The sequence below is a fragment of the Phodopus roborovskii genome, unplaced genomic scaffold (assembly GCF_943737965.1).
Source record: "Phodopus roborovskii unplaced genomic scaffold, PHOROB, whole genome shotgun sequence".
In the NCBI taxonomy this organism is placed as follows: Eukaryota; Metazoa; Chordata; class Mammalia; order Rodentia; family Cricetidae; genus Phodopus; species Phodopus roborovskii.
In genome coordinates, this window is record NW_026126409.1 from 5,648,578 (window position 1) to 5,936,935 (window position 288,358).

Consider the following 288,358-nt stretch of genomic DNA (forward strand, 5'->3'; position numbering starts at 1 on the left):
AAGGTCTTGGAGAGGTCAGGGATAACAGGAACATACCTAAACATAATAAGAGCAATATATAGCAAACCAACAGCCAACATCAAACTGAATGGAGAGAAGTTTAAAGTGATTCCTCTAAAATCAGGAAAAAGACAAGGCAGACCCCTCTCTCCATATCTCTTCAATATTATATTGGAAGTTCTAGCTAAAGGTATAAGACAAAACAAGGAGATCAAGGGGATCCAAATTGGAAAAGAAGAATTCAAACTGTGTCCATTTGCAGAAGATATGATAGTTTACATAAGTGAACCAATAAACTCTACCAGGGAACTCCTACAGCTGATAAACACCTTCAGCAAACTAGGAGGATACAAGATAAACTCAAAAAATCAGTAGCCCTACTTTTTTCAGACAACAAAGAGACAGAGAAACAAATCAGAGAAACATCACCCTTTACAATAGCCACAAGCAACATAAAGTATCTTGGTGTAACGCTTACCAAACAAGTAAAAGGCCAACATAAAAAGAACTTTGTGGCTCTAAAGAAAGAAATTAAAGAAGATACCAGAAAAAGGAAAGATCTCCCATGCTCTTGGATAGGTAGGATAAACATAGTAAAAATGGCAATCATGCCAAAAGCAATCTACAGATTCAACGCAATCCCTATTAAAATCCCACCACAATTCTTTACTGACGTTGAAAGGATAATAATCAACTTTGATGAAAAAACAAAAGACCCAGGATAGCCAAAATAACCCTATACAATATAAGAACTTCAGGAGGCATTTCTTACTTTAAGCTGTACTACAGAGCTATAATTCTTAAAACAGTCTCGTATTGGCATAAAAATAGACAGGTAGACCAATGGAATTGAATTAAAAATCCTGATATTAACCCACACACCTATGAACACCTGATTTTCGACAAAACAGCTAAAATTAAATTATACAATGGGGCAAGGACAGCATCTTCAACAAATCGTGCTGGCACAATTGGATGAGGATGTGTAGAAGACTACAGATAGACCCATGTCTGTCACAATGCACTAAACTCAAGTCCAAATGGATCAAAGACCTCAACATCAATCCAGCCACATTGAACCTCTTAGAAGAGAAAGTAGGAGGTACCCTTGAACAAATTGGTATAGGAGACTGCTTCCTGAACATAACTCTAGGGACACAGACTCTGGGAGAAAAATTAATAAATGGGACCTCTTCAAACTGAGAAGCTTCTGTATGGGAAATGACACAGTGGACAAGACCAAATGGCAGCCCACAGACTGGGAAAAGATTTTCACCAATCCTATATCCGACAAAGGGCTGATCTCCAAAATATACAAAGAACTCAAGAAACTAGTCAACAAACCACCAAATAACCCTATTAAAAATGGGGAACAGAACTGAAGCAAGAATTTTCAATAGAGGAAATCAAAAAGGCTGAAAGACTCTTAAGAAAGTGCTCCACATCCTTAGCTATCAGGGAAATGCAAATCAAAACAACTTTGAGATACCATCTTACTCCTGCCAGAATGGCTAAAATTAGAAACACCAGTGATGACTTATGTTGGAGAGGATGTGGAGAAAGGGGAACACTCCTCCACTGCTGGTGGGAGTGCAAATTCCTACAGCCATTTTGGAGATCAGTATGGTGGTTCCTCAGGAAAATGGGAATTACTTTACCACAGGACCCAGCAATCGCCCTCTTAGGCATATACCCAAAGTATCCACATCCATGCAACAAAGACATCTGTTCAACTATGTTCATAGCAGCAGTATTTGTAATAGCAAGACCTAGAAGCAACCTCGATGTCCCTCAATTGAAGAATGGATAATGAAGATGTGGCACACCTACACAATGGAATACTACTCTGCAGAAAAAAATAATGATATCTTGAAATTCTCAGGCAAGTGGATGGCACTTGAAGAAACCATCCTGAATGAGGTAACCCAGTCACAAAAAGAGGAACATAGTATGTACTCACTCATATATGGATTTTAGACCTAGATCAAAGGATCACCAGCCTATAATTCACACCACTAGAGGAACTAGGATACAAGGTGTTTTCTAAGAGATTTATATAAAGTCCCTCACAGAACCGGGAAGGGACAAGTCCCCAAGAGCACAGGGGAATTGTTGGGGCATCAAATGGATAGAAGTAGGAGAAAATGAGGGAGAGGAAAGGAAAACACGTGCGACCAGAAAGAATAGAATAGGAATAGGAATAGAAAGAATTAGGAATAGAAGACAGGAGAGAGAGAGAGAGAGAGAGAGAGAGAGAGAGAGAGAGAGAGAGAGAGAGAGAGAGAACATAAAAGAGGGAGCCAATATTCGTTTTAAGATAAAATTGAACACAAAGAAAGGTCTAGAAAACTACAAGACTGCTGCCAAATAACAATTTTAGCTTCCATGGAAAGGCTACCATAAATGCCCTTCCTGGATATTGAGATCAACAACTAACTTATCCATGGAGCCCTCATTTAATGCCTGTTGTAAACAGGAGGAAACACCCATACATAAACACTGAGTCAAAGTAGAACCCAGATGCAGATGGAGAGGACAATAGCAGCTAACAGAAACTCATACAGACAGCTTACCTGAGCAAGGAGGAGCTAAGGGATCAAAGGACTGATAGCTGGGAAACCAGCATGGGACTGACTCAGGCCCCCCTGAATATGAGTCTTAGCCAGAAGGACTCAGCAGTCTAAGGGACCTCAGTGGAGCCAGGATGTATCCCTGGTGCACAAAAGGACCTTGCTAACACATCCACCATGGAAGCATAACTGCCTTAATCTAGAGACAGGAGAGAAGCCCTAGTCTCTACTTCGCATGACCTGTCAGATCTATATGACCCCAACTGGATAGCATTCCCCTATATATGTAATTGTGGTGGGGGGATGGGGTGGCAGTGTGGTTAGGGTGCATGTGAGTTGGCAGAGAGGGTAAATGGGAAGGAAGGAGGGAGAGAGGGAAGGAAGGAGGGAGAGGGAATTGGGATAGACATGTAAAATAATAAATTTTAAAAAATGCTCTGACTCCAAAATTTAAGTTCAAGGATAAGTTACTGGAGAAAAGGATTTGTATTTTTGTTTCCACAGAAAAAGAAAAGCTGGGGATTCCTTCCAGACTAATGTGGTTTGATCAAGCCAGACCGCCTGAAACAGTACCAAATGACCCTACATTCAAAACAGCTGGGCAAAGCAGCCTTGCAGACTACAGCCAGGATTTCCACATCTTAGAATCCCCCATGACAGTGCCCCTTACCAGCAGGAAGTAGTTTGGAAAGAATGACACCCAAATTCCCAAATATTGTCTATAAATGTTTGTTTTCATTTAAAAGGACTTGGTAATAAAAAATAAATAAATTTTAAAAAAGTTTTCTCAAACAACATTACCTGAGCCTAATCATCGCAATATACTAGGCATTAAAGATGTGTTTTTTATTTTCCATATATGTTGCTTTAGAACCTTTTCATTGGTGGATTACTTTTATATTCCTTATATAACAGAATAACAGAATTAGATTTGAGACACTGGATGGAGTTTTTATATAGCATTAAAAGAACCAGTTTAGAAGAATTGCTAGGAATTGGTTTATATATTCAGATAGACTTGCTGCATTATTATGGAGCAGGGTGACAAGTGTAGTTAAAACAGTTATAAAGAAGATGATAAAGGTATTTTTATATAGAGATAGTGTGATTTGTATAGGATAAATGAGTCAGATCATGTAATTTGAGATCTCTGTTTCTGAATAATTTTCCCACTTTGCTAAATAATTCTGCTACAGTAGGAAGTTCTGGCTCTAGGGTAAGAGGAAAGCCTCTTCCTAGTAAAGTCTGTTGTCAGATTCCAGTTGCAAAGGTACTGTTGAAATAAATGTTTAAAGATGAGCAGTTATAAAGGAGAGCGGTCCATTGTATATGGAGGATTAATTCAGTGTCTCCTTTCATAAACAACAAAAAGACAAACTGGTGGAAAAGTAGCAGAAAAATTTAAGGATTTTTCAGAAAGCTTTAGAACAGGTTATAAATGTCTGGTAATTCGAAATCTAAGATGGGAAAAAAGAATATGTAACAGAAAAATGTATGAATACAAGAAGCAAATCTCGCTAAACTAAAGAAGGACTTGTGTTTTTGGTATATAGAAGGCATCAAAGGACTAGTCTGGACTGATGGTTTGATTGCAATGATTAGTCAATTAGGAAGATTTTAAGGAGCATTAGTAATTCTCTTTGAAACATAGCTATCCCTTTGTGTTCTTGTGTTATTATTGCAGCATTTCATGTCCTTTGGTGGGTTCAATGTAGAGGTTAGAGAAACATGTTTATGAGACAGTGTCTTTGGTAGTTTTTCACTGTGGACAGGACAACAACGTTTGGTGTCACTGTGTATCCATTATTTCCAAGGTGTGCTAAGGACAGTCAAACCTCCAACAACAATTTAAGTCTCCTTAGCAATTTTTAAGAAATAACACTTTGGGTCCTAAAGCTGCCGACTTTTCCAGGTTAAATCACCTGGCTGAGAGCGGGTTTTAAGAAACTATATGCAGCTTCAGCAGATACAAGATCCATAGCTTTTTCTTAGCCCAACACCTCTGTTAGGGTTTTTAGTAGAAACATCAATGTAGTGAGAATCCAACTCAACCTTTAGGAGAGTGTCTTACTGGAATAAATCTGCATTAAAATTCAGAGAATGTGAGCTGGCAACTCTGCACTCCAAAATCTGTCTGGCTAACAAGGCTCATGACTGCATCACTGAGTGCAGATTCATTTGAAGTTCATTAGCATCTCTATTTCACCTAGCACTCTTGGGAAGTCTCACATGTGTCATGTGCGTGCTGCTTCTATTAAGGGATCTTCTAACCCTAAAATTGTACAGTAGCTGCTGCGTTTTAGGTAAATAAGGTGGTTGTGAGGGGAATCTTTTTGGATACCAGTATATCCTAGTTCTGTACATAGAGAATGTCCTCTTGTAGAAATGAAATTACTTTAAATGAAATATTCTCTGTTTTTCCCTCATGCATTCTTTGTACTCAGATACTGCTCATGTTTAAAACTAATATTCTGAAAGTGATAAAGATTAGCAGTTAGAATACAACCTTTTATTTCTCCTGAATGGGTGCAAGCTCTATGTTGGCTGAAAGAAAATATTTTGGTAGAGAACAGATTGTGTGTAGTTTATTGTCCCAAATTATACTTAGAGTGATGAAAATTATGATTTTATTTATGTTGTATTTTAGCAAAATTTAAAAATGAAAAGGCTTAAATATTTCAAACACAAATTATCAGATAGTTCTGTGCTTCAATATATCCTCAGCAGGAAAATGTTCACAAAAGAGCAGAATGAAAAAAAGAAAAAGAAATCTATCCTTAAATATTGTACAAAATTACCATGTGCCATTGATTCTAAAACCAGATGTTACATATAATCTGAAAAAAAAAACAATAATTATTGGGCATCCTTATGCATTGAAATAGCTCTGAAAAACCTCAAAACAGTTAGCTATTGAAATCTGATAGTGAATGAAGAAGATCATTCTTCGTGAGTTAGTTAAGTTGATTTCACAAGTTTCAGAATAGGCTAACATTAGAGAGTAATGTTTTCTTTTCTTTTTTTTTTTTTTTTTTCATTTATAACTAGTATGGAAACTTTTGTTCATGAGTAGAGTCTGTCAAACTGTTCCATATGTATACTTTCTTAGAAAGCCAGGGGGATATTTAAAACTAGAAATTGAAGTAGTATTTCTTTAAAACTGTAATGAAATATAAATAAGCTTCTGATGGAAAATGATAACAAATAAATAAAAGAAAAAACAGATGGCAACAAGAGGTTAAACAGAAGAGCTATGATGATGTTGACAGAATAACCTGATCCTCCTTCTGTCATGAGAAACTGATTGCTAGTTCAGGAAGCATTGGCTGATTGGCAGAGGGATTGGCTGTAATTGTGACAAAAGAGGAGGAGATCCAGCTGATTTCATTATGGAAAGCTCAAGGGCAAGGAGTCAGTGTGTACACAGACAAGAAAAAGAGGCAAAGGCAAAGTACCACTTTAGGATAGAAGGCCATAAAACACACTGTCTTTATCCATTCCTCTGTTAATGCAAACCCAAGTTGATTACAAATAATATTGCAATAGATACATTTATGTGTAAAAATCTCTAATGTTTTTCATCAAAGTTCTTTGGTGGAAGAGAAATGTCATGTTTTTGTTTTTCTTATTTGTGACTCATTGATGTTATATGAACACAAATGGCAACAAGACTGTTTTAATGATTAAAAAACAAACAACTAAACAAACCTGCAGGTCCTACAGATAAAGTAATTGTTCATAGGTTAGAATAAGCTAAATTACTAACACAAATGTACTCTAGTATACCAGCTTCTGTAGTTGGAATATATTCTCCAAAGAACCTTTAATTTTATTTGTCCTTATTAGAAAAATAATTGTGAGGGCCAGAATTCATTTTTTTTCTTTTTCCTAATGTTTCTAAACAACTGTAAAAATATTGACTTCCTTCAGATCCTTCTAGATTCTCTCCCCTTCTCTAACCAACTTAATGTCATGGTCTTTAGTAAAAAGAAGTAAAAAAGAAAAAAATAGAAGGAATGAAGGACAAAGAGAAAGAGAAAATAATTAAAATGTACAAAAGATAAATACCCAAACCAAACAGTATTGCATACCAAAAGCATGGAATCCACTTGTGTTGACTAACTAATCCTGAACATAGGATCATGCCCTGAAGTAAATAAATATACACAGTGCCACTCCATGGAGAAAGATTATTTTCTCTTTTTCCATCAGGCATTAATTGCAAATATATTTTTGGTTGGAGACTTGGTGTACACACCCCCTTCTCTGTTTTGAGTTTTTGTCTGGTTTGAACTTGTGGAGGTTTTGTGCTTACTAAGACAGGCTCTGTGAGTTAATATTAATTAATTAATTAATGCCTGGAGGACACTGTTTCCTTGGAAATATCTATTATCTTTGGCTTTTATAATCTTTGTGTTTCATACATATTGATCTCTGAGGCTTGAGTGAAGGAGTTCAGTGGAGGCATCCCAAAATCTTTTACTCTCTGCACATTGTTCAATGGTGGGTCTCTGTTTTAATTAGCATCTACTGCAAGATGAAGCTTCTCTGATAAGGTCTGGACAATGAACTAATCTATGCTGTTGTGGTCCTACTCAGAATATCCATCCTTGTACCTATGGGTTCTAGCATATTTACAACTTTATCTTCCATCAAATTCTGGGTATCTGTTCTATGTTGCCATGCCTGCACTGTCAGAGTATCAAGCTTGGTGGAGGATGTCAGATTGAAACACTTAATAGACAACCATGAGAAGTTGAGAAGCTGCTATCACTGTCACAGAGAGTAATGGTCTAATATACCCAAGTCAGGGGATGGCTAAGCATAGGAGGAAGTCATGCACCCCCCCACACACACCTGGGGTCAAGACACACCTGCACAACGCACTGGAAAATTTTGAAAACAACCTTGTTTGCTCAGCCTTGTTTGCAGGGAAGTCTACATCTACATGTGGAGAAGAGAGCTGTAAAGGACAAGTACTTAAATTTCCCAACACTATGTTAAGGTTTTTGATCCATTTAGTGTTGAATTTTGTTCAGGATGATAGATCTGGCTATATTTTTGCTCTTTTAACACACTTATCCAGTTTGATGAGGACCATTTATTAAAGATTTTGACTTCTCTCCATTGTGTATTGTATGAAAAAAAATATATCTTCAGATGGGTAGAGTTTTGTCTGGGTTTTCAATTCTTTCCCATTGATCAATATGTCTGTTTTTATGGTGATATCATGCCACATATAATTAGAGTTTGTATCTTAGTACAAAACAATAGACAAAGAGAGAGAGATGAATCCCTACAACACACAAACATGTACATGGAGGTCAATTACCAAACTTAGAACCATTGATATGTCCTCTAATAAATAAGTGGATGAAGAAACTGAGGTACATACATTCTATAAAATAGAGTTATAGTTAAATGAATTATCACTCCATAAAAGACAAAGATGAAACATATTTTATTACAACATGGAATCTAACCTGTAAGGGTTGCACCTTGGACGATTGCAAATATAGAGAAAAATATCTTACCAGTGACAAAACTGTATAATCATTAAAATGTCAGTGGCTCTCAGGAGTTGGTAAGGAGTATAATTAGTCACTGACAACTTAGGGATTTTGAAGATGGTAAAACTATTCTATGTGCTAAAAGAGAATGTCATTGAAGATGCACATGCCTTGTATAATAATTGCTCCAACCATAGTCTATAATACTAGGAGAGAATTATTGTTTCCTCTGTTAACCTAACTTTGCTTAATAATGCTTAGAGAAGTTCTGCTACAATCTGTAAAATGCAGTACATGTTTTCTTCACACACATAGTAGGGTGAGTAAATATTGAGCACTATCTATTATTTCTACCTAACTTATTACCTGAGAAGATAAGATTAAATATATCTTTGTACCATTAAGATTTTTTATTACTGGGATAGTTAACATTTTAGAAACTATGTTTTGTTATCAACTTTGAAGGATTAACATCTTAGAACTTTAATCTTTTATTTGGATTGTCTGTCATTTTTGAAAAGATGAAGAACATTTACCTCAACTCTGACATCCTTTTCTCCTTGGGGACATAACTATGAAAGACACATGACATTTTTTATCAGTCAGCAAAATCAAAGGTCTGAGTAACTGCAGACAGAGCTCTGTAGCAATAAATCTAAATACCTTTTCAACACCTTGTGTGTCTGTTTTTCTTTGACTATTTTTGTTAGCCCTGAAGCTAACAAGGCAAAATTATTTCCAATGCCATTAAAATGTTCTTTGCACTTGAAATGTGAATGCATATTTGTTCTTAGTGTTTCTCTGAACAGAACAATTGTCTGAAAATGATGTTTGGCTTCTCTTTCCAGAGAAAGGTTAAAGGAGAATAAACTGAAAACAGACACAAAATTCTAGTTTCTGCAATCTTCACATTGTAAAACAGTTTTTAAGTAGTTTAATTACTTTAAGAAAAGAAATATGGCAATGACAACCAAATTTAATTTGCCTTGTTGCTCGAAGTTTGTTTAATCAGTTGTGGTGGTACAGGATAATCATTCACCATCCATTCAAAAAAAAAAAAAAAAAAAAGAAAAGAAAAAAAAAAAAAGAAACTAGTGAAAAGGTTAATCTTGTATTAGAATAATGTTCTATTTAGCTTTGGTTGGAACTTTTATTCTTCAGTCTTCAGTAAATGTTATCAGTTATGAAAAAGATTGTAAGTTTTCATTATTTCGTATGTTTAAGTGTTTTGCCTACAGGCAAAATGCCCATGTGGGTCAAAAAGGTGCAGAAGACATTCTAGAAACATTCTCAGATGGCTGCAAGTCACCATAGAGGTGCTGGTAACTGAACCTAGACCCCTGAAAGAGCAATGGTATTCTTAACCCCTGAACTGTCTCCCAAGTCCATTTGTCATCATTTTCTCATTCATGTTATGATAAAATTTCCAAATATTTTCTGGAAGTTTATCTAACTTACTGAAAAAATTTTCCATAGTATAGTAAGTTTTCATTTTATTTACAGCTCTGAGACGGGCATTTAGGGGCATTAAAAGTTTTTCATTTAGTTCCCAATAGGCAGGTAACTATTGGAAAGATTATGTAGAAATTCTGTAGGTGGCATACATCATTTTCATTTGAAATCCAATGGTAACTTTTGGTATTATTTAGTACAAAGTAACTAATACAGTCTACTATACAACACAAGTATATTAAAGTGTGTAAGCCAGAAGACTCTGGTTCTTAATGCTTGTTAGCCTTTCTTAACTTTTGCATTAATACATGGGTGTTTTGAAAGAGTCTGTATTATATTTTGCCACCTCCTTCTTAGAAAAATGTCCCTGCAAGGCTTGAAATATGTACCACATTGGAAATTTTGATGCCTTTAAAACAGAAGCTCACCCATTCTTGAAGCTATCAAAAATGCCAGCACATTTACACTTTAAAATGCATAGAATCATCAAGCCCATCTACTTTAAAATTTCCTTTTTAGCAAATCTATTTCCATTACATTGCAGCAGAATTAGCCCAGAGCCTTGGTTTTCTTTCCAATGTGAGAAAATCCCCAACAAATCTAAGTGACTAGGATCACCAATCCTTAGATCAAAGGCTCATTTAATTTTCTGTTATTTGTTACTTTATACTAACATTTTAAGGATTACTATTTCCTATGTTTATCTTATTCTACAGTTTTTTTTTATTTAGTGGGTTAGAAACACGAGTGCAATAAGCATAATAAAATAGTATACAAAGGAGAACATTTTTTTTCCACTGGAAACAGTGTTACTAGAAAACATTCCAGTCCTACAGTGTTTTTTCTTTTTGAGCTCCAAGGCTGGAAATCAAACCTAGGACCTGGCACTTGTTCAGAATACACACCACCACTGGACTAACTCCCTACATTTCCAGTTATGTGTCCATTTTGAAATTGTCTTCAAAGTCAGATTGCTGACTAAATAATTCATTTCCTATGTATCCAAGGTTCTACTTGTATTTGACTAATCTGAAGACCAAATCTTTTTAGTTATCTTTTCTATTCCTTTTCAAAGAGGGATGCAAGCCAACTGACATGAGTAGGGGAAAGAAGAAATACAAGTTATTAAGGAAGACGAATGTGGACAGAGACTCAAACTTGATACGCTCTTATATTTATTGGTGTCTTTTGAGATGGCTATGATTTGAGGCCATGTAGTTCTCCAAATTGTTAAACCCACAGGACAGAATTTGTACACCACACACACACATACACAAACACACACACACACACACACACACACACACACAAATACACACATATAGCTAGGGCATTTCCTAAGGGTTGTTTGCTTGGAATCCTTCATGGACAATCAAATTAATCAAGTTGTAACTCCCATACCACTGTTGTAGGAAATTACAATACAATGCTATAGGGAAATACTGTAGCACATTATATATACACATTATATATATACATTATATATTACATATTTTATATATAGTATTAAAATTAACTTTTCAGCCTACCATCACCAATGCAACAGATTATTTGAAAAAAAATGCTTATAAGGTTGTCTTCACCTAATATTTTGAAAGGTTAGATATAAAAGCTACCCCATATAAATTGTACTTGAATGACTTTCTGATAATGCTTTGCTACTGAAGAGCTGCAAGAGTAGTTATAACCCTAGCAATTTAGCATGAATTCAAACCCAACAAACAAAAACACAGATATATCTATATTTGAATTTGCTTTGCCTTCAAACTTATAATCTTTCAAGCACCACATTAAGAAGACTCCTTTCTAACTCTCCAGAAATCAGTTCAGACATTTCGATTTGTGATTTTGTTTGATTTTACTGGACAGGTTCTGTGTAACCCAGTCTGGCCTTAAACTCTGAGTCCTCCTGCCTTTAGTTCCCAAGTGTTGAAACAGGTACATAGCACCAGACCTATGTTCAATTCAGTCATTAATTTCATTAATTAATAAACTGAAAATTGGCAATGTCATATGTAATTTAAGATTATCCATCAATTTTAAATAGTTTTATTTTTGTGTCTTCTGTTGAAAAATTTTATTTATAAGGTAAAATACTTGAAATTGAAGTAAAAAGCAAGGAAGGAAAAACACTTTGTTGTTTTGACAGGGATGTGTGTGCACACACACTATCCGCCCCCCCTCCAGGAATAAGCAGAAATGTGTAGCTATTATGCTAGGATAGATGTGCAGATGATAAAGAAGCAGAGAACAATGTAAGGGCAGACATGGAGGAAAAATGCTATGCTATCTGACTTTGGAAGTCATTGAGAATCTTGCCCTTAATTAGATCATCAAGTCACATGATTATTGAGTGTAGATAGTGCAAATGAAATGAAGTAATAGGCTAACAATCACATATCACAGAATACTTATATTCATATTTAAAGATGACAATAACCTAGCAAGCAAATAAGATCTAATTTGAATTATTTACATGTTTAAAAAGTTGTGATGGTTTTGCAGATTTGGGCTCAGACATATATCCATGATAACACACATTTCTCTTATGACTTCTCAATATCTCACATCCCAGCAGATATACTAAAAACAAATAGCTTTAGCCAGAGTTGAACTGATACTTATGAACAGATGAATTAATACTTACAATAAAACATGCTAGAAATAAAACTAAGAAAATTTCAAAATGATCTTTAGAAGTCACAGTGAAGTAAACATAATAGAATGTCTCAATCTTCCCATCAAAAGCTGATAGGCATCTATTTTTTTCTGTATTCTATGTGCACACATTTTCCACTTGGGTGCAAACATGGCTAAGCTTTTGAGGATCATTTTAGAAATTGCTCCTCCATGCAGCCAGAAAACTATCATATCAATATCATCTGGGCTCTTTGCTTTTGTGTTATATTAATTATTCAGTCTTAAATAAATATGGAATATGTAAGTGTATTCTAAGCCATGCAGGGCAGTTTATGCATCATTGTATAGATGCATACACCAGAGACATATACACCAGGAGCTGACTGTAAAGGAAAATTCTGTCCTTAAAACATAAAAATAAAACAAGTTTCTCAAAAGAGATTGCAATGGAAGTTTTCCAAGGTGACAAATTGTGAGATCCCTGCTTTTAACAAGTAGGAGTTGTTTTCTTTCCCTCTGAGATTTGCAGTAAGTGCTTACACATAGTTTTGTGGTTTGGGACGAATAATGTGCTAAATGTTTGAGAAATTCTGCTGTCAGGTACCCTTTATAGGCAGCAATTCCTACTTTAAGAGTTGGAGGTCTCTAGGAACAGATCTATCTACAAATTCCTGTCCATGCTCCTCTGGGTCAGTATAGCTCTGACTATCAGTATTTCCTTTAGCCTGTCTGCTGGGACTTGAGGCATCATTAGAGAAATTCCTGTGTCTGTGGATGTGCATCTGGGCCAAAAATCTGCACAGCCCTTACAGTTTTATGAAATATATATATATATATGATTAAAATTAGATGTTAGTTGCTTGCTAGCTTAAATTTGGTTTTTAAATTCTTTTATTTTTTAAACTAAATAATGATAATATAAATTTCTCATTCCCTTTAAGCCCTCAACTTTTCCCATGTACCTACTCTCATTCAAAATTATGACCACTGTTTGTTACTTATACATATATTTCCCAAATATATCAAGCAACCTAGTAGACTCTTTATTGATTTGTGCTTTTTGGGTAAAATATTCTCATGTGCAAAAGAATATACACACAGAAATGTTATAATTATTTTGTATACTTTCTTTTCCTCTTCATAAATGTATACTTTGTATTTATAGACAATTATTGAAAAAGAGTTGTTAGATTGTTTCAATTTGTAATGTACATTATAAGGCAGTTCATACTTGATAACTGTTGTGTGATATATTTTGCTATGCTAAGGTTAAAATCCCTTTTTTTTTTGACAGAAATGAGGAGATGATGGGAGATGACATTCTATAAATATGATTCTCTTATTGCTTAACTAAAAAAGCACTGTTGGCCAAAAGGAAAGCAAGATAGGCAGGACTAGGAGACAAGGAGGAGAGAGGAAGTAGTAGGGAGGAGATCCAATATGGAGGACAGGGAGAAGAATGCCAGCCTCCCCTCTGGTAAGATAAGACTACTTGGAAGTACTTAGATTAATAGAAATGGATTAATATTTAAGACAAAGCTAGCCAATAAGAAGATAGTGGTAACTGGCCAACAAAATTATATCTAATACAGTGTCTCTGTTTGTTATTTGGTTTTTAATGTATGGAATTTCTTAAAAATATAAAGTAAAAGATGTAATTTTATTTTTCTGTGTAGTTAATATGAGTAACTATGCACACCCTATTATAATTTCTCCTAATTGAATGTGATGTAACTATCAAAAAATAAATTCTAAAGACAAAGTCTGATAGCAATAAGCAGTGTACTTAGATAAAAGCCATGTTTCCATATCCCCTCATCCCATCACTCTTTCCTTACTTACCATGCCAGGCTTCATTCTCAGGATAGTCACTATGATGAAAATTGCCTACGAAGGTAGTTCAAGATAATTTTCATATCCCCATGCCTACAAAGCTATTGTACCAGCCACCCCTATTTTGTGTGTAAGACAGAATATGGACAGTACCCTAGCTAGGTTTTATGCCTTCACTAAAGATCATGACCAAAATAAACTTTGAGAGGAAAGGGTTGTTATAGCTTATACTTTGAGGCAATAGTGCACAGTGAATGACATTTGAGCAGGGACTCCCGATGGTGGGATTCTGGAGGAAGGATCTGAGTCAGAAGTCATATAGGGATGCTGTTTATAGGGTTGCTCCCCATGGATAGTTTATCCTGAAGCTCTTTATGCACTCCAGGACCAAATGTCCAAGGGTTGCACTGTTCACGGCTCTTTGGCAACATTATCAACTCTAAAAATGTGATCTGTGTAAGTTCCTGCAGGAGAAATGAAAGTTCCAATAACGATATTTAAATGCTTGACTAATACTACTTATAAATAATAAGGAATAATAGATAAATTTAAACATAATAGATAAATGAAAAATGATAAACAGAAAAGCCCACCACTAAGAACATCATATAGCCTGCCCAGGTTTCTTTTTCCTTCTGAAAGATATCCCAAATTCAGAGAGACACAGGGTGTGGGCAGTAAGTCTGTGGTTGGCCTTTTCTGTGTCTATTCCTTATTTTTCAAATTCCAATTTAATATAAATTTTTAAACTACCAGTTGCTCATTCAGAATGGCTCATTTATCTCCAGAATGAAGTGGAATGAATCTTTCTAACCAATAATATCAGAAGAATCTGTGTGGCCTTCTAATTATTTTCCTATTAACATTCTATAACATGGAAATGGGCTTAATTTGCTGACTTCAGAGCAAAATAGAATCATTTTGAGGAGCTTAAAAACACAGACATTCCAGTACAGTGTTCTGTGGGGAAGCAATGTATTTGCATTTTAAAGAAGAGTTTGTGATGACGTGAGGCAAGTATGTGAGACAGATTCCCCATGACAGACATATCTGCAATCCGTGTGCATGATAAGGGTGGCACTGACAACTTGAAAATGAGGGTGCGTTTGATTGACATGATTGATTCCAGATGAGTTGAAGATGAGCTAAAAAATATCTTACTATCTACCATGTCAGTACAATGTACACTCACACACTTAAAAATCCACAGTTCTGACAGATGAAAAAGAACACAAAGAGAATCTTGATAAAACCTGAAGGAACACACCAAGATCAGGGCGAGTGAAGGGAGTTTTTCTCAGACGCTGGAAGGTAGATTTTCCTTATAACTGTTGCCACTGAAGGGAAGTATTCTCAGGATGTGTGCACTCCAGGATTTGGTCTTTGTCAGAAGTTCCTGGCACTATGGTTGTTACTGTTTCCACTTCTGAGGTGCTTTGAAAGAGTTAAAAGCTCTTTTTATAAAGATACCAAGCATGCATCGTGTCATGAAACTGTCATCTCATTAAAAAAAAAAATTCTCTATTGCTCTTATATCTTCTCCTTTTCACTCCTGCTATCCATCTACCCTTCCTTCTTTACCACTTATAACCATTCCCATTTTCTTAATCTCTTCATCCCCACTCCTTACCATTTTATTCATTCATTGATCCCTTTCAGAGACAGTCTCAAGGCATCTAAATAAAAAGTTGACCACTCCTAGATCTTTTTAAAGGAGGACTTAACCATTTTTCTCCTAACTCCTGTCAAATTTGTTTACTACACTCCTGAGTACTCAGACTGACTCATTTATATTTCCCATTCTATAGCATATAAATATGATAAAATTATATCATTGTGATATCACATTTGTAATATGTCATTATAATTACATTGCTTTGAGCATGTATACACTTTATAACAATTTTTCTTAAAACAGGTACAAGTGTCACCTTTAAAAATACTATTTTGATTCTTTAACATTATATTGATGTTTTTATATCCTAGTTTCAAAAGTTCCAGTATTTTATACATTAATTTTCTTCAAGAAATATCTATTGACTTCTGCCTACAACCTAGACACTGTATCAGATCTTACAATTCAGAAGTATTCTTAAAGTTACAAAGAAGGTTACAAAGACATAAGTACTCACAGTGCTATTGCTTATGGAATGATATATGCAGGCATTGGTTTGCATATACTTAGCATAATTAGAGGATTGCTGAAATAGAATTTGAAGATATTACATATTATATTGCTTTCTGGATAATCAGTTATTTATGTAGACCAGTCGGGATATGGCCAAGCAATTGTGAGTTGTGAAATCTTTGTATAAAGACACAGAGAGTGTCAAGGTAATACAGCATCATAACGGTGGGCAGTGATTGCCAGTAATAAGTAAATAAAGAACAAGATATATGAAAAATGCAGAACTGTGCATTATCACTGTTATCCGGGCATTCTATTTCAAAGAAAATGGAAGAGAAAAAATGTAAGAAAGAAGAGAATGAAAAGGGATGAGGAAGAGAATGCCCAAATCTTAAAAAAAAAAAAAAAACAAAACAAAAAACAGAATGACATTGAAATAGTTTTATAATAAACAAAAGCCTTGAATATTAAAAGCAAGCAATACTTTCAACACAAAATACACAAATGGTCCAATTAAAATGAACAATGTATCTGAAAAAAGTGTATTCAGAAACATGCACATAGCCCTGTACGTGAAAACATGTACAATGATCCTCGTTTTTAGTGGATTTCAAATGGACATTACAGAGAGGAATCATCTCATATCTGACAAAATAGCCATTATAAAATAGACAAAAGTTAACAACTGAAGAGGCTATTCACAGAAGTTTGGCTACGGAATCTTGTTTTGATGATCTATAAATAAGTGGGTAAAAGAATTCAGCAGTGCATAAAATGTGATATTACTCAGTATTTGACTGTTCCATATTTACAAGATGACAGTTCCCTGTCTAGTGGCAAATGTTGAGAAATGATGACGTAAAACTTGGAGTCACCAGAGCTGATGAGTCCAAGTTAACTGGTGCTTATGAACTTTTATCTAGCAGGTGTGTCTGACTTTCTGACAGTTCAATATCATCCTTGTCATCTACAAAATTCACAATGAACAATACAATCAATTTACAAATAAAAAAAATCTCAAAAAACTTAAAATTTTAAGGAAGTTTATTATTTTAATTTAGGCAGTGTTCATAACTACCAATGGATTAATGCTGCCATATATAGACCACACATCAGGCTAGGGATGTATACTTGGTGAGGTTAGCTTGACTTTCATCATATAACTAATGTTAATTTATCCAATAACAATAATGACTTGAATTGTGGAGTTAAATTGTTTTCTATTTTGCAGAGACCTAGTCAGTTCCAAAGATATTTTTTTCTTTCTTTCTATATTTGTGATGGTAGGTGGGACACTTTGATAAACTAGAAGAGGATCAGGGGGAAGTGGGAAGATAGTAGTCTAGATTCTTTTTAGAGACCTTTGATGCTTTCAGGTATTTTATATTTAAGATGACTGTATTAGATCCACATGTCTATCCGGAATGAAAGTTCTGCTTTAGCATGAAACCTTCTCAGTTGAGAAACTCCCATGAGTGCCATCCTACTGAGCAGACTCTGAGGATGTTCTAAAACCCCTTGACTAACAATTGTTGAGAAAAGTTTGAACAGGTCAGCAACAATGTTTCACTCAGAGTCAGGGTTTTCTTTTTGACTTTTAATTCTTTACAGTTACTTACCTTGTGTCTAAATGTTTAAGAGCATCCATGCAAGTCTACCATATGTGTCTGGATGTCAAAGACAATTTGCAAGAGTTCATTCCCTTCTTCAACTATCTAGATCACGCAGATCAAGCCTGGGTTGTCAGGTTGGCAGACATTTGTTTCTCCCTGTGCCTCAGTGCTGGCCTGCCAACAAATTTTCTTGTTTCAAATAGAGCATGAGTCTTAGAAAATGTTAAAATTGGCATGAATATCAAGCATGCTTTATGCTGAGGATAAATGAATAATTTGGAAAAGCAGTGGTTTGCTAATCATAAACCAACCCATTTGATTGGTTATGTATTATAAATGGATAAATGTTAAACATCAACAAATATGATGTTTAGAGCCCAAAGACATATATCTTAGAAATTCCTGAACATACAAATTATAAATTTTCATTTTTGTGCCCCTATAGTGAATAGGAAATGAGGCTGTATCTACTCTGAGTTTTCAATGTCTGAGTGGTTGTGGTATACATACAAGTTGTGTATGACTATAATGATTTTTCTTTCAAGGGGTTTCTTAAGTTTTTTAATCTTCAAAATAAGCTTGATTCTCATACAATTGTTAACACCATTGGAAAGTAAGGTTTTAGATGAGAACAAACTTTCTCACCAAAAGGATCTGGAGTCTTAGTTTTTCTAGATGGTCACATTATGAGTTTGATGCCAGCTTCCAGACTTTTTATACTATAAAGCACTTCTCAATAAATTTAATTATATTCTAGACATTATTGAAAATGGCTCCATAACTTCAGTGTACAGAAGAATATAGTAAATTGCTGCTATACACTCCATGACAAAACTCTACTATAGATTTCAAGATTCCAGGCCTCTAAATTTTCTCAATGGCTACCCAAGGCTAATCTTATTGGTGACACTGCACAGTATATTTAAAACAGTGAATGATAAAATTTGCATTATCATGACAAAGATTTTTATAACAAATGTGTTTAGTAATGTCATGCAACACGTACTTTATATCTTGTTCTAACAGTAAATGTTCTCATAAATGCAAAACCTAATATACCTGTGTAACTCTTGTTTCTTTGAAGTTGAACATACCTTCTTTGTTTATATACATTTTTTTTATTTGGTTGGATTATTCAGAGGGATGTTGGGTAAAGCAAAAATCATTTTAATGTTTGATATCTAGAACACGGATTTCTTGATATTATTTTCCAAAATTGACTTTTGTGTTAGAGACCATATTTACTGGTCAAGACTGCAGATTGTAGTAGTGATTGCTCCATCCACTTTGAATAAAAATCAAACTAGGAAACTGATTTAAAAGAGATGGAATGTATTTTGGAATCTTGAGAGGCAGAATATAACACAATAGCAGGTACAATCCAGCACTAAGTGCAATAAGAGCTGTGCTAGATTTTAAAAGCACTTCTGCTAGGGGGTGTGCATAAGACACTTTGGTCATATTTTACCTCACTAGTGTTTTGATTATTGTAAATTATAAGCCATACCAAAAAGTATGTGGCAAGAAAATACTACAAAACTTAGATCTGAGCTGGTAGCCCATTTCAAAGAATTAAATCAATGCTCAATACATATTTGTTGTTAAATGTAGAAAAGCTCTTTCTAAAATTCCAGTGACATGTATACACACAAACACACACACACACACACACACACGCATACACAGAGAGAGAGAGATAAAGAGAGAGAGAGAGAGAGACAGACAGACAGACAGAGACAGAGCAGAGAGAAAATAAAGCGTATAATTTGACGAAGTTTTATATAACATTTCTAAGAGTCAATTGGGTAGGGATAAACAAGAGACTATATAGGGAGAAGGAACAACATAGACTCTCTAGATATGTGATGATACAGTAGTTTATTAGAAAGGTTTATTATCTCATTATAACTGAGAAGTTGAATCTATGAGATATATTTTTGTGGAATCAGATAGTTCTTGTGAACTTTTAAGACCTAGCAGTTGTTTTTTCATTGAGCAAAAGCAGGTATCTGGATGTTATATGTGCAGATTCTTCGAAATTTATTTTTTTCACAAATTTAGTAGACTTGACACTGTGCTTCTGAAAAATGCCTAGATCAGGTTAAATAAGGCCATGATTAGTTCCTCATTCTCTGTCATAAGTATATTATTTTTGGTAATAAGCAGATAAACTATACATACTTATCTCTATCTGCCACTTATCTACCTCTCATCTATGCATGTATACACACATATTTATTGTAGAAAACCTCTTGTACCCTGATTAATGAACTTTAGGAGACTCTCTTTGAAAATTACAGACAGTAACTGCTCTTGATTGAGAGACGTGCATTTCACTCTTTCTGCTGTGCAGTATTGCAGCTTCATCAACCCAATCTATTGTGACTAAAAGCTCATCACCAGGGTTCTTGTAAGGCTGGCTGGCATGGCTGACAATTGGCTCTCCATTAGTCTTCATGAAAGTGGCAAGAACTAGCCAAAAAGAAATAGTAATTTGAGTTTTCTATTTCTCTTGATGTTGATGTAGCCATTAACCTGTGATTTGCTTTTAAGATGCATCAAGGAACAATTTTACTAGATTTAATTCTATTATAATACACTTTGCAGTTACAAGAATTTAAATCATAACATGTCTCCCTCTACCAACTACACTGATGCTTTATGTTAGATCCTACCACATCTGGATCTCCATTTCTTACACATACTGATGCTGTTCATAATCAGGTTTCTCTGTGTTTCTGACAACAACAACACCAACAACAAAAGACAAAACAAAACAAAAAAAACCCACCACACATCTGAGCAGCTCAAATGTTGAAGGTGTTCACTGAGAATTTGGCTCAACACAACAAGCATGCTCTTTTATGGGGCTGGAGACTCAGATCCCATCTATCAGCCTGTCTGTGATTTTTCATCTCAACGTCCTATCGCAGGACACTACTCCTTGATCCAGCCTTAAGTCTTACAGGGAAATAAGAGGCCAAGGAATTGGGGAGTTCATACTTTAAACAAACATGGTGGAAGAGTGGGCAGAAAGATTGTAAAAGCCAGAAGATCATGCAGTTCTCTCTAAGACTGTGTCTTCTAGTAATGTTAGAAGCCACACCCTTTAAGCCTTATCAACATAACTGACCAAACATGAGCTGAACAAGGATAACACCAGTAGATGTATCAAAGTGCACAATGGAAAAACCTGTGAGGCAGCAACACTGCTCAAAGAACTACAGGTAACCATGGAACACTGAGAGTGGGTGAAATATATATCCCCAAGGAAGAGTGGGTTATCTAGTACCAAATTACCAAGCTGGAAAGCATACATAAAACAGTATACAGACTGAATCGGTTATATTCCTGAAATAATAATTGATGAAGAAAGAGGCCATGAATTTGAAACAGTAAAAAATTGATATGTAGGAGGGTTTGAAGGAAAGAAACGAAAGAAAAAAATGATGCAATTATATTATAACCTCAAAAATAAAATGAGTAAGCATAAAATAAATGCACTTGCTAGAAAGTTCCCAGGCACTTAGTAATCCACATTGAAAAAGGGGTAGGGAGATTGAATGGCTTTGTCACTTAATTACCTTTAAATGATTGGGGGAAAACAATCAAAACTATAGATGTCACATACAGAAGTTAAGGTCACAGAGAGTGCCAACCTTCACTTTCAGTATGCATCCTTCCTTCCATGGTCTACCCATCACAGCAAGGGACTCAGGAACTGCCAGGATCTAGATGTGCTTTGAGCTTTTATTCAATTCCCAATTGTGTCTTTTATATTTACATTCCTGAATGGATGATGTTTTAGAAATCAAGGTTGAAACTGGCTTTCAATTTGTGTGTTCACACTAATGTTGTTGATGGCCATTTGGAGATGAACAAAAACAAATAAATAAAGATATTTGGATTTTAACATCACCTTGAGGTTCACTGTGAGGAACAGAGGTGTAAGGGAATGTTTACATTTGATTTCCTATGGGGAAGCTCTGAGCCAAACAAGGTAATGATGAGACCAGATTGGAACTAAATGTTAATGTTTCCAGTTAGAATTGAAAGTAGCAGTTTAAAATATCTGGAGGCCACCGAGAATTACTTCTCTGTATGGTGAAACAGCTTTTTCTAAGATGACACACGAACTAAATTGAAGTGGCATTCTTAATGGTCCCTGGAATTGGTAAGGAACCTTGAGCATAGATTCAGCCTGCTGGCAACTAGCTAAGCAGCACCACCATGGGACAGACCAAGGAAGTGAGAACCACATTCAAGGCTGGGATTAGACAGAGAGTAAGTCCACACTGCCTAATAAATTAACTTGGAATGGAGTATTTTCATTTTCCTTTCTCTTAGTGAAAGGCATGATGTACCCGAATGTAAGTAAATCCATATAACATTGTCATAAGATGCCCCTAAATTTCAGCAATATAAAAAAAGTAGTTGGGAAGAGGTGAGCATGCAGGAAAACATGGGGAATCCACAATTTTCTAAAATGTATCCAAACATTAAGATGCTTACTTTCCTTTTCTTTGGATCAATGTGAAAAACAAAACCAAAAAATGTGTGTGTGTGTGTGTGTGTGTGTGTGTGTGTGTGTGTGTGTGTGTGTGTGTGTGAGAGAGAGAGAGAGAGAGAGAGAGAGAGAGAGAGAGAGAGAAAGAGAGAGAGAGAGAGAGAATTCCTGGCCATGGTTCAGAGAAGATTTTTTTATTTTTTCCATGGTTTGATACACATTATATACATAAGTAAACAAGTGATGAGGTGTGAAAATCACACAGACAGCTAATTTGAATCTACACCCCATTCCTTTTTTTTTATTCTGAACACAGTAATTTTAATTTGACAAATGACACAGACTAAGGATTGAGCTTGATATCAATTAAGAGCAGTAAGAATGGATATCTTGGTCAGGTTTGTAAACTTAATGAGAAAATATTTAGCCATTCACATTTGAGTCTAATTAGAAATCATTTTCATTTAAATGTCCTTCATTAATTCATTAATGTTCTTTCATTCCTAATTTTTCATAAGCTCTATAAAGTATTTCTTATTTATTTATTTATTCTTATTTTACATATCGATCCCAGTTCCCTCTCCTTCCCTCTCTCCCTCCCTTCCATGCCCCCCAAACCACCGAACACCCTCCTATCTCATTACCTCTTCCAACTCCACAGGGAGGATGGTGCCTTCCAGAAGGGGTCAACAAAATCTGTCAAGTCATTTGGAGTAGGGACTAGACCCTCCCTCCTGCCTCTAGGTTAGGGGAGTATCCTTCATGGAGAATGTGCTCCCAACGTTCTTTTGTGTACCAGGGATACATCCTGGTTCCACTGTCAGAGGTCCAGACCTTCTAACTGAGACCCATGTTCAGGGGTTCTGAGTTGGTACAATGCTGGATTCCCAGATATCAGTCTGGGGATTCATTAGCTCCTCCTTGTTCAGGTCAGCTATCTTTGAGTTTCTGTAGCCTGGTTTTGTCTTCCCTCTCTGCATCTGGGGATTCCAGTTCGCCTCATGTTTATCTGTGGGTGTCTGCTTCTCTTTCCATCAGCTACTAGATGAGGGCTCTATGATGATGGACAAGTTAGTCATCAATCTCATTATCATGGAAGGGCTTTTATGGTAGCCTTTCCACTGTTGCTCAAATTGTTAGATGGGGTCAGTCTTGTCGGTCTCTGGACATTTCTCTACAGTCAGTTTTCTCTTCAATCCTATAGTGGCTCCCTCTTTCATAGTCTCTCTCTCTCTCTCTCTCTCTCTCTCTCTCTCTCTCTCTCTCTCTCTCTCTCTCTCTCTCTGTATCTTTTCTGTCATCTATTCCATTTGGTATGATTCACTCTTGAGTGATTTTAACTTCTAAACTCCAGTTCTATTTATTACTAAAATAAGAATACCAGGGCTGGAAAGATTGCTTAGCACTTCAAAACACTGGCTGATATTTGAGGATCCAGGTTCCATTCCCAGCATGCATATGGTGGCTCACAACAATCTATAAATTCTGTCGCTAGAGATGAGATGCTTTCCTCTGGCATCCATGGACAACAGGAATGCACAAGATGCACAGAATTACATGCAGGTTAAGAATCCATATACAGAAAACAAATCTCTTTCCCTCTCCCCCTTGTATGCACTGTACCTGAAAACACTTTGAAACAATTGTCACTGGACTCTCAGATATTTGTATTATATAATATCTATTTGAAACCATGATAAAGGCATTGCACTTTTAATTTGTGTGATAAAATTCTTCAACAAAGCAAAACAAAAGAAATTCACAACAAACAAAAAGCATTTCATTTCTAAAGTTCCTGAAATTTTCATTCACCAAGACCAATGTAGCAAATATTTCAGTCTTGCATCTAGCTGTAAACTGTTCTGATATAGTAGTATTGGGTGACTGTGCTCAGCAAGCTCTTGGTTTAGAGCACTACGACATGCTAAAAGTCATTTCATTTTCACTCATGGAATATCCCTAGACCACTTAAGATAGAATTTTGTTTCATTGTGTTTATAACATCTTCATCATCACCCGCATCACTGTTACTGTGAGTTCAAACTCAAGCTGGCTTTAAACTTATCACATAGCCAAGACAACCATGGATTTTTGATCTTTCCCCCAACCTCTACTTTCCAAGAGCATGAACCTCGATATCTAGCTAATTTTCATGTTTAAAAATGACCAATTGTTTTTCACTCTGACTGGATCACAAGACAAAAAAATGACAAGGTCCAAACACCTCAATTATCATATAAACACATTGGTTATGAATGTACTAGAATATTAAACATTGGGTTAATAATTCCCACCACTTTAATGGTAATTTGTTCATGACACTGCTATGTGTTGTATTTCAATATTCATCATCATAATTTGAGTTTTAACAAAAACTTATTAAAACTTAAAACCTAACCAACTTAAGTAGAGATGAGAAGTTGAAACTGGAAATTAAATGATAAAATTACACAGCCCATGTATCAGGAAGTGCAGGCTGCAGTTTCACAGATATTCTGACCGATGTTACTAATGAAGCAATTTGCTCTGTGTCTAATTCCATTTCTTTTGCTGTCACCAGACATAACAGCATGCAACAGACAGGTCATTCTGTATTAGCACCTTGTCTTTGCTGAGATTCCTACTTAAAGTAGAACTATTTTTGTTTCTGCTCTGGGTGATGCCACAGGTGAAAGTCAATCAGGCCAGCATTTTCATTAGGCAGTTATCATTGAGAAAGACAAATGAGAGAACATTCCAGCTCAATGCCCATTTATAAAGCTTATAACCTTAGCACAGGGCCAAGCATATGTCTTAGCAATATTCAGAGGGGAAGAAAGTGAATCTGGCAAACTAACAGAATGCAGCAGTAAGAAGACAAAAGTAAACATGGGAGTTTAAAGTACATTTAGTAAAATTTAAGGGAAAGACTGTTGCACCCATAGTGAGCAGCTAAGTTGAGGGGAGAAACTCATTGCATGTTGACTTTATCAGGATAGGCCTTACTGTTTAAGAAAAGCAATATTCAAAATCTATCTGTCTCTTTACCCCATCTCCTCCTCTTTTATGCAATTTTTAATAATTTTATATGTCTGAGTTATCATAAATTACTAAAATTTCACAGTCATATACACAACATGGAACTTGTAAACTGTATTGTCCAAAAATATCAGAAACATGGAAAATTGTTTACAATGAAATATCAGATTTAATTTTTTGCCTGATTTATATTGTTTACAAAAGAGCTTAGTATTTTTCATAATTTTATAAGATGGTATTAAGAGGACTTAATATCAGTTGCTAGTCTTTTCTTGTTGAGGAAAAATAGATGCAATAATATTGTTGGTGCATGAAAATACTGGTTAAAACATAGATGAAAATTTTCTTATATACATACTCATGCATTGATATAATTAATATGATTGATTTAACTGACAATTGTCATTCAACACAGCTTATAAAAGTTTAGATTTATTCAGAAACATGTATTTAATCCATTAAAAATGATGTTGACCCAGATGTTTTCTTTTCTTTCTCTTTTATTTCTTATTAATGCACATAATTTCTTCCTTCACTTTTCTCCTTCCTGCCCTGTACATGTCTGCGCTTACCCCACTCAAAATTTTGGCTTCATATTCTTTTTAATTTTTTTAAGTAGCTCTTCATTTGAGGATGGGCCCCATACTATTTCCTCCATCTAAACTGGCATCCAATTGGTGTTGCCATTGTTGCAGTTTTGTACATTGTTTGGATTTCTTGGGTGTGGCTTCCACTTTTATACTTAGAAGGCACAACCTTGCAGTAGACTTCCTGGGTCCTCTAGGCCTTCCAATCTTTCTATTCCTTCTTCTATCATCTTCCCTGATGTACCAAGTAGGGTTAGGAAGCTCATGCTCTGAAGTTGTTTTTTTGTTTAAGATTTATTTATTTTATGTATATGCATGCTCTATCTGCATGTAGAGCATTATTCCAGAAGAGGGCATATGATTCCACTATAGATGGTTGTGAGCCACCATGAGGTTGCTGGGAATTGAACTCAGACGCTCTAGAAGAACAGCCAGTGCTCTTAAAAACTGAGCCATATTTGCAGCGCCGTCCCAACCATGCCCCCAACGGTGTTTTATATTTTGAGCAGTTGTGAATTTCTGTAATCACCTCTGTCTTCTATAAAGCTTCTTGATGGTGTATGGGAGTTATACATCTTCAGAAGTATTAGTAGTTAGAATGCAATAAGAAATTCTACTTGTTATTTGGGGTTTCTTTTGTTGTTTAATTCTGGTTTTGTTAGTTTGGTTTTTTTTTTTTTTGGCTTTTTGCATATAAGCAATTAGGCCTTCTGTACTGGAAATCATTATCAATCTTGAAAATGACTTCTGAAGGAGCTAAGGGCAAGTTGCTTCATCTCCTGTTTTCTTTGGATAATCTCACATCAACCTTTGGACCACAATACCAGCCTAAGAAAACAAGGGCAACTCCAGCTCTGTTCACTGGTAGATAGATGGTCAGGAAACCAGTTTTCAGAGGTGCTTAGACCATCGTAAAACTTCACTCTAGTCCACTGTTGATCAGTAGAGTACAAAAGAGGTCTACATCGAAAAATTAATTCTTGCTGAGCATGTACAAGGTACCACACATTGGCTTAAACCCTCCATGTTAATTATCTCATTTAATATTTAGAAAAGTATACATGATAGTCTCAATATTGATTTTGCCAATTATCAGGGAAAGAAGAACAATCTTCATAATAACTTTAGACCCAGATTTTGAATCTCAACACATATCTCATTTTATACTCATTTATGAGTGAAGTATAGAGTTACTGCAGACTCATTTGCTGGTCTTGAGCAAACATTTTCAGCTGCCCTGTAATCTAAAATATTTGCAAACCTACTCATATTGTACAGCAACTGCAAAACCTCCCTATTCAAGTATGTATACATACAAACTCAAGAAGAAAATGACTAGTCTCTTTGGTGTTTCACAGTACACACATACACACACACACACACACACACACACACACACACACACACACACACCCCATTTGTTCCTGCATCTCATTGACTTTGTTTCAAAAATATAATTTGTAACTTAGATGATAAATCTTCAGGAACTGAAAACTTTTCAATGTGTTCATGAACAAAAATATCCCATCATCTAAAGCATTAAAGAAAAATATTAGAAATATAGACAGTTCATTATAAAAGTTAGAAATATGTCAAAAATACTCTCAAAGAAATTACTGTTTATATGATAGGAAGTGATATAAACACCAAATAGTTACATTCAAAACTGTCTAAGTAGGATGGCAGTGGGTCATACAGAGGCTTGAATGAATGAGTTAGAGTTATAAACAATTAAAGATCATACTCATGTTAAAATGTTTTATTTAATTTCAAGTCAATGAAACATATAAAAAGTATTTTAAGGTATGTTATTTTCAAATAGACACCTAAGATTTTTATAGCGGTATAATAACAGAATGAAGAATAACTGGATTCTGTGTTAATGAATTTTTAACACTTGCAAAATTCCTGGTGTATACACTAATATTGATAATTTTGTAAATAAAATACATTTTACATTCTGCCTTTTTATTTTGACTACAAAGTTACAACTCTCATCTTTTAAACTTGTAGCAAGCATGCAGAAGCAAATGCACATACACATGCACACACACATACACACACATGTACACCCACACACACACACACTCATGTATGCATCCAAACAAATCCACATGCACATACACATATACACAAAGAACATGTACATGCACATACTTCCTTCCTGGTCTTGGAAACTGTACAAAGCAATTTTCTGCTAAGTCAATAATACATGTATTTATTATATTGCTATATAAATAATACCTTTCATTCAGTCACACTAGGAGTCTATGATTATATCCCCCTTTTAAAGATCTACCTTTTCTAGAGTTAATAATAGGTTTCTGTTTTCATTTGCTTAATTGCCTAGTATATAAGAACTGTCAAATCCACAAATCTCCAAAATATAAGTCACTTTGAGATACTTTCATGTCATTATCTTTTCTTTTATGCCTTCTAATTATTTCTGGGTTAGACCCCCATGCATTCATTATCCCCATGGCTTTTATTGCTGAATATCCTTTCATATTCTACCTATAAATTTCTTTTAAATACACCAACTGGCTCTTGCCTTTCTTGAGAGCTTGTTTAAAGGTTCTAGCAGGAAAGCAAAGCTACTCGTATACCCTTAACCGAGAGCTTGTTTGGAGGTTCTAGCAGGGATGCACAGCTACTTGGTACCCTCATCTCCTCTATTCTAAAAAGATAGTCCTCTTCAACCAAGCATGCAGCTTAGGGAGGGGAGCACATGGAGTGGTGAGGGAGGAAGGAGACACCCGCATAGCCAGCCAGATCAACAGAATCAACCCTGGTGATCAATGGGGTGACAGAGGTAGCAGATAGATTGCCCTCACATCTGGCTCTTGACTTTCTGGGTTTTACTTTCTATAGTTTCTTACTTGTTCCTTTATTTTGATAAGTTACATCTTATAGGAATTTCTGGAGAAGATTGCTATGGAGGGAGAAATTTTGAGTGTTAATATCTGAACAAATATTCACTATTTATCATTTCATTACCTGACAATTTTTTTTTGGGGGGGTAGACTCATGTCTAGACTGTGGTAGATCAGACCAAGGCAATGCAAAGTGAATCATGTTAAACATCTACAGTAAATGTAGAACTTTACAGAAGCTGGTGAAGCTCACAGAAGACCAATTACTTTTCTCCTTTGGGGGTAGAGATACAATCCAAAAAATTATATATTACATATACATCACATAAAAGCTCTATAAGCTATAACTCATAAAGGATATGTGACCTGATATTAACCAATAATCTAATTTCCAACTGTGTTTTCCCCTTTTTTGTTTTTAATTTAAAAAACCCATTCCTTTTCCTTTGACCAAGAGGGAACACATTCTAATTCACAGAAGGGAAGGTTTGCCTATTAATGAAGTACAAACAAAAGCATATTATATACTCAATTCACTGTATTGTGCGTTTTGTCTTTATGCAAGAATAAAATTCATGCTCTGACATCTTTCATATTCATAACTAAATACCATATATGTTCGCAGTGTTCATATGAATCAGTAACTTCCAAACATCTCATTTTCATGCTTTGCATAGAATTGATATACTTTTTTGTCATTTAAAAATATTTACGAATTTCAAAATTCTTTCATTTAATTTCTATGTTTTCACAGATTCTCCTCTCCTCATTCCTAAGGGAAACTTCATTTCAAGATCTCATTTATCTATCTTTTTTTACCTGCTCTAGGATTCCATGCTATTCTATTGGCTGATTCATTACTGGGTTCCCTCAGAAATTTCTGGACAGTACCAAGGTATGTCTTAGGGAAAGCTCTTTCCCTAACATGTTATTTTTTATATTTATTTATTTATTTATTTATTTATTGCTTTTCAGTGCCAAAATTTTGTAGCAGCATTTTTTCTTTACTTTGCCCTTGCTGATATATAACTTTTAAAAAATTCTTTTTATTGTATTTTTAGCTATGTTGTTAATACTTGACAGGGTATTGTATTGCTAGCTATCTGTATAGCAGGTAGAGATAATAGATTACCATAAAGCACAAAATAGATTCTCCTCTGACCTTTTTTCCAGCAAAATCAGACAAGGGAGAATAGAATAATGGAAACCTAAGGAAAATATATTCATTTCTGTGTGACAAACATATTGCAATTTTGACCCAAAACACTTTCCTTTTCATAATGGCATGTCTATGTAATTTTGTTGAAAAATTGTGTAAATATTGGAGAATGGTAGATGAGCTGAATTGTTGATCTGAACAAGTAAAGGCAGAGACTTCAACTTATACAGGCTGAATTCATCAAGCAGTGGCTTATCTGCTGAAGGGTAGGTCAGGAAAACCAACGGTGTAAATGCTTTGTTAGGCTTTGGAGAAAAAAAAACTTGGGACTTTCATAAGTGGAAACAGGGTCATTAGCATTGACAAAGAGCAAGGTAAAAAGGAATGGAATCTGGTGGGACACAGATGAACTGAGAAAGCAATTCTGAAAAAAACCAGGGTAGGTGTTCAAAAGTCAATTGATATAACTAAAACAATGAATCTTACACCTAAAATGACACAAACAAACAAAAAACAGATAATGTATGTGTCAGGATAGGTTACAAATAATAGTCCAGAATAAAGACATCTAAAAGCTTGAAGCTAAGGGACATTTCTAATTTTCAGCAAGAGTGGAAATAAATGAGAACTCAGGAAGGTCAAGAAGGATCAAGGCTGTCTGTTCTGAAACAGTAAGTAATTATGGCTGGCAGTAGTGGCACATGCCTTTAATCACAGAACTCTGGAGGAAGAGGCAGGCATATCTCTGTCACTTCCAGGGCAGCTTGGTCTACAAAGCTACATATAGAAACTCTGTCTTCTCAAAAATACAAAAACAAAACTAAAGCAAAGCAAAACAAAACAAATAACATTGTTAACCTGTATAGATACTTCAAACTCAAACCCTCAGGTGTTCCTGGACCCAAAGGCTCTTGGTTATCTCATAGCAAAGTGTATTTAGTATATCTCCAAGAGTTCCAAAAGTGTTAACTCTTACAACATTATTCAAAAGTCTGGGTTCTCTGTCAAGACTTATAGCAACTTTAGCTCTGAGACCCTATGAAAACTCATGCTACATACTTTCAATATAAAGTGGCTGAGAGTATCCATTTCTATTGAAAATGGCAATAATAGAATAGAAAGGAATAACTGGACCAAAAAATAATAGCATCAGGAACATTATTAAATCCTGTGAATCCATGCCTGACAGTCAGAAGAGATGATGTTTTAGTGTGAAACTAAACTGTTTGGAGCCTCTCATGCTCATGTTTTTGTCATTTGTAGTACATATGTCCTCTCTCTCTTAGATTGCTTGTATTCATTGTTCATGGCTTTCTACAACAGCCCTTCTAAGTCCCTGACATCAGGGACACAAGACACATACACAGAGACACACACATGCAAGTATGCATGCACATACTCACTCACATATGTTCACATGAGCACATACACATTTCTCATAGAGTATTAATCCGACTTATCCTGGAAAACTGGTTTCAAGGATTCTAAGATCATCACTTCTATTTCTTAAGTTTCCCTTCTTTGTTAATTTTTCATCACTGTTTTTAACACTTGAGCAAACTAAGGTGAATACATTTTTATTTTATATCATAGTCAGAGGGTTCAAATTGCTAATGTTGATGAAGTATCAGTTTACATAAAAGTAAGTGAAAATATGAACTAAAGAACACACACAATATTAGACAGGAAGGAGAGTGAAAGACAGGAAGAAGGTAAGAACAAGACAACAGACATAACCCTCCTTTAGTGACCTGCTTTCCTAGATATGTCCCATATCCAACTCTTTCCTCTTCTTCCTTAGTTGACACCAGCATCTGGTATTTCAATATTTGACTAATAAGCTTTTAATGGAGAATTTCATCTTCAAACCAAGGTAACATCTGCCTAAAAAACTTGTTTTTGTTGTCTGTTTTGGGCTATTTTCCAATAACCCTTTCGTAGATGAGGCCTTCTGTATAAACTGAGGTGAGAAGAATTTTGCAACTATATTGATGAAGAAGCAAATTAAAGCAAAGCAAAAAAAAAAAAACAAATAAAACAAACAAAAAACAAAAAACAAAAAAGAAGAAAACACCAGCTCTCTTGGGCTAATAAATTCAAGTCACAAAACAGCAGTATTTTCATTCAATTCCATATAGTTTTTCCTGAGGTTTTGTAAACCATCTAAGAATATTCAAACTTGCCTCAAGTACTTTCTCTGCATTTTGTATTTTGTTTGCAGCTTTTGGTTATTACTATTGTAAGATGATACCTGTTGGTATGCATATAGCTCAGTGATAGAGAAAATGAAAAAAAGGAGGAAAAAAGAAAAGAGAATGCAAATTCTTAAAATTGGCACAGCAGAGAAAATGACCTATATCTCTTGAGAGAAAAGTCACCTTATATGAGAAAGTCTTCCTGTTGTGTTTCTTTTTACATGTTTTCCTTCAAAAATAAAATTTTGGTACACTCATAGCACATGTTGAAAATAGATTTTCCTCACATCTAGAGTGAGATAGTGGAGGCAAGGGGAAAACAACAGGGTTCACATTAATAGGAGATGACAACTTGACCAAACAGGAGGTGGCAGCCCTGCCGGCTACACGGCTCAGTGCCTGTGACAGGCAATTAAGGATCAGAACCCCAGCTGTAATAGGAGGCAGCAGAGATGCACTGAGAGCCTCCCCTTTCTCTGCTGCTTCTATCAATCATATTGTTTACAAAGACAAATAAGCACTAATTCATATGAGAGAGACCGGGGGCGGGGCAGGAATAGAAAGCAATTCATATGGCCAGAAAATTTTAGTGTATTGAAAATTAAAGGCAGTCTCCCTAGCTTGTAGAATAATGCAAATAACATGGCTCATCACATTCTTTAACAATATTGAAACTGTGGCACGATACCATAGAATTTCAAGTGAGCTTTAGAAGTCACCTGGTACATTCAGCATGAAAAGCATTGATGTTCTTCTAAACATTCAGGGTTAGTTATTTTCTCTATTATTATGTTCCCCCTGTAGTTTGGTCTCAATATAAGTAAATTCAATTAGAAACATATATAAAATAAAGTGTTTATATTTTCTAAGATAGCCATTTAATGTATATTATGTTGCTTTGTACCTGTATGGAGTTTTAGCCAGCACTGAAGTAATCATTGGAATGTTTGGCATATATTTAAATCACCAAGCTATAATTATTGCTATAGAACAGCGTTTTGTCCAAAACATCTGTAGTAAACTGTTTGTAGGACTGGATTTACCTTCCTAAGATGTTGAGAAATATTTACTACCAATTTAGTCAGGACTTTTGCCAATAGATATAGAGTGAGTATATGTATACACTTCTTACTCTAAAAAAATTAACTTAAGGTATCATAATAAAATAATGAATGTTTGGATAACATTTATAAACTTCACCACAATAGTCTGAAGATAGTAATGAAATGCACAATATGAGATGTGATCATTAGCTGGCATTATTGATAGATTATTATAGCTTAGATTGAAATATATGAAAATATTTTCCAAAATCATGGGCTCACTACTGGCTTGCACACAGGAGAATGGCAGACAGAAACTGTGAAGTTGCTTTTTCAAGGTACAGTTGCATTTAGAATGCGTCCAGCGATGTGTGACCATCCCAGGGTGGAGAGTGGGTGTTTAGTAGCACTCATCTCTTTAGACATGGGACACAATGAATGCAAAAAGAAATTTTAACTCAGATGCACCAGTGTATGAAAATGCATCTGGTAAAGTCACATTTAAATAAGCCTGTTCCAAATCAGTTTTGGGAATTTCAATCTGAATCAATTTAGAAGTTATGCTTATAAAATAATCCATCTTTGAGTTTTAGAATACATCTGGAGAAGTAGCTGTTAGCAAAATGCTTGACTTGCAAACAGGAGAATGAGTTCAAGCTGCAGAACAGACCTTTAACCAAGTTGGTGTACTGGGGCAGACTTGTAATCCCAGAGCCAGGTAGGCCAAGAAAGGCAGGTCCCTGGAGCTTCCTGGCCAGCCACCCCTAGCTTGTCAGGTAAATTCCAGAATGATAAGACTTTGTCTCTAAAATATTTTAAAAGTTTATGGGAACTGAGGAATTATTCTCAAGACTGTATTCTTGTTTCCATACTTAACTGTACAATTGTGTACATGTAACTGCATGCATCCAAACATGTGCGAACATACATCCTAACATGAATACGCACATGCATAAAAGATCCATCTTGCTGTTGTATGTCACATCTACTTTTTAATTAGAACTTCATTTTTAAATTTAAGTTTCTGTAAGATGGAATCTCACTATATAGTCCTGGCTGGGTAAGCCATTTTTAGGTGAAGATAAATCTTAAGCAAATGATGACTGTCAGAAACCTGAGGGACACACACTCTTTTCTGTCTGTGCTTATTATGATTCAGACACTGGAGGGTTATTCACAAGACTAGCTGGGTTTCATCTTGTCATTCACCTCACAGAATGGAACCACTTAAGAAAATATGGCCAACTAGTCACTTGATCTCTTTAAAGTCACTTTTAAAATATTAAAGCTTGCCTCCTAAAGACATAGTAGCATTATACAATTTTGTACATGTTTTTGGATACTCAATGCCCCTATAAAGATGAGGGTGGCAATGAAAGCCTATAATCCCTGCACTTCCTGGGAGTACTAAATATGGAGTTTGTTGGTAGCCACTATCATTTGTACAATGTATTCCAAGTTCAGTAAGAGACCTTATCTCAAAATATACAGTGGTGGAAGACAGTTAAGGAAAGGGACTTGACAGAAGAGAATATTATTTGTCCCTAGTTTGCTTGGCCTTCACTCTGGCAGCTGTGTTGTTTTATCTTGTTCCTGTTAACAATTCATTTGTTGGCATTAGAAATAATGTTTCCATCCTTCATTAAGGACCAGTGACTCTCCAGAAACCTCCAGGATTTGACATTAAGTAACCTGCTTTAGATTAGTTGAGCTGATAATTTGTTGTCTTGTCTATAATTTGTATCACAAAACACTAGTGTGTATTTTTTTAAATAAATAGATATGTTAGAGTGTGTTGTATTATTCAGGATTCTCTGAAGTAAAGAATTTATACTCCATCTCTCCTTCCCTCCCCCTGTCTCCCTCCCTCCCCCCACTCTCTCTCTTTCTACTGTCCATTTTGAGAGATGGGTTTTCCCACTTCAAAAGATCTAAATTAAAGGCAGCTTCCTATCTCAAAGATCCATATTGGAAGTAGATCTTCCCATTCAAATTAAGAAAATATTCTCTCACAGGTATGCCTCTCCATTTTGGGGATTTTAGCCAGATATACTCAACTTGACAACTAACAATAGCCATCACATGTGTAAACTACACTACGGAAATGGAGAAGGTATACTCTCTTTCACTCTAACAAATTAATATAAATTCTTAGGGTTTAAACAGCATAAACTGGCCTTCCAAAGTTAAGGAGATCAGAGATTTGAAGCCAAGGCTGCTTGACTTTCTGGGAACTTTGAGAAGGGAGAGATCTCTACCTGAACTAGTTTTGTTACTTTTCTTCCTTTTCTCTGGTGAGTTTTAACAAACTATATCTGCCTAGATCCAAAGAAAGTCATATTCTGATGTCACGGGTAAATATGGGTTTTAGGTAGATGCTATAATTTCATGTGAGAAATGTCTGTGTTTGGAAGGGAATTAGTAGTAAGTATGGATTTTTAAATGGACTTCATGTAGAATACATGCATTCACCAAGATAAATTCACATCTTAGATCTAAAATTAAATGATTAAAATGAAAAGTGAACACTTATACTTTTGTGAATCTAGGTTTTATCTTATAACATAAATAGAACAGTTCAAGTTAAAACTAATTTTTTTAAAAGACAAACATTAGTTTCTCAAATTACTTTGTATAATGCTATTAATTTATATTATTTATTGTTATTTTCCAAAATAAGTAACTTTGGTCACTATAGACTTATCCTAAGAGAAATATGCAATGAAGTGAAATTGATGTACTATTAGTTTTATAAGCATTTATATAGCAAAACTGAATGCAAGGTACTTTAAGTATATTATCAAACTTTCGGCTGATTTATAAAATGAGTCGTTAATAATGAAAATCTGTTTGCATAGAGATATATATCACATCTACCTCCTAAGTGTTACATACTCAATCATTTTAGTTTTAATTTTCTGTCACTATAGAGTGTATAATATAACATGTTTCCTAACGTGTGGTGATTTGTGCATAGTTGTAAACACAAATATCTTACTTTCTGGAAAATACAGGTGATATGTAAATGATACCTCTAGAAATAACAAGGATAGAATAATTTGTGTCCCTTTTTTAAAGCCATGAATATTTTCTTATTTATTGCTCATTGGTATACAGTTTGGGAAATGAATACACTCCATATTTTCAACACAGTCTTTTTCACACTTCCAGAATTTTCATCTTTTGAGAAAACCAATTTTTATTTCCAATAACAAATTGAAACACAGAGAAAGGAAAACATTTTCAAGACTAACAGATAGTGTAGGTGGGTTTTATAAACCATGCTAAATGTGAAATTAATGCTACAAATATTACCTGCTCCTTTGAGAGATATTTAAAGTAATTCAATTAATTCATATTCAATTAGGTACCCAAATTTCCTTGTATTACTAGTAATGAACTATAATTTCTTTAAATATACTGGAAGCTGATTTGGCTAATAATATGATGAATCAATCAAACAGAAATTAAAGCGTCAACATGACTTTGAAGGGCATACCTACTCTGTCATTACCTTCTTAAATAATGTTGACAGAAGTCTGAGGCCCCTAAAGATGAATGGTCATTCAATGGATGCAGACTTAATCATCATCTAAATCTGACCTGAAAAATCAATATAGAATGTTTTATTTGAAGCATGATGAATTTCTGTCTTTATAAATTTAAAAATATAGTGGTCATACACACTATACAAACTAACTGCAAAAGAATAAGACCAGGCGAGGATGTAGAGAAAGGGCAACTCTCCTCTACTGCTGATGGGAGTGCAAACTTATACAGCCACTTTGGAAATCAGTATGGCAGTTCCTCAGAAAAATGGGAATCGGTGTACTTCAAGATCCAGTAATCCCCCTCTTAGGCATATACTCAAAAGATATACATTCATAAAACAAGGACATCTGTTAAACTATGTTTGTAGCAGAATTATATGTAATAGCAGAACTAGAAGCAACATAAATGTTCCTCAAATGAAGAATGGATGAAGAAAATGTGGTACATTTAAGCAATGGAGTACTACTCAGTGGGAAAACAAAAACAAAAACAGAAAAAAACAATGAGATATTGAAATTCACAGGCAAAAGAAAAAACTAGAAGAAACCATCCTGAGTGAGGCAACCCAGTCTCAAAAGAACAAACATGGTGTGTACTCACTCATATGTGGATTTTAGACACAGAGTAAAGTATCACCAGCCTACAATCCATACCTCCAGAAAAGCTAGGGAACAAGAATAACCCTAAGAGAGATACATGGTCATCCTGAGAAGAGGAAAAAAACAAGATCTCCAGAACAAATTGGGAGCATGGGGGGAAGGCAGAGAGAGTTAGGAGAAAGAGAATGGGAGGAGCAGAGGGGAGAGGAAGACATGAAAAAATCAGGAAGATTGAGTCAGGGAAAAAATAGAGGAGAGCAAGAAAAGAGATACCATAATAGAGAGAGCCATTATAGATTTAAAGAGAAATCTGGCATTAGTGAAATGTATAGCCATCTACAAGGATGACTCCAACTAACAATTTAAGCAATAGTGGAAAGGCTACCTTAAATATTCTTCCCCGATAATGAGATTGATGACTACCTGATATGCCGTCCTAGAGTCTTCATCCAGTAGCTGTTGGGAGCAGAAGCAGACACACACAGCTAAACACTTGAGCTGACCTCCCAGAATCTAGTTGCAGAGAGGAAGGAGTGATGAGCAAAGAGGTCAAGACCAGGATGGAGAAATGCACAGAAATAGCTGACTTGAACAAGGGGGAACTCATGGACTCTATTCTGATAGCTGGGGAACCAGCATAGGACTGATCCAGACCTCCTGAAGGTGAGTGTTAGTTAGGAGGACTGGGAAGTCTATGGGGCCTCTAGTAATAGATCAATATTTATCCCTAGTATAAGAATTGACTTTGGAAACCCATTCCACATAGAGGAATACTCTTTCAGCCTAGACACATGGGGGAGGGCCTAGCCCTGCTTCACGTGATATGACAGTCTTTGAAGACTCCCCATTGAAAGCCTCACCCTTCCTGTGGAGAGGAAAGGGAATGCAATGGGGGTTGGGAGGCACAGGGTAGGAGGGGAGGGTAAGGGAACTGGGATTGACCTGTAAAACAAGATTGTTTCAAATTTAAATAAAAATATTGTCATAAAAAAGAATAAGACCAGAATTCATAAGTAGAAACAGATTTCAAAAATGTGTATGCATGTAGGAATGGAATAATAGGACACAATAAGATTATCAAAGGATTAAGGAAGAAAGGCATAGAAAAATAACACATTGGAGTTAATGAAATGCAAAACATAACACATATACTGTGTCAGAATACCTAAATAGTAAAAAAATTAGTGTTCAAAAATGCAGAAAGGAAACAAGAAAATAAAAAAGAATTTTAAATCAAAAGACTGTAATTTTAAAATAAAGAAAATTTAAAATGATGCTTAAATAACTGGATTAATAAAGCAGCATGTTATTGATTAACAGTTTTCTAGAAAGAACACAAAATGTATTAATAGAGTGATTCAATAAACATTAAGATTAGCTAAGGGTCAAAATGTAACCTTCTTATAGTAGTCGTTGAGTATTCAGAGAAAAACAAAGCAAAAGTAAGTAAATAAACTATCTGTTTTCAAGAAAAAAAAATCTTCCACCAACAACTCTATAGAATGAACAGAAGTAAAAATATATCGTTACATTTAAACATTACACTAAGCCTCTATTCTGTTATTTACACAAATATGAAAAATTTAAAATTAAGAGATGAAATTTACTTGCAAAGAAAGAAGAATTATTTTGCTTAAGTTTCATCATAAAACACTGAATTTGTAAGAACAGTGGGATAAAGTTTTTAAGAAGCTCTAAGAAAAGAAACTCAGCAGTCTTGTCTCAAAATCTTGAAAAAGCAAAAGGTAATTTTAGTCATTGAGAACATATTTGTGTAACATATACATTCACACTTCCAAACTACCTTTAATGGCAGTAAAAAATAAAAAGCAAAGAATATATGTCAAAGAAGTTAGTTAAACAGAGTAATCTAACTTCATGTTAGTTAACATCAAACGGCCGTTTCACAAACGGCCCTTCAGAAATATGTTAGAACCTTCAACAGTAGTGAAGTAAGAGCCTGTTTCTCAAATTGTGATAACACTCCTGTTGAGAAATACTGTTTTTACATAGTACCAATTGAAAGAAAAATATCTGTAACAACTTGTAAATATAAATGGGAATTACATTTTCAAAATCAGGAATATAGGAATGCACACAACTCAAAAGATTGAAATGTCTGTATGTTATATTCTGTTATGGTTGGGTTTAATTGTCTAGTTGATATCCAATAATCCCCTGATGAGAGGGTCTTGATATGGGATTATCTACCTGTGTTTGACTATGGATTTATCTATGGGGTATTAGCTTAATTTGATATTGACATTGGAAGACCCATCACATTGTGAGAGGTATCATTCCACAGGCAGCAAGTCTTTAACTGTATAAACAAGATGAACATAAACAAGCAAGCAAGAGACCATGCAATTCATTCTCCCTGCTTTAGACTGTGGGTGTGACATGATTAACTGATTTAGAATCCTACCACCTTAGTTTCCCTACCCTGATGGACTAGAACCAGCAACTGAGTGAAATTGAACCCTTTCTTCTCTAAGTTTATTTTTTTCAGGATATATTACCATATAAACAGAAATGAAAGTAGTACTAATCCAAGCTGATGGAGAGCAGTCTAGACTTGGGCAGGGAATGGAATTTAAAAGAAAAATGGGTTATACATGTTCCTAGAAAAAGGGCAATGGACCTAGAAGACCCAGTTACACTGAACCCATCTCCTTCCCAGTGGCCAAACCTTCCTGCAAGTAGCAGGTCCTAGAGACAAAAGCACCACATGAATCAACTGGAGAAAGGTAGGTAAGTGATTGTTCTCCCAGCTAAACTACCCCATTCCCTAAGCTATAAGCCCCAGGGCACATCCCTTGCCCTTCCCCCTTTTATCTTAAATCCCAGCAAGGAGCTAGCAGGGAAAAGTCCTGCTGGCAGGCTGCTCCACCCTTTGAATTCTATAACCTACAAGGCTCACTCTGCTGCCCAAACCCACTGAACCCACCACTCTCCCACTAGCCAAACACCCTCTGCAAAATCAGCAGCTCCTAGAGACACAAGTACTGCCTAGACCTATCTGAAAAAGAAGTGAGGGAATGATAGTATTTATTTTTAACTTTTTCTCTTTTTTTTTTGAGTTTCTAATGGAGATGCATGTTCAATTATTTTTATTATGATATCTACATCAAATATTTATGGCTACTTTTTATTAAAACTATATCATCATGGTTTTAAAAGTTGAAATTTGTTCTCATCTCCATCTAATCTTATTTTGATATTTAATTATAACATACATGTATTTAGTCATATAAATATAGGAAAAAATGGGAAAAGAGTTAGAGCAGAAGTTAAAAATTAAACTGAGTCCCTGTTATTACTGTATAATTATCTCTACTATATAAATCAAATACCAGTATGACATTTTTTTCTGCACATTAGAATTCATGGAAGCACAATTTAAAAGATAAGAAAGATGACTTCCACAGTGAGAAATAAGACAAAACAAGTTCATTTTCATATCAGATTCTTAAGTTTAAGTGATTTATAGTCTGAAACACATTGGAGTCAAAAAAAAAAAAAAAAAAAAAAAAAGAATCAGCCTGGGCCAATGAAACATAGGCCTACTCAAATATTCTACCAAATTCAATCTATCTGAATCTTAAGGAAATGCCACTGAATATAAGAACTGTAACTGCCCGTGGAATCAAGCATGTTTCATGCCAGAAAGGATATCTAGTAAGTTTTCTCCCCTCTTTGCAGGCAGAGGTAGCAAGCAACATGAAAAATGAAAAATGCAGGGTGGCATGCACTGACATCGCATAACCCATCACACAAAGATTCCTGTCACAGCTGTGAAAGTGAGGATGAATGTCTAACTCAGGCATTCTGACATCTCCATCCATCTTCAACTGCAAGGCAAGCTTGAGGCATGCTGGATAGACAGTCTCCCAGGAGTAGGCTCTTTCATGCTACCAAGAACCTCAGATCATGGCACAGCTGACCTGGGGCTCTGGGACTCTTTTGGATTAAAGAAGGGAAAAAATTAAATAAAAGGAATTGAGCTAGGGAATGATAGCATGAGAAGCAGCATTTAAGCTATAGCTTCATTTTAGGAGTGTTTGAAAATGGACATATAGTCTATTGTATGAAGTCATATACTAAATTTCTGTCATAATATTTGGTTTCTAAATCAGAAACTTTTTGCATCAAAAGGAAGAAAATAATTTGAAATGATTTAATTTTTAAATAAAGTCTTCTTTTTGTGAGGTACAATTAGTATGCCTACTTAATTTAAAAAGAGAAAAATGAGTAAAATTGAAAAGAGATAACGAGAGAGAGATCACTGTAGACTAGAATCACTACTATTTATTTTATTTCATTAAATGTAGGTAGAGATCAATGACAGACTGAAATTTATTTCTTCCTATGATGCTCACGTTTTCATTTTGAAGACAGTTTAACAGGTTTGTATTTAAATTCTTCAACAATGCTGAATGCAACCATTTTATTGAGAGTAAATATAGATCTGGACACTTATTTTAATGTGGTGCATTCCAGCAACAAAGCTGACCAGGGCTCCCTGAACTTCCCAAATAACCCAGAGGCCTGCCATGTTTCTATTCCACTGGAGAGTTAACATATGAATAAGTTCTGTGTAGGTTTTTCCTGGCTGATGATTATCAGGTGTCATTAATTTTTCCCATATATGATGATTAGGATGATGATCACTATGCAACTGAGTAAAGAGAGAAAGCAAATAGAGGAAGCAGAACACAGAAGAAATGCTGTAAGGAGCCTAGAACAGGCATCATGGAAGTTTAGACACAAGGAAGAGACCTTTTTTTCAACATCCTATAGATGAGGCAATACATTTGAAAAACATCAAAATGCATTCCCAGCATCTAGTTGTAAATTGTGCAGACACTTGAGTGATGGGAGATGCCATTATGTATATATGTTTCTCATACTGGTTAATGAATAAAGCACTGTTGGCCAATAGGAAAGGAAGATAGGAGGGACTAGGAGATAAGGAGGAAATAGGAAGTAGTAAGGAGGGGTCAAGATGGAGAGTCTGGAGAAAGCAGAATGCCGGCCGGCTTCCCGGTAAGAGAAATACATAGATCAGCAGAAATGGGTTAATAATTAAGATAGAGCTAGCCGATAAGAAACTAGTAACTAGCCAACAGGATTATATCAAATACAGAGTCTCTGTGTGTTAATTGGGGCTGGCACGCGTGGGACAAGACCAGGCGGCAGGAAGAAAAACCTGTACTCCTTACACTAGAGAGTCAATTTCTAGATCTCTCTGAGGCCTTTGTACTCTTTCATGGGTAAAAAAGAATAATCAGAGAGTTACTTGGTGGGGCAAAGCAGAGACTGTAAATGCATGCACACATACACAGTCACACACAAAACCCAGGTACATGGAACAAAAACTGTGGTTCCCAAGAAGTATGTACATGTACTGCAAGAGACATCTAGAAGATATCTAACACTACCAGATAGCCATGAATATTAAGGAAATTAAGTGTCATATTCAGGAAATATGGGAACGTATGTACACGAAGCCACTAATTTGTATAAGCTGATATGTTGGTTGAGGGAACATCCCACTGCTACTGGAAAGGCTCATATTCAACATGCAATACAAAATAAAATTCAGAGATGAATAGGGTCACAAACAGAATCAAGTCTGTGCCTACAATAGCAAACAACACAGAATACACACAAGCTAACAACTTTCCTAGAACTTTTTAGAAAACAGGTATCTGGATAAGTGATTTGCCTCAGAAACTGAAGAGATAAATACCTGATGGGCATGACTGGTGCATCTATTCCCTGTGACTGAATTGCACAAGATCTGGTGAGCATATTAAATTTATGCTAAAAGCTAGGGGGTTTAATGTGAGATAGTATGAGGGTCTGGAGACCACAGATCTATGGCCCTTCATCCATATCTAAAGTTTCCTCCAGCCTTATAACCATGCTTCCCAGTAATGGGGTATAGTGGCCAGGGGTATAGTAGAGGAAACCAAGAGCATATTGCCTCTTCCAGCATTGAAGTATGATTTGGCAAATGTTCTGTTCCACTAGATATATAACTTATGTATTCCTTTGATTATTAACATGATCAATTTTACTGTTGTGATTAGGTACAAATTGTCTGTTTCTAGTTTGCTTTCTGTTGCTGTAATAAATAACATGACCTAAAGAAATGTGGAAGAAAAGGGTTTATTACAGACTATATGTTATAGTCCATCATTAATGGAAGCCAAGGCAAGACATGAAACAGAAACAATTGGGGGAGGCAAGGAGATTCCCATAATGAAAGCAGATATCTTCAAATACCTAAGGTTAAACCTGCTGGCCAATCAGGTAGTAAAGGGGACCCCAGTCTTACAACTGAAATCTGCTTACAGGATTTCCATATAGACAAATAAGAATAGAAGTCTATACTTTTTTTTCATCCTTCAGGTGAGAACTCAGCCTGGCAAATTTCATTTCAACCATTTGTGATAGCATGCACAAAGAGCCAGTAGGTATTGTACTGTTCTTCACCAACAGAAACAGAAATATTTTTGTTTTAATCCACAAAATCTGCAATAGCCTTTGTGCATGTGAATACGATAATAATGTGCAACAATGTAATTGGTCCTTAAATTTGAAGAGGAAAGACAACTAAACCTATTACCTAAAGGCACTAATAGACAGCACATCACAGGAAATTATTTCAAACAAAAAGAGAAAACCCAACAACAGTGTCAGATTTCCTATTGCTTGCAATTTTACACCTGGAGAAATGACATTACAATCTAGGAATGTATTCTCCAAAGAGCCACATTCCCATCTTCTGTTTAAATGTGATTACATGTGAAGGACAAGGCAAGCACAACCCCTCTCTTCCTCTGAAACACACACTTGCATATATGGGACTAGCACCAGACAGCTAAAAGACACAAATTGTCTAAAATGCAGAGCAAAGAAGAAAATCCAAGAAGGGAAATCTCAACCTGAAAGAGAAGTAGACATCAGAAAACAGCAACAACAAATCAAAAATTCAGAATGCTCCATAGCAAAATAGGTACAACAAGAATAATTGGAAGGCTCTATGGTAGGCATAGCAGCAATCAGCTTAGCCCTTCTCATATCTGTATAAATGCAGATATCTACACTATACTGCCCTGTCCAACACACAATAAATAGCTTTCAAAAAATGAATGATAAAGTATACAATAAAATGTCATGCACATTGCTTAAATTGACTGAACGACCTGGATCATTTCTGATGTAGTATTGTGATATCTTATGATCTCTCACTATTAAGTGTAGTAAATTTATGTTGACAAGCTTAACAGAACACAGATATTTGATCACATTCTTAAGTTCTATTGAATAAATCTATGCACTTTTTAATTGAAAGGGTGAAACCATAAAACACTATATGGTACTTCAAGTCAGTAGACATTACGGAGTATTTTTGTAATAGGAAGTGGTTTCAAGGGTGACTTCAATCTGTATGGTCTCTTGTGAGGTACAGCAGGATGATTAGGAGCTAAGATATCTTTTGCTTTTGCTTTCTCAGAAAGAAAAAAATATATAACTGTACTACATATGTAGTATATTTGTGGCCAGCCTGTGCCAAGTGAGAATGTCTCAGGAAAATAACTAGGTGATTAAAGAAAACACTGAAAATGGCGAGGTTGCAAAATATTAGACAAGAATCATTTCAACTGAAGAACAAACCTACAATTTTCTTCTATTAGTGGATGACAAGCCTAAGGTTAGGAAAAGAAGAAACCTGACCTTCACATTGCACCAGCATAGTCTGGGCCACATTAATTTTTGCAGGGCAGTAAACTGTGGGATAAATTCTGAAGCAGAGGATGTTATTCATAGAGATGCAATACCAAATACCTTGAATATGAAATTCTATTTTTATTACTTTGAGATACATTTAATTTGCAAAAGTATGCTTAGGATGAAAGTAAATTTGAACATTTGTAATAAGCAGTAAACTACATGCAAAATGAAGAAGCTGGGACATTTGCCATTGGAACAACATGAGATAGAGGTTACTTGTTCAGATGAAAAGAAAAGTGTGATTTGATTTTGAATACCTTACTTAACAAATATAAGTAAACATATATAAAATAAATAACATTATGAGTTACTAAATGGGTAACATAAACCCTTTTTAAAAACAAATGGAACAGAGGAATGCTTCTGTGTTAACTGTGTTGTACACATGTCATGGAGAAATGGGTTGATGAATTTTCAGTAAGTAAGCATCATGCCAGTCAGGTCACACACCTTGTTTGTTTGAGTTTTAAATCAGACTTTTTTTCTTGTGCTTATTCTAACTACCTGCCAGTTTGCCCATGGCTAGTCTGAAGGTTGACATGCTTTATTTCCTTCATATACTATTCATACAATTAAAGTATCATTTAGAATAAAATATATGAACTGTCTTGACATTAAAATGTTCCAGGCAATTTATAATAAAATATAATCTTTATTCCTATTGACAATTTTTCGGACTCAATATTTAATATGGTGGTAGAAAAATAGGAAATAAAGCTTTCAAAAATCATTTTGGAAAATGAGAGTTTTATATACAAAACAAAAGTAATTTACTGTGACAGTATGTAAGTATTTATTATTTGTAAGTGGAAAGGAAGAATTCAAAATGTAGTATTAGTATCTCAAATTCAAGTACATAATATGAAGTCAGAGAGTCTGAGTGGTTGGAGAAAACATTTGCACAGTGCATTTTGTAAATAAAGGACAAGTCAGAGCACAGTTAACATTAGAGTCATGGCTTAAAATAGTTAAATCAAACAATGAATTTCCTGATTATTTGTATTTTCTTTATTTTACTTGCTCTATTCATTTGTCACATGGTACCTAAAAGGCAAAATTGAACTAAGATTAGTCGCCTTCAGAGGTATAACTTTATGGCATAAAGCTATATTTTTAATCACTGAAATTCTGGGAAACAAGAGATATTACATTTTGTTTTTCTTCCAAAATGAATAATAAACTAATGTTGGGTGTAAAAACCATAAGTAGATAAGATCTGACTACACCTACACAAAAAGATCTGTTCTTGAGGTTTATTTTTTATTTATTTATTTATTGGAAGCACAGTGTGACTCTTGTGGTTTATATTTAATGTAGTCTGAATAAAGATATATAAAAAATATAATTTAAAAGTCACTTAATCCTTTGCCAGTATTGTGAATTTTTTTTAAATTATTGTTGTTGTTACATGCAAATATAAGAAATGGTACCTCCATTTCTTTGTATATACTAGATAATAAGTTATGAGTGACTGGAGATACAGGTTGTAGATTTGGATATTTTTTCAAATAAAGGTAACTGTGGCTATAATTTAAGTAATTCAACTATTCTTAGGTTCACTCTTTTATTTCTCTTATCATATAGACTTCAACACACACTAAAAGTATGGCATAGCTTTTTGTTACTCCTCAATCACTCTGCATCCTAAGGTAAAAATCCTCATTCACCTCTTACAAATCATATCATGCTGACTTGTAAAACTTTTCCAAGAAATATTCATATTAATTCTTTTATACATAGCTTAAGATGATTCACACGTTGAATACATAAACTTTATACACATACAAGAAAAATCAAATAAATCCAACACAATCTTTTTTTAAAAGATAGACACCAGGAACCATGTGCAGATTTCATTTTGTGTTTATAATGCTAGGGCTCTGAATTTCCTCAGTGTCCATTTTTATGTCCCTCTTTTCACTTCTGATTTTGTTAATTTGAATATTCTTTCTCTGCCTTTTGTTTAGTTTGGATAAAAGTTTGTTTATCATGTTGATTTTCTCGAAGGACAAACTCTGTGTTTCATTGATTCTTTGTAGTGTTTGCTTTGTTTCTACTTTATTGATTTCAGTCCTTCCTTTGATTATTTGCTGGCATCTACTCCTCCTGGGTGAGTCTGCTTTTTTTTTTTTTTTTTTTTTGTTCAAGCACTTTTAGGTGTGTTGTTAAGTCTTTACTGTGACTATTCTCTAGTTTCTTCATGTGGGCACATAGTATGTTGTGTATTCATTTTAATTGGATTCTCTTAAATATTTAATTTCTTTATTTCTTCATTGACCCAGCAGTGATGCAATTGAGAATTGTTCAGTTTCCATGAGTTTTTAGGCTTTCTGCAGTTTGTATTGTTGCTTATTTCTATTACATTATTCCAAATGGAACCTTATACACAATTACAAGCATATTAACTTCAGTTTCCAAGGAACTGCATGAGTAAAATAATTAAGGAAACTAACAGTCCCACTACACTGAGAAACACACCTTATAGTTGCAGTTGATCAAACCATCTCCAGGCTAAACTATATGCTTTGAGGAGCTTCAACAATTTGTCATAATTATTTTTAAGCACTTAAAAAATTTATAGATATACTGAATAAACAGGAATGTGTTCTGAAAACAGATGTTGGTCACAGGTTCCAATATATATATATTGAAGAGAGTGAGTGTTGTTAATAGCAATCTAAGATAAATTTACCAAGTCAGAGTCAAGATAATGCGTTTAGAATGGCCTCCATCACAGTTTTGTTTGTTTTGTTTTGTTTTGCTTTTGTTTGTTTTGTTTTTTTATGGAATACACAGACTCAGCAGGTGTCTAAACAGAAACATCACACCCTACAAAAGTACCATGTTGACAATTACTTCAAAATGCCCTCTTAATAATGGTTCTCAGAGGTACCACATGCAGGTGACATCTGAGCTAGAAGAAATTCTTAAATGATTTCTAAGACATAATGCAACTTCCATTACATGGTTCAAATATTTACAATGAAGAACAAGTCTACTATATTTATATGAAGTTGAAAATTAGGAAGTAAAGTAAGATAAGTATTTATGTTTGCTTTATCCTATACTTCTTTGGATTTTTTACTTAGCATGGACACTGGCTTCCACAACACATACTTTGTTTTCCAGAATCTAGAATCTATCAGATTAATGAGGACAGAACAGAGATGTAATTATGTTTGTGCTGATAGATCAAGATTGCTTGCTATATTTTAGTCAAAATATATGAAGAATCACAACATATTGCTGGGAATTTCAGGAGTAGAGTGGAAACCAAACTGCAGCTACTATCAACTTTATCGTTGACTTGGCAATGTTTTTGGCATACAATCTCCTTTGAGTCTAAATTATCTTACTGGTGGTAACAGCCATCTAGCAAGAAGTATTTCATGCATCAGAAATGAAAAGAAGCCACTGTAAATTCTGTTCAACTTTTCTATCACAAATGGTTTTCTAGAGATCAAGGAAAATAATCATCCTACAATTTTTATATGAAGTTATTTTTGATCCATTATTTAAACAGTCATCAGGTATTTTCATTGCAATATTATTTTTCCACAATATCCCTTTAACAGATCTATTGTTGATGTTAAAAAAATGGCTTAGCTTTACAAACATTTTCTGCTCTTACATAGGACCCAACTCAAGTTCAGTTCCAAACCAACATTTGCCTTGTCCAGCTCACAGCTGTGTATGACTCCAGGTCTGTGAAATGAAGAACTTTGGCCTCCATGGTCATCTACATTCCTATGTGTGTGTGTGTGTGTGTATACATATATATATATATATATATATATATATATATATATATATACACAAAAAAAAACATACATAGTTAAACATAAAATTAATCTTTCAAAATATATATTGTATGTAATATATTGGGAGAAGAGAGCTTATGGAGAGGACAAAGATCTATATAAAATTATTTAACAAAGAAAACATTTCATTTTCGAATATTTGAAATTTTCATACGTGTTGCATAAATTGAATGAATATCCAAAGTTTCCTTTATTGATAATAAATTCCTTCTGACCATGTAGTTAATCTCCTAGGAGAACTGCATTTCTGCCTCAAAAGAAAACTTTGTTAATTCTCTAACATTAAAATAATTGAGAACATAAAATTTGTTTTTTAAAATTATTAAAGTATATTAAATTAGTATTATTTTCTCTTTATGAATAAAGATGAGACAATAATTTTATCTTTAGCAAAATAAAGATTGTATTTCAATCTAATAAACACAATTGTACCATTAAATGTTGGGATTTTTGATGCTCAATGTTTCCTCTAATATCTATAAGTGACTTTGAATTGGGCAATATTTAGCTTTTAAATAATTGTTTTGTAATTCATGCTTGGAAGAAACTTCATTGTTTTAGTGTCATAAGTGTCTCAAGCATTAGGAAACTTTTAATTTTTAATATCTGTGTATAGTTGTGGTGTGTGTGTATGTGTAGGTGATTGTGGTCCCCAATGAAAAGCATAGGGGTAAAATAACGCATTTCCTTCCAACATTTTTAAAAGATGGTTACCTTCAAAACCATTACTGTTTTGAGATTTTTCATTAGCCAAGACCATAATAAATCAAATAGTATTAAATTTTCATTTGTGTTTACTTCAGCTTAGATTTTTGTCTCCCTTTATCTTGGAATTAAAATTAATAATTTCTCCTAATCTAGATAAATATTTACATATTCATTACAAAAGAGAGCATATCAGTTACACTGTGGGAGGTCTTCCGCAGAAATGGCATGAACAACGTGTGTGTATGAATGAACTCTGAGTTCAACTTTTGCATTAAAAGTGAAGCACATATTGTAATTATGGCATTTGTAATTTGAAAGGATTCCAAATGCATTCCCATGAACTCATTTTACATAGTGATCTCAAGCACTGGGCTGTGAAATCAGATTCTTATACTAAACTTAAGGTAACTTTCTGTATAAACAAAAGGAATAAAGGCAGGCTAGAGGATCCCCACATTAACTGGCCACTGTCTTCACCTAAATGCTTCCCTTCATTTTGATCCATAAAGGTCTTTCAAGTGATTTTACTTAATAGTAAGCATTCCAGAACTAATGTTTTACCATAGTACTTTGCGAGCTTTTAGGAAACCACCATATCGCGTATGCTTAGCAGGCATATAGCCACTCCCTCATAACATACAGTTTATTTTCTTTCAAATAAAACTCTCAGTATTGATAAATACTAGTAACTGTGAGCAACAGCATGAGAGTATGCATATACACAATAATATTAAAAAATCTCCAGTAAATTTATTTTGCTGAGATGTTTCAAAATATTAAAATGAGGAAAATGATACAATTACTTCTTATTCGTTCAATACAATAATAACTGTAATTTGGGCAATATATGTACAGTAATTTTAAGAATTGTGATCAAAGATATAATCCATAGCAGATATGTTTATATTAAGTAATACTGGCAGTGTTTATTTTTATATATACTTGTCATGTCCTAATATTAGCCACTGAGGTTTAGACAATGCCAGTGATAAACACTGGTGCATGCTTTAACTTTAGATGTTTTTAACTTTCCCCAGGGAAGTTTTGAAACAGAATTTTATTTCAACACTATCATAAAGTTTCACGATAGACATTTAAGTTAGAAGATTGGAATATATTTCCCCTAAACACAACTGGTAATTACATCAAAGTCATCCTAAAACAACTTGAAATCTAAAACCTTTTTTATAATACCTTTAACCTTGAATGTGGAAAGAAAGTAGAATTTGAGAGATGACCTTAAAGCTGTTTGCGTTTTGGGGTTTGTTAGGCAGGGTCCCCACAGTGAGAATGTTTCCACAGATACAGAAGGGGACATTGCTTACACTTCATCAGTGTCTGGATCTACTGAACACGTTCTCTCTCAAACAACATCCACACAAGCACTCAGAAGGAAAAAAAGAGAAGTCACATATTGTTATAGCCAAGATAATGTTTTTCTGAAACACATGTTTCTGTTACTTCAATACTTGGTACTTAAATTGTTTTTGTATAGGTTATAAATAATTTATAACATCATGAAATGGGAGTTAAGTTATGGGGTAATCTATAACTCTTCCTCTCTGAATAACTGAAGTGTATTGTAGATTTATTCTTTATGTATACATACTATTTTGAAAATACTTTGCAAAATGATTGGATACTCATTCCATTAATTTTATGGTGCTTAAAATTTTCATTTTAATTCATGCGTCATGAAATTTATCTTAAGTATTTGTATTATAAAGACAACCCATTACCTCTAGAGTACAAATGATAGAAAGTTGAAGTTAATACATGCAGTAGATTTGATAATCCTATGCTGTTGGGAAAAAACTCAAATCACTTCCTTTATATTATAGCTCATGCATGTAGGAGAACAAAACAACTGATTTGTACCAGCATATGGTTTTTCTGTGTGGAGAGCAGGAACCTTGGTTACTTCTATATTGTTGATCCACCATTTTCTGAAAGTAGTTGCAAGAAGAAGGAATATCATGCTGAAGACAATTACACTTTAAAGAGAAAGACATTTTCACTCAGATCCCATTGGCAAAGTTTCCCCATGGTCTTGGTAAACATGCTGTCAAGAGGAAGAAGAATGCTACCAGCAATGGCGATCACAGTTAATACAAAGGTAGGGAACCCTGCATTTCTGAAATTGTCGAAATGCTGCACTCTCAGGGGTTATCTGAGTGAATGATTATATACAGCCGTTATTAAAATTTAATTACATTTAAGATAAATGAAAGGCAGGATAATACATGATAAATTATATATATATATATATATATATATATATATATATATATGCATTTACTTTTTATTAGTGGATGGAACTACTGAGTAAATGCTCTCCACTTTCCCTGTATGGATCCTGAAGATTGAATGCAGGTTCCCTAGTCTGGTGGGAAGTACCATTACCCAGCAATCATCTCACTGACTCCATTTTCACTGACGTATTTTCATAGCATGTACCTTTAATGTTATATATCCAGTCTTTATATGTAGCAACTGATATTTCATTGGTGGCCTCCAAGACACTACCTGTGCTAGATATATTTTCATGAAGGAAACTATATAAAAGAACATTGCGATCTGATTATTTTATTTTTTATTTTTTTATATTTTAACATTCTTTTTTATTTATATTTTACATATCAATCCCAATCACACCCTCCCTCCCTCTTTCTTTCTCTCCAACCCTTTCATGCCCCTTGATACCCTTCCCTCCCATTCTTCTCCCACTCCACTTGTAGGGTGATGTTCTCCAGGAAGGGTCATTTAAATATGTCAAGTCATTTGGAGTAGGGACTAGGCCTTCTCTTCTGTCTTTAGGTTAAGGGAGTATCCCTCTATAAGGGATGTGCCCTCAAAGTCTTTTTGTGCTCCAGGAATACATCCTGGTTACACTCTCTGAGGTCCTTTAGACTGCTCAGGCCTTCTAGCTGAGACCCATATTCAGGGGGTATGAATAGTTCCAAAGCTGGATTCCAAGCTATCAGTCTGGGGGGACATTACCTCCTCCTTGTTCAGAACAGCTGTCTCTGTGTTTCTGTAGCCTGTTCTTGTCCTCCCTCTCTGCATCTGGATTCCAGTTTGGCTCACTACTTAGTGTGGGGGTGTTTGCTTTCATCAGCTACTAGATGAAGGCTCCATGATGGAAGATAAGTTAGTTGTCCATCTAGTTATCAAGAAAGGGCAATTATTGTTGCTCAAGTCATTAGTTGGGGGTCAGTCTTTTAGGTCTCTGGACATTTCTCTATACACAGTGTTCTCTTCATACCAATAATGGCTCTATCTTTTGTTCTCTCTCTCTCTCTCTCTTTCTTTCTCTCTCTCTATTTCTATCATTTCTCACGTTAATTCCTCCTCTGACTCAATATTAATAGCCCCACTTGTTTTCCTCTCCTCCCCTTCTCTTTCTCCTAGTTCCCTCTCCATTCACTTCTGCCCCTCCCCATTCCCCATATGCTCAGGAGATCTTGTCCTTTTCACCTTCTGTGGGGGACATTATATGATTCCCTTAGAATCATCTTTGTATCCTAGTTTCTTTGGAGGTATGAATTATAAGTTGATGATCATTTGCTCTATGTCTAAAATCCATATATTTGTGAATACATACCATGTTCCACTTTTACGGTTGATTCAGGTTCCATTCACTTGCCTGCAAATTTCAAGATGCCATTGTTTTTTCCACAGAGTAGTATTCCATTGGGTAAAATGTGCCATAATTTCTTCATCTATTCTTCAGGTGAAGGGCATCTAGGTTGCTTCCATGTTCTTGTTATCACAAATAATGCTGCTATGAACATAGTTGAGAATATATCTTTGTGCATGGATGTGGATCATTTGGGTATATGCTGAAGAGGGAGATTGTCGAGTCCTGTCGTATACTGATTCCCATTTTCTTGAGGAATAGCCATAATGATCTCCAAAATGGCAGTTCTAGTTTGCACTGCTGCTAGAAATAGAGGACTCTTCCCCTTTCTCCACATCCTCTCAAGCATAAGTTGTCATTGGTGTTGCTCATTTTAGCCATTCTGGCAAGAGTAAGATGGTATCTAAATGTTGTTTTGATTTGCATTTCCCTAATAGACAAAGATGTTGAGCACTTTCTTAAGTGTTTTTCAACATTTTTGATTCCCTCTTTTGACAGTTTTCTATTCAGTTCTGTACCCCATTATTTTTTCATAGGGTTATTTGGTGTTTTGGTGACAAGTTTCTTGAGTTGTTTTTATATGTTGGAGATCAGCCCTCTGTGAAATGTAGGATTGGTGAAAATCTTTTCCAAATCTGAGAGCTGCCATTTGGTCTTGTCAACTATATACTTTGATTTACAGAAGTGTCAAAGTTTCAGGATGTCCCATTTATTAATTTTTGATATAAGTGTCTGTGGTACTGGGGTTATGTTCAGGAAGCATCATCCTGTACCAACTTGTTTCTCTTCTGAGAGGTTCAGTGTGGCTGGAATTATGTTGAGGTCCTTGATTCATTTAGACTTGAGTTTTGTACATGACTATATACATGGGTCTAACTGCAGTCTTCTACAAACCATCATCCAGTTGTGCCAGCTCTGTTTGTTGAAGATGCTCTCTTCCTCCCATTGTATACTTTTAGCTGTTTTGTCAAAAATCATGTGTTCATAGTTATGTGGGTTAATAACAGGATTTTCAATTTAATTCCATTGGTATACTGTCTGTTTTTGTGCCAATAATAGGCTGTTTTCATGTCTATAGCGCTGTAGACAACCATACACAAGGGAATGCTGATGCCTCCTAGGGTTCCTTTCTTGTACAGGGTTGTTCTGGCTATCCTAGGTCTTTTGATTTTCCATGTAAATTGATTATTATCCTTTCAAGGTCAGTGAAAAATTGTGCTGGAAGTTTAATGGGGATTGCATTTAATCTGTAGGTTGCTTTTGCAAGATTGTCATTTTTACTGGGTTTAAACTGCCTATTCAAGAGCATGGGAGATGTTTCCATTTTCTGGTATCTTCTATAATTTCTTTTTTTAAAGACACAAAGGTCTTGCTATATAGGTCTTTCATGTGTTTGGTAAGAATTACCTCAAGATAGTTTGTGTGGTTTGTAGCTATTGTAAATGGTGTTGTTCCTCTGATTTTTTTTCTCAGCCCTTTGGCATCTGAATAAATTATGGCTACTGATTTGTTTTTGAGTTTAATTTGTATCCTGCTAATTTGATGAAGATGTTTATCAGCTGTAGGAGTTCCCTGGTAGAGTTTTTTTGGGTCACTTATGTAAACTATCATATCATCTGCAAATAGTGAATTTTTGACTTCTTTCCTTCCAATTTGTATCCCTTTTATCTTCTTTTGTTGTATTATTGCTTTTTCTAGAACTTCAAGTACAATATTGAAGAGATATGGAGAGAGTGGGGAGCCTTGTCATGTTCCTGATTTTACAGGTATTGCCTTAACTTCTCTCCATTCAGTTGCTTTACAATATACTGCTTTTTATTTTGTTAAGGTATCTTCCTGATATCCCTGATCTCTCCAAGATCTTTAACATGAAAGTTTGTTGAGTTTTCTCAAAGGCTTTTTCAGCATCTAGGGAGATGATCATGAGATTTTTCCTTTTTCAGTTTGTGTATATGGTGGATCACAGTGATAGATTTTCATATATTAAACCATCCCTGCAACACAGTGATGAAGCCTAATTTGTGTTATTTTTAAATTCCAACATTAAATATGGTGGTATGATAAGATACAGAGGACTATTACAATTTTTTTTGTATCAGGTGAGGTTGGCATGAAGCCTTGTATGTGATTGATTTTAAAGGTTTCAGGTAGAGCAGAGAAAAAGGAATATTCTTATTGTTTGGATGGAACATTCTATAGATGTATGTTAAATCCAATTGCAACATAACATCTGTTAGTTCTTTTGTTTCTTTGTTAAGTTTCTGACTTGTGGTCCTGTAGAGCAGTGAGAATGGGGTGTAGAAGTCTGTGACTATAAGTGTGTGATGTTTTATGTGAGCTTTGAGTTTTAGTGGCATTTCTTTTATGAATGTGGTTGCCTATGTATTTAGGGCATAGATGTTCAGAATTGAGATTTTGTGTAGATGGATTTCTCCCGCAATAAATATAAAATGACCATCTTCATCTCTTTTGATTAATTTTGGTTTGAAATCTAACCAGTTAGATTTCAACATAGCCACACCTGCTTTCTTCTTGGGCCCATTTGATTAGAAGATCTTTTCCCAGCCCTTTACCCTGAGGTAATATCTATCTTTGAAGCTTAAATGTGTTTCTTGTATGCAGCAAAAGGATGGATTCTCTCTTCATATCCATTTTCTTAGCCGCTGTCTTTTTATAGGTGAGTTAAGACCATTAATATTGAGGGAGAGTAAGGACCATTGATTTTTAATGCTCGTTAGTTTTAGATTTATTGTTGGCAATGGTATTGTGAATGTATTTATCCTGCTTTACCCTTGGTTTCTGGTGAAGTGTGATTATCTGTTACCTATGTTTTTGTGAACTTTGTTAACTTCCTTACATTGGAGTTTTCCTTCCAACAATTGTAGGGGTGGTTTTGGAGATGCATATTGTGAAAATCTGACTTTGTCATTAAATATCTTGTTTCCTCCATCTATAGTGATTGAGAGTTTTGATGGGTATAGTAGCCTGGGCTGGCATCTGTGGACACTTAGTACTTGTAGAACATCCATCCAGGAACTTCTGGCCTTGAGAGTTTTCATGAAGAAGTCAGGTGTAATTTTGATTGGTCTTCCTTTATATGTTACCTGTTCTTTTTTCTTTGCTGCTCTTAATGCTTTTTCTTTATTCTGTATTTTAGGTGTTTTGATTATTATGTGATGAGGGGTATTTTTTCTTTGGTCCAGTATTTGGTGTTCAATATGCTTCTTGTACTTTCATGGCCATGTCCTTCTTCAGATTGGGAAAGTTTTCCTCAATGGCTTTGTTGAATATGTTTTCTGCACCTTTGAACTGGGCTTCTTTGCCTCCTCAATGCCTATTATTCTTAGGTTTGGCCTTTTTTCGGTGTCCCTCTTTTCCTTGATGTTTTCTGTTAAGGATTTGTTGGATGTACAATATTCTTTGGTAGATGAATCTATTTCCTGTTGTTAATCTTCCGAGCCTCTTTTCTATCTCTTGTATTCTGTTGGTTATGTTTGTGTCTGTAGTTCCCTATCATTTGTCCAGTCTTTCTATTTCCAGCATTCCTTCACTTGTTTAATTGTTTCTTCTTAGCTTTCTGTATTTTCTTCAAGAAATTTATTCATTTCTCCCAATTTTTTGTTTGTTTTTTCTTCCATTTCGTTAAGGGATTTTCTCATATTGTGTGTGAGGGCCTCTGTCATGTGATGATAATTTTTAAGTTATTCTCTTCTGCTTCGTCTGCTTTGGAGTGTTGAGGTCTAGTTGGTCCCTGGTTTCTGGTGGTGTTATGCTTGTCTTTCTGTTGCTAGGTGTTTTCTTGTATTGCTGTCTTCCCATTGCTTCTTCCAGTAGGTGTAGGTGGGGTCTCTCTCTCTCTCTCTCTCTCTCTCTCTCTCTCTCTCTCTCTCTCTCTCTGGTGTTCCTTAGGTTGTCCAAGCTCTCTAGGTGGTCTCTCCTCAGGTTGGGGCCTGGATGTATGTCAAAGATCATGCTCCAACAGAAGACTGGAAATGGGGGTCAAAGATCCTGAAGGCTGGGACTTAGGATGTTTGCTGCATCTATAGGAGGATCTAGCCTGGGCCTGGCACTCTCCAGTTGAGGCCTTTTTAACAGAGGCCTGGCCATGGGTTCAAAGATCCAGCCTATACAAATTCAGAATGGCCCTGTGGGGACAGGTAGATCTCTGGAAGGGGCCTGGAACTCCAGTAGAGGACTGGCTGTGGGGGTCAGAAACCAGGCATGTAGGGATTATGGGTGGTCCCTCATGGATAGGCAGGTCTAATGTGCTCAGAGCAGCTCCATAAAGTTCCCTGAAGGTATCAGGACTGTTGGCTCCACCCTATGTCCCAGTGCTCAACCAAGGGTTGGGACAGTGGGCAGGGTAGTGCACAGGGTAGGGGGAGGGCGGGCTCTTGGTGGGGGTGAGTGGGTGTGTATCAGCACTCCAAGATCACTCTCGATGGGGGCAGGACACAGGGGCAGCGAGATCCAGGGCCATTCCAGGGAGTTTGCCTGTATTGTTTTTATGAAAAAAATTTTTAAGTTGTTCTGTTCTGCTTCATCTACTTTGGAACATTCAGCTCTAGTTGGAGTAGAGTCCCTAGATTCTGGTGGTGTCATGCTTGTCTTTGCATTGTTAGGTGTTTTCTTGTATTGTCATATTCCCATCATTTCTTCCTGTAGGTTCTGGTGGGGTCTGTCTCTCTGTCTATGGTACCCCCCAGGTGGGCTTAGGTGGGTCAGAAGTTCGATGTATGCATCTCTGGGTGGTCCAAGCTCTCTAGGAGGTCTCATCTCATGCAAGGGCCCTGTGATGGGGGGTCAATATTCATGCTCCAGCAGAGGCCTGGCAAAGGGGGTGAAAGATCCAGCTGGCAGAGTCACTTGATGGTCCTGAGGGGATAGGCAGAGCTCTGGCAGGTGCCAGAGCTCTGGCAGAGGACTGGTGGTGGCGGTCAGAAATCAGGCAGGAGGGAATTCAGGGTGAAGATTATTTTATTTTTGGAGACCCACTTAATGAATATCCAGAACACCTGCAATAAATAATAATGATAATGATAATGATAATAATAATAATAATAATAATAATAATAATAATAATAATAGTAAACCTTTGTTAATATTAATGCTGCCTGTTTGCCTATTGGAATTTACCTATTTTATTTACTCTCTCCAAATATAAGTAGGCCAGTAAAAAAAAATTGGATACAGCTCCTCTTCCCACAATTAGTATTCTGTGTTAAAACTGAAACATTTCCTAGCTGAGTGCCATGCAGGCTCTCTGATTGTCAGTTCAGTCTCTGTGAGCCCCTATGCACCCAGGTTAATTGACTGTATGAGCCTTCCTGTGGTATATTTGACCCATCTGCCTCCTACAATTATTTCTGCTCCTCCTCCTCTTCCTCTGCAGGCTCCTGAACTCTGCCTAATGTTTGTCTGTGGACCTCTCTCTTTATTTGCCTCCATCAGTTACTGGATGACACCTCTCTGATGAAATCTGGGCTAGTCAATAATCTGGTCACACTACATGCTAATTATCCATAATTGATATTACATGTAATTATATGATAAAAAATTTATTATGAAATTTTGTAATAAGAATTTTCTTAACATGCATTTATAAAACTAATTTTATAACATTATAACAATTTGGAATTAAATTCACAAAGTACACAAAATATACTTATATTTTTACTAGTAGATATATGAAATTTATTTTTAATGCATACATTATTATGTCTACATTTTATAGACTATCTGAATTTACATGTCTATATTTTAATGTTGCTATTTCTGAATGTGGAATGATCAATATTATAATGCCCACATTATTTTAATATGTTGATCCCATAATTGCTGCATTAAGTCTACTGGGAATAATGAGAAATTGGAGTAAAACAAAAGTATGAATTCATAAAACTCTCTCAGAATCTCAAAATGGAGAAAAAGAATTAAGCAATTGAAAGATGAATGTGCCCATTACTTCTTTATATTTTCAGTAAACAATTTCTGTGCAGGCTGGAGCTCACACATATTTTACAGGAGAAACAGAAATTACTAGAAGTGAATCAAAATAAACCTATATACTCAGGTTTGAGAGTGGATTTCTCTTTAATAAGAGAACCTTTCATAATTTCTTGATGGAATCTGTGAATTTGGTAGTACTAAAGTCAAAGTCATCAAGTAAATGGAACACACACATAGCGAGGAAATAACTAAACTAATAATTGTTTGAAATAATATCTTTTAAATTATCACAGTAAAAATGAAAATTTGCAATTATGGAATTAATAATTTTAAAGAAATGAGCCAAGCATATGTGATATAGGCACAGGGAGCTTGCAGCTTCACTGCCATGATAGGTAAAACAGTGCTACACTATTGATAGTTTCTTGACTGATATGGTCTCTGTCAACTGTAAATCTTACAAACAAAAATTCTACTCCCAAAGATTTGGAGACTGGCAACATAATTTCAAGTTGCTGATGTATGCAATGTTTAGTGAAAGATGCTTGATTACTGACACATGGATGCTTCATGTCATGATCTCATGTAATGGGAGCAGCATGGGAAGAAGGAAGACACTCAAGACAACCCCTCCCCCAAGTGAAACCTAAGTGAATAACTCAAATATTTATAGCATTTGACCTAGGCATCTTACAAAAGTGTCAGGTGGTTTGCTTTGATCATAGATTTAGAACTTCAACAAAGACCTTTGGAGGGGACAGTAATACAGAGTACAGCCATACAAGTCATAGTCTCTGGAAACTATCACTATGATACATTGTATAGAAAATGAAACCTCAAATATATAATCATTAGAAAATTATAAAATGTGGCTATTGTGGTCACAGTTTCCATAAAAGAGAGGAAAGAAGGAAAAGAGTTTCAGTAAGCTTATTTGAGAATAGATAATGACATTGCAGAGGGCAGATTCTATGCTGCTGGCCTGAAATGTAGGGAGGGGTCAATTATCAATGTGACAGGGCTTTAGGCATGGAAGTGTATGTGAGTGATATTTTATTCTGGAACCTCTTCAAAGAATATAACTAATTCAATTCACTCTAGTGTGTCTTTCAGATCTCTAAAAGAACATATTTTTGTTGCTTTAATACATCAAGCTCCCTCTATATATTTAATCAACAAAGGAAGAAAATACAATTATAAGTAAAATGATGAGTTGTAAAATGGGGCCAATATTTCAGTTACTCATTAGGAAAATATTTGTTGAACACATTATCCTAATTATTTTTCATCAGTGACCAATACAACATCATTTATTGTGAGATGTATGTGAATCCTGAGGGTCAGGAAAGGGTCACTGATCTGTAAATGGATGATTTTCTCTGTAGAGATACTGAGTCTTGAGATGTGAATAAGTTATGCAAAGCAGTGGTTCTCAACTTTCCTAATGCTGGCTGAGACCCTTTAATACAGTTTTTCATATTGTGGTGACTTATTTTCATTGCTACTTAATAACTGTAATTTTTCTACTGCTATGAATTATAATGTAAACATCTGTGATTTCTAATGGTCTTAGATGACCCGTGTAAAAGAGTCATACATCCCCCGAAGAAGTAAACCCACAGGTTGATTGTTGCTGATACAAGGGAAGAATATAACAGGGTAAGGAAATAATGTGAAGAACCCAAGAATAAATAAAGCACCATAAGCTACATCAAATAAGTGGATTGCCATTTCTTGAGTGTAAATTTCGTTATGGGTGGTAACCTAAGGTAAGATCAAAGAACATAAAGTCAGTGTTTGCATTTTGTTTATGTTTTGTGTTAGAGAAGATGGGAAGTATATACAAAAGTGAAAAATGAAATTTGGCTTTTGCACTACAGAGAGGATGGTGTCAATAATGTTAGAGCCACGGAAGCCAACTTCAAAGCTACAATATGCACTAAAGCAGTGATGATAAAGATGGTGAGACTGTGAGAAGGGACAGCTATGAGAATGAATAATAAAGACTGGAAGGTAGTGATAAATTGGAAGTGAGAATGGTAGAATACAATGCTGTGTGCAGGGTGGGGAAATAATTTTGAAAATCATCACAAATGATTTTTAGCACAGTTTAGAAGTCATGTCAAAATGTAATGAATCCAATCTTGGTTTTATTTAGTTGCATTGAGGTATGCTTATTATACAATAAAGTATGCAAATTTATTCTATATAATTTGATTGGCTTGAATAAGGAATAGGTTTGAATAAGACCATCACCATATCAAGGTAGAAGATACCTCCAATATTTCCAACACTTCTGTCTTGCCTTTTTTTTCTTGCTTGTTCATTTCTGTGAATAGAATATTCAGTATACTCACCCTCCCTGAGGAGTGGATGGGGGAGGTTCTGTGGGAGCATGGAATGCCTCGAGGGAGAGGGAACTAGAATCAATATGTAAAATAAGAAAAAATATTAAATAAATTTTTAAAATACTAGGAGATATTCAATATAAAATCTTCCTTAATAAATCTTTAAACTCATAATATGTAGTGCATACTAGAAGCATTGTCTTTAATAAGTACTGTGGCATAGAATGGATCTTTATAATTAAGAATTGTATTGTGTTATGCTATGTTTGAACCATTCATTGCATTTAAATGTAAATTCTTGATGAGCAGTTATGTGTGTGAGTCCAAACAGTTATGAATATATCATGAAAGTCATAGATGGAAATTTTGGAAAAGTAAATTTTAGTACTATTTCTAAACTGTAATTGGGAACAGATTCAGGAAAAAAATATAGACATCTCTACAGTCATCTCCATGAAAAAGCATCAGAATGCACTAGGGAAGAAAATGTCCAGAAAGAGGAGTGGACTGAAATATAAAAGATAAGAAGATTTGTACCATGTAAAGAATAATGAAAGGTGTGAGGTTGTATCAGTAGCAACAGAATACTTTAAGTTCTGAAACCATGCATGGTTTCTATTGCTGTGAAGAGACACCATGACCATGGCAACATTTATAAAGCAATGCATTTAATTGTGGGTGGCTGACAGTTTCATAGGTTTAGTCCATTATCATCAGGGAATGTAAAAAGTAAGGTTTTTTCTTCCACCGCTGGTCTTGTCTCTCCACCGTGCCTGCTACAATTAACAAACTGAGACTCTGTATTTGATATAATGCTGTTGGGTAGGTACTAGTTTCTTATCGGCTAGCTCTGTCTTAAGTATTAGCCCTTTTCTGTTGATCTGTGTATTTCCACGTGGTCTCATCTTACCAGGGAATAGGGCAGGCGTCTTGTCTCCCCAGTCTCTCTATCTTGACTCTCTTCTTTACTACTCCCTCTTTCTTTCTTGTCTCCTAGTCCCACCTATCTTGCTTTCCTATTGGCCAAAGTGCTTTATTCATTAACCAGTATGAGAAACATATTTACAGAATGGCATCTCCCATCAAGGGAAGGAAGCATGGAAGCATGCATGCAGACATGGTGCTGGAGAAGGAGTTGAGAGTTCTCTTCTTGATCCACAGGCAACAAGAAGTGAACTGTGACACTGAGCATAGCTTAAGCATAGGTGATCTCAAAACCTGTCCCACAATGACACATTTCCTCCAACTAGGTTATACCTTCTCCAACAAATCATACCTCCTAATAGTGTCATTCTCTATGATTTTATGGGGGACCATCACATTCAAACACTTATTTTGATATTTTGATATAAGCATGATTCATATGGTCAGTGAGTAAACAGTAGGTCAGAAAGGTAATCTGCTCCTCAGAAATCTGATGAAAGTGAAAAGAATTTGGCCAGAGTTGATCATGAGAAGCATTATCAAAACACTTTCTTCCCTTTTAATTGTGCTTAATCATGGAAACACGTAACAAGAGTAATATAAAATAATCAATAGTGTAAAGAAATCAGAAACAGGAGTAAACTTAATTCCTTAGAAGAGAAAGGGAAAGTAGACATGGAGATAGTAACACATGCTTGGTGAAAGCGACTTCACCATTTGAAAAATAAAGCAAGGGGAAGCTGATGGGTAAAGTTCATCAATTTTTTTCTGAAGATGAAGAATGCTCATCTATGTTAACAAAGGTCATAGAAAAATCAAGAGTCTCACTGAGAATAAAGGAAGATTTAAGGTTAGTGATGAAGGGATAACCCAATGACTATAGTGTTTTAATACACCTGTAGCTAAAGTTGGGGTTGTTGGATCAGTGGATGGAGTTGAGAGAGACATCTGATAATTTAATTGTTAAACAAAAAATAAGAGACAGCTATTAAGATTGGTTCAAGATTCTGTAGTACTGTCATTACCAGGATGAAATTCCACAATATGACATGTTCACCTAAAACTACAGTGACATAACTACTCAGATCAAGGATACAATGTGTTAGAAGAATGGATAGGGTTTAAATGCTGACACAATCACAAAAGCTTCAATTTTGTGTCCCTTGTAGTAACTGTTTCTCCATGAACATGGCCTTTGACAAACCATTGCCTTGACAGAAAGTTCAAACATAGGAACATGTTACTGGATGCATGAAAGCCATCTTCACATGCTTGTTTATAGATGTAAGAAATATGTCTTCAGAATAATGAGGACATATCAAAACATATCAAAATCAATAGAGACTTAATGATGAGAATGTCTAGAAGACAATGATTGGAATTTTAGAAAGGACAGAAGTGGAAATAATGCCTATACATTCTTAGATATTTAATTGGCAAAAGCAGCCCTATTTGGATATATTTCCCTTAGCTCAGAAAGAAAGACACAACACCAAAGGATGAGTTTTACATTGGTCCATGTTTAAGCATGATCATAAAATTCTACTATCTACTATGGCTTCAATATTAATGGGTTCATTAGTGAGGTCTTAAACTTAAATATTTCCAACAATATGATGAATTTTGGTAGGTACTATATTATTCATTCTCTTCAGAACTGTATTCTAAAATGAACAGGAAGTAATGATTTTTTAGATGATTTAGATATCATTTATAAATGTGTTTGTGTGTGTGTGTTTCTACAGTGCCTGCATACATGTGTATATGTGTATGTACACACGATTATTCATATATGTGAAGGCTTTTGCAGTTGACATTTTCCACTACTTTATATTTCAGAAATGTTTCTTTCTTGTAATATTTTTTGAGCTCTCATTTCCCACACAGTTTCCTTTCTACTTTAATTGATACACAGACAGGCAACAGACAGACAAACGAATCATGGATTCTGCATATGTGACAAAATGTGATGTTTATCTTCCTGAGTCTGCCTTACTTTACTTACTAATAAGGTCCCCAAGAGTCTCTCCAATTCCATCCATTTTTTCTGAAGATGATATAGTTTCCTTCTTTATGGTTGATTAAATTTCCTTTGTGTGCATTATCACATTTTTCACTTATTCATATGATGACTGACACTTTCATTGGGTCTATATCTTCACTGTTGTGAATAGTTGAACAATAAACATAAATGTGAAAGTTTCTGCATTGCAGACTATCAATGATATGAGTTCTAGTGTTGATTTTAACAGTGAATGGATTATTTAAAATGTAGATGCCTGTCGATATCCTTCAATTGTCTTATTGCTCTAGTTAAACCTTTAAGCACTAGATTGAATAGATACGGAGTACACAACCTTGTCTTGTTCCTCATTTTAGTGGAATTGCTTTGATTTTTCTCTCCAGTTAATAATATGTTGCCTATGAGCTTGTTGCAAATTGCTTTTGATAGCAGGTGCAGAGACCTAAAACCAACAGTAATCAGAGAGAGAGTCTATTTTGAAATTCTCTACTGGTTCTCTCCCCTTGAATATTGGAAAACCCCTCAGAATGGGGACAGGGAGAAAATGGGAATCAGATGGGATGGAGGACACCAGAAGAATATTGCCCACACACCGAATCAACTAAACAGAGTTTACATGGTCTCTAGGGACACAAACAGCAAGCATGAGTCTGCACAAGGTCCCCTACTTACAAGTTACAGTTGTTAGCTTCATGTTTTTGTGGGATTCCTAATAGTGGGAATGAATCTCTGACTCTTGACTGCTCTTGAGACTCTTTACTTCATATTGTGTTGTCGTGTCCATCCTTGACATGAGGGCTTTTTCCTTACCTTACAATTTCTTGATTTTTTTCCAGTTTGTCACTTGTCTCTTAGACCTATTCTTTTCTGAAGAGGAAATTGAAGAGATATGAATCTGGGGGAGAGAAGAGTTGGCAGTGTAAGTTAGTAGGCATGGAGGAAGGGAAAATTGTGAAATTATGGCTGGGATATATTTTATGAATCTATTTTCAATATATATAGATATTTTAACATATATAAACATATATAATATACATATATGTATATATAGTCTACAACTCATTTCTGGAGACAACAAGTTGTTAGAGATAAACATTAACATATAAGCAGATCTCTTCAATTCCAGGGAGTCCATGCTTATCATGATACTAGAAGCAATCATTTAAATGTGATTCTGTATTGTATTGATTTTTTTTTTATTTAAACAAAATATAGGTACATTTGTATATAATTTATTTATATGCTAATTTCCCCATTGGCATTCTTAAACTCTTTAGGCAAAGTTAGCAATCAATGTATGTTTTGTTTCCAATATTGTTTAAAAGAATACCATATAGATAGTGGAGGCTTGGTAACTATGTCCTCAACTATGTCCTATTCTTTGTTTACTGTAGCAATAAACAAATAGGGAACATGGTAAAATCAATTCATTTAAAGAACACTCCATATTTCCTAGGTGGAGGAAAAAGGGCAAATAAACCCACTGGCACTCAAACACATGAAAAATAAATTGTATAAAAGCATCTTTGGTGAACTATATAGCGATGTGATTTCATCCTATCTATGATGGACACATTTATTTACTATTCCTTGGCTAACTAGTGCCCATTATTCAAAATGTAGCATTCTGTGTGTTCTGAAAGTCTGGACCCTATGGAACATCTTGAAATGTAAGTGCACTTTTGAATATAAACAATATTTTTAAAAACATGACTTCTTTCATTTCTTCCTGTAATGCATACAAAAGTTTCTTCAGTTACATTGAAGAAACTGCTCTGACTTTTTGTAATATAGACTGTTTTTCCTTGAGGCCACTCACTGATTGAGAGAAATGTTATGAATATTTAATAGCTTTCCTTGTAGTGCATTAATGTGGTCCTTTTTTGTATCAAATGAGTTGTATTAATATATTTTCATTATTTAAATATTTTCTTATACAATCTTTTTTTTTCAAATTCACTTACTCTTGACACTAATTTGTTTTGTCAGTTCTGTTTTACAATCATTTTCATGATTCTTGTCTAAAATAAAATCTTTGAGAAATTTCAAGATTAAATTTTTTCTTTATGAAATTTTAATACATGCATTCAATGAAATAAGTGTATATCTACTCCTCATTCTTAACCTCAAAACCCTCCTCTCTCCTTCCTAACAAGTGCCCATCCCAAATTCATGTCTTTACTTTTTGGCAACCCACTAAGTATAGTTAGTTATGCCTATGTATGCTTGAGTGTAGGAGCCATCCAGGAAATAGAAAAGATTCCTTTTGGGTAGAGACATGTTAGGGAGTATGTAGAGTAGAATATTAGTGAAATAATAAAGGTGAAAGGCTAATTGGTGACAGAAAGGCAGAAACAGGGAGGTGCATGGGGGTGTAAGAGAATCTGGAGATAAAGGGGAGAACCATCCCAATGAAATGGGTATGAAAATCAATACTGAAGCTTACTATCTCACTACTGAGCTTTGCAAAAGAAGATGGAAGGATGGAAGAAATTTAAAGTGTAAATGATCTAGGAATACTGAACGTTAAAGGACTAATCATGTATGTTGTCCATGTAGGCAGATAAATGTCTTGAGGTTCTCATTTTCCCTTTATAGGGCAAAATAGGGTAAAGACAAAGGACATATAGCTTGAATCTGTTTTAGCAAAAGTGATATTGTCTTTACTCTGAGAAAATATTCCCATACATATTTCAAAATTAAATATTTCAAATACTTGTTTATTCTTAAACAAAAGTATTTCTGTCAAATGTTTATATGCATTGGATTAATTTGTAAGATTATAAATGAATTTCCTTCATTCAACAATTTATTAGACTCTTCAAGTGTTGAGGAGTGCTGTTTTCTTTCTCATACATCAGTTGTGGTTATCAAGCATTAAGTACACTGTGTACTGAGGCACAGCTTCTCATGGCTATGTTTTGGAAAAGCATCTGCCATTTTACATCACACCATGCTTCTTAAGCCGTTCACTTTCAAAAGGTCAATACATATTGTTCTGATGAGATTCCACACAAATGTAAGAATCTCCATGTATAATAAGCCAGAATGTTTGGATATGTAATTTTTAAATACATATTTTTATGGATTAGATACTTAATGAGTACTATTCTCTAGAATACTTTTCCTGTGTGGCTACATAAAATGTGGATGGAAATAACCATTTGAATATGAATACTTTCTCTTTCTTGTTGGTAATTGATAATCAATGCCCTCAAATCTATCTTTTGTATTTTCCAGATATCATGCACTAATCTTTTCAAATTGTCCTTTTCCTGTCTACTGAGAGTAGTGGAGTATCCATCTGATTGTATTTAATTAATTTAAACCTCTTTGTTCATTCTCTACATAATTATTTCCATCAACATTTCTTAATTTATATTCAGAAGATGAGAGAGGAATATAATTTTCATATGCTTGATTTCCTGCATTTGATTTAGAAAGAAACAATGAAATGTATTCTTCACTGATTTTTCAAATGTGCAGTTCCAGCTGTGGTTATTTCAGAAGATTACTGTGTTTCTAAGGGAATAACAGAACAGTTATTCTGTATTTCATTGCTCCAAATAATTTATCTCTAGATAGCTCAATAGCTATACAATAGTAAAAGAACACTTTCCCTTATTTTTCTGGATAAGTAAATAAAAAATTGCATATAGAACTCTTCTATATTTAGAAATGGAATGTTGAGCATCTATGTTTACATTAACATTTTTAATTATTTTTTTAAATTTTACATAACATTCCCAGTTCCCACTCCTTCCCATCCTGCCATACTCCCCAACCCCGCCTCCATCCCATCCCCCATCCACTACTCAGGGAGGGTGAGGCCTTTCATGAGGAATCACCAAAGTCTGTCAAGTCAATTGGGGTAGGGCCTAGGCCCTCCTTTGTGTCTCTAGGCTAAGGGAGTATCCCGAAGTCTGTTCGTTATCCAGGGATACATTCTGAATCCACTAACAGAGATCCTATAGACTGTCCAATCCCTCTAGCTGACACCCACATTCTGAGGGTCTGGTTTGGCTCTATGTTGGTTCCCCATCTGTCATACTGGGATCCACGAGTTCTCACTTACTCAGGTCAACTGTTCCTATGGGTTTTCCCAGTGTGGTCTTGACCCCTTTGTTCATCACTCTTCCATCTCTCAAACTGGATTCCAGGAGTTTGGCTCAGTGCTTAGCTGTGGATCTTGGCTTCTGTTTCCATCAGCTACTAGATGAAGGCTCTAGGATGGCATTGAAGATAGTTGTTGTTCTCATTATAGGGGAAGGGCATTTAAGGTAGCCTCTCCACAGTTGCTTAGATTCCTAGATGGGGTCATCCTTGTGGATCTCTGTACAATTCCTTTGTGCCAGAATTCTCTTTAAATGTATAATTGTTATTACAGGTTTATAGATATGTCTCTTTTCTTGCTTTCCTATATTCATCCACCCATTCAATCTTCCTGATACCTTATGTTCTTCCCCTCCTCCTTTTATATGTCATTTTTATGAATTAATAAAAAGACTTTTAATTAATTAACTTGGGGGAAATTTTAGCCTGGCCCACTAAATGTAAGCCCACTAAATAACTGATACCTCGCAGGAAACATGGCTATTCACTAGCTATTCTGAGTAGAAGTCCAATGCTATCCAGATCATAACATCTGGGCCCTGTTGAAGCATAAATATAATTACTCTTAATCAATAAAGATCAACAGTCAGTTATTGAGGTTAAAAACCTAGGAGATTAGAAGATCAGAGAACTGGAAGCATCTGCCTGTTGCTTCCTACCTGTCTCCTTCCTCCCTCCCAAAGAAGCTCTAGAGCCTGTCTCTACCACACCATACCACTTCCTCTCTCTGCCTCCTGAGTGCTATGATTAAAGTCTTGACCATCACCACCTGGCTTCTGTGGTTAACTAGTGGCTAGCTCTACCCTCTGATCTCCAGGCAGGCTTTATTTGTCAGAACACAAACAAAATATCTTACAACACCGTGTTGATATTTCACCTATATGGTTAAAGGCACTGCATAAATGAGGATCTGGAAACCTGGGGTCTTCAAATGGGGGTTATCCCATTTTATGCAGGTGATTTTGATAAAATCCCAGAGTTCCTGCAAAAACTGAACAGTATGAACACAGCTAGTAAAATGTGAGGTAATAGAAGCAAGAAGATGGCTATGAATGAAAATGAGCATCCAGGATTGAGAAGTATGAATGGCTGGATCCTCAGAGGAATAAACTGTGTTATGTGCCTCCTTGGATATCTTGTCATCATTTGCCATTGAGATTGGTGATGTGATGGAGGGGAGGGGTGCATGCTAACTGTTCCTCATAAACACACGACAATGAATCTATGTGGTTTTAAGTCACTAATTTTATGGTTTTTTACACCAATCAAATAACTCTTAGGAAATTATTAGATAGCTAATTAAAAATATCAATGTCTCCAGATAGATGCTTGATTTTATCTTATGAAAAAGTATATAGGAATACAACAAATTTACTTACAAGAATACATTAATAATAGTTATTTGTATGTTTTTCCTCCAGTCTGGGCCCACTGCCTAGCAAGCCCCAATTAACACACAAACTCTGTATTAGATATAATTCTGTTGGCCAGTTACTAGTTTCTTATTGGCTAGATCTGTCTTAATTGTTAACCCATTTTTATTAATCTAAGTACTTCCCCGAGGTCTTATCTTACCAGAGAGAGGGGCTGGCATACTCTCTCCATCCTCTGTCTTGGATCTCCTCCCTACCACTTCCCTCTCTCCTCCTTGTCTCCTAGTCCTGCCTATCATTTTTTCCCTATTGGTCAACAGTGCTTTATTCATTAACCAATAAGAGAAACATATTTACAGAATGACATCTCCCATCAAATATTCATTTATTAAAACTGAAATTTTGAAACCTATATTTTTCATAGCCAACTATATTTAAAATATGATTTCCAACATGAGTTTGAAAAAAATAAGTAACAACCAAAGCAAAGCAAGTGTTATTAATTAATGCAGGGCATATGTTATTCATTTCTTGTACTTTAGTCATATTTAAAATGTGTATTTGCAAGTGGGAGAGAGAGAGAAAGAGAGAGAGAGATGTGGAGGGGATTGTAGTGAGGGACCTCTATCAAATTAGAAAAGAGAGAGAGATAAAAGACATTTATAATTTCTGGCTCCTCGATTGGGAAATTGAAAGGTAGAAGGAGAGCCACTTTTCTTCATTTAGAGGCAATGTTAAATTAATGATTCTGTCATTCTATAAGAGGACTAGAAATCTTCAAGCAATTATACTACTTTGACATTTATGGAGCATTTAATTGCTTTTTCACATACCAACTAAGCATTTACCTAGTGTGGAAATTTAAATGCAATTGGTCCAAATAAGCTCATAGGGAATGGCACTATTAGGAATGGTGACTTGTTGGAGTGGGTGTGGCCTTGTTAGAGAAAATGTGTTAATGTGGAGGTAGGCTTTAAAGTCTCATTTATGTTCAAGCCATACCCATTGACTCAGATCACTTCTTGTTGCCTGTGGGTCAAGATGTAGGAATATCAGCTCCTTTTCCAACACCATGCCTGCCTGCATGCCACCATCTCTCACCATGATGATAATGAACTGAATGTTTGAACTGTAATTCACCCAGTTTAATGTTTTCCTTTATAATAGTTGCTAAGATCATGGTGTCTCTTCACAGCAACTGAAACCCTAAGATACCTGGGTTAGTCATACTCTGTCCTAAAACAAATTTAATGGAAAGTAGATCATATAAATCTGTTCTCATGTCATAAATGAACTAAAGTAAAGGTCAGCACCAAGGAAGCTAAGGAAAAATATAACAATTTAAAATTTCTAAGCAACACATTATAAATTATCTTGGGTAAAAGGAAATCTCAAATGAAATTAAAGAATATTTAAACTAAAAGAAAAAAAAACTGACTCAAACATGTAGAAAAAAACCTCTATCAATGAAAAAGTATAATTCTGATCACCTGTTAGAAAGTGGGAAGTTACCAAACAAGGATTACAGAGTGAGTTCTATGAAAATGACAAAGAACAATCAACAGCAGACAGGAAAAGGAAAATAGTATGATTGGAACTCTGCATCTGCTTCCATCAGTAACTGGATGGAAGTTCTATGTTGACAATAGGGTAGTCACCAATATGATTACAGGGGAAGGCCAATTTGGCACCTTCTAACTACTGCTAGGAATCTTAGCTGGAGTCATCCTTGTGGATTTCTAGGAATTTCCCTGCATCAGGTTTCTCCCTAACACTGTAAAGACTCCCTTTTTGGAGATAGCTCTTCTTTGACCTCCCAAACATCCCTCCCCCAACTTGACCACCTTGTTCCCTCATGTTTTCATCCTTCATCCATTCCCCTTTATTGGCACCTCAGTTTACCCAGAAGATCTGCAGCCTAGTCTGTTCATGGGACCCCTGGTAGTGGAAACAGAATCTATCCCTAGTGCATGATCTGGCTTTTTGAAGACCATTTCATATGGTGGTATGCCTTGCTTAGTCTTGACTGGGAGCTGGGGGAGATTGGTCCTGCCTCAACTGAATCTGCCAGAATTTGTTGACTCCCCTTTTTGAGGAATGAATGGGGAAGGACTAGGGGCGGTAGGGGAGAAGGTGAGAGAGGAGTAACTGTGATTGGCAAGTAAAATGAATAAAAGAAAAGAAGAGAAACTAATAGAATAGAAACAGTTAAGTGTCAGAAATCCTGAAATTGAGATATTCCTTGGGAGACATGGATTGCAGAATTCTTTGAGGAACAACACCTGACCAGACTTGAAGCAGCATCTCTCACAGCAAGTGCCTTTGTGTTTAAAACCCCTCCACAATGTTGTCTCCAGTCCCAAAAGATTTGAGAAGTAAATCCTGTCAAATACGAAAGGAAGGCATTTGAGCATTCAGTTTTGTACTCTTTGAATGTGAGTATGGGGTAGGAAATGTGTATGTGTGCAAACGCATGCATGTATGCAAATGTTGATGGAGGGAGGCCGAAGGCCAATTTGAAACTGCTCTCTTACTGCCCCATAGCTCACTGATGAGGCAAGATTGCATGGCTAGCAAATCTCAGTCAGTGCTTTGGGTTGACTCTACCTCCCAGTTCTGGAATTAAATGCATGCCATGTCCTGCTTGGCTTTTGAGTATGGGTTCTAAGGATCAAACTCTACTCTTTGTGTTTGCAACTCAAAGAGCTTTACTAGAGGAGTTGTCAATCTGTTATACAATTTTATTAAGGAATCAGAAAGAAGCTAAAGATTTTTTACAACTCAGTTTATATCAATGATAACTGCTTTTTTTTTTTTCTGAACAGAAAATTCCATGTTCAACACTTTTGGACACATATGTAAAATAAATAAATAAATAAACATCAAGAAGAACATTAACAAATACACATCAGCAAAACATAAAAGGAATAATTTATGATAAGCACAATGATTCTTTCAATATGCAAAAGTAATTCAATATAACATGTCAAATAAAACCCATTCATGCCAATAGATTGTGCAAAGTGTTTAGAAATGTGCATCATTTTTTTTTCATGATTAAGAGATAGTATTACTTCAACAAGCTAGGAGTAAAAGAACAACATTGTTTTGAAAATGTAACCAAAAACAAAGAAGCAATTAAGCCATTTAAAAATATAAATATACAATAATAAGGCTAGAGGTGATTCTGGACCAATTCGGGTAGAATTCCCCCCCACACACACACACACCATTCCCAGGGAACTCCCTGGATTGGCCCCAATCTCGCTGCCCCTGTGTCCTGTCCCATTGAGAGCATTCTGGGTGCACAATACACACACCCCAACCCCTCCAAGAGCTTTCACTCCCCCTACCCTCAGCCCTACCCTGCCCCCTGTCCTACTACTCTGGTGGAGCACTGGGACAGAGAGTGGAGCCAACAATCCTTTTGAGCACACTAGACCTGTATATCCGCACTGCACCATCCAGAATTCCCACCTGCCTGGTGTCTGACGCTCTCCGACAGTTCGTACTGGAGTTCCGGGCCACTCCCAGAGGTCTGCCTGTCCACACAGGGCCACTCTGAGTCCCTGCTGGATAGATCCTTAACCCACATCACTGGGCATCCACGAAAGAGGCCTCAGCAGGAGAGTACCAGGCCCAGGCTTGATCCTCCTATAGGTGCACCAAACATCCTGAGTCCCAGCCTTCAGGATCTTTGACCCCCATCTCCAGTCTTCTCTTGGAGCCTGATCTTTGACACCCATAGCCAGGATGCTACTTGAGGGGAGAGTTCCTAGGGAGCTTGGACCACCCAGAGCTACAGATATCGAACCTCTGACCCACCTAAGCCCACCTGGAGAGTACCATAGAGAGATAGAGAGATCCCAACTACACCTACTGGAAGAAGCAATGGGAAGACAGCAATACAAGAAAACAACTAACAATAGAAAGACAAGCATAATACTACAAGAATCTAGGGACTCTAATCTAGGAACTCTACACCAACTAGACCTGAACACCCCAAAGCAGAAGAAGCAGAAGAGAATGACTTAAAAATTATCATCATAAAAATGACAGAGGCCCTCAAAGATGATGTGAGAAAACCCCTTAAAGAAATGGAAGAAAAAACTAACAAAAATTTGGAAGAAATGAACAAATTTCTTAAAGAAAGTACATAAAGCCAGGAAAAACAATTAAACAGGTGAAGGAAATGGTTCAATACTTGAACACTGAAATAGAGACAATAAAGAAAACATAAACTGAAGGAATGCTGGAAATAGAAAGACTGTGCAAACAATCTGGAAATACAGATGCAAGCATAATCAACAGAATACAAGAGATGGAAGAGAGAATCTCAAGTGCTGAAGACAAAATAGAGGAAATAGATGCATTGACCAAAGAAAATTGTAAATCCAACAAATCCTTAAAACAAAACATCCAGGAAATGTGAAACACAGTGAAAAGGCCAAACCTAAGAATAATAGGCATAGAGGAAGGCGAAGAAACCCAGCTCAAAAGTTCATAAAACATATTTAACAAAATACTTCAGAAAAACTTTCCCAATATTAAGAAGGACATGGCCATGAATGTACAAGAAGCATACTGAAAACCAAATACTATACCAAAGAAAAAAGACCCCTCAACACATAATAATCAAAACATGTAACAAAAAGAAAGAACATTAAGAATAGCGAAATAAAAAGGACAGGTAACATATAAAGGCAGAACAATCAAAATTACACCTGACTTCTTCATGAAAACTCTCAAGGCCAGAAGTTCCTGGATGGATGTTCTACAAGTACTAAGTGTCCACAGATGCCAGCCCAGGCTTCCATCAAAACTCCCAATCACTATAGACAGAGAAAACAAGATATTTAATGACAAAGCCAGATTTTCAAAATACAATCTCCAAATCCAGCCCTACAGTTCCAAGGTAGTTAACTATGCTCACAAATACACAGGCAAGAAATAATCCCACTTAATCAGAACCTAAGGGTAAAGCAGGACAAATATATTAACAACAGCATTGCCAACAATAAATCTAAAACTAACAAGCATTAAAAATCAATGGTCCTTACTCTCCCTCAACATTAATGGTCTTAAAACGTCTATAAAAAGACACAGGCTAAAAGAATGGATATGAAGACAGAATACATCCTTTTGCTGCATACAAGAAACACATCTAAGCTTTAAACATAGACATTACCTCAGGGCAAAGGGCTGGAAAACGGTCTTCCAATCAAATGGATCAAAGCAGCAAGCAGGTGTGGCTATCATAACATCTAACAAATTAGACTTCAAACCAAAATTAATCAAAAGAGATGAAGACGGTCATTTCATATTCATTGCAGGAGAATTCCATCAGCAGAAAGTCTCAATTCTGAACATCTATGCCCCAAATACAAAGCATCCACATTTGTAAAAGAAACACTACTAAAATACAAAGCTCATATAAGTCCTCAGACACTTATAGTGGGAGACTTCTACATGCCACTCTCACCACTATACAGGACCACCAGACAGAAACTTAACAAAAAAAACAAAAGAACTAACAGAAGGTATGTCTCAATTGGGTTTAACAGACATCTACAGAACATTCAATCCAAACACAAAAGAATATCCATCATCTTTTCTGCTCCACATGGAACCTTCTCTAAAATCCACCAAATAATAGGTGGTATAACAAACCTCAATATATACAAAAAAATTGGAATTGTCCCCTGTATCTTATCAGACCCCCATGCTTTAAATTGGAATTCAACAACAACACAAGTCACAGAAACCCTACAAACTCATGGAAACTGAACAACACACAATTTTCACCATACCTGGGTCAATAAAGAAAAAAGGAATGTAAATTAAGGACTACCTAAAATTCAATGAGAATGAGGACACAACATACAAGAATTCATGGGATACCTTGAAGGCACTGTTATGAGGGAAGTTCATTGCACTAAATGCCCATACGAAGAAACAGAGGGTAGTCACATTAGAAAATTAACAGCACAACTGAAAGCCTTAGAACAAAAAGAAGCAAATTCAATCTGGAGGACAAGATACCAGGAAATAATCAATTTGAGAGCTGAAATCAATAAAGTAGAAACCAGAAAAACAATACAAAATAGCAATGCAACAAAGAGTTTGTTTTTTGAGAAAATCAAAAAGATATACAAACCTTTAAACAAACTAACCAAAAAGAAGAGTGAGAACATGCAAAGTAACAAATTTGGAAATGAAAAGGGGGACATAACAACAGACACAGAGGAAATCCAGACAAGTTTCAAGTCATACTTTGAAAATCTGTATTCCACAAAATTTAAAAATTCAAAGGAAATGGACAAATTTCTGGATAAATATCACCATAATTTAATCAAGAAAGAACAAGCAAACAATGTAAGTAGTCCTATAACACCTAATGAAATAGAAGCAGTCAGCAGTCATTGAAAGCCTTCCAAAACAAACAAACAAACAAACAAACAAAACCCAGGGCCAGATTTGCTTCAGTGCAGAATTTTACAAGAAAACCAAGGAAGAGCTAATAGCAATGCTCTTCAAATTGTTCCACACAATAGAAACAGAAGGTTCATACAGAAGGTTCATTACCAAACTTTGAAACTTTTATTAGGAGGCTACAATCACCTTGGTACTCATGCCACACAAAGACACAACTAAAAAAGAAAACTACAAACCAATATCCATGATGAACATTGATGCATAAATGCTCAATTAGATACTGGCCAACCAAATCCAAGAACACATCAGAGAAATCACCCACCATGACGTAATACACTTCATCCCTGGATTGCAGGGATGGTTTAACATATGAAAATCTATCAATGTGATCCACCATATAAACAAACTGAAAAAGAAAACACAATGATCATCTCCCTAGATGCTAAAAAATCCTTTGACGTAATTCAACACCCTTTCATGATAAAGGTCCAAGAGAGATCAGGGATAACAGGAACATACCTAAATATAATAAGAGCAATATAGAATAAACCACAGCCCATATCAATCTGAATTGGGAGAAGCTTAAGGCAATTCTTCTAAAATAAGGAACAAGACAAGGCTGCCCTCTCTCTCCATATGTCTTCAATATTTTACTTGTAGTTCTAGCTAAAGCAATAAGACAACAAAAGGAGATCAAGGGATCCAAAATGGAGAGGAAGACTCAAACTTTCTCTATTTGCAGATGATAGGATAGTTTACATAAGCGACACAATAAACTCTACCAGGGAACTCCTACAGCTGATAAACACCTTCAACAAAGTAGCAGGGTGCAAAATAAACTAAAAAAAAAAATCAGTAGCTCTACTTTATTCGGATGACAAATGGGCTGACAAAGAAATCAGAGAAACCTCACCATTTACAATAACCACAAACAACATAAAGTATCTTGGTGTAATGTTTACCAAACAAATGAAAGACATATATAGTACAAACTTTGTGTCTTTAAAGAAAGAAATTAAAGAAGATACCAGAAAATGGAAAGATCTACCATGCTCTTGGATAGATAGGATAAACATAGTAAAAATAGCAATCTTTCCAAAAGCAATCTACAGATTCAATGCAATCCCCATTGAAATCTCATCACAATTCTTCACTGACTTTGAAAGGGTAATAATCAACTTTATATGGAAAAACAAAAAACTCAGGATAGCCAAAACAACCTTGTACAATAAAAGAACTTCAGGAGGCATCACCTTCCCTGACTTTAAGCTCTACTACAGAGCTATAGTCCTGAAAACATTTTGATATTGGCACAAAAACAGACAAGTAGACCAATGGAATCGAATAAAAAAAAAAAATCCTGATTTTGACCCTCACCCTCTGGAACACATGATTTTTGACAAAACAGCTAAAAGAATACAACGGAAGGAGGAAAGCATCTTCACCTACTAGTGCTACCACAATTGGAAGATGGTGTGCAGAAGACTGCAGATAGATACATGTGTATCACCATGCACCAAATTCAAGTCCAACTGGATCAAAGACCGAAACTTAAATCCAGCCACACTGGACCTCTTAGAAGAGAAAGTGGGAGGTACCCTTGAAAAATTTGTCATAGGAGACTGCATCCTGAATATGACTTCAGTAGCACAGACACTGAGATTGACAATTAATAAATGGGAACCCCTCGAACTTAGAAGCTTCTTTAAGGCAAAGAACACAGTTGACAAGACCAAATGGCAGCCCACAGACTGGAAAAATATTTTCACCAATCCTGTATCTGGCAAAAGGCTCATCTCCAAATATACAAAAATCTCAAGAAACTCGTCAACAAATACCAAATAACCCTACTAAAAATGGGGTACAGAACTGAAGAGAGAATTCTCAATAGAGGATTTCAAAAAGGCTGAAAGACACTTAAGAAAGTGCTCAACATCCTTAGCTATCAGGGAAATGCAAATCAAAACAACTTTGAGATAACATCCTACTCCTGCCAATATTGCTAAAAATTAGAAACACCAATGATAACTTATGCTGGAGAGGATGTGGAAAAAGGGGAACACTTCTTTCATTGTTGGTGGCAGTGCAATGTTGTAAAGCTATTTCGGAGATCAGTATGGCGGTTCCTCAGGTAAATGGGAATTAGTTTACCAAGGAACTGGCAATCCCCTTCTTAGGCATGTACAAAAATGATTCAAATCCATGCAACAAAGACATGTGCTCAACTATGTTCATAGTAGAATTATTTGTAATAGAAAGAACCTTGAAGACACCTAGATGCCCCTCAACTGACAAATGGATGAAGAAGAAGTGGCACATCTACACAATGGAATACTACTCTGTGGGGGAAAAAATGGAATCTTTAAATTAGCAGACAAGTGTATGGAACTTGAAGCAACCATCCTGAATGAGGTACCCAAGTCACAAAAAGAGGAACATGTTATGTACTCACTCATATATGGATTTTAGATCTAGAGCAAAGGATCACTAGCCTATAATTCACACCGCCAGAAGAACTAGGATACAAGGTGGATTCTAAGAAATACGTATAAGTTCCCTCACAGAATGGGGAAGGTACAAGTTTTCCAGAGCACATAGGGAGTTGGGGGTGCAGTGAGTGAAGAGGGAACTAGGAGAAAGTGAAGGGGGGAGAGGAAAGCATGTGGGACTTTTAAGATTGAGTCAAGGGAGGAAGAGAAGACAGAGAAAAGGAGGGAGAGAGAGAGAACATAAAAGAGAGAGAGAACATTATAGGATTGAAGATGAAACTGAACACGAAGAAATGTACAGAGTCCTACAAGACTGACTCCAACTAACACTTTGAGCAACAGTGGAAAGGCTATCATAAATGCCCTTCCCTGATAATGAGATCATCAACAACTAACTTATCCACCATCCTGGAGCCCTCATCTTGTACCTGTTGGAAACAGAATCAAACACCCACCCCTAAACACTGAGCAGAACTACAATCCTGATGCAGAGAGGGAGGACAAGACCATGCTGTAGAAACACATAGACATAACTAACCTGAACAAGGAAGAGATAATGGGCCCCAGACTGATGGTTTGGAATCCAGCATGGGTCTGACTCAGACCCCCTGAATATAGATCTCAGCTAGAAGGCCTGAGCAGTCTAATGGACCTAAGACAATGGAGCCAGGATATATTCCTGGGGCACAAAATGAATTTGGGGATACATCCTTTATGGAGGGATACTCCCTTAACCTAGTGACAGGAGAGAAGTCCTAGACCCTACTTCAAATGACTTGACAAATATAGATAACTCCCTCATGGATGGCATCACCCTACATGTGGAGTGGCAGGAGGATGGGAGAGGAGGGTGTCAGGGTGCATGTGAGGGGGGAGAGAGTGAAAGAGGTAGGAAAGGAGGGAGGGAGGAACAGAGGGTGGGAGAGAAAACTTGGATTGATATGTAAAATAAAAAGTAAACAATAATAAGAATGTAAGTAAAGGGAATAAAAATCAACCTTTACAAAACAACTAACCTAACTAACTAACTAACTAACCGAAGTAAGTAACTAAAGGAATAAACAGATTTTCCATAAAAAAGAAATCTAATTAATACAAATGTTGAAGGAAAGGTAAAAGTATAAAATCATTGTTAATACACTCAATTATTATTGACACAGACAAGATTAATGAAAGGGTACTGAATCAGTGCTCGGAAGTTTGTTTTTTTAAAGCAGTATATTTGTATAGACTTAGAGTAGTATGTGCTAAATATTAAGAAATTACTAAAGAAAAATCAGGACACATATAAAGAATAATTCAAGTAACTCCATCTTAAACATGTGTTCAAGTTTTGTTTAATCTCTTAGTCTTGATTAATATAAGGTGGTAGACTGTAATTATTACCTCTGTTCTATTCATCAGGGCATATAAAAGAAGGCCATATAGAGAAACACATGGTAAATTGGTCCAGAAAAGACAGGGACATCTAGAAGCATTTGCACAAATTGGGAGAGACTGAGGAGAAAAGAAGGAAATACACATGACCTTTTATATAATTGGTATAGAAAACTATGATAAAGAAACATTGAGGAGACTCTGTGTTCCTGCCCTCAAGATCCTTGACCCCCAAATCCGGGCCTCTGCTAAAGAAAGTGGCCTCAGCTGGTGAGTTCCAGTTTCCAGTGAGATCTGACTATCCTGCAAAACCTTCCCAAGTTTCAGCTCAGCCTTTGTCCTCTTCTGCCAGCTATTGGCCAGAAGTGAGTCTGGGCCCAATCAGGGCTGCCTCTCTCCCCTACAACCACCTCCTCCCTCCCCCACTGAACTCCCTGTTTTGGCCCCTGATCCTGCTGCTCTTCTCTCCTGTCCCCATCGAGAGCATCCTTGGAGATCTAATACACCCCCACCCATCCCCACCACGAGCCTGCCCCCCCCACCCTGTGCCCTACCCTACCCATGGTCCTGCCGCTCTGGTTGAACACTGGGACAGAGAGAGAACATGCAAATTAACAAAATCAGAAATGAAAAGGTGAACATAACAATGGACACAGAGGAAATCCAGACAGTTTTCAGGTCATACTTTGAAAATCTGTATTCCACAAAAATTGAAAATTCAAAGGAAATGGACAAATTTCTGGATAACTATCACTTACCAAAATTAATTCAAGAACAGACAAACAACTTAAATAGACCTATAACCCGCAATGAAATAGAAGCAGTCATCAAAAGCCTTCCAACCAAAAAAAAAGTCCATGGCCAGATGGATTCAATGCAGAATTCTAACAGACATTCAAGAAAGAACTAATACCACTGTTCCTCAAACTGTTCCACAAGATGGAAACAGAAGTTTCATTGCCAAAATCTTTTTATGAGGCCACAATAACCTTGGTACCCAAGCCTCACAAAGACACAACAAAGAAAGAAAACTACAGACCAATATCCCTGATGAACATCAATTTCACAAGCAGAGGAACATGGAAGCTAGGGTATTGCAAACCTAACTGTTCACCTGGTGATAACCAGAAGGAAGTGAATGGCCAACACAGGATAGACACATCAAAGACACATGCCCAGTGACCAGTTTTTTTTCCAAACAACCTTCAACACTAGCCTTAAGGATCTATTTTCTCAAGGGCTACAAAGAACAATTGGCACTAGCCTCACTGGAAGGTGGAGGCTGGAGGATCAGGAGTTTTACTCTGTTATATGTAGAGCTGGAGAGCAGCCTGGTATTCTTGAGATTTGGTAACTTTTGGAATTGTATGAGGTATCTTTTAATATAAGGCAATTCCTGTAAATTTAAATATTAAATTAATATTAAAATAATAAGTAGTTATTGTATGATGAAGTAAAGTTTTAATATAATAAGGCATCTTATTTTTATTTTTTTTATAGTGTAACATCACACAAAGCTTCCTTGACTTAAATCTTTCTGATTTACACATAACTATCCTAACAGAAAACTGTCTTAATTCTTTTGATACTCATTTCTTTATTTCATTTATGTCAATTACATAGACATACCCATTAGTATAATATTTTGATGAACCCTCAGTGTTTATAACTTAAATCGAAAGATCATAAAAATCAAAGGTTTTATTTGTATTTTACTCTATCTCTGTTGTGTTCTCTTATTTTTATTCTTTCCCAATGGAAGCCTAACAAAGTTATTCATAGTATGCAATATTTTGAAGAGTTAATTACATTATATAACTTAAAGACAATAGATTCTGCACCAAATAGTCATATAGTCTCAATGATTATGTCTACTGTTCACTCTGTTTTTGTAGCTGTTTTGTGTGTCATAAAAATTAAATAAATAAAATCTCTTCATATTTTGTCAACTATCCTGTCTCCAGAGAGAACACTCATAGTACTCTGATCCACAAACCACTCCACCAAGAACCTGATTGAGCATGAGCCAGAGTTTAGTTCAACAACCCTCCATCTCCAGGGAACTTCCTGGATATGCTCTGAGCACACTGGACCCACCTATCCATGCCTGCTTGATCTTTGACCCCCATTGTCAGGCCCCTCCTGGAGGAGAAACCCCCTAGAGAGCTTGGACCACCCAGAGCTTCAGACATTGAACTCCTGACCCACCTACACCTAAGAATAATAGGCATAGAAGAAGGTGAAGAAGCGAAGCTCAAAGTTTCAGAAAATATATTCAAAAAAATCATTGGAGAAAACTTTCCCAATATGAAGAAGGACATGCCTATGAAAGTACAAGAAGCATATCGAACACCAAATAGACTGGACCAAAGGAAAAAGACCCCCTCGACACATAATAATCAAAACACTTAACATACAGTGGACTATAAAACTCTTTCATGGTGCTATTGTATAATTAATTCCTTAAAAAGTATAGTTTATGTGTCTCTATGTTTATGTATACATGAAGGTATGTGTGAATAGGTTTCCTTGAATACGTGAACAGACATTGATATATATTCAATTATATATTCATTATGCCTATTGTAATTGGTATATGCTTGGTTGGAGAGATGATGGGACACTGGTTAAGAACACATAACTACTCTTGGTGAGTACCTGAGCTTGACTCCACTTAATCATATCAAGTGATTTCATGACATCAAGTGAGTTCATGACTTCTGAGACTTTAGCTCAAGAAAATCTGATACAAACTTCTAGAGTTAGAATAAAACTACACTCATATGTATACACACACACACACACACACACACACACAATTTAAACTTAAAGTTTTGTTCTATGTGTTCGCTTTTAATTTCTGATTCATTTATTTATTTTATTGTAATCTATTTTTATTTTTGTTTCCCATTTGCATTTTTTGCCTGTTGTTGTTAATGGTATGATTGACTCCAAAGCCCTTTGGGATGAAGAAGAGGCTAGGGTAATAAAAATGAATAGCAACTTAATATGACTAAGAATTAGAGGCATTTGTTGAGTTTGAATGTTTTAAAATAGAAATTAAGAGCTCAGTTGCCATTTGAGGGGGCCAGCCACCCAGACACAAATAACTCATACATATAAGTTTATTCTTTTTATAAGTATATGGCCTAGTTTGGCTTGTTTCTAGACAACGTGTTTTGTTTTGTTTCCTAAATTAATCTATCTTTGCCCCATGGACTTTTATGTTTTATTTATTTGCTTCTGTATATCTTTCTTTCTTGCTCTGTGGATGACTGGGTGGCTGGATAGATGGCCCCTGATGCTCTCCTCTCCTGGTTCTCTCATTGCTGCTTTTCCCCTTACTCGTTGATTCTCCTTTTATTTATTATCTCTGCCTGCCAGTATTGCCTATCCTTGCTCCTGCCTTGCAATTGGCCATTCAGCTCTTCATTAGGACCACTGGATGTTTTAGATAGACACAATGCCATAGCTTCTCAGAATTAAACAAATGCAGTGTCAACAAAAGTCACACATCTTAATATTTCCCAATTTAAATTTAAAAATGTCTCATTAGAGTATACCTACTATGGCCAGAGGAGAAATCTTGCTATTAAAGATAGATTAATTTTTTTTTTGACTTAAGTAAAAAAAAAAATGGCTGTTAAAGAGTCATGTTAATAAACACATTAACCACCACCCATTTGTATTGCTTTAACTGAGAAAGGCAATCTCAAGTTCAATCAAGAATGGCAAAGTGGCCTCTTTGTAAGATCAGCTTCTCCTGTTATATAAAGGTCATCTGTATCTGCCCTTTTGAAAACCACTTAAAGACCTTAGGAGGCCATCATGTCTCAAGGCTGGCCTTCCTGCTCTGCTTCTAAATAAATCATCTTATTAAGAAGCCAAGCAAGCAAGGAGTTTTGTGAGTAAAGATGAATAGAACTCTCTGAGAAAAGTGCTTGGGTCATTTCTAATGTGCTATGAGAAAACAAACAAACAAACAAACAAATAACCTTTTGTTTCCTCTTTGTAACCATACTACAGAAAAGGTTCTATCAGATCACACATGCTTAGGGTAACAGGATTCATTTAGGATTGCCTGAATATTTCACATAGGTGATGGATTTCTGGTATGATTACAGATGAAAAGGCAGAGATACTTATATAAATCACATGCTTATTAATTAAGTGGGATCAATCATAATTAGATAAAATAATGTACTTATTCAAAATCTTTGTTGTGAATAATTTTTTATTTTCACATGAAAAAGTTAGAAGATAAAAATGTCCAGGCTTCTTGTGACTCATATTTCATTTTATATTCTAACAGTCAACAATACTGTACAATTGTATCAAAGATATTTCTTGACAATTATGTAACAGACTTGAATTTCCTACAAACCATGTCAAATTCATTTTAAAAATATAATCTTGCTATAGGAGTTGTATTTAACAGGACTCTTATACAGACAAGAAGTGTTCAATACCTATATAGTTTTGTTTTCTAAGCTGTGCTGCTACTGGAGTGGAGGAGCTGGTGGCCAATGTATCTGAAACAGTTATAATTTTCCTCTATACACACTCAAGCAAGTACTGCAGAGGCTAGCAGTACGGACCAGAGAGTAGCTGGATTTCCACAGCAATTTAACATCCTACTTTCAAATCGTTGTTGTCTCTGTATTATAGTCTCCTCTTCACTCAGGATTCCACAGAGACCATAGGCATCTTCACTGGTTGTCAACTTCACATCACACTGTAGTAATTTTTAGATACTATTAACCATGTCTAGATTCGATTGGTTGAACTGCAGGTGAGAGACTTATTACCAATCCTAGAACACTTCAATCCCTTACTCATTAAGTGCCATTTAACAGGCTTGATTCATGTGCACACTCTAAGAAACATCAATTGAACTTCTGTGTGAAGATCAAAAGTGATGAACAGCCTAGACTTTATTGAAAAGCATAAACATAACAGAGGATCTGGATTAATTGTAGGATTTTGAGACACGACATCTCATTTCTTATGAGGAGTGATTATTTTATTATCAACTACAATTTGACTGGAGAACAGATCTTACATTAAGAACACAATTATACATCTATAAAGGACATGATTTCACTTTTGCCTATTCTTTAATGTGATGTGTGTGAGATGTCCTACTTTGAATTCTATTTTCCATAAAAGTCTTTCTTTTTTAAAGTTGCTTTTTCTTAACTTGAGTTTTCAAGATTGCTTTTGGAAAATAAATCCTTGTTTATTAAAGATAAACATGAAACAAATTTTATTAACTTTACAGACATTTTTTTCTTCATTCTTTTCTCATATAACACACCTCAACTATAGCTTTCCCACCCTCCCCTCCTTTCCCTCCCACCCCTTCTCAGTTAATCTTCAGAAAAGAGATTGCCTCCAAGTGATATAAATTGAACACAGGATAAAAAGATTCAGTAAGGCTAGGCATAAACCCTCATATCAAGGCTAGAGGAAACAATACAGTAAGAGGAAAAACATTCCATGAGCAAGCAAAAGAGACACCCTGCTTCCACAGTTAGGAGTCCATCAAAAATGACAAGCCAGGCAACCATAACATGTATGCAATGGGCCTAGAGCAAACCCATGTAGGCTCTGTGGTTTCTGCCTTAGTCTCTGTGAGCCCCTGTGAGCCCTGCTTAATTGTTTCTATGGCCCTGTTCTCCAGGTTTTCACAACCCCTCTGGGTCCTACAGATCTTCCTACCACTCTTCTTCAGTGATCCAGGGATCTCTGCTTAGTGTTTGACTGTGGGGTCTCTGTATCTACTCAGCTCTTTTATTTATTTATTTTACTTATTTATTTATTCATTTAATTATTGATTTTGTCAGCCATATTTGAAGTTTCTATCCAGGTAGGTTTGGGCCTCAAGATTGACCAGTTATTGGTTGTCTGCTGCCACAAGCTCTGAGTCACCATCACCACAGTTCATTTTGCAGGTTGTTACTTGAAGGTTTTGTGGCTGGATTGGTGTCCCAGTTCCATACTGGAATCCAAGTTCAGGCTCCATATCCTCCATTATTAGGAGTCCTCTCGAAGGTCACCCTCTCAGCTTCTGGGAAGTTTCAGTTTCAAGTGTGCTAGGTTTCCACAGTGTTCATTAAATGATTGTCTGTTTTAGTGTTCTCTCCCCATACTCTTTCCTTCATCCATCCACCACCTGAATCCACCTGTTCTGATCCCCATTGACCCCCAATCCACTCACAAAACCTATTTATATCTCCTTCCCAGGGAGATGACTACAACGCCTGCCCCCCCCACCACCACACACACATATCTTCTCTTTATCTGAGTTCCTTGAGTCTGTGAATTGTATTTTTAAATAAGAATTTAATAGTTCTATGGCCTGTTTAAAGAAAATGCATGCTACTAGATTGCTTTGGTATAAGAGGAGGAGAGTGACAGTAAACTGTGGAAATTACTTTTAGAAGAGAAAGAGACAGATTATATTTATATTCAAGATCGCATCAGAGAGCAATGTGAGTGCTTGCTTTTTTTTTTTTCAGAAAGATGTTTAGTGTGGGTATAAGACATAAGCAAGTGCATCTAAAGAAGAATATGTTAAGGTAAAAGGCACTAGTATACCAGTGAATAAAATACTGGCTATAAAGACGCTTAAAATTCGTCCACCCATAACCTCTATTTTACTCTAATATTTTTAAATGATCATGAAAGTCACAAATCATGAGAAATGACAGTTGAACCCAAGTGTGGAGTTATCCTGACTCAAGTGGAATTGTTAGATAGCAATAATTTGTAAAAAAAAAAAATATATTCAGTCTGTTTTGTGTTGCCTGTATGTGTATGATTTTATAACTTATCATTTGGTATTGGATAACCAGCTATGACACTTATCTCTGGGGAAGATTATTTCTCATGTTCTCAGCATTCCTTGATTTCTGTAGCTCTTTCTCTAAGCTTGGAGTACCATGAGATTTTACCCTTCCACTATAGAATGTCTTTTGTCATTGTACTTATTTGGGTCTTGTTTGGGCAGCCATATTGCTCAGGTACCATTGATGAAGTTTCCCTGTTGTTTCAAGGAAACACAGTTTTATATTTGATTTTCTGCTAGCTCTTACAGTCTTTCTGGTGCCTTTTCCTAAGCTATTCCTCATTGCCGGAGTTGTGCTTTGTTGTAAATGTATCAATTTGTTTGGACATCTGATTAACATACATTATGACACTTTAGATTTAAAATATCATAACATTAATGGTGCATGCCTTTAATTCCAGCACTAGGGAGGCAGAGGCAGGAGGATCTCTGTGAGTTCCAGGCCAGTCTGGTTTACAGAGCAATACAGAGAAACCATGTCTTGAAAAACAAAACAAAACAAAACAAAAAAAAAAAAAAAACCAAAAATATCAAAACAGCCATGAAGGCAGTTGTCACTACTTTCCTCAGTGTTAAAAAATTGCCAGTAGAGGCACAAAATAGCTTTGTCATATTTGGAGAGTTACATTGCTGCTTGATTGTGATTCACTCTCTTTCAAATTCCTGTATCTGCTCCAGAGCCTACACTGGCTCTGTTCTACTGCACTCTGCTAGTGCTATTCTGCTAACTCTTGTACTTTCACATCATGACAGAGTTACCTTATGGTTTTTCATCAGTTCCCCCAGATAGCATCTAAATACTCACATCCTAGGTTCTATTCCAAGATGATAAAATTATACATCTCATAAGTTTCCATTCTGCTTTTCTCAGCTGCCATGTCCTGCCATTACTGCCTGAAAAGTGATGTGCCTGATTTCCTCCATTGCCCTCATGTTGTTCCTGTAAGTTTGATTTCATCATATTTCCTCTGGAAGATAGAAAATAATCTTGGATTAATTCCCCTGATTCAGTTGGAATTGTTTCTATGTTCTCCACCCATACCATCTTTGAAACATTCATTTTAAGAACTAAACTATGATTTGAAATTGAAGTTCCGTGTTCCTTTGACCTAGCATTGTCTCCACTGTCTTCCACCCACACTGCGATGCATTGTTCAATTGCACTTATTAGTGATGTGAAAGCAGAATATATGCTGCAGAAATCACAATTTGAAGTTTGAATTCTTATCTTTCCTTAGGCTAGCAATATGCAATCACTACTCACTCCTAATATTGGAAAACAGTATGGACTGGCATATGCTGCGACATATGAACACATGTAGTGTGCTGCATCTGTACAATTTGTAGGTAGAATATTTAATCTTTTATTGTAAAACAGACCTTAGATTTAATGATTTTGACCAACTATAAGCTAACTTGTATTCTGGGCAGGTCTAAGGCAGTCTATACCAAGATATTGTCTTGAGTTTGTTATAAACTAAGAAATGACACCATTTTATGTTTCTGTTGAACAGTGTCCCTTCCTAACTTTTAGTCTAAATATGGTTCACTGATTTAATTGTGGCTAATGACAGGATGGGCAGTAAAAACAGATGGCCCATGATTCCACTACAGTTTTTAATTCACTGCATGGTGTACCATAGGTCACTTAATGAGGTTCTTAGTTGAGGAGCAGTTAATGGGTCATATTTTATTTTTCTGTTCCTTCCAATCTGTGTCTTTATTAGTAAAACCACACACAAAATCAAATTAAAGTGGTTCCCCAAACCACATTCTTTTCAACCAAAGACTGAGTGCCTTATTCATCACAGTCATTCACCGATCACAAAGTTATGCTGTTTCTCATGGATTTATGGAATAGATATCCCTTAAAATAATGTACTTAGGTTCTTACCTTGAGGTAAGTTAAACAGGCTGAGTCCAAATTTGAAAAATAGAATAAAAATGTTTATGTATTTTTGCATAAGTCTGTCCTATGTTTTACTGAATAGTTCCCAGGGTCTCTTGACATATTAGTGGTGAACAGTTAACCCACCACAGCTATTTAAAAAACTCACACTTCCTTCTACCCTCACTTGAGATTGAACTTTTCAACTCATTGTTCTTCCTGAGAAAAACGTAGAAATGGAAACAGGGTACATGTTAAGGAAATATCAGCCACTGTGAGATTCATGGAACTCACTCCGTAGACCAGGCTGGCCTCAAACTCACAGAGTTCTGCCTGTCTTTGCCTCCTGAGTGCTGGAATTAAAGGTGTGTGTCACCTCTACCAGGTAACCTGAATTTATTTTTAAGTTTCTCTGGTAAGATTGTATAAGGAAATAGAACTGTAGTTACTGACATCTTAGTTGATTTTATTGTTTTTGGTTTTTGATTTTGCTTGTTTTTCAATACAGGATTTTTCTGTAGCTTTAGAGGCTGTTCTAGAACTTACTCAGTAGACTAGGCTGGTCTTGAACTCTCAGAGACCTGCCTGTCTCTGTATCCTGAGTGCTGGGATTAAAGGCACAGGTTATCCCTGCCAGATGATGGGATAGCTAATGGACCCCAAGACTGATAGCTGGGAAACCAGCATTGAATTAACTCAGACCCCCTGAACATGGGTCTCAGTTAGAAAGCCTTGGCAGTCTAAGGGACATCTGACAGTGGAACCAGAATGTATCCCTAGTGTGCAAAAGGACTTTGGGTGAGCATATTTCCTATGAAGGGATACTCCCTTAACCTAGAGGCAGGAGGGATGGCCTAGTCCCTACCTCAAATGACATGACATATTATGATGGATTCCCTCCTGGAAGGTACCACCCTCCCTGTGGAATGGGAAGGGGGATGGGAGGGAGGGAGGGAAAGAGGGAGGGACGAAGGGAAGGAAGGAAGAAGAGGGAACTGGGATCAGTATGGTATGTAAAATAAGAAAAAAAGAAAAACAAAACCAAAAAATAAAAATTGCTCTAAAGTTAAAAAAAAGATTTTATTAATTTCTTAAAAGTGCACATATGTATTTTGTTTCTTGTAATCTCCAATATCATATGAATTAGTTATTTTTACTTATGTTATTTCAATGACAGTATTAATTTTAATAATGTGCTTGTAAATTTGTGTGTTCTTGTGTAATTGAGATGTAAAAAAATTGTTTCCCACAAGTATTACTACTGGCCATGGTGAGAAGTACTAAATTTGTTGCCTTTCTAACACAGATATGTTTTTGTATACATTTCTTAGCTTACTTAAATCTGCTATGGAGAAAGTATAATGTGTTTTTTTTTAATAATTTTCTCTGCTTAGGGGTATAATTAACTTTCCCCATCTCAACAACTTTATTTATTGAAATATCATCCATTTACTAGACTTTTATCACACGTTGGTTTCTTATATAAACATTAGGCAGCATCAATGGTTAAAAAGTAGCATAAAAGTCCCCTAGTGCCTTCTTGAGAAAAATGCACTTCACTTCAACCATTGTAATCTTATACAAATCTGTAATATATATAAACATTAAAAATATTTATTAAAATAAAGTTATTATTTATGTCAATATTTTAAACATTCTCTGTAATTTCACCTTTTAGGGAATTATCTTTTTATCAATAAAAGGAAAGATTAGATTAGCAATAACATGGAATATATCTGTATATAATAAACTTGTTAATACCAACATTTATAATTGAATTTACATGTATTTAACTCAATATTGTGATGACTTGTACGCATTATACATGTTTGCACACCATCCAGTTTTTCACTTTAAAAGAGTCTCAGTACTGTATCAGACCACATAAGAAGAAAAGATAATTTTTTCTTTCAGGGGCTCCTGGGAATGCAACCCAAGAACAGTATGCTAGAGATGTTGACTACCACTGAGTTACATCCCTTAGTCAATTGATAACCCTTTGATTTTTCAAAAAGAAAAACAAACGTGAAAATAGAACCTAAGTGTAAAGGTAAGGATGTAGGGTGTTTATCAAGAAGCCAGGTTTGGTGATTCCAATTCACTACTCCAATACTTTGAGGGAAGAGACTAGAGGAATGCAAGTTCAGTGTTAGCCTAGGTTACAGTTGAGAGCCTATGCAACAAGGCTACCAACAAAAACAAACTTCTACTCTAATTTGGAGAAGAGTGATGTTTATAACACTTGAAAACTAATGAAACTCGAGAGCTCAGAAAGCTTATCAGCCTTAAAGGTACAAGAGACTCCTCTATAGGTCATCTAAGAGGATGTGTTAGTGAAGCCACCTGTAGGTGGTGCAGGGAACTCCATGAATGCAGTTTTTAAAGTCATCCATGTTTGAATTTAATTTGCCCTTAGTGTCCAGTTTGGGAATCTGAGGTGAGTAGAAGTCAATTTATATCTTCCCAGGAAAGTCAGACTCCACAAAAACAAAATAAAACAAAACAAACAAAAGAAATCGTTTTCTCCAGGACAAAGACAAGGATTTTGGACTTTAGTGAATTGAATGAGAATTCACTAGACCCTATAAGAAGAGAACGATTTTAAAAAGAGTAAAAAATAAGGGACATCTGAAGGAAGCCAGAGCTGAAATCTCAAGAAAAGACACACACACGCCCACACACGTGCTCATGCCCGTGCACGTGCATGCGCACACACACACACACACACACACACACACACACACACACTGACTGTTCTGAAATAATTGCGAGCTTATCTGACGAAGAAAGCTTCACTTACTAGGTGCTAAAAAACAAGTTGAATACTGAAATAAACCATGTAAACATGGGCATGTAGGGTCTTCCTACGAACCTAAAAATAAGTTAATATCTCATATTTACTGCCTAAACTCTCTTGAGAGTGTTGATCTCACTTCCCTTGGATGGATGATTGATTAGAGGACAAACCTGGCATTGTATTGCTTTATTTATTTTACTTATGTTAATGAGAAGATAATCTAGAATTTGTATTTGATATAACTTCACTTCTGAGTATCATTGTCTTTCCTTTATTATTCTGTTTCGTTTAAATGTATTATACCATTAGCCTTTAACAGGACAGAAAATACGAAGTAAATATGAAGTTAAGTTTGGTCTATTGCTTACTTTTGACTTATCCTCCTTGTGCCTTTACTTCTGTGTTTTCTCATTAAGACCTGGGCTGACCATTTTCTTCAAAATCCACCTCAATATTCTGTTCCCTCAGCACTCCCCACTCACATAACTTGCTGTATATTTTTGCATATGTACAGCATTTAACACTTTCCATTTAACAGTTATTTATCCTTATCTCTCTTGGATGACATGTAAACAAAGGTCTTTTTTATATTTCCTTGGCTGATGTGTTATCAGCATTCAAATCGTTTTCGTCATCTACAAAGTGTCCAGAAAACACATGTCAAATGAATTGTCCATATCTTATGAAAACGAGTTTGTCTTTAAAGTTTAATATTTTCTCAAAAGTGACATAGGATTTTCCCCTTTGAATTTTAAGAACTTTTAAATTTTTTATATAGAATACATGGTAGAACTTAAATTTTTAATCTTTCAGTGAGTATACCTGTTTTATCCATCAGATTTTTAAGTTATAAAATAGTAAAAATTCTGATTTCTTATCCACCAATATGGCTATCTAAAAACTTCTAGACATGTATATAATTCCATGTTAGCATCACATATAGCATCTAGATTTTTGTCTATTTTCAGTTGCATGTCTTTGACTCTCATTCATGTTGTTGAATGAATCAGTAGTACATTCTGTTTTATAATTCATGCTGTTCCTAATTTTCAGGTTTTTTTTTTAATACATGAACTATAGCTTGTAAATTCGAATCACTGCTTTTTGATTTTTCAAAGGGTTTCATTTATCATAGCCCTGGCTGTGTAGCTGTGTGTCATTTAGCATTTTTGATACTAGATATATGCTGATTGACTATGAACATAGTATTTGAGGTGAGCACACCAAAGAGCTTGGATTATCAATTTTGCCTCTTCTTTGCATGTGCTCCATCTCTCAAAGGGATGATGGATGAAAATGTGCATGGATTCATCTCAGTGCTTCAGAGCCTTTAATTGTCTTAAAAGCTCCAGGGATGTTAGCTTTTGGAACACCACCCACTTTTCCATTTCAGAAACTTCCTGGTATTATCCAGTTTGCTTAAAATTAATTGCAATAGTACTTTTTCAGAAGCTTCAGAGATTTTACCCAAAAGGAATTATGAAGTTTCAGTAAACTGATTTAAAGTGATTATGTTAATTAATTTTCCATGTAACTTTGGTAATTTGGGATGAACTTACTCCATGCAGAAATCATTATTATCAGAAAGCACACGACATTGTGCGATTGTACACAAATCTCTGACAAGCCACTAAACAGCTATGGCATGGCATTAAGCATAAGCCTTTTAAGTGATGAATTATTTGATATTGTCAATGTATAGAGTTGTATTATAATGTTATTATAATGTTTACTTATTTTATTAATCTTCCTTGTATTTAACTAATTTAAGACAATGTTGATTTTTTTGTTGCTAATTTATTTACTTATTTTATGTAGATGTGTGAGTTTATGTCTTCTACTGCATGTTCCCACAATAACACACATGTTGCACACAGGATAGCATTCAGAAGTCAAATGATTATCTCCTTCTATCACATAGATTCTGAGGGAAGAACTCGGGTCACAACACTAGTCAACAGAGGTCTTTATTTGCTGAGGTACTTTGACAGTCCAACAAATACAGCTTAACAACTAAACTACACTTTCATGAATGCCAAATGCAATTTGGTAAATAACCACAGTGTTTAAATAAAAATAGACTGTCATCAATTTTAAATGAAACATAATTATGGGAAGTGGCTTTTGTTACTCAAATAGCAGGAAAAAATTTTTCTTCAAATGAGAACAAATGATACACAGAAATAAAACATTGTAAAACAATCTGTTTCATCCAAGTTATCATTTAAGTAATGGCTCATATGGGTTAGCATTTCTCCTTCATAGTTAATTACATAAATATAAAACACTCAGTGGGATAATTTCTAAGTGGGAGATTTAAAAACTTCATAAGTGACTAGTAAAAGACTTCATCATGTGAAGCATTCCATTTTCAACCAAATAAAACTGAAAGAGAAGACAGAAAACAAATATCATTTCAGTTGTGACTTGAAGAGAGAAAAAGTAAGAGTGGGTACTGCTTCATTTCTCCTTACAAACCTAAATGCTTCCACAAGAACAGCTGGAAACAAAACCAGGCATGTCTGCTAAGTCTTCTAGAAGTACCCTTTACAGATAAGAGCAGGGTGGTAGATAAAGACTGCAACAGACAAACTGTGGATTCCATCTAGGTGTCAATCAATAGAAGAATGGATTATGAAAATGTGTTATATATGTGTGATGAAATTTTATACAGCCACACAGAACAAAGTAGGAGTGTTTGCAAGAAAATTGATGCAGCAAGAGATTTTTTTAAACCTGGATCAATAAATTTATTATGAGATCTTAGAACACAACTGATTTATTCATTTTAGTTTTTGGTCCTAGAATGTATTCTTTTTTTTAAATTTTATATATCAATCCTAGTTCCCTCTTCAGTTCTCTCTCCCTCACTCTTTCCCTCTCTCCCACACTCCCATGCCCCCTGACCACAGTCCCCTCCAATGCACCCCCACTCTACATGTAGGGTGATGCCTTCCAGGAGGAATCATCTAAATCTGTCAAGTCATTTGGAGTAGGGACTAGGCCTTCTCTCCTGTCTCTAGGTTAAAGGAGTATCCCTCCATGGGCAATGTGTTCCCAAAGTCCCTTTGTGCAACAGAGATACATCCTGGTTCTACTGTCAGAGTTCTCCTGTTTGTTTTGCCTATCCTGGGTCTTTTGTTTTTCCATATAAAATTTATTATAATCCTGCCAATATCAGTGAATAATTGTGTTGGGATTTTAATGGGGATTGCATTGAATCTGTAGATTGGTTCTGGCAAGATTGCTATTTTTATTAGGTTTATCCTACCTATTGAAGAGAATGGGAGATCTTTCCATTTTCTGGTACCTTCTTTATTTCTTTCTTTAAAGATACAAAGTTCTTGCTATATAGTTCTTTCACTTGTTTGGTAAGCATTACCCCAAGAGATTTTATGTTGTTTGTGGCTATTATAAAGGGTGAGGTGTCTCTGATTTCTTCCTCAGCCCCTTTGTCATCTGTATATATAGGACTACTGTTTTTTTTTTTTTCAGTTTACCTTGTATCCTTGTATCCCACTAGTTTGCTGAAGGTGTTTGTCAGCTGTACGAGTTCCCTGGTACAGTTTGTTGGGTCGCTTATGTAAACTATCATGTCATCTGCAAATAGTAAAAGTATGACTTCCTTTCCAATTTGTATTCCCTTGATATCTGTTTGTTGTCTTATTGCTTTAGCTGTGACTTCAAGTACAATATTGAAGATATATGGAAAGAGCAGGCAGCCTTGTCCTGTTCCTGAATTTAGAGGAATCGCCTTAAGCTTCTCTCCATTCAGTTTGATGTTGGCTGAAGTTTTACTATATATTGCTTTTATTATTTTTAGGTATGTTCCTGTTATCCATGATATCCCCAAGACCTTTATCATGAAATAATGTTGAATTTTGTCGAAAGCTTTTTCAGCATCTAGTGAGATATCATTTGGTTTTTCTTTTTCATTTTGTTTATATGGTGGATCACATTGATAGATTTTCATATGTTGAACCATCCCTGCAACCCAGGGATGAAGCCTACTTGGTCATGGTAGATGATTTCTCTTATGTGTTCGTGGACTTGGTTTGCCAGTATTTTATTGAGTACTTTTGTATCAATGTTCATGATAGATATTTGTCTGTAATTTCCTTTCTTAGTTGTGTCTTTGTGTGGCTTGGGTACTAAGGTGATTGTGGCCTTGTAATAAGAGTTTGGTAATGAACCTTCTATTTCTATTGTGTGGAACAATTTGGGGAGTATCATATTAGCTCTTCCTTGAATTTATGGTAGAATTCTGCACTGAAGCCATCTGGCCCTGTTCTTGTTTTGATTAGGAGGATTTTGATGACTGCTTCTACTTCATTAGGGATTATAGGTTTATTTAAGTTGTTTATCTATTCTTGATTTAATTTTGGTAAGTAATAGTTATCCATAAATTTGTCAAATTTTTTTTTGGATTTTTAAAATTTGTGGAGTACAGGTTTTCAAAGTATGACCTGAAATTTGTCTGGATTTCCTCAGTGTCAGTTGTTATATCCCTCTTTTCATTTCTGATTTTTAATATTTCCATGTTATCCCTCTGCTTTTTTATTAGTTTCCATAAAGGTTTTTCTATCTTGTTGATTTTCTCAAAAAAACTAACTCTTGCAACAAGAGATTTTAATGTTACCTGATTCAAGTCAGACTCAAGAAAATAATTATTTTTCTTATTTTACCTTAATTGTGAACCCCAAAATTTACATAGATTCACAAAAGCACATTTCACATTTCTCTCTCTGTCTCTCTCTGTCTCTTTCTCTCTCTCTCTCTCTCTCTCTCTCTCTCTCTCTCTGTGTGTGTGTGTGTGTGTGTGTGTGTGTGTTGTAGATAAGAATGAGAATGGGACAAGAGTGTGAATGAAATTGTAGGGAAAACAGCAAAGAAAACCCCAAAAAAGTATGAATTTACTTTAAGAAACCTATTTATATATGCAATGAGTATACACCAATGTTGTGATTTAAATTAATATGGCCTTCATAGGCTTACATATTTGAATGTTTAGTTTAATTTCTACAATGCAGATTGTAAACATGTTTGAGGAAGTGTGTCACAGGGAAAGGAATTTAAGATTTCAAATGTTCAGCCTCTCTCTCTCTTGGCTTGCTGCCTATGCATCAGGGTATAAAGCTTTCTGTTACTTCGCCAGTAGTTTCCCTTTCTCCTTCTTGCTATGATGATAATGGACTAACACTCTAAAACTATAAACAAGCATCCAATTAAATGCTTTTTTTAAGACTTGCATTAGTTATGCTGTCTCTTCACAGAAATAGTAACCCTATCTAACACAGTTAATAAAATATAAGTAACTGGAGGAAGATAAAGAAAACAGGGAATATAGAACAGCTAACTCTCTGGAACTACAACGCTGAAAGATTTGCCGAGGGTGGTTCTAAATGGTCAATAACAATAGAGGATAAGAAAGTAGAAGGAAGGTCCTCAGTACTAAACAAACCAGGGATCCATCTACCCTTAAATTTCCTCAACTGTCTAATGATTCACCTTTAGAGCTTTGCAATAAACTTGTTCTTAAATCTCTCTCACAGAATTGTTAGACTTTTGTTATTAAATCCAGCAAATGACACATTCATTTGGAAGGTAAAAAGTCAACACATCTCTATCTTTTAATCTATTTGGAGATGTGTTTGTAAGCATTTGTTTCTGCCTTGGCTGTCCTTTATTGGGAAATTAATCCATGACAATTAACTTTGTGATAAAGCTCATTGCTTCTTGAACTTGGGAAGCATTTTTTTTTCTGGAGAGTCTTTTGAAGACTCCAGTATTTAGGAGGGTGTGCTGGACATATGCAACAAAGTCATGTGCTTAATTTATGAAATTTTAGGGAGTAAAAAATAATGGAAGATAGTTTTTAAAGCCCCCTGTCTACCATGTTACCATTCTCTTTAGACTGTTCTATTGTTATTATGTTGCAGCAAAGCAATTTTTATTAATGTCCTAGTTTCTTTTCCAGTTGTTGTGCTAAAATAGCCTTATTAAAGCAAGTTTAAGACAGAAAAGTCTTACTCAGCTTTGAACTGTGTTTATAGTCTATCATTATATTGAAATCCAGTCAACATGAACTTGAGACAGCTTGTCAAATCCACAGAGACAATGCATGTTTGAACACTTGAACTCACCTCTCTTTCTCCTCTCTTGTACCATTTAAAAATCAAACCTAGGGAATAGTGCTGTCTACTTTTGGGTGGATTCCCCTGTATTTGTCAGCTAACAAGTCCAAACTATGTGCTCCACAAGCCAATCTGATCTATAAAATCATCATTGAGATGCTTCCCATCTGGTCTGGTTGTGTCAAATTGACACTATGAAATTACCATCACAACTCCAACTTTTGTCAACCTTACACACAAATGCATCACTTTCAAACCTTCTAACCCTAGCCCTAAAATCTCATGTTTTTTTTTTCTTAATGTGAAACAATTCAACTTTAAAAGACCCCATAGTCTCTAAAACTTCTACTTTATTTTTCAAAAAATGCCTTTGAGTTTTTATAAGAGAAATAAGAAAAAGAAACAGGTTCTATATATAGCAGCACAGAGTCAACATTCTTCTCAAAAAGAAGAATTGGGAAAGAGCATGATGACAAGTCTTGGTCATTGTACTATTGCTGTGAACAAACATGACCAAGGCAACTTATAGAAGATTGCACTGAATCTTGGTCTTGCTTACATTCTTAGAGATTTAGCCGATGTCCATTATTGTCTGGAGCATGGTGGCAGGCAGGCAAGTATGGCGGTGGAGCGATAAATTTTACCTTACTTCCTGCATCAGGCAGAAACATAGAGAATGACTAAGCCTAATGTGGGCTTTTGAAACCTCAAAGCCCATTCTCCAGTGATATACTTCCTCCAATAAGGCCACAACTCTTTTAACAAGACTACACCTCCTAATCCTTCTTACACTAACTAGGGACAAAATATTTAAATGTATGAGCCAATGGAGGCCATAGTCATCAAAACCATGATGTTAAGGAATAGTCACATATAAAAATAATCTAGCAGGGAAGCATTAAATTTTTCAGTTACCTGGGATTTATAATATAATCCTCTGGATTCCAAAAGGTAACACCATCTCTCCACTTGTGTTACCTTCTCTCTGAGGTATAAGATGGTAGTACTTCATATTTTTACATCTCTTTGACAGATTTCCCATGGTCCCAGTGTCTCTACTATCTTGTGGTCTGACCTAATACTAGAGGTCACATTCCTGCCTTCTTAAATGATATCTTGGGGTAACTTTGCATGGAATTATACCATGCTACACAGTACCTACTCTTATTGATATCCTTGATTTTTTCAGTCTCATATTTTTTATTTCAAAACTAATTCCACCTAAATAACATTTATGGTATTATCAAGTTCTGCCTTCCAGCTGGAGATTTAGCCTCAACTCCTTGGAACTATTTATATCAGCTTCTGTGTGCTGATCCTGAGAAACATATTTCTATTGTGCCAGTGCAGCACAAGAAGCTTCTCCCTGATATGTTTCTTCTCTCCATAAATCTTTACTGCTTCTTCAGCACCACCATGAATACAAGCCTCCCCAAATTTCCTTTTCAAAACAAATCAATGCATTATGTTTAAATTCAACTTCACTTACCTTTCAGAACACACCCAAGTTCTTGAACAAAATATCATGTGAATGGCTCCTCTCCATTTTCTAATGTAATCCTTGCTCTTCTCTGAATTCTCTTGGACTGGATTTCTCGCAGCCTTCTTACCTTCCTAATTTTAACTATAATGACTCAGTAAGGTCTTCCAATAGCATTATCATAGCTTTTCTAACACAAAATTGAAAATCGTTTCACATTACTCCCTAAAAACTCTCCTAAGGCTGAAGAGCTACACAATCAAGTATCACCCTAGAAGCTACAGTCATCAGTAGTGATTTTCATCCTGCTGTCCTTTGTAGATGCTTCAATAAAATACCCCAATAGAATCAATTTTAAGGGAGAAAGTAATATCAGCCCAGAATACCAGGTTTCACTCCCCATTGCAGGAAAGTTAAAGTGATAGTAACTAACAACTAGTAACATCCTCAGTCAAGAACAGATAAAAAATGAATATATACATTCTTGCAATTCAGGTTAGCCTTTCCATTTAATATCAGTCCAGGATACAAACACAAGGAATGGTGGCATGCATATAACCAATACTATTACCAACAACTTCACTGTAAGTCAATCTGTCCGACATAATCCTTCCTTAACATTCCATTCCCAGGTTATTGTGGTAAATAAGGATCAGGATAAACAAATAGCCCGAATAGATGTTTATTCAGGGAGAAATAACTTACAACCTAGACAGATGAACACCAGGAAATTCAACCTGATCCTCTCCTGTCCGAGTCACGCCAGAAAGAGAGAGCCTTTCCTGGCCCCCTCCATCCTTCCACCTCCACTTCCGCCCATGGCTCCACCCCCCCAATGGGCGTGGTCAGTGCCACAGAAGGAGACAAAGTGAATATCCCACTACACCAGGTGACTCTAGATTCTGTCAAGTTAACAGTCAACTATCCATCATGGTCAGTGACCTAGGATTCTGATTTGCCATCTTTTCCACTAGCACAAACCTAAAGGAAATAATTTTAAAGTGTAACTAGCTACATTAGAAAAAAAAAATCATTTTTCTCTTCATGACCCATGTTTTTAATTACTTAGTTTTGTGGGCATGCCATGAGTGATATGTGCATACAAATACACACATTATCTCATATATGTACAAAATTATCGGCCTTTGTTTAAATAACTTCAACAAATAATGTTGATATCAATTATAAGGCTATATATAATTAAGATACAAAACCGAAGTTAAGAGTGATATGTGCATACACACACACACATTATCTCACAAATGTACAAAATTATCGGCCTTTGTTTAATAACTTCAAAAAATAATGTTGATATCAATTATAAGGCTGTATATAATTAAGATACAAAACCGAAGTTAAGAGTGATATTTGCATACAAACACACACATTATCTCATATATGTACAAAATTATCGGCCTTTGTTTAAATAACTTCAAAAAATAATGTTGATATCAATTATAAGGATGTATATAATTAAGATACAAAACCGAAGTTAAGAATACCAACCCAGCTATTTCACTTCTGAAAGTAAAATTTACTTTATAGACTTGTTCTAATACCATCATGTGGACATGTCATGGGAACAAAGGTTAAATTCTACAGTGACTTTGAGAAAGATTTCATTAAAAAATAAGTTTCAGTTAATAAAAAAATGGAAAAATAAAGAAACTATGGTTTCTTGAAAATTCAGAGAATTTTCTAATAACTCAGCTTTCACCAGGATGTGTGGCCTTTCCTTTGCAAAGAAATAGTCCTTGTTTCAAATACAGAATCTTACTGCTTCTAGGTATCTGTGATGATGAATAGCGATATATGTGTGTATGAAGAAGTAAATAGTGTGCTCAAAATGGCCTTTTAAATCACTGCCCAGAGTTATTGTAAAATATTGACTTTCTCCCAACAGTAAATTCACTTTTTCAGGCCTTAGACACTGTCTGAATTCCAATGTGATGTAAATGGAGAGGTAGCCCTTGGCTCCTTCCTGCCAGCCTATATCTCCCCTCCCCCAGAATACACTGCCATTGATTTGTAGGCTGTGCTAAGTCTTTCCCTCCATAGGAGCTCAGTGGCAGGTGTATTTGACCACAGACTCTGATACCTGTCAGTTATTTCTTGTTGAACTGTTTACTCAAGGGTTTGACTTTTTTCTCTCTGAGTTTGTCAGTGGCATTGCAAACTGAGATTGTAAATCTCCCCAGAATCACTCTTCCTTCCTAATGTTACATTATAACCTCCTCAGGATGGTTGGTTATGGACAATTCCTACTCTTTCTATAAGACACATGGGCTTATTGATTGACTTTTTCTTTTGACTAGTACCAAAAATGAGCTACATGTTAAAAAATAAAGTTCTTCCTATTTTTGACATTGCTAGTAAGCAGAGCATCTTGATTTTATAAAATATGTTACATGTGAAATGCATATTAAAAACAAAGTCAACATGTACTGGTAAAAAATGAGTTGTGAAAATAATGAAGATAAATCTATGCACATTGAAGTTATTATTGTTTGAACACTGAACACAGAGAGAACAATCCACATTAGTTGTTTAAACAATAGGCAGATGTTTGAGGTTTCATTCCTCCATGATACATTAAAACAAATTCATTAATATCTTCATTTATTCCCTTAAAAGTTGTGCAGAGTTCCATAGTTGCTGTACACTGCCATACACACTTTCTGATAATTTCTTAATTAAACAAACAGAAAGATAATTTTGCTCTTTCCAATTTATTGTAGTACCATGTATAGCAAACTCTGATTGAAGGCAAGTCTATTATTAGAATAAACTGGGAGCTTTTCATATAGCTAGAGTGCCTTGATAGAAAAATTCAAACTGGATTACATTATAGAACCTTATATATTGGTTTCTCAGGGGCTCTGGTTACAACCAAGAATCAGTGTGCAACTTAAGGACTGAAGAAACTAACATTGTTAACTCTGTAATGTTTTTGACTTTCTTGTAAGTGTGCTGATACTCCAGTTTTCACATTTTGAAAAAAGAGTACTATATTGTTCCGGTAATTATATATTAGTGTTGCAATGCATTAAGCATTGGCTTACATGCCAAGATCAATGTTTGTTGCAAATTTTATAACTACCCACTGTGATGTATTTGGCTCTTTATAATGAGAGCTCTTGTTCATTCACTGGGAGATTTTAAAATGAGAGATGATTCATTATACATCAGTAAGCACATTCTATGCACAATTACACATTTACATCTCTCAAAGCACATCTTGTCCACGGTGACCCATATATAAGCATTGGCACCTATAGCAGTGTACATTTGAAAATAATTATTTCTGAATATATTACTGAAATTGTTATTGGAAACAACTTCTAAATGTATAAATTCAATGCTCTGTAAATGTCAGTACAGCCATCAAAGTTTATATTCATCCCTTTCTAGATATTTATCAATGTGCAAAACAGTGTTACTATTCTTTCACTTTGTTACGACAGGTTCTTTCTGAGTTTGTGAGTGTTGCTTCATGTGCTTCATAGTGTGTCCCTGTGAAAATCTTCATTTATGGCCATTCTGTTGTCTAGATAAACTGATCCTTTTGTACTTATGAACCAGCTGTCTTTGTAACTCTAGTTCTCTTTTTTAAAAATGATGTATTTTGTTATTTTGTGTGGAAGCCTAGGGCCTTCAGTCAGAACCAGATGACTTGCCAGGTTCGTACCTGAGAGGAGAGTGTGGATTGAGAAAAGGCAGGTAAAGACAGAAAGAAGAGAGAAGCACAGGATAGGGTCACAAGAGCAATCCACTCAATACTGACTGAATGCACCAAAATTATTCAACATTCTAAAGTAGCCAAACCAAAAGGGAAACATGACAGAAGACTTCTATTATCATGTATAAGGAGCAAACAAACTTTCTTCCCTTAATCCTCCAGGGATTTGGTAACCATACCTTTTAACCAGACTTGAGGGTCAACAGTAAACACACCTGAGCCCAAGTCTGTTATATAGATAAGACATTCACTACCAAGGAGAAAACATCCTGCAGTAACCAATACTTAGACCTTTAGGTCTTTTGATTTATTAAAGACAGTTTTGAAATATCTGACCTTGAGGAAAGATGAAGTAGAGCCATTTTTATGAATAATATATATATATATATATATGTATATATATATATATATATATATATCTGAATACAAGTATATGCACATATGTTGAGTGCCCATGGAATCTAGAAGAGGGTCTAGAATAGGGCATCAGATCCCCTGGAACTAAAATTTCAGAGAAATCTATTAAAGATGACTTTCTCACCACTCATAAATTCAACTCCTTATCGTTGATTGTTTCCTCCCTTTACTGTGTCCCTTTGCCTTCCCCCTTCATCTCTCTCCCTTCATTCCCCAGATCAGATGGGAGTTCTTAAGCTTCATATCACTCATTTCATCATCTCTGGCAAGAACATTGAACAGCAGATAACAGGCACAAAAGTGATACCTCCTCAGGTAAGTAAATATTCCAGAATGAGTCTAGGACTAAAGCCAAACAAAAAACAGAAACAGAGAGATGACAATTACTGGTGTAATTTAAGGCTGAAACCAAGTTTAAGTTGAGAATAGTCTTTTTCATTTTTCAATTTCTGAACTCCTCAGCTATAATTTTTTATGCTTAAATTTATCCATGAGTAAAATCAAATGAGGCTTCAGTTTTTCCATAAAAGGATGAACCTATATATACTTTTTATACAATTATTTTAAATTATTTTCTACTTGTGGAATGAAATTTGTATTGTCTATTATGAGTTTGCAAAACCAATACTAAATAGTTCCACCTACTAATAATTGAATTTGTCAGAACATTGTCTATCTATTACACTACTACATAAAGTAAAATAAAAATGTCATTTGGTTAGTAAATTTAAGTTGTTTTCTAGTTTTATCTGTAGTTTACCACTTAAAGACATGAAACAATCATAAAAGCTGCTTGGATAAGCCTGTGGAATTTTATTCTCTCAGTACAAAGCCCTGTGTGTTTCATTTGAGAGTGTGGAAGGAAGCAGATGGAATGATAAAAAACCTGTTAAAAAAGTTTCAGGTTTGAGCCTGGTAACTTGGGCCCTCACAGAAAATGTCACGTACAACTAAATAAAATAGACAAAGAAAGTGAAAAGGCATATAGCAAAATTAGATGCTCTGAGAAGATATGGGCAGAAGTTTTCCTTAATTTGAACAGTTTGAGTCAAAGTAGGTTTTTCAAAAGACGAAGGATGAGCTCACCATGAAAATGTAGGTAGAGGAAACAGATTGCATTCCAGAGCTGGAGAATAACATTTTGTGTGATTTAGCAGGTAAAAAAATTCATCTGGAGGTGTGACTTTCAGAATCTTTGTGTCCTTCTCAGGTATTGAGGCATGATTTTAGATAATGGAGCTCTCAGAGGACTGTAATAAGAGAAGATTCCTCATTAGGGTAGATTATAGAGCATTCATGATTTGAAAAGTACAGGGTATCCCAGACACTGAGTTTTCAGTGGCTTCTATTCTGCAGATACTACACTGTAGATCCTACCAGACTGTGGCACACATAGTGGAAGAAAGTGGATATTTGCGAAGTTCATTTCTCTGAAGCACTCACTTCTTGTTCTCACAGATCCAAACACTTGTAAAACACCATTTTGTCCTGGGTTTTGTTGGTGGTTTGCCTGTTTTATGAAGTGAATTCTCACTGTTATATGCTTTGTGGATGATTACACAGGACAGTTTTAGCATTTATTTATTTATGGATTTATTAGTTAAGATGACAGAATTGTGGTCTGTGGGAAGCCAACCTTTCCTTACCTTGTGCTGTTAGATAAACTTGACATATAGATCTCAGAGTAAACAAATGTGATCTGGATTGAATTATTAAATAAATGTTAGATAAAATCACTGTACAGTCTGTATCCTGAAAAAAAGACTGTACTACTGAAAGTAAATGGAAAGTTCAGCACACTGTACCCCATACAAAAATGGCATTAAGCGTTTGCTCACACAAAGGAAAGCAAAAGATGGTCTTTTCATGTCTCTACACAATTACAGCATTGCCTGAGGTTTATATCAGCCATGTGCCTCCATGTGAAACCTAACATCTTGCTCCATAAGTTCTTCAAGACATGTCTGTATATTTTTTCCATTTCTTCTAGCATTGTCATTTGTCTTGGTAAGCATACTTTTATTTCTTCATGATTGTCAGAGTTTTATTTCCCTAGAATACTATTTTTGTTCTGAAAATGCATAAGCAAAATGGATCTGAGATGAAAATGATTCTCAGAACGTCTTTCTAAGTTATGATTATTTATTTCTCCTATAATACTGCTAAATACAATTAAACCATGATCATTTACCAAACATCTATTTACCTCGTTAATTTGGTCTTTCAGCCCTTTAATTGAATTATTTAGTCTAAAAATTATAACAATGTGTGCTCAGTGCTAACCCCATACATGCCTTTACTTTTTATATTATAACCACATTAAAAGACCTGGGCCTGGCTTTGCTTGGGCAAATACTAACTTTTCTAAAAATCTATAAGTGTGAATATGTGAGGAGGGCTGATGGGTTCCACATAAGCACACTCATTGAACCAGATTTCTTTAGTCTTCTACACCACCAATACCTGTGCCTTCATTAGTGTGCCATCGGTAGATAATGTGTAGGGTGTAGTCATGTTCCGGTATACATGAGTTTTCTTGTTCACAAGAAACACTTTACTAGTTAATCCATCTCCTCTGAGACTATATTCTTCTCTTTTTTAAAAAATGGGTATTGGCATGTATAATTAACACAACGAACCAATACATTTATAGTGCACTGTGATTCATTTTTCAGAAACATGATTATCTACAAAATTCTTGCTATAATCAAATTATAATGTAACATTTATGTAACACACATATTCCTACCTAACATTTTCAGCCTAGCATCATTGAAACTTCTATATTTCCTATTCAATATGCCACTGATACATGGAGTAATAATATCCTGTTTTAGTCTGAGATAGTAATACAAGCCTGAAAACTTACCACTCAATGAGATGCTAAAGCAGAAGGATCCTAAGTCCAAGGCCAACTTGGGCTGTACAACAAGACTGTATCTCAGGAAAACTACAACCAATAACATCTTGTTTGTTCCATTTAAATAGAAAAATTGTTGTGACTTAAACTATACATTTATAAGTAATAGGTGAATGAACTATTAATTTAGTCAACCAATACCATAAGTGAAATATGGTGTCCTGGATAGGATCTTGGGATGTAAACCAAATATGAACTAAAAACCAAGTAATTGTGCCATAGAACAACTCATTTCATGTGGAAAAATGTAGCATTCCCTCTCAAGATAAACCATTGGAAAACTAAGAATAAGATTTGTGCTCTAAGTTGCAACATTTTTGAAAATTCAAGATTTCTTTAGTATACAGATCCATATAATACAATTTCTTCTGGTAACTAATAACTTGTAGGTTTTATAGTTTTTGTGAATGAGATTTTAAAATAATAAGTGATAAAAAGTGATCCTTACTTTCATTAAAGCTGCCTCAAGAGGGTATAATTTTAAATGACCTTGATCTGATGAGAAAAGTTAAGGGACTGTGATAAATTTAGATATTTGAAGGTCACAAGTAGAAAAAGTGATACTTGATACAAGGTTGTAACATCCCATGTGCTTGCTAACTCTAGCACTCTCAAGGTGGAAGTAGAAGAATCAGGAATTACATCAAGACCAGTCTATACTACAAGTGACATTGTGTCAAAAAACAAAAGTCAAAACTCTTGTATCTAATTTAGATTCTATTTTTCATACATTAAATTAAAATACAAATTTGACATGGGAAAGAAAAAATATTAGTGTAACTACATCACTATTTCTACATTAGATTAAATTATTTCTGTTCCTTTATCACAATATATAAACATTATATATATATATATATATATACACACACACTCAGTAAACAAACAACTATAAATTCAAAAGCAGTTTATAAATTAGTTATAAACTCAATGACAAAATCACTAAAATAAAAATAATAAAATCAATGCTGTTTTATATATATATATATATATATATATATATTGGATTTACCAAGTTAAAGTTTTAATCACAAAATAAATATACTGAGTATATAATAATGGTCCACTTGTTATCCAACTTTTACATTGTTCTGTTTTCAGGGTTTTTTTTTTCCATTTAAGTGACATTGAATTTTTCATTAAAATTTACTAATAACTTTGACATGAAATATGTCATCCATTGCTGCCTCCATTTGGCTAAACTCAGAATATATGATAGTCCATGTACATGACTTTACCTTGGAATTATAAACACATGTATATACAAATAGGTCTTACATTGGGTGACTATACTGTGTCATCATCTTGTGTTTTGGTTGGTTTACTATTCATACACTTGATGTAAAATAATGGTGAATGTAAGGAACAAGGTTTTTCTGCTGCTGGTCTTGGCCGGCCTCCACGCCAGCCACAATTAACACACCGAGACTCTGTATTTGATATAATGATGTTGGCCAGGTTTCTTATCGGCTAGCTCTGTCTTAAGTATTAACCCATTTCTGTTAAATATAAGTACTTCCACATACTCTAATCTTACTGGGGAATGGGGTGGGCATCTCATATCCCCAGTCTCTCCATCTTGACTCCTCCTTACTACTTCCTCTTTCCTCCTTGTCTCCTAGTCCAACCTATCTTGCTTTCCTATTGGCCAACAGTGCTTTATTCATTAACCAGTATGAGAAACATATACAGAATGGCATCTCCCATCAGGTAAACAATGAAAATATAAATATTATTTGATTATTCTTGAGGAAACACAAGATCAAGGGAACTGAATTTCTACACCCCGCCCTCCAATTAGTTTATTATCTAAGGAACCTATCTATAAACAGTGTTGGTTGCTTACTTTTAAATAGATTTGGCTTTAGCAGTTTGAAAAAAATGGGGAACACTGAACCTGCAGATAAGCAGAACTCAAGTGCTGAAGGGCTGGGAACACATCTCACTCTTTTAATGAATCAATAGGGATTAGTAAATAGTTTGTGAAGTGCTTCTAATAGCTTAAAAAGGAAAATTATGCTGCAGCCATATATTTATATTAGAGGGAAAATGACAAAACAACAACAACAACAAACAAAACAAACAAAAAACTAGAGATACGGAAGCCAGGTCAACCTAATTTCATAGTTGGGTGGGTTAAACATAAAGCATGTCAGTGCAGTATCAAGGTGGGTAAAACTAACATTCCTTGGAACTAACTGAGGGGTTAGATATTAATGTTGACATTACAGTTTAACACCAGCAATACCAAAAGTATTGCTGGCTACTATAATATTACATTATGTTTCTAAGACTACCCTGACCGTTTCTTGTTTGTTTGTTTGCTTGCTTGCTTGCTTGCTTGTTTAGCATTTGGGGTCTTTGGACAGGAAAACGCCTTGGCTTGCTTTCCCTAGCTGAATTTGAGTTCAGCGGGTCACCAAGAGTCACTGGCAGTGCTGAAAGGTGCTGAGGCCATTGGCAGAAAGCCGGTTGTGTGTCTGTGGCTCTGCACTGGTCGTGCCCAGTGTCGATTCCATTGGTGGTTGTTTCTGGGCTCCACCGCCTTGAGGATTGTGCTCAGGGGGAGGCTTCGGGTGGGGATTGATTATCCAGCCAAGACCCCAGCAGGCTTCCACACACCCTCTGTGGCGGCTCCTTGCCTTTATTTGCTCCATGAGTTTATCCTCCTGCTCCTTCTGTACTTCATGGAGCATGGACTCCTTTCTTGTGCATTTTCTTAGATGGGCTTGGGGGGGTGGGGTGGGGGGTGGGCAGGCTGCTGTTGCTGGGGCGTGGATGGATGATTCGATGGATGGATGGATGGGTGGGTGGGTGGGTGGATGGATGCGTAGATGAACAGGTTGATGTGTTGGTGGGTGGATGGGGGAAATCAATGCGGGGTCGATGGAAGGAGAAAAGAGGGAGGCACCGTCAGATGATAGGGCAGAGTCCTAAAGGTAGCCGGTAGAGGACCTTTAGAAGGAAACTCAAGTTTTCAAAGAACAAAAAACATCATCTGAACATTTCTGCATATAAGGTGGGCACTGCTTGATTCAGTTCTCTGCTCAAGGACCCATTGAGCAGGACATTGCTGTTACCATCCAGGCCAAGATTCTTTTCTACCTACCTTGTTTTTGAATTGAGACCGTTTTTTTTTTTTTTTAAGTGGTTGTAGTATGTAGGTGTAGTTTTATTTTCTTTCTAGCTTTTTTATCTTTTCTGTGGAATCACTTTTTATCGGTTTTCTTAGTTTTCGAATGTTTGGAACTTTGGAGGGGGCACTGTTCTCAAAGTCTACTTTGCTGTCTCCTGTATCAGATACAATGCAATAGCCCATATCCATATCCTCCCCTCTTACTTGCTGGATATGTAACTTACCTACTATGAAGAACTCTTTGGATTGTATTCTACCTATCTACATTATCTCACTTTGTTTTAGTCAATTTTCTATTTATTCTTTGATAATTTCATACAATGTATTTTGATCATAGTCACAACCAGATCCTCCCCTTAATTTGCCAGATCCTGCTCCACTTTCCCACACCCTAAATTATGCCTCCTTATTTCTTAAGATCTAATCAAGTCCAGTTTGTACTGCTCTTGTATTTCTAGGTCCGGGGCTACACAGATTGACTTACTAAGAGGTTCTCTGCCAAGGAACACGTAGTTTCTAATCCCATAAAATATAGCATCTGCCTATAACTCCTTAGTTGAGAGTGTGTACTCATGATTTCCTTTCTACCTCAGTCAGGTATCACTGAGCAATATACTGATGAACTCACACTAGCTGTAATGAGCTCAATATTTTGAGGTTAACTACTTGGGAGATTTAGTTATGTTTTGTAAATCTCTCTTTTCATGGTAATGCCCAGATTCTTCCTCCATTTGTGTCACTAGGAAAAGTGGTATGTTTCTCAGTGGTTGTACCCATTGGCGGTCCTGGTGGGTAACTTCTTACTAATCAACCTATTACATATATAAGAATGAAATATAAAGTATAGTTGCCCAAGCTGACATTGCCAGGCAGTTATACTCCAAAGAACATATCAAATCTCAAACAGTAAGAGATATTACAAGAATAACATGAATGAATAAAGTCAACTCAGTATTCAGAAAAACAAATACAAAAAGAGCAAAGGAGTGAAAGAAAGCAGCAACATAGGGAGTGGAATGTGTTGAGATTAACCACCTATCAATCAGAACTGTCACAGAAGAAAAAATTTCCAATATGTAAATGATATCTATTGAGAAAAACTGAGGAGTCCAGATATAATGCATATCTTGATTTTTAAAATTTTGCAATTATTCTAAAAGATTTGTAACTTGAACAAGCAAACAATATGTGGGCCAAACCAAATATATCTCAGTGAAAATCCCTGCCTGTTGCATGCCAAATTTTGATCTCTGGTACACAATGTAAAATTGATTTTTAATTGCTTATTAAATCACTCTCATTAATGTACAGCCATACCTCAGGCTGCTGTTGAGAGTAAGGTAGAAATCTCCCCCATTTTCAATAATCTGAAAATTATACTTTCAGATCCCTTAGTTAATTTAGCTTTGTAATTATATTTGTAAGGTTGCTTCTATAGAGTTTTAAAGTTTTAAATCATGCTTAGAAATAATTACAAGGAGGTTTCTGGAAGTTTAAGTTGCTTGTGAATATTGTTGATGGAAGTAGAATGGTAGGCTTTTTCTTACAGTTTAATTTAGAATTACTAATAAAAAAAATAGAAGAAAAAAGTAAACCCATGGTTACACATTTGCTTTGTTTCAAGGCAATTATTCATAACATCTGCATTGAGGTGTGTAGTGTGTATGAATGTGTGTGTGTGTGTATGTGTGTGTGTTTGTGTGTGTGTGTGTGTGATCAGTATATTTAATCAAGGTCACATGTATGTAAATCTCCATTTGCATGCATATGCATTTTCAGACAGATGTAGACATGATTAAGGTCATATCAACCTACTATATCATGATTATGAATAAGAATCTCATGTCAAATTCACTACATTCAGAATTGTCCTAGTTCCATTTGTATTGTTTTAACTGGCTATCTGAAGATGGGTAATTATTTATAAATGACAGAATTTTGCTTAAATCCTGAATCTTCTGGCCCAGATGTCAAATGTTTGGAATCAGTATGTGATAAAGATGGTTATGCTACACTATGCCAATATTCACACAGAGACACAAGGAGAAGAGAACAATTAACCAATTATTTTAGCTATTTTTCTATTGCTCATAAGAGGCAACATGACAATTCAACTTATTAAAAAAAATAATTTGATTGCGGGTGCATTGTTTCAGAGGGTAGTAGAGTCCATGACTGTCACATTCGGAAACATGGCAGCAATCAGGCAGGTATGGTTCTGGAAGAGTAGCTGAGAGTAATACTGAGACAACAATACAGATGCAGAGGGGTAGGGGGTTAACTGGGAATAGTATGGACTTTTGAAATTTCACTTTATGCCTCCAGTGACATACTTCTTCCAACAAGGAAGGACACAGTTCCTAATACTTTTCTAGTACTTCCACCAACTGGAGACACTATATTAAAACATATGAGCCTATGGGGTCATTCTCATTCAAACCATCATATCATTCCTTTCACCAGGAAGCCATTTTCCAGAGTGACTAACCTATTTTAAAAATATCTGCGCTGATGTACTCATAAAGATAGCGGTCTGATGGCCCTTTGAAAGATTATATCTGGAAACACAGTTACAATTAATTAAACATCAAAATAAAGTTTAAAGGGGGTGTCTAATCATAGCAACTGCTTGTCTCTTACTCTATTTTACTCTATACACCTCATCTTCTTCAATTTCTAATAGGGGTAATAGAACTAGCCTCTTTAACAATTTGAAAAATTATCAGATGTGCAAAGCATTTAAAATAAAGTTGGAGTAACACTAAATGAATATTACATAGTATAATTGAGTATATAAATGCATATTCATTTAGAGACATATACATTGATTTATAGTTATGTTTATTCCATAATGTATCATTTAATAATTATCCATAGAAAATGATGAATCTATCTCAATATCTTATTTAACTTATTCAATGCTTTTGCTACTTTTCACATCAACACATTGTTACACTGACTCTTTTGATAAATGACTAGAGCTAGAAAAAAGAACATCTGAAGGATAAAGGGTATTTTCAAGGTCATTCTGAGTGATATTATTGGAAAAAAAGAACCAGTTCCCTGTTCCATTATGTGAAGGCACATAATAAGAAATTGCAGGCAGCAAATGTGGGTGGCAACCTTGAAGAATGTGACATCAACACAGACTTTCAGCTGCAGAGAAATCTCTTTTTAACACAGTCACAAATTAAAGGCTTCTATTAGTGACCATCACAATAACTGAGTCACAGGGGAAGATGCAAGTCTTACATATTGTGTAACAAGGCAATTCAGTTATTGTTTCCTAACTACTCAGTGAGTCACTGCCATTGTCCTTGACAAGAAGCAGTTTGTTTGGCACAAAGGTGAAATAAGAGAAAATCTAAGACAGATGATCAGGGTGCCGGGTGCAAATCTGAAGTGCCTCAAGGTCAAAGTTCTATAATGGCAAAATTTCAATTTTGGAAGATGTTTTCCCATTGTGTTTTATATTACTGTTCTATGAGATTCTTTTCAGTGAATCAGCTCACTTGTATTCAAAGATGTATTCCTAGTTCTCATATGGGTCATTATTTTTTCTCATTTTCTCTCTGTAGGTCAGGCTTTTACTGTCCTCTACTTGTATTATATTACAGCCTTGCAATTGGTTTTCCTGACTCACCTGTCTTCCCATCCCTTCTTTTTTCTATCAGAAGCACCCTTTGGGAATACAGTGGCCACAACACTGCTTGCCCACCAGCATCCCAAATAAGTCATTACTGTCAATAATATGGTCAATACTGAAACTTCATGTTTTCTTCTTGACATGCATGTATGAATTCAACCTTTGCAAGGATTTAGAATGTATCCTGGGGTTTTGCAAACCTATTGAGTATCATGCCTTAGCAGGTTAAGAACCACTGTAATCCATGATGCACGTGCCTCTAAGACATTTAATGTTGTCAAGGGGTTCCCTTGTTCGTATATGTTGCCCATGGCCTCATGTGTTGAATGCTTACTCTGCAGATACTGGCATTGTTTTTGAATTGTTACAGAAGATAGGGAATAGAATGCCCAGATGTCATATATAAGCCACAAGAGGCTTCTCTTTATAGGCTTCTCTCATTCCAGTCTAGAGTTTCCTGATTCATAGCATGAGCAGTGATATAAGTAATTCTGCCACAGTTCTACCATCAAATGCCCTGTGCCATGCACTTGTGCCATGACAAATTGAAATCCTGGAATCCACCAGTCAAAATAAATTCCTCCTCCATAAAATAGCTTTATCTTCTTTTCAAATAAGTTTATTTGAAGCAAAATAAACTACTTTACTGCCAAGAAACTTTATGAAAGTTCCATCTCAAAAGGGTCAAAAAGGGGAATTCACTGCTATAAATTCTTTGCATTCAGGGCGTCAAAGACACAGCCTGTGCAGTGTCTTGGATGAAAAAGCATGTAGACAGAAGTATTCCTATGTTAGAGTATTTACAGCACTACTTTCAATGAAGTGCTTCTTCCATAAACATTTGAAATGAGATGAACTGCAGAGATTAAATGAAGCCTTCATATTGTACTTTCGTATATGAAGGAAGACAAGTGTTAAAAACAAAACCAAAAGAACCAAACACTGTGACATCATGATCTCCCAAATGGAGATTTTGCTAAGGAAAAAATTCATAGGGTGGGATCCAAATTAAAATGAGAAAAGAATATAGTTTAACCAATGGTTTCTACTCTGAACATGCAAACAAATCCATTTAACAAGTCCAATCACAGATTATTACACTGAAACCAACTATAGTGTTGGTTTACCAATTAGACAAATAGCAGTTCACTTTCACCCACTCAGTATTTTAACCCTTTATATAACAAAGCTTATAAAAGTCATTTAGCTTTTCCTCTTTTTCTAAAGAAAAAAAATGTAAAAAATACTGCCAAATATACTCCATACTGAACAAACCAATCTGAACACTTTTAGTACCTATATAGGTTACTATATACTTAACATGAGAGTTAGAAAAATTTGAAAACAACCATTCTAGACCTACCTATCAACAGACCAACCTACCACCACCCACTGCCTACATGCCCCAGCCGGAGGATTCAGAAACTATGTTTGAGCCAAAACCACCATTAAAACAACTGCCTGTCCCTTCATTTGATGCCGAACCCCAAACAAGAGGGCACCAGAGTTAGAACCACTATAGGAATTATTTCCAGAACCAATAGCCTGATTTGGTTACTTCTGCATGCTGCCTTGGCTTTGGTTATTACCAGATGGACCTGACTGTTTCTGCTGGCTGCCTTACATACCCATCATACCCCTACTGCTCTGTAATGCTGCATGGGCTGCAGCCATCATCACTGGATTAATGCTAAAAGCACTGAAGTTCATTCTTCCACCCATGTTGCCACCATGGTTATTTCTCCAGCCAGCTCTACCCCCTCGACTGTTGCCAAACCCACCCTGATTCCCAAAGCCACCTAGATTACCACCAAATCTTCCACTTCTTTCTAACTCTCTATTGTTATTATGCTTAGGTTCAGTATTGGATATATGCACAATGATTCCTTTAATGACCAAATACTGTCCACAAAGGGACTGGGCAACCTTATCATCTGCAAAAGTAACAAAAGCAAAAGCCCTGAATGGTTTGGGAATGAAGGAATCTACCACTTCTCCATACTGGCAGAAGAACTGTTGAAGCTCCTCAGCAGTTGTGTCTTCTGTACAATGCCAGACACACACATTTCTGCTTCTCAAAGTTCATCTGGACTTTGCTTAGAATTCAGAAGTTTACAGTCATCTGTAACAACATATGTTGCTGTGACATTACTTTCCATTGGGTTTCATATTCCGTAAATCGAACAAAGCCAAACCCCTTTGAGTGACCAGTTTTAAGATCTTTCTTGACCTGAACCATAAGAACATCTCCAAAAGTACTGAAATAGTTTTTCAGGTCTTGTTCTGTTGTTTCCCATGGGAGACCAACACTATGAGATCAGACGTTTTCTGGACTGCTCTTTTCACTTTCACTGCCCAGGGAGCATCTGTCTCATCCATTTTCCTTTTGTTATCTTTGGGATAGTTGACAACATATACCAGATTGCTCCAGTCAGCATCTGGGGCATGCTGAATACCTTCCACCAGCCAGACACCCCTCATACACTGAGACATTGGGTTCCAGTATCAGAGGCCACATGGGAACTGGACTGTGACTGTGAACAACAATACTGTCCCATCATCTTCTGATGGTATTGCAATAGGTTCATCATTCTTGCCTTTGGTTACTCGGATACATTCAGACATCTTTGCTCAATTTTCCACTAGGCCTCTGCTAGGACGCATGGAGAGGAAGCAGAGACAGCGAGGAACCTGATAGCTCCCATCAAGCAGTTTTTGTTGGGCCCAATATCATAGTGATGAAAAAGGTAGCTAACATATCAATGATAGTTATTCTTAAGATTGATAATAATAATAAACATCTGGTTATTTTAAGAATGCTATGTTATCTATCATACACTGGACAAGTGCTTTGAATAAATTATATTAATTTGTGACATACAAACTTCCATTGAAGATAGAGTTAACCATTGATCAAGCTAATTTTGAGTTTATTTGCAATTTATCCAATAAGTGACTAAAGTGTGGCAGAAGGACTTACATCTATGTGTTTAATCCTAAGATCCTTACTGATCATAGAAGTCTACGTAAACATCTATAGATGTAGACTTATCTCCTTAAACTTTACTGATATTTATGATATACCCAAAAGATAAAGTTGTTCTCATTGTTCCTTCCATGCCCAAACACTATGCACAATGCACTTAATATATCATATAATCTATATATCTATAAAAGCCTACTTTTTCATAAAGACACTATAAATATAGTAGATTTCATCTTCATTTGGTAATATGAAAAGATACATCTTCAAGTGTAAATAGAGAACAACCTGCATGTCATAGATTAAAGAGTCTAGTCAGGTTTAGATATGCTAAGAAGCTAAATAAGGATTTGGATAGAAATATATTTTCCTAGTGTTTGGCTTTGGTATCTAACTGCAGCTGTCTTTTATTGCAGTATTTTTTATATACAGTGTAAATGAACAAATACTATAATCAATATTTCAGTTCCCATAAAGATGTTTGAAACCCAATAATGGAATGGTGATGCTTTCTTTACTCATTGGAACTATCCCTCAAAAACTAATCCAATCAAGGACTATGGAGATTAAAGAAGTTCAATGCTAGGTTCAATGCTTTATAAACAGCTTTGTTTCTATTTGGCTTCAATGGTTTCTAAAAAGAAATAGCTTTTGGGTCTGCTTTTCTCTGAGGTTAGGTGATGATTATATCTGCTTTCAACATTTCTCCTATGTCTTCAATTTTCTTATATGTATATATGACATGTGTTGAGATGTAAGTATTATACTTTTGTCCAATTTGTGATAGTATTTCTCTAAGTACACTTTATTAAAGTAAATCATGGAATTTTCGAGATATATTTAAAATGTATTTTCAGTCTGACTTTCCATCTCCTCCTAAACAGATACTGGTATTACACAAAATATGAGATACTTTTTGGATCCTATATATGTGTACAGCTGTTCATTTGTCTCGGTTGAATCTCTGACTGACATTTAGCATAGGTCACTATTGTCAGCTTTCATACACTGGATTATTGCCTAAGCTATCTTCTCCTTCTAGTTGATAGCAACCATGTCAATTTCTAACCTTCAGTTATTAGTTTTCTGTTCTAAAGTGAATGTGTGTTTGTGTTTTACATTGCTAACATGTTGCATGCATTTATGAAAGCACTTGTCATTTATTTTATTTTTTATTGTGGCTGCTTTAAAATACTTGTTGGGATTCTAATAGTTTTATCATCACAATGTTCATAGATGATGATTGATTTTCTAATTTATCTTCAATTATTCATTGTTTCTTGCACTGTAAATGGTTTAACAAGTATCCTGAATATTTTGATAATATCTCATGAGTCTGTTGATATTACTTACATTTTTAACAGTCATGCATTTAAACATCTCTATAGTGTTGACTGTTGAGACTGCCTTTGGTAGGATCAGAAGCATTTCTTTTTCTGCTCCTAGCATAGTTTCCATTGATCTTGTGGTTAAGCATTAACAGTCTCTACTTCCAGGTAGGGATAAAAATCACGATGGTGAAGAAATTAGAACTATTATGGAAGATGAGGAAAGTCAGAGATCTAGACTTTCAATGGCACCTGTGTAGACCGTGATAGTAATATTGAGCCACAGCTTTGTTTGTTTGTTAGCTTACTGTGCATAAGTATTCTGTTTCATATTCTTTCTAAAACTATAAAATTTCTTTATTTTTTTCCAAATTTTTGTGTATATTCTTTGATGATTCCACATTACTATCTATCTCATCGACAATATATTAAGAGTAAAGCCAAGCCACATAAGTCACAGCAGAGTAACTACTTGGGTCTGTAAAGTCTTAGAAAGTTTGAAATTTTTCTTTTCATCTTTCATAGTATTCTCATTTCTTTCCATGTAGTCGCCTGCATTTTTAGGCAGAAACAAATATATTTATTCTATTATTTCCTGAGAATAGAGTTCCCAAAATGTAAATGGTATTAATAAGTAGAACTTACTTAGAATCTTCCAATTAAACACAACAAATTAGAGTGCATATAATTAGAATTCAATAACAAAATATACCAAAGCCCATGATTGACCTCTCATTAGAAAAAACTTAGCAGAAGAGGATAAGTGAGACTAAATATTAATGTACAGAAAACTATAGAGAAGCCTCATCAGTTAAAATGTGTACTGATCTTGCAGAGGATACAAGTTTGATTCCTAGTAAATATATTGATTTATATAACTCTCTAGGTGTCAACATTCACATTACAGTCATTCTTCCCAGCTTAATTAACCAAATATAGACAATCCTTCACTGATATGTCCATCGCAATTCCAAACCTAACCATGATAACAATCAGCATTAATCGTCAAGGATTGGGGAGGAGTTCATAAATCCCCATTCCTAACTGAGGAGCTATTGAGAGTTAATAGCTGTTGAAAGACAGATAATCACTCCATGGAAGTTTGACCAATGATAAGGAGCCCATGCCCTAGTGTATGGTCCGACACCTACATCCATTTGAGTAGCACTAGAAAAACATTCTGGGTTATTTGAAATTAAAAGAAAGAGGACATGCAGTTTGCAAGGAAGCATAAGATGAACTTAGTGGAATTTAGAGGTGGGGGGAATAAAGAAGATTATGACCATATATTATTGTATACATGTCTTAACAAGGAATAAATTATAAAAGATTAACTACCACAATATAGCATTAAAAATCCAAAAGAATCAAGGTATACAATTAACCATTAAATAATTGAAAAACTGAGCAAAGGTCACACACAAAAATGGCTACCCACGGAAAATTGATCATCAAACTTATTAGTCATCCTAACAAGAAAAATGTATAGTAAGTGACCTAGAATACTTGAAATTGTTCAAAAGTTATATATTGGAGATGAAAGTATGGAAACATTAAGATCACTTGGTATAACAAATCACAAAGGGGTCTTTTAGCATTTAATCTCATGCTAAAATCATGGATATTCCTCTTTATAAATAAAGTCAAAACCAATATATTATATGACTTCAAGAATGAACTTTAATGTTGACTATAGACCTACATCAATAATGGCATATAAATACTGGTTCATGGAATGTAAACTACAATGTAGGATTCAGGAACAGGGTGTCTAGAGGATGCTGAAAGTCATTTGTGGAATAAAGGGGACCTCTGAATGTTCTGCTTAGGTTTTGTCTTAGATGAGACTGGTCTAAAAATAAAGCCTGTCTTCTCAAAGAAGCAAACACATGTTAAAAAAACAGTCACTATGTAGAAAATGCACATATTGCAAAGGAATTTGATAAAAATTACCAACAGAAATTTCAAAGAAAAATTTGTTCTAACGAGGAAGAGAAATGGACTGGCAGCCAGAAAAAGAAGTATGGTTACTTGTTTGCCTTTTATTCCAAGATGGAATCAGCTCATGTAGTTTAAGACAGAAAAAGGAAAATGTGGATTACAGAAGAAAGTACAGAATTTCTAATCAAAATTAATTGACTAAGTTAGGTCCAGCTGAGTAAGCAAAGTCTCCATATGGAGAAAACTTCATACAGAATCAGTCATTCATGTTGGTAAAAATACATGAGGAATATTTCATTGGAAAAACACCCATGGCATTTGCCTTTTGATTAATTGGCACTCAAAACCATCCTAGTGGTTTTCATCCCTTGCATTCTATGAAGTTGCTTAGATAGTCAGATAAAACAATGAGAATCTCCTTTTACAGAGTCAAAATCAAAACCAACTTTAGGTTTACTACAAACACAGAATGATGACACAAGAGAATTTCCAGATCCAGAAAATAAGCCTTTTCTCAGTAAGATACTACATATTTTAATGCATGGAAAATGACAGAAACATAAAATACATTTATTTCCTTTGAAATACTCCTATGAAAATAATAGACATTTTCATAGTACACTCATTCACTCATTTATAGTGATTTGCCTTTTTTTTTTTTTTTTTTTTTTTTTTGTACTCAGTTGATCAACAACAATTAGCTTCTTCATTCTTGGCAGGTCTAAATTCTATGAAACATGATTGTTCACTTTCATTCAAACTCATTAACTACCTAAGCTTTTTAATATTGTTTATTTCCCTTATTCTCTTTTTCTATTCTACAATATTGGCCAAAGAATGAACTGCAATAAATACCAGAACAATAGATGGTATTATTGATTATTTCAATGGCACATGAGTCAGTCAGGTTAAAGGAATGGAGTGCCAGTTCAGCTGTGAAGTGGTGCAGTGTGATGCAGAGCCTTGAAACATATTTTATGCTTGACAGTAATAATATTGAATTAATATGTCTCTGCAAAGCTTAGGAAATCTGGTTCAAATTTAGCCCAATTTATCAAGGTTTGGCAGAGTTATAAGAATTAACAAATCATGCTGTGACTTGAAATTAGCATTATGAATATTTAGGAGCTGTTACAACCATGGGCTAAATATATAAAATGTCACTGTCATCATATAAAAATAAAGTTTCACACATGAGGGGAAGGCTTATTACATAGTCCAGTACAGTTAAAAATAATATAGCATTTGATTTTGTTTTTGGGTTCAATGTCTATCAAAATGTTTCTTTGTAACAACAAAGATACTCCACATCTGTTTCAAAATGGGTGTTCAAATTATCTTTCTGTGCCCCGATCTGGTCTTCCTTTTCCTTAACAGCTTAATTTAGGATGTGTATAGAGATGTGTCATCCTTTTAGCAAGTGAGGCTGACCTATTTCTGAGTGTTTCCCTCCTCTTTTGTCATACAATCCATGAGAATACTGAAGGGTACATTCATTAGTTTTAACACCAGGTAAATAATTTACATGCAAACTTCTGACATTTAAATGCATATGGCATCCATTTGTCTTCTGAAAGTCATCCATCTATACATTCATATCAGAACATGGTGTGACTTTCTATTTTTTTTTTAAGTCTGTGGCTCTGCAATTTAAAATAAAAATAGAGTTACCTAAATGTGTAGAATGACTTTCTTTTAGGCAGAATGAGGTCAGGTACATTCAATGGCATGATGAATGAGTAGTTGTGCCCATAGAGACCTTGTTAAAAGGTTAGTTATGATGGGTAATGAGGATTGAGAACCTTGTTGAAGGCAGATAACTTCATTTTTCATTAAAAATACTTTTAAGTGGAATTTTCTTCTCATGAAGTAGCATTGTCTATTTATGAGGACAAAAATGAGGCCATTAAAATAATTTAGGCAAAAAAAATATGATTTTCTTGTTCTGATTGACCATTACATACAAAGTATTTACCTCATCAAGTCTGAAATATTTAGACACAGTAAAATTTCATTTGTGCAGCTTGCATAGCTAAAGGATTGCTTAAACTCTGGCGTGGTATTTTCAAGAATGTGAGGAATACTCTTCGGCTTGTCTGAAACTTTGCAGGTTTTATGTGGCAACAACCGATAGTGACTTTTAAATTACATAATTGGAGAACAATGTTTGTCTTTACAAAGACCAAGTAAAGTAAAAGAAGTATTGATTTTAAGAATCCAGTGAAACTGGCATGATGGCTTACACTTGAAATCTTATCATGTAGGAGTTTGGGGATAGGGGGTGCTGGGAGTTTGAGAGATGCCTGATGTTCCAGACTGGAGTGGGATATAGAGTAAGACTATGTCTACAAAAAAAAATTAAAAAAAGAAAAGCAAAGAAAGAAAGCAAAAAAGAAAAAAAAAAAAGAAAGAAAGAAAAAGAAAAAAAAAAGAATGGAGCAATGTTAGTTTTAGTAAAGTAATCAGATTTTCTTTTCTAAACCTGTAATGATCTCTAAAATTAAAACAAAAAATCGAATGAGTGAATTCAAATTCATATGAATAATCAACAAAAGAACTTATCAAAGAATTCCTAATTTTTAACTAAAGGTTAATGAAGTGCTGATATATTGTCATGGAAAATAAAGACTTGGACCAAGATTAGCATCAATAATCTTAGACAAGAAAGATTTAGATGCAGATCCAAGAAAATCCCTTCACAATTTAGGAAAGAGATTCCACTGCTTGCTCAGGAAAGAGAGGAATAGGATAATTGTTTCCTAACTCTGTTAAGTCCTTGGGGAATGGAAAGATGTAAGTGCATGTTAGCAAGGGAAAGATGCTCTTTAGATTTTCTCTGGCTGGAGATGTGTCATGTCTTGGTGATAGATAAGGGAAATCCAATCAAATGACTGCCAGTTTTACAGAATCAGATGCTTTAACTCCACTGGTAAATATCTCTTTCCCAAATGTGTTTCCTCTGTATGTTCACTGGGAGGTATAAGCAAAGCCTTTTTCATGCTCTTAAAGTTGAGATGACAGGACAGAAGAGAGTTGGGGAGGAATGGCTTCAAGAATATTAGCCTGAATGTAGCACTGATTAAAGTAGAACTCTGAGTGTATCTTTTCCATAGAGGAGTGAATATTTATTAACATTGACATGTCATGTGAACATCTGGAACTGTCATATGCTGTAGATCTTGTGAAAAGCAACAGATTTATGATGTTGTCTTCCTGGGACTTGAACACAAAATATTAGTTTAAAAATGCCATTCTTGGTGATCAACTTCCTTAATTTTAGCCTTCCAATAAAGTGTTACAGAGCAAAAAGTGATAGAAAATATGCTCATAATTCCCAAAATAATAAAATTCTATAAATTGCATGTTTTTTGAATTTTATATTTGAAACTCAAGGGTAATTTAATTTTAATAAACTAATTGGGGACTGGTCAACATGTTCAAACAATATACTCCTACATGGATTAATAGGATATGGGCAGCAGGTAAAACTGAAAACATACATAATTTAGGCTTAAAATTAAAGGATTTGATAAGTATGTTAAATATTAGTTAAAACCAAAAACCCTTTAATAATATTTATTTTATTTTTAATATATATTTCTCTTATTTTCATTACAAAGAAATAGGAAAGGCCACAAAATATTTGAAAAGAATTACTAAGATTTACATAATAGTGGTTTCTTTCCATAACATTTAAATTTCGCTTAAATACATAAAATATATCGTTATCCAGTCATTAAAAGAAATGGATCCTGTCAGTTTTAACAGCATGAGTGAACCTTACAATATGCTATGAAAAACAAGCCTGTCATGGAAAGATAAATATTGCATGATTGGCTGTATGAGGTATGTAACATAGTCAAAACTATTTTAGCAGAAAAGAGAATTGGTTGTCAGCAGCCCTGCAAAAGAAGAAATGGGGAGATGCCATTCAGTGGGCAGAAAGAGAGCCAGGTGTAGTGGTACACTTTTATATCTCCATAATTACAATTCTATTATTGGAGACTGATGCAGGATGATTTCTGTGAGTTGGAAAGCAATTTGTGTCTCAAAAGGCAAAAGGAAATAAATAAAAACTGAAAAGTTCAACAATACAAAAATTTATTTGCATAATAAGTCTCATTTTGTATGTCTTTTTATATAATAATAAGAGTTAAGAAGACAGCGATGAAAAATAGTAATAAAACAGTTAAACAATATCTATGTTTTGTCTCTAAAATAGCTTCTAAGTAAACTTTTAAATTGTTCCAATTTTATTTCTCATCTCATATCAAGAGAGTCACAATAAACAAGGAGACATGTTTCGAACTAGGGAAAAACTAAATAGAACTTCTTGGTGTGATTTCCACACATTCACAAACTCTAAGCACTGCTCAGGAGAGAGCCTTCCTGAAACTCAAGTCAGACAGAGTCAAGGTGTTACATCCCAAAATACATTCCCACCATCAGTATACAAGGTAGAGTTTTGGATTGCAAAAATATAAATTAAAGGCTTTTGACGTTTCTTCCCACAACACTTTAAAACGTTTTAACATCTACTTCTTTAAATTTCTGTAACTGTGTTTTGAGAACAATACCATAAAGGCAAACAAACAAAAAATCTTACCATTGACAGCCTTAAATTGGCTTAGAATATTATCAAGTAACTCATTATAATAGGTGTTTTTTATATTACCTGATATCACTTTGAACTTCAGACTCCTGTTCAACAATCACCTGGTTTGGTTGGACTGTCATATGCCTTCAGTATTTCTTATTCATACTCTATATCTTCTTCTTCTTGGTTCAACTGATGTGTTGCTGGGCTCATCAAGAGGTTTTAGAGTATATTATTATGCTTCATGTATAAAGTGCAAAGTCAGTATTGTCAGTGTCTTGGTGCTAGAGACACAGTTCTTACAGAAACATGGTGCTTAGTTTTCTCAGATGGGGTTGTCTTTCCTCCTGTAATAGAGTATACTTCTGAGGGGTGTTTTGCCTTGGTGTCTAGTGGTACTTAACACTCCATGTGCCATACAGCCTTTTTTTTTCTTGATGAATTCTGCCTTACAATTGCCATTTCTTTATTTTCAAGGTGCTTTCAATTTTCAATGTAGAGAACCTATGATATTGCCAGTTAGTTTAAAGATTCTGTGGCCCTTTACACAATATTTGCAAAGAGGATATTCTTTCTAAAAAAGAAATACTTGCCCTGCTTTAAATTCCTTCAAATATTTTATGCTACATATTTGCATTTTACTACATGGCTTCCTCTGGAGAAGAAATATGGTTGTGCTGTTGCACAGCTTGCAAATTCAACATGAGATTTCTCTGTGGAGGCATGCAGATGCACAGAAATTAAATACAGTAGAATTATGTAGGAAATGAATGATCTGTAAATTCATTTGAAATGCCCATAGGTACCCCCTTTTCCAAAGAGGGGGTAGGTTTAGGGATACGCTGCATTGGTTTTTCTTGTATGTCACATTACATTGGGTTTGTATATCTCATTATACGATGTTATCACTCTGTGGTACTGTGGCTTATGTGGTGACACTGTGAGCATAATGTAATGTGATGCACCATGGCTGTGAAATGCCATTAAACTATGACACTCCAGAGAGTCAGTGAATTATACTCTGTCACCACTGCTACTTCAGAATGCTCAGAGATCTGCAAGAGTCACTTACATTGCAGGATTATCTGAATTTGTTTATCTACTTCATTTAAGCATTCCTAAGTTGTATGTTGACAGAATTAACAATACTACCGATACCGGCTCTGTTTGGTTTGCTTCTAAGAAAAACACCTGTCCCTAAAATGGGTTATTATCATGCTTTATTAGTCAGCTGTGGAGCAATGATGTAAAACAGTGACTTCCTTCACCATAATCAACACTTTCTTCATGCTATGCTTGTTATTAAGGATGAGAAAGTGTTTTCCTTTCATAGATATTTTCCTGGTAACGTTCAATCAGAATTCTTGAGAAATGACTTGGTGGTTTGTGTTGTCAATTTCACTGTAATTTGTTTTCAATTTTTTATTTATTTAGGATTTTTTTAATTGTCATAAAACTTCTTGTCCAAAGAGACCTTCAAAATAGTGTAACCCTGTGTTGTCTTTAGCTCTTTTTATTTTCTCTTTTGATACCATGACCACAGTGATTTGTTGCCTGGGGATTTTCACGTCATTGATGGTATTGAGTTGGAATAAGAAATATAAACTTTTGGGCTCATGTATGGTCTTAGAATCTTATATTAAAGGAGGATATTCTTTCAAGGCACTTATTTTTTTATTGAGAGCCTTTCAAGATAGATTCAAAAGTGAAAATACTTCAGTAACTATTACTTACATCAAAGGAAAGGTATCTCTGGTTTCCTTTACAGTGTGGGTCACTTGAAACCAGCAAGATGTAAAGATGTGGAATTCTACATTCCTTGCAAGAAATTCTTTTTAATAACTATAATTTGGTTTTATTCTGACAATAAGTATGTGTATTATTTTTATTAACTGTAGATAAAAAATAAAAATATCTGACAAACCTATTCCTCAGTTTGTCTTGTTTGACTTTTTAAAGTAAGTTTATTGGTGCTAATACACCAATATATATCAGGGAGGTTTGCTTACCCAATACTTTATTCACATTACCTAAATCACTCTTAAAGCCTTGTGTGTTTTGTATAATACACTCACCAATATCATATGAAAATCTTCATTCCACTTGGACATGATTGGGTTCGAAGAGAAGGTGTGGCTTCTGTGCAAATTGCTGCTTAAATCAGACAATTGTTTCTCTCTCATTTTGTTCATGATGTTTTCCATATGTCTACTACATAGAAACTTCATGATACTTCTTCTTCGATGATTATCATGTTTCTTCATACTTAAATACAATTCTATAAAGATATACAATTTCTCAATCAACTTAAATGGACATCCAGGCTGGAGATTTATAAAAGAAAGAAAAGTGTAACTGAGGCATTCATATTTTTGACATTTGACTGTGACTTCAAATGATTCACATGTGTCAGAGTTTTTCTGAGACTGTTTAATTTGATGTTATACTTGGTCCAGTGAGCAGTCATATACTCATTCCTCACATACCTGTGACATTTAATATAATTTTAAAATGTTTGTATGTCACATGAAGATTGCTACTCAATGATGTTATTGCATAGTTCCTGTTTAGTAAGCTAGCTAAGTTGTTTCTTATATCTCCACTGACCATTTATAAAATTCTTATAAGAACACAGAGCTGTTATAAGTCCAGTTGTAAATTTTCAATATAATAATACACAGGTATTTTTTATGTCATTAGTTTTATACTTCTGTGAAACATATGGGTGTGTGTGTTTATACTTCTGTGAAGTCATATTTTGAGATAATTATATCATGCAAAATTGATGGATGTTTGAACCATGAAAATTGCTTGTGTTTGGATGCCCTTGGTAATTCTTTAGATACCTAAGACTTTACTTTTGTACTGGGTTGACTAATGATGTCATTGGCTAATGTTTTATTTTCTCTTGTTATATACAAAATTGTCACATCCTCAGTGATGTTTTCATAATATATTTAGTCTGCTTGGTCATGAAATATTTGACTGAGTTTCCTGCAGAATCTAGGGTGTTATATGGTCTGTGCTCTAATTTGGAGATTCAAGTAAGGAAGTGTTCATTTTCCAAAGTTCTTCAGCTGTTGTGAGAATGACCTTATGACTGAAGGTCTATTTGTTACAAAATCATATCTGTAGTTACATCAGTCCTTAGGATCTGTAATTTCTTGCCTTCTGGACATCACTATAGTTATTTATGTCCAGATAAAAAAACCACTGATATATAACATTTACAGCATTACATATCAGTTTGGCCATTTTCGTTTGTTATAATGTCATTGTTCTCACCTGCACATGAGGAACACTCTTTGTGACTCACTGAAGTGTATCTATAGAACAACTTCTTCAAATTCATCAAAGAATATAGCTGGTGTAAAAAACACCGAGTTGTACTTTTATCAGCATTTTTATGTCTTCTCTGGAGGAAGGTTGCCCTTGCTCAATGTTCCACATGGCTGTAACACAAATCTTTCTGAAGTAAACAAAGTCAGCAGGAAATTAATTTTTCCCCTTTTTTTAAAATTTAAATTTGAAACAAGCTTGTTTTAGATGTCTATTCCAGTTCCTTTTCCCTTCCCTCCTTCCTTGCCTCCCCCCCCCCAACACCATATCCCATCACCTTTCTGCTCCCAAGGGAGGGTTAGGTCTTCCATGGGTGATCTTCAAAGTCTATCCTATCAATTGGACCAGGGCCTAACTCCCCCACCCCCACACTATGTGTCTAAGCTGAGAGAATATCCTATATGGAATGGGTTTCCAAAGTTCACTCATATATTAGAGATAAATACTTATCCACTTCTAGAGGACCCATAGATTGCCCAGGACTCCCAAATGATACCCACTTTCAGTCCTAAGCTGGTTTCCCTGTTGTATGAGCACCCCCTTGTTCAGGTCAGCTATTTCTGTGGGTTTCTCGAGCCTTGTCTTGACTCCTTTGTTCCTCATTCATCCCTCTCTGCAGCTGCATTTAGCTGTGGGTGTCTGATTCTGCTTTCATCAGCTACTAGATGAGGGCTCCAGGATAGCATATAAGGTAGTCATCAATCTCATTATTGGGAAAGGGCATTTAAGGTAGTCTGCACTATTGATTGATTAGATTGTTAGTTGGGGTCATCCTTGTAGATCTCTTGACTTTTCCCTAGTGCCAGATTTCTCTTTAAACCTATAATGGCTCCCTTTACCGTAGAGTCTCTTTTCTTGCTCTTCTCTATTTTGCCTCTGACTCAATCTTCCCTCCCCCCATTCTTCCAATTTGCTCAGGATATCTTATTCCTTTACCCTTCTCAGGGGGACCATGTATGTCTCTCTTAGGGTCCCCTTTATTTCCTAGCTTCTCTGGTGGAATGGACTGTAGGTTGGTGATCCTTTGCTCTATGCCTAATATCCATATATGAGTAAGTACATACCATGTTTGTCTTTTTGTAACTGAGTTACTTCACTCAGGATGGTTTCTTCCAGTTCCATCCATTTGCTGTGAATTTCAGGATTTCATTTTTTTTTTCTGAGTACTCCATTGTGTAAATGTACCACTTTTTTTTTCATTTTAATCTATTCTTCAGTTCAGGGGAATCTAGGTTTATTCCAATTTCTGCCTATTACAAATAATACTGCCATGAACAGAGTTGAACAGATGTCCTTGTTGTATGAGTGTGCAACCTTTGAGAATATGTCTAAGAGTGGAATTGCTGGGTCTTGAGGTAGACTGATTCCTATTTTCCTGAGGAACTGCCATATTGATTTCCAAAATGGCTATACCAGTTTGCATTCCCACCAACAATGGAGGAGTGTTTCCTTTTCTCCACATGCTGTCCAGAATAAACTACAATTGGTGTTTTTTATTTTAGCCATTTTGACAGGAGTAAAATGGTATCTCAGAGCTGTTTTGATTTGCATTTCCCTGATGACTAAGGAATTTGAGCACTTTTTTAAGTGTCTTTCAGCCATTTTATATTCCTCTATTACAAATTCTCTATTTAGTTAAGTATCACACTTTTTAATTGGATTACTTGGTGTCTTGGTGCCTAGCTTCTTGAGTTCTTTGCATATTTTGGAAATCAGGCCACTGTCAGATGTAGGGGTGGTGAAGAGCTTTTCCCATTTTGTGGGCTGCTGTTTTGTCTTGTTGACTGTGTCCTTTGCCTTACAGAAACTTCTTAGTTTCAGGAGGTTCTATTTATTAATTGTTGATCTCAGTGTTGGGTAGTTCATGATGTTCAGGAAATTCTTAGAAAAATAATTCATTATTTGTGTATTCTTTCATGTTTGCAATTTAGTAGGACATTATTATATTACTCAGCCTTTTTCAATGTTAATACCATATTGAGTGTTTATAGAATCCCATCTAGGCAGTGGCAATGATGTTAACACCTAAGCTGGTTAGTTCTGTTTGCTCTGAATGGTCCTTCTGTATACCATTGTGGATTTTTTAAAATAGCACTGGGGAAATGGAAGCATGTCTCTGTCTTCTTCACAAAATGAGAAAATAAGATCATAATTTGGTTCATTTGCCTGAAGTAAAAGCTAATAATGAGAAAATGCATTTTAAGTAAAATCTAAATGAAGTCAAAGTATTCTGACTCATTATAGGTGTTTTGATTTGATATATGAATGTCCATATTAGAAAATTATCTTACAATTTATTTAAAGAAACTTTTATTCACATTAGGAAAAAGGTTTTCATGTGTGCTTGTGCAGGTAAATTTTGGAGCATAGTCATTATGTGTCATTCTGGAACTTTTTATAAGGGACTTGGCCAAACTTTCACTGTCAATGTTTTATGATTGGCAAAGATTTGTCACAGGGTGAGGTAGATTCTTTGTACTAGAAGGTGATGAATTCCATCACTGATTTCTGTCAGTTGAGACACTATTAAAAGACTAAATCAAAGATAAAAGGAACATAGGAAGAAATATAGGGGAATAATAAAAGGAAGAGAGGAGAAGAAAACCAGATTAAAGATATAAAAATATTTTCAATAAAATCATAGAAGAATATCTCCCTAATCTAACGAAGGCAATGGTTATCCAGGCACAAGAAGCATGTAAGATACTACATAAATTGAACCAGAAAATAAATTCCCCTCCTACAAAATAATCAATACAAAATTACAGAACAAAAAATTAAAAATTGTAAGGGCAAAATAACAAGTAACATAAATGCATATAATGACTTTCTGCTACACTCCCAGATCAGTCCTTGCTCAGCCATCAACAGACATGCTTCTTCCTTTAGCATTCAGGTTTAAATGGGAGATCTCCAGATGTCTACTGAATCCCTCCATTCAGGGCTTAGGAACCCTGGAAAAGTGGAGAAGGAAATACTGTAAGAGCCAGAAGGCGTGGGTCACACCGAGCAAACAAAGCCTCTAAATCAACATGATTAACACACATAGGAATTCAGAGACTAAATCAGAAAGGACAGGGGTCTGTATTAGATAGGGTCCTAGAGTTGAAAAGGGAAGCAGACACATGTCCCTATTCCTTTCCAGAGACTATCTCCAATTAACAGATACTTGCAAATGAAAACTTAATTTTCTCCAGGAGTATCTCACTGGGATAAAGAAAGTTTTTTAAGGGTAGACTGGATGCCCAGCAGTAAATGATCAACAGAAAACAAACTCATTTGTATCTTGGTTTTCTTTTCTAATAGTGTTTTGCCTGGGGGTTTTAAAATTCTTATCTTTTATATTTTTATTTTATTATATATAGCTTTATTATATGCATGCATTATTTTCTTCTCTTTTTAACCTATAGATCCTTTGCATGTATGTTATGATTTCCAATTTAGTGTTTTTGGTGGGATTCCTGAGTGTGCTAATCTGTGGGTCTCTTCTTGTGACTTTTCTTTGGTTCTTTTCCTTCTGTTTGATTTTTTTCCTGTTCCAATGTGTTAGATTTTGTTTTATCTTATTTAATTTAATTCCTTAGAATTTTGTTTGTTTTCTAATGAAAGACAAAATGAGGGTAAATCCAGATGGGAAGGGATGTGGTGAAAAACTTGGAACAGTAAAGGGAAGGTAGCTATAATCAAGATGTACTATGTGATAATAGCGATCTATTCCCAATAAAAGGAAAAGAAAGAGAAATGGCATGAGACAAGTACTCTTCAGGCTAAGTTTCAAGGAAGAATGCCAAAGTCTTTACTGTAGAGCTCAGCTGATGAGGCATTGTTGCTGCTATTACCACTCTAAGGATTTCAAGATAGAAACTACCTTGTTCTGCCAAGTGACATCACTGCTGCCTGACCTTATGATTTGAATCCCTGGGGGCTACTGCTATTAGGGTTAGAGTACGATTTTGAGGAATGACTTTCTTGAGCTTTCACTTTTGAATATTGGTGCTTGAGATGTTTTGTAGGTTCTCCCTCTGGGGGAGTCAACTGCTCAGTCTGGAAATTAACCAATAGTAAAAATATAATAAACTATTTAAAGATGAAAAATGTACAGGATCCTGTATGTTATTGTGTTGTCTTTGTCCTTTTTTTTTGGGGGGGGGGTAGGCTGCTAAGAGACACTGGATTATAAACATTTCTATATTCAACCAACCTATATATTTTAAAAGTGTATTGACTTCAATATTTAAGTAAAGGATATGTTACTTTGGGAGAGAGGTTGTTGAGAGGCTATGGATTTATTCCAGGATAAGTAAAATCAGGTTTGATAGAGGAAGAATGCCTACAAATCCTGGCTACAAACAAAAAGAAATAAACCTAAGAGAACTACAAGAAATGTGATGTATATTTCACCTATTCAAACATAAACAAAAAATCCCCTTTGGCGGACTTGTGTATAATGCACAGTCTATACTTGTGTTAATATAGATATGTATGCTAGCTTTAAAAGTTCACGTATTTTCAGAACAAGGGCACCAGTCTGACTGAACTTTGGGTGACTGTCCAGGCAGCCAGATGTCTCTGTAATTAGGTAACATTTCACCCTTCTGGCATCTTTGATGGAGTTAAAGACTAAATAGTTAAACATAGTTTTCTTTAGTTATGATAAAATGAAAATTGGTAAAAACTTTGGACATCAAGATAAGTAATAGAGTGTTTTCTCTAATTTTGCCAAATAAAAAATAGACTGAATATTAAAGCTGCAATTCTTACTTGATAACCATTTTTTATTGTATTTAATTTTACTATGTTAAAGTTAAAATCCGTTGTAATTATACAAATAGGGGGAAATACTTCTGTACACTATGTGAATGCATGTTGCTATGATTGATTTAATAAACAAATGGACTGGCCAAAAGCTGAACAGGATAAAGTTAGGTGGGAAAGCCAAACTGAAAATGATGGGATGATGAAGGGCAGAGTCAGAGGACTTCTGAGCCAGATTAATAGTCAGGCATACAAAATAGGATACAGGTAAAAGCCATGAGTCTAGTTGCAGCACATAGATCAATAAAAATGGGTTAAAATGTAAGATACAGTTAGTAACAAGCCTGAGCTATAGGCTGAGCATGTATAATTTATACTAAGTCACCAAGTCAGTTATTTGGGAAGCAACTGCCAGTTATTTGGGAGTAGGTAGTCAGGACAGGAAAACTTTGCTTAAAGTTTAGTCTCCTTTTCTGCTACTAATCACTAATTTTTGTGATCCTGTGATGGTCTCCAAACAAAGACGTACTAATCATCAAACGTTTCTAACAATTTCATGAGAACTAAAATCAAGGACAAGGGGGAGGGCCTAGTCCCTACCACAAACGACTTGACAGATTTTGATGATCCTTCTTGGAAGACTTCAAACTCCTTGGCGAGTAGATGGGAAATGGGATGGGGGGGTGTCTGTGGGAGGCATGGGAAAATAGGAGGGAGCGGGAACGGGAACTGGGATTGATATGCAAAATAAGGAAAAGATAACTAAAATAAAAGAAAGAAGTCACAAATTTAGTTGGGGGGGCAATCTCAGGTATTTGTATTGTCATTTACAAACATATAGTACATAAGAATCCAATGCCTTTTCAGGAATATGTGTATTAAATATCTTACCTCATTAGTATTTTCTATGGTGATTGAGAATATAATTAATCTGTAAGAAAATATACCTCTATTTTTCAATTGTGTCACAATAAATTCTCAATGTAATCAATGTCTTCCCTTCAATCAAAATGAGACAAAAATGATGAAATAAAAAAGAATCATTTTAGTTAATTCATTGCTCAGATATATTACACAGACTTGCATTTCTTTATTCACTGTAAAAATTAAGGTATTTCTTAGTTGACTGCATTTTAGATGACTTGTATGTTTTCTCCAAATCTTGCCATTTATAGATCTTTCTTGTCTGTGCAAGTTCCTACACTGTATATTAAGACTTCTGCTATACTTTTCCAAATGAAAGGGGCATAAAGGTAGAAGCACAAAACTTCTATACCATTTTATTTTGCTCTGTCTTTTGTAATGACTTTAAGAGATCTCCTACCCATCAAAAGCATTCCCATAGCTTCTTGATTCTTTGGAAGAGGTTGTAGAACCTCCTTTACTTTATAAAAACATTTTTATACCCATCTGTTATTTAAGAAGGTTATTATTTCATGTCTTTCTTCCTTTTTATGCACTAAATTGTTTTCCTTATATTAAACTTATGTAGCTATGAGATCAACTAAAAGTATCAGCTAAATGCAGATTTTAAATATGTCCTTGAAAGAAATCATTATATTTATTGCATGCATCTTTTCACAATCTATATCTCTATATGTGACCACATGAAATATGTATATATAAGCTTTTTACTTTTTATATACCTGTTCTAATTTCATACTCAGTATTTTGAAATTTTCAGAAACTTAAGTATGTAAAAATCTCTTTGTGTCTTTGTGTGTGTGTGAGAGAGAGAGAGAAAGAGAGAGTGTGTGTATGTGTGTGTGTGTGTGAGAGAGAGAGAGAGAGAGAGAGAGAGAGAGAGAGAGAGGAAAAGAGAGAAAGAGAGAGTATGTGTGTGTTAACAAGATCTTATGATAATGCTACTTTGTCATTATTTCACTTTGGTTTCACTAATTTTTTTTTCACCATGCCCTCCTCAGCATCTCCCCCATTTGTTCGTCTTATTCACCATAATGATGCATTGTCTTCTTCATGCAGATGATATGCTGATTTATCTCTCCCAGTGAACTTTTCTGCTGCAATTTCAAAGCTGTCAGGCTGTAAGACTAAGATTAAAGATCTGAAGTCACAGCATTTCTACCACAGAGTGTGTACAAACACCACAGCCAGCAGGAGAGCTTCCCTTGATTTAATCATCTACTGAAATGAAAGCAACTGTGGAGGAAGTGCAAAGCCAAGGTCATAGACAAAGGAATAGACTCCAAAGGTCTTCTGGAGTAGTATTATCAGTTGTTGCTTAAATGTTTAAGTTCTAAGGAACATTGATCAAGCATGACCACTGTTCTTTGAGACTTATTTGTAAGTAAAGGAAAAACCTGAAAGCACACATTGCTAGATTAAAAATCATAGAATAAGTGCAAATATTTTTAAGAGAGGAAATAAAACCTAGCTTTCTCTTTCTATATAATATAGAAACCAAGTCAAGGGAATCATGCAACCCACTTTTAGTGTATGTTGTCCTGTCTCAATGAAATTACTCAATATAATCCTCACAGGTATGCCAGAAAGCTAAATAATCTGTCATGGGCAGTTTTGGATTTTTCCTAGTATATGACAAGGTCTTATATAATTGGTCATTAACAATTAGCCATAATGAACTCAGTTCAAATTTCCTTCAAGTTTGATGTATTGCCTTGATTAGCCACATCAAGATCTTACACATCACTCCCATATGAAATATTTCAAACAGTGTCTCAACTGATTTTTTAACATTCATTTTTACCTCAAGCCAAGCCATTAACTGCACATATAGAAATTGTTTCCTTTCAAACATTAGTCAAATAGTAGCTCTCTTTTCTCAATGACCTCCAGGAGCAATGTCTTTAGACCGCCTATATGAATTATTACCATTAGGTCTCATCATCTCCATTTCTCTTTTGTTGTTCCTCTGTAGAGTAACTATATTAAAATAACACAATGCCTTTTCCTTGTTCCTGTTCATTTGAAACATTTTTAGAATCATGCATCCCTATTCCTACTGGACATGCTGACCTTGCTACGGCTTATACACATGTGCCATGGAAAGGTCTACCCAACAAGAAGACATTGCAGTCAGTAGATATATTTGTCCAATCTTTCCCCTCTCAGAATATTTTTTATTAATATATAATTTTTTATTTTTAGGATATAGTGAAATATTGTGGAAAATAAAACATACTCTAGGAATTTGAGTATAACACTGTCTTACATGCAATTGAATTAGCCTTTTGAATTCTGGTTTGTATATAAGAAAGAGACTACTTTCTTTGAGAAAAATAAAGTATCTGTGGGTGGTATTATTATTATTATTACTGTTGATCCTTTGTAGTACTATAGTTATAAGGATATTTTAAAAATTCTTTTAAAAAATATGTGTACTTGCATGAGTTTATGTGGACCATATAAATACAGGTGCCCCCAGGAGACCATTCAGTGAGAAATCTCTTAGAACTGATGTCCCAGGACCAGTTTGTCACTAAGCCATTTCTGTCTTTCTTCAGAAGTATTCTTTAAGATGCTGCTTCAATGTAAAAATTGTTATGGAAATGACAACAGAAAAAAAATATAGTCAAAAGTAACTTTGTCATTCATAAATCAGTATGAAAGATATGTAACATCTCTGGCTACTTTACTAACTTATAGATATCCTTTCTAAGCGACTGAAATGAAATGTAAATGAAGTTTGCTCTGTATCATAGTATCAGAGGATATGTATTGAAGAAAATCCATACTATAAATGACACTGTCAATCAGAAAACATGTGACTGAATATGCAAGGGTTTGAAACATTTTAATGCAAAGAGCATTAATGAGGAACATGAATAGTGGAAATATGTAATTTAGTCTTAAGTGTTCACCTCCATAGGAAAAAACAACTCTAATAAAAGGGTAAACCTTGTGGCTTTTACAGCAAACCAAGAGCACTGCTCTTAGAAAAAGCCATAAGGGCAGCCTTAGGGTACACGAGACAAGGTATCTGATTCCCAGAGAGGCTGAAGACTGGGGATATGATAATAATAATAATAATAAATCGCCTGAGGAAAGATTCTCAAATATGGCATGAAGCCAAAAATAAATTACTTTTAAAGAAATCCCTGAACCTTTGTGCTTAGTGACTTCTCTGTGGTGTTTTGTCAAATGTCTCTGGTCTCACAGCCAACTTCATATTGAAGCCGGTACATCCATAATGTATCTTGGGATGGAGGGACAGGAAAATTCACCCTTTTATAATCCACTGCTAAAATCTAACAGTGGAACAAAGAGCATTACCTTGCTCATCAGTCATGTTATGATGCATATTTGGTTGAGGCAAGAAATTCTTTCAGGACAGAAAGAACTGCTGAAGACATGCAACAACTGTTTCTCTTACTCATTATTTTTTCCCAGATGGTACACATGCACATATATAAGTCAGGTAACATAAAAGACACCAAAGAGGCAATACTGGTTAATTAAGTTTGGATTAATCCTTTAAAATACAGCATTTGGACCTCTATATCAGTGACCTTTTTCAGCAGCTTCATAATGTTTTCTCAGTCAAATCATATGAACTAGAAATATCTTGTGAGTTAGTTTGATATGAAATTAACAAAATAGCTTCAGGAAGTACAGTTGGGATTATTTATGAATATGAAACTCATGATGTGAGATTATTAACATCAGGCTTGCTGCCAAAACACAACAATATGATACAACAAACCCTTCAAACCATGGAATTATATAACCAATGAGTGGAAATAGATCTTATATTCAGAGAAGAACAGAAAAGTAGTGTTCAGCTACCATATGTAGCTACAACAATAAATAAATAGACACAATATTATAACTGCTTACATTTTATAAGTAGCTATATATTTGTATATCTTATGAAAGATTTATTTTAAAATTAGCAAATTTTCTAAAGTAGCAGTAGGAAAAATTATTTAGTTGTCATCTGAAGTAAAAATGTTGAGATATTCTTTTATTCTTTCAAAACTATGTTGTGTTCATTTCCCTTAATAACCACACTTATCTTGCATATGAAATAAATTGGATTAGATTGAAAATAGATGGATTTACTTAGAATCCTGTAGGCCATGTTTATAAGATTCGATATGGTTAGTAAAGTCTTATAAGAGCACAATAACTTCCCTTAGAAATAAAGTAATAGCTATTCAACCTTTGACCACCGAAATTTATTTGTGTATAACACAAGAATGAATATGTACTATAAGTTCATATACTTTCCTTATTTTTTCATCATATATTGTGAAAACATATAACTTACTAGATGCTTTGCTAGTTGGATTTGCTCTGAAATTTATTTCTATCTGTATATTATAATGTTTTCTTTTGGAAGAAGTAGGTATTTTCATAATTGATCTTGAGAATTTTAATTATTGTGCAAAATTTTAGAATCCTTTCTCAACCTACATCTTATTCTTATTCCCATTGTGATACTCAAATTATCAATAGTCACTGTTTGACAGTTCTTTGAACACACCATGGTACTTTATGTTGTGAATTTAATGTAACAGTAGTTTTCATATTTTCTGACATTTTCAACTTTCTATGAACAGTTAAAAATATTTACATTAATATTTTTATTAAAATATAAAGTATAAATTTTCTTAACACCTTTTAATGTTTGTTAGATGTACATTACTGGAAAATCTCTAAAGATTTTTTTCTTCAAATATGGTATTATTTTAACTTTTTATTAGTTGAATAAAAAACAAGTTTTGCTCCTAAATGAACAGTTTGAAGCAAGTAGTGACTATATATAAAATTGATATAATGTAACCTTTTGCAAAGTTCTATCAATTTTATGTAGAAATTATTCTATTTTAGATGTAGGGATAAGATGTTTTGTTGTAGGTTGAACTATGTTTCTTTATCTATCTACTGAAGCTCTAATGTGCAGGTCATTGGGATGTGCCCCTATTTGAAAATATAGCCACTGAAGAATTATTATTACTATTGGTTAGAAACCTGTGAGAATATGCCACTGCTCTGGTCTGAATCCATGTATTAGAAATGCTTTCCCCAAGGCAACAATCTGAGAGCTTTAAGCTAGTAGAAATTATGTAGACCATGAATCTCTGCCTCCCTGTCTGGATTAATGCCACCATTAAAATGAGGCTTTGAGGAGGGAGTATGCCTTTTCTATTCTTATGCATGTGTTGAAACAACCAGACACTTTCCAAAAGAGATTGGCAACTTAACCTTGAACTTCCCAACCACCAGATCTGTGGGAGGAGAGTCATATTCTTCAAAACATTGTTTGACATTGGTCAATAGAAATGAATATTGTGCAAGAAAGACCAAAATTTAGTCGCAGTTGGTGAATGCTTGATTTTAATAATAATATTTACTATGGATTAAAATTCTGATGACAATTGCTGATATTATACCATGGTTTTACCAGACTTACTACAGTATATTTACATTAGAGTTTCCTGCTATTTACATTTTAAATAACAGTAAATTCAAATGCACAAGAGATAATAGTGAGCCATGCATAGATGAAAGATCTCCTCCATGAATATAGAGAAAACTGTCAGTATGTCACTCAATGATAAATGCCCAGAATAAATCAAACCAAAATTGGGGTTGAACTTGAGTGTTCAGTTTCCAGAATGGCAAGAAAATAAAATTATTTTGTTATGCTAGCCTGTATGAGCTATTTTGTTATGGCAGTATCAGAAAACTAATATTACTTGGAATTGAAAGTGAACAAAATTAAATTAGCACAATTGCAATTTCATATTAATGATCAGTCCTTCTTACAGTAACAGGTGGACTTTTAGTACACCAGATGGTTCTGTGTAGAAGTGATTCTCCTAAAAACTAGACTTTGAGGCAGGTACCAATCCCTCATACCAGTTTATGGGTTTTCCTTTTTTTATTGAGGAGGTACTAGAGTTAAGGACCCTCATAGGTCTGGAAAATGAGAACAATTATATAAAATAAGAGTTTATTTTTATTACCTGTCTCAATCAAAGCAATGGAAAGTACATAATTATACAAGCTATATCATTTACTTTGGTTTTGAGTCATAGCTGATGAAAGCTGATGAATAGACTTACAGAAAAAAAATACTAAGTATACAAAAATAGAAAAATAAATTATAGACTTGGAGATCTTCTATTCCAGAATTTTGCCTGACTTGATCTGATACAGAGTTTGCACAGGCAACTACACCTGCTAGGATTTTGTTGAGTGCAATAGACATATAATAATGTAGAGAAGAGAGAAATTCAGCGTACTCCTCTCTGTCCTTCAGCTCTTACATTCTTTTTGCATCCTCTTCTGCAATGTTACCTCAGCCCACATAGCAGGTGGTTAATATAGGTGAAACATTTAAGGTTGAAAATGCAGTCACCTGTTCTCAGTACTTTGATCAATTTTCTATCGCTCCATTAGCTACTGTTTATTGCAAAAAGTGGATTCTCCAAACAAAGTTACCAGCAGCACAGGTCTCTGTGTGTAAGAACAAATAGTTAGAAGGCAAGTTGGCAGCATGAAAACTTAGAAAAATAATGAAAGCAGGTTCTACTTTAAAGCCTATAGACTCCTCTGACGTGGAATTTTGAGCAGTTCCAGGATGAAGTATAAATTCTGTCTTGTGGAGCAGATCCCAATTCTAGTCATAACCAATTAGGTAACCTATGCCAGTCAAACTATTATTACACCAGTAGCCACATCTTGACATTTAGGTCGGTATGATAGTGTGCATGGTCAGCAGTGGGCAAGACCATGAGGTCTTTTCCTTTGGGAAAGCTATCCAGCAAGGAGGAAGTTTCCTGGCTAGTTTGAGATAGTTTTCTTTGTGTTTTCCAGCCAAAGTCCATGGTGTCTTCAGCAATAGTATGTTACATTGTACTCACAATGGCAATAGTCTCTGTTGTCTTGGTAACCTCTGGAGTTTCTCTGATCAATAGTACATGGGCACGTTTCCCAGGCTATGTACTACAATTTTCATTTTATAACCCATATCTTTTGAGAGTAATGTTGTCTACCCAGGCAGTGTATTTATATTACAACTGTTTATTTGTGTTTAAGTTGCGTTTTGGAATTAGCTTGCAGACATCCTTAGTTTTGGTTATTCCACCCACTATCCAATTAATCCTTTCTCTTTCATCCCTTGCCCCCACCTAAGTTAAATTATATATCCCTCCGCATCAGCACATCTCCTCCCTTCTTTAAATTCAGATTTGTTCTACTATCCTGTCATTTACATTTTAAGTTGGGTTCTGAAATAATAGAGTTTCATATGGCTTTTCACAAACCATTTCTTTGGGGTTTCTTTCCCTTTCACCTCCCGATTTTCTCCATATTCCCATATGCTTCTCTATGTAAGACTTTCATTACCCTGTAAAACAACTTACAAACTTCTCTAAAATTTTTCTCCTTCCTTCCTTACTGTGTTTCCTTTCCCTGGAGAAAGACAGTTTAGTTTCTTGGTTTTCACTACATTGTCCAAGTTAAACATAGAACAAAATGTTTGAAGCTAGGACCCACATGAGATAGAACACACATGTTTCTCAGTCTGGGTGGCATTACATCACTCAGTGCACTTTCCCCCAGTTACAACCATGTGCCTGACAATTTCATTATCTCATTTTTGGTTTTTACAGGTAAGTAATAAGGCCCAACCTGTAATAAGGTTCTTCTGACAGTGACTACTTCCTGGAAAGAGGGAAAACAGTCCTTTTGAGAATGTGACCATCAGTAGGTTTTCCATAAGAAACTATTGTGTCTTACACCCATGCACATATGGAAAGAAGTAACTGGATTTAATGGATTATACCAAAATTATAAAAGGAAATGAAAGAAAGACATGAAATTGGGAAATATGGGACTATTGAAAGGCATGATGAAGGGTAGCTGGAATGGAAGGTACATACAACCATTTATGGTAAACATGTATGAAATTCTCAAAAGTAGGGGAAAATTAAGAAGGCTATCACAAGCATGCCATTGCCTGTAGAGCCTCCACATTAGTGTAAAACAGGCTATTATCCATTTCCTAGGTAGATGCGATAAATACCTGGCTCATAGCCTTCATTGTGTCTTTTCTGATTTCACTGAAAGAGACCCAGTGACTCAGTCTATCCGTCATGGAATAAACTGTATGGAGCTAATATTGAACAGGTAAAGGCAGCATTAACTGTGTCTTTTACCAGTCCCCGAGTTTGAAAAAAATTAGGTATTCCTGCACTGTGTGTTCTACCTTCCAAATGATGTAAAGTTGTATGTTCCTTTTTAAGTTAAACTGAATCTGGAGTGTTGTGAAAATGGAATAACTACATAATGTTGGTTATGTTTCCAGCTGTACAGACATCTAAACATGTGTATATATTCGCTGCATCTTTATCTCAATTGCATATGCTTGTAAGCCTGTCCATACAGGGCCTTTGAAACCCAGCTGGAGGGTTTGGATGTTTACATTTACTATTAAAAGCATAAATAATAAATACAGTTTCAAATGCCAAACTATAGTAATAACAACATGGTGACTAAGAACTAGAGATTAGATTCTACAACATGGAATTGACTGAACACCTTGTGGGGAACACTTTCTCAAGAATAATGGGGCTAAGCTAAGGATACAAGAGGTGGAAAAGAAATGAGATATTTTGCCTCTAAATATATATGCACCAAGCTCTAGTATACCAAGTTGCAAGAAACATATATATATATATATATATATATATATATATATATTCTACTGCATTTAAAGATGATCACAAACTAGATGTCCGTTAATTGTCAAATAAAATATGAAATCATGGATCATATATACTTATGGGATACTATTCTATTGTATAGAAAACCAAAATCACAAAGTGTTCAGGCAAAAGAATGGAATCAGAGAAGATCACATTGACAAAAGGTACCAAGATGCAGAAAGACAAACAATGCATTTTCTCTCTCATCTGAGGCTTCTAGTTCCAAATTTTCAAATGTGGAGTAACTACAAAAACCAGGAAAGTAAAAACAGGCCATTGTAAGGGCCAGGACATGTGAGAACAATAGATAGGGAGAATAGCAATGTGCAAGTAATCTACTGGGAAGATTGAAAAACTTTGGAGTTGTGATTAGAGAAGGAAAGGATAGTCTGTGGCTCAGGGAGGGTAGGATTTGGTAAACTGCAGAAGGGCGTTGCCAAACTGTCTTGGTAGAATGTTAGCAGGCAGCATGAGAGGAGCTTGTCAGTCAAAGCATATATGATGACGAAGACCTAATGAACCTCGGTTCATTGGGATGCTGACAGAAGTGGCCAGACTAGTCCAGAACACAGATATAGGACCCAGATTAGGTTTGTTGCTTGGGGAGAGTTTGTGGATGAAAGGAACAGGCAAACTCACAAGGTTAGATCCTGGAGAACAAAGTGTAGTATATGGCTGTGGGAAGAGGTTTCATATTGCATACATACAACTTTAATATGAAGCAAAATGCTTTGTAATACAAAAATGTCTATGTCTTTGAAATATCAGTGATTGTGACTGAACCTCAAGCTGAACAATTTAAATGTAACCTGCTTCTTACCCTAAACCTCTTCAACAATAAGATGGTTATAAAAACATGAGTATGAAGAAGACGATGGAAAAGAGATCAAGGCTTCCTAAAAGAAGGCTTTTCGCTTTTCCTAGGGAAATATATATATATATATATATATATATATATATATATATATATATATTTATCAAAATTTGGTCATTGCCAATTCAATCTACATGTGTAAGAACACATTTCATGATGGGATGAAAAGGAGAGCAGAACATTAATAACTGAGTAGCAGGAATCTGTATTAGCTAAGGATTTCGTTCAGAATATCCTTTTTTATTTGCTGGTCAGTGTAGTTCAGATTATCAGCCAAGCCATATTCAAAACAAACAAACAAAAAACAGGCTACTGGAGTATTGAAACCCTCCTGTTGTTACTTCAGAAGATTGATCAACTTTAAAATATTTCTGTTTGATAAGGGAATTTGTTACAAGCACTTTTCCTGCTAGCCTGATCACAGAGCCCCATCAGCCCCAAATAACACACACACAGAGACACTGTATTATCTATCTAAGTGTTTCCACTTGGTCTTGGTTTACCAGAGAGAGGGTCTGGACTGCTGCTCTCTCAAGTCTACATTTTGACTCCTTTTACCTCTCCCTGAATCCTCCTTCTCTCCTGATCCTGCCTATCTTGCTTTCCTATTGGCCAACAGGGCTTTATTAATTAATCAATAAGAGAAACATATTTACAGAGTGAGATCTCCCATCAGGAATTCAAAGGCAAGAAGGAAATGGGAAGGGATTAGCTTAGCTAAGAAATGACTGAAAAGTCAAATCACCTGTAATTCACCAGTTACTCAGATGAGACAGAGTTTGAGTAGTGTACTCTTAGGAAATATACTGGTTGCTGAATACTGAAAGCCACATGAAGGAAAAGGAAGCTTCCAAATAAAATGTACACATACTAGATAGAGTACATTAAGTCAGCTTCATTTTAAGTGACAATTTGCATATTCAAATAATAGCACTGAAATATTTTACCAAGTATTTTTTTAAAGCCTTCTATGGAGTTTGTGTATTCCTATATGTAAGTTTGAAAAGTTAAATGTGGAATTTTGACTTTTCTTTCACAAAATCCTTGTTAGGAATTGCTTTTCAAAATCACGGTGCAAAAGCATTGATTTTGTACTTAGGGTTTCTTCTTTTCTTTCCTCTCAATAGCTTTTCCTTCGTTAGACTTTAAGACTATAATTTGCAAAAATCAATAAAAACACAGCTCTCCCCTAGAAGAAATGTTCTCCAGAGTCTCACCTGCAGGCGTCTAGAGTAAGATTTCCATGACCTTGAACTGTTTGTAAAGTACTGGTGGTGACTTTTCAGATTGTCACATCAAAATTGGTTTTGTGTCTCCAAGGAAGATTCAGCTTGTAATGCCAGTAACAGCCGAGTAACAGCAACAATTATATGTCAGCTCCACTTTGTCTTCACAGAGAGTATTTTCCCAGGCTGACACTTTGCTGGGAAGTAAAAAAAGCACACATACAAAAGTTTGTTTTCATTTTCAATTATATTTGGACATATGGAGCCCTTGACAAGCCAATAATATTACACAAAAATGACATGAATTGACACTGTTGACCATAAGATGTAGAAGCTACTGTGGTCAGGAGATGTTTAGTTTGAACACTTTCAATTTTCTGTATTTGGAGAAGGAGAAATGAAACCCAGAAAACCATAACAATTTAATAAGATTTTTTTCCCTAGCTGTAAAAATACACACTCTCTCATGCCTTTAAAACTTCCACCTTTTAGGGAAAATAGAAATAATTGCTCACCATGAAATCATTGCCAAACAGTTCAGATTGACTCAGCCAGGCATCCTCCCCTTTATTAAACATGAGGCTGTGCCATTGTTCACACATTATAGAAGTTTATTTGTGTTGTTTAAGCACTAGCTGTAAAAAGATCAGTGTAAAAAGAAAACAGCAGAACTTAGCTATGACTAATTAATGTTTAATCTACACTTTATAAAACAGAAAAAATAAAGACTTCCATTTATTAAAAATAGTTTTGGGGAGTTGCTGGCAGAAAGAAGTGCTATGTTATTCTGTGAAATAATCAGAGGAGAAAACCTCCTAATGCTCTTTTCATTACACCTAAAGGAGCCTTTCTAATATCACAAGAACCTTGAGCAGAGCTTGCAGACAAAAAGCAACGTAATTAAGTTGCAGTTAAAGGCCTGTCAGAAAAGGGTGAGACTAATGGTGCTATTGTACTTTGTAGATTCTGCTGCTGGTGCTTAACCTACGTGCAAACACCAACCATTGAAAGCTTGCTTTGTGGGGACTTTGCCAGACCAGTGTTTTCAGCCATATATTTGAAAACTATAGATATTAAACATGAAGGAAAAATGTTATGGATTAAAAAAAAAATAATAAGGCACATAATAGTTGAACTCCACTTGCATTAAATATTTGTCAAACTACAGACCAGAAAAATAAGCTTTTTAGAGGGGAGAAAATAAATTCATGTTTTGCTTGGTTTTTATTTTTTTCCCAGGCTGTCACTTTATTTACTTGGTTGATTTGACTTATTTTTTTTTCATTCTAATTTTTTTATTCAGCTCAAGAATCAATTCAGTCTTTCCTTACAACTGAATGAGTCATAGGTGGATGGGGAGCCTACAGAGGGCTATAGGAATGTGAATCAAGAAATTATGTCAGTAAGACTGCAGTTGGGTGGTCATTAGGACAGGATGTCCACAGATCTTCCATTTCCCATTGAAAGTCTCTTTGTACATTGAGAGAAGGGGATCTCAAAGCAAAAGGAACATTCAAATAAATATCAACTAAAACTGGGGAGAGTCACGTTTCCCCCAAATCTTGAGTGTATTTCAGAAAATAAACTATTAGTTTAGGTGGGCAATGGCAATTGAATGTAATTTTCTGAAGAGGCAGGAGCACTTTGGATGAGTGGAACAGGAAAGATTTATGGGGGATGCCCATAAACAAGCTGTTTATGCTTATTCAGATTGAGTGTTCAAATGAAAAAGGACTTCAAAACTTTGCTTCACTAGCCTGAAGCAGTAAATCCTGCAAACCCTGTCATTTCAGCTGCAGAAGGGGCTTTGTGGAAACTGTGAGCCAGACATTTTTCCTGAAGGCATTGACCAAACATCCCCAGCAGAGACAGATTTAAAGATACTTCTGTAAAAGGAAGGCGAAATAAACACTGCTATGCATTGCAAATACACCCGCTAATGAGGTCTGTATGCCTTCAGATTTTCCCTTGGAAATGTGTTAACTATTGAGCCTGGAAACACTTGTAATAATGTCCTCGCTCTGAGCATAGAAAATATCTGGACGCTGTGAGAGGGGAAGAAATCAATGAAGGGTATAGAAGGAGATTCAGTGGCCCTGAGCCAAAGTTTCAAGTTAAAGGATGATCTGGAATCAAATCTCTCATATAACTGAGGTGAGGATTTTTAATAATGTTTTAGAACAGTAGCACTGGTATTTAGTATCAGAGAAAGTAGTAATCATTATATATTGTGCTTTGTTAAAAAGTCATATATGTGGTACATATTATCTATGTCATGTACATGGAGCATAATAAATAAATATGTACATAATTTTACATATGATTTACATTTCCACATATCCACATAAAAATATATCCATTATGGGAGTTTTAAAGTACTTGATGAACTGTTTTGTTACATTGAAAAGTTTAGATAACTTATTTGTCCATGAATTTTAAGATAGGCTTTTCATGAACCTTGTTTGAAATCCTAACAAGAAGTTAATGTGTACAGTAAAGATAAATCTGCGAATGGGGAATGGTATCCAGGGTGATTTTTTGGGACCTCAGTACTCAGGTTGTGTTTTCCATTTGTCTTTAGAACGAATTTTCTACCTGTCCACAGGACTATGTCCAAGTCTTTCCCTACCCCTGAACCTACTGGGTTTTTTTTTCTCTCTCTCTTTGTCCAAACAACATCATGGTGGAATCCAGGCACCATTGATTAAGTACTCCTTAAGTATTTTTGTTAGATTTTGATATATATGCAGCCATTTTATATTTTTTATGATTTACAGTATTGTATTCTAATGTATAAATTTCATTTCTACTGAACAAATCAGTTCCATTAGCATTTTGCTTAACACAGCCCTATGTAAAGATGAAAATCTTTGCAGTTTTACTAGTTAGAAAAAATACGGTTAGAACACACCAATTGTTAATACTAATGTTAATGTCATTGACTTCATTAAATTATAATAATATAATTTTTCTTTTTCATGTCATATAGTTGAAAGTTTTCCTTACTGAAAAAGCATAGAGCTCCTGTTCTTATTGATTACTGAACCTGAAGAACCATACTTAATATGCTTGCATATATATATAAAATTTAACAATAAATATGTAAGGATTTGAAAATGTTATCCACTCTGATTGAAATGTTATATATTGTACACACATGCAATTATTACAATATGTAACATTAAGGTAATGCTTAATAAAATTAATAATATTCTATTAAATAGTGAAGCATTGAAAAATTAATCTCAACTCATTAAGGGTAGGAGAAGACACTTGCTCCCATGAGACTAATTTTCAAAAACTTACAGAAAACGTACATTTGGTTGTTGACAAGGTAACCGTATTTCTAGACAGATAATAAAGCACATGTAGTGTTTCTAGGTAACAAGGGGTGAGTCTTTTACACACAGACTAAGAACCAAAGCAGGACAGTTCTTCAGTTGCTTTCTGAGAATGAGGTAGTTGTATGGCAAATGAAAATCATTAAAATTATGTGCAAGTTCACAGTGTGCATCTGCTTCATCAGGCATATACTATTGCTTAGTGAAAGAGAAAGAAGTAGAGCATTTGTGTGGTAATAAAATAGGAGCCTGCACTGACGAGTATGCTTTTCTGTATGATGAGAGACATAGTATCTATGGCTTTATTTGGAATGCTTGAGGCTAAAAGGTGATATAACTATCTGCATGTCTGCCTCAGTTAAAATTGCTACCTTTTCTGGTGTCAAGTTGGAGTGGAATTCAGGGCCTTGTGCATGCTATGCAGATTATTTATCCTTCAGCTACAAGGAAGCACAAACTTTCTAAATATCAAAGCCAGCTCAAGTGCTCAAACACAGGAGCCTATGCATGTCCTTTAACTCTCAAAACTCCAACAAATTCTACGAATATATTTTTACATGATTCCAATATTCATTCATCTGCACCTAGTTTGAGAAATGTTCCAGAGTTAAGGGGGGGAAAATCTTCCCACTCACCTTAGTGTTTGCCTATGGCCAATGCTGACTTGGAAGCTACTCTGGGAGAAGTTCTGACCTTGATTGTGATTCTATGTGTAAACACATACTGGAAATGTAGAATGATGATCTTATATTTCTCCCTTAGTTGGTTGATATGGTTCAGATAAAACATTTTACACTTCTATCTCTTCAACTTTCAAATGTGTAAGCTTTTAGACAAATACTTCACTGAAGACAGTTATTTACCTTACCTTATTTTCTTGCCACATTTGCCTGCTCATCATTTCTCAAACCTGTCATTAACCTTGAAATAGAACTTAACTTTGGAATGGACTTGTCCTATCCATTTTGTTCCCCAAACATCTTATTCCTTTTGGCAAAATCCAATAAAATTCTGAGACACTTCAAATTCCACTGTGTCCAGCCCTTCTTCTGTTTTTCCCTTGCCTGCGATGAGTCATGCTGTCCCTTGGGCTTGGCTTGTAATTACAACATGTCTCTGAAAGAATAGTTGCTTTATCCTGGAGCTATTTTTATATCTTGATATTTCTACAATTAGATTGTGAGCTCTTAAGACTGAAGATGTGACATGTTAATGTTTTCAATCAACTACCATATGGAGTATGTGTCTTTTCCAGTGCCCTAGATATGCCTTTTCATATTGACGTTAAGAAAAATGAGAGTTGTCACAAAAGCAATGTTGTTCCTCTGAAGAACGAAATGGTACAAAGGACAGAATATAAACTTGGTTGTATGGTTCAAATGTCTATACACAGTAAATAGAAAGACAAGAGAATAAACTTTAACTTCTTGAAGACTCAGAATTGAGCATGAAGGAAGATAAACTGTATTCAGTGAAGAATAAATATGAACTCACAAATTCCACTTCAAGATATTCATGCAGTGGATGTGATAGTGATCAATGTTTATTGAGGGGGAATGAAATGAGAAATATTCAAGGTTTTACTCAAAGACCCATGAGATAAGTTTCTAGATTAGGTAAGACAGCAAGAAGATGCAATTTATGGAGCTTCCTTCAAATATCATGTTGAAATTCACCCAGAGCAATGTTTATTTGGAAATATAACCTTTGGGGAAAAGACTAAATAATAAAGAGTGTGGCTTCACAAATGAGTTTAGTGGTCTGATAGTTGAAATGTCTCAGAACTACTGTCCTCTTTTACTACTTGAATACATATCATTGAGATTCAACATTGGAGCCAGGAAGAGTCCTCAGTAGGCCTTACATAAGCTTGTACCTAATTTTTTACTTCACAAATTCTTTAAGTTAAAAAAAAAAAAACAAAACAAAAACAAGATTGCAGTTTGTCACCCCCTCACTGTGGGATTTTATAATGGCAATCCAAAATACAGGTGATTCTGAGTCACTTGCTGCTTAGAAGACAATGAGCACTATGCTTAGCTAGTGCCAAGATCCATTCTCTGAACCTCAGACAGCTTTATTAGTTCAAGCAATATTGAAAATAAAAACATAGAAAAAACAAATTGTGAATAAAATAAATGACTGAAATCCCTAAAACATTATTCAAGGATAATACCTTAATTTTAAAGAGAATAGTGATATGCAATAGATCCTTAACACATTCAAGGTGATTCTGAAAGTTTTATTTTCATTAATTCATTCTATTAGATTCAAGGGTTATGATGTCAGTTGTATAAGTAAGAAAATTATAATGTTTAGGAAATACCTATTTGTTTGTTTTTACCTTAAACCTAAAGTAAGAGAGTGCAGTTGTTTCTTTCTTTTGGGGGTTTGGTACTAAAACCACTTCCAAAATAAATACACACATATTTATTTTTTCTTATGAATTCCTGGCCTTAGTTTGACTTGTTTCTGGTCAGCTTTTCTAAATTAAATTATATCGTTTCACTCTAACTACATTTTGCCTCTATGCTTTCCCCCCCTTTCTTTATTCTATATATCTTTCTTTCCTTCTTACTCCATGGCTGGCTGTATGTCTGGGTAGCTGGCCCCTGCTGTCCTCCTCTCCTTCTTCTTTTCTTGATCCTATCTCTGTTCCTAAGATTTCTCCTCTTTATTTTCTTTGTCTACCAGTCCCACCTCTTTCTCTCTCCTCTCTAGCTATTGACCATTCAGCTCTTTATTAGACCAACCAGGTGTTCTAGACAGGCAAAGTAACACAGCTCTATAGAGTTGAAGAAGAGCAATATAAAAGAATGCAACATATATTTGTATCGTTAAACAAATTTTCCACACAGTAAACACATGTAACAAATCTCAAACAACAAGCATGCATTTTTTAAAAAAATAAATTGTTAATTGAACTTGAAAAATGTGGGTGAAGTATGAGTGAAAATGTATATTTTCTCAGCTTTCCCCTCTTCAAAATTAAAATATTATACCCAATCCAAACAGAAAAAAAAAATCTTAGTGATAAAAAGTAAAGCACATTTTAAAGTATATTTTATGGATCTATATATTAATACAATAAAAAGCCTTCTCAATGATGATGCTTTTTTAGAATTTGCTTGGTGCAGACATTCAACAACTCAAGACATGCACATTAAACTTCTGTTTCCAGCCTCTGTGACCCTAGGGTGAGGTGTTCTCTCTTTCTTGTCTCAACATGGGCAAGCCACAACTTCTGACTTTTTCTTTTTATGAAATAAACTTGTTCCAATGCTTTGGAACTACATATATAGAATATGAAAAAAATAAGTTAAAAGGTAACCTTGTAAGCCCTTAACACTGAAGTTGTGACATTTTAATATTTTCAATCAACTACCATATGGAATATGTGTGAACTAAAGCACCTAAGAATATGTAAGAATATGGAGTGTTGAGCATCCTATAGACTTGGGGAAATCAACAATGGTTGCTCTGGCAGAGCTAGGTGGAGAACAACATCACACTACCCTTGAGCATGACTTTGGCTTCAGATTTATGAAAATCCTTGAGTGATAAACATTATTCCTTGAGTGTCCCAAGTTTGGAAACACCAACTTGAAGTGAAGAAGGAACTGCTACAATTTATAACATAAATAGAAATGATTGTGATTCTTGTTCTGACTCATCTAGGAGTTATGGATGAGCCTCATACTTACTAACTGCCTAGGGTTAAAAATTATTTAGGTTTTGATTCAACATTCTGTTATTGTAGTTCACAATTCAAACACATCTAACTCCTTTACATCCCATATTTTATGTGTCATTATTGTTTCTCTAAACTCAGTACCAACTACTGGATTCCTCTTTAGTAAATAAATAAATGTTACTTCTGTGTTTTGTTTGTTTGATTTCTTACACAAAGAAGGCTCCCCTGGGCAGCACAGTAGCATTGACCCGGAGAATGGCACAGGTGAGCCAATCCTGGGGGTGTGAGAGCGGCATAGCTGCTATACCCTTCTGTGGTGTAGTATTAGGGGCATACCTACCATATGGTTGTGTGGGCAGGGAAGATATGCCCTCCCCCCACCCCTTCATTCCTGAGGCAGGTGGGAGAGTTGTCCCTGAGGCCATAAGAACATGAGAGCTGCCACTGCCCCTCACCGGACTTAGCACTCAGGAAAGCAGGCCCTGTACATGCCTGGGCAACACAATAGAGCTATTGAGGTTGGCAGAGGTATTGGTGAGCCAGCACAGAAGTTGTGAGAATTTCAGAGCTGTCTCCACTACTTTTCTGCCTAGTCTGTCATGCTATGGTGTGGAGGTAGGGGAAGATGCTCCCCTTACTAACTGTAACAGAAAAGGGTGCCGACCTTTCTCCTTACCAGTTCCAGCACTCAGGAAAGCAGGTGCCCTGCTCCTTACCTGTGTAGCACAGTAGAGATGACACTGTGGGTAGAGGTACAGGTGATCTGGTCCTGAGGATGTGAGAGTGGTATTGCTGGACACACCTCCCTTGTCTGCCTTATGGTAATGAGGGCAAGGGAAAGATGCCTTAACCTAGAAACAGGAGAAAAGTCCTAGTCCCTACTTCAAATGACTTGACAGATCTACATGACCCCAACTGGATGGCATTATCCTACATGTGGAATTAGGGTGGAGAGATAGGAGGGGAGGGTGGTCAGTGTGTATGTGAGGAGGCAGAGAGGGTAAGAGAGAAGGAGGGATGGAGGGAGGGAGGGAGGAAAGGAGGGAGGGAAGGAGAGGGAACTGGGATCGACATGTAAAATAATACATGAAATAAAAAAAAAAAAGATGCCTTCTCTCTTGCCCTTACTCACCACAGGTGGTTGAGGGAGCTAACCCTTCCCCTTATCAGTTGCAGCAGGTGGAAAAGTGGACCCTGAACCTTGCCTGGGCAGCACAATAGAGCGATCCGTACCAGCAGAGTTGTAGGTGAGCCAGCCCTGATGTGAGCATGGGAGATCTGTGCCCTCCTCCCATGTGCCATATGTTGGTGTGGGCAGGTGAGAGACCCTTCCTCACCCCTTGCCACCTGTAGCAGGTAGGAGAGTAGGCCCTTAGGTCATAAGAGCAGGAAAGCTGTTCCTGCCCCTCACCAACTGAAGCACTCAGGAGAGTGGCCCTATACTTCACCCAGGAAACACAGTAGAGCTGGCTCTTTTTAGGTGTAAGTATGGGAGAGCCAGCCCTGAGGAATGAAAACAGAACTGGCCCTGCTTCTTGCTCAAAGCTGCAAGGGGTGAACTAGCCAAGTCAATACTGGAGAGCTCCCCTTAGTGATAAAGATAAGGGAGAGGGATGGTCTGACCAACCCGGCAACTACCATGTCTCAGAACCAGGATCATGAGTTGGTCCCCCAAATCCCACCCAACATCTATCTTATCTGTGATTTGCTGGATCAGGTGAAAGGACTGATCCTGCATAACCAAAGCTTCTGGATCTCCAAAATGCAGGGAAACAAAAGTGTATCCAAGAGGAGTGGCAGTGAGCGACCGGCATTGGTAGTGTAGCAGAAAAAAGGGTTCAATTCCATACCAATGACACTTTGCATTGAACACTTTCAAGTAAAGATATATAGATGAAAGGGTTTACTATGTGACACACTATGTCACACTACAGTTTCTATGATATTTTTCCTTTATCCTTTTTCTTCTCTTAAGTTCTTTTTATTTTATTTTGGGGGAGAGGTTGCAAGGGCAGAGGGCAGATACAAGGGGATGGGAAATGAATTTAATCAAGATGCATAATGTGAAAGATACAAAAATTTTGATCAAAAGAAAGTTTAATAAAAAAGGCAACATAATTCTGCCCATTCATCTACATCCACATCCACACTGAAGAGAATGGGCTGTGCCTGCTGTAACTTAATCCATGTTTGTGTGGACGTTGAACCTGCAGGCAAAGCTTCACCTGGAATGACTCCACTTCAGAAAGTAAAAGCTTTGACCCAAGTTTCTTCATTTTAGGTACATGTGCCAAGAAAGAATGGCTCTTTATTTTGTTAACACAGTAAACAACCACCATCTGCCAGTACATCTGAAGACACAAAATATTAAATAACATTCATGGTGATAAATAATGACATGTTAAAATAGATCAGATCAACTCTGATACATGGGCTTATCAATCTTACCAGCTAGACTCTCCATATGGGCCTATGGAAAAGAGGACTTAAGATCTAGTGCAGTGTGTGTGATGATCAGTCACTGGTCATTTGTTATGGGCCTCCTTCAAGAAAATTGGTCTACAGAAGGACTCTTGTCTTTTACCCCAGGTTGAGGCTTGAGTGCCCTGCATGTGACAAGCTGTCTGCTTCAAATCATCGCTCCAATGGCGTGTCACTTGGATGGATCTGTATTGGATATCTGCCTGACAACACTATGGTTCATGAGACTTCTTATCTATGCCTCAGAGATACTTACTTATGCCTGTTCTGCTTTGGCCTTCAAGTTGTCCTCTCTGATGTCTGAAACACAGCTGTAATCTGCATTTTAATATATTGAGAATTGTAATGCAGCTCTGTGAATTGATATTATAAACTAAGACTGGAATAAAACGACCTGAGTGCCAAGAGGCAACTATCAAGTAAAATCATGACATTTGGAGAATTTCCACCAACAAAACGGGCACAGTTTTTAAATATATTAATTATTTCTTGAGTTCTAACATTTCGGAACACAAATATGGCATCTGTGTTTCTGACACAAGACAATCACAACACACATTTGTTCATCCATCTGCCCATCCATCTCTGTTTATCCACTTATCTGTATACTCACATTTTCATCTATACCCTCTCACTATACAAACACAAACACCTTTCTCCAAAACTATATGTCTATTCATGCATTTATACCTTTCTATGTAATATTTCTTAATAATTATTTCATACGACTAGCTAAAAATCTTTTATAGTGTGTTCAGTCAATTGTACAGATAAGTAAAATCTATTATTAGAAAACTGAATTTTTAGAATATGTTGCTGCTGTAAGTGTTCTACAATATTAAATTTATACTATCATTATTTGGAATTATGATAAATTCATAGAAGTTATTTTTAACTAGAAATATATAAGTGAATTTTATACCATCTAATAAACATGGATTGTCCCAATTTTGGACATATTTTACCATGGTTATTTCAGTGTATTTCTAGTTATTATTTAAATTATTGTAATCAAACCTAGTATAAATTCAAATGTAGAAAAATAATTTCTTTCTATTCATCACAGTTTGACCCACCAGCTTTATTTTTCTACCATTCATAGAATAAAAATATTATTTCCAGGTTTTTACAGATTTGTGTCACAATGATTTTTATGGTACAAATACTTAATTTTAAATCATTCTCATAAACTACACCCTGCTTTGTTTTATTGGCTCTTTAGGAATTCACAGCCAATTCAAAATGCAAAACATTTTTTTTTTAATTCTTTCCTTTATCTCTGTTTCTTCTTTGCTGCACCCACCCTGTCCCATATTTCCCATATTTCCAACTTACATTTCAAAAATCGAAATGTTGATTTTTGTTTTCATTCCTCAAAAGATTTTCCTGTATACCTGTGACATCTTTATTGCTTTTCAGATTTCTCTTTCACCATCTTTGCTTTGCTGTCTACTCCTGTCTCATCATTTCTTTTGTTATTGAGAAGAATGCCCAGCTTCAACGGGTTGTTACAATGGATTTGATTTTGAGAATTGCTAGGACATGCTTCAAAACATTTGGGTTTTTTATTTTTATTTTTAGTGATTCCCTAGGATCACCTTTTGCTGTCTGTTTGATCATTCTCTTTTTTTTTTCTAGTTCAATGAAATAAGTACCTCATTAAAATATTTATAACATAGCCACATAGTGGTAGTGCACATCTTTAATCCCAGTACTCAGTTGTGAGGCAGAAGTAGGAGGATCTCTGTGAGTTAGAGGCCAGCCTGATCTACAGAGTGAGTTCCAGTACAGGCTACAAAGCTACACAGAGAAATCCTGTCTTGGAAAACAAAGACAACAACAACAACAACAACAAAAACAAAACAAAACAAAACAAAAATTACAGCACAAAACTTCTATTCTCCCTATCAACAAAAATATGAGTTCAATAAAATGGACTCGCTCACTTTCTGTACAAATTTTTCATTTACTTCTACAACCCTTACTTTTTAGGACCAATCATCAAATAGCAAACTTGTATTTCTGATAATCAGTTTGCACATCTTACCCGGTTTGTGCTCTTTGGGAGCTGCACTTCCCTTATCTTTTCTTTCGTTAATCAGAAGCAGATGTCAATTTTGGTATGTTAGCTCTACTCTTCCTCCTATGCCAGAATCATTTACATTTTCCATCTGTTTTGGTGTCATTACTTCCCTATGTTACCTTGTTTCCTTTCAAACCCATTTTTCTTCTTTACTTGCTATTTTTTTCAAAACCCTCCAAGATGACAGTAGAAAATGGAACTTAAGAATCCACATTCAAACAGACAGAAATCCTTTTTCGTCGTTAATTCTACCAAGCAACTCTCTGTTTCAGAAAATCTAAGGATAAAATTTAGTAATGCTCATTAAAAGGGAGTGTATGGAGTACTATCTATAAAAGGTTTGTCTATATAGGTAAGCCCATATGACCACAATGTTCTTACCTTCATATGTTCATTTTACAGTGTCTCTATAAAATGAGGTGATATAAAACATACATGAAGCTGCTACCTTCAAGCCAGACATAGTGAAACACTGTATTGGAGTGGATTGGGTATCATGTGACCATTAAACTATTTAATAATAATACTACCCTTGAAGGCACATTTCCTATGTGATAAGCCAAAGTGTGTGCATGCATGTGAACGCGTGTGTACACACACACACACACACACACACACACACCTAACATCCTTTCATGCTACTTTTGTACAGAAAATGGGTAGACTTGGCCCCAGAGATCAAACTAGGCCAAAGTTCAATATTGAGCTTGAATTTAAGTCAAATGTTTGAAAAGTTTTGTAATTCAGGGAATCATTTTATGTGGCAAAATATTTTGCTGCAATGTTGACACAATAGAGAAAGAAAGAATGAATGAATGTATAAGCATGACACACAAACTAAGCTTATTGAGCTAGAGTGTAACTTCAGCATAAATTCAGACACGATTAATACATGGGATGAAACAGATGGTATGCTTGAAATCCAACTGTGTTTAAAATAAATAGATGCATATCTTACAGTTGTAATGTTATTTTTAACATATTTTTTTATTGCTTCTTTGGGAATTTCACATCAGGTACCCCAATCTCACTCATTTCCAAGTCCCTCTGTATTCCGTATTCACCCTTGTAGTGCTCCCCAAGTAAGTCTAAGAAAGAAATAATAAAATATATTAAATAATTAGAAAGCAAATGAACAAACAAAAAACAAAGCACTTTGCTCTTTGTCTTTCCCACCTCTCCATTGTCCTTCATTCCCCTTAGTGGCATTGGGAGATACCGTGTATTCTGCAAAATACTCTTTATGTCCAAATAGCTTTGCTTGCAAATGTTTATTGTGTAATGTGTTGGTGGTCAAGTCAAGGCTTCTGGCTTCTGGTATACCATCACAAGTACACAGTGACCCATGGATGTTAGGAGATTTTATCTTGCCAAATCATGGTGATGGGACCCTCACAGTAATCACCAAGGAGTAATGGTTAGAGGAGATCTGACATAAGGGCAAAGCTTTATTAGAGATGCCACCATAGCTGGGCTATCTTTAAAAATCATGTCCTAAGTGTCTAAGCAAATGATATGCCACTTAAAGTAAAGAACTTGAAGTTCAAACCGTAGAATCAGAGTCATAATTGAAAGACTATAGAAGATGCTGTAGTGTTGGTTTGTTGTTTTTGTTTTGTATATTGAATATGGATCTTTTTCCTTTTATTTTGTTGTTTTCCTTGCTTTCTTCTGTGGCAGACTTAGGATTTGTAGAAGTTTTTTATATGTAATATGAGTTAAACAAGGGACAAATTTTGTGTTTTGATGCATAATGATAATCATGATAACATTGGGACAGTCACACTATATCAGTTAGTTGGAAGTTAAGGAATATAACAGTGAGGATTCCTGGAAAATATTTTTAAAAATTAGGTTTTATTTATTAAGGGGCAAATGAAATTGCTTGGAGTTGTTAGTTTCTTATTTAAAATAGAACCAATAATTCTCTGTACATGCATAGGTGCATATGGGTGGAATTTGTCTCAGTACAATAACTGTGTATGTATATACGTGTGGGGCAGAGAGAGAGGGAAAAAGAGAGAGATAAAAGGAAACACAATTAAAGGCAGAGACACATGGAGAAAGACCAATTAATTCAATTGTAATTAGCTCACTGGACTTGGTATGACCATATTTGTGGAAAGTGTGGCCAAAAGTAGTTTGAAGTTTGCTTAAAAAAAAAAAAATGTCTTGCGTATTATAACATTATTTATTTATTTATTTATTTATTTAATTTTATATAACAAAGTCCAATTAAATGAAAACAAACACTTATACACAATATTTGGGAATTTGGGTGTCGTTCTTTCCAAACTACTTCCTGCTGGTAAGGAGCGCTGTCTTGGGGGATTTGAAGAAGTTTCAGATATCCTAGCTGTAGTCTGTAGGGCTGTTTTGTCCAGCTGTTTTGAATGTAGGATCAGCTTGTACTCTGTTTCAGGTGGTCTGGTGTGATCAAACCACATTAGTCTGGAAGGAATCCACATCTTTTCATTTTCTGTGGAAACAAAAATAGAAATCCTTTTCCCCAGTAACTTGTTCTTCAAGTTAAATTTTGGAGTCAAAGCATTTTTTTTTTTTAATTTATTATTTTACATGTCGATCCCAGTTCCCTCTCCCCCTCCCTCCCTCCCTCCCCACAGCCCTCCCTCCTTCCCCTTCAGCCCTCTTCCCCCCTTCCCTCCCTTTTACCCTCTTTGCCCTCTCACATGCACTCTAACCACCCTCCCCTCCCATCCCCCCTCCACAATTCCATATGTAGGGGAATGCCATCCAGTTGGGGTCATGTAGATGTGACAGGTCTTGTGAAGTAGGGACTAGGGCTTCTCTCCTGTCTCTAGAATAAGGCAGTTATCCCTCCACGGGGGATATGTTTGCAAAGTCCTTTTGTGCACCAGGGATACATCCTGGCTCCACTGTCTGAGGTCTCTCAGACTGCTCAGTCCTTCTGGCTGAGACCCATATTCAGGGGGGCCCGAGGCAGTACCTTGCTGGCTTCCCAGCTATCAGTCTAGTGGCCCTTAGCTCCTCCTTGTTCAGGTAAGCTGTCTCTATGTGCTTCTGTCCTCTCCATCTGCTTCTGGGTTCTAGTTCGACTCAGTGTTTATGTATGCGTGTTTGCTCCTATTTTCAACAGGCATTAGTTGAAGGCTCCATGGAGAAGTTAGTTGTTGATCTCACTCTCCGGGAAGGGCATTTATGATAGCCTTTCCGCGGAAGCTGAGATTGTTAGTTGGGAGCAGTCTTGTAGTTCTCTCGACCTTTCTTTATATTCAACTTTATGTTCAAACCAATATTGGCTCCCTCTTTTATGTTCTCTCTCTCTGTCTCTCTCTCTTTCCTATCTTCCATTCCTAACCAGGCTCAATCCTCCTGGTCGCACATGCCTTCCTCTCCTCCCCCTCAATTTCTCCTACTTCTCTCTCCATTCACTGTACTCCCTCACTTCACCTGAGATTTGGGGGACTTGTCCCTTCCCAGTTCTGTCCCAGGGATTTTATATGAATCTCTTAGAATACACCTTGTATCCTAGTTCCTCTGGTGATGTGAATTATAGGCTGGTGATCATTTGATCTAGTTCTAAAATCCATATATGAGTGAGTACATACTGTGTTCCTCTTTTTGTGACTGGGTTACCTCATTCAGGATGTTTTCTCAAGTGCCATCCACTTGCCTGCGAATTTCAAGATACCATTATTTTTTTTTTCTGCAGAGTAGTATTCCATTGTGTAGATATGCTACATCTTCATTAACCATTCTTCAATTGAGGGACATCTAGGTTGCTTCCAGGTTCTTGCTATTACAAATAGTGCTTCTATGAACATAGTTGAACAGATGTCTTTTTTGCATGGATGTGAATCCTTTGGGTATATGCCTGAGAGGGGGATGGCCGGGTCCTGTGGTAAAGTAATTCATATTTTCCTGAGGAACCACCATACTGATCTCCAAAATGTCTGTATGAGTTTGCACTCCCACCAGCAGTGGAGGAGTGTTCCACTTTCTCCACATCCTCTCCAACATAAGCCATCACTGGTGTTTCTAATTTTAGCCATTCTGGCAGGGGTAAGATGGTATCTCAAAGTTGTTTTCATTTGCATTTCCCTGATAGCTAAGAATGTGGAGCATTTTCTTAAGTGTCTTTCAGCCTTTTTGATTTCCTCTATTGAGAATTCTTTCTTCAGTTCTGTACCCCATTTTTTAATAGGGTAATTTGGTGTTTTGTTGACTAGTTTCCTGAGTTCTTTGTGTATTTTGGAGATCAGCCCTTTGTAAGATATAGGATTAGTGAAAATGTTTTCCCAGTCAGTGGGCTGCCATTTGGTCTTGTCAACTGTGTCCTTTGCCTTACAGAAGCTTCTAAGTTTGAAGAGGTCCCATTTATTAATTGTTTCTTTCAGTGTCTGTGCCCCTGAAGTTATGTTCAAGAAGCGGTCTCTTATACCAATTTGTTCAAGGGTACCTCCTACTTTCTCTTCTAAGAGGTTCAATGTGGCTGGATTGATATTGAGGTCTTTGATCCATTTGGACTTGAGTTTTGTGCATGGCAACAGACATGGGTCTATCTGCAGTCTTCTACACACACTCATCCAATTGTGCCAGCACCATTTGTTGACGATGCTGTCTTTGTCCCATTGAATAATTTTAGCTGTTTTGTGGAAAATCAGGTGTTCATAGGTGCATGGATTAATATCAGGATTTTCAATTCGATTCCATTGGTCTACCTGTCTATTTTTATGCCAATACCAGGCTGTTTTCAGAACTATAGCTCTGTAGTAGAGCTTAAAGTCAAGAATGGTGATGCCTCCTGACGTACTTTTATTGTATAGGGTTGTTTTGGCTATCCTGGGTCTTTTGTTTTTCTATATAAAGTTGATTATTATCCTTTCAAGGTCGGTGAAGAATAGTGGTGGGATTTTAATGGGGATTGCATTGAATCTGTAGATTGCTTTTGGTAAGATTGCCATTTTTACTATGTTTATCCTACCTAACCAAGAGCATGGGAGATATTTCCATTTTCTGGTATCTTCTTTAATTTTTTAGAGCCACAAAGTTCTTATTATATCGGTATTTTACTTGTCTTGTAAGCATTACACCAAGATACTTTATGTTGCTTGTGGCTATTGTAAAGGGTAATGTTTCTCTGATTTCTTTCTCTGCCTCTTTGTCATCTGAAAAATATAGGGCTAGTGAATTTTTTTTAGTTTATCTTGTATCCTCTTAGTTTGCTGAAGGTGTTTATCAGCTGTAGGAGTTTCCTGGTAGAGTTTATTGGGTCGCTTATGTAAACTATCATATCATCTGCAAATAGAGACAGTTTGACTTCTTCCTTTCCAATTTGGATGCCCTTGATCTCCTTTTGTTGTCTTATAGCATTAGCTGGAACTTCTAGTACGATATTTAAGAGATATGGAGAGAGAGGACAGGCTTGTCTTGTTCCTGATTTTAGAGGAATTGGCTTAAGTTTCTCTCCATTCAGTTTGATGTTGGCAGTTGGTTTGCTGTATATTGCTCTTATTATGTTAGGTTTGTTCCTGTTATCCCTGACCTCTCTAATATCTTTATCATGAAAGAGTGTTGAATTTTGTCGAAGGCATTTTCTGCATCTAGGGAGATAATCATATGGTTTTTCTTTTTCAGTTTGTTTATATGTTGGATCACGTTGATAGATTTTCGTATGTTAAACCATCCCTGCAATCCAGGTATGAAGCCTACTTGATCATGGTGGATGATTCCTCTGATGTATTCTTGAATTCGGTTTACCAATATTTTATTGAGTATTTTTTGCTTCGATGTTCATCAGGGATATTGGTCTGTAGTTTTCTTTCTTAGTTTTGTCTTTGTGAGGTTTGGGTACCAAAGTTATTGTGGCCTCATAAAAAGAGTTTGTCAATAAACCTTCTGTTTCTATCTTGTGGAACAGTTTGAGGAGTAGTGGTATTAGTTCTTCCTTGAATGTCTGGTAGAATTCTGCACTGAATCCATCTGGCCCTGGACTTTTTTTCATTGGAAGACTTTCGATGACTGCTTCTATTTCATTGCGGGTTATATGTCTATTTAAGTTGTTTGTCTGTTCTTGATTTAATTTTGGTAAGTGATAGTTAACCAGAAACTTGTCCATTTCCTTTGAATTTTCAATTTTTGTGGAATACAGATTTTCAAAGTATGACCAGAAAATTGTCTGGATTTCCTCTGTGTCTGTTGTTATGTTCCCCATTTCGTTTCTGATTTTGTTAATTTGCACGTTCGGTCTCTGCTTTTTCGTTAATTTGGATAAAGGTTTGTCTATCTTGTTGATTTTCTCAAAAAACCAACTCTTTGTTGCATTGATTTTTTTTATTGTTTTCCTGGTTTCTATTTTGTTGATTTCAGCCCTCAAGTTGATTATTTCCTGGCCTCACCTCCTGTGGGGTGAATTCGCTTCTCTCTGTTCTAAGGTTTTCAGTTGTGCTGTTAATTCTTTTATGTGACTATCCTCTGTTTTCTTCATATGGGCACTTAGTGCAATGAACTTCCCTCGTAGCACTGCTTTCAAGGTGTCCCATAAGTTCGGGTATGTTGTATCCTCATTCTTGTTGAATATTAGAAAGTCTTTAATTTCTTTCTTTATTAATTATTTGACCCAGGAGTGGTGCGATTGCATATTGTTAAGTTTCCATTAGTTTGCAGGTTTTCTGCTATTTGTGTTGTTGTTGAATTCCAATTTTAAAGCATTGTGGTCCGATAAGATACAGGGGACTATTCCTATTCTCTTGTATCTGTTGAGGTTTGTTATGTCTCCTAGTATGTGGTCGATTTTAGAGAAGGTTCCATGTGGAGCAGAGAAGAAGGTATATTCTTTTGTCTTTGGATGGAATGTTCTATAGATGTCTGTTAACCCCAGTTGAGATATAACTTCTGTTAATTCTTTTGTTTCTTTGTTGAGTTTCTGACTTGTGATCCTGTCTAGTGTTGAGAGTGGTATATTGAAGTCTCCCACTATAAGTGTGTGAGGTTTTATATGAGCTTTGAGTTTTAGTGGTGTTTCTTTTACGAATGTGGGTGACTTTGTATTAGGGGCATAGATGTTCAGAATTGAGATTTGTGTTGATGGATTTCTCCTGAGATGAATATGAAATGACCGTCTTCATCTCTTTTGACTAATTTTGGTTTGAAGTCTAACTTGTTAGATATTCAGATAGCTATGCCTGCTTGCTTCTTATTTCCATTTGATTGGAAAATCTTTCCCAACCCTTTACCCTGAGGTAATGTCTATCTTTGGAGCTAAGATGTGCTTCTTGTATGCAGCAGAAGGATGGATTCTGTCTTCCTATCCATTCTGTTAGCCTGTGTCTTTTTATAGGTGAGTTAAGACCATTAATGTTGCGGGTGAGTAAGGTCCATTGATTGTTGATGCTTGTTTGGTTTAGGTTTGTTGTTGGCAGTGGTATTGTGAATATATTTGTTCTGCTTCACCCTAGGTTTCTGGTGTAGTTGGATTATCTGTTGCCTACATTTTTGTGGGCATAGTTACCTTCCTTGGGTTGGAGTTTTCCTTCCAATACTTTCTGTAGGGCTGGATTTGTAGATACATATTGGAAAAATCTGGTTTTGTCATTAAATATCTTGTTCTCTCCATCTATATTGATTGAGAGTTTTGCTGGATATAGTAGCCTAGGCTGGCATCCGTGTTCTCTTAATACTTTTAGAACATCTATCTAGGACCTTCTGGCCTTGAGGGTTTCCATGGAGAAGTCAGGTGTAATTTTGATAGGTCTGCCTTTATATGTTACCTGTCCTTTTTCCTTCGCTGCTCTTAATATTCTTTCTTTATTCTGTATGCTAGGTGTTTCGATTATTATATGTCGAGGGGTCTTTTTTCTTTGGTCCAGCCTATTTGGGGTTTGGTATGCTTCTTGTACTTTCATGGGCATGTCCTTCTTCAGATTTGGAAAGTTTTCCTCGATGATTTTGTTGAATATGTTTTTGGCACCTTTGAGCTGGGCTTCCTCACCTTCGTCTATTCCTATTATTCTTAGGTTTGGCCTTTTCATGGTGTCCCACATTTCCTGGATGTTTCTTGTTAAGGATTTGTTGGATTTATGATTTTCTTTGGTTGATGAATCTATTTCTTCTAGTTTATCTTCTGTGCCTGAGATTCTCTTCCATCTCTTGTGGTTAAGCTTGTGTCCGTGGTTTCTGATTTTTTGCCCAGCTTTTCAATTTCCAGCCTTCCTTCCTTTTGTGTTGGCTTTATTTTTTCAATTTCAGTTTTCAAGTCTTGAACCGTTTCCTTCACCTGATTAATTGTTTTTTCTTGGCTTTCTGTACTTTCCTTAAGGAATTTGTTCATTTCTTCCACTTTTTTGTTTGTTTTTTCCTCTATTTCTTTAAGGGATTTTCTCACATCTTCTTTGAGGGCCTTTATTATTTTTATGATGGTGATTTTTAAGTCGTACCCTTCTGCTTCCTCTGCTTTGTTGTTTTGTTCCATTCTAGTTGGTGTAGATTCCCTAGATTCTGGTGGTGTTATGTTTGTCTTTCTGTTGTTAGGAGTTCTCTTGTATTGCCTTCTTCCCATAGTTTCTTCCAGTAGGTGTTGGTGGTGTCTCTTCCCTCTCTCTGTGGTACTTCCCCGATGCGCTTATGTGGATCTGAGACTCAATATCTGTAGCTCTGTGTGGTCCAAGCTGTCTAGGAGGTTTCTCCGCAGACAGGGTCCCAGGGATGGGGTCAAGGATGAGGATCCAGAAGAAGATGCCAGCAGGTACTCACAGTGGTCCTCTGGCCAATAGCTCTGGCCAATAGCTCTGGTCAATAGCTGGCAGAAGAGGAAGAGGGCTGAGCTTGAACTTGAGAAGGTTTTGCAGGGTAGTGGGATATCACTGGAAACTGGTGCTCTCCCGCTGAGACCTCGTTCTTTGGCATGGGCCCGGATTTTCTACTATAACATTCTTTATTACTAAGGTCTTTAAACAATCAAATAAGGCCTACTGCATTCCAGGATAATTTGCTTTTACACAAATTCTATTGATTCAAAAATGTTGACTTCATCGGAAATAATTTCTTCAAATCAACAATGCTTGAATACATATCTGGATGTGCAATCCTGAGCTTCTGAATTTTTTTATACCCTTTATTTAAAAATATTTTTAAAATCCTAAGAATTCTTTACTCACCATTACTTTATATAAAAGTATGTTATTTCGTCTCTGTACCTAGGAAATTTGTATTTCCCTTGGTGCCAGTTTCTAGTTTAACTTTCTTTGATTTGAGAGCTGAAACTTCGATTTCTATTCTTTTCAGTTTTTAAGATGTGCTTTGAGTTTGACTGTCGTCTATCCTGAACTTGACTGTGGTCTGTCCTGAGCTTGACTGTGGTTTATCCTGAGCTTGGCTGAGGTCCATCGTGAGCTTGACTGTGGTCTATCCTGTGCTTGACTGTGGTCTATGTGAGCTTAACTGTGGTCTATCATGAGCTTGGTTGTGGTGCATTGTGAGCTGTGGTCCTGTGGTCTATCCTGAGCTTGGCTGAGGTCCATCGTGAGCTTGACTGTGGTCTATCCTGAGCTTGACTGTGGTCTATGTGAGCTTAACTGTGGTCTATCATGATCTTGGCTGTGGTCTGTCCTGAGCTTGGCTGTGGTGCATTGTGAGCTTCACCATGGTCTATCCTGAGCTTCACTGTGGTCTATCGTGAGCTTAACTGTGGTCTATAGTGAGCTTGACTGTGGTACATTGTGAGCTTAGCTATGGTCTATCGTGAGCTTGACTGTGATCTATTGTGACCTGGAGAAGGTGTGACCTGCTGCTGATACAGGTGTGTCCTTGCTGATTTTCACTGTCTCCTTCATTCCCCATCTGATAAAGGGAGGTCGAAGTGTCTAATGAAAATGCCAGTTTCTCCTTACTTCCACTTTCAGTTTTCATAGTTTTCCCTCAAAAAATTGAACCATTATATTCTATCAGCACAGTTAAAGGGTTATGTTTTTTTTCCTTCCTACTGACCCATTATCAGTAAAAATAACTATTTCTCCCTCTTAATTTGTTTAGAAATCTGCTGTCTAAAATTGATAATTTGCAAATGAGACATTTATTGCTGTGAATCATGTCTGCTTTATTTTACACATGGAATAACTACATGGGAAGCATGCAGTGTCTGATCTTCTTACCCCAGGTGTTATATTTTAGCTTTCTAGACAATAACATCCTCTTTGGGTCCTGGAGTTCATTGGGATTCTGAGGTTCCATCACTGCATGTTTCCTTGGAGAGAACACAGGATCAGATAGACACACATAGAAGCATGGACCTGATTCAAAGAGCCTTTAAATGTCCTTACTGGATATTTCCACAATGGAGTTATCACATGACATCAGAAGTGTAATAAAGTTGAAGGAGAAAGAGCTTCACAGATTTGAGTCTCTCTACCTTCCACATAGAGAGCACATAGCTAGAGAACTCTCAGGGATAGTCATTTCAAAAGGTGTCTAGTGCATGTAAGTCTTGTTAGGATTCTAGTATTACTGGTGATCAGTGTCCAGGGTTGGATGATTCCATGTTCTCAGCCAGGCATTCAAGGAATTGAAATAAATGTGCATTATAGATTGTAAAAGTAGCAGGGAGACATTGAAAGCAGAAACCACTGAACAGGCCAGAAAACACTGCAAATGGATGAGTGGCACAGAGTAAAGTTACTTGGGGACATGGACTGTTGCTTGGCAGTTGCTTTTAATGACATTTGAGAGAAGGTGGTATATGGTTACTTCTTCTTGCAATTGGTAATGGTTAATGCAGACACTCCTAACTGGACAAAGTGCCAGGTATTATGAGTAACTGGGGTCATCTATAATAGATAACCCTCTATCCGGGGAATGAGGAACATCTTGGAAGAGGGTACAGAAAGAATGTGAAAGCCACTAGATGGGGAAGGAGAACTGTGAAATGCCAACTTCTAAACATAGCTTGGTCATTGAATACATTATTCATATATGTGATAGTTCCTACACAGACCTTTACAAGATCAAGCCAGTCAAAATTCCAGCATGGCTGTGTGAAGGCCCCTTTGGCCCCAACATTAGTGGAGGAATTATTGGCACTTGATGGCTACTGAAGGAGGGAGAATAAATCTCCTTTTGGGACATGGCTACTGTTACGATTCCCATACCACAGTGGACAGTCTCTCTGCTCTTGATTATGGATATAATTGACTAGCTTGCTTCAAATTCCCATCTTGACTTCCCCACAAAGATGGACTGTAACTGTCTTGTAAGCCAAATAGCCGTGTCTCTCTCAGGGGTATTTTATAACAGCAACAGAATGGAACTGATCATGTTGTTCTTCCCTAGTAATGTGCAAGGGACTAAAACTAAAGTATTCTTCTAGATCCCGGGGAAGTACACTGAAGCTTATAGGAGGGATACAATCTTAATGCGTATTTAATAAAGAATGAGCCTGCTGAGGTCTCACCAAGAAGTGAATAAAAGAAAAAGAGCTCCATAGGCTAGTTTCAGAGAATCTATATTGTGCAATTAATGTAAAGGACAAATATTCAGCAAATGGTACAAATTGGCATGAGGCAGTTTCCAATTGGGTATGACATTCCCTTTCCCTGTATTAAAGAATATAAGGCCGTCCCAGGGCAAAGAACTCCAAATGGGGGACAATCAAGTCTTTTCTGGCCACAGCCACCTTGTTCTGGAACTCCAGATTAAGTCTTAAAGATCTAGGTTTCCTTTTTTTTACACACACACACACACACACACACACACACACACACACACACACGTATATATCCATTTAAATGAAAACAAACATATGTAGACAGTATTTGGGAATTTGGGCATCGTTCTTTCCAAACTACTTCATGCTGGTAAGGGGCACTGTCATGGGGGATAAGAAGAAGATTCAGAAATCCTGGCTGTAGTCTGTGAGGCTGCTTTGTCCAGCTGTTTTGAATGTAGGATCACCCAATACTCTTATTTCAGGCGGACTGGCTTGATCAAACCACATTAGTCTGGAAGGAATCCACAGCTTTTCATTTTCTGAGGAAACAAAAATAGAAATCCTTTTCCCCAGTAACTTGTCCTTGAACTTAAATTTTGGAGTCAAAGGATTTTTTTAATTTAATTTATTATTTTACATGTCGATCCCAGTTCCCTCTCCCTCCCTTCCTCCCTCCCTCTTTCCCACCCTTTTACCCTCTCTGCCATCTCACAAGCACTCTAAACACACTTCCCTCCCATTCCCCCACCCCAATTCCATATGTAGGGGAATGCCATTCACTTGGGGTCATGTAGATCTGACAGGTCATGTGAAGTAGGGACTAGGCCTTCTCTCCTGTCTCTAGATTAAGGCAGTTATCCCTCCATGGGGGATCTATTCACAAAGTCCTTTTGTGCACCAGGGATACATGCTGGCTCCACAGCTCAGTCCTTGAGAACCATATTCAGGGGGGTCTGAGTCAGTCCCATCCTGGCTTCCCAGCTGTCAGTAGGGTGGCCCATTAGCTCCTCCTTGTTTGGTAAGCTGTCTCTATGTGTTTCTGCCTCCTGGTCTTGTCCTCTCCATCTGCATCTAGGTTCTACTTCGACTCAGTGTTTATGTATGGGTTTTTGCTCCTGTTTCCAACAGGCATTAGTTGAGGGCTCCATGGATAAGTTAGTTGTTGATCTCCACAGGAGGTCAAATTGTTATTTGGAAGCAGTGTTGTAGTTCTATAGACTTTCTTGGTGTTCAATTTTATATTCAAAGCAATATTGGCTCCCTCTTTTATGTTCTCTCTCTGTCTCTGTCTCTGTCTCTGTCTCTGTCTCTGTCTCTCTCTCTCTCTCTCTCTCTCTCTCTCTCCTGTCTTCTATTCCTAACCAGGCTTAATCCTCCTGGTCGCACATGCCTTCCTCTCCTCCCCCTCATTTTCTCCTACTTCTCTCTCCTTTCAGTGCCCCCCCCCACTTCCCCTGAGTTCTGGGGGACTTGTCCCTTCCTGGTTCTTTGAGGGACTTTATATGAATCACTTAGAATACACCTTGTATCCTAGTTCCTCTGGTGGTGTGAATTATAGGCTGGTGATCCTTTGATCTAGGTCTAAAATCCATATATGAGTGAGTACATACTATGTTCCTCTTTTTGTGAATGGGTTAACTCATTCAGGATGGTTTCTTTAAGTGCCATCCAATTGCTGGCAAATTTCAAGATACCATTATATTTTTCTGCAGAGTAGTATTCCATTGTGTAGATGTGCCACATCTTCATTAACCATTCTTCAATTGAGGTGCATCTAGGTTGCTTCCAGGTTCTTGCTATTACAAATAGTGCTGCTATGAACATAGTTGAACAGATGTCTTTGTTGCATGGATGTGGACCCTTTGGGTATATGCCTAAGAGTGGAATTGCCAGGTTCTGTGGTAAACTAATTCAAATTTTCCTGAGGAACCGCCATACTGATCTCCAAAATGTCTGTATGAGTTTGCACTCCCACCAGAAGTGGAGGAGTGTTCCCCTTTCTCCACATCCTCTCTAAAATGAGTCATCATTGGTGTTTCTAATTCTAGCCATTCTGTCAGGAGTAAGACGGTATCTCAAAGTTGTTTTGATTTGCATTTCCCTGATAGCTAAGGATGTGGAGCATTTTCTTAAGTGTCTTTCAGCCTTTTTGATTTCCTCTATTGAGAATTCTTTCTTCAGTTCTGTACCCCATTTTTAATGGGGTTATTTGGTGGTTTGTTGACTTGTTTCTTGAGTTCTTTGTATATTTTGGAGATCAGCCCTTTGTCGGATATAGGATTGGTGAAAATGTTTTCCCATTCTGTGGGCTGCCATTTGGTCTTGTCAACTGTGTTCTTTGCCTTACAGAAGCTTCTGAGTTTGAAGAGGTCCCATTCATTAATTGTTTCTCTCAGTGTCTGTACCCCTGTAGTTACATTCAGGAAGCTGTTTCATATACCGATTTGTTCAAGGGTACCTCCTACTTTCTCTTCTAAGAGGTTCAATGTAGCTGGATTGATGTTGTGGTCTTTGATCCATTGGGACTTTAGTTTTGTGCATGGCGACAGACATGGGTCTATCTGCAGTCTTCTACACACACTCATCCAATTGTGCCAGCAGCATTTGTTGAAGATGCTGTCTTTGCTCCATTGTATAATTTTACCTGTTTTGTCGAAAATAAGGTGTTCATAGGTGTGTGGGTTAATATCAGGATTTTCAATTTGTTTCCATTGGTCTACCTGTCTATTTTTATGCCAATACCAGGCTGTGTTCAGAACTATAGCACTGTAGTAAAGCTTAAAGTCAGTAATGGTGATGCCTCCTGAAGTTCTTTTATTGTATAGGATTGTCTTGACTATCCTGGGCCTTTTCTTTTTCCATATAAAGTTGATTATTATCCTTTCAAGGTTAGTGAAGAATTGTGGTGGGATTTTAATGGGGATTGCATTGAATTTGTTGATTGCTTTTGGTAAGATTGCCATTTTTACTATGTTTATTCTACCTATCCAAGAGCATGAGAGATCTTTCCATTTTCTGGTATCTTCTTTAATTTTTTAGAGCCACAATTTTTTATTATATAGGTATTTTACTTGTCTTGTAAGCATTACACCAAGATACTTTATGTTGCTTGTGGCTATTGTAAAGGGTAATGTTTCGCTGATTTCTTTCTCTGTCTCTTTGTTGTCTGAAAAAAGTAGGGTTACTGATTTTTTTGAGTTTATCTTGTATCCTGCTAGTTTGCTGAAGGTGTTTATGAGCTGTAGGAGTTCCCTTGTAGAGTTTGTTGGGCCCCTTATATAAACTATCATATATCTGCAAATAGAGACAGTTTGAATTCTTCCTTTCCAATTTGGATGCCCTTGATCTCCTTTTGTTGTCTTATAGCATTAGCTAGAACTTCTAGTACGATATTTAAGAGATATGTAGAGAGAGGACAGGCTTGTCTTGTTCCTGATTTTAGAGGAATTGGCTTAAGTTTCTCTCCATTCAGTTTGTTGTTGGCAGTTGCTTTGCTGTATATTGATCTTATTATGTTTAGGTATGTTCCTGTTATCCATGACCTCTCCAAGACTTTTATCATGAAAGGGTGTTGAATTTTTTCGAAGGCTTTTTTAGCATCTAGGGAGATAATCATATGGTTTTTTTTTTCTGTTTGTTTATATGGTGGATCACATTGATAGATTTTCGTTTGTTAAACCATCCCTGCATTCCAGGGATAAAGCCTACTTGGTCATGGTGGATGATTTCTCTGATGTATTCTTGAATTTGGTTTGCAAGTATTTTATTGAGTATATTTCCTTTGATGTTCATCAGGGATATTGGTCTGTAGTTTTCTTTCTTAGTTGTGTCTTTGTGAGGCTTGGGTACCAAGGATATTGTGGCCTCATAAAAAGAGTTTGGCAATAAACCTTCCGTTTCTATCTTGTGGAACAGTTTGAGGAGTAGTGTTAGTTCTTCCTTGAATGTCTGGTAAAATTCTGCATCGAATCCCTCTGGTCCTGGACTTTTTTTGGTTGGAAGTCTTTCGATGACTGCTTCTATTTCCTTGTGGGTTATAGGTCTAGATAAGTTGTTTGTCTGTTCATGATTTAACTGTGGTAAGTGATAGTTATCCAGAAATTTGTCCATTTTCTTTAAATTTTTCATTTTTTTGGAATACAGATTTTCAAAGTATGACCAGAAAATTGTCTGGATTTCCTCTGTGTCTGTTGTTATGTTGCCCTTTTCGTTTCTGATTTTGTTAATTTGCATGTTCTCTCTCTGCTTTTTCATTAATTTGGATAAAGGTTTGTCTATCTTGTTGATTTTCTCAAAAAAACAACTCTTTGTTGCATTGATTTTTTGTATTGTCTTCCTGGTTTCTATTTTGTTGATTTTAGCCCTCAAGTTGATTATTTCCTGGTGTGAATTATTTCCAGGGTGAATTTGCTTCTCTCTGTTCTAAGGGTTTCAGTTGTGCTGTTAATTCTCTTATGTGACTGTCCTCTATTTTCTTCATATGGGCACTTAGTGCAATGAACTTCCCTTGTAGCACTGCTTTCAAGGTATCCCATAAGTTTGGGTATGTTGTGTCCTCATTGAATATTAGAAAGTCCTTAATTTCTTTCTTTATTTCTTCTTTGACCCAGGAGTGGTGCGATTGCACATTGTTCAATTTCCATGAGTTTGCAGGTTTTATGCTATTTGTGTTGTTGTTGAATTCCAATTTTAAAGCATGGTAGTGCGATAAGATACAGGGGACTATTCCTATTCTCTTGTGTCTGCTGAGGTTTTTATGTCACCTAGTATGTGGTCGATTTTAGAGAAGGTTCCATGTGAAGCAGTGAAGAAGGTATATTCTTTTATCTTTGGATGGAATGTTTTATAGATGTCTGTTAACCCCAATTGAGACATAACTTCTGTTAGTTCTTTTGTTTCTTTGTTGAGTTTCTGACTGGTTATCCTCTCTGGTGTTGAGAGTGGTGTATTGAAATCTCCCACTATAAGTATGTGAGGTTTTATATGAGCTCTGAGTTTTAGTAGTGTTTCTTTTACGAAAGTTGGTGACTTTGTATTGGGGGCATAGATGTTCAGAACTGAGACTTTGTGTTGATGGATTTCTCCTGCCATGAATATGAAATGACTGACTTCATCTCTTTTGATTAATTTTGGTTTGAAGTCTATCTTGTTAGATATTAGGATACCTATGCCTGCTTGCTTCTTATTTCAATTTGATTGGAAAATCTTTTCCCAACCCTTTACCCTGAGGTAATATCTATCTTTGAAGCTTAGATGTGTTTCTTGTATGCAACAGAAGGATGGATTCTTTCTTCAAATTCATTCTGTTACCCTGAGTTAAGACCATTAATGTTGAGGGTGAGTAAGGACCATTGATTCTTGATGCTTGTTTGATTTAGGTATGTTGTTGGCAGTGGTATTGTGAATATATTAGTTCTGCTTTACCCTTGGTTTCTGGTGTAGTTAGATTATGTTTTGCCAACATTTTTGTGGGCATAGTTACCTTCCTTGGGTTGGAGTTTTCCTTCCAATACTTTCTGTAGGGCTAGATTTGTAGATACATATTTGGAAAATCTGGTTTTGTCATTAAACATCTTGTTTTCTCCATCTATAGTGATTGAGAGTTTTGCTGGATATAGTAGCCTAGGCTGGCATCCGTGTTCTCTTAATACTTTTAGAACATCTATCTAGGACCTTCTGGCCTTGAGGGTTTCCATGGAGAAGTCAGGTGTAATTTTGATAGGTCTGCCTTTATATGTTACCTGTCCTTTTCCTTCGGTGCTCTTAATATTCTTTCTTTATTCTGTATGCTAGGTGTTTTGATTATTATATGTCGAGGGGTCTTTTTTCTTTGGTCCAGCCTATTTGAGGTTAGGCATACATGTCCTTCTTCAGATTTAGAAAGTTTTCCTCGATGATTTTGTTGAATATGTTTTTGGCACCTTTGAGCTGGGCTTCCTCACCTTCCTCTATGCCTATTATTCTTAGGTTTGGCCTTTTCACGGTGTCCCACATTTCCTGGATGTTTCATGTTAAGGATTTGTTGGATTTATTATTTTCTTTGGTGGATGAATCTATTTCTTCTAGTTTATCTTCTGCGCCTGAGATTCTTCCATCTTTTGAATTCTGTTGGTTATGCTTGTGTCTGTAGTTCCCAACTTTTTCCCCAGTTTTTCTATTTCCAGCATTCGTTCAGTTTGTGTTACCTTTATTTTCTCTCTTTCAATTTTCAAGTCTTGAACTGTTTCCTTCACCTGCTTAATTGTTTTTTCTTGGAATTTCTTCATTTCTTCCACTTTTTTCTTTTTTTCCCCTCCATTTCTTGAAGTGATTTTCTCACATCTTCTTTGAGGGCCTCTATCATTTTTATTTTGGTAATTTTTAAGTCATTCCCTTCTGCTTCCTCTGCTTTGTTGTTGTGTTCTGTTCTCGTTGGTGTAGATTCCCTAGATTCTGGTGCTGTCATGCTTGTCTTTCTGTTGTTAGGTGTTTTCTTGTATTGCCTTCTTCCCATAGCTTCTTCCCGTAGGTGTTGGTGTGGTCTCCCCTTCTCTCTATGGTACTTCCCCGGTGGGCTTATGTGGGTCAGAGATTCAATATCTGTAGCTCTGTGTGGTCCAAGCACTCTAGGAGGTCTCTCAGCAGACAAGGACCCAAGGATGGGGTCATATCTGAGGATCCAGTAGAAGATGCCACAAGCCAATGGCTCTAGCCAATGGCTGGCAGAAGAAGACAAAGTCTGACCTGAAACTTGGGGAGGTTTTGCAGTATAGTTGGATCTCACTGGAAACTGGAACTCTCCAGCTGAGGCCTCTTTCTTTAGCAGAAGTCCGGATTTGGGGTCAAGGAACTTGCTGGCAGGAACTCAGTGTGGGCCCACAGAGATAGGCGGATCTCTGAGAGGGGCCCAGGACTCCAGCAGAGGACTGGAGATGGGGTCAGAGACCAAGCAGGTGGAAATTACGGGTGGTCCCGCGTGGATAGACAGGTCTCCGTTGTTCAGAGTTGCTCTGAGAAGTCCCCGAAGTAGGGTGGACTGTTGGCTCCACCCTCTGTCCCAGTGCTCAACCAGAGAGGCAGGACTGTGGGCAGGGTAGGGCATAGGGTGGGGGGGCAGGGTCGCAGTGGGGATGGGTGGGTGTGTATCAGATCTTCAAGGGTGCTCTCGATGGGGACAGGACAAAGGAGCAGCTGGATCAGGGGCCATCCCAGGGAGGTTGGGCAGGAGGGGTTGTTGGGGAGAGGCAGCTCCGATTGGGCCCAGATGCACCTCTGGCCAATAGGTGGTGGAAGAGGACAAAGGCTGAGCTGAATCTTGGAAAGCTCTTGCAGGATATCTGGATCTCACTCGCTTCTGAATTTTATTATTATATGTTGTCCATGAGCTTGCATTTACTTAAATGTAACATTTGACTTAAACACAAGTTCAATGGATGCTCTCTCTCTCTCTCTCTCTCTCTCTCTCTCTCGTGTGTGTGTGTGTGTGTGTGATAGAGGTCAATATTTCCTGTATTTATTTGCCCTTCATAATTTGTTTGTTTGCTTGCTTATTTATTTATGTATTTATTTATTTATTTGAGGCAGGATCTATCACTGGACCTTGGACTTTCTATTTTGGCCAGGTTGGCTGGACAGTGAGCCTCTAGGCTTCTCCAGTCTCTACTCATCAACTCGGGGACTTGAGGTCAGGTCTTCATGGCAGTATGTCAGACTCTTAATTACTGATCCATTCCCAGCTCAATTGAATTTTTAAACCATTGAACAGTTTTCCTTATGGTCATTATACAGCTATCACTTTTCATTCAAGATTACTCTGATTCCAGATAAATGGAGAAGTCAAAACAAAAGAAAGATATTTCAGTCAGTGTCTCACATAGGTCAAGATGGCATCAAATTTCTAAGTCAATAACCTTGAATTTGTGATCCTTCTGCCTATATCTTTTAAGTACTGGATTACAGGCATGGCCAACCATGCCTGGTTTTATGGGTGCTTAGGATGGAGGCTGAGACTTTCATCCTGTCCTAGCACTTGATTGAGTTAGTTACTACTACACCATTCCACAAAACATGCCCCTTTAATTGGTAGTAGAGTTGCTTTTTTAGAGCCTCCCTTTATACCACTTTCACAAAGTTTCATAGAGTCCCCTTGTATCTATATGTTTAATGTGGTAACCCTGAAGAATAGATGGTAACACAGTTTTTTAACAGTTATAATCCTTCTATTGACAAAACCTTGTGATACTATTAATCCAGAACAAGGGAATCATGCTCATGAAAAAAGCTAAAAGTAGCCTATCCAACAGACTACTGCATGTGACTATTAATGATGTTTATGTGTCAGATAGAGGCACTTTGTATGCCTTGTCATAAGCACTCCTTGAAACAGCCATAAAAAATAGAAACAGTTATAATCATTCTCACACAGTGTGAGCAGAGAATGGGCTCAGAACTGTAAACAGTTTAATCAAATCTGTGGACATACTGAAAGGCAATCCCTGAAACTGATTTTGATGGTACTAACTCTTTCCTTTCAGTCAATTGATGAGAATTCTTCACCTCTGTGGTTGAAACATGAGAGACACACTCCACTTCTGTGGTAAATAGCACTAGGAATGAACTTTCTTCATTCATCCACACCAAAGCACAGTGTTAGAAATCTTTCTAAAATGCCTAGGGGTATATAAAATATTAACCCAAATTGTTGCATTCACATTATGTAGTATAATTCATGTAAAATCTCTTGCATTTCTCATCTCATAATATTTCGTCTGAAATTATTAATACATAACACATGGTACTTTGGTTTGTATGTTTGAAGTCATATTTTATAAAGCAACTCAAGTCATAGAAGGACAGAGAGCTCTGCATATTTTTTAACCTTTTGGCTTTTTAGGTGTCAAGTCAGAACTATATATAATGAAGTAATCAAATGTGATATTTTGATGTGTATACACAATTTAAAACAATTACCTACATCAAGCTGACCAATATACCTACGACTTTATCAGACACTTTTCTGTGTTTGAGTTGATGTATCTACTATAAAAAAATTCAGATTTATAAAGAAGTAGTATTAAATGTGGCCATGAAAATATGCATTTAGCCTTCATAACTTATTCTTCTTAATTACGAAGTGCCCAAGCAGCAACCAGTCTTAATTCTCTTCCTTGGTCATCAAGTCAGTGGATCAGTCCTTATGATCCTTCATCAGAATCCTCTATCAGCCTGGCTTGGTTCTCCACTCAAATTTTCCAAACAACTTTATACATTTATGTCATATTTCTGTGGTGGATGGGATTAGATCAGCTTCTGAGATCCTAAAGTTAGGGAAAAAGATAGGGTTGTTTATAGATTTTTGCTGGAATGCAGCACAGTTGTCCTCTGGTATAATTCAATAGGGTCTTCACTTCCATTAAAACATAATGTGAACTCTTTACTGTCTTTATTTAAATCAGTATGCTGTCTCATAAACTCTAACAGAAATTATTCTTAAGTCCTGCTTATGGTTTTTCTAATATGTATCTCCCAACATTTCAAATTTAATCCTTGGTCCAGTGTAGAATGGCTCAGAAACAGATGGCCAAATATATTTACAAAAATCACACTGGTTCTTAATAATATTTTTGCATTAGATATTTTGCATTACTATAACAGAATACCTTATTATGGTATATAAATTTGTAGGAGGAAAGGTATATTTTGGCTTAGGGTTTCACAGTTTTCACACTGTTCTTATTTCTTTTTTGGTACAGTGATAAATTACACTAGCCAATAAGTAAGTAAGCAAATAAATATGGGAGGACAGATTTATTTGGTTAAAATATTCAGGTTTCAACCTGTTGCTTAGCGTCAGTGAATTTAGTCAAGAGTAGAGAGAAATGAATGCAGCCACACTACCATCTTGGTGCTTCTGATGAGCTGGATTTTTTCCTGTTATGTAATTTTTAGTGTGATCTATGAAATGGTACTACACACAGTGAACTTTCTCCTACATCAATTAATAATCAAGGCAATAAACTATTTAAACTTTCACTGGCCAACCTAATCCATGTGCTTGCAGATCAATCTAAACTAAGTGTTCACAGGCCAACCCAATGTAAGCAATTCTTCACTGTTACTAGTAAGATTTTCCCCCGGTCTTGTCCCTCTGCCACACCAGCCCCATTTAACAAACAGAGACTCTGTATTAGATATAATTCTGTTGGCCAGTAACTTGTTTCTTATCGGCTAGCTCTGTCTTAAGTATTAACCCATTTCTATTAATCTAAGTATTTCTATGTGGTCTCATCTTACCAGAGACTGGGGCCAGACCTCTGTTCTACCCCTGTCTCTCCATGCTGACTCCTCCTTACTACTTCCTCTCTCCTTGTCTCCTAGTCCCACCTATCTTGCTTTCCTATTGGCCAACAGTGCTTTATTCATTAACCAGTATGAGAAACATATTTACAGAATGACATCTCTCATCATCTCCTCTTTTTTGTCTAAATAAATAGAAGGGATTTAACCTTTAATAACAACAGTTATTAAATAAGAATCATAATTAGCAATATGTCTATTAACATTTAGTAAGATTTAAGAAAATATTCCATTATGTATCCTATCTTTGTGAGTCTAAAGTCTTATATGTAATTTATCTTTAATCCTAACTAAGGAAAACTATAACCATGACTATTTGTCTTCACCTGCTTGAAAGACCACAGAAGGATAATATATAAACTCTAGAAATGACAGATACAAATCACTGCCTGGGCAGTCACGCAAAGTTCTTTCCATCTTCAGTCCATAGACCACAGTGTGTCTGGAAGAGTCTTCAGCAAAGCAGGAAACTTTCGTATTGGCAGTTTGTCAGTCACTTTTCTCTGTGTCCTGCAGACTGTCTGGCAGACTCTTCCATGAAGAAGGAACTCTATAGCAATGTCCACCTTAAATCAAAAGTCACTTTTCTGTGGTCCTGCATGCCCAGTTTGTACAGAATAAAGTCAAACAGTCCAGACAAGAACAGTATCTTGCGCAAATGGCTAGTCTTGACATATTGAAAGCAAACTTCATAAGGAGTTTCTCAGATGTTCATCTTCCTTTCTTATGCAGGTAGTGTTGCCAAGAGCATTTATGTCTCACTGTCAAGAAAAACCCTAAACCATTTTAAACGCCATATTCTGTAGGTCTTTGAAAGGTTTGAAGAATGCCTATTCATCTTAAATAGATCTCTATATATCTAGAAATCCTAACTAACTTAACTATAAGTTTTGACTATCATAGGTAACTATCTAAAATCAGTATTAAATTATACATTATATTTCTAAATGAGCCATATAAACAAAATACCTACACAAGGAGAAATATACATATCATGAAATTGACTTTAATTTGTATCAATAAACAAAAATCCATGCCAATACAAAGTATTCATATCTATATCATAATCCCTTTTTACCTTTAAATATATTGGTTGTGGTCATTAACCATCTATAATCAATCTCATTTAAATGAAAACAAACATGTATAAACAATATTTGGGAATCTGGGCATCGTTCTTTCCAAACTGCTTCCTGCTGGTAGGGGGCACTGTCATTGGGGATCCTAAGAAGACGAAGATATCTTGGCTGTAGGCTGCAAGGCTGTTATGTCCCAACTGTTTTGAAAGTTGGATCACCTGCAACTCTGATGTAGGGGTCTGGCTTGATCAAACCACATTAGTCTAGAAGGAATCCACAGCTTTTCTTTTTTTTTTTCTTTTTTTTTTTTTTTTTTTTTTTTTTTTGTGGAAACAAAAATAGAAATCCTTTTCCCCAGTAACCTGTCCTTAGACTTAAATTTTGAAGTTAAAACATTTTTAAAATATATAAACTGGATTGATCCAGATTGTTGGAATTAAAGGCATGTGCCACCACACCCACCTCCTCTCTGCCTTTTTAAAACCATTTTATTCTTTTTCTCTCCCAAACCTACATATATTTTAAAACACATTGTAAACCTTTAGAAGTTTTTCTTAATGTGAATTTGTCTTTACTGTAAATCATATATATATATATATATATATATATATATATATATATATATTTGGCCATGAGTCTTTTATCTGGTAAATAACAACATTGTTAACATGAAAGCCACAGTTGTTTTAGCTGAAGTCTATCCAAGATGGTGGTGGGTATCTATACCAACAGCATTGAGAGCTGTGCTCGCCGCCTTGGTCTATGCTGCCATCCAGCAGCATGCTGCCAGCTTGGAGATGTGGTCACTTCCATTGCCCGCTCTCATACACACCAATGAATTGTTAGCAGAGCTCTTAAAAACCTTGCAGTTTTTTGCTGCTTATGTTGAGTCAGGAAATCTCCCTTAAAAGAGCTACACAAATCTGTGCTTGTATCTCGCAAAACAGGAGTCCAACTCAAAAAAAAAAAAAAAAAAAAAAAAAAAAAAAATGCTGTTAGCAAGAAATCTTGCTTGTCTCTGTTCTTTTGTTTCTAAAATCCTTTTCTTTAGCTTTTCTTAGTTTTAAGTGGAAGTTCTTGTTAGCCATGTTGTAGTGCCATAATGTTATGAGTAGTTTTTCTGCCTGCTGCTGGTCTTTTCCTGCTGCCACCCCAGCCACAAGTAACACACAGACTCTGTATTTTACATAATGCTGTTGGCCAGGTACTAGTTTCTTATCAGCTAGCTCTGTCTTAAGTATTAACCCATTTCTATTAATCTAAGTATTTCCACGTGGAAATACTTACAGGAGAGTGGGGCCAGACCTCTGTTCTCCCCGTCTCTCCATGCTGACTCCTCCTTAATATTTCCTCTCTCCTCCTTGCCTCCTAGTCCCACCTCTCTTGCTTTCCTATTGGCCAACAATGCTTTATTCATTAACCAGTATGAGAAAAATATTTACAGAATGACATCTTCCATCACTTCACTGACTCTCCTCCCAGGTGCTGCTAAGGTGCATCAACGTGAAATTTAAATTAACCAGCACGCAGAGTCTGGTTGACTCTGTGAGTCTATGCCAGTCTATCATGGTAGAATGACATGACAAAGTCAAACAACTTATCTCATGTTACATAGAGAGACAAAACATAGTCTTCAAAATCCATTTCTCTGAACTAACAGTCTATGCTGGTAGTAATTCATCAATAGATAAATCACTAATAAATTTAACATCATTATGACCCACTAAAGCTCACAAACTGGCAACCAAACCTTTAACTAATGCATTTTGTAGGAACATTTATTGATTCAAACTATAACAAGATAACAGGATTTATTGCATAAATAGAATTTTTAATGGATTTTCTTTCTCTATTGTGATAATGTTGCAGTCTCCTACTTTCATTCTATTTCTATTAATGATGCTTATCAAAGCTTTAGTTTCCTGTCTTGCTGCCTTCAGACTAAAATAACTATGTCACCATTCATGGTGATTCTCACAATCAGCTGTCAATGCTATGGCTAGTAAAAGTCAATCGTGTCCAAAGGATGTGGAATTAATTCTACTTTGAGTTGTCTTAGAGGTGTTTGCACCTTTATTTAATTAAACTCTAAAGGATGCTAGAAAACAACTGACCTTCACCGTTTTCATTAATGGAGCTCCTGACACCCCAAATGAGTCTCCCTGACTTGAAAGTGGATCATATGTTCCTCTAATATATTTATCAGCACTGGAGAGATTCAGCACCACTTATGGTTCAGCTTTCTCTTCACTGTTTTTATAATCCTTACAACTCTTCAAAACTCAAGGATATAAGAAGTTGTACAGTGGTGAAATGATTGAATTACTATTATTTTATAGGCATTAATGATACCAGATGTTTAAGGAGACACATAATAAACATGTCTAATAAATTCACTATTTCACTCCCTTTAAATAAAGAAGACTTGTCTGTAAACCTCAGTTTTGACTTTTTATCTAACTACATGGGTTCAAATAAATGCAGGAATGAATGTTTATCTTTCCCCTAACTTACACAGGAAAAGAGACAAACAGACAAACACAGAAAAAGGGGAGACCCCCCCCAAGAACATGCAAAGTATAAAGGAGTTTATCTATGTTGCCCATAACAGAACTTTACTGAGTAAGCTAGCTCAAATTTTCCACAGGGTTTCTCTCAAATGCTTAACCACACAAGATATTTCTTCCATCAACTGCACAGAGAGTTTCAACTGAATAGAAAACTCTATGACAGGAAAAGTAAAGGAACTCCTTTGGAGATATATGTGCACCGACATTAAGCAAATATGTTTTACCCTCAATACACATGACTAGATTGTAAATCACAGTGAGGTTGGGGTTGCTGGATGGCTATCTTTCATGGTCAAGGAACATTCAAACATTAAATATAGCTTCCAACTTGATCCTCTCAAATATGGCCTTCTTTCCCATGGAAACTCTACTTTTTATTTAGAGAGTCCACAAATCCAAGGTGTTCTCAGACAACGAAGGAATCAATACCCTGGTGAGTAGAATGTGCCACTAACCATGAGACCTTCTGCCGGGCTAGATAGGGGTGATGATGTCTCACTATGATGAAGCTTGCAGAATGGAGTCAATTATAGTACCTTTTAGCCAATAGCATTTTAATAAACTTTAAGAGATTTCCGGGATTTCTCAGAGAAAGAAGTCCAGGGCAGAGAAACTCAAGTCAGTCTATTGGAAAGCCACAGAATGCGGAAGATAAAGTGTGTGTGTGTGTGTGTGTGTGTGTTTAAGAGAGAGAGAGAGAGAGAGAGAGAGAGAGAGAGAGAGAGAGAGAGAGAGATTACTACTGTTCTCTAATGGAAGACAGACAAAATGCAAAAAAAAAAAAAAAACTATGTATTATTAGCTCTGGGGATTTTCTTTATAAGTTGTATCCCTTTGTTCTTTCAAGGCCCATCTAGAACACAATGATGCTGAGTCAGGCCAGATAATATACTGAACATACAGAGGTATTACACTGAAGAACTTTTTCTTGAAGGCTATTGGGCTCACAGGCAATGGGGATCCCCAAATTTTACCACAATCACTATGAATACTGGCGTTTAAAAATCATTCACTCTAGAATTGATATTCTTTCTACACGAATTGTAAGCTCTGTGAGCATGAGAAAGGCAGTATCCAAAACAAAAATACAAAATAAAAATAGCAATAAAAGAATAATAAGCCAAGAATAAAAGTAGTTGACAACCTTGAATAGTCCACTAAAGGCCTTTCAAACATCCACATGGACAGATATTCAAAACACAGAAACAGCAATCACAATGCAAGATGTCCTTCCTAACATAACAAAATCAGAACAGAAGACTAGAAATGTTTTGGGAGAAATAACTGGCCTGTGAATTCTGTTTTGGGTTTAAGTTTCTGGTTTCATTTTTCTCCTACAACTCAGAGGTGTATACTTTTTCCTTTCTCTTCTTAAACTTGAATTGTGAAGTTGGACACTTGTTTTCAAGTGTCAAGTTTTGAAAGGAGGTGGCATGCTTATTTCATCCAGTATCAAAATTCTGATTTCTGTGTCATGAAACTACAGAAAGATACACATCTGATGGATTGCAATCTGCCCTATCAGCAGGAAATGATGGATGGCAGGGTGATAGTGTAACTATCAGAGTGAAATAAAATCATAGGAAAGGGGAGATGGAGTTCATTACTTTATAGTTAACTCATGGTATTTATCACTCAAGCAATATGACTGGGAAACACATTCTCACATTCTGGTCAATTAGGTGCTGGGATATTTCTTATAAGATTGCAAACTAAGGACTATAGTCATTTTTTTTTTAATCAAAGATTAGCAGGCTATGATCCCTTATTTAAAGTTCTCACAATCAATTACATTTGGAAGGCATAGTGACAAAATTCAAATCTCAAATTCAGCCAAAGAGTAAATAAATAGTAGAGATGACTGAGATTTGGGATATATGACTATTGGAGTATTACCATGAAAAAAGTCCTACTATGAAAGCTGTCAGCACAAAAATCTAGAATTGCTAAGAAAGACAGGTGGGGGAAGCATACAACAATTTAAAGTTGTATTTAATCTTTCGCTTGTTTATTGTTTGGGAAAGAACAACTTTCTGTAAGAGAAAGGTGCTTTCCTATATATTTAAACTTATAGGACTTGTTTCATTTTCATCTGTCAATCAAAATGGAAGATTGGATAAATAACTGCACTTTTTGGAAAACTTCTTGTCAGGATACCATGAGGAAATACTAGAGCTATGCTATGTCAAATCTCACTTGGTAATCTAGTGGCTCAGAAAACAGTCCTGGGTGGACATGTGGTAATATTTGTATGGTCTGCATTATACAAATATTCAGTCAATGGGCATGAAAACCTGAAGAAAATTATGGAAACAAATTTATAGCCTACTACTCTACTTTTGAGCTAAAAATATAATGATACTGTGGTCATTGATGATCAGAAGCTGACAACTCTAGATCACCAAGTACCAAGTAGTGTAGTTTATCCTTAATCAAATACAGAAGAATTATTAAGTTTTTGAATGAGTTTATGCATTGAGGGGAGTGTCTTACATGTGTTGAAATTATACACTTAACATAAATCCCTAAACATACAAATTTAAAATAATGCATATTGTTCATTAGTTGAGTTTTACATACAAGGCGTAAGGATAGAATAGCCTAACTATATTCGTAAGTGTTATTTCTAATTAATGAATGACTGTTTTGTTTGCATTTAGTCTGTGTCCCATGTTCTTGCCTGGTGCCCATGGAAGTCAGAAAAGGCATTAGATTTACTGAAACTTGAGTTGCAGGTGTTTATGGGCTATGGTGTGGATGCTAGGAACAAAATCTGGATTCTTTTCAAGAGCAACCAATGTGTTTAAACACTGAGCCATCTCTCCAGCACTGAGCCAGACTAATTCTGTGTTTATATAGCATGTTCCATGTCATGAACTGTAAGTTTGCACTACACTAATTGTGATAATATTTGGTAAAAAGTTTGTAGGAAATAATGAGTCTTAGACTAGACTGTGAGCATGGGGCTGCCATGACAACACCATGTCTCTATCACAAGAAATTTCAGAGAGCTCATCCTCCAGACAATTAGCATATCCTGAAGAAAGAAGCAAGGTGGTTTTAGCCAGGAAATAAGCCTTTTCTAAATCTGACTGTAGCCTTCAGCCTTACTACTGTGGAGAATTAATATGCATCACTTAAGTGACCTATCTTAAAGTTAAGTGTGGTAGGTAGCAGCCAAGAGCGAGAATTATGCATCTGCCGTATGGGCTCTTCCCTAAAATTCAAGGATCTTGAGGGCACTGAGAAGTAGAAATTAGCTTTCTTTGCCTTACCTATTTACTTATCATGTTTGTTAATATCAGAAAGGTTAAGGTCACACCAGCAGGGCAGGGGAGGTTGCTTCATGGTTAAGCATACTTGATGTTCCTGCAGACAACACAGGTTTGGTTCCTAGCACTTATATCCAGTGGCTAATGGCTGCTTATCACTCCACTTCCAGGAGATCCAACATCTGCAGGCACTATATCCAGCCACTGAACACTGAACATTCAGAGAAGTAGGCACAGGAACAAAAAAAAAAGGTTGGGGGTCATATCAATAATAACATAATAACAGCTTCTTTTACAACCCATACTGTCAATTCTCCTATGTTTCAACATCTGTAAATTCAAGAACTTCTGACAAAATTTCAAGCATTATAATTTTTGTTACCATTCTATTTATAAGCTGTCTGTACTTATAACAGCAATAAGTCATTCCTTGATCGTGGAAAACTTGGGTATCAAAGAGTAGAAGGCTTCCATGGAGCTCTTTCATGAATTTCCAAGTCCCCCTTAGGGAGGGCATGGTGGTTCTGACCTTAACTCCAAACATACTTGTTGTTTGTTTTGAGTTTTTTAGTACCAAACTTCCCAGTTTTTCATCATGAAAAAAGGAAAATTATTGCTAAGTTGTAATGTTTCATTACAGCCCATGAAGTACAACGTGAGACCATAGATACAAGCATAACCTCAAATGACAAAGCACATCCTGAGATCACTGTTCCTTGAGGAATGTAAACATCTTATAGCATAAATGTCTTCTTGAGGAGTCATCCTTTGTATCTTTTAAAATCTGTTTGTGTCTGCATTTTTTAGATGTCTTTCAGAATATTTTGTGGGTTTTTTGGTAAGCCCTCCTCTCATATTTGGAAAAATGTTAAATAATTTTATACATTCTATTTAGTTTTTAATTCTTTAACTACATTGTTTTGTTATTTTTGCTGAAAGCTTTTTCTTTGATAATATATAGTTATGATCCAGTAATCATGACTAACTTTAATGAAGTTATCCTTTTGACTTTTAATGTAGAAGACTATGTCTGACAGCTGACAGTTGCCTAGGATTCAAGAATTCTCATGACCTCTTGTGACCCCCTAAGCCACTGGATTCACACCTACACATTCACACACAGACACACACACACACACACACACACACACAAATACATATTTAGAATTGAAAACAAACATGTAGACCTTTCAGAAAAAATCCTTTATATTTGTAGCTCTAGAATTTCATAACTATGTTGATATGTCATGTGGATTATCCATTTATCCAAAGACATCATGAAAACATGTCCATCAAACAACTGAGTATATTAGCCCATGGCTGTTAGGAATAAATATGCAGCAGGTTATAAGTAACTTCTAGAGAAATTCTGCTGTGTCTGAGCACAAAGCTCCTTACAAAACCTCTCCAAAACTCTGTATCTTTATAGTTGTATAGGAATTAGTCAGCAATTTTTTTATTATTGAAACCCCTGAGAGCACACTCCATGTTGCTAAGAAACATGAACTCTACCCATGTGCTAAGACATTCAGATATGCAGATATTAAAAAATATTTTCACATAATTTTCTTATCGTGCTTTTAGGAAAACCTTTTTGTGAGAAGGGATTTTATTTTAGAGCCTGAAGAGGAGAAATATTTCATGTTTATTGCATTAAGAGGTGAGAGAGTGGAAAGTAGAATCTAACCTTGCCTGCTTTTGTGGCATTACTCCTGTACCATTCTAGCTTTGATATATAACTATACAGGGAAGACCACACCACAGTAGAGTGATATATATATATATATATATATATATATGTATATATATATATATATATATCTGATATGCATCATTATAAACCTTAACCAATATGGATTCAAACAAAATAATTTTATTTGACCATGTATACATATGTGTTCATGTGTGGAGGTATATGTTTGTATGAGCCTGTTTCTGGTTATGTAGGCATGTGCATATGGAGTTCAGAGCTCAACTTGCTGTTAGTCCTTCGGTACCATCCTTTCTCTCTGTGATTTTGTGTTTGCAGTATATAAGGGCAAGCTAAACTGTCTGGTCAATGGTTTGATTGATCCAGTCTCTCTGTCTTCCAAGTGCTAGGATTAATCTCCATCAATAACAGTTGTTTTTTGAGGCTTTTTGTTTTCAGGGTTTGTGGGGATTGAATTTAGATTCTAATGCTGGTGCAGCAAGCACTTCATCAAGCAGGCTACCTATGCAGAGCTGAGGGAATAATTTTTCTAACTAGTCACCTGACATGTCTTGAGATGCAGTCTTTGGCAACAGTTATTTAAGATGGTTAATTTTTTTTTTAAAAAAAATATTTCCTTACCATATATTTGGCAATGTTCACCCTTCCCAGTTTCTTCGGGTCCTCCTCATTTCCCAGTCACCTAATTTTATGTTCTCTCTCTATTTGTCTCTCTCTCTCAAAAATATAGAAAGTAGAACAAACAAACTTAAATCAAGAAACACACATATTGGCGGCAGAAAAACATAGAGACAGCTTACCTGAACAAGGAGGAGCTAACAGGCCAGCAGACTGATAGCTGGGAAGCCAGCATGGGACTGACTCAGGCCCCCCTGATTATGGGTCTCAGCCAGAAGGACTGAGCAGTCTAAGGGACCTCAGACAGTGGAGCCAGCATGTATCCCTGGTGAAAAAAAAAAGGACCTTGCTAACACATCCCCCATGGAGGGATAACTGCCTTAAGCTAGAGACAGGAGAGAAGCCCTAGTCCCTACTTCACATGACCTGTCAGATCTACATGACCCCAACTGGATGGCATTCCCCTACTTATGGAGTTGGGGTGGGGGGATGGGAGGGGAGTGTAGTTAGAGTGCATGTGAGAGGGGAGAGAGGATAAAAGGGAAGGAAGGAGGGAAGGAGGGAGGGAGAGGGAACTGGGATCGACATGTAAAATAATAAATAAAAAAAAAAAATGCTTTGACTCCAAAATTTAGGTTCAAGGACAAGTTACTGGGGAAAAGGATTTCTATTTTTGTTTCCTCAGAAAATGAAAAGATGTGGATTCCTTCCAGACTAATGTGGTTTGATCAAGCCAGACCACCAGGTGATCCTACATTCAAAACAGCTGGACAAAGCAGCCTTACAGAGTACAGCCAGGATTTCTGGATCTTCCTAGAATCCCCCATGACAGAACTCCTTACCAGCAGGAAGTAGTTTGGAAAGAACGACGCCCAAATTCCCAAATATTGTCTACAAATATTTGTTTTCATTTAAATGGACTTGGTTATATAAAATAAATAAAAAAAAAACAAGAAACACACATAAATCTCCCCACAAAGCACAAAACAAGTAAGCAAAATATACAAGAAAAGGACAAATAAGACAAAAGATTCTTAAAGGTAAATGAGACAAAAAAATTCTAAAAAATAACCAACACTAACTTCCTTTTGTTTTGGTAAACTATTCCAAGCATGATGCATAATCTGATGTATGGTTAATGTATACAGTGAGACTTCATTGGATAAAAGTAATTTTCCTTTGCCATCAGTTATTAATTGAAGATAGCTTCTTGGTTAGGGGTTTGAGTCTTTGTTTACTTCCCTCTCTCAGTGCTAGAATCACCTTCTGGCCTGAACTTGTTCAGAACCTATGCATGCTCCCACGGTCTCTGTGAGTTCCTACATACATAATTTCTGTTGTGTCTTGAAGATGCTGTTTATTAGGAGCACTCTTGGGCTCTTTCTACCCCCTCTTCTGCATTGATCCCTGACCTTTGAGGAGAGAGGTTTGATAAGGACAAGGGGATGATGAATTTTATTGCAGCCTTTATACAAATTGAAAGACAATTAAATCATGTGAACTTTACTCCAAACAATGACTCAATTCATAGATTGTTTTAAATTATGAATATACTATGAAGAGTTGGAGAAATAATAAACAGTGGGAGATGTCCCCATACTTGGACTGTAGAGGCAGCTGTCACTGTGCCTCTGAAGGGCACACATTTCCCTGGATTCATTGTATTACTTCTCTTTGCTTTTTGGTAACTGTGCAGTGCATAGTATCCAAGACTAGTTGCTCCTGCCTTTGAAACATTCTTCCTTACCATAGTTCAGAATCAAGGTAGACAACCAATCACGGAATGGAGTCTCTAGAACTATGTGCCACATTATATCTTGTCTCACATAAATTATCCTTTGTGGAATTTTCCAGAGTGTTGAAAAACAAATTTAACACAGTAGGAAGAGATTTAGCCTGTGGCCCTTTGGTACTTTGTATTTAAATGTTGATGACTCTCAAGAGACACTGCTACTCTGTAGACATGTTTCTTAGAATTTTATACTTCCATCTCTGAAGGCACCAATTATGTTCTATAATAAAAGCGTGTCTATGTCTATTTCACATTTCTTCTCATCACTCTCAAGCTTATTCTGTAAATAAGTGATCAACAAATACAGTCTGATTTGAAGAATGCATCCAACATTACAGGGGTGTTGCATAATAAATTGATATAAACAATTTAGTGTCTAAATTAAAGCACTGTTAATCAAATATAATAATATATTCAAGTACAGGTAATTTAAATTTTAATAAACTCAAATCCTGCTGAAATAATATAATTATAAGTATTTGACATTTATAGGTTGAATTGTGTGTTCTCCAAAATTGTTTTTCTAATAACCAGTAGGTGTGAGATTGATCACACTAAAAAATAAGATTATCATAGATATTGTCAAGTTAAGATGTGGATGAAGGTGAGCCTTGTTTTACCACATCTGGTACATCTTGAAATAAAAGGATACAGACATGAAAGTAAAGTGACAATGAGAAAACATAGGCAGAGAGGATGACAATGCATCCATAGCCAGGCGATGCTTGTGTGTACCAGGAGCCAAATAAGACAGGAAATTATGTTCTTTGCTCTGCAGGAACACTGTTTTGTTGATGTTTGGTCTTCTGTCTTCCTGAACAACAGAGGAGTATATCCTTGTTATTTGTATTCCCCAATTTTGAATACATTGATATATACTCCAAAACAAATGGTTCAAAAATAAGGAAGAATGATTCTCAAGAGAAACTTTTTCAAAGCCTAGGCAGGAAACAAAAGACACTAAGTTGTTATTCCTCAGGACCTGGCTACAGGCCAGTGGTTCAACCACCGTGAGCCCTAAAAGAAGCTGAATGTTAAATACAGCCATTGCATGAATGTCCCAGTCTTCAATAAACAATTTTTCTTAGATACATACTTATAGAGAAGTATCAGGTGATCCATTGAAATACTGGGATTCCCCTTCCATGCTCAAGATGGACAGCTGTGGCTGCCCCAAAATGCTTCATATTATGCAGTGTGTTTCATCCTGTAAGAATTTACTTTCTTCAGAACATACCTAATTAATTTCCACAAGAACGACAATGTATTTTAAGATGTATCTAATTCTCAAGTCTTCCGTTCTAACTATAATTTCTCACCTCTGAATTCTTTTATAGATTACTGTAAGGAATACAGGAAATACTATTTTAGAAATTAGGTTAATATACATTTTACATAACACTCAAATATTAAAGCTCATTCACAGAGTATGTATCAACTTAAAAGGCGAAGGCATCTAAATCAATCTTGTATTGATTTCATCCAGTTAAAATCTAAGTGTACATTGATAGTAATTAGCCATGTGTGCAATGCTTAACAAAATATTTATAAAATGAAGAAGGATTCTGTGCAATAAAAGTGTATGATATATATATATATATATATCTTAATTAAATTTATGATAATGATAAGTGAATATTAATTCTCAATTCTAGATTTATCTAACCTTAAGTTGATAAATGAAAAAGTCCTTTAGACAATAATAAAATTGGAAATATATCTATGAAAAAATTCTCAAGAACAGGTTGAGATGGGTGAGTGGTTTTGAAACAAAGTAATAAAACTAAGGCAATCTATTAAACTATCAACTGCCCTTAAAAATAAAAAGGGAGCCTTACAATTGAACTTGAAGTGTAACTCTAAGATGCTATTATACCTGTACAAGAAAAAGCAGTTATCTGCACAACTTTTAAAGGTCAAAGACTTATTCAGAAATAGGTTGGTGAAAGTTAAGGTGGCAAGAAGCCAGACTGACCTGCAAAAGTGAAGTACTCTCTTGCCCCTAAGTCCAAACTTGTGACTGATAAGGAGTCTAGCAACAATGGCTAAGAGCAGGTCAAGATTCTTGTCACTTCAGGGCTGTCAACATGCTCCATGTTTTCAGAAGGTTGCTGAAAGAACAAGGTTTCAGCACTCTAATAATATATTTCTACACTATAAAAATCAAGTGAAAGAAGCAAGGAATCAAATTGTTAAATATGGGTGTTCCTCCAGAATAAAACTTTAAATTATAATGTAAGTCTTTCAATGTTTGATTTTTTTCACTCTTTGTTACAAAGCATGCTTATTAGAGCAATCCATAACAGATGTGTCAATAATGCTAATGCAGGAGAAAAAGCAGGGCAAGAGATATGATAATCACAGAAGAAAACAGAGGTACTGGAGATAGTAAGACAACACTACCTCATTTAGTATCTGACATGCATGCAGAAGGCAATTCTTCATGTACACTCTGTGAATTGCTATTCATTCATTTTACCCTCCATATTGGTCTTGAGCTAAGAACCACTTTAGAAATAAAAGAAGTAAGATACAAATGGGTTGTTGGTCCAGTCCACAGTTATAAGATCTAGGTATCCAGGCCACCTTTGTGTTTTTAGAACTTTGACCACTTTATCATTAAATAAAAACATAAAGACAAGTGTTCTATAAAAGAACATCATTCTTGAATATGTATGTATGTATGTATGTATGTATGTATGTATCTCCCCAATACTACAGTGCTTACTAAAGAGCAAACTGACAGTGGGCTTCCTCAGAATAATAATCTTTATGTAAAAAAAAAAAAGACTAAGGGTTATTCTTTCTTTAATTTATATGTGTGGTTTTATAAACAGAGGGCATGAATATGAGGAATTGCTACTACCAAACAATCCAGCTGCATTTAATAGATTAAACAAAAGCCAACAGGAATTGGAGATGAACGCTTTTGAACATTCATGGCCAATATCTTTGTATGCTAGCTTTATTGAAATGGATTTGTAAATGTTTACATTAAATACAGAACAATTTGAGGAGAGCTCAAAATCAAAATGTTTTATGCAGAATGCCTTGACTTCTGGGCATTAGAAGTCATAGCTACCTATATTAAAATGTGAACATAACCTGTGATTTAAAGAGCTCAACTAGCTAAAGCTTAATAGAGCTGCTTAGTCACATGTATGTATCAATTTTCTCAGAAAGGCCATTGAGGACTTAAGGGCTTATAGATTTGACATTCCTTCTACACATTTCTGGTGGAGAGGTTTAAGAGATATCCTAAAGAGTGTTATACACTCATACACTCATGTTACTTATTTTCTAAATACAAATTGAGTGTGTAGAATGTGTTCTTAATTTGAGCTCATATCTTTATCTTCATCTACTGAACCTTACATATGCAATTATGTTTTGTCCTCCATCTATTATCTATCTATCTATATGTATATCTTTCATCATCATCATCTATCATCTCTATCATATATATATATATGTCTGGCTATCATCTATCTGTGTACATTAATCATCATCTATCTATATCATCTCTGACTACTTATATAATGTGTATTTCAGTATATCATAGCAATAAGGAAATATATGCTTATACACATGTAAAAGTAATATCTTTTAATTTCCAAATGCTTTTAAGAAATAGCTTTCCAGCTAAAGACAGTTTATAGATTGACTATGTGTTTTTCAAGGTGATCAAAGGAAGAGTTAGTCTAATGCTTACATGGCAGAATATTCCTATAATTTTATAAAGCTGAAGAGGAAAAACTGCTTATTTCACAATAGCATGAGTTATATAGTGACAGCTTGACAATAAAGGAAAAACAAGTAGAGTAAATTAAGTTTAACTTATCAAACCATCTTTTTGTTGTTGTTTTTGTTTTTATTATTATTTTTTTCTTATTTACATATTGATCCCAGTTCCCTCTCCCATGTCCACTGACCCCCCTCCCATCCCATCCCACCTCCTCACTCCACTGGTACCTTCCAGGAGGGAATCCATCAAAATCTGTCAAGTCATTTGGAGTAGGAACTAGGCCCTCCCTCCTGCCTCTAGGCTAAGGGAGTATCCCTCCATGGGGAATGTGCTCCCAAAGTCCTTTTTTGCACCAGGGATACATCCTACTTCCACTGTCAGAGGTCCCTTAGAATTTTAGGCCTTCTAACTGAGACTCATGTTCAGCGTGTCTGAGTTCAGGGAATCTGAGTTGGTCCAATCCTGGTTAACCAGCTATCTTGAGCTCCCCCTTGTTCAGGTTAGCTATCTCTGGGGGGTTTCTGTAGGCTGGTCTTGATCCCATTTTCTTATCACTCCTCCCACTCTGCAACTGGATTCTGAGAGTTCAGCTCAGTGTTTAGCTGCCAGTGTCTGTTTCTGTTTCTACCAGCTACTAGATGAGGGCTCTATGATGGCACATGTGTTAGTTATCAATCTCATTATCAGGAAAAGGCATTTAAGGTAGCCTTTCCACTGTTGCTCAGATTGTTAGTTGGGATCATCTTTGTAGGTCTCTGGACATTTCTCTAGAGTCAATTTTCTCTTCAAACCTATCCTCCTATCTATAATGGGTCTTTCTATTATGGAATTTCTCTCTCTCTCTCTCTCTCTCTCTCTCTCTCTCTCTCTCTCTCATTCTCTCTCTTTTGTGCTCTCCTCTATTCATCCCCTGACTCAATCTTCCTAGTCCCTCATGCTCTCCTCTCCTACTCTTCTCTTTCTCCTAACTCCCTCTCCACTCACTGCCCCCCAGTCCCAATATGCTCAGGAGATCTTATTCCTTTCCCCTTCTGTGAGGGACCTTGTAATGAAACTCTTAGGTTCCTCCTTGTATCCTAGTTTGTCTGGCATTGTGAATTATAGGCTGGTGATCCTTTCCTCTTTTCTAAAATCCATATATGAGTGAGTTCATAGCATGTTCCTATTTTTGTGATTGGGTTACCTCACTCAGGATGGTTCCATCCATTTGCCTGTGAATTTCAAGACTCCTTTGTTTTTGTGTTTTTTTGTTTTTTCCCTCATCTGAAGAATGGATAAATAAGATGTGAAACATTTACACAATGGAATACTACTCAGTGCAATGGAATATTGAAGTTCAAACTATCATATTGAAAGTGAAGTTAAATAAAGGACATCTGACCTGGGAAGCTAACCAATATCTGTTCCTTGGAATTTGCTAGCTTCCTCTCACCAGGCCCTGAGATAAGAAGAATTCACACTGCCTCTCCTTTCCTGTGAGTCAACAGGTGGTAAATAGGGTCCTTAAGAAACAGAGATAGCTGCAACTCCAGTTTGCCCAGACAAAATTAATTAGCACACCCTGAGGCCCTAAGGTCTGTTGATCCTAATAGGAGACCATCTGGCCTCCAAGGGTCACGTACTCAATGGACAGAGGGTCCCATCCCCTCCCTAAGCTTGTGGATTTGCCTTTAAAAACACCTGGGCCCCGGGGGAGGGGGCTTCTCTCTAGCATGCGCGCTGGAGGAGCCCGTTTGTGCAAACGTTTCCTGTTCATTAAAGCCTCTTGCATTTTGCAGCATCTGGACTGGACATTGAGTTCTTGGGGTATCGACCGAACCTGGAAGACTCCTCATTCTGAGGGTCTTACAGCAATACCACTGAGGATACTTGTTGGAAAGACCACACCTTGGCTAATGATGCCTCACCTAAGCATTTGAAAGTTATACTTTCCAGCCTATTACATCACACACTCTAGGAAGGTCCTAAATCAACTAGACACAACAGGTCTCTTGAAAGCATTGGAGGCAGTTCTGGGGGCTTTCTAGATGCTTCTTAGTTGGGGCTGTCAGAACAGGCTCTGTGGTATTCAGTAACTATTCTGTTATTACATCTCTATTTAGGCTTTTATCTTACCCAGCTGCCCTGACTGAAATCTCTCCTTGGGAGGATGCTCTATTATATAATCAATGTGGTTATCAGTCAGGAAAGTGGTCAAACAGATTGAAGAACATGTCAAAAGGAGCCTGCCCCTTAGTCACTAGGAACTGTTTGAAGGCAAGTGTCTGGGAAGTTCTGTGAACATGAAGAATTAAAAAGGAAATTTGAGTCAGTAATGGATCAGTGGGTTAAAGAACTTATTATCAAACCAGACTGTCTAAGTTTAGTTCTTGGGCCCAAATGATAGCAGAAAAGGAAAACACACCAGCAGGTTGTCCACTGTCTTCAACATGTCACCCTCAATAAACAAATAAGATTTGGTAAGATAAATAAGAATGCCCCCAAGGTAATAAGAGGCAGAAGGCAGACCATTTAAACTTCTCTCAGAGGAGCCTGCAAAAATTAGCACAAATTAGAAACAAAAATAAACTCTAAAATTATTGCTGATAAGTCATATGCTATGCAAAGATAATTGACATGAGAATGTCTGAAGTTAGAGAGGAAATGAATTCCTTAAAACTAACACCTAAGGTCTTTCTGAGTCTGTGGGGAGGACCTATGGCATTCCATCTTGAAATATTATTCTCCAGAGGCTTCCTTTCCAGAGACTACTAAAATCACTTTGACAGTGCCACTCACCAGAAACATACAAATGGGATCGGCATGGCATTTTTCAAAAACATGTAAATGATAAAACAGAGAGAGAGAGAGAGAGAGAGAGAGAGAGAGAGAGAGAGAGAGAGAGAATGAGAATGAGGATCGTGGAAGAATTGGGGTCCAAAGAAGACAAAGAGAATAGCAAAACAGACAGATATTCTTAGAATTTGAGGAACTGTATGGCAAATATTATGGGTCAATTAGATAGAGATTTAAAATCTTGAAATAGAAAGAACAAATTGGACAGGACAGTTAATAAAAGAGATGGGCAAGAAGAGTAGAATAAATGAATGAAAGTTGCTTAGTAACAATCCCTTTCTATAACTTCAGAAAACCTGTCAGGCACATTTTTCATCAGTTCACTATTACTCAACTATTTCTAAACATTTTAAGGCACAAACACAAACTGATTTCCTTTGCTTGCCCATGCTCAGTTTTTTTCCCCTATATCACATTAAGGCCATCTCCGTTTAAAATGGTCTTGGACTCATGGATATTGCTGGTGGAGCTTTAGTTGCCATTGTGAAAATTTTACATGCTGTATTTCCGATATCTTGTACTCAAGGCTTTAATACTGAAGTGGTTGCTTTCATCTTAAAAAAAAATTTATAAGATACATTAAATAGACATTTAACATGCATTTCAAACAACATTCAAACAAGAAATATTAATGCTGTTAAATATAAGAGAGAATTAAGATTGTTGATTTTATAGAGTTTATATTCCAAATGGGGACTCAGAGAGAAATATAAACATACGTAAAAAAAAAAAAAACACAGCAATCCTTAAGATAAGAGTATGCTTTAGGATGACAATATGAAGGAACACGAAGAGCTGAAATGTAAGAGATGTTTATAGGATCGGAGCAATTTTGAAAGGCTGGCAAAAAATTGAATCTGTTACTTCTTTTATTTTTTGAGATTATAAAATAAAATCACATCATTCTCCCCTTTCATTTTCCCTATAAACAATCCTGTATACCTCTCCTTGTTTCTTTCAAATTCATGGCTTCTTTTATCATTGATTGTTGCATGCATATATGTATATGTTTAAACATATATATTCCTAAATGCATCTTGCCAAGTATATAAAATTTTACTTGTGTGTATATTTTATGTCTGACTACACAGTATTGAGTAACTCAATCACACCCCTGCTCATCTTAAATGTGAACTCTAGATCTACACCTGTGGAAACTCCAGGGAACCAAATTAGGACCTCTGTATATGGGAGACAGTTGTGAAGCTTGGACTATCAGAGGGGCCACTGGCAGTAGGACCACAATATAAACCTGACACATGAGCTGGCATGTTGGAGCTCATTGCCTATGGTGAGATGACATGCTCAGTCTTAATGCATAGGAGAGGGGCCTGGCTTTGCCCCAATCTATTATGCCAACTATGCTGACTCCTCATGGGAGCTCTCCTTACCCAGGAGGAGGAGTAGACCAGGGTTGAGATCTGGGGAGGGGGGGAAGAGGGGGACAGGTCGAGGCAAGGGGATGATGAGGAGGAGGAGTGGGAGGAAGAACTGTGGTCTGAATGTAAAATGAAATAAAAAAATAAAAAACTAAATTTAAAATGCAGTTAAAATTTTAGAATAAAAATAAATTACCAATATTTTTGAAAAACTATAAAAAATGCTACTTCATATAGTAAATCACTATAAATTCTGTGTAAATTATACTTCCAACTTATAAAACATTTCTTCATTATCTCAGGCTATTCATTTTAAACTACATATCTCTAAAGTAATATCAGTATGGACTGAAGAAATGGGTCGAAATTAAGAACATTTACTGTTCTTTCAGAGTACCTGGCTTAGATTCCCAATATCTATAGTGTGCCTCACAATTGCCTGTAACTTCATTTACAGAATATTCAATACTTCTTTTGATCTTTGTAGGCACATGGTGCACTTACATAGAACATAGAGTCACACATGTGCACACACATGTATAGAGTAAAATAAACAAATATTAATAATATAAAATGTGCCAATATGTAATAATGAATAGATATACAATGATAACAAGAAACCAACATGTAATCATATGCAATGATACATAGAACTAGTCAACTTTATGGATCCATCCTTCTACTAGAATTACAAAAATATAAAGCACAAATCATCATAACTTATTTTCCAGATTATAGAATACAAGGGCTTCAGAATCCAAACAAAGTGGTTATTTAATTAAGAAAAAGGCATTTCAAAATTTGGAGAAACCTTTGACATAAGTGACTGTGCCCTGGCCCCACCTTTTTACAGCTTGGTGTTAATCAGTATTGCAGACAGCAGGCCACATAAACCACTCAAAGGAAATTGTGGCATCTAAAAGTTTCATATTCAGATAAATATGAAGTTGTTTCGATTCATTGTATAAACAAAATGTAATGAATTTCATCATCAGTAAGTGTTCCTAAAGTAATGTCTAATCAAACACAGCCCTTCAAGATAAAAATGAAGTAGTATGAGGAGAAAATGATAGATTGTAAGGAAATAAACAGCTCCAAAGAAGGACATGATTAAACTTACATAAAATCTAGTCTTTATGTACATCTGTACTCCAATTCCTCTTTTTATACTTTTAAAAGGTAAGTGCTTTTAAATTGATGGGAAATGGACATTAATGACACACACCACAATTGCACTGGGCATAAAGCTATAAATGTACAGTAAGAATATAGGGCTAGATGAAGTGGAAATTTTGAATTTGATGAACATAAATTGGTATAGCAATTCAAACTTGAAGGTTTTAAATTGAAGATACCAGCTACCATCAGCAAAATAATCACTTTGAAATGATAAAAAGACATACTCAAAAAGAAATGATAAATAAAAAGATTAAATTTTAAAAATTAAACAGCAAACACCAATTATGAAGGAAATTAAAAGTAAGGTAAATCTTAAGTATCCAGTAAACAAACAGAAGAATTAGAGTAGTGAGGTCTTGTTCAAAGAAATGACATTAAATGTCAATGGATTAAATTTCAATACATTCATGGATTAGGAGAACAATTCTTTTTAAAAATCACAAATGAACAATGTACGGTGTAAATTACTTACTTCATCTTCAGTACAAATGAATAGATAGAAAGTGTAGGAAAAAAAAATATAGAAACAGAGTTGGGATTGGGATAACAATGTCAGACAGTACAACTTATAAAAACAAAAATTATGTGTGCTTAAATGTAATTATTTACTTATTAAAGAAGCAAATCCTTGACAAGACATGGTTTAGAAACTATACACCCAGCACATCAGTGATCCCCCATGTACTTAAGACTGGAGGAAACACAGTTTAGAATTGCTACTCACAAAATCTTATTGTTCCACTGTTAATAACTGACTGAACACATACCAGCAAAGAAACATGAAGAAATACAACAACAGTATAACCTAATAAACTGAAGCCTTCTGCTCCAATTTTAAATTTTTCCACCTCTCCCACCCTCATTTATTTATTTTTAATTGGGAAATTGTTCTCTCAAACAAAGAAAACCAAATAAATAAAAAAAAAATCTGTAGTCAATTAACATCCAAGGGGTGGTGTTCCCTGCATTCCACAATGCTTGGTATGATAATACATCATATGCAAGCTGGAATCATGGGAATTTGAAAAAAAACAATAGTCTGCTGAAAATAACTTATCAAGGGGATTCAGTGTATATCTCAGATATGTGGGGGGGAAATCCCATGTTTGACCTTGATGTAGTGATACACACTTTAATCAGAGTATTCTAGACACAGAAGCTGATAAATTCCTGTGAGTTGTAGATCAGCCTGGTCTACATAGCAAGATTCTGGACATCCAGGGCTATATAAAGAGACCTTGACCCAAAACATACAAACCAATGAAACCAACATCAACAAAATCCCATGCCTGTACTGGAGACTGACAGATATTTTATTTCTTTTTAATTCCTAGACAGCATAGCCGAACAGCTCTCCACACAACATTTCCATTGTATTGCTTAAAGTGAGTTCACTAAAGTTAGATGAAAATTCATGAACAGGTGAAAGGAATTTGCAGGTTCTATAAAAGCACTATACTATTTTAGATGGGACTTGAACTTCCAAAGACTGACATCCTGAGCCATCGTAGAATGAGTTGCTTGTAGACACCAAAGGAAAACTGTATGTGAATTTGAGAAAGGAAGAGTATAACTACCATTGTGACAGAGTAGTAGAGCTGGTAGGGTTTGAAGTCAACAGAGGCAGAATTTGCCTATAAAATCACTTCCCTTTTAGGTAATAATGAAAGGATTGTATGTATGTATTATAATGGGTTAACTTGTATATATACAATGCTAGCATCTTCATAAGTGAACTCTCCATCAGAAATTTATGGGAGTATTTCTTCTTAATACGATATTTTAAAAAATAAAGAATGGATTAGCCAGGTGGTAGTAATGTACACCTTTAATCCCAGCATTTGGGAGGCAGAGGAAGGCAGATCCCTGTGAGTTCCAGGATAGCCAGGGCTACACAAAGAAACCCTATCTCATACACCCCCCCAAAAATAATTAGTGCTAGTCTTTGATGGGAGATGTCATTCTGTAAATATGTTTCTCATACTGGTTAATGAAGAAAGTACTGTTGGCCAATAGGAATGTAAAATAGGTGGGACTAGGAGACAATGAGGATTTGAGGAAGTAGTGAGGAGAAGTCAACATGGAGAGACTGGGGAGACCAGATGCTGGTTCTACTCCCTGGTAAGATGAGAACACATGGAAATACTTAGATTAACAGAAATGGGTTAATACTTAAGAAGAACTAGCCAATAAGAAACAAGTAACTGGCCAACAGCATTATATCAAACACAGAATCTCTGTGTGTTATTAGGAGCTGGCACCACAGTGGGTCTAGGCCGGCAAGAAAAAACCTTACTCCTTACAAGTCTTAGTTTTTTGTTTAGCACAGTTTTATTTTGTTAGAACTCTTGGAAGTATTATTTAACTAAGCATTCATACAACTCAATATTACTATTTTATACATTATTAATTATAAGCAATAAGCATAAATATACTCTTAACTATGAAGAAGGAGGCATAATGTACTCTAAAACTCCAATGACCAAATAAACATGATATCAAATGTAATAACTTTTGGAAACAATTTAATAACTTTTTATGAATAAATGCTGTAAATTTAATTTTTCATGTAATACTAAGGAAAGCCAGAATTGTCAAAAAACTGAAATGTTTACTTTTCCTGCTAATGATAGCTTTAAAAGATTTAATTAAAAATAAGTTAACTTATCTTGAGCTAAAATGACAACATAATTAATTTTATTATTATTAATGTAGAGTCTTCAGTACTGGAAAAAAAGGAAATGGATGCCTTGTTTCTAAGACTTTCTTATAAGTGCATTACATCTTGATATTATGAAAATGCCCTTTTAAAGACTGTTGTGTACATTTGACCTAGAACAGACCTGCACTAGGAAAGGCTATACTGACTTTTATTGATACTGTAAAAGGTACAACTCAATGCCCTCAGAGGCTACTTAGTGCTTTTGTTAAATGTAATAAAAAAAAAAAAGTATTACAAGACCGACCAATGAGATTTCTCTGATAATTCAAGTGAAGATTAAATCTAGAGGCAGATAAATGTTTTGCAAAAAAAATTACCATAAATAGGAATACTTCAAACTTAATAATCACCATAGATGAAATAGTTACTATGGTCTCTACTCAACCAGAACTGTTTTACTTCTATTAAGTGTTTCAGATATTATAGTTCGGTTCATTAGAACTCAATATTAATTATGATGTTCTGTTAGTCTTTCATATTAAACCAAGAGAGAAAGAAAAAACACACAGAGGATGCAACTGTGCCTTCCACTTCCATTTTGCTAATAGACACTCATGAGAATTAATATTAATTAGATACTGTAGCAAGACACTAATGACTTTATAGTACGTTATTATTATTATTATCATTATTATTTACTGCAATTTATGCATGGTATGAGCTGGGTAGAGACTACAGGAGTGGTTTTGTTCAGGTAACTAATATTGTTTCAAAGGATTGTAAAGTTGAGACACCCAAATGAGTTTCCTGCATAAGACCCTGAAGCACTTTAGGAACTTAAATGTTGAGCACATGAAAATCAGAAAATGATGCTGTGAAAGACAGAAAGTAAATGGGTGAAGCCTGTATTCTTTGTTTACCCTAGGTAAGAAACCCATTTTTCCTGGTGGAACTGCACCTGGACCATGAACACAGCCACAGTCGGTCTACAAGTGTTCAGTGAGTTCCAGTTAGGTTATCTTCACTGTTCAAGATACTGTGTTACACATATAGGAGTAAATGTGAATTCTGTGCCATCTAGAAAGGCATTGTGATATCACTCATTAACAGAAACAATTATCTTTACTGATTCTTTCCTGCATGTCACAAACAAACGTTCTTCTGTAATATACAATTTATGTTTATGAGAAAGAATAAGATACAATAAGATACTGGATTAGGATGAACCTACCTGGTATTTGTTTCATGGTGGTTTGTAAGAATGAAAAATAAGACAATATCCCATGGTAGAAGTGTGGTTAAAATCTCAGTATGAGAATGAGTGGGTATCTGATTCTTTTGGTTGGGGAGAGGGAGGACAGAAGGGAGGGGGAACTGGGATTGGTATGTAAAATAAGCTTGTTTTTAAAATAAAAAAAAATATTTGTTTATCACATAAGCTTTCGCTTATACCTATGGCACTGGCAGAATGAATGTTTTTTTTTTTCTTGTTGTTTTTTGTTATTTTTTTTTATAAAAGAGTAACGTCTCTTATTTTTCTCAGCCTGTAAGTTTCAAATATAGATTTCAAATTTATTTCTGAAAGAATATGCTTTGTAGTTGTGACATTAAGTTACAAAGAAAGCTTTATAGCTGTTAGGGTCCATTAACATTTGAGGTTAAGCTAACCCCAATTCAAAAAATTTAAACAATTTGAATTAGATGAATTTTTTTTTTGTACAGTAACTTCAAAGATTAAGGAAAAAATGATAGCTAATGCTATCATCCCATTTCAAAGTGGTTCAAATGAATCCAATTTTAGTTAGAAAATATAAAATAAGATACTTGCTCTATTGATAAGTGTCTTTATAGCTATCACAATGAGATTATTTAAGCCAATACAAAGAAAAGAGAAAAGTAGGAGTCTGATGTTCTTTAAAATAATGGGAAATGGGAGGTGTCACATTGGATTCTGTATTAGGAATACTTTAGTAAAAGTTCTCTTGGGATGTAATAGAGACTGAGACAGTATTCCACTGAGGACTGACCTTGGACAATATTAACACATGGAAACAGCAATTTAAATATCCAGAAGCAACCATTCAGGGAAATTTCAAATCTAAATGTTACAGGGATCAGGCAAGCAGGAGACAAAGCAATATGAAATGGTAGAAAGTTCTGCAAATAGGAATGGATGAGATAGAGGACACTAACACATTTGACACTGACCTAGTCCTCTTTTATAGTCATTTTTAGGCTATGGTTTTAGTGAAGATTACCCAATGGCATTGAGAAGTGAGATTTCAACAGAAGCCAAATTACAACTGTTTGCATCTCCTCAAGGCAAAGGACATATTCTCCTTACCTTTTATTGGATAGTTGTATTTATAAATAGCATGCCCAATACCAGGATAATGAATTCTCACCACTTTGGGAACTTGTTACCACCCAGATAAAACCTGAAAGAACAGGCTCCAACAATTTTAATTGATTCAGATCTTATAGTCAGAGTCAATCAATTCAGGTTTTTACTCTAGACAAAATGTATTATAACAATTTCCATATTTAATATTTATTTTCTAGGATAAAAATTAAGGAATTAGAAAAAGTTTGATTTTGTGCTTCTCATAAAAGCATTTAAAAGATGGGAATATTTTACCATGAATCTAACAAAAATTTAGGAGTATGTACAATATTTTTCCTATTAATTTTTAACATGTATAAATAGGTAGTTTCACCTAATATTTTGTTAAATTAGTGTCAGTGATAGTAAAACAGGAACAAACAGTGTGACATAAAAGGGCTTCAGGCGGATGTACAGACTCTCATTGAATACAGTTTCTCTTGATAAACAAAAAAGGAATGTTGCCAACACTGTATAGCTGGTAGTCAAGATTTGAGAACTAAGCCATCTGAACAAAGAGACCTGACCATAGAGACCTGTTCTTAAGTTGTATACACTTTATTTCTAAACAAACCAGATACAACAGAGATTATACATGTATAGTTAAGAAGGTATACCACAGATTGAGCAGCTGTGACCCAACACAGCTTTCCTAAATCACCTGATCAGGCCATGGGCCTACTGGATACCTGTGACATGGTACATTCAACAACAGTAGAAATCAGACCCCAGAGCATCCTGTTAGGGTCAATTAAGCAGCAAATGCCCTCTCTCTGGGTGCCAGAACTGTTCTCTTCTCTAAACTAAGGACCCTGAGATTACTGTTGTCTTATCTCATAAGGTGTGTGTTGTGTAAGTAGCTGAGGTGGTTGAGATATATGTTTTTAAAAGCTCAAACTTACATTATCTAGATAGCACAATAGATAAAGATTTCTAAATAGATAAAGACTGACAGCTGAGTTCAATATCACCTTGTGGAAAGAAACAACCAACTCCTAAAGTTATTTTCTGCCATCTACATGTGCACTTACAGTTCTCTCTCTCTCTCTCTCTCTCTCTCCCTCCCTCTCTCTCTCCCTGTCTCTCTCTCTCTTTCTCTCTCTCTTTTAAATGCCAAGGTCAAAATTGATATGATTTTATAATTTTCATCCTTGCAGAAATAATACAACAAATACATGAATTTCAATATATTTATCCTGTTTAACATGTGATAAAACTACCTATAATTATGTAAAAGTATATAGAAATGAGAATCTGTACTTGTGAACTTTGTTGAAGTTTACAGGTAAATTTATATACTGTAGATGAGCAAGACTAGAATCATTGTTTTGATATTTTATTCAAAATCCAAAGTGAATAGTAAGTTGTTCCTTTAAGGTCATTGTAGTTTAGATCTGAGATAAAATCTTCAGAATAGATGACAACAACAATACAAAAATGTCAGGTTGTGGTGATATATTATTTATGATTTATTAAAGCTTCCTGAGATTCAGTAAGCAAAGTCAGCCACAAGACATAGAAGCCTTTACTCCTAGCAGGCAAAAGCTGGGAGGTGGTAATACATACCTTTAATCCTAGGACTCAGAGTTAAGAGGGAGACCAATCTCAAGGACACCCAGATCTACACAAGATTGTCCTAGTTGCAAAGAGAAACAGCCCTCACAAAGATGATCTCAGCACCTTGGATCACACACCTTTAATATCAGTGTTGGTGAGTTATATAAGACAGGATCAATGTCTCAGTATCAGGCATTCATTCTCCAGCCACATTGAGGTTTCTCCAGTCATGCCAGGAGAGGCAGTGGACCAGTCTATTCAGCTTGAGGTAGAATGAGAGACAGTTGCCCACTACTTTCATTTTTTTGTTCTTCAGCTTAAAGTTTGAACCCCAGTATCAGTCTTTTGGAGATAAAATCTTCAGGATAGGTGACAGAGCAATACAAAATAATAGTGTCAGGTTGTGGTGATATATTATTTGTGATTTATTTTTATGTTTCATCCTTATTCTACATATAGATCCCAGTTCCCACTCTCTGCCATCCTCCCATCCACTCGCCAGGGAGAATGAGGCTTTTCAAGAGGGATCATCAAAACCTCTCTTGTCAGTTAGGGTAGGGCTTAGGCCCTCCCTCGTGTCTTTAGGCTAAGGGAGTATCCCTCTGTGAGGAATGTGTTCCCAAAGTCCTTTTTCTCACCAGGTATAAATCCTGGTTTCACTGTCAGAACTCACATAGACTGCCCAGGCCTCCTAACTAAGATGCACATTCAAGGTGTCTGGGTCAATCTCTGCTGGTTTCCCAGCTATCATTCTGGGGTCCATGGGCTCCCCTTTGTTCAGCATCTAGTGAGATGATCATATGGTTTTTCTTTTCCAGTCTGTTTATATGGTGGACTGCATTGGTAGATTTTAGTATGTTGAACCATTCCTGCATCCCTGGGATGAAGCCTATTTGGTCATGGTGGACAATTTCTCTGATTTATTCTTGGATTCCATTTGCCAGTATTTTATTGAGTATTATTGCATTGATGTTCATGAGGGATATTGGTCTGTAATTCTCTTTCTTATTTCTGTCTTTGTGTGGCTTGGGTACCAAGATAATTCTAGCCTAGTAAAAAGAGTTTGGCAATGACCCTTCTGCTTCTTTGGCATGAAATAATTTGAGGAATATTGGCATTAAGCTCTTCTTAAAATTTTTGGAAGAAATCTGCACTGAAGCCATTTGGCCCCGGGTTGTTTTTTTTTTTTTTTTTTGTTGGGGGGGGGGGAAGGGAGTTGGTAGAATTTGATGAGTGCTTCTATTTTATTAGGGATTATAGGTCTATTTAAATTGTTTATCTATTCTTGATTTAATTCTGGTTTGTGATATCTAGCCAGAAAATTGTCCATTTCCTTTAAATTTTCGAATTTTGTGGAGTACAGGTTTTCAAAATATGACGTGAAGAGTATATTTATTTTCTCAGTGTCTGTTGTTATGTCCCCCTTTTCATTTCTGATTTTGTTAATTTGTACATTCTCTCTCTCTCTCTCTCTCTCTCTCTCTCTCTCTCTCTCTCTGTCTCTCTGCTTTTTGATTAGTTTGGATAAAGGTGTTTCTATATTGTAGATTTTCTGAAGAATCAACCCTTAGTTACATTGATTCTTTGTTTTGTTTTCTTTGTTTCTACTTTATTTGTTTCTGCCCTCAATTTGATTATTTCCTGGCATCTACTCCTCCTGAGTGAGTTTGTTTCTTTTTGTTCTAGAGCTTTCAGGTATGCTGTTAATTCTCTAATGTGACTACTCTCCAGCTCCTTCATCTAGGCCCATAGTGCTATGAACTTTCCTCTTAGTACTGTTTTCAAAGTGTCCCATAAGTTTGGGTATGTTGTGTCTTATTTCACATTAATTCTAAGAAGTCTTTAATTTCTTTTTTTATTTCTTCCTTGACCCAGGAATGGTTCAATTCCTCATTGTTCAGTTTCCATAAGTTTGTAGAGTTTCTGCCATTTGTGTTGTTGTTAAATTCTAACTTTAAAGCATGGTGATCTGACAAGATACAGGGGGTTATACCAATTTTTAATATCTGTTGAGGTTTGCTTTGTTGCTGAGTATGTGGTCAGTTTTAAAGAAGGTTCTATGTGGAGCTGAGAAGATGATTCATTCTTTTGTATTTGGATAGCATGTTATATAGATGCCTGTTATACCCAATTGTTTCATAATTTCTGTTAGTTCTTTGTTGTTTCTGTTGTTTCTTTGTTAAGATGCTTTCTGGTGTTCCTGTCTCGTGGTGAGAGTGGGGTATTGAAGTCTCTCACTGTAAGTGTGTGAGGTTTTATGTGAGATTTGAGTTTTAGTAATGCTTCTTTTACAAACGTTGAATGCTTTTGTATTTGGCGCATAGATGTTCAGACTTGAGACTTCTTCCTGATGGATTTTTCCTAAGAGGAAAATAAAGTGACCTTCATCTCTTTTGATTGATTTTAGTTTGATGTCTAATTTGTTAGGTATTAGGATAGCTACACCAGATTGTTTCTTGGGTAGATTTGATTAGAAGATTTTTTTCCCAACCATTTACTCTGAGGTATTGTTTGCCTTTGAAGTTGATGTGTGTTTCTTGTATACAATAGAAGGATGGATTCTGTATTCATATCCATTCTGTTAGCCTGTATCTTTTCATAGGTGACTTAAGACTGTTAATATTGAGGGTAATTAAGGAACATGGATTGTTAATTCTTGTTTATTTTGGAATTTTTGTTGGTGATAGTATTGTGAGTAGATTTATCCTGCTTTTTCTTTTGGCTTCTGATAAAGTGGGATTATCTATTGCCTATGTTTTTGTGAGTATCGTTAACTGCCTTGGGTTGGAGTTTTCCTTTCAGAACTTTCTGTATGGTTGGATTTGTGGTTATGTATTACATAAAAATCTGATTTTATCATGGATTATCTTGTTTTCTTCATCTATTGTGACTGAGATTTTTGCTGGGGATAGTAGTCTGGGCTCGCATCTGTGGTCTCTTAGTGTTTGTAGAATATCTATCCAAGATCTTCTGGCTTCAGAGTTTCCATGGAGAAATCAGGTGTAATTCTGATAAGTCTGACTTTATATGTTATTTGTCTTATTCCTTTCCTGCTCTTAATATTGGTTGTTTATTGTGTATGTTTGGTGTTTTGATTATTATGTAGCAATGGGGGCCTATTTTTGCCTACATTGTTTGGTTTTTGGTAATCTTTTTGTACTTTCATAGGCATGTCCTTCTTCAGGTTGGGAACGTTTTCTTCTGATTTTGTTGAACATATTTTCTGCACCTTTAGGATGGGCTTCTTTGTCTTCTTCTATACCTATTACTCTTAGGTTTGGTCTTTTCATGGTATTCCATATTTCCTGGATATTGTGTCTTAAGGATTTGTTGGGTTTAAAATTTTCTTTGGTCGATGAATTTATTTCCTCTAGTTATATCTTCAATCTCTTGTATAATATTGGTTATGCTTATATCTATACTTACTGATCATTTACCCAGCTTTTTACTTCTAACATTCCTTCAGTTTGTGTTTTCTTTATTATCTCTATTTCAGTTTTCAGGTCATGGACTGTTTGAATTGTTTCCTTCATCTGTTTGATTGTTTTTTTTTGTTTGTTTGTTTGTTTGTTTTGTTTTTTTTCTTAGCATTCCTTGCATTCATTAAGAGATTTGTTGATTTCTTGGTTTTTGGTTTGTTTTTCCTTCCATTTCTTTAGGGATTTTCTAATATCCTCTTTGAGGGACTCTATCATTTTCATGAAGCTGTTTTTATGATCATTCTCCTGTGCTTCATCTGCATGGGGATGTTCATGTCTTGCTGGTGTAGAATCCCCAAACTATGGTGGTGTCATATGAGTCTTTCTGTTGTTAGATGTGTTATTATACTGACTTCTTCCCATCTCTTCTTCTACTGGGTACTGGTGGGGTCTCTCTCTCTCCTTTCTAGTGGGGGGTAGAGGGGCAGGGCAGGAATGGAGCCCAATATATTGGGTCCTTTGTTCAACCTCTAGGTCCCTCTGGTGGAGTCTGTCGCAGGAAGGGCAGCAGCAGGTCATGGAACTCAAAGAGGGAGAGATTATTCATGATTTATTAAAGCTTGCCTGCAGATTCACCCACAAGCCATAGAAGCCAGGCACACATAGTTAGTCCCAGGAGGCAGAAGCTAGGAGATACTGGTACATACTTTTAATCCTAGAACTCAGGATTAAGAAGTAGACCAATCTCTGTTAGTCCAAGGACATCAAGATCTACACTAGATTGATCCAGTCCTAAAGAAAAACAGCTCACACAAAGAAGATCTCAGTACCTGGGATCACACACCTTTAATCCCAGCATTGGGGAGGTATATAAGACAGGATCTATGTCTCAGTATCAGACATTCATTCTCCAGCCACATTGAGGTTTCTCCAGCTATTCTAGGAGAGACAGCAGACCAGTCCATTCAGCCTGAGGTAGAATGAGAGCTAGTGGCCTACTACTTTGCTTTTCTGTTCTTCAGTTTGAAGTTTGATCCCCAATATCAAATAAATGGAGCATTTATTTACCATGTTATATCAGGTAAGATTTAATATTCTTCTATTGGGATCCAAATACAAGTTTCTGTCTGTATGGGTACAATCCTGGTCACATTGGTCAAGGCAGATAATGTCTATTCTGCAAGCACAGAATTAAATATGGAAGTGTTTGAAGATTTGCATTAATATTCTCCTTCTAATACCTCTTTCAAAATGACATTCAGAATTCACCTCACGGAGGATGCTTCCTTGACAGCTTTGGCAGAGAGATTCATCTTTAAATACTTCAAATCCTATTGAGAAATGTATTTTGCATAAGTTCTTCATAAAGGAAAAAAAGAAAAGTAGCAATAGAGATTAGGACAAATCAACTCTGATAGAGTTATTTTTGTTTCATACTTTATGTTGGAGCACCTGTAACAGAGTTGTTCATCAGTATAAATGACTCTGGGCAAACTTACTTTACCATTTCCATTGTCATTATATACAATGGAAGTGTGAGATGGGAAAATGCCTGTATAGAATCAAGCTGACATTGGCATTAATTTATAACACATAGGTGAATAGAAGTTCAATTTGATCACCTTTGATAACATTAAACAAAGCTAGAGAAGTAGATAGTAAACAAATAAACCAACTAACAGAAGCAATTTCATGATGCTTTGCGGCTGCTACCCACACATGCCAGTGGCTGATCCTTGATGCAGGACAAGACTTGTTGAGATGAGCACAAATAAAATCATTGTGGCAAAAGAATTTGATATAAAATTTTGGTCTTGTAGAATATATATGCAATCTAGAACTCATTATGTTTGATCAGCAAAACTACAAAAATGGAAGGAGAATTTGGAAATGCCGGTGGGATAGCCCAAAGAAAAGAAGGAAAAATTTAATGGTATTAGAAACCATGGTCCTTATAATTGGAGTGTGGGAGTAGAGGAGAGAATGTCAATTTTCTTATATTGCCTTAAGGCTAAGAGATAGTCAGTATTTGATAGAAAGTAAATGGATGCTTTTCTTTCTAAGAGAGAGTAAACCATTCTTGTGATGACTAATCAGTCTGAAAGAAGCCTTTTACATATACAGCATTGATCATTCTGTTCTACTCTGCCTCATGCCTCTACATTTGCCTGATGCAACTGGAAGCAAAATGCACCTTAAGTTCACCTCTATGACATTAAGAAATAGATCCATAACTCAAAGTATTTAGGATTCATGTAGAACATGTGTGCACCAATAAACATCACAAGACCTGAAGATGCTCTGTTCACAATGCTTCCAGAAAAGATAGAACTACAAAAATTCTAAAATTACCTTATGACAAACTCTTTGTATGCAGCTCCATAATATACAAGCAAGTTTTGAAATTCTGTTTTAAAACAGTGTGTAATCCCTCTATGTAAACAAGGTTTATTTTCTAAATTTGTCTTTTGGGTTGATTTGTTTGAAGGTATTAAGAATTTTTTATTTGTTCTCATTATCCAAGTATTTTATATTCAGAAACTCTGTCCATTAACATCTTCTGATTTTATAAAGATATTTATTATTGCTCTTTAAAATACCAACAGCTTTCTTCATGTTGAATTCAGTAAACTATTCATGCCCCGAGGGAATGATCGCTATATAAACTAATCCTTTTAATGGTGTGTAGATGGTTTCTGTAAGTCATTTAGACCACATCAATATTTAAGTAATTCTGGGGTTAAACTGCTTTTAGGCATTGTGATTGAAAAGCTAGGCTTCAAAAAATTTATGGTCTTGTAAAAGAAAGAGAGACTTAATGGCTATACTGCCTGAAAAACAGGATTGTTACATTGAAAAGTGAAATTGCAAAGGAAGGTTTTTTTTCTTACTCACTTGATCTGAATTTTAGATTAACAAGAGGGAGGATTGGATGGAGAATAATGTAAACACATCTTTTAATTGTTGGAAGTGGGAAGTATAAAATAATGTTACTTGGGCTGTGGACAGATAAGAAATCAAATCGAGTTTGGTTTTCAAGGTTTGGAACTGGAGTTGTGAAGAGATGAGGCAATGAAAGAGGTCCTAGGTGGTCTGTGTTCATGATGCTCATTGCAGAGCCCCAAAACAAATATAGATGTAAGACTTGGAAGATATTTTTTTGTTATTCATGAGCACACCACTCAAGTGGTGTTTGTTGGTAGAATTCTAGCATGTTAAAAAGGCTAACGAAAGAAGTTTATGAGATTGAGGCCAAATTGGTCCACACAGCCTGAGCATCTTGAAACAGAGAAAATGAAGGAGAAAGAGAGAGAGGAAAGAGACAGACAGACAGGCAGGCAGGCAGGCAGGCAGGCAGGCACGCACGCACGTACGCACGCACGCACGCACGCACGCACGCACACACACACACACACACACACAGAGAGAGAGAGAGAGAGAGAGAGAGAGAGAGAGAGAGAGAGAGAGAGAGAGATTTTAAATTGGGATGATCAATGTACAGGATCGCAGTTACAGATCCTGTTCACCAAATGTAGTGGGAAGCTCTTCCGTCTTCTGAATTTGATATTAGGTGGCTGATCAGAGTGTCCTCACATTGTCATGATATTTATGTCGTTTGTTACCTGAGTGCATCTAAAATGCCATTTATTCCCATAGAATATTCTCAGGCATTAATAAGCTCTCCACTGCCCACTGACATTGGGTTGATTTTTTAACTGATGAAAGGCAGTGTTAGTGAAGATAGGCAGCTCCAAATTAGTCACAATGTAATATAGAATTTAATTTACTTATATATCATTTGGTTTTGTTCAAAAAAATCTCTTGTATCTAGATATAGCAGACAACTGCCTTCACATTGTATGACACCAGGATTCAGGAAAATACAAGTAGTTGTGGAATAACTCTTTTGAACTTAATCATTTTTCATGTTTTATATATTATTTCAGCATTTCTTTTTAATTTTTATTCATTTTGCATACAAACCACAGTTCCCTGTTTCCCCTCCTCTTTCTTACCACCCCCTTCCCATTTCCCCCTAACCCATAGCCCATTTACTCCTCAGAAAGGATAAGGCTTCCTACTGGGAGTCAACAAAGCAAGGAATCACTCATGTTGAGGCACAAAAAAGCTCCCCCCTATCCTCCCCTCCCTGCATCAATGCTGAGCAAGGCATCCTACCATATGGAATGGGCTCCAAAAAACAGTCCATGCACCAGGGATAGATCCTGGTCCCATTGCCAGAGGTTCCACAAACAGACCAAGCTATAAAACTGTTGTCCATATGGGGAGGACCTAGTTCAGTCTCATGCAGGCTCCCCAGCTGTTGGTCTAGAATCCAAGGGCTTTAATGAGTTCAGGTCAACTGTCTCTGTTGGTTTTATCATCATGATCTTGATCTCCCTTTGCTCATATAATTTCTCCTCCCTCTCTTCAGCCATTCTACTATAGCTCACTCTGGGGCTTGGCTGTGGATCTCTGCATCTGCTTCCATCAGTTACTCCATGAAGGTTCTATGATGGCAGTTTGGGTAGTCATCAATCTGATTACAGGGGAAGGACAGTTCAAGGACTTTCTCCAATATTTCTAGGGATCTTAGCAGGGATAATCCTTGTGGATTCCTGGGAAATTCTCTAGCACCAGGTTTCTCCCTAACCCTATAAAGGCTCCCTCTATCAAGACATCTCTTTCATTGGTCTCCCACTCTATCCCTCTTCCAAATCTACCATCCTGTTCTAGAAAAAAGTCATCCATTTCTTTTAAATTTTCCAATTGTTTGGAGTACAAGTTTCTAAAGTATGACCTAATGATTTTCTGGATTTCCTCAGTGTATCATGTGATTTTTTATCATATGAATTTATTCTCTATTAACTACTTCCATATTCTCTAACCACCCATTCTCTTTCTCTTTGAAACAAAACCAATTCCTAATACACACACACACACACACACACACACACACCAAACATGGAGTATTATTTGTATTGGCCACCTATTCCTGAACATAGATAGGGCCTACCCTGAAGTGTAGTATCCAGTGTCACTGAATCTAAGAAAACTAAATTTGCATCACATAGCAGCTACAGCAACTGATAGTACCCTCTTGATTAGGGATGGGAGTATGTGCACACCCCCCCTTCCTCCAAAAAACCAGATTTTTGTCTGGTTTGAGTTGGTGTAGGTATTGTTCATGCTTTTAAGGAAAGATGAAAACAGGAAATTCACAGGTAACTGGATGAACTGAGGAAGAATTATTCTGGGCAAGATAACCCAGATCTAGAAATACACAATGATAAATATTTGCTAGATTATGTATGTGTTAACTTTTATGACTTAGATGTATGTATTTCATTTAGAATATCCACAGAGGTTATGTAGCTACTAAAGGACAAGGGGGAAGAGAGGGTCTTCCAAGGAAGAGAAAGTAAATTATAATTTCCTAAATGGATAAAGATTAAAGTATTTTGTCTTTTAAACTTACTTAAACATATTCATGAGGTAACACAGACACAGAAAGACAAACATGGTATGTTCTCATTGATAAGTGGATATTAGACATAGAGCAAAGGATAACCAGTTTACAGTACAGTCCATAACCTCAGAGAATCCAAGGAGTCTAAGGGAGACATACATTGACCTCCTGAGAGGGGAAAGGGAGTAGTTATCCTGAATAAAGTGGGAACACAAGGGGAGGGGGCAGTATAAGAGATAGGAGGGGAGAAGCGAAGGGAGGATTAGAACATGAGTGATCAGGAAGGTAGTGTTGGGGGAAGGATAGAGAAGGAGAGCAAGAAAAGAGATACCTTGATAGAGGGAACCATTATAGGCTTAAGGAGAAACCTGGCATTAGGAAATTTCCCAGGAAACCAAAAAGATGACCCCAAATAAGAATCTAAGAAATAGTAGAGATACTACTTTTAATGCACTCCCCCTATAATGAGACAGATGTTTATCTTAAATGCTATAATAGAGTCTTTATCCAGTAGTTGATGGAAGCAGAGATTGACAGCTCAACACTGAGCCTAACTCCTGGTATCCAGTTGTAGAGAGGGAGGAATGATGAGCAAAGAGGTCAAGACCATGCTGGGGAAACTCACAGAAACAGCAGACCTGAGCAAGTGGGAGCTAGTCTGACAGCTGGGGAACCTGCATAAGAGTGAACTAGGCCCCTTGAAAGTGGGTGTCCATTGTGGGGCTTGGGCATTCTATGGGGCTGCTGGTAATAGAACCAGTATTTATCCCTAACATATGAACTGACTTTTTGGAGGCCATTTTTTATGGAGGGATACTCTCTCTCATCCTAAATACAGTGGGAAGGGCCTCACTCCTGCCACAAATGATGTGACAGACTTTGAGGATCCCCCATGGGAGGCTTTACCCTCTCAGAAGAATAGATGGGGCAGTGGGATAGGGAAATGGTGGTTAGAGTAGGAAGATGGGAGGGAGAGGGAACTGGGATTGGTATGTAAAATAAGTGTGTTTTTAATTTAAATAAAATTAATAAAAAAGCTATTTCAACATAAAACATACTTTCATATGTATTTTTAAACTTCAAAGTACATTTATTTAGATAGAAAGTCATGTTTATAATGTGAATTATAAACATATTATAGATTTGAATTGGCTAATGCTTATTTACTTTTTATGGTTACAAATAGCTGAGACTACTTTGAATAAACAGTCTTCTTTCCAAGAAACAAAGAAAGATTTAATCCTTTGTTCAAACACAAAATGGAAGACTCTGAAATAGAATTTGATTTCTGTAATTCCTAATATTCCTTATCTATCATTCTCATAATCCAAATCTCTTAGTTTTTCACTGGCAAGAATACTAGATACTGTACATATTTGAGATTGATTTTTCTTTTTTAATAGAAGAATCTTTTGTAAATTTAATGTATTATTTGCCTCTCCCTCCCTCCATCACTTTTACCCTCTCTTCCCTCTCACATTATTCTTATACTTTTATTAATTATATAATGTAAAAAATTTGAAAAAAACAGAATGCTTATTGACATAGACATTGTTCAGATCTTATTTCGATAGCCATATTGTTAAGGTGTTATGGGTGTAGGCTATTAGTAGATGTGATATTATGGAAGGATAACATTTTATGAGGCCCCACTGCAAGACAAAAGAATGCTGACAGAGGGGGAATTAGAATCTCTCTTGGATGAACCCCCTAATTATTTATCCAATGCAATGTGGTCAGCTATAACATCATATATATTCAAGTAACACTAAATGGACTTGCCAGGTCATATTTATATGTTTATGTATATATAAATATGCAACATTAATCATCAATGAAAGAGATGCCATCAACTTGAGATGGCATGAAAGAAGAAATTGGAAAGGAAAGGGATGGATGGAAGAAGATGGATAAAAGATGCAATTATATTTTGTATTTTTAAAAATAAAAAAGACAAAAATATGTATCCTCTTCTCGCAGTTTTTTCTCTAATTGTTATCTTTATTCTCCATTTAAACTCATGTATGTTGAAGAAAAGAATTTTCAAATTTTCTGTGTATTGGTTTGTTGTAGTACTGGTAAAATCAAAAGTTATTTATATTGATCATCTCTAAACTAGACTAACCCCACTGCCATACCATTCATCCATCTATCATGATTGGGGCCCTGTGAGCAGTCCCCTGTACTGCACTCTGTATCTGAGTTCTCATTTTATGCCTGTTCTGAGCAGATTATGTCTGTGAATTCAAGTCTGCCATTACTTGATAAGTACAGTAAAAAACATTCCATTGCATCCTCAAGATTTAGGCATCTTTTCTGATGTTGTGCCGGTCCAGCTGCCACTTGGCCCTCCCCACACATGTTTTGCATAGATAATGCATTTTCATTTTAAGAGTCATCTGTTGTTTTGATTCTCCCTTCCCGAGCAGTTTGATTTCCTGTCTAGTAAAATCACTGTCATCGCAGCTCTTTCTATTCTAGTTTCTGTATCATTTGACTAGCAATAGAAGTTTGATGCTGAGACATCTTGCCACCCTTAGGAAAGAAAAAAAAAGACTGCACATTTCCAGTCAGGAGCATATCAATCAAGCTTCCACTTATCACTGTAGAAGCCAATTTGGCAGAGCTGTGATGTTCGGATTTGCATTGGATCTGTGAGTGATTATGACTCTCTGCCAGGTGTTAAGCGATGCTCCTATTGCATGATGATTTGATCTTAATTCACTTTTGCAATTACTATAAGAAAATAGTGTGTTAACTTGGACAAAATACATTTTAAGCATCATAACAAAATTTTAAAGTGAGGAAAGAGGAATTGAAGACAGACATAAAAAAGTGAAAAATGCAACCAAATAGGGAAATTGACTCATTGCCAAATGTATAGCTTACATTGAAACCATCCTTTTCCAACAAGACAGTCTGTTGATAGGCCCACTTTTACATCAGGATTTGCATCTGTGCATAAACTTGTAAATAATATTCTTATGAAAATGTACTGGAGTTTTAAAGTTGTAAAAGACACAATATATATTTACATAAGTTTCTGTTTGTATCATTGTGACAAAAATATGTGCCAAGAAAAAAAGAATGAATGAGAGTGGGGACATCTCTTGGAGCTTGGGAAAAGTTATTAGTGGTCACATCCTCAGGACAGAGGACCGTCTTTGCTCCAGCAACTATGAATCTATCCTCATTAGGAGTAACGTTGAGAACACACTCCATTTATGCCAGGTTTTTGGCTGGCTTGACCTTATGTAGGTCTTGTGATAGTTACCACTGCTGATGTGAGTTCATTAATTCAAGGCTTCTTAGTGCCACAGGCTAGAGCTGAGTAGATATTGCAGATATCTTTCATCTTTCAAAGACTATCCAGTATCTTCTCTTTAAAGAGAAAATAGTCTTGCCATCTTGCACTAAATGTTCATTTTTAGTATTTCTTGTACTCCCTCTACATTCCCACATATCCCAGAAATAGTACATGTTTATCAAGGTGATGGTTAGGTTTGGTTTAACTATGTCACCCAAACAAATAGTCATGAATCCAGAAGAATAAACGAAATATAGACACAGTTTGATACATGACCCAACCTACAAAGATAACTGTCTCATATTTACATACTATTGACCTTTGCTTGGCTTGAGTCTTTGTGCCTTATGTTTTAGGCTGATTGAGTGATTCTTGAAGGAAAAAGTCAGATGGTACAGGAATGCTTCCTATTTGTACTTCTCATGACAGAGATGCTATTATTTGTATATTAAGAGGTACATAGAGCTGTTATTTATAACAGCATCATTAATAAAATACCTATTTTAATATATATCCAATTAGAAATGATCCAAGAAGACATTAAGAAAAGCAAGTCAATACTGAAATAAGATTGTAGTACAATATTTCTTAATTGTACTGTTTTATGAAGAGACTGAATCAAAATGTGAAGAAGTAGTATGCCTTTCAGCAAACACTGATTCACTTGGTAAGTTTCAACTCAGCACATGTTATGGAAAAAAAGGAGCTGTTTTCCTTTCATTGTAACTTTCATTTTTAGAAAAAAAATTATAGTGAATGCAAAATCATTTGCAAATCTAAAGTATATTTTTAAAAAAGAGAATAAGAATTCTGTGAAAAAAAAAACTCTCACTTCATTGGGTAATCATTCTCTGGGTTCTAGAAGAGATGGCAATGTGCAGAAATCTTGCCACAGAAATGATGCTGGGGTACAAAACATAAAGAAAATAAATCTCTTCTAAAATATTCACAAAATCTAGTGAGAGAATGGATATTGAATATTTGCATCACAAAAATGGTCACTACCAAGGTGATGCATATGCTAGTTAGCTACACTCATTTTTCAGCCTTTGTAAATTTTGAAACATGCATACCACAGAAACGTAAAATATATTCTGACATAAATTTAATAAAATTAAAATTTCAAGTATTTTAGATTCTAAAAGACAAACATATGAATTATTGTTTTTTTCTACCAAATAACTTTCTTTTTCTATCTCAAAACAGAAATATTATATATTATATATTTTATATATATATATATGTGTGTGTGTGTATTCCTCTTGTGTAAGTTGTACAATCTGTACTCTACTAAATACTTTAAAATATACTTCTCTCATTTTTGTAATAACTTACACAAAAATACCATTAGTATTGAATATATAAGTAGCAATTTCTCAGTTTGTTTATAATTCATTTTCCATGAGTGAAATATTTGCCTGGGAGGCTAGGGGTACAGTTTTCATACTGATACTTAGCAGTTTATTTCATTTAGCCTGGAATCAAGTTAGGTTCGAAATTTGATGTCCAGGATTATTTGACTCTTCAGGGACAGAAGTAGAAGCTAGAGAAAGGACTGAGCTCACCAAACACAACTTTCCAAGACATACTCCAATGAACTATTGTCTTGAAAATGGGCCCCACTTTCCAAGGTTGCAAGAAAATCATAAAATAGCACTATTAAATGTGTAAGTGGTCAGCAGAATTCTATGCTAAATATTTTACATTTAGTCATTAACATCTTACACAGTTTTACAGCAGAGTTTAATTGGCTGAGTTCACTCCTTTCCATATTTCACTTTCTAGTGTCTCCAAGTAAACATGTAATTTGCTGGTACAGGCCAACATATGCATGTGTGTTGAGTACTAGTGTGTGTTCCTGTGTGAAAGGTATTGACATCTGTGTTTATGTGCATTTCTAGTTCTCAACTATTTAGACACTTGTTATAAATCTCTTCGGATCTGTTACAGCTCTTCCATTCTAGTTTAATTTACACATCTGGCCCTCCAAAGAGTATTGTATGCATCCCTTCTTAGCAGACTTTCCCTTCTTTAGATTCCTTTATATCACTCTCCTCTCTTTGATGGACATTCTTCCAACCTCTCATCATGGCTTTCTGAAAGCAATATTTCAGCTTTCTTTTGTTCTTTAATTAATATTGTTTCCTAAAGTAGTCTTGTTTACATGCATGCTTCGGTCACTAATGGCTCGTAAGTTCTAGCACAAATCTCTCCAAAGATCTTCAAAAAAAATATAAATGTCTCTTTGATATGCATACTTTTATGACTCATAAGCATAGCAAGAAGCCACAACCAAATTCAAAATATTTCTTCTGAAACACTGTTTTGGTTTCATTTCATATATATATATATATATATATATATATATATATATATATATATTTTTTCCAGGCTTTTATAAAGCTTACTAGATTCAGCCTATAGCTCTTCAATATGCATAACAGTAATTATTGTAAATTAAATAAAAGGAACCCTTGCCATAACAATTGATCTATGGTAGGAGATAAGTAAGTTATTTTAATAGCAGCTATTAGTAATCCCAATTTTCATAATTCATTTTCATAGTCTGAATTCACATAGTGAATCACACTGTTCATTAAGCATCATTCAGACTAAGAGCAGATATAGGCATAAGAGCAAATGCCTTGATTGGTGTCTGTCTAATTAATAGATAACAGATCTAAATTTTGTATTATTAGAAAAGTGTGCATATTCTAATTATATGGATAGCACATTACCATAAAATATAATGTCTCCATGGGATGGTGTCAACACACAGGGCCTTCACTCCATGTTATCATTTTCCTAGACTCCATGTGTGATGGAATATGATATCTAATCCCTGCCTAAGCATGATATGATCCACTTGCAAACCAATCCTATAGTTATTCAGAAATTCACTGTTTCACTCAATAATATATTTCAAGGAGTGACTTAATTATGAAGCAAGGTACTAGTTGTGGATGACTATATTCTGGTTAGTAAATTCTTCATCTAAAACAGGTAATACCCTGCATTTGAGACTGTTTTGATTAACTTCTTAGTTGATTCAAAGTGAACAATTCTTTCTGTGGCCAGTAATGCTATTCATAGCATCTCTGGACCCAGGTCAGTCTCCTCCAGACAGTTTTGTTCTGCTCTCTCCTTTAACTTTTTTTTCTTGACATTTAGTTATTCTGTCCCTAACCATATTCCTTCATTGTTGCATTGTTGTAAAAATAAACAGACAGATATTTCCTAAGTAAGGCCATATTCTCCCTCTATCTCTTTTTTCCATATCTGTTAAGTGTGATAGAAGTAATAATACCCATACAAGAATGTTGTTTTGGAGGGAAAAGAGTAAGAATGTTTAAATGATTTAGGAAGGTAGTGCATATAAAATATTTCAAATTATTCTTTATCATTAGTTCTATCATTAGCAGCAATATGAACATTAGTGTTATTGTTGATGCCATTAAAGCTTATGCTAAGAAAAATGCACATCAAACTAATTGCTGGATAAAAAGCTTTATCATATTTCATTCTTAAGTGTACAATAAGAATCTCTATTTGATTTAGTCCTAATATCATATCCATAAATGAGGGGAGGGGCAGCTGTAGAGATTCAATTAATTCTTAGGGGAGAAAACTGACTCCTCAAATCTTCAGAAAGTTCCCAAGTAATATAAAGATAACTGATTTCTGAGAGTAGGCAGAGTTTTTAATACTCTTGACAACAAATCAGATATTGTTCAGGTCAAGGGTCTTTCCTGGATGTTTGAGCACAAGTCTCTTAAAGAAGTCCTCATGGTCCTAGACTGGGAACATTCATGTTACAGCCAAGGTATCCTTATTTTGAGGGTGTTCCAAAAGACTGAAGAGATGTGAGGTCTTGGACCTTCATTCCAAATTAAAAGTAGCATAAATTGAGGATGCCAAGTCACCTTATGGAGAAAGAATGAGAATGTACTAAAAAATGCTGATTCTCATGGGGAGGGAGGGAAGACTGAGGAGGTTGTCATATCTTATTGACAATTTAGAGTTTATTTCTTCCAATAGTAAAACCTAACCTTAGCTTTAAAACTCTTTTTATTTTGTAATGTGGCCTCAAATGTGCAAGGATACTCTTTAAGCTAATGGATTCCTGTCTTATTATTTATGAGATGTTTTCAGAATTTCTGCATGCATCATTTTTACAATTTAATTTCTTATCAGTATTAATATTTAAAACTATATTTAAGAAGGTATTAAAGATTTAATAAAGCTAAATTTAAACATCAATGTCCTTTATAAATTGAGTACTATTACATTCCATGTCAGAACTTTCAATTGTAAATTAATTACATTAATAGCTCTATTGATTGATTTTTATTTTCTTGAACAGTGTCATTCTATGGATCCCACATTAGACTTCAGTTCACAGTGATCCTTTTACTGTAACCTTATAAGCACTTAAATTAAAAGAATACAACCTTATACTTGGCTCCACTTCTATTTGTACCACAAAATATTGTGGTATAACATGTTTGTATCTAAATATTTTCAAGTCAATGATATTACATGTTTCTCACATTTCCTATCATGCTCATCTGTACAAACCATAGCACTTAAGAAAAGAACATTTGTTTCTGATAGGTTCCACCTTGCTTCTCTATGTTGAGGAAAGTAGATATACATAATGCAAATTATGGTGTACCCACTAGGAAAAAATGAACTCACAAGGTAATGGTTGAATGGTTGAAAGAAAATCTACCTTGGTTTCTTCATAGTGGCAACCTAGAGTAGATGGGGTTCTGCTATTGGGACTGGGCTACTGAACACCTCCACTATCTTTTAAACTTGCTTTTGTGATTCTCCTTCTTATCCAAATTTATATTTTGTTTGTGGTGATGCAGAGGCAGATTAAAAATCCAAAGCATAGGGGGATGAGGATAAGACATACCTGAGGTGAAATCCCAATCTTCATTCACCACTGTGTAGTCACAAGTCAACAATTACTTTGAAGCATAAGCAGGAGTCTCTAAAACACAATATGACCTAATCTTGCAAACAATTTTCTCTATAAATCTGTATATTTAGGACTATTGTTTCTATAAAATTTTCTGTTGATATGAAAAAAATCTAAGCAAAAAATACATGAGGGAACAGTATGCTTTGAATGAGACTCTGCTGGATATTCTGTGTGAACACTTGGTGCTAGCTGTTGATTTGGGGGAAAGTTAATCAAACCCTGAAAAGGTTGAGCTTAATGATTTATGTGATCACTGAAGGTGGACCTGAAGGTTAGGTGGTTTGTTATCACTTCTTTACTCTCTCTTCCTGTCAGTCTCTTATTGGGCAGATATGATGGGATATATTCCTTAAAACTATAAACCCACAATTCACATGATAGGGAAGACATGATTGAATAATCATGATGTAGCTGGTTGCATTGTGTCCAGCTTCAAGAACAAGCATGGTCATAAAATGTGGAGGAAAGGATGTAAAACCCAAAGTTTCTAATGATTCTTCTAGTGAGGATCTAAGTCCAAAAGATTCTACATTCTTCCAAAATAGGATCACTAGATAGGGATCAAGTGTTCATGCACAAAGAATATATATACATTTCATATTTAAACTTAAACAATAAGCAAAGTAGTAAGTTTAGGGAAACAATTATTTCACTTATTTTCAAATATTTGTTATTAGAATTATTTAACCAAGATAGTTTGTATTAGTGTATATAAACATGCACTAAAAATACAATGGTCATCCTCAGACAAGGAACTCCATAAAAATTTGATAGGAGTGAAAAATTAAAGGATCACAAAACTGTACACACTATGATAAAAAGTAATTGAGTAAACAAATGTAGGGAAATAAACAGATTTTTATATTTACTTGGAAAACTTATGGTATTTTATTTTTGTTATATACAGAAGACAAAAAATAAACAGAAGATGTTTCCAGCTGATATATAATTAGCATGTATTAAAATAATTACATAAGTAGGACTAGGATAGATAAAATCAGTAGAAATATCTCAATGCTTAAGTTCACTACTTATATCTACCCAATTCCCTGTAAAAGAAAAAAATCACAGAGAAATCACAAAGTGGCCTAAGTCCACCAAGTGGAAATCAGAACTAAAGAGGTCAGCAGATGGCTGATGTCATTGTATCTGTACCTTCACCCTGATTCCTTGTGAATGAAAAAGTGGCATCATCATATATTTAATAAACTGTGTTCCAGAAGCCTAGAGCCGAAAGCTTTTCTGCTCTAATTTCTTACTTGTTTCTCTTGGAGGTTATCATTTATACTCTCACAGCCTGAGAGGAGAGTGAGGTCAAAGACCAATAAACTTCTGAGAGGAGGAAAGACCATGAGTGTTCATCATGTAAAATCATAGGAATTCTAAACACTGGTTTCTCTCATGCTTGGGATAAACTAAACAACTTGAGATCTAAAGGATCTCAAGGAATGATTAAATGACGTATTGAATGAGTCCAAGCTGGTACCAGAGTGTGTCTTCTGAATGACTTTGATTTGTGAACCAGAGAGCAAGGTCAACTTTGAGCTAAACCTGAGGCCACAGTTATGGACAAATAGGGCTTAACTAGAAGAAAGGAATGCAGAAGCCAGCTATCAGCTTTTTCCTGGTTGTGTCAATTATAAATACTTTAATGTAGGCATTTAATAGGTTGAAACAAAGTAGATAAAATAATCACTGAACAATGTTTTCTTACTAAAATGAATTACAGAAATGCTAGCCATTGGCATATCTCTTGTTCCTATTTTTGTTTTGGTTCCTATTCAGACAGTCTTGTTGGTGAAACTTTATATTCATGTGTCTGACGTTATTGCTAGACCAGAAAGTCTCAACCCTATTCAAAGGATTATAGGCAAATAAGGAATGCTGAGAGCAGGAGAAATAGTCTTATCTAGGGAAGAGCACATCAGTTAGTTATTCCTTAGCATATGGTCAGCCATGAAAACATATATGTTAGTAGTATTATAAATAACAGGTATGTTATATTTAGGAATTATTTAGGAATATATATATATATATATATGTGTGTGTGTGTGTGTGTGTGTGTATATATATATACAATATTTAATGAAAAAGAGAGTAGAGAGGGTATTTGGGAATAAGGAGAGAGAAAAGGAATGAAAAAATGATGTAATTATATTATAGTCTCAAAAATAAAGTAAATAATTGAAAACTATAAGTCATAATCCCACTAGGAGTGAGTTACACTATGCAATAGAATTTCCTAGTGTTAGTTTTAATGTCAATACAAAATAAATTCATATAACATGTTAAAAATGATGCTTTAAAAAAATGTATTGCTGACCTTAACCATGAAAATCAAGAGGGAAATTCTTCATTCCAACCTAAGTGCATTTTAGCAATAACCAAGAAGTATGTATATCATGACTAACTATTGATAAATCAAAATATTAAAGGTGATAACACATATGAATTAATGAAGTTACATGTGTTTTAAATGTGTTTTAACATCTTGTTTTATTATTATTTTTATATTAATATATTATATTAATTTATAATTACAATTATATTAATTATGTAATTATATTAATTATATTATTAATTATAATAATATTATATTAATATTTTTATGTTAAAATATGCTACAATAGCAACATCATAACTTTAATGTATGCCTCAAATCTGAACAAATGCATATTTGGCCACTCTGCAAACATATCAGACATATTTCTTATAGAGTAAGAAAGACTGTATTTATTTATGTTCATTGTTTTTTTTTCCAGACTGTGGTGTGAAATTGAGGGATGAATGTTTGCTAAGTGTATTCTACTTAGCTGAATACCCAGACCTAAGAAAGATTACTTTTATTTCTATATTCTTAGAGTACTGTCTAGAAAGCAGACAAGCCAGAAGATCTTACCTCTAGCAAATTGAAATGACAATTCTGTCTCCATGAATCCTCAGAATCAAAAGCTCTTAATTCCTGTCTCCTCCCACCTATTTTTCCTTTCTCTGCCCAGCCATATCACTCCTGTCTCCACCTCCCTAGTGCTGCGATTAAATGTGTATGACTCCCAAGTACAGGGATTAAAGTTGTTAGCCACCACTGCCTGGCTCTGTTTCTCTTTTGGACTGCATCTATCTCATGTAGCCCAAGGTGGCCTTGAACTCACAAGATTCCATTTCTACCTCTGCCTCCAGAGTGCTACGATGAAAGGTGTATGCCACCACTGCCTGATTTCTATGGCTAACTAATGGCTAGCTCTGTACTCTTATCTTCAGGAAAAATTTACTTGTTAAAAACAAACAAAATATTACCATACATTTTCTCTTTGTAGGTTAGTTTTCATAAATATATTTTAAAGTGGTTGAAAGTTCACTAATGTATCTTCTCAGTTAATTTATTCATCAGTAATAGTTTCCACTAGGAAATGAACATGTGCTAGTATCTATTACCCCCCCCCCAATCTTACAAATTCTAGCACCTTCCAACATTAGTCACTCAATTTTTTGTTATATTTCCCGTTTTCTGTCTCCTGTCTATCTGATGTTTAATGCCTTGCTTTTGGCATGTGTTTCATATTGATTATACCTTTTGGGTCCGGATCAACTCATCCCTTGAAAGTATTTGGAATAACTCAAAGTTCATACTGAATTAAATTTCATACAGGGGCTGTATCTGGAAGAATTAGAGGTGAGGTTTCACTAACAGGAGATACAAAAAGATGCTTAATATAAACTCTGGAAAACAGTTATATTTTATTATGCAATTATATCTCAGATTTTAAGAACAAATAAAAATTTGTTCTGCAATAGATTAACTCAGCACTTATAAAATTTATACTTGCTTAAGCAACAAGTTCACAGAAGATTTACCAGGCTTGAAATGAATTGATATCATTTTGCTACTTTTTAGCCTAAGCCCTAAAGACCATATAAAAATCAAAACTATATTGATGTAATTAAATCTTCAGTGAGATTTATGAGACACTGATGTGAGAAACCAGGTTATCTCATCTGTAACAAGGAATATAAAATCTTCATTGGAGTTTTGAAAGCAGCAGCCTTTATATTTGTTACTTTGATTAAAATCCAAATGTGGGATTGAAGGGATTGAAGAGATGGCTCAGCAGTTAAGAGAACTTGCTGTTTTTGGAGAGGAATGGTATTCCATCCGCAGTACCTACATCATATCTCACAATCATCTGGAACTTCAGTACCAGATCTGACATACTCTTTTGACCCACATAGGTATAAACTATGTATGTGAAACACACACATACATAAAGGGAATGCAATTCATATACATAAAATAAAAATTCAAAACTTGGAATGTGTATCTAAAAATAACACATTATTATTGATATCATTATTTCATAGGATGCTATATATACACAAATAAAAATACAGGTATATACACATACACATTTATACTGTATTTGACATGGTAAAAAATGATGTGTCCTATGGTATAAATGTTAGTTAAGTATATTTCCATAGACAATAAATGCATATACACAAGATGACTTAATAGATTAATAGAGTATAAAGTATAAATATTACAAATAACTAGCTAAAGAACATGTTTAATTGATGATTGGTATTGAAGATATTCCACCTCAAATCTATTAGTATATTGTAGATGTTTTGAGATTTGAGTTGTTAATTATTTATTATAACAGTTTTAAATATAATATCACACAAATTTAATGACAGAGCCCCTTATTACTCTGTCAATAGAGTTATTTTAACTCTTTTCTTAAACTTTATTCATTTTTTTATTGATTGATGTTGGTGAACATAAACAGCAAAGACTGTTGCTTTTAAAGTTAGAGATATTTTAATATTAACTTTGGTATTAGGTTTTGTTGTTTATTTCCAAATCACTATTTTTCCATCCTTAGCAAGAATTAGCTCTATTTTTTGATGTTTGTTTATTTGAGTATCAATTTATTTTTGAAAAGACTAGGGATTTTGATAATTACCATCCTGTAAATTATGAGTTGAGTATCCATTGTAAAGCCTTTTGGTAAACATTAGCCAGGAGGCTCAAATCTGATGCAGGTGAGTAATTGTACTATAATTATCTTTAAATGCATGCCAGGCAAAAGGCTAAGTGACAGATAAAGACATGATTACTGCTTAAGATTCTCTTTGGGGGTGACTTTATGAACTGCAAATTTAGAGAATTGGTGCAACAGTTCTCTTCAGGTACTCATGTCATTTAATACTTTTCATTTTTTACTTTGGCTTAATAGTACTTTACATTTGGACAACAGTGCATTGTTGTATTGGTTATAAGTAGGGTTTACCATGTAATTTATGCTCTTGTGGAGACATTTGTGACAATGAAAAGAGCTGACAATGGTAATTTTACTGGAATCCCTAAGTGCAAGCCAAGAATGCCATGGGAAACCTCAAAACTCAGGGCCAGTCTTCCTGCAATGTGGGCATTTGAGTATCAAAAAACATAATATAATGATATGGCTATGTTCATTTATATATATACATACATACATACATACATACATACATACATACACACACACACACACAAGACACGCATATTTGCAAATTTTGACACCATCTTTCTTAGATTTGGCATCCTTACCAGTACAGTTTAGTTCGGTTCTTTATAAAACAGACACAAGACCACTCACAACTTTGTTCTTCTTCAAAAACTGTTAAACACACTGGGAAAGTGACTTAGATGTATATAGCAGTATAGAGGATATTTGCAATGTCTGTGTCTAAATCCAGGTAATTGTATGTTATTATTCCTAGGTAGATAACAAACCATTTTATTTTCATCTTTTAATAATGCTATTTAGCTAAAACTTATGATAGACCAAGGAGAGTCACTTTGTATCCATACAAGCTAATCATGCATTCCAGCATCTTTTTACAAAACAAATTGATTTTCTTTTTGTATAGCTTAGTGGGTTAAGGTACTAAAAGTTAATGTTGTATCACATATAGCAATAATTAACATCATATAAATAATTTCAAAAAAATTTCAATGACTATGTGGACCCCCAATGCTGGACCTCTGCTGAAGACCCCCGTTGCCAGGACTCTGCCAGAGCACTGGCCCTCTGCTGTTGTCGAACCTATCCATGTAGGACAACCCTGGTTCCTTGCCAGCCTGACCTTTGACCCTCACTGCCATGGCTCTGCCAGATCACCCATCACCAGGCTGGTGGTGAGTCTGGAAGCATTTGGGTCAAATCCCCACCACATCCTTCCCTGGCAACTCGCTGGGATGGTCCCGAATCTTGCTCCCCCTTGTGTCCTGTCCCCAGCAAGTGAACTCCTGTTGCTATGATCCACAAACACCCACAACTCAGAGCCTGCCCTCTCTCTACCCTGTACCCTACCTAGCTTACTGCCCCACTGCTCTGGTTGAGCACTGGACCACAGGGTGGATCCAGTGGTCTTGGTACCTCCAGGGAGCTTCCTCGATCTCCTCTGAGCACACAAGACTCACCAATCCACTCGGGATAACCCTGAGTCCCTGCCTGCCTGATCTTTGGCCCCAATCACTGGGCCTATGCTGGAGGGAACTTCCTGGATTTGCTTTCAGCATATTAGGACCACCTATCCACATGGGACCACCCTGAAAACCTGTCTGCCTGATCTTTGGCCTCCATCACTGGGCCCCTGCCTGAAAAGAGACCTCCTAGAAATCTTGGACTTTCCAGAGCTACAGACATCAAACTTCTGACTCACCTAAGCCTACCTGCACACACTGGAGGAAGCAATGGGAAGATAGCAATACAAAAACAAACAAACAAACAAACAAAAAAAAAAACAAAAAAACATAAAAAACAAAACAAAACAAAAAAAGACACCTAACAATAGAAAGAGACCAAAATCTAGGGATTGTACACTACCTAGACCTGAACACAATAAAGCAGATGAAAGAGAAGACAACGACTTAAAAATTATCTTCATAAAAATGAAAAAAATGATAGAGGCCCTCAAAAACGTTGTGAGAAAATCCCTTATAAACTGAAGGGAAAAAAATTGGAAGAAATAGAGGAAAAGACAAGGCAAAAAATTTAAGAAATGAACAAATCTCTTAAAGAAAGTAAGGAAAGCTAAAAAAAAAAAATCAAACAGATGAAGGAAACAACACAAACAGTTTAAGACTTGAAAACTGAAATAGAGACAATAAAGGAAACAAAAACTGAGGGAATGTGGGAAATAGAAAAACTGGGCAAATAATTAGGAGCTACAGATGCAAGCATAACCACCAGAATAGAAGAGATGGAAGAGAGAATCTTAGGTGCTGAAGATAAACTAGAGAAAATAGAATCATCAACCAAAGAAAATCGTAAATCCAACAAATCCTTAACACAAAGCATCCAGGAAATGTGGGACACTGTGTAAAGGTCAAGCTAAAAATAATGGGCATAGAAGAAGGCAAAGAAACCCAGCTCAAAGGTGCACAAAATATATCCAAAAAAATAATTGAGGGAAACTTTCCCAATGTGTAGAAGGACATATCCATGAAAGTACAAGAAGCATACCTAACATCAAATAGACTGTAGCAAAGAACAAAGACCCCTCAACACATAATAACCATAACACCTAACATACAGAATAAAGAAAGAATATTAAGAACAGCAAAGGAAAAAGGACAGGTAACATTTAAAGGCAGACCTATCAAAACTACAGCTGGGTTCTCCATGGAAACATTTGAGGCCAGAAGGTCCTGGATAGATATTCCACAAGTACTAAGAGTTCACAGATGCCAACCAAGGCTACTATATCCAGCAAAACTCTCAATCACTATAGACAGAGAAAACAAGATATTGAATAACAAATCCAGATTTTCATAATACGTATCTACATATCCAGCCCTACAGAAAGTTCTGGAAGGAAAACTCAAACCAAAATCAATCAAAAGAGATGAAGAAGGTAATGTAATCATTGCAGAAGAAATCAGCACAAAGTCTCAGTTCTGAACATCTATGCCCCAAATGAAAAGGCACCCACATTTATAAAAGAAACGGTACTAAAACTCAAAGCTAACATTAAACCTCACACACACATAGTTGGAGACTTGAACACCCCACTCTCACCACTAGACAGGACCACCACACAGAAACTTGACAAAGATACAAAATAACTTGCAGAAGTTATGCCTCATTTGGGCTTAACAGGCATCTTTAGAACATTCCATCCAAACACAAAAGAATATACCTTCTTCTCTGTTCCACATGGAACCTTCTCTAATATCGGCCACATACTAGGTAACATAACAAACGTCAACAGATACCAAAAAATTGGAATAATCACCCGTATCTTATGTGACCACCATGATATAAAGTTGGAATTTAACAACACCACAAATTGCAAAAACCTTACAAACTCATGGAAACTGAACAATTCAAAATTGCACCATACTTGGGTCAAAGAAGATATAAAGGAAGAAATTAAGGACTTTCAAATATTCAACAAGAATAGGACACAACATACCTGAAATTATGAGACACCATGTAAGCAGTGCTAAGAGGGAAGTTCATTGCACTAAGTGCCCATATGAAAAAAATGGAGGCTATTCACATCAGAGGATTAACAGCACAACTGAAACTCTTAGAAGAAAAAGAAGAAAACCTACCCCAGAAGACTAGAGGACTGAAATCAATAAAGTAGAAACCAGGAAAACAAGACAAAATATCAATGCAACAAAGAGTTGGCTTTTCAAGAAAATCAACAAGATAGACAAACATTTATCCCAAATAACCAAAAAGCAGAGAAAGAGATCATGCAAATTAACAAAATCAGAAACAACAAAGGGGACATAACAATGGACACTAGGAAATCCAGACAATTTTCAGGTCTGTACTCCAAAAAATTTGAAAATTCAAAGAAAATGAACAAATTTCTGGATAACTATCCCTTACCAAAATTAAATCAAGAAGTGATAAGCAACTTAAATAGACCTATACTACTAATGAAACAGAAGCAGTCATCAAAAGCCTCCCAAACCAAAAAATACTAAGGCCAGATGGCTTCACTACAGAATTCTACCAAGAATTCAAAGAAGAACTAATACAATACTCTTCAAATTGTTCCACAAAATACAAGCAAAAGGTTCAATACCAAATTATTTTTACAAGGCCATAGTTACCTTGGTACTCAAGCCAATGGCACAACTAAGAAAGAAAACTGCAGGCCAATATCCCTCATGAACTTTTATACAAAAATGCTCAATAAAATACTGGTAAATCAAATCAAAGAACACATCAGAGAAATCATCCACCATGACCAACTAGGCTTCATCCCTGGGTTGCAGGGATAGTTAAATATACACAAATCTATCAATGTGATTCACCATATAAACAAACTGAAAAAGAAAAACCACATGATCATCTCCCTAGATGATGAAAAATCCTTTGAAAAAAATTCAACACCCTTTCATGATAAAGGTCTTGGAGGGATCAGGCATAATAGGAAACTATCTAATCATAAGAAAAGCAATATAGAGTAAGCCAACACCATATTGAATGGAGAGAACCTTAAGTTGATTCCTCTAATATCAGGAAAAAGGAAAGGCTGCCCTCTCCATATCTCTTCAATATTGTACTTGAAGTTCTAGCTAAAGAAATAAGACAACAACAGGAGATGAAGGGGATACAAATTGGAAAGGAAGAAAAAAAAACTGCCACTACTTGTTGATGATATGATAGCTTACATAAGCGACCCCCCAAAATAAAAAAAAAAAAAACTACCAGAGAACTTCTACAGCTGACAAACACCTTCAGCAAACCAGCAGGATACAAGAAAAACTCAAAAAACAAAACAAAACAAATCAGTAGTCCTACTATATACAGATGAAATCAGGGAAATATCACCCTTTAAAATAGCCACAAACTAAATAAGGGCAAGACCTATATAGCAAGAATTTTGTGTCTTTAAAGAAATAAAGAAAATGGAAAGATCTCCTATGCTCTCTGATAGGTAGGATAAACATAGTAAAAATGGCAATCTTGCTGAAAGCAATCAGCATATCCAATGCAATCACCATTAAAACCCAGCACAATTCTTCATTGACCTTGAACGGATTATAATCAATTTTATATGGAAAAACAAAAGGCCCAGGATTGCCAACACAACCCTGTACAATAAAGGAACTTCAGGAGGCCTCACCATTTCCAACTTTAAGTTCTACTACAGAGCTATAGTCCTGAAAACAGCCTGGTATTGGCACAAATTTAGAGAGGAACATCAATGGAATAGAATTGAGAATCTTGATATTAACCCACACACCTATGAACACCTGATTTTTGACAAAACATCAAAAAGTATACAATGAGAGGAGGAAAGCATCTTAAACAAACTGCATGATGGTGTGTAGAATACTGCACATAGACCCAAGTCTATTGCCATGTACAAAACTCAAGTCCAAATGGATCAAAGACCTTCAGCAAATTGGTACAGGGGACTGCTTCCTGAACACAATTCCAACAACACAAACACTGAGCTCAACAATTAGTAAGTTGGACCTCCTCAAACTGACAAGCTTCTGTAAGGCAAAGGACATAGTAGCCAAGACTAATTGGCAGCCCACAGACTGGGAAAAGATCTTCAACAATCCTACATCTGACAGATGACTGATCTTCTTCAAAATATACAATGAATCAAGAAACTAGTCACCAAAACACCAAAAAAAAAACCCCTATTAAAAATGGGGTACAGGACTGAATAGAGAATTCTCAATAGAGTAAATCTAAAAGGCTGAAAGACACTCAACATCCTTAGCTATGAGGGAAATGCAAATCAAAACAAATCTGAGATACCATCTTACTCCTGCCAGAATGGCTAAATTTAGAAACACCAGTGACAACTTATGCTTGAGCGGATGTGGAGAAAGGCGAACACTCCTCCACTGCTGGTGGGAGTTCAAACTTGTACAGCCATTTTGGAGATCAGTATGATATTTCCTCAGGAAAATGGGAATCAGTCTACCAAAGGACCTGGAAATACCCCTCTTAGGCATATACCCATATGATGCACATCCATGCAACAAAGACATCTGTTCAAATATGTTCATAACAGCATTATTTGTAAAAACAAGAACCTGGAAGCAATCTAGATGCCGTACAACTGAATAATGGATGAAGAAGTTGTGACACAGTTACACAATGGAATACTATTCTGCAGAAAAAAAAAAAACCACTGGAATCTTGAAATTCACAGGCAAATGGATGTAACTTGAAGAAACCATCCTGAATGAGGTAACCCAGTCACAAAATAAGAACATGATATGTGCTCACTCATATATGGATTTTAGACCGATTTTAGACCTAGAGCAAAGGATCATCAGCCAATGATTCTCACCACTAGAGAAACTAGAATACAAGGAAGATTCTAAGAGATTCATACAAGGTCCCTCACAGAAGGAGAAAGGAACAACATCTTCTGAGTATTTTGGGAGTGGGGGGTGGTGGGACAGTGAGTACAGAGGGAGCTAGGAGAAAGGAAATGGATGAATGGAAAGCATGTGGGTTTAGTAAGACTGAGTCGCGGGAGGAGTAGACAAGAGAGAGGAGAGAGAGAGAGAGAGAGAGAGAGAGAGAGAGAGAGAGAGAGAGAGAGAGAGCATAAAAGATGGAGCCATTATGGATTTGAAAAAAAAAATGACTCTAGAGAAATGTGCAGAGACCTACAAGACTGACCCCAACTAACATTTTGAACAACAGTGGAAGGCTACCATAAATGTCCTTCCCCAATAATGAGATTGATAACTAACTTACCCACTATCATAGAGCCCCCATCTAGTAGCTGATGGAAACAGAAGCATACATCCACAGCATAACTGGAATCCAGATGCAGAGAAGGAGGACAATGTAAGGAGTAAGGTTTTTCCTCCCGCTGCCTGTCTTGTCCCACCACTGTGCCAGCCCCAAATAATGCACAGAGACTCTGTATTTGATATTATGCTGTTGGCCAGTTACTTGTTTCTCATCGAAAGGCTCTTTCTTAAGTATTAACCCATTTCTATATATTTCCACTTGGACTTAACCAAGAGCGGAGGAATGGCGGTTCTGTTCTCTCCAGACTGTCCATGTTGACTCCTTCTTCCTCTTGGCGGTTCTGTTCTCTCCAGACTGTCCATGTTGACTCCTTCTTCCTCTTTCCTCCTTCCTCTTTCCTCCTTGTCTCGTGGTCCTTCCTATCTTCCTTTCCTATTGGCCAACAGTGCTTTATTCATTAACCAGTATGAGAAACATTTACAGAATGACATCTCCCATCAGGACAAGACCAGGCTATAGAAACCCACAGAGACAGTGGATCTGAACAAGGAGTTCCCCAGACTGATAGCTGGGAAAACAGCATTGGATCGACTCAGAACCCCTAAACATGGGTCTCAATTAGAAGGCCTGGGTAGTCTAAGAGACCTCTGACAGTGGAACCAAGATGTATCCCTGGTGCACCAAAGGCCTTTGGGAGCACTTTCCCCATCAAGGGAAACTCCCATAACCTAGAGGCAGGAGGGAGGGTGTAGTCTCTACTGCAAATGACTTGACACATTTAGATGACCCCTCCTGGAAGACATCAACCTACATGTGACCACTTGGTATCTAGTTGGTGGTCTTTTGTTGAAATCTGAAGGTTTAGTCTTATGAACTTATTATATGAAATGTCACAGGGGTAAGTAGACCTTGACTCCTAGCACTATTTACAGTTTGTTTTCTGCCATGTGCTTGTGGTTCAATATGCTGCCTGCTGTAAGCTCACACAACAAACCCTTCCATAAGTTTTTTGGTTATGGCGTTTTACCACAGCAAGAGAAAAGTAATTAATACATAAGTAGAAAAAAAGATAGAAGAATCAATAGACTCAAAACTGTACAACATGTGCCTTTTAGTCTTCCAAACAAGTATACACATACTGCCTGTGAGTTCAGTGTTCTTGCTATGTGCATGTGAGACTTAAGACATTGAAATCAGAGACTCATAGATTCTATATTAAAGTAAGCACACAGACTTCTCCATAACACCTTTGCCTTTGGTCAGTGAAGCACAAAACAAGGCAACACTGGCCCCATTTCTGGGGAAGACATAAAGTGAGGTGCCTGAGCTAAGTGTTTGTGTTCACATCATTTACTTTTTCTGTGTCTTGTAATTTGTTTATTGCTTTGGTTAATGAAAAACTATAGAACCAGTTCTCTTAAGAAAGAAGAGAGAGAGAGAGAGAGAGAGAGAGAGAGAGAGAGAGAGAGAGAGAGAACAAAAGAGAAATTTATTATAATCCCAAGTGAAAATGTATATGTATTTTGTAGTTCTGTCAATCACACCTAATTCCCAGCATCCAAGTTAGGAATGGAAACATATTCATCAATGCAATTACATGCATCAGGAACCAAATCATGGCTCCAACATCAGGGCAGCTGTTGGTGTCAGAGGCTGCAGGTCTATTGAGATCATTGTCAAGGTTGTTAGCTTCCCTGCTGTGTGACCTGTCCATCTATTTAGGCTTTGCTAATTTGGGAAATTCATTTTGAAAAAAACTGACTATTTCATCTGGCAAGAAGCAGCATGATGTATAAGAGACTCATTTTCTTCAAGGTAGCCATTTCTATATTACGTTCCTCATCATTATTCAGCTGATCAGAAAACAGCTGCTTTATTCCTGCCCATTATAATGACATGCTGCATTCTTAATTGACTATTCTGTGTCACTTTCCAGTACAGAATGAGGCTTGTATTATAATAAGTTACTGTTTTATTTAGAATAATTTCAAGTGGTTTAGAATTAAAGTCATGTTATAGCCAGTAAAGATTATGTTATAAATAGTGATATACTGCCTGTAACTTTTGTCAAAAAAAAAAATCCAACCTATGGGGTCCCAAATTTACTGGATCCAAACTATCAAGAGTTTAGAGAGAGTGTCCATTATAAACATTTTGTGCAAAATATAAAAAGTAAACTCTGTTAGCTTCCACAGTAGCCCACACTGTGTTACTGTGTGAAAAGACTGGAGATTAGAATTTTAGAATTTAGTAGCTTCAACTCAAACTGGAGAAATATATGAATTATAAGTTCTAAGAGTGGAAAGGATAAATACTAATAACACACAATTGTAATGTAGTATAATAGAAAATACGATGAATAATTTCAGATATATACAAATATATATGCTTACCAAAATCTTTTATTTATGACATTCATTATTTTGAACAGTTACTGTTTAGATTTTAAATAAAGTACATCAAAAATTATTTTTCATCAAGCTTACTCTTTTGTATATTTGCAGAAATGTCTTTTGATGAAATTTATGTAATTTTTCATAATATTTTTAGTATTAGATATATAGTCTTTGAACCTATTAGTAGTTACATTTCATAAAATAATGAATCAAAGTTCATTTCAAAGCTTTATTAATTAATCCTAGTGTAGAGATGTAGAGTTTAAATCAGGAGAACATAAGTAATTCACAAAAGAACAAACATGAGCAAATGAATGAACTTTGCTTTTTAGTGAATGATTAAAAACATTAAAGATAGAGTGTATATTTTTTAATACAAATGGTTCTTCTTGGGCCAAATTTGAGTCCCTAAAATATCAGGAATCAAGTTGCTTGTTATATTCTGTGTATCTGCTTGTAGTGATTGTGATAACATGATTCACTCCTTTTTGGAAAAGGTAATATTTTGAAAGAGATAAAATGAGTGCATGTAGTATTTACAACCCATAAAAGGCCAGATTGAGTGATAGCTGATAGGTCTTTCAGTTTTAATTTAAATGTGCCTTCTACTCCAAAGATTGAACCAAGTAACGTTACATTGTGGATCGATACAACAATTTTGAGTGGCTGAAGGACGTTTGCATCCGTGTCTTTGAAAGGCAATGTGAAGGGAAGGAGTGGGAGAGCACAGCTGGCAGTATGATAGGACTCTGCTTTATGTGATAACACAACCTCAGAAGCACATTAGGAGCACTGTTTGTGCCAGAGAGTGCCACGAGCTCTGAATTACAGCAGTATCACTACTCCATTACAGAGCTGCCTTTCCATCTCAATACATGAGGCTGATTGTTACATAACAATTTATCAAAAAATTTCTAAGGTATGAAGCATCTTACCTCATAGAATGGGAAATATTTATAGCACAGGAAAGGGGAAGAGAGATATTTAACTTGGGGAACACATTGTATAGGAAATGAATAGAACACTAACTTCTACTTTCCTTAGGAAATCATAAATTGCTTTCACTAGCATTAAAATTTATGGAGTCATAGGACATAGACTAAAAGACAAAATCACTGTGACAAAATCTAACAATAATTGAGCATAGCTGTAGTGAATGAGTTATCATAGAATCAAGGTCTTTAAGAAGACATTTTTAAGAATAAAAAGAATTTTCCATATCACCAAACAAAATTTTATTCTTTCTCTGCAATAAATACTTTCAAAGTCCTTTCCTCTATCCCTCATTTGAGTTGTTTGTAAGGCTTGTTCAAAAGACTTCCAAAATATACAGCCTACTACTATTGTCCTAGCTTACCTCCCCTGTGCCCTTTAAGTGAAAGATAAGTCCCTATTCTGATGAGCATGCATCTCAGACACATTGCCAGAGAGAGGCTCCTAAACTAGAACTGAATGCCTTATCACTGAGGACTAGCTTTTATGGTACCAGAAGGTGTTAAGCGAGATGCAACCACCAGTTCTACCCAACTATGAAACACAATAAGGGCAAACTTGGCAAAAAAAAAACCTGAAAGGTACAATAGTGATGTATATACCTTGCTGGTACCAATAACTTCATAATTGGACTTGAGGACCACTCAACAAGAAGGAAATCACTACCTAGACTTAGTGAAGTCATGGATCACAGGCCAGAACACATCACTACTACTTTACTAAACCAGCATAATTTCTAAATAAGATGAAGAGTTGTTCCTTCATGCACAGAAGAGGGTTGTCCTCATCCGTCCACATAGGAAACCTCTCTGCAACAGACAAAAACAATATAGAACACAACTGATCAAAATTCAAACATGTGGAACACAGTGCCAACTGAGACAAAAGAGTTCTGCGTATATGGTTCAGGGGAAACTTGGAGGAGGAGGAAATCTTGTGTGTGTGTGTGTGTGTGTGTGTGTGTGTGTGTGTGTGTGTGTGTGTGTGTGTGTTGGGGTGGGTAGAAGAATGACAGGATCGGGAATGTTTTCTATTTATCAGAAATTGTATTCATAAATGTCACCAACATTGCTGCCTAAGGACAACAACTAGACTTGGCTAAAGCAGACAAAGGAAAGACCATAAGGCCTCAACCCTCACAGATATCTACAATTAACTAATGTTATGGAATATTCCTTTATAGTGTATGAAAATGTGTGACTGTGATTGGTTTAATAAAAATCTAAGTGGCCATAGCTAGGACAGTTTGGATGAAGGAAAGGGAAGGGCTAAATGATACCATGATTTGAAAGAAGTATTTTCTCTAATGGCTCAGTGCAGTACACAGCTGCTATAGGTAGTCCTCACCATGTGACAACTCAAAGAACTTCTTACTATGCTGTTACTCAGTACCATCTTCCATGTTAATCCTACCTGCCTATTACCTACCCAACTCTGTCTAGCTTTTCGTCTCCATTTTACTTTTAACTTCTGTAACATCATCTTTTTCCATTCCATGTATCAGTGAGAATATGTGTGATTTTTCTTTCTGTGCAAATTTTAAGTACTGGTGGTAATTTTCCATTCCACTCATGCTATAAAAGACAAGGTTTCCTTATTCTTGATGAAATGATTTCCCAAAGTATGTATGTTCCTCTATCTTTTTTTCAACCAATGATCAGTGGTCATAAATTAATTTTCTTTCCATTGCTTGTGTATTATAACAATACTGCTAAAAACGTGGGGCACAGATATCTCTTCAACATACTAAGTCCATTAATATTGGAGATATACGTATGAGTTGAATTGCTGTATGATAGTTTTCTATTTATATATCTATGTGTTTTAAAAGAAATTTTCATACTGTTTTTCATGTTTGTTATACTAATGAGTACCTGGTATGTAAGGGAACAAGGAGAAAAAAGACAAGGAAGGAAGAAGGGGAGGGAGGGAGGATGAAAGGAAAGAAATAAAGAAAGAAAGAAAGAAAGAAAGAAAGAAGGGTGAACCCTTCTTTTTCTTATTTTACATATCAATCCCAGTTCTCTCTCCCTCCCTCTCTTCCATCCTCCCATGCCCATCCTCTCATCCCCACCCACTCCACAGGTAGGGTGATGCCTTCCAGGAGGCGTCATCTGTATCTGTCAAGTCATTTGGAGTAGGGACAAGGCCCTCCTGCCTGCCTCTAGGTTGAGTATTCTCCCATGGGGAATGTACTCCCAAAGTCATTTTGTGCACCAGGGATACATCCTGGTTCCACTGTCAGAGGTCCGTTATACTTCCCAGGCCTTCAAACTGAGACCCATGTTCAGGGGGTCTGAGTCAGTCCAATGCTGCATTCCCAGTTATCAGTCTAGGGGCCAATTAGCTCCTCATAGTTCAGGTCAGCTGTGTCTGTGGATTTCTGTAGCCTAATGTTGTCCTCCTTCTATGTATCTGGATTACAGTTTGGCTCAGTGTTTAGCTGAAGGTGTCTGTTTCTGTTTCCATCAGCTACTAGAGGAGGGTTCTATGATGGTAGATAAGTTACTCATCAGTCTCATTATCAGGGAAAGGCATTTATGGTAACCTTCCCAATGTGTCTCAAATTGTTAGTTGGGGCCAGACTTGTAGGTCTCTGGACATTTCTCTAGAGTCACTTTTATTTTCAAACCTATAATGGCTCCCACTTTTATTCTCTCTCTCTCTCTCTCTCTCTCTCTCTCTCTCTCTCTCTCTCTCTCTCTTCTCTTCTCTTGTTTCTTCCTCCCCTGACTCAATATTCCTAGTCCAACATGCTTTCCTCTCCTGCCCTTCTCTTTCTCCTAGCTGAAATTATTCTGGCTTGCTTTATTTATTTATTTGATACTGAAATTGAAACTGGAGCCTAACACATGTTACTCAATGCTCTGTCACGAAAGTATACTTAGTGACATACTGAGTTTCCATGCCTTATACAAAGCTTGTCAATGATGCTAAGAATGCTATATTTTGGTTTTTACAAATTTGAGCACAGAGTTCTTGAAAAAATAATCAAATGCCTCTAGTTGATAAGTGCAGTACCGTACAACAACCACTTCTTTCAATGGCTCTTACTATGCCTTTTCTACCAACAAATGCAGAAACAATGTTATAATAAATTATTTTAACAAAGTTCAATAATTTATTTGACTCTTGTCTGCACTGTCACTCTTCTCTGCTACCAGAATTTAAAAGTGTTTACATATCTTAAAATAACTTTCCTTTTTCAGTGCTTTTCCCTATGGCTCTTGAACATAGTTGTCAAACTGCAGGTTCTATCTTCAAGCAGGTTAATGATTAGTTTGGGTTGTGAGGAAGGTTTGTAGAATGAGGAAAAGTGAATCAGGACACATCATATATGGAAAAGTATTATTTTCATAAACTTTCGTTAGACATATGCATATGTATTTGTGTGTTGGCATCCTGAGTCTCCAGAAATTTACATCTATGATGAATAATCAGCAGAAAATATCTGCCTCTTCTGCTCCAGGACATTTCATCTTGTGTGTTTGAATAAAGACTTTTATTCACATAGATGCATTTATTTTTAGCTTAACTCTAATAACACAGTACATTTTATTTGACAGCTTGATATTCTTTTGTATTCTCCCTGTGGATATCTCCCACAATTCAAAAAAAATTCAATAGCAATTATTCGACATCAAAATGTCATTATCGCTGCTCATCTTTCTAATTTTGTTTGAAGAGTCTTTGCTTTCATAGTATTTACATTCCATCAGCCCTTTCTTGCAGTTCCCAGTGCTTCCCTTTCTAAGTGTCATTTTTTGCCTACTGTTCAAGAATGGGTCAAGCTTAGAATGAAAGGGATTTATTTAGGATTTATTCTAATTGACAATAAATGGCCTAGGGATTTATGTGCCACAGCTGTCCCTTATTAGATCATAGTTCAGGTCATCAAATTAAAATAAGCTGTCCTAAATTCTGTACTGTACAAGGAAAGAAAGGAAACCCATTAGGCCCTCTCAGAAAGCCCTTTAGAGTGAATTATGTTGACGGCCTGTGTATAGAATGGGCCAGATGACAGCTATGCTAGAGTGCCTGTCACTGCCACTCATACTCATGCATCCTGCTTTGGGCAGTGGCACAACAGAGGTGCATAATGGTCTGGCTGTCAGCTTTGGGTCAGAAGGTCAAGGTGCATGGGGGTGAGGTTCTTTCTAAGCTTTCAACATGCTGTTCAGAGACTTCCGTTTTCAACGTCTAGGTGTTATGAAATATGGGGTACTAAAGATTTTTGTTGTATTTGGAGATTTCCATATCTGTCTACTTGAAAACTATTTCACCTATAGACAAAGTTCTGTAGATGATGTTTTTGAGGGATTTATCTTACACTGGTTGAAGAAATGCTGTTAGGTCATGGTAAAAAAAAAAAAGGAGGGTTTTAAGATTAAAACGAAATTTCTGGCTACCATTCTCTTGAAAAAAATTATAATTGTCTGTAAAAACTACAAATAATATAAATATAGTTAATAATTTAAGTATAAGTTTGGTGTAGTATACCTCTAAAGTAAATTGAGAGTTCTACTCTTCTCTATTATCCTTACTAACTGCCAGGAGAAAATTCTTAGAGGCAGCCTACATGAGTCAGGGTAGAGGGAGAGAGCTATGAAACATGCTTAGATTTTCTTTAGTTGCACCCAAAAGAACTAGAAAGATCAAAAGCGGGACTTTGAGGTTAAGTCTAGAAACAAGTAAGAATGCTGCCAAACAGCTGTCAGCAGACTAGTGGCTTCAGAAGTCCTCGACAGTTCTCCAGGTATGACCAACTTACAATGGAGGATAAACACAGTGAACCTGACCTAGTGTTCTTACTCCTACCCAAATGCTTCCATTTAGGCAAAACATGTTGCCAGCATGTTTTGGAGAAAGTCCTTGTCTTTGGGAAGATCTGATTATAGTCTAATACAATGATGGCACAAACTCTTATAACCTTGTTAACTGAAGCTGCTTTATAATCCAAAACAGTATACTGAGGAACTAATTTTCCTTTGATCAGGAAAAGCTGGATTGCCACTAGCAGAGGATCAAGAAGTGATATGAGACTCTATTATTACATTCGAGTGAACCTTCCATTACCCTTACATTTGGAAAAAATATAGATAAAATTATAATGGTGTTTCCTTATAGATTTTTTAAAACCTACTTTTTGTAGGGTATATATTATATATGACCATTTGACTATTTAATGGGCATGCCTTTTATTTAAGATCTGTAACAATATTTGTGGAATATCTCTTTTTATTAAACTGATCAAATTAAACACAAGCATACGAGTTTATTTTTTCTCTACTGAACAGAAGCAGTAGTGTTTATAGGATCCATGTGTATGAAAGCAGCTTGATAATCTGTCGATTTTATTAAAATTAATTCCTTAAAATCATGCCTCACATATCCTCTATCCTTCTGCACCATTCCTCCACAAATTCAAATACCATGAAAATCAAAAGTTGAAATACTCATTTCCTGTTTGAAAAATGAAGTTCCTAGTAGAAATTAGATATGTTTTGTGATCTAACTTTGGATTACAGGAGACTATAACTTCAATATTTTTTCTCAAAACAGGTTAAGTAATTCAAACAAAGAGCAGAGCATAATCATAATAATAATAATTAATGATATTTTTAATTAAAGGGTAAACAAAGATAAAATTAAAAGTAATCAGTTTTGTAAAACAACTGTTATATATGAGTGTATGTTTATGTGCATATGTACATATATACCTATATATATTTGCATAAACACACTATACATACATATACATATACTCTAGACACACCATATGTGTGTGTGTGTGTGCGTGTATGTGTATTTATTTGTGTGTGTCCCCATGCTCTGGTGTGTAGAAAACTGTGAGGACATTACATATAGTTATAATACTCCCCTGAAACTGGATCACTAACTTCTATGTAGAGGTAAGCTGAGGACCAACATGGATACCCTGTCTGTTCTCTACAACCAGCCTACCAACCTAACCTCAGTGCTGGGCTTAATGGTAATAGCCTACTTGATACGTGGACCCTGGGATCTATACTCAGGTCTTTAAGTTTATACACCATGTGCTCTTACACACTATCCCAGTATGTCATTTTTTTTTTTTTTTTTTTTTTTTTTTTTTTTTTTAGTACGTGACAGGCATTCTTTTTGGTTCAACTAAGTGAAATAAGGTAAAACCTTAATTTTACATTGAATCATCACAGAAATTTTCTACATAATAACCATAACAAACTCTTAGAACATATTATCAGTTAACCAGCCCTATTTTGAAATGATTTACACCAACTAGATTATATCTTGATAATTTCTTTAATATAAATTTGCCTTAGTTTTTTTTTTTTTTTTTTTTTTTTTTTTTTTTTTTTTAAGGAAGGGTTGAATTTATCAAACAGAGACACTCACTGCAGCTGGTTGTAAAAAACAAACAAACAAACAAAAAAAAAACAATAAAGCCACTGAATGAGCAGGAGTAAAGAGTAAAGAGTACTAAGAATGTTGTTGGCATTAGTGTATCTGATCCAATTTGATTGAATTTATCATGACCATTACACAGTCTAAAGTGTTTCTCAATATTATAACTAATTGTTGCACACATATTTTCGATTGTGTTTCACCAGTATTAGTTTTATTTCTAGTTTTCATTTTCAAAATATTAAAGGCTCCTTCTTTTACTCTTGTTTTTATTGCAGGGGTGAAGGGTGGCTTGCCCTGTATTTGAACTCATAATTATCCTCCTTTCTTCACATTGCCAAGAGGTGTGGATAACAGGTTGTTGGCATGGACTTGAGCTTTATTGCCCCTTGTGAAATAAGCCTTAGTTGAGAGCAAAGTACAGTTGAATTTATAACTCAGGATTTATTAATTGTGGGGTCAGAAAAGCTTTTGCCTCCAAATGTGGCTATTCTCTACTTTTGGTGATACAAATATGTTATGTATTTTAAAAGGCAACTGATAGTAAGGGAAGCTCACATGGAACTTTTTGAACTATGAGAACAAATACTTTATTATATACATAAGGAAAAAATTACAGAATCCATTAACTGAAAATTCACAGCTGAAATAACAGTAAATGCCATATGTCATCAAGACACCTACTGTGCTTGCTTATTTCCTCAGACATTTGTCAATACAATAGAAATTGCAGGCTGATGAGAGAGAGAATATATATGCTTTCTTACCCAGCAGCACACTTGGCATGCTACATCATTAACCTGCCAAGAAAGACTTATCCATTGGAGCATTAGTGGTACAATATTGTTGAGTAAACATTCTTTGACCAAAGTTGATGCCTGCTTCATAGGACAGTGATGGGAGATGTCATTCTGTAAATAGGTTTCTCATACTGATTAATGAATAAAGCCCTGTTGGCCAATAGGAAAGCAAGATAGGCAGGAGTAGGAGATAAGGAGGATTCAAGGAAGTAGTAAGGAGTAGTCAGCATAGAGAGACTGGAGAGAGCACAATGACAGCCCCTCTCCAGTAAGATGAGACCACGTAGAAATACAGATTAATAGAAATGGGTTAATACTTCAGACAGAGCTAGCTGATAAGGAACAAGTAACTGGCCAACAGAATTATATCTATTAGAGCGTCTCTGTGTGTTATTTGGGGCTGGTGCTGCGGTGGGTCCAGGCCGGCAAGAAAACTTTACTCCTTAAAGGACAGACTGTAATACTTGGTGCTGTATTCCTGATCAAAAGCCCAAGTATCAGAGGCCATAGCCTGTAGGGTAGAGCTTGATATTCTTATTTTGTTAAATATCATGTTGTCAGATGGTATTCTAAGTATTAATGCTTTTGTCCATAGAAGTTGTCTGCTCTCAACCTTGGTCAAAAAAACATCCCCCCCACTCTTTAGAATGCAATAGTGTATGAAGAGACATGTGACTAGTTAAAGTGCTGAGAAAAAGAGTGTAAACTTAAATTTTTAATGCTTCTGGACATCTATATTAATTCTATTGCCATGAGGGCTCGGGTAACTTCTTAAAAAAAAGAGGGGAAAGGGAGAAGGTCTCCTGAGCATAGAGGGAGGGGAGATGGGGTTAGGAGAGAGCAAAGAGCAGAAGTGGAAAGGGAAGGAAAACATGAGGGACTAAGAAGATTGAGTTGGGGAAGAATAGAGGACAGCAAGAAAAGATATACCATTATAGAGGGAATTATTATAGGTTTAGAGAGAAAATTCGCATTAGGGAAATGTACAGACATATACTAGGATGGCTACAACTAAGAATCTAAGCAATAGGGGAGAGGTTACCTTAAATGCCTTTCCCCTATAATGAGATTGATGGCTACTTTGTATGCCATCACAGTTCTTTCAGCTGATGGAAACAGGAGCATAGTCCCACAACTAAGCATTGAACTGAATTCCTGGAATCCAGTTGTAGAGAGGGAGGAGTGATGAGCGAAGGGGTCAATATTATGCTGGGGAAACCCAGAGAAATAGCTGACCTTAACAAGGGGGAGCTTATGGACCCCAGATTGACAGCTTGGAAACCAGCATAAGATGGAACCAGGCCTCCTGCAATTGGGTCTCAAGAAACCTGGGCAGTCTATGGGGCCTCTGATAATAGAACAATATTTATACCTAGTGCACAAATAAATATTGGAGTCTACTCCCCATAGAGGGATACTCTCTTAGCCCCAACAAAAAATGGGAGGGCCAAGGCCCTGCCCCAAATGATGTGACAGATTTTGATGATCCCCCATAGAAGGCCTCACCCTTCCTATTGAACAGAAGAGGGATGGAATGGAGGTTGGTGGGGCACATGGGAGAATGGGAGGGAGAGGGAACTGGGATTGATATATAAAATAAGATGGTTTCTAATTGAAATGTTAAAAGAAAAAAAAGACCCCCAAAAATAAACAAAAAAAGAAAAGAATAAAATGTAAGTTCCAGAGGTTGGCAATGAGTACATGAAATTCTGCCTTCTGAATATAGTACAACTATGAAAATCATAAACTTACAAAATCAAGCCAAGGCAATCTTGGCTTAGATTGGTAGATTATCTACAGACTGTAGCCCATATTGCGGAATCATTGAGAGTGGATAATTGCTGGGGAGGGAGAAAATGAGTTTACTGAGGATGTAGAAAATGATAGGTTTTCATCTCCAGAAGATGGCCTCACACTCATGTATGTAGAAAAGCATTAATTGGGATTTGCTAAGTTTTCAAAAATAGTTAGAAGGGGGTTGTGTGAAATATTGGGTGAACTGGAAGAGAAATGGGGATTAAAATGATAACATTTCATTTATTATTTGTAAAAACTCTCAAATGTAAGTAAGTTCATAGTTGTTGCAGCTATATAGGCCCATATGATCACTTCTCTCCATTGGCAGCTTAAATATTGTTTTCTGGAAGAATAAAAGGTAGAACAAGGAAAGAGGTTTTCAGGACAAATCCAGCTTGAATCATTTGAGTCCTGGGTGTGATCTTCAGCCATAGAAAATTACCCTCAACTGCGGAGTGACAACCAACTTATACTATTAATAACATGTTAGTAAGCAGCACTCACATGTCAGTGACAACCAACAGCTGTCTAATTGTAATTAAGAACCACTCAACAGGAGTTGTAAATATAATCCTTATATACAAAGTAAGTGTATCAACAATACCTCATCAAAGAAGTCTCTCTTTAGAGCAAATGGAGACAATCACAACAAACCATACTATGCACAATAAAGCGTTTAGTAGAACATGGAGAACCCAGACTCAAAGTCTCTCTTCTGCACCTGTGGCTCAAGTGACATCATGGAAAAGGGGCAAGAGTTGTTAGTATTCAGTCATCTGTACTAATCTGTTTGGGGTTCTAACAGGGTATGCTCTCAGCTATAGCCACTAAGAGTACCACCTGTGCAAATTCACTACATTCTCTTTTAAAGGGGCCCTGCTCATCTCCCATCGTTCTTTGTCTCTTTCTTTCTCTCCTTCCCCCCTTTCTCTGCTCCTCTTTCCTCTCTCCTGATGCTCCTGTCTCCAGAGACTGGGCTGGTCTATCCCTTCCCCTTTCCACTTTTAATGATCCCTTTGCCTAATAAAAAAACAAACAAAAAATAAAACAACATCAATAAAAAACTGTTGCATGTTTTCTTTATCTCAAGAGCTGCTTTTCTTAAATTATATTTGTAAGATCCAGAAATTCTTCTGTGAAACAATTTCTCTTAGAAATGGCCATATTAAAATGTAGGAGCAAAAGCTATTTGAATGGACCTGTTAATGTAAAAAAGGGACAATTTCATGAGGTCACACCCTGGACAAGAAACTCTAAACTGTATATAGATCTAGCAAACACCATGTAGTAATTACAGCAAAAAAAGAAAAAGAAAAGAAAAAAAAAAGAAAGAAATTAGGATATTTGATAGCATATAGGAAAAATCTTTCTATAAAAGTAATTGAAGAAATCATAGAAAAATGTCAAAGAGCCTCAAGGTAGTTCCATGTAAACACATTACCACCAAACACATTGACCTCAGGTGAATCACCAGGTAAGAGAGAACTGAATCCTAAATTGTCCCCTTACCTCCACATTTGTATCTATCTAATCATGCTCACCACTCCAACTAACTAATGTAATACTTTTAAAAACATGGTTGAAATGTCATCAATTACAATTTAAAATATTTTAGTGACAGAAAATATAAAAAGTCAAGAAAGTTATTTTTCAGTCAGTATTTAAAATGTGCTTATTAAGATGAAATCACTCTCCTGTCTTCTATTCCTAACTGGGCTCAATCTTCCTAGTCCCACCTGTTTTCCGTTCCTACCCCTCGTTTTATCCTACTTCTCTCTCCATTCGCTGTCCTCCCCTCACTTCCTGTGTGCTCTGGGGGACTTATCCCTTCCTGGTTCTGTGAGGGACTTTATATGAATCTCTTAGAATTCACCTTGTATCCTAGTTCCTCTGGTGTGAATTATAGGATGGTGATCCTTTGCTCTAGTTCTAAGATCCATATATGAGTGAGTGCATACTACATTCCTCTTTTTTTGTGACTGGGTTACCGCATTCAGGATGGTTTATTCAAGTGCCATCCACTTGCCTGTGAATTTCAAGATACCATTATTTTTTTCTGCAGAGTAGTATTCCATTGTGTAGATGTGCCACATGTTCATTATCCATTCTTCAATTGAGGGGCATCTAGGTTGCTTCTAGGTTCTTGCTATTACAAATAGTGCTGCTATGAACATATTTGAACAGATGTCTTTGTTGCATGGATGTGGATCCTTTGGGTATATGCCTAAGAGGGGGATTTCCGGGTCCTGTGGTAAACTAATTCCCATTTTCCTGAGGAACCGCCATACTGATCTCCAAAATGGCTGTATGAGTTTGCATTCCCACCAGCAGTGGAGGAGTGTTCCCCTTTCTCCACATTCATGCCAACATGAGTTGGCATTGGTGTTTCTAATTTTAGCCATTCTGGCAGGAATAGCATAGTATCTCAAAGTTGTTTTGATTTGCATTTCCCTGACAGCTAAGGATGTGGAGCACTTTCTTTAGTGTCTTTCAGCCTTTTTGATTTCCTCTATTGATAATTCTTTCTTCTTTCTATTTTTTTAATATGGTTACTTGGTGTTTTGTTGTCTAGTTTCTTGAGTTCTTTGTATATTTTGGAGATCAGCCCTTTATCGGATATAGGATTGGTGAAAATCTTTTCCCAGTCTGTGGGCTGCCGTTTGGTCTTGTCAACTGTGTCCTTTGCCTTATAAAAGCTGTCCATTTTCCCAGTTTTTCTAGGTTTTATTTTCCCTCAGTGGAAGTAATAAGGTAATTTGTCAGAAAAGGATAATATCAGATTTTATAATCAGTTTCATTGATTAATGTAGCAGATATTTACATCTGCCTAATTAGCTTCAGGGGCAACTGTGTTCAATGGCTAAACATACAGATGTCTGTTCCAAGAGCAACAGGATTTCTAGGTCCTCTGAGTAGCCTTGGAACCATGAACCAACTACTATTAAACACTGATTCCTTGTTTCCAGTACAAGAGATAAGAGTTCCAGTAGAAGAAACTATGGAATGCTCACTACTTGAGAGGATGAGACACTGGGAACACACATCAGATGTGTTTTATCAGGCATCAGTATCTTGGACAAAGACCCTGTACCAGTGTGCAAAACTGAGAAACAGTTTGTCAGTATGCTTATGGCTGATTAGGAACTAAGTACAAAACACAGAAAATACCTTTCATCTAATGATTTCCTTTTAATACATTATTCATGAGAAATAGTCACCCAGCATTTAAATTGAAAGTACGGGCCAGTGGAACTTAGGAAATGAAACCAGGGAGAAACACATCTTATCTACACCCTTGAAATAAATGTCCGACCTTATGAAAGCACTTCAATTCCCTTCTGTGTTTCAATTTGCTTATATGCAAATAAGGGAAAATAGTTCACACTTGTGGTGTCTTTAGATTAAAGGAGACTTTACAAGAAGGTATTTGACACATATAGCAGCATAAAAATAAATTCTAAGGGTGTGTAACAACTGCACTCCATCACTAGCTCACTAATCTATTTTACTAGTATATTAATTTTATGAAAATGTTGTATTTAAGAATACACATGTAATGTCTATAATCATATTGTTTCTCATTATCTTATTTGTCACCTCTCCTCTTCCCCTTCCTCTAATACTCTTTCTTTATTCTTATTTATTTTGCTTTAGCTTTTTAAGAGTCTATAAAAGGGAAATAAGAACATACTATTTCACATTTTTTCTTTTAAAAATTTATTTTATTTTTTGCTTTCATTGTATGTATTCATGAACATTCACTTATGATATGTCAGAGGATATTGTGAATTAGTTATTCAATTTTATTGAAGGATATTCTCTTATTGTTTCTACCACAACACTGCGTTCTATGTGACATGATCCTATATTCTTTGGGTGATTCTCTTATGTATGCCTCTCATTTCCCTGTAAGATTGTGGAAATTGTATAGGCCAACCTCCATGTTCTGTTTTTTTATGTCGGTTCTTTGAATTAAACTCATTGTCAGTGTGATCTACACATGCTTTTACCCACTTAACAGTTTTTCTATCCATCCACTGTTATCTTTGAGATGATCAAACTTGGGGTTGGTCAGTCACCTCAGTGTGGAAGAATTTTGCTGAATAAGTATGAAGACTGGAGTTTGAATCTTTAGTATCTATGCGAAAACCTGAAATAGTTGTGAACCTATACAACAGTAATGTTACAGGAGGTTCAAGCAGGAGAATTGCTTGGGACTTGTTGGCTACAAACCCAGTTTACTATTTAATAAGATTCATTATCTCAAAGGAGTAAGGTGGAGAATATAGATCAAAATATCTAAATTCTCTTGTTCCCTCCATTTGGACATACAGGGGCACCAGCAACCTAAGTACACACATTATATTTATTCCTACCTCCCTCATCTCTCTCTCCATTCTCTCTCTATCTCTCCCTCCCTCCTTCTCTCTCTCTCTCTCTATCTATCTATCTCAGTTATCACAAATATATACATCATTACAATGTTTGGTTATTGTTTAAAATGCATAATTATTTGACTGTGGAAAGAAAATTGGAGCTTCAAACAACTGTACAGATGTATGGGGCAAGAAGGTAAGGATGGCTCTGGTTTAGGTGCTCAGATGCTTTGGACTCATGGGCTACTGAGCATTTGCTTCAGACTGCCACATTTCCACATTCAAAAGAATTCAGTTTTAATTAAGTCTCCATGTCTTTGGTAAAACTTCATTTCACAACATATACTGTTTACAGAGAAAAGGATAAGTTGAACTTGATTTATACAGTAAATCTGAATAATAGTTTTCATGTTATTTTATTGACCCAGTATAAAAATATTTTATGAGGAACCTTGGTGTAAATTCCTAATAAGTTACTTAAATTCAACCTAAGTGAAGTGTAAAAGGTTGATGCTCACTTAAAGTTATATTTGGAGGAAACAAGTACAGTACAGTCATTCTTGGGCTATGCAACATCTTTATTTTTCAAACATTTATTACATTTAAATATTTTTGGAGGGAGATTTGGATCAGCAGTTGATAATACATAAGAACGTAGTCACAAAAATCTTTTTGGTCTACATTGGAAATTACTAAAGTCTTGGTCTAGTTATACAGAAAACTTGAACCTTCAACCTTCCCTCTTTTTTTTTTTTCACATCTAAATCCTGATATCATCAAGACTTAATTAGCCAAATGGAAAGAAGGTCAGAGACAATAATTAGGATAATGAAAGTTGCAGATAAGGATGGAAGTTTCTCATGTAAATGACCCATGCATGCAGAGAAGTAGGTTATAATGTAGACAACAGAGATTTTTATATAACCAACTTTTCCAACAGTTGAATACAAATGTGGTTCAAAATGCAATTAGAAATCAGTTAAGGCTAGATTAGTGCAATATGAAGATAAGGTACAGAGACAGGCACAAGAGATGAGGCATCATGCTCCTTTTAATCAATAAGACTTCTGTTTTCTTTACCTACTTGTGCTTTATTTGAAATACAAATATCACATGTATTTATAATATGTGGAATTTTCTCATGAGAAAGATCATGATGGGAACACAAACAATTGGGTATCTAATGTGCTATTCCAATAAATACTGAGCAGAATCTTCCCTTCTTGTTGATCCTTGTCAACCTAAGTCAAGTTATTCTTGGTTCATATCCAAAGCCCTTACAGCATCTTATATCCCATTCCACAGTATATTTATGTCTATTTGATGCCAAAATTAGATGATTAGCATGGTTGATAGAGTTAAAAACATCTCATGGGGAAATAAGAAAAAATAACCTGAATAATTGAGTTAGCTTCTTTCTTATTATTTATAACAACATAATTGTCTGGTTAAAATAATACTCACTAACTGTCCATTGTTTGATGGAAATTTTGTGTTTATTGAAAGACACTCAAAATTGTCCAGTATCTGAAACAGTAAGCATATGCTATAAATTCTTCAACTTGAGCCTAAATATTCCTATGAATTTCTATATGAGTAAAGCATATGTTGTACTTGGAAATATATCTGTATTACAATAAAAATTCATCAGGGAATTAAGTTTATATACAATAAAATCACAGCAAATTCATTATGTGAAATATTTAGAAGAGTTAAAAGAAAACATTGCATAAGTTATTTGCTTCATAACACACACACACACACACACACACACACATATATATATATATATATATATATTCCCATACATTTTTGTAATTTAAATCTTTTTGTTTCAACAATGTAATGTGTTGTGTACCCTTTAATTAAAGACTTGAATTTTTTGGAATATCATTTCAAGTATATGGGCACATATTCACCTGTATATGGTTATTAATGAAAAATCCACACCAAAATAAAAATTTCAGTTAATGTTTAAACATATAGTGTAAACAGAGTTCTTAATTGATTTAAGTAAATAAAAACCCGGACTCATATATAGAGGAAAATGCTGAGGGTTCAGAGAGAAGAAGGAGCAAGCCACCATCACACCTTACTGTCTTAGTGTTTCTGCAGACAAGAGAGGAAGTTCCTGTTTCTCCCTGCTTATTATCCTATTCCTGCCCAGCTACCTCACTTCCTGTCTGTCTGTATAGACCTCCAGACCTCTATGGTTAGCTAATGGTAAGCTCCATTCTCTGACCATCAGACAGGCTTTATTTGTACAAGCAAGATATCAACGCAATGCAGGCCAGAAGAGCTGATTATTTTCATTCCCCAAGTGAATGTATAATCAGTTACAGAAGACTTTCCTGTGGCTTTAATTCATATTTTCTTCCCCCCCCTCAGGGTATAGTCCTTGGAGTGGAGACTTGGAATATAATCTTTGCATGATGATTTATAGACAGCATTCCTTTAGAAAAATGTCAGGAAAGGGGAATAGGATACTAGTAAAACTTAGACAAGAATATGACTTCAAGTGTGGTCAGAACCCACAAGATGCTAGTGGGAACTCTGGAACAAGTGCAAACTTACAATTGTCTTATTTTATAGACAATTTCCGAAATTTTTGGCCTATGAATGTAGTGTGGACTGCATGGTGGGAGGCAACAATGAATAATCTTATGGATTTTTAAGGTGAATATTCCATCAGCCGATGAAAGATAGCAATGAGCAAGAAAGTTAAAAAGTTCTTACAGCTTTTGTACTATGCAGAATATATATCTAAAATACACCCAGAAAAGATATATTTTAGCAATTGTTACTTCAGCATTTCAGTGAAGTATCATATCATAGGAAATCGTTAGTGAGCTCTTTATTTTCCTGAAAATGATAGTGAATAATTTTTTGGTTTAGGAAACATTGATAGCCTTTGCTTTGATTTACTGTTATTATTCTTTATTAAAATTGTTCTTGATAATCAAACTTTAGTTTGACAGTTTAATACATGAGTGTGTTACATTCTGATTACTCTCACTGCAGTCTTCTTTTATATTCCTGACATTCTTGCCAAACTTCAAACTTTCACACAAATATCTTCTCCACATTCACATCTTCTATTTATTTATTTATTTATTTTTGTCCTATTGAGTTTAACCTAGGTTGAAGAAGTGACACTGTGCTTGAAGCTATCCCTTGCAGCTTGGATGTTGGATGACTCACTAATTCATAAACAACTAAAGACAATGGTTTCTCCTTCCTCAAATCCTTCAGTGGGCAATAGTTCATCTGTAAGGGAATAATATCCTGCGAGCCACCCAGATTCCTTATTGCCTGCTGACCCATCTTATACAGGCAGCCATATCTGCTTGTGAGGTCACATTTTTGAGGACTTAATCATATACTCATATACTAAATATAGCATTGCTCAGCCATTCTCTCTATCTTCTAGCTTTAAAGTCTTTTCTATCTTTTTCATCCTACCAAGTAAGGCATAGACTGGCATTGATCACTAAGCCACATCACACTCTATAATACATTGGAGTCATAAAACAATATTTTTTCAAAAGATTTCTTTTCTGAAAGTGAACAAAAATATTATAATTAAAAGACAATGATATTTTTATATATCCAGTCACACCGAGAGCAAACAGTGCTCTCAGAATCTGGAATAAAAATGAGAATATGAAGGCATATGATGTGAACAGAATTCTGGATCCAGCCTCTCAGAACCAAAGCCATGAATATTATTCTAGAGGAATCAAGAAAGTACACCCAATGTCTTTTCTCACTGGACAGTTGCTGTGAAGGAAGTAAACCACCATTTCAGTAAGAAATCATCAAATAATAGCTTGTTAGGTCTCTCAATCACATATGTTTCAAAAGACTCATTTTGAACCTGGAAGCAACCTAGATGCCCCTCAATTGAAGAATGGTTAATGTGGCACATCTACAAAATGGAATACTACTCTGCAGAAAAAAATAATGGTATCTTGAAATTCGCAGGCAAGTGGATGACACTTGAAGAAACCATCCCGAATGAGGTAACCCAGTCACAAAAAGAGGAACACAGTATGTACTCACTCATATATGGATTTTAGACCTAGATCAAATGATCACCAGCCTATAATTCACATCACCAGATGAACTAGGATACAAGGTGTATTCTAAGAGATTCATATAAAGTCCCTCACAGAACTGGGAAGGGACAAGTCCCCCAGAGCTCATGTGAAGTGGGGGAGAGAGAAGTAGGAGAAAATGAGGGGGAGGAAAGGAAAACATGTGCGACCAGGATATATTGAGCCTGGTTAGGAATAGAAGATGGGGAAGAGAGAGAGAGAGAAAGAGACAGAGACACAGAGAAAGAACATAAAAGAGGGAGCCAATATTGGTTTGAAGATAAAATTGAATACAAAGAAAGTTCTAGAGAACTATAAGACTGCTCCCAACTAACAAGTTGAGCTTACGTGGAAAGGCTATCATAAATGCCCTTCCCGGAGAGTGAGATCAACAACTAACTTCTCCATGGAGCCCTCAACCAATGCCTGTTGAAAAGAGGATCAAACACCCATACATAAACACTGAGTCGAACTAGAACCCAGATACAGATGGAGAGGACAAGACCATGTGGCAGAAACACATAGAGACAGCTTACCTGAACAAGGAGGAGCTAAGGGCCACTAGACTGATAGCTGGGAAGCCAGCATGGGACTGACTCAGGCCCCCCTGAATATGGGTCTCAGCCAGAAGGACTGAGCATTCTAAGGAACCTCAGACAGTGGAGCCAGGATGTATCCCTGGTTCACAAAAGGACTTTGCAAACATATCCCCCATGGAGGGATAACTGCCTTAATCTAGAGACAGGAGAGAAGCCCTAGTCTCTACTTCACAGGACCTGTCAGATCTACATGACCCCAACTGGATGGCAGTCCCCTACATATGTAATTGGGGTTGGGGGATGGGAGGGGAGGGTGTTTAGAGTGCATGTGAGAGGGCAGAGAGGGTAAAAAGGGAGGGAAGGAGGGAGGGAGGGAAGGAGGGAAGGAGGGAGGGAGAGGGAACTGGGATCGACATGTAAAATAATATATTAAACTAAAAAAAAAAAAAAATGCTTTGACTCCAAAATTTAAGTTGAAAGACAAGTTACTGGGGAAAAGGATTTCTATTTTTGTTTCCACAGAAAATGAAAAGATGTGGATTCCTTCCAGACTAATGTGGTTTGATCACGCCAGACCACCTGAAACAGAGTACAAGCTGATCCTACATTCAAAACAGCTGGACAAAACAGCCCTACAGACTACAGCCAGGATATCTGAATCTTCTTTGAATCCCCCAAGACAGCGCCCCTTACCAGTAGGAAGTTGTTTGGAAAGAAGGACGCCCAAATTCCCAAATATTGTGTATAAATGTTTGTTTTCATTTAATTGGACTGTTATATAAAATTAAATAAAATTTAAAAAAAAAAAGACTCATTTTGTCTCTCATCTCATTTGTAGTAAAGCACTCAAGGAGAAGCACCATTTCAGTCTTGGTTCTACAAGAATGTGTTAAGGTATTATTTCAAACAGAGGTTATTTTAGTGAATCCAGCACAGAACAGGAAAGAGGAAGATTGCTTTTGCCAGACACTGTGAGATTTTAGTTGTTACAGCAGCAAAAAACCTAATCCAAAAAAGATGATGCACTTGCTAACTAAATGAGTTTCTCATTAGCATCTTGTTAATGACATGATGAATGAGTTAGCCCTACACCATCTGAAGAATTAATCCTAATGGAAACAAATTTGCAATGAAATTGTTATATCAGTTTATTGCAAAAACAATTTTGCAACAGAGCAGTTCGCTGAACTTTACCAAGCTGACAAGTGGCAGAGCTGAGAAATGGATACAGCCTGCCTGTAAAGATTCTGTGCATAGAAGAGTTATACCACACAGATGCTACAGCAAATGTGTAACTTCATATGAACTCAGAATCTGTGAGAACCATTTTGTGGCTATTTTTAGATAAGACACACAATTACACAAGTGAAGAATCCATGGCACCCTGTAGAAAATGAAAAGACCAGAATGAACAGAGTTGTGAAAGTGATCAGCACTGTTCTACGAGGAAGCAATCTCAAAATTTCCTTTCTAAATCAGGAAGCTTGCCATATCTCATCTAGTTCAGTATTATGCATACCTCTGATTTCACAGACTATGCCTTGACTTTGTTCAAGCTGTGTTCACAGCAACCAAATGAGGCTTTACTAAGCCAAATGCTTTAATTGCATTAGAAATATGTTTTACATGGGACCAGATGTTGAAGTGAAGTAATGGCTACAAAATAATGTTTAAACAGCATTTTCAGACATTTAGAATTATGAATTATGGTAAAACATGGTAATATAAAGTGAAGGACAGCTAAAAAATGAAGGAACTTGGAGAAGGCTGTATTGGAAATTTGCAGTAAGGTGACCACTTTGGCAAGGTGGAGGTTGGAGAAGAGGGGGAAGTCGGGAATTAGATGAATATAAGAACAGTGAGGCAAAATTTATAATAAAAACATCAACTGATTATCAACAGTTATTGCAGATATAAATGTTTTTTTATTTTTGCTATATAAATGCAAAAACAGACTAAAAGGAACCAGCCATGGCACTTAAAATAATAAATAGTAATTATTTGACAAGAATTCTTGGGAAAATGAATTGAATTATATTTTGACAAAGGATATGAGCAAGATAGCACTAGAAAAAAGGTATTGTCAACAGCAGTGAAATGTGTTTCATTTTGTAACTAATTGGGGGAATTTAGGTTATTAGAGTACTAATTATTTATTTTCTATTGAAAGTCTTAAAATGTAGATCAACAAATTTATGGATATAAAAACAATTTTAGCTACAAGTTATAAACAGAAAATAGCAATCGAAGAATCTGACAATGAGTTTAATGCACATATCTCTAAATCAGAAACTGACTACCCAAGCATTTTTTATTTTATTTTATTTAATTTTATATAACAAAGTCCAATTAAATGAACACAAACATTTATACACAATATTTGGGAATTTGGGCGTCCTTCTTTCCAAACTACTTCCTGCTGGTAAGGGGCGCTGTCATCTGAAGAAGATTCAGATATCCTGGCTGTAGTCTGTAGGGCTGTTTTGTCCAGCTGTTTTGAATGTAGGATCAGCTTGTACTCTGTTTCAGGTGGTCTGGCGTGATCAAACCACATTAGTCTGGAAGGAATCCACATCTTTTCATTTTCTGTGGAAACAAAAATAGAAATCTTTTTCCCCAGTAACTTGTCCTTCAACTTAAATTTTGGAGTCAAAGCATTTTTTAAATTCAATTTATTATTTTACATGTCGATCCCAGTTCCCTCTCCCTCCCTCCCTCCCCCCCAGCCCTACCTCCCTCCTTCCCTCCCTTTTAGCCTCTCTGCCCTCTCACATGCACTCTAAATACCCTCCCCTCCCATCCCCCAACCCCAATTCCATATGTAGGGGAATGCCATCCAGTTGGGGTCATGTAGGTCTGACAGGTCCTGTGAAGTAGGGACTAGGGCTTCTCTCCTGTCTCTAGATTAAGGCAGCTACCCAAGCATTTTTTTATGAGAAGTAAGACTAGCCAACATGCACAAGTAAAATTTTTAGCACACTTTTAAAATTATTTTGGGATTCCATGTTGTTACTCTGCATTTATATAATTACCACACCTGTTTTCCTCCCTCCAACATTTCTTGTGTCCTTATTCCATCTCAAATTAATAACATCTTCTTTAATTGTTATTTTACATATATGTACATATACATATATGTATACAAAAGTGAATGAGTCAAGTAGGTATGACTCATGTGTTTGTGTTTAGTATTTAATACTTGATATTTCTATAATTTTTATTAAGGAAATGTTATTGATATATACTTATAGGAATATATTGTGAAATTATATAAATAAAATAAATAAATACATATTTTCTCACAAAATATTAAAGAATGAATTGTTTATGAATTTGATAATATGATTTCTTTTTACCAAAACATAATATATATTGATAAATAGATAATATATTTGTAAATATATTTGCTTATAATCAGTTAAAATATTATACAATTCTCTTTGGAAAAAGGACTACCAAATATTGTTATTTTTCTTCTGTAACTTCAAATGTACTTCAAGGTTCAGTTCTGTAGACAAAAACTATTTTAGTTATTCCAACTAGGTAGGGTTTTGATATAGTAAAATTAACACACACACAGAGTGATTGATTGATTGAGTGAGAAGGAACTGTTCCCAAATTCATTTGACTTTTGATAACTTCACTATTTAGCCATGAATTATTTTTTCTAGAGTTTTTGTCTTTTGCTTGGATGGGATTTATTCTTGTTTTATCTTGGTGTACTGAGGGAGTGCCATCCAATTTAAAAGTTCACACAGCTTCCCTTGCTTGACTGTTATAGACAATGAGTTTCTGGTGCCATCTGAGCCTACATCCATTTGCATTTACATCCCTGGAAAACTTTCTTAGCAGCTTTCCGCAGAATCAGAATGTGGGTTTCTAGGCTTTTCAGTGCAGCCTCAGAAGTTACAAAACAATAACCTACTGCTCTAGTTAAGTCAAAGAAAATTACTGGTCCACCTCAGTCAAGTTTCCATCTGTTAGTAGGATGAGAATTAAAGTGATGTGCAGCCTGAAGGTGGTAGTGATGTGTGATTCTATTGTGATCACACTTATATAGACTTAATAACAATGAATGATGACTTGTTAATCCAGAGTGATATAGGTGTACCTTTCCTAGGAAACAGTAAGCTGACCTTAACCTTAAAAAGGAAAAACAAGAAATTAAGATATGCTATATTTTTTTCAACCTATCTGAGAGACTACCATGTTAAGATAGCACACTAGGAAAACCATTGAGCACATGAATCATGGGACTTATGGCACAAATGTGGTCACTGTGGCTGTGGCTTGATTGTAAGGCAAAAACAGGAACAAGGAATTAGAGGACAAATCTTCACAAAAACATTGATCCTCCCTTGAGCACAGGATAAAAACATGCCATCATTTTCTGTTTCTGTTTCTTTCCTTTACTTTTGGTTGCCTGTTTATTTTTGTGTCCAGACATTTTGTGATCTGGATGAGAAATGATCTCCTGTCGGATCTTGTATTTGAAAACTTGATGTGCAGTTCATGGCATGAGTTGAGGATGTTATGGAACCTCTAGGAGGCAGAGCCTTGCTGGAGGCAGCATAACACTAGGCTCTTCCATTTCTGTGTGGGTTTGGGAAATAAATCTTCAACTCCAGGCTTTGCCACCATTCCTACTTGTTTCTATGTTATCTCTGTTATTCAGCCCTCTGGAACTGTAAGCTAAAATAAACATTCTTCTTTAAGCTGCTTTCAGCCATGGGATTTTATCACATCAACAGAAAAGGAACTAATATAGCATGTAGGTCACTCAAGAGAGTTGCTCTAAAAAGCAGCAACACCTAACATTTCTTCTGTCCTTTTCCATTTTAAGGGTGAGGGACAAGGATATGAGCTTGTCTTAAGACTTTATGCACCTTGAATTCCAGGAATAGCAAAGGCCACTCCCAGGATGTTAAGTCCATATCTATGATAATGAAGAGGCAAGATCCTAGAGCAGATCATCTTATGGGAGCCAGAGTGATTCCTCCTATCCACGGAGTAATTAGTCAACTAATAGTATATGAGGTCACCTTGCCGGACAAAGTTAAGGAATTAGTGAGATGAATTCTATTTCGAACATGCTTGCTAAATTATGCATAGTTGTTGTTCGTGACCTTATTTTGCCTCTTCTTAGAACTTGCATAAATACCTTTAATGACAAACTTAAAGTTACTGTGTCCTCTATTTGCTCCTGTTTGTAATGGGCAAGGATTAAATCTTTCTCTGCTTGTCTCCATTCTTCATTTTTAAATAGGTATGCATGGAACGGTGGACATGACTACTCTATCACATCTATGGAACTGAGCTTTTGTTCGAAAAGTACAGCTAACTGATAACTCTGCAGGATTCCTAAGACTTTGAGGTATGGAAGCAACTATGTATCTATCAATACATGACAAAATTAGAGAAGAGCTGTATATAGTTGATGGTGTATCACTGAGCCTTTAAAAAAAATGAGTTCCTGTCATGTGACCAGAAGAACATTGAATCAAAATTATAATCAGGTGCAGATGTCAAATCATGATTGATCTCACTTTTAGGTGGGTCTCACAAAATATGGTGAGATACATGGGAATAGAATTGAATGTTAGTTACCATAGGCTAGGAAAGGGGACTGGGAAGATCCTATGCAAAGGATACAGGATAGAAAGAATGCATTCCAGAGATGACTTTACATAATGACTATAGTGAATAATAATAATGCATCTTGTAGCCAGTGTGGAGGGACACAACTTTAATCCCAGCAGGAGAATTTCAGCCAGCCTGTTGGACAGAGTAGTCTAGCACAGCCACAGCTACACAGAGAAAGCTAATCTCAAAACTCAGTGAAGAACTTTTATTATTCTCACAAGAAAGTAAGGAAAACATTAAGTAATAAATCTATTAATTACCTTAATTTGGACATTATATGTGGTTTTTACAATGTGTAAATATTTCAGAGCATCATAGGTTATGGGAAAAATATAGACAAGTTTTATTTACAAATAACAAATTCACTTAAAGATAAGGATCCTACATTTTTTCATCTTAAGGAATATCATTTAATGTAGACAGCCTTAGAATTTCAATATATAATATTCTTAATAAGAAGTGTAATTCATATTCAGCATTATAAAGCTGCTAGATAAAAGCTCATTTTAAGAATATGGGTCAATCTCAACTAATAATTTAGGCAACAGTGGAAAGGCTACCATAAATGTCCTTCCCTGATAATGAGATCGATGACTAACTTATCCACCATCATAGAGCCCTCATCTAGTAGTTGATGGAAACAGAAGCAAACACCCACTACTAAACACTGAGGCAAACTGGAATCCAGATGCAGAGAGGGAAGACAAGACGAGGCTGCAAAAACACATAGAGCCAGATGACCTGAACCAGGAGGGGTTAATGGGCCCCCCCAGACTGATAGCTGGGAAGCTAGCATGGGACTGACTCAGACCCTCTTGAAAATAGGTTTCAGCTTGAAGGCATGAGCAGTCTAAAAGACCTCAGACAGTGGAACCAGGATGTATTCCTGGTACAGAAAAGGACCTTGGGGGCACATCCCCCATGGGAGGATACTCCCTTAACCTGGAGACAGGAGAGAAGTCCTAGTCCCTACTCCAAATGACTTGACAGATATAGATGACCCCTCTTGGAGGGCATCACACTACATGTGGAGTGGGAGGAGGATGGGAGGGGAGGGTGGTTGGGAGGCAGAAGAGGGTGGGAGAGAGGGAAGGAAGGAGGGAGAGGGAACTGGGATCAATATGTAAAATAAAAATAAAAAAATAAATTAATATAAAAAAAGAATATGGGTCAAGAAAGATACCCCAATGGATTCAGTTGTCCCTCAAGCACAGTGATCTTATTGAACCCCTGCAAAATATAGGGTGGATGGAGAGAGCCAACTCCTGTAAGTTGTCTCTGGTCTCCATGTTTCTACCATAGCACCCCCACAAATAAATGAAAATTTAAAAAATCTTATGTTATGAGTAGGGTATTTTTTTTCCTGCTGGTCTGGTCACAGAGCCGCACCAGCCCCAAATAACACACAGAGACACTGTATTTGATATAAAGCTGTTGGCCAGTTACTAATAACTTATCTGCTAGTTCTGTCTTAAATATTAACCCATTCTATTCATTTAAGTACTTCCATGTGGTGTCATCTTACTGGACAGAGGGGCTGGTATTCTGCTCTCTCTGTCCTCCATCTTGAATCTACTACTTACTACTTCCTCTCTCTTGTATCCTAGTCCCACTGATCTTGCTTTCCTATTGGCCAACAGTGCTTTATTCAGTAACCAATAAGAGAATGACAAAAACCAATATTTAGAGAATGACATCTCCCATCAACCTTAAAAGAAGGATACATTTTTTAAATTAAGTGTTCCTTGTATATATTTATAATTTGGCAAAAATGAAAAAAATTCATTACTCAAAGAAACTCAGAAGATATGTTTGAAATTTCAAAACATTTACTTCCTTTGTGATTACTGAAGAATAATAAAACAGGTATAAAAATGGCTTGAATTACAAATAAAGCCAAAAGTAGTAATCAATAACTTTTATAAAAATAATAAATTGTTTTATTATTGCTTTATATACTCTTTTTGATACTCTTTTTCTTTTTTAAATATATAATTGCTTTATTGATATGTTTTACATATCAATCCCAGTTCTTGCACCGTCCTGTCTTCCCCTATTCCCCCCCTCCCACTAATACCCTTCTCATCCCCTCTCTGCTCCCCAGGGAGAGTGAGGTCTTCTATGGAAGATCTTCAAAGCTGTCATATTATTTGGAGCAGGAACCATGCCCTCCCCCATGTGTCTAGTCTGAGGGAGTATCCCTTTATATGGAATGGGCTCCCAAATTCCATTCATATACTAAGGATAAATACTGATCCACCAACACAGTCCTCCTAACTGACACCCACATTCAGGGGTTCTGGGTTGGTCCTATGCTGGTTTCCCAGCTGTCAGACTGGAGTCCATTAGCACCCCCTTGTTCAGGTCAGCTGTTTCAATGGGTTCCTTAGCATGGTCTTGATAGGAGATGTCATTCTGTAAATATGTTCTTGTATTGGTTAATGAATAAAGCACTTTTGGCCAATAGGAAAGAAAGCAAGAGAGGCAGGACTAGAAGACAAGGAGGAGAGAGGAAGAAGTAGGAGGGAGACTAAATAGGAAGGATAGAGAGAGCAGAACTCTGGGCCCTCTCTCCAGTAAGCCAAGACCATACAGAAACATTTAGATTAATAAAATGGGTTAATATTTTAAGACAGAGCTAGCCAATAAGAAATGCTAGTAACAGGCCAACAACATAATAATCTAATACAATAACTCTGTGTGTTATTTGGGGCTGGAATTGCTCTGGGTCCAGGCCACCTGGAAAACCTGCTTGTAATGTGATCTTGCTAGTCACTCCTCCTTGTCTACAAATGGATTCCAAAAGTTCAGCTCAGTGTTTAACTGTGGTTGTCTGCTTTTGCTTCCATCAGCTACTAGAAGAAGTCTTGTGTTCATCTTTTTCTGACTGATCATCTCACTCAGGATGGCTTTTTCTAGTTCCATCTATTTTCCTGCGAATTTTAAGATTCCATCCCCCCCCCCACACACACACACCGCTGAGTACTTCATTGTGTAAATGTACCATATTTTCTCCATCCATTCTTCAGGTGAGGGGCATCTATGTTGTTTTCAGGTTGTCTTTTGTAACTACTTTTTATTATTATACTTTCAACATGATGTCAAATAGTACATAGATAAGATCTTAAAATAGTGGATGGTTTAAAGAGTTCATTGTAAGGAATAAGGTTTTTCTGCCTGCTGCCAGTCTTGTTCCACCACCGCGCCAGCCCCAATTAATACACCGAGACTCTATATTTGAAATAATGCTGTTGCCCAGGTACTAGTTTCTTATCGGCTAGCTCTGTCTTAATTATTAGCCCATTTCTATGTATTTCCATGTGGTCTTACCAGGGAGAGGCGGCTGGCGGTTCTGCTTTCTCCAGACTCTCCATCTTAACTCCTCCTTACTACTTCCTCTCTCCTCCTTGTCTCCTAGTCCCTCCTGTCTTGCTTTCCTATTGGCCAACAATGCTTTATTCATTAACCAGTATGAGAAACATATTTACAGAATGACATCTCCCATAAGTTCATCTTTTAAATTTTTTATTATGAATATTGGTTTTCCTGTATATATGAACATCACCTATATTCTTAGTGCTTATGAAGGACTAAAGAAGAATCAAATCCTGTGACTGGAGTTACAGTGTTCATGAGCCATCCTCCCGGAACCCCTGAAAATGCAGAGTACTCTTAATAGTTGAGCCATCTCTCCTATCATAAATGTTTTAAGAAGGATAGCAAGGCACAATCCAAGTACTAAAACTATGAGAATCTCCATATACCAAAGCACTGTGCATTTCTCTTGCATCATATTATCAAACCTGTCCAAGAAAAGGTGGTGAGACTAGCCCACATACTCCATAAGGTAGGAATACAAAGTAAGAACACATGAATCTTGTATCATTTTCAGCAGGGTTATAAAATTTTGTGAGATGCAAGAATGGGCATAATGTTTTTCTCAGATGATTATAGTAGAAATATGTATAGTCATATTTTAATGAAAGCACCACTGGTGAGTTCAGGTAACCCTTGAATATATCAAGTTTCTAAAATTGCTATTCACAGCTGGCAAAGAAAATATATAAGCATCCACTATGAATTTAGGAATAATGTATGCAAAGGTTTTGTGCTTTTAGGAAACATAATGGTGTTATTTTATGCTCCATCACTTTGTATTTTAGGAATATTCCCTCTTTGAAGTCTAGAGTGAGTTTCAAACAGAACACAATTTTCACTAGTTAAATGTAAATGAAAAGTGAGTGCATGATTTAAAGGAGACGAGGAAGTATATTTCTTATACATATAAAATTATATTCCTTATATATTTAAGTCTACATAAGTATTTCTAATGACACAGGAATGAGGAAGGAGATTTATAAAATGACATAAATTACTCATGAGCTCCAAAAAGTAACAATTTTAAGGTTTCAATTTGAACCTCAGATGGTTCCATATTACAACTTTTGTTGATCAGCAGAAAGCCTTTATGTTTACATACATTTTCATATTCTTTCAGTGAATAATAATCTACCAGCATATTTCAATAAATCAAATTGAAAAATCGCACCTTTTGGTTTTCTCCTTACAGCTGCATATATGCTTCTTCATTTTGAGTCTTAAATATCAGTGTTTTCCTACTTCCTCAAACTTTCTCATTTATCTTCAGATCAATATCCATAACAAAATTAAAGGCAGCCATGAGAAACTTCTTTATGAAGAGTGATTTTTAGCCAGCCTCTATGAGCCCATAGGAGCTCTGCTTGGTTGATTTCAGTGAGCCATGTTTTCCTGGCGTCCTCCATCTTTTCTGACTACTACAATATTTCCACTCCCTCCTCTGGGGCATTTCCTGATCTCTGAAGGAATGGAAACATCCTATCTTGCCTCTCTGCCTACATAATATCTAACTGTGGGTTTCTTTGTTTGCTCCCACCTGCTGCTAGAGGATGACCATCTGACGTCTGTTGGATAAAGCATGCATAACAAAACATCTTGAGGAATCTATTTATTTATGTATTTATATATATATTTATTTATTTACTCATTCATTCATTCATCAGTCTTCTTTGGTTCTACCATAGGTTTCTGACCTATCCAGTCTCCAGTCCCTGTCTATCTTGGCTGTATGGGGCATTGGCTCCATTTTATGGCTTGGGCCTTAAATTAAACCTGGCATTTGTTGGGTGGTTCCACAAGCTCTGTGCCACTATTGTTGTTTCAACACACCTTGCAGGCAGGACAGACTGTAGATCAGGGACTTTGTGGCTAGTTTGGTACCAGGTTTCTTTTTCTGTAGTTTGGAAGAGCATCTTCCTGCACTAAAGACACTAAAACGTATGACTAAAAGTTCAATGCAGGCACTAGCTTGAACTCTCTACATTAAGTGAACTGTATGGACGTTGTTCTTTGCAATGAGGCCCTATTGCCAGATTTTGGAGAGTGACCCTCCATGCTTGTATCAGGCTGGGTTGTTTGGGACCTGAATGGGATCCTCTTGGCCAACACCTCAACTGAATGTAACCCAGGTTCACCACTAGAATCCTTCTCTGGCTACAAAAGATGGCTACTTCATGCTATAGCCCCCCATCACTAGGAGTCCTCACTAGGTTCACCTTCATAGAATCCAGGTGGTTTTCATTGCATTAGATTCCCACATAGACCCACAAATTCCCTCCAATTCTAGGTGCCTCTTTATACACACTCTGCCTCCCCCAACCTACCTGATCCCTCCCACTCTAGTCCCAACCTGTGTTTAGTCTACCAGAGTGATCTATTTATCCTTGTACCAGAGAGATCTATTTATCTCAGCTAGAGCCCTCCTTATTACTTAGTTTCTATGGGTCTGTGTATTGTAGTGTGATTAACATTTACTTAACAATTGTTATTCTCTTAATAGTAAATATTACCATATTTGCCTTCCAGGGTCTGGGTAGCCTCACTCAGGTAGATATTTTTCAAGTAGTATACATTAACCTGAAAATGTCATGATGTTATTTAAAAAAAAAAACAGTTGAGTAATACTCCATTGTTAAGTGTATCACAATTTCTTTATCTGTTCTTTAGCTGTGGGGACATCTAGGTTATTTACAGTTTCTGGCTATCATAAATTAAGTCACAATGAACAGAGTTATACAAGTTTCATTGTGGTATTATTGAAAGTCCTTTGGGTATATCCCAAGAGTGGTATAGGTGGTCTTGAATATATTGATTCCCAATTTTTTGAGGAACTGCCACATTGACTTACAAAGTGGCTGTATAAATCTAGTGTTCCATCAGCAATGGAGGTGTGTTCCTATAAGAGTAGTGCTTATAATGGTTGCCTTTGTATTCATAGCTACTGTCCTTCAATACTTTCTATTAGTCAACAAAATTTCAGTGTAATCAAATTTTCATTTCTGAGTTTTCAATATTGCAACACCCAACAGAGTGTCACAGGTTTCCCCTAGCTTCATTTCCGCATATAATATTACTAGTTGAGAGTCTTACATTTCCTAAAACTCTTTATATTATCAACAAATGAAAGATCAGGGGATAAAAAAGGACAGATAAAAAGGGGAAAATAAGAAATTATTATTATAAATATATATTAGAAGGACAGTGTAAGCCCTATGCCTAATCTAACTTTCTGAATGGAGGTATACTCAATAGAAGCTATCAAGATATAAGCACAGAAACCAATGTGTGGAAGTAGAATGTGAATGTAATTAAGAGGGAGGTAAAAGTTTGTCTCAGACTTTTATTTTGATGACACTTAAGGGTAATTTTGTATCACCTGTGTATATGAGTACAGACTCACTTCTTTTGAATAATCTGCCTGGTCTATTATACATCTAGCATTGATATTTGAAACATGAATGAACTATTACTTCTTAGAAAAACATAAAGTTGACATTACTGTAATGATATTTTGTTCATGGCATAGCAAATAAAACTTATCTGAAGATGAGAGTGAAAAGCTAACCACAGCCATAGTGGCCAGGTAGTGGTGGTACACATCTTTAACTACAACAGTCACACTAGTTAGTCATAGAAGCCAGGCAGTGGTGGTGCACATAAACTCAGCACTTAGGAGACAAAGGTAGATAGATCAAGGCCACCCTAGGCTACACCAGGCTGAATCAGTCTAAAGGAGAAACAGAGTTCACACAAAGGTGATCTCAGCACATGGGAATCCCTCTTTTTCAATCCCATCAATAAAGAGGCATGTAAGTCAGTGGGAGAAAACAGCAGTGAGTCTGAGTAATGGGGGAGAGCAATGCAATCTAGGATAGGTTTGACTTTTAGGTATGCGCATTAGTAGAGGTGAGACTCTCTAGTAGCTGGCTGCTTTGCTTATCTGATCTTAATGCAAGCTTTATTTTTTAGGTCATAAACAAAATAATACTACACATTACTACATATATTTTAAATTGATTGTGTACTCTAGGTTATTGACCAAAAGATGTAAGAATATAGGTGGCTCTGGGGAATAAAAATGAGTCATAGTTAGAAGCTAAACTAAAAATAAAAAAGCAGGAAAAGTAAACAGGGCAAAATTTCAATTTTGGGACAGTTTGTAAAAAGCTCAAATTGGCTCTGTGATTCCACTCTTAGGCATGCATATACACAAAAAAATGCACATTCATACAAGGACATCTATTCAACTATGTTCATAGCAGCATTATTTCTAATAGCCAGAACCTGGAAGCAACCTAAATGCTCCTCAACTAAAGAATGGATTGAGAAAATGTGGTATATTTACACAATGGAGTACTACTCAGAGGAAAAAAGAAAACAAAAACAAAAAAACAAACAAAACCAAAAAAAAAAAAAAAAATCTCCAAAACAATGGAATCTTGAAATTTGCAGACCAACGGCTGGAACTAGAATAAACCATCCTGTGAGATAGCCCAGTCACAAAAAGACAAACATGGTATGTACTCACTCATATATGGATTTTTAGACACAGAGCAAAGAATCACCAAGCTACAGTATATATGTGTGTATATATATTGTAATTCACCTTCACCTTAGAGAAGAAAAACACTAGTTACCCACTTTACAATTGAGTCTCATCTATTATGTAATAAAAGGGAGTACTTATTATATCAAACCTCCTATTATCAATCTTCCTTTTATATTGTCATTTCTTCCTATTTGTGTTTTAACTTTATAAATGTAGTGTTTCTTTAGAACATAAATTCTCACCCAGTGGATTGCAATCCATTTGAGGGTCAAATGACCCATTCACAGGGTTTTTCTAAGACCATTGGAAAATATAAATATTTACATTACAATTCATAACAGTAACAAAATTATAGTTGTGAAGAAATAATTTTATGAAAGAAAATAATTTTATGGTTTTGAGATCACCACAAGATGTGGAACTTTATTAAAGGGTCACAGTCCTAGGAAGCTTAACAACTGCTGTGCTAGAAGCAGAGAAAGAGTTCAAAAGAAAGGATTAGGGAGAAAAAAATTCATATCAGCCTTTCATATCCACATTGCTCAACAAGTGTGATTCAAGTATAATTGATGAAATTATGAACACACAATGCATTAAAATTTATTTTTCTTATAATAATTGATGTAAAGGAAAGCCATTTCTCATGCCATGAGAGTGAAGTAAGGTTATATGTCCATTTCTGAGAACTTTGCTAGAATATCAGGGACTAACAAAAGGCTTTTGTTCTCCCAGACTGATTGAGGAGCAGACTGCACACAGTGAGCACAGAGCACTATGCAGGATATTCTTAACAGTCCATCATTTTATTTTAAGTTGAGAGGCTGTGTAAGCTGTATTCCACCATTGGTGCTTAGGGTGAGACTTCATGAATCTCCCTTTAAGGCTCTACCCTTCAATGATGAGCCAAGCATTTCTCCTTGTCTGAGAAAACACTATGGAGCTGTCTGCCTCACACAGATTGTTCAGGCAAGGCTGATGCCACTTGTATCTACTGCTCACTAAGGTGACTATTGTTTAAATTTGTATTAAACAAACCATTTAAAAAGAAACTAAATGCTAATGATTATAATGCCTGCACTACATTAAAATTGTTAATTTGCAGCAGTAATAATTTAGGATTTTAATTATAAGCCCGAGAAGCAGATTCAGAAATGTAGTTGGCACTACTAATGCTAATCTGCCTTGCCACACTTATTGAAAGCAATATATCCATTTTAATTACAGTGTGTGTCAAATAATCCACTCTTTTGTTTTTAACATATGATCCTTAATTTGCTTGACTAAGTTGACTTAACATCTGTTAAGAGTTCAGTTGTTTAATTTTCTCTGGGCTTCTCACACTTTATCAGCACTAAGAGTTTACCTAGAGCTTTTCATGTTGATTCTTAGAAATTATTTACCTGATGCTTACCAATTACATTTCTCACCGTGTTGCGCATCACATTTTCTATTCTTATTACCTCAAGGATCATGGAATGCCTTTCTCACTAAAATAGTAGATGTTGCCAGGATTCAGGAATCTGTTGTCATAGGAGACATGACGTCAATGCCAATCTTGGTGTCTTTTTTTAAATCAAATACCATTTCACCATCACTTCTATAGTAAAAATACTACTTCCAGTTATGTTTCACATTAATCTACTTTTCTTTTCTTCATCATGGCTCCACAGTGAAGAGTGCCTGTGTGTTCAACTTCATGAGGCTGCTACTTTTTTTTTCTCCTTATGACTGAATCTGAAGCATGATCTTTATTAGACGCATTGCCTACAGTAGTACCTAAAGTACCACAAATTTCACTCTTAATCTCATTGAGCAAGGACTCAGTAGAATCTATGTGTCTAAATGATCACTTTCCGATATATTTAAAGTCTTGTTCAAACTTAAATTGACTTCTGTAGTACTCATATCAACCTTTACATTCTTACTTTTACAAATTAAATGTTGGGATACCTGATAGAATACAAATATAGTCTGATATCAAAAAATATAAACATTCTCCACTAAAGCTAAAAGGGGTTTTCAAAAGTGTCAAATCCTTTTTATGCCAAGTATGCACTCCACTTGGTAGTACTGGAAATAGAGCCCAGGTCTTCCCATATATTCAGCCAATGTTCTAAATGGGACTTTATCAACCCAAGCTTTACTGCATTTAACATGAGTGTTTAACTCACTCTTAATTGTTTTTATTGTCAAATGGATATTACAAGGATGCTTGTCCCAGCCTCATTTACCATGTAGTTTCTGACAACAGCATAACTTTGATAATCTCTTCTGGCTGTATAAGACAGAAAATTTGCTAGTTTTCTGTGATGTACTTTAAGAAGCATTTTACTAAACATCATAGCCATGTGAAACCGCATGTTCTGCAAAGAAATTATTTAAAACCAGCTAATAAAAGCTACATATAGTTGTTTAAATTTCATTATCTAGAGAGAAATGGCATCAATAATTATACTGTGAATTTATTTAAGGAGTCAAAGTCTGAAGTTAAAGTAAACCTTGTTTTGTATAAAGCAAGGACGGGGGTTCACAGCAAATAGCCCTGTTAAAATATGCCATTGATTTTTCAGTTAAGTACACATTCAATTACTCTTTCTAAACTGTGTACCTTGGGGGCTAGGAAGAATGCCAGAGGGTAAAAGTACTTGCTCTGCTGGCATGGTTATCAGAATATGCATCCCAGATATGCATATAAAAATCCAGGCATATGTCTGCAAGCTTGCAACTCCAATATTTAGGTGAAAGCATAGCAGATCCTGACAGATTGCTGGCCATCTAGGCTAGTCAAACTAAACCTGCTTCAGTGAAAGAATCTGTCTAGAAAAAATAGGTGGCAAGTGGCAGAAGTCATCCAATGACCTGATTTGGTCTCTTTATTTTTTGCACAGAGGCATGTTCACAATATAGTCACTGACACATGCCACACACATATATAAAATACATATCTATGCATATAAACAGACACACACATGAGAAATCTGGGTTTTACAGTCACTTACCATCATTGAATTATCACAGGAACACACTGACCCAAGCATCATGAGGTGTGCAGCATGTGATAGGACAATGATAAGGGAGTGCTGACACAGAAGCATCACAATTGTCTATTTTGGAATTACAAGAGTGATGTGGGACTAAGAACTGTATTTGAACATACTTCAAGGTTCATCATACTAATTCACCATAGAAAACAACCTAGAGTTGGTGCATTTTAAGCCAAAAATAGAAATTTTATCTCTGAAGATTCAGATTTATTAAACATAGAATATTTGGCATTGTATAAATAACCCTTTAATACTCATGAACATATCTCTAGCACCGACAGGCTTTTCTCTTTGCAATTGTTTAACACTGGTATCAGAAAAATAGTTGCTTCACTAATACTGTCTGCAGAACTGCAGTATTACAGAGGAGGCTTATAATTGGATAATTCATGAACATTCAATAATGACATCATAACTATGAAGTTTAAGAGACTGTGGGTTTGCATCTACCAAAGCACAAATTAGCACAGATATTAATTTTCAAGCTTGTCATTTCCAATGAATTCCCACAGATTTTGCCTAAGTACATGAACTATATATGTGGTATTCATTTTAATTTGATTCTCATGGTAGTGTTTTCTGGTATTAACTGGATTATTTCAAACATTTATGTAAAGATAAAACTTTTTAAAAATTTATTTTATGTGCATTAGTGTGAGTGTGCTGGATCCCTTGTAACTGGAGTTACAGACAGTTGTGTGTTGCTATTTGGGTGCTGGAGATTTAACCCAAGTACTCTGGAAGAACAGCCAGTGCTCTTAACTGCTGAGCCATCTCTACAGCATCCAAGATCATAAATAGCATTTTCAGAAAGCTAATATTATCTTATCTTTATCTTAAGGAAAATCATTTTATATTTGTAATTAGTTTTTGTTTTTAAATAAACAAATGGCAAAACCAGAAATCCAAGGTTAAGACTTTTATTAGTCTTTTGTTTAAACTCTTAAATGCATATTTAATTTGCCCATGTAGGAAAACTTTGTGCTTACTAAATGTTGAATGACTGTTGGATCGTACAAGCACACATGTGTCTACCCAAATATGATGTATATCTCTCTATTTCATACTGCCAAGTTGAAAGTTTTATTGACTATATTAAATTCACTAAAGCATATTAGAGTACCTATGCTAATATTAGTCTAATAAATTATCTTCCATGTATATATCAGATATGAAAGGCACAGGTGATAATTAGACACATTGGACTTTAAAGATGTGAGACTGTTGGAAAATATATTATCTTTGCTCCTGAAATTAACATTCAAAGTTCAGATGTCAAAGAGATGCATTCTCCAGGCCCAGATCAACTCCCTATAAATGATCCTGAAAGCCACTTTAAAGAAAGAAGTTATATGTGTATGTGTATATATACATATATATTTGGCACAGGAAAATATACTTAACTAAAAGCATGTTTTAAGATGAGCATTAACAAATTAGTAGGGAATGCATCACTCCTGTTTTACGCTGTCAAGCACTTAATGTGGATGGACCTACAAATCACATTATCATCACTGTCTGTACCTTCCTAAGATGTCATAGAAACAGTTGCCCTAGTGACTCAGAGAGTGCCAGAGGCTAACAGAGACATCTGTTTGCTGACAAGCTAAGATCAAATGACAAATGGTAGACAGAGACATCAGGGCTTGGCAAGGTCGGAGGCCTTAGCTATTTGGTCATTTCAATTGTAGACACAGAGTTTTTCTTATTTTGATGGACAGACAGGAAAATGACTAACATGAAGGTAGTTAATGGTGATCCTAATTCTTCCAGAATTAAAATTAAGTGTGGTTTGGAAAGGAAAATGATACTCTTGTGATGGACAGGTGTTTGTGGACACATCAGGATGTGTTTAGACTTTCATTGTTCTTTGAAAATAACCAGATGTTTATTTTAGACTGATCAAGGAACACTAAAGAGTTACAGATGCCATTTACTTCTAATAATAAAGTGTATGCTTTTAATTTTAACTTTAAAAGAGTTACTTATTTGAGATCTTTCAAACAAGAAAAAGCCATTTTTTATAGCTCTCATTCACTGTAAATTAGCTTAATTATTTATTACAATTGAACTGCAACCCCTTGCTCTGAATACTGATATTTTATTAAATGTAAGTATAAATATTAAAATTCTTCTGGTCTCAGTCACTTTAAACTATTTTTTTTCTAAATTCAATTGAGAATTATCATATTATTTTAAACAGTATTGCACTATTCATCCCCAAATGGCAGAGACAGATGTTGTATTTTTTTTTTTTTTTTGGTGCTTTAAGAATGATGCCAGAAGCCTCTCCACATCAAGTTTTAATTTTTTTGGATTACATCAAGCCAGGTTGAGATGCCAGACTTTGTTGAGTGATCCTTGATGATGAAGAAAGATTTTATGGCTTCTCCATAAAGCTGTTCTTTTTTTTCCCAGTCTGTGGGTTATTTTTTTTTACAATGTTTCTTAGTTATTTTATACTTTACTTCCAAATGTTTCTGTGCTGCTTCTGCTGCTACTAATGTTTCTTGACTCTAATGTAATCAATATGATTCAATGATTTATTGGTCCTATTAAACAGCAATTAGCAGTGATGTCCCTGTTCTAAAAGGTTGATTATGTGCAGATGAGCTTATCAATTTGATGGAGAACTTTGCTTTTTTCCCCTCAAATTTTAGTATTTATCCAGTCCATTAAATCATTGATGTATGAGCGATGCCTTAAAACAAATAATTTTTTTTCATCATGGCCAATTATTCATCTATGAAAGTATTCTATTTTTATGTATTTTTCACTTTTACTTCTTGCATTGCTTTCCCTTTTGTTTTTCTTCATATGTTAATCAATGCACAATAGCTGTTCTAAAACATAACATTCCCTTTTCAATAGTAGGTAGTAGTAAGTTTTGCAATTTAATTTAAAATCAATCTGATGAAATTTTTTGATTATTACTAGGACCTAAGATCAGAGATATGATCAATGACAACATGTTCTTAAAATCTAGAATTTTTGTCTTTAAATATTTGAGTAATATTAATGAGTTTAACTGAGTAATAAAATAGTGTTTAAAGTCATTTATATTTTAGTGATTTTATAAAGAACTCATTTGCATGCAATATTTTAAGAATATGCTTTTAATTTTTATGATGTACTGAATTGTCTTTTGGTTCAATTTTTTTGTTTTTTTGTTTTTGAAATGTAATTAAACTTTTGGAAGTGCTATTGTTTTTATCATATATATCTTATGTTTTCCATTTACAGATCTATAATAGTCAGAGTTCTATAAAGAAACAGAACAGATAGAATTAATTGTGTGTGACTAGGTAGTTATTATATTGACATATACAATGTGGTCTGGGTGGTCCAAGATGGCTTTCTTACACAGGAGAGGACTAGAATCTGATAATTGATCTCTGAAGCTTGATGTGTCAGAAGCCCCAATCTGACCCTGAAGGAGGATTTCTGTAGAATTGCTAATCTTCAGTTCACAATGAAAGACCAATCTACCTGTTTCTAAACTTGATAAAGAAATGCTGCTGGGCAAATAGATGAAACTAGAATAAATCATCCTGAATGAGGTAACCCAGTACAAAAAGACAAATATGGTATGCACTCATTCATAAATAGATTTTAGACAGAGAGCAAAGGATCACCAGCATATAATCCACACCACCAGAGAAGCTAGGAAACAAGGAGGACCCTAAGAGAGACATACACAGCCCCCCAGCAGAAGGGGAAAGAGACAAGATCTCCTGAAGTAATTGGGAGCATGGGGGAGGGGAGAGGGAGTTAGGAGAAAAGGAAGAGGAGAAAAGGGGAACAGAGGGGGACATGAGGGAGCAGGAAGTTTGAGTCAGGGGAAGAATAGAGGAGAGCAAGAAAAGAGATAATATAGGGAGACATTATAGATTTAATGAGAAATCTGCCACTAGGGAAATGTCTCAAGACCTACAAGGATGACCCCAACTAACAATGTAAGCAATAGTGGAGAGGCTACCCCAATAATGAGATGACTACCTTATATTCCATCCTAGAACCTTCATCCAGTAGCTGATGGAAGAAGAAGCAGACATCCACAGCTAAACACTGAGATGAACTCCTGGAATCCATTTGCAGAGAGGGAGGAGTGATGAGCAAAGGAGTCAAGACCAGGCTAGAGAAACCCACAGAGATAGCTGACTTGAACAAGGGGGAGCTCATGGACTGATAGCTGGGAAACAAGCATTGGACTGACCAAGAATCCCTAAATGTGGGTGTTAGTTAAGAGACCTGTACAATTTATGGGTCCTTTGATGGTGGATTAGTATTAATCCCTAGTACATGAATGGACTTTGGGAGCCCATTCGACACAGAGGAAATACTCTCTCAGCCTTTACAGACATAGGAGGGTCTAGGCCCTGCTCCATATGTTATCTTGGACTCTGAAGTTTCCCCCATAGAAGGCCTTACCCTCCCTGGGGAGCCAAAAGGGAATGGGATAAAAGGTTGTTGGGAGGCAGGGGAGGAGGGGAGGGAGAGGGAACTGGAATTGACATATTAAAAAATCTTGTTTCTAATTAAATAAATAAAAAAAGAAAGAAAATAAACGTTGCCCAGTGGTGATATACACCTTTAATCCCAGCACTTGAAAGGCAGAGGTAGGGGAATCTCTAAATTAGAGGCCAGACTGGTTTATATAACTTACATAACTAGTTCTAGGATAGACAGGACTATTAAAGAGAGAAACCCTGTCTTGAAAAACAACAACAAAAAAGAAAGGGAGAGAGAGAGAGAGAGAGAGAGAGAGAGAGAGACAGAGAGAGAGAGATATGCCACAGCAACCACGTAGATAAATTTATCAGCAATAGTTAAAATAAGGAGACAGGTATAAACTTTCTTCTACTATGTCCTTTAATCTGAGTTGCCACAAAAAGTTGCATCTACACTTATGTTTTGTCTTTTCACTTCAAATAATCTGATCAAGAATATCTCTCATGTCTTTCATGTACTGCCCATTGATATTTTTTAGTTGGTTTTACATACAGTGAAGTTGACTACCCTCATTAGCTCAAATAATGTTTTAAGTGCTTTCAAATTTTCACCAATGACATGTTCCCTTCCTTGTTGATTCCTATAGTTTGCATTCACAAGTTAAAATCCTAAAATGTAAAGGACAAGAGAAAATTAAAAGTCCATAGGTTTGCTGACTTGCACAACTAGGATGAACACTTGTATTATTTTGTAGGGAAGTCTACCAGGATCATAGCTTGTATTTCCCTGTTTCTTTTCAGAAGTCACTCCAATTTTTACATGATTTTCCCCTAACTCATAGTATAATTGAAATTGAATCGGCTCTGCTTTGCAGCGTACATGAGATTTAATGATCAAGTTTACATGGTTTATAATTTGAAAGTAAGATATCCTGTATCCCATTATTCACTGAGTTATTTAGTAATATACTTGAATTAATACAATTTGAAATATATTTTACATTTCATGTATTTAGTTCTAATTTCTATTTGTGAGTACAGCTGTCTTGCCTTCACATGCATATGCAAGTGTATACACAGTTCTTGAAGAGGGCAGAAGAGGGCAAAAGGTCCTCCAGGCTATAGTTATAGATGATTTTCAGATGCCAAGTCGGTGCTGGAAGTAAACATGAGTCCTCTGGAAGAGCATCAAGTACTTTTAGATGATGACCCATTATGAAAGACTCAATGTTTAATCCTGAAATTAATGCTGAAGAACAGAAAGGACATTTTATGAGAAAAATAAAAGAAAGGAAGAAAACAGTTTTAGTCAACTATTAATCAGGAACCTGAAAAAAGTTAATGTGACATCTGCGCATTTAATCATCTATTTTGTGACTTACAAAATTCTAATGTGGACTTTTAAATCAAATTTTAAGTTCTTATGGAAAAGAAGAAAACAAATTTTCATAATTTTTAGATTTATAACTAAAATACAGTCATTAATAATCATTATTGTTTTCACTCAAAAATTCAAAAATTTAGGAGAATTTCTTAAACGGAAAGTTTATATCCCATACATAGATTACATTTTAAAGCAGTTCAACAGTATTTGGGTCAGAAATGGTATACATATAATTGATTCATATTTAGAAATATGTAAAAAACTATCAGTCTAGTGGCCGTTAGCTCCTCCTTGTTCAGGTAAGCTATCTCTATGTATTTCTGCCTCATGGTCTTGTCCTCTCCATCTACATCTGAGTTCTAGTTAGACTCAGTGTTTATGTATGGGTGTTTGATCCTGTTTCCAACAGGCATTAGTTGAGGGCTCCATGGATAAGTTAGTTGTTGATCTCACTCTCCAGGAAGGGCATTTATGATAGCCTTTCCACATAAGCTCAACTTGTTAGTTGGGAGCAGTCTTGTAGTTCTCTCGACCTTTCTTTGTGTTCAATTTTATCTTCAAACCAATATTGGCTCTCTCTTTTATGTTCTCTCTCTCTCTCTCTCTCTTTCCTTTCTTCTATTCCTAACCAGGCTCAATCTTCCTGGTCACACATGTTTTCCTTTCCTCCCCCTCGTTTTCTCCTACTTCACTCTCCATTCCTGCCCGCCCCCACTTCCCCTGAGCTCTGGGGGACTTGTCCCTTCCCAGTTCTGTGAGGAACTTTATATGAATCTCTTAGAATACACCTTGTATCCTAGTTCCTCTGGTGGTGTGAATTATAGGATGGTGATCCTTTGCTCTAGGTCTAAAATCCATATATGAGCGAATACATATCATGTTCCTCTTTTTGTGACTGGGTTACCTCATTCGGGATGGTTTCTTCAAGTGCCATCCACTTGCCTGGGAATTTCAAGATACCATTATTTTTTTCTGCAGAGTAGTATTCCATTGTGTAGATGTGCCACATCTTCATTAGCCATTCTTCAATTGAGGGGCATCTAGCTTGCTTCCAGGTTCTTGTTATTACAAATAGTGCTGCTTATGAACATAGTTGAACAGATGTCTTTGTTGCATGGATGTGAATGATTTGGGTATATGCCTAAGAGGGGGATTGCCGTGGGAAGCCAGCAAGGGACTGACTCAGGCCCCCCTGAATATGGGTCTCAACCAGAAGGACTGAGCAGTCTAAGGGACCTCAGACAGGAGAGCCAGGTTGTATCCCTGGTGCACAAAAAGACCTTGCAAACACATCCCCCATGGAGGGATAACTGCCTTAATCCAGAGACAGGAGAGAAGCCCTAGTCCCTACTTCACATGACCTTTCAGATCTACATGACCCCAACTGGATGGCATTCCCCTACATATGGAATTGGGTTGGGGGGATGGGAGGGGAGGGTGGTTAGAGTGCATGTGAGAGGGCAGAGAGGGTAAAAGTAAGGGGAAGAGGGAGGGAGGGAGAGGGAACTGGGATCGACATGTAAAATAATAAATTAAATAAAAAAAAATGCTTTGACTCCAAAATTTAAGTTGAAGGACAAGTTACTGGGGGAAAGGATTTCTATTTTTGTTTCCACAGAAAATGAAAAGATGTGGATTCCTTCCAGACTAATGTGGTTTGATCAAGCCAGACCGCCTGAAACATTCAAAACAGCTGGACAAAGGAGCCTTACAATTTACAGCCAGGATTTCTGAATCTTCTTCAAATCCCCCCATGACAGCACACCTTTCTAGCAGGAAGTAGTTTGGAAAGAACAACGCCCAAATTCCCAAATATTGTCTATAAATGTTTGTTTTCATTTAAATGGACTTTGTTATATAAGATAAATTAAAAAAAAGAAATATATAAAAAGAATGAGACTATATTATAATCTCAAAAAATTAAAGTAGCTAGGTTTTTTAAAACATGTGACCATTAATTAGTGCAGAATACACACAGAAAGAGAGAAGCAGAGACAGAAATTAGGTGGGTTGGGGGAGAAACAGGCACAGGTTTCCTGAATTCTGATATGTATACATAACAATTTTTACTCATGACAGAAAATTGAATGAAACTGATTTATGGATGTTTATCTAGCTGTGGTCTAATAATACTATAAGATTTCCATGTTGCTTACATGGAGATCACCCAAACCATGCATGCAAGTATAAAAACAATTACCAGAAAAAAAAAAAAGAAGCCAAAACATGGAAAGAGAGCAAAGAGGGATTTGTAATCTCAAAAATTTAAAGAATGAAGAAAAGTAAAGAAACTATAAAAAATGACCATTATTCCAACAATAGCAATCTATAACTGAAAATTATTAGGGGTTCTTTTTTGTTTGATCAACAATATCTTGAGTTTTATAAACAGTGTATAATAGTTATGTCATTGTACATCATGAAAGAATATTTCTATTATTGTGATATACTCACTTCTACTCTTTTCTTCTCCATACTATATAATAAAGATGAATTCTAAAGGAGTTTGCATACTTCTTTCATAAATTAAAAATACAGCACAGTCAAAAAGCAGTGCATTTTAAAATCATTAATATGAAGGGCCAAGGGTACAACCCAATGTATGTGAGTAGCAAAGAGTAACTTTTGCTGTAAGTTTTACCAGGAGGATAGTTTAAAAAACAATTGTTATCAAAATGTCATTGCATTTTCTTTATTCACCATTTTTTTAATCAATTTGAAAAATCTGTTTATTTTTTGCTTTGGTTGTCTAACACAAATATATGTGAATATTTATAGATTTTATTGTCAACAGCCATAAAAATTATGACATTCCTTTGTGTGAGGTAAACTATGGGCTATTTATTAGGGTTTTGCTTCTTTTGCATTCATTTTCTTAATGCTTACATAGCTAAATCCATTTGAAATTACCTTCAATAGACATGATATCTATTCCCAAGTGTAATGCTGCCATCACAAAATTTCATGTAAGATGATAAGGTGTGACTAGGTTTCTGAAATAAATTATACATTCACTTATAAAGCACAATAACAGTGGGATTGTCGGGTCCTGTGGTAAACTAATTCCCATTTTCCTGAGGAACCGCCATACTGATCTCCAAAATGGCTGTATGAGTTTTCACTCCCACCAGCAGTGGAGGACTGTTCCCCTTTCTCCACATCCTCTCCAGCCTAAGTTGTCATTGGTGTAAATTTTAGCCATTCTGGCAGGGGTAAGATGGTATCTCAAAGTTGTTTTGATTTTGCATTTCCCTGACAGCTAATGATGTTGAGCACTTTCTTAAGTGTCTTTCAGCCTTGTTGATTTCCTCTATTGAGAATTCTTTCTTCAGTCCTGTACCCCATTTTTTAATAGGGTTATTTGGTGTTTTGTTGACTAGTTTCTTGAGTTCTTTGTATATTTTGGAGATCAGCCCTTCGTTGGGTGTAGAAATGGTGAAAATCTTTTCCTAGTCTGTGGGCTGCCATTTGGTCTTGTCCACTGTGTCCTTTGTCTTAAAGAAGCTTCTAAGTTTGAAGAGGTCCCATTTATTAATTGTTGATCTCACTGCCTGTGCTCCTGGAGTTACATTCAGGACCAGGTCTCCTATACCAATTTGTTCAAGGGTACCGCCTACTTTCTCTTCTAAGTGGTTCAGTGTGACTGGATTGATGTTGAGGTCTTTGATCCATTTGGACTTGAGTTTTGTGCATGGTGACAGACATGGGTCTATCTGCAGTCTTCTACACACCATCATACTATTGTGCCAGAATCATTTGCCATTTGTTGAAGATGCTTTCCTCACCCATTGTATTTTTTTAGCTGTTTTGTCGAAAATCAGGTGTTCATAGGTGTGTGCGTTAATATTAGGATTTTCAATTTGATTCCATTGGTCTACCTGTCTAATTTTGTGCCAATACCAGACTGTTTTCAGAACTATAGCTCTGTAGTAGAGCTTAAAGTCAGGGATGGGGATGCATCCTGAAGTTCTTTTATTGCACAGGGTTGCTTTGGCTATCATGGGTTGTAAGGAGTATGTTTTTTTCTGCCTACTGCCTGGTCTTCTCCTGCCACCATGCTGCCAGCCCCAAATAACACATAGAGACTCTATATTTGATATTATGCTATTGGCCAGGTGTTATTAATTTCTTATCGGCTACCTCTGCCTTAATTGTTAAACCATTTCTTTGTATTTTCATGTGGTCTTACCAGTGAGAGGCGGCTGGTGGTTTTGTCTTCTCCAGACTTTCCATCTTGACCCCCTTACTCCTTCCTCTTTCCTCCTTGTCCCCTAGTCCTGCCTGTCTTGCTTTCCTATTGGCCAACAGTGCTTTATTCATTAGCCAGTATGAGAAACATATACAGAATGATATCTCCCATCACTGGGTCTTTTGTTTATCCATATAAAATTGATTATTATCCTTTCAAGGTTATTGAAGAATTGTGATGGGATTTTAGTGGGTATTGCTTTTGGCAAGATTGCCATTTTTACTATGTTTATCCTACCTATCCAAGAGCATGGGCGATTTACATTATCTGGTATGTTCTTTAATTTCTTTCTTTAGTGGCACAAAGTTCTTATTATATAGTTCTTTCACTTGTTTGGCAAGCATCACCCCATGATACGTTATGTTGTTTGTGGCTATTGTAAAGGGTGATTTTTTTCTCTGATTTCTTTCTCAGCCTCTTTGTTGTATGAATAAAGTGGGGCTTGATCAACATTCATGCAACAAAGACAAGTGCTCACCTATATTCATAGCAGCATTATTTGTAATAGCAAGAACTTGGAAGCAACCTAGATGCCCCTCAGTTGAAGAATGGATAAAGACGATGTGGCACATCTACACAATGGAATGCTACTCTGCAGAAAAAAAAATAATGTGAACTTGAAATTCGCAGGCAAGTGGATGGCACTTAAAAAAACCATCTTGAATGAGGTAACCCAGTCACAAAAAGAGGAACATGGTATGTACTCACTCATATATAGATTTTAGACCTAGATCAAAGGATCACCAGACTATAATTCATACCACCAGAGGAACTAGGATACAAGGTGTATTCTAAGAGAGTCATATAAATTCCCTCACAGAAAGGGGAAGGGACAAGTCCCCCAGAGCACATGGGAAGTGGGGGTGGGGGGCAGTGAATGGAGAGAAAAGTAGGAGAAAGAGAAGGGGAGGAGAGGAAAGCTTCCCCTTCTAACCCAACTAACAATTCCAGGTTCTGTGGAAAGGCTACCATAAATGCTTTTCCTGGATAGTGAGATCAACAACTAACTCATCCACCATCATGGAGCCCTCATCTAGTTCCTGTTAGAAACAGAAACAAACATCCATAACTGAACACTGAGTTGAGCTAGAATCCAGATGCAGAGGGAGAGGACAAGACCAGGTTGCAGAAACACAAAGAGATAACTGACCTGAACAAGGAGGAGCTAAAGGGCCTCCCCCCCCCAGACTGATAGCTTGGAATCCAGCATGGGACTGACTCAGGACCTCCTGATTATGGGTCTCAGCCAGAAGGACTGAGTAGCCTAAGGGACCTCAGACAGCAGAACCAGGATGTATTCCTGGTACACAAAAGGACCTTGTGGACACATCCCCCATGGAGGGATACTGCCTTAACCTAGAGACAGGAGAGATTTCCTCATCTTTACTTCAAATGATTTAACAGATCTACATGACCCCACCTGGATGGCATTGCCCTACATGTGGAATTGGGGTGAGAGTTGGGAGGGGAGGGTTGTCAGGGTGTATGTGTGGGGGCAGAGTGGGTAAAAGGGAGGGTAAGAGGGAAGAGGGAGGGATGTAGAGGGAACAGGGATCGACATGTAATATAATAAAAAAAAGATTGGAAAACAAAGAACATAATAATCCTGCAATGCAAATTTGAATATTGGCAGAATTCTCAGATATATCTTTTGCCTCTTTTATTATCATTTTGTAACAGGTAAATATAGGAAATATAGGTAATACAGGAAAGGAAAATGTTCAACACTAGAAAAGGTATTATTCTCAAAATATCTAAATCTAAGCATTATACTATCAAACAACTCACAGGTTTGACAATTTGATCATTTTTCAAATATTCAGTGTTGTTTTTTCCTTTATGGCAATTTAATTTTATTCTTGTGGCAATTATAGATTGGCCTCTATATACAAGTGACTGCATTAAGGGCTAAATGAATTCTCTATAAAACTAGAACCAGGCTGTGATTTCCAGTATTTAGCGATCTGAATACAAATCTATAGTGTATAAATTTCAGGCTCTATGTGGGTAAGAAGTACAACATACAATAAGAAATATGCACAAGGAAAATACACACATTAGCAGATCTGAATAAGACTGTAAGACAATTGGAGTTGGTATTGCTTTGTGCTCAAGCAAATAGATTATATAAACAAAGTCATGAAGGTGGTTGCTTTTGATAAAAATTGAGAGAATAATTTGTTTAACCCTATGACTGCTAGCCACAGATGGAGAAAGGGTACTGGAAGCTTTGTTAGCAATCTGAACTAATGCATTTTAGCTATAAAATGTTGAATATAACACAGAAAAAAATGTAAATACATGTAAGTTTTAGTTTTGTATCTTCTGCGAGGATGGAACAATCCATGTAATCTTTGTGGGACTGGTTTTCTCTGTAGGATTAGGATAGCTATCCTGGAATGTAATGGCTGCTGAGGCAATAAATGATGTCAATTTGAACTATCAAACATAGTGATGTGATCATTGGGAAAAAAAATCATTAAAGGGAAATATGTATTGGATATTTGTTTTGTGTTATTTGGCTTGCCCATAAAATGTTAATGGAATAGCATAGGAAAATTACCACCAGTATTCTTTGGCATTCACGTCTGTTCTTTTTGGAAAATGGCTTTTCATGTTTCCTAGTGTACTCAGTAATTCCTAAAATGAAAACACGATGACCTTAGCCCTTTGAAAAATTTGATTGGTATTTGTGAATACTACACATGCACCACTTTTGCATTTGGTCTCATGAAAACAGTGTTTTGTTTTGTTTTGTTTTTTTCATGAGACCACCGATGACAACGTACAAATGGATGAAGGCAGGGCAGCTCCAGATTAAATCCTACATACACATTATACCTTTGTTCATGAATTATTTTCGTTCAAAGAAGATGTTAGTGCCAAGTATAAGTCTGTCTTTGGATTAAGTTGATGCCAACTATCCTCTCATATTCCAAAATAATTGTATAATTTTATTTGTCTTTTTATATAGCAAAATAAAAGTAACATCTTAATATTAATATTAAAACTTAAAACATGCAGGAGCAAGAGCACATGTTTTTTTTTGTTTTTTGTCGGTTTGTTTTGTTTGTTTTTTGCATTGCTTTGGAGCCTGGCCTGGAACTAGCTCTGTAGATCAGCCTGGCTTCAGACTCACAGAGATCCACCTGGCTCTGCCTCCCAAGTGCTGGGATTTCAGGCATGTGCGACCAACACCCAGTCACAAGAGCACATCTTATAGAACAACAATATTGCTGTTCTCTGCAGTAAAGACAGTTTTAGATCCTTTGTACAAGTATAGCTTTTTCATGGCACTTTAGTTCACAGAATCCAGGTTGTCCATCACAAAAGCATAAGCAGCAGCTTTCTTAATGCCACCATTAACCAAGGGCATTTTCCCAGGTTCACTTTCAGCTTTTGCATTTCTGTTCTTAATTTTTATTTGCATAACAGTCTTATCCTCCTCATCATTTTTGGTCTGCTTCTTATTATGATCCTACCCCTATTCTTTATAAATTCTCTGGGAAATGTTGTATTGTTGCTATCATTCAGGATTTGATTCCAAATGGGAAAATCATATTAAACCCACCCTCAGATTATTTTATCATTTATTCATGGGTATGTTATGTTTCTGTGTTTTTATATATGCACACGCATGTGGGCACCTGATGAGGGCAGAAAAGGAGATCTCATGGAGCTGTAGAACCCAGTAGGTGCTGGAAACCAAACTCCAGTCTTCTTAAAGAGAAGAAAGCACTTCTATGCTGAACTAACCCTCCAGCCTCTTATGAGCTTATTTCAGACTCACCATACTCAATTTCCACTACTATCTATATCCTCATGACACCCCACCTGCCTTCAAGTGCTTACACTTACTTTCTCTCTCAATGATGTCATCCTCCTTTCATACATTTCTGCCTTCTTCTAGCTTTGATCTGGCTACTCACTCTCACCTGAGATGGCAACCTTAAACCCTAACACCAGAGATCATAAAGTAAACGATAAAAGAAACAATGGGAATTTATTGTTCACAACTCTAGAAGTTGGGAAGTCAAAGATCAGTGCACCAGCAGTATGTTAGTTTGTCTCAATTGCTCTTCTACAGTGACATGTAAATGCTGTTTAATTCACAGGTGTGGAGGCATTTGTCAACTTATAGAAGAAAAGCAAAAATAAACAATTGCTCTCATGAGCACATTTTACAGAAGCATTCATCATTAATGAATGTGGGTGAAGTTCACAAGGTCTAAACCAAAAGTGTTACACTAGAGATTAAATCTCTAGCAGCTACATTTTGAGGGTCATGTTGCAATTGCATCATCACCATTTCAGGAAGCTTTCTTTCTCATCATCCATTCCAGAACTGATTGCATGTCCATTATATTTTTCCACATACACATCCCCATTATAGAAGCAACTATACTGTCAAATAATGTTCTGTGTACATTTCGGTACCAAGCAATGCTCAGAACTAACACTCATACTCAGTACACAATGCTATCTCCCAGCAATACACTCCAAACACACTAAGCACTCTGTGAAAAGTGATTTCAAGGTGGATCTTTACAACAGGGCAGGCATTTTTTTTTTAACCAGTAAACTCTGACCGAGCATTTGGATGAAATCAATTGACATATATGATTATATATACTTTACCAAAGAGAAATAATACATTAATTTTTAAAAATGGTTTTAAAATGCAAATGTTCTTGTCTAGGAAGCACTCTAAGTGAAATGATCAACATTAATACAACATGCATGTGGAAAGAAATAAATAAATTTGCAAAAACAATTACAATAGATAAATGAATAGGAACATGTGAATCATACCATCTATATCCTTATATGACACAGGATCAATAGGGAGATATCATGAAATAAACATTATGTAATAAACAAAAACCACAGAATTCTGGTTTAGTTTTTCAAAAAATTATTCAATGTCTGCTTCTAATTTACTTCAGTTTTCTTCTATCCTCAGATTCTGTGTGAAGTCCTCTTCCCTCATTATAGTTACATATCATGCTGCCTCTGACAAACCTCCTTAGCTCAGAGCAGTCAAGTGGCTCCCTTCCCATTCTTGTAGTCCACTCCATGACTCATGCATCCTGACCAGATGCTAACTCTTAGCTAGAAGTGGGTTGCTGAAATATTCAACTCCAGCTTTATGCAACAACTGGCCATCTGTCTTGCCATTGCCTCAAGAGGCTGGCAATTCAGTTTCCAGGAATTTCATTCTCAGAGCATACATTCAATAAAAGCATCAAAGATCTTTAAATTAGCCACATTCTGCCAAATTATGCTTACTGGAAATGCATTGGGAATCAGTGATCAAATTACAATAGAAAGACAAAAGTGCCACTGTCATCCATTCATGCAGATGGATATATAACTTCCTAGTATGTATTCATAAGTTGTAACTCAGGCCAGTGTATTTTGACTACAATTGGTGCCTAGCTGGACTTAGAATTTTTTTTTAAACTCATTATGTTTCTCACTCATGTAGAAGGAATTTTTGAAGCAACAGTGTATGATATTCTACCCAGTTTGAAAGTACTTGTATTGATTACATTTGTAAGCAAATTTTGTTAGGATGTAAGTTTAAAAAGAATATACAAGTTGGTGGAGTACTATAATTCTTATAAATGAATTTGAGGCAGGGAGAATACAACTTGAAATGAATTGAGGAGTAAGGCTGTCTATATTATGGATCTGTACGTATTCAGTACTACTTGTGTGATATCAGCCATCACTGAATATGAGGTAAATGTAACAAAGTTTTCTGACAGTGGAGAAAACAGACATGAATAAGCAGCACCCCATCATCCCAAGATCATAAGCTTATCATAAGCAGAGTAGAGAATTTTGTGTATAAATTTCACATTTATTTCTTTTCAAACAGCTTTATTTGAGATGCCCTATTCAGCTGTCAGTTGTGCATATCACATAAATAGTTTCATTTTTTAAAACAATTAATATACAGTAAATGACATTTATAGTATGCTAATCTGTATTTTGATATGAATATTCACAAAAGCCATATATCATGATTAAAATTACAAGCATATTACTCTTCAAAGTTTTCATGATTCATTTAACTGCTTTCTTCTGATCGTTCTCTCCTGTAACTCTATCCAATCCACTCCTTATTGACTTTTCTTCCCTCAGATTATTTGTTCGCTATAATTTCATAAGAATGGCTCAAATAGGGATCATTTTCTCATCATCATCATTGATGATCTTTTCAGCTTTAAGAATAATTCCGTTGAAATTTGTAACAGTTATTTATACTTTTTTATGATTGAGTAGGGCTCTATTGTGATGGTATATACAATTCACTTGCATTTTTAATAATGTTTAGGTGATTGGTGGTTTGTATCTAGTACAGATGAAGACTTTTATGAAAGTGTATGCACATGTCTTTGAAGAGATATATACTTGTTTGAACTTTCAAAATGATTATGGGTGGAGATGAGGTATTGATAGGTGCAGGAAGAGTAAATTGTAAATTATTTTTCGTGATTTCTAGGTGAGTCCCATACTTCCTGATCTTCATCAAATATCAGTCCAGTCAGCATTTAAAATTTGATTGGCCAGGATTTTCTGTAGTTATAGTTTGTAGTTCTCTAATGCCAACTGATGACAGGTGTCTTTGGATTTATTATTTTCCATGTTAATGTACATGTATGTATAGATAGATAGATAGGTGATAATGATAGATCTATCTTTAGATAGATAGGTGATAAATGATAGATGATAGAGACCAGTAAGTAGGTGATAGATAACAGATAACAGATAGATAGATAGACAGCTAGATGAATATACACACTTAAGTACTTTAGAATCATTTTCTTTGTGTGTGTGTTATTTTCTTTAAATTTGAAATAAGCATGTTTTACATGTTAATCCTAGTTCCCTCACCCTTCCCTCCTCCCCTGTACCCCGCCAATCCCCATCCCATCCCCTTTCTACTCCCCAGGGAGTGTGAGGCCTTAAATGGGGGATCTTTAAAGTCTGTCATATCATTTGGAGCAGGGCCTAGGCCCTTAGGAAGTCTAAGCAATCTATGGGGCCTCTGTTAGTGGATCAGTATTCATTGTCTTGTATATGAACTTTGGGAGCCCATTCCACATAGAGG

At 35.9% G+C, this 288,358-nt stretch overlaps 1 pseudogene; it reads right to left on the minus strand.

Annotated features, from left to right (window-relative positions):
- Positions 1 to 114,070: 114,070 nt before the first annotated feature.
- LOC127220229 (TAR DNA-binding protein 43-like) lies at positions 114,071 to 115,914 on the minus strand (annotated as a pseudogene).
- Positions 115,915 to 288,358: the final 172,444 nt, after the last annotated feature.